This window comes from Rhineura floridana, chromosome 13 (genome assembly GCF_030035675.1).
Source record: "Rhineura floridana isolate rRhiFlo1 chromosome 13, rRhiFlo1.hap2, whole genome shotgun sequence".
NCBI classification, from domain to species: Eukaryota; Metazoa; Chordata; class Lepidosauria; order Squamata; family Rhineuridae; genus Rhineura; species Rhineura floridana.
The window spans coordinates 35,003,253-35,291,610 of NC_084492.1; the positions used below are offsets into that span (position 1 = coordinate 35,003,253).

A 288,358-nucleotide genomic window follows, 5' to 3' on the forward strand; every position below is an offset into this window, starting at 1 on the left:
TTTGGGTTCAGTTTTGCGAAGAAAAGCTACTAACAAATTTAATTAATTAAATTTCTTCAAACACCTGATGAGTCAAAAGATGCTGTTATTGATTACTACTATAAAATATTGGATTAGAGGAATACATGGAGGACAGGTCTGTATTTGGCAAATTAAAATTTGGTGTGTTAAAATGTAGTTTCCAGGCTTAGCTTCACTGTAATTCTGAGTACCATCACCCTGATTGTGAACCTTCCTGAAGCATCATATATTCATTTTTTAATGCATTCTTTGTAACAATGTCATTTCTGTGAAAAGTTTTAGACTGGTTGGTTCAGCCCAAACCCCGCTGGCTGGGTGGAAACGGCTGGTTACTCGATGGTCCAGAGGAAGTTTTACAAGGTCAGAAGAATATGTGCATCATTTGGAATATGTCAGATTGATTACTCTTCTTCAAAAGGTGTTCCCTGTTTGAACTTAGGATGGGGAGTTTGGTCTGAATGTCATCCTTAGGTCCAGTCCAAGTTTGTGGTTTTATATCTGTAAAATGGGATTCTATCTATCTATCTATCTATCTATCTATCTATCTATCTATCTATCTATCTATCTATCTATCTATCTATCTATCTATCTATCTATCTATCTATCTATCTATCTATCTATCTATCTATCTATCTATCTGTCTGTCTATCTATCTATCTGTCTGTCTGTCTGTCTGTCTGTCTGTCTGTCTGTCTGTCTGTCGGTCAGTCGGTCGGTCGGTCGGTCATTTGGTTTATATCCTGCACTTCCTGTAAGCAGGAGCCCAGGGCAGCAAACAAAAGCACTAAAAACAGTTTAAAACATCATGAAAACAGATTCTAGAGAGAGAGAGGTTGCTAAAATGGTCGCACCAATCTGTTTGCTGAGTTACTATACCTATGCCTCTAGCTAAGTCTCTTAAGTATCTCTCTGCATGACTAAAGAGCACAGGTGACTTGGCTGCTACTACCTGGAGATGCTTCCATAAGACAGGCCTTCCCTCTGCCCTGACTGAGCAGTGCGGAGTCATCAGAAGTCTTACATTCTTACATCAGAGTGTAAGAGAACAATAGACCTAGGCCAGCCTCATCTGGAGCTGAGAAGACACAGGGTCAGCGGTGGCTGGTGCTCTTTGGGGATGGTAAGGCACAAGGCATAGATGGAGGCAGAGCCAATGACAGACAAAACCATCCTCCTTCCTGCTGAGTTCCACAAGGGCAACACTGAGACTAAGGAGGAGGAAACGGACAGGTCATGCAACCCCCTGGATTGGTTGTAAATAAGAAGGCAGACAGTTGAGGACTGGCTGAGGGTAGACTGAGGCTGGTGGAGACCTTCCTCTTTCAACAAGCCTTTTAAGTAGTAACCTTATCCCAGTCTGCATCTATGTTGGAATTGTTTTTTTTAAATGTCTGGCCTGCTCTGACTGGTAGCAGCTTTCCAGGGTCTCAGGCAGAGGTCTTTCCCATTACCTTCTCCCTGATCCTTTAAACTGAAGATGTCAGAGATTGAACCTTGGACCTTTTACATGCCAAGCAGTTGCTTTTTTGTATCTGCAAGGGTCCCGGCTCCCCCAGAGAAAGGCAGCATGAGAGAGCTCTATCAGGTCTCTTCTTTAGCATGATTCATAAGAGCTTTGTAGAGATGCCAACTGATCAGGAAGAACTGAGCTGGCCTGCTCTTGTGCCTTTAAGAACATTTTCGTCTGCAGAAATCAGCTCGGAAAACTTTTCATGGTACAGAGAGAAACGTGTTCACCTGCAAATGGCTGAACATCAAGCTGTTGTCAAAAGCACAGGAGCTAGGAGAGTAAGAAAGTTGGCGACCTTGCACTCTTGGGCTAAGACTTTGGGATTCTTTTCAAAGTCTGTTTTAATCCAGATAGTCTAGCAGAGATGAACAGTGTTTAAGCTCAAATGAACAATCCCTGCTAATGAATATGAAAAGCCCCATATGCTGATAGTAAGGGCAGGAAAGCAGGTTGGCTTATAGCTATCCCAGGTGGAGATCTCACTCCTTGTGGGAGGAAGAGGGCAGAAAAGAGAGAAGAGGCAAAAGCTCAGTTAGAAAGACATAGCAGGTCACCACCTGAGGAGCAGGGGTTTGAGTGCGTATAATGGTGTCCTCGTGACATTCCTGTCGCCTTTGAGCTGAGAAGGCAGACCAAAGTAGTGGAGGATCACTGATTGTTTGGCTTGGTCAACCAAACAGACTCAACATGCTAGGCTAGATGGACCTTTGGCCTGATCTAGTGGGACTTTTCTCATACATTTGTCTCTACAGCCGAAGCATGCAGCACCACTGAAGATGGAGATGAGCCTTTGCACTGCCCAACAGGATACGAATGTCACATCATTAACCCTGGCAATGCCGCTGAGGGCATCCCTAACAGGGGTCAGTGTATCAAACTTCGTGGGAACTCTGGTAGGTCTACACCAGGGATGGGAGATCTTTTTTCAGCCCAATGGCCGCATTCTTTGATAAGAAACTTTGCAGGGGCCTCATGCCAGGGGTGAGCAGACCAAGAGACAAAAGCGGGTAGAACAAGAAATGGGACTCTTCCTTTTGTAACGGAGGACACATTCCTGTCACACACGTCAGAAGTTTCTATAGAAAGAGAGGTTGCTAAAATGGTCAGACCAGTCTCTTTGTTCAGTTACTTATGCCTCTAGCTAGATCTCTTAAGTATCTCTTTTCATGAGTAAAGAGTACAGATGTCTTGGTTGCTACTACTTGGAGATTCTTCCCCTCTCCCCTGGTTGAAGGTGATGTCATCCGAACTTACCTTCTTAGATCAGAGTGTAAGAGAACAATAGACGTAGGCCAGTCTCATCTGGAGCTGGGAAGACACAGAGATCTGACTTGCTCTCTGTGCTAAGTCCAGGATCCCCTGGAAACTTAATGGGAGATCACACACATCTCTCCATCCAGGCAAGCGAGAGGCCTTATCACAGTTCAAGGACAGGTTCCCCCAGCCAGGCAATGGCACTTGAGAAGAGGGTGAAGTGGGATGGCCAGAGGAAAGAGGGTGTGGCCACAGGGGACCCAGTCCTAGGGGCCAGATAGAGAGGCCTGGAGGGCCACTTTCAAGCCCCAGGCCTGAAATTCCCCACCTCTGATCCACATACACACATGTGAGCTGGCACTAATGTGGAGCATCTTGACCTATGTCTGAGGCCAAACTACACATTACACTTCATTCATAATTGCATGCATGTGAGTCCATGTCTGTCTGTTCCTAAATAGCAGTCATGGGTAGGTGGGAAGCAGGGAGGCAATGATCTGGGTCAAGACTGCAGCATGGGTGGAGAGAGTTAATCCTTTCTCCCAAGTGGCTGTAGGTGACTGTAGTCCTGAGAGAACCACACACACCCAGCTGCAATTTTCCCTGGGAGGAAAGCTGGTATTGCCCGTCCCCCAGTAAAATAAATAAGTGCTGGGAGGGAGAGCATGGGGAGTTCAGATCAGAACTGGAGAGGGGGATTACCATTTCCCCTTGTTCAATTTTCCCAATGAAATGGGAAAACTACCAGCTAAATCTATCATATTAGCACTTTCCAAAACAACATGAGAACAGTCAATCCTTGGAAATTCGCACTTCTTCGAATTTTGCAATGCAGTTCCCCAACCAAACAATGTTTAGAAAAATGAATATGTTAGGGGAAAGTGTGCATAAAAATAAACATATGAGTGAAAATAACACCAAAAAATGCATTAGATGACAAGAAATTGCTTGCAAAAATGTGAACATTAGTCAAAACTTCTTGCAAAAGTGTGTTTATTAGGAGAAATTTGCACTAAAATGCTAGAGAATTTTCACAAGGCGTTTTTTTAAAAAAAATCACAAATTGCTGCAGAAAGGTGGAGAACTGAATTTAAGATGGGAAAAATGAGAAACTGAGAGAACCAAAATGGACACATCTTACCATCCCTTTCCCCTACCCTATGAATATCTTTTTAATGGTAAAATCAGCTCAGACAGACTGTGAACTATAGCAGAGAAATGGCTGTTTTCTGCTCTATTTACTTTTCACCACAAGAGGATCCTGTTCGAGCTGGGGGGGGGGTTTCACTTGCAAGGGAGGGAAAAGATATGAGAGAATTAAGGAGATCCCATTTCACACACACCCAAAAAATATATGGGTGGAAAAGCAGCGGGGGTGGTGGTTTTGAGGTGGGAAAGTGCCAGAGAGGAAACGATGAAGCAGCCTGTCTCCTTGCAGACTTCCTCTGTTCCACCTCACATTCTGTCAAGGATAAAAACACAGAATTATGGGACCTTGTGGGTCTCAGGGCCATTGCTCAGTGGCAGAGCATCCGCTTTGCATGCAGAAGGCCCCAAGTTCAATCCCCAGCATCTCCAGGTTTAATGACCCCTGTGTGAAAGCTTGAAGAGCTGCTGCCGGTCAGTGCAGACAGTGCTGAGCTACATGGACCAATGGCCTTTCTCGGTATAAGGCAGCTGCCTATGTTCCTCACAGCTTGATATTCAGTTTGGTCACATTCTTAGCTTATTAGGATCCAATGGCAAGCAAGATTATTCACACAAGTAACAATTGCATGACTTTTTCCCCCTAAAGTAAATGGCAGGGAAGGTCCCCAATGCAGACTGAGACTGCAGCACGTGGGAGGAGGCTTTAACTCTTTGCCCCTGCCACCTCCTTGCACAGGTGCCATTTCTCTCTCTTGACATACCAGCCATAAGGAAGGGGCAATCTTGAACAAGCCCATGACAGGGGCAGTTGGGTTAAATCCCCTTCCCCCTCCCAATCCACATCCCCCCTGTTCCCTGCTATTTACTTTTAAAAATCCAATCAGGCAGTTGCTAATTGTGTAATAGTGCCACATGTAGCTTGGCCCATTTTTATTTTTTAAAAAATCTTGTTCTGATATCTTCTGCACTTCTTGCTTCCAGACACTAGGTGTCGCTGTAACTGTACAGCAGAATGTAGAGCAGGGAAAGCCAACACTGCGCCCTTCAGATTTCTTGGACTACAACTTCCATCAGCTCCAGCCAGTATGACCAGCCAGCATGGCCAGCATGACAACATCTGGAGGGCACCACGTTGGCTACCCCTGGCATAGAGCAAACTAGCTAAGCTCCCTTTATCATCTGGAGCTCAGATTTGTCACTGCCTCATGTCTAGAGGTGTGCAACACGATGTTCTCAGCAAAGCAAGGGAAACATCCAAGCAACAGTGTGTGGTCAATGCAAGATTGACATTTAAAAATATGTTTAAGCGTTGGTATCTGGGCTTATTTTTGTGTTTTTTTTCTCCCCAGATGGATGGAATCTGAGACCTAAATATTACAAGGAATATTTTGGTAAGGCTCCAGCAGTGAGATTGGGATCCCCACAAATTCAGCTAAAGTGCATATTGCTGTTCGTTTGAAATCATATATATATATATATTGCTGTTTGGCCCTGAAAAGGGCCCCCAAAGTGAGTTACAATAAAATAATTAATGCATAACAAACACCAATTTAAACAGTTACTCTCACCTCTGAATGTTTGCCATTTAACAACATTCTGTCATATCTTGGGGGCCAAGAACAGAACCAATTTAAACACAGTAAAAAACCAGGAGCAGAATAAAATGTAATGACCACCAACTTGGATTGTTTTAAAATGGGATTAGTTTAATACATGGAGACAGGGCTGGCGCCAAATGGCAGCCAGGTTGGGACCTGGCCAAGGGCCCCTGCGGCCCAGAGGGGCCCCTAAAGGGGACCTCGTTAGGATGGGAGAGTAGCGCTCCCCTTCCACAATCCGCAGCATGGTCCCTGCTGCAGATTGCAGGGAGGAAGTTTCCAGGCCACCCATCCATTCACGCACTGCACCTACCTCTGTCCTGTGTTGTCCAACTGTGCGTGCTATGCGCGCAGGGCTGCTTTCGTAACATTGATTGATTTTAGTGTTTATGTTCTAATCTGCCCATTGTTATTTTACAGGGAGCAGTTCCAATAATGTGGTGGGCTACGTGAAACAACAGCAGAAACGCCTCAGTTAATTCAAGCAAAGCCTCAAGGGGAATTCTCAGGATAAATGGGGCATGACGTGAAAATGCACGACAATGTCTCTACTTCTGTTGCAGCAAACAGGTCTCTCCTGCATCTTTTCCTGCAGTCTAAGTCAGCAGAACCAACATGGTGCCTTCCAGATGTTGCTGGACTCCACCACATTGGCCCCAGCAAGCACGGTCAATGGTCAAGGATGACGGGAGCCGTAATCCAATATCGGGAGGGTACTGCATTGGCTACCCTGTTCTAGATTCTGGGAAATAGATTTGATGGAACAGAATAGCCTTCTCCAACATGGTGCCCTCCAGATGGCATTACACGCCATCAGCTCCAGCCAGCATAGTCAGCAGTCATGGGGGATGGAATCATAATTCGGCAACATGGGCAGGGCATCACATTGACTTTATTCTAGACGACATTCACACCATACATTTGTTTCACTATTATTCCACTTAAAACAATCATGGCATCCTCCAAAGAATCCTGGGATGTGTAGCTTGTGAAGGATGCTGAAAGTTGCTAGGAGATGCCCTGTTCCCCTCACAGAGCTACAATCCCCAGAAGAGGGGATGACTGTTAAACCACACTGGAGCTGTCAGGGCAATAGGAGTCTCCTAACTCTCAGCACCCTTCACAAACTACACTTCCCAGGATACTTTGGGGAAAGCCATGACTGTTGGAAGTGGAATAATAGTGGGATAAATGTATGGTGGGCAGGTGGCCCTGGTTTCCAGCTTTGCTCTGGTTCTTGACTCTCATCTTGGCTTCACTTTAGGTCCACTTGGTTTAAGACAGATACTGTATCCTCTCTGCTGGCTCTAGTTTTCATTTACTGGATACTTTCTGACTAAATGGTTTCTAATCATAACCTTCGAATGTCATACTCACCCTGCTGTACTTCTTTTTAGCTCAAGAAAGAGTAGGTGTAACCAACCTAGAGCCCTCCAGATGTTGCTGGACTCCAACTCACATCAGCCTCAGCCAGCATGGCCAAATGTCAGGGATGATGGTATCTGTGGTCCAAGAACATCCAGAGAGCATCATCCTTGGATTAAACACAGATAGGAAACTGAGTCACGTAGAGACGCTGCATGCACAGAGACACAAGTACTTAACTCCCAGTTAGCCTCTGCTGAGCCGCACCTTCACCTTTCACATGTACTGTAATGCTTAAAGTCATGACTTTGAATGGTGTTCTTGTCCCAATCTAGATGTTTTCTGAGCTTGACCTTTTGCTTTAATTCATATTTCAGTAACAGAGAATTTCTGATAGGCAATGATGTCTTCTCACTTGCACGCAAAAATAAATGCATCTTGCCCACAGGGGGTTGTCCTGTTTATCAGCTGCTGGTGGTGTGTTTCAAATAAAAATAACTATTTAAAACACTTGTTGGACATATTTATTAGGCTTGTTTGTTGATTGTTACCCAAAGGTCTCCAAGCGAAACAACCCCCATTAACAGCCACAGGAAGCTTTGGCAGCGCACTAGTAGCACATGGACCATTCTTGCAAGATGTAATTGAGCCAGTTATTTTTCCCCAGCACCATCTGCTTTGGAGATACAGGTAATATGCACGTTCATTCATTCATTCCATTTATTATTTGATTTATATCCCACCCTTCCTCCCAGCAGGAGCCCAGGGTGGCAAACAAAAGCACTAAAAACACTTTAAAACATCATAAAAGCAGACTTTAAAATACATTAAAACAAAACATTTTTAAGCTTTCAAGACATCTTTCAAAAAGGTTAAAAACATATTGTTTAAAAAAAGAGGAAGGTTTAAAAACATATTAAACAGCAATTCCAACACAGATAAGGTCTGAACTTAAAAGGCTTGTTGAAAGAGGAAGGTCTTCAATAGGCACTGAAAAGATAACAGAGATGGTGCCTGTCTAATATTTAAGGGGAGAGAATTCCACAGGGTAGGTGCCGCCACATTAAAGGTCCATTTCCTGTGTTGTGCAGAACGGATCTCCTGATAAGATGGTATCTGCAGGAGGCCCCCACCTGCAGAGTGCAGTGATCAACTTTTTATATAAGGGATAAGACTGTCTTTCAGATATCCTGTATAGGGCTTTGTACACCAAGGCTAGAATCTTGAATTTGGCCAAGTAGCAAATGGGCAGCCAGTGCAATTCTTTCAGCAGTGGGGTGACATGGAGGCAATACCCTGCCCCAGTGAGCAGTCTCGCTGCCGCATTTTGCACCAGCTGCAGCCTCCGTACCAACCTCAAGGGCAGCCCCACATAGAGCTCATTACAGTAATCCAGCCTGGAGGTTACCAGTGCATGGACAACAGTGGTCAGGCTATCCCGGTCCAGAAATGGCCACAGCTATCTTACCAGCTGAAGCTGGTAAAAGGCACTCCTAGCCACTGAGGTCACCTGGGCCTCTAGTGATAAAAATTGATCCAGGTGGAATCTTGCCTGCAAACCATGTTTTGACCTGGTGAAATGGGCTCCAAAAACAATAAAAAAGAAGGAATTCAAAAGTTGAACTAATGGAGGGTGGGGAATTGGCCTTGGGTGTCATTTGGTTCAGTTTTGGCCCTGACGTAGCAAATGAAAACTTCTCTCTGCCTGAGACTAGGGGTGTAAGAAGGCATCATTTTCCATTCTGCCCTGTCTTCATCTCATGCAGCACTGTTTCCATTTCTCTGCAGTTTGTCTTCTGCCAAAAGCTACATTATTCATCTTGCTGTCTGCTGTGGCAAAAATATATACAGTATAACGTACATTATTCCAGCCCATTCATTTCAATGCAAAGGAAACACAATGCAAATGGGAAAAACCCTAATCAGTTTTGCATCATTTGTGGACTGATAGCAGCAAAAGCAATATACTGATCGTATTCACTGGATTGATTTCCTTCACGGGCATGGGATGAATAAGCGATCATCAGCAATTTACACTCTGGTTCGTGTTTTCATCTGAATTTTCTGGCATTCCTACCTGAGATCATAGAGCAGTTGCGGCTGGTGGCTCCATGCCAGAGAGTGGGATTTGCTCCAGGTTTTAGTCCGAACTTTCAAGGAGCTGTCCAAGGCGATGAAACCTATTGGGTTCAGCACCTTGGACAGCTCCTTGAAAGTTCAGACTAAAACTCAGAGTGGATTCCACTGCCCCACTGACATGGAACCACCAGCCCCCACTGCCATAGAGAGACACTGCCATTCAGAGTAGGCAATACTGGCCTAGATCCTAGATCAGGCTTTGCCAGCCTACTGCTCTCCAGATGTTTTGGACTACAACTCCCATCAGGGTCTTGTATAAGTCAGCTCCTCATGTTCCTAAGCCTGGGGACGGCTCACAGTGACACTAAAAAAAGTGATATAGACAGGAGTTGTTGGGGTGGGGGACTGTAATTCAGTGGCAAAGTACATGGTTGGCATGCATGACGCCTAATCTCAGACATCTCCAGTTAAGGCAGGACAAATCAGCAGCTTTTGGGAAAGGTCTCTGAGCTGAGACCCTGAGAGTCGCTGCCATTCAGAGTCCGTGGTCTGAACTATATAAGGCAGCTTCCTAATACTGGGGGTGCTGCATCTCATGCCTGTTCTGGGTCTACCTGGAGTCACAAAATTACACACATCTCTTTTTTATTCATGTGGAAGGAAGTGGCTTCAGAAATGCACAGGGCTATCACGGTTGGGGGGTCCATGTGTCCTACTTTACAGAGGACAGTCCTCCAGATGAAGGCATCCTCTATTTGAAGGGCAGTTCAGTGCCAGTCCAGTTTAAAGAAAAAGAATCCTATGAAGGGAGTGCAGAGACCATGAAAGTGCCTGTCAACAGCAAACACCTGAACTGCAGCCTGAACAGCCGTACAAGTCTCCTGATCACTATGCACTCCTCTGTGGGGAGAGATATTATATTGATATTATCGTAATCATTTCTAAGTTTGCATCTATACCTGTAAGCTGGCACACACAAATGTCATGCAAATCTGTGCCATCGTTTCTCCTCCTTTCTGGGGATGTGTTTCCTCTTCCTCAGCAATACATAAGTGGACAACCCTTAACCACAGTCGCCATCACTTCCTGTTTGAGAAGAACAATAAACTCCGCAGATTGTTTGCCCAAGGCAGGGCTGTAGCTCAGTGGGTAGAACATCTGCTTTGCATGCAGAAGGTCCCAGGTTCAATCCCTGGCATCTCCAGGTAGGATTGTGAAAGACTCTCTGTGTCTGGAACCCTGGAGAGCTGCGGCCGGTCAGTGTAGGCGATACTGAGCTCTATGGATCAGTGGCCTGAGTCAGTGTAAAGGTGGCTTCCTGCGATTCTCTATGATGCTAAGGAAAGAGAGAAATTTGTGTGAGACTGGATAAATTTTCCCACGGAAACCTTTCAGCAGGATATTTGCGACCCGTTCTGCTGCATGCCAGCTGTGCTGCCTCATCATTCTGTGCAGTGACCTTTCCCCCCTAGATATGCATCTCTTCCAGGCACTGAGGGAAAATGCTTTTTGTCTAAACATGAATGAAGAGGAGGGGCAGTGACCTTTTTGCCACTGCTGAGGTCCGTGCAGCTCAGAAGGTTTGGCGACTTCTTGTGGCACCCTGTGAGAGTTCTTAGCAAGGAATGCACCCTTTAACGGATAAATCCAAGGCATTTGCAATTGACTAAAATGATTATTCTTTATCATTTATTAAACACGTTAGTTGCTTGTTATGCAAAAAGGTCCCCAAGCAACTTGCAAGACATTTAAGAGCATAACCATAATCAACATTACATTACATCAATGAGATGGAAAATATGACCAAAGTTAAGCACGTCTGACTTTTATTAATTCCTATAGGAGAGTAAAATCCCCTTGGTGAATTCTGACTTTTATACTCAGTTTATGTATATGTTTATGTATACGGATATTGTTTACGTATTTTGCTTTGTAAATTAATTTGATATGTTTTTATTGTACCTTGTGTATTCAATTGTAAACCACTTTGAGATCTTTTAGATAGTAAGCGGTCTATAAATGGAAATAATAATAATAATAATAATAATTACAATAACACACACTCACAAATACAGGGAATTCATAAAAAAAATACACCAAGGAACCTCCAATAACAGCAGCAAAAAGCTTCTGCAACGCAATGAATAGCAAGCAACAGCATCGCCGTTCATCAGAAACCTTTTCATGGATATTCTCCCCTGGAAACTTCATTCAGCACCTCAGCTCCTGCTCAGTGTGGGGGGAAGGGCTGTAGATCAGTGGGAGAACATCTGCTTTGCATGCAAAAGGTCCTGGGTTCAGCCACTGGCTGCATCTCCAGGTAGGGCAGGGAGGGACCGCTGTCTGAAAAGCCTACAAAGCCACTGCAACAGTGAACTAGATGGACCCATGGGAATTTCTCAGAACAAAGTAGCTTCTTCTGTTCGCATGTCCTTACGTTCTGCAGGAGGGCCCTTCAGATATTCATGCCACTTGCACACCAAGCAAGCTAACCGGCTATGACTGAGAGAGCCTGTACCTCCCATAAGCCACACAGGAAACTGCCTTATATATACAGTCAGAATATTGGACCTGCAGTTATTGGTTACTCAGTTACTCTGATTGGCAGTGGATCTCCACAGCCTCAGCTGGAGTTTTTTCACCAGACCTATAGGGATGGGCTGAAATTTGATGCAGTTCACATTTAAGGGCAAAGCAACCTAATTTGCACTTTCTGAAACAGCACACAAACCAAAACACAGCCTTTCTTCAAAATCCGCTCTTCTCTGAATTTTGCAAGGCAGTTCTACAGTCATGTATATAAAAATGCACATATTGGTAAAAATAGTACTAAAAATGCATTCGATTGGGGGAAATATAAATATTGGGCAAAAGTATGCTTTGCAATAGTGTGTATAGTAGTCAAAACTGCGTGCACATTTTAGGAGAAATTTGCACCAAAACGCTGATGAATTTTCATGAGGATTTTTCGTTTTTAAAGCAAACTGATGGGAAAATGTCGAGAACTAAAGACTAGAAAGATGAGAAACTGACAGAAACCAAAATGGACAGACTAGAGGTGGAAGAATTTGTCCATTTGGATTTCTCCGCATTAGTTTGTCACCAAAAAAAATCCTCACAAAGATTCATCAGCATTTTAGTGAGCTTTTCTCCTAAAATACAGAATTTTGCCAAATGTTTTCCCTTAATATAATGCACTTTTCTATGCATTACTTTGACAGGTATGTATTCAGGTCCTGAAAACACACATCTCAGGTCCCAAAGGTTCAATTTATAAACACTTTCCCTTAATATATGGATTCCTGTGCACCTTTTTGAGTAAAAAACTGCATCACAAAATTCGGAGAAGGGCAAATGTCGAAGGATAGCTGAATTTCAGGTCACGATATTGTTTCTGGGAAGGTGAGTTATGTAGGATCACATTCAACTGTAAACCAGCTCAGATTTGCCACCCCTGCTGTCCACCTGGTCCTGCTTTAACTGGAGATGCCAGGGGTTGAACCTAAGACTTTCTACATGCAAACCAAGTGCTCCACCCCTGAATTACACCCTTTTCCCTGTTTCAGATCGGTTGCAGCATTCATCAAGGGTGTCCAAAATCCTTCCAAAACAAGCCGACCCTGCAAAGACTGTCCAAGTGGCAGATTTTCCTCTCAGCAGCCTCTTGCGTTGTCAGGAGCTCAGTGGCAGAGCAGCTGCTTTGCGTGCAGAAGGTTCCAGGTTCAGTCGCTGACTTCTCCAGGTCAGGCTGGGAGAGACCCCTTCCTGAAAACCAAGAGATCTGCTGCCAGTCAGTGTAGGTGGACCAATAGTCTTTATGACACCTTCCTAGATTCCCTATATTGTTCTGACCATGGCTTAGTGGTAGAGTACTTGTTCTACATGCCAAAGGTCCCAGATTCAATCCCAGGCATCTCCAGGTAGGGCTAGTAGAGACCCCTGCCTGAAATCCTGGGGAACTGCTGCCAGTCAGTGTCAACAATACTGAGCTAGGTGGATCAATGTCGGCTCGGCGTAAGGCAGCTTCCCTCATTCCTAATGACCATGCAAACATTTTTTAAAAAATAACGGCTAGGTTTTCCTGGACACGGGGTAAGGCCACAGCACCAAACATCTGACCCATCCAGGCATTTCACCTGCTCTGAGTAGGCCTTGCCAGGAATTTAGCCTCTCCCAGCCACCTGCTGCGAGCAGTGGGCGTGGCGTACCTTGCCGGCATCAGGTAACACCCACCGATCAGCTTTCCCTGGCTTCATCCTTGGCTTGCGAGGGAATGCAAGGCTCCGCCAGGAAATAGCAAAGCAAAAGCAGCCTCAGCACCGGCGGCAGCGGAGCCTTTGCTGGCTGTCGTCTTCCTTCTCTGCCATCTGCCACCTGCCCAGGTGAAGATGGGAGCAAAGCATTTCTTCTCCACATTCTTCCGGAAAGGTGCCTTCCCCTTTCCCACAAGCCGGAAATACCAGCCGGTGGGCAGTAGGGAGCCTGAAGAAGAGGTAAAGGGGGTGTTGTTGCATGGGAATGTCAAGGTCTCCTTGGAATGTGTCGCTCTTGAACAGGCCCTGCTAACTAGGGATGGAAAGAGCTCGCCATTTTGGTTCTCTCAGTTCCTCATTTTTGCCGATCTTAACTTCAGTTCTCCACATTTCTGCAGCAATTTATGGATTTTTTTAAAAAGAAAAACTCATTGAAAATTTTCAGCATTTTAGTGTGGATTTCTCCTAATAAGCACATTTTATACATAGGTTTGACTAACGCGCACATTTTTGCAAGCAATTTCTCCTATTGTAATGCATTTTCGTATGTTATTTTCACTAATATATTCACTTTTTATGTACACCTTTTCCTAATATATGCATTTTTGAAAACATTTTTTGGCTGGAAAACTGCATCTCAAACTTTGAATAATGTAAATTGTGAATGAGGGCTGTGCTTTGGTTTTCATATTGTTTGGGGAGATGTGAATTTGATAGACTGGGTTATAAATGTGAAGTGAATCGAAATTCTCCATCCCTGCTGCTAATGCACTTGTGCATGCACGACTCTGGTGGGTCCATCACTCCAGCAGCTGCTGGGCTGCTTCATGTCATCTTCAAATATGATATGGGAAATGAGTGGATGCAGACCAGGGGTGCTGTTATGAGGTAGCCCTTATGAATAGGGTGTTCATGGTAAGCGGTATTCAGAGGGGGTTTCCCATTGCCCCCCTCTGAGGCTAGTCCTCCACAGCTAGCTAGGGCCTGCTCAGCTTGCCACAGCTGCACCAGCCAGCCCCTTCCTTGTCTGCAACTGCCAGCTGGGGGCAACTGGGCTCATTGGGACTATGCAGCTTGCCCACGGCTGCACAGGTGGCAGGGCACGTAACCTCTGAGCCACTCACTGTGGGGGTGATTTAGCTGCCCCTTTACACCCAGGAGACACGAGTGGGGATTGGAACTCACAGACTCTGGACTCCCAGCCAGGCTCTCCTCCCCACTGTGCTATACCAGCAGCATAGAGGCATCTATACATTGTTATTATTTACTTGATTGATATTTAGTCACCCAATACAAAAATCAGCCTCTATGCAGCTTGCAAAGGGGGGACAGCCCAGGGGACCGATGTTTTTTTAAAAAACACACACACATAGGTATCAGTGCACTAACAAAACAACAGTTCCAAGGATCACAACGGCAACAGCAAAACATGAGCAGTATATAGACTACGATCACTTATAAATTCACACCTGCTTATGCACACCTCTAATGCTCCTGAGCACCTTCCAAATATACTTGTGGACAAAGCCGGAGGGATGGCTCTCTCTGCGCTTCTGTCTTTCATCACTTTGTTCTTGCGTTGTTCTTTCTTGCTTTGTTCAAGACCCCAGTAATTCATTTCTTTTTTTAAAAAAAAAAGTGTTTAAGATAGTTAACATTTGCATAGCAAAGTTTGCAAAGGTGTTCAAGGTGCTTCACATACAAGTTGTGATCCGGACAGCAACCCTGTAAGGCAGCCTTCACCAGCCTGGTGCTAGCTTGTGCTGGCTGGGGCTGATGGGAGCTATAGCCCAAAACATCTGGATCGCATCAGGTTGGCAAAGACTGCATTAAGGCCAGTCAGTAATTTTAATCCTCCATTTTGCAAATGGGGAAACTGAGACTGAGAGAGAGGAAGAGGGAGAGAGAGGGAGAGGGAGAGACGCTTGTCTTAAGACCTCTTTGTGAGTTTGTGGCAGAGGCTAGATTCGAACCTGGGACTTTCTGAGTCGCAATTCACTCTCTTAGCCACTATATTGAAACAGCTCTCTGGCTTACATCCTTCCCCTACCAAACACAGATGAGAGGAGAGACACTTGAAAATTCCTCACCTGCTCTCAGTTCTCCAGCAAAGGGTTAATCCCTACCCCACCCCCTTCCCTGTACCCAGCTACAGTCCATTGCATTCCTTTACCCTGCAATAGTCTGTCCTGCATCGGATTGTGCGGGAGGGCGTGTCGGTAACAGTTTATGCTTCTTAAGAATGCTTAATCTCCCAGTGGATCTGATTGTCCTTTTTACAGAACAGCTACAGATCAAATACATTCACTCGCATTTTCCATCCCAATAAGCAATTAAGGGGCGACTGGAAAAGGAGGGTTGCACTGGGATTTTGACCGTCCCTCCTCCAGCTCAGTTATATAAACTCCAGGAACCTGGGAGAAAAAGGGTGCTGAAAGCTGAAGGAATCCATTCTATTTCCTTTTGTATTTACCTCAAAAAGAAAAAGAAATCTCTTTTTCCTCCATTGATTTATTTGGAAAATCTGTATAATATGTGGGGAACCTCGGGTCCGGAGACCAAAATGTGGCCCTCCAGACCTCTCTACCTGGCCCTTGGAACTCTCTCCAAGCCACACTCCTCACCGGCCCTGCCTTGCGCCCCAAGTGTTTTTGCTCGGCTGGAATGAGCCCTTGTACTCTGATCATGCCTCTTGCTTGCCTCGATGGAGGATGGAGAGGGCTATGTGAGTATGTGAAGAAAGCGTCCTGCACAAAGAGAATGTTTATGCCGGTTGCTTTGGCCACTTTTGCCCCTGGCCATGCCCACCATTGGCATGTGACCCTCAGAAGCTTGCCCAGGAGAAAAGTGGCTTGGAAGGGATTACAGATACTAAAACAAAATCTCATAGAATTGTAGCATTGTTTGGTCTTCCTCTTTTCCGACTCCCTTCTGTTTTGCCCAGCATTATTGTCTTTTCTAGTGAATCCTGTCTTCTCATTATGTGTCCAAAGTATAACCTCAGTTTCATCACTTTAGGTTCTAGTGATAGCTCTGGTTTAATTTGTTCTAACACCCAATTATTTGACTTTTTCGCAGTCCATGGTATGAACAAAGCTCTCCTCCAACACCACATTTCAAATGAGTGGATTTTTCCTTGATTTTTCTCTTATCCACTTTTTTCACTGTCCAACTTTCACATCCATACATAGGGATTGGGAATACCATGGTCTGAATGATCCTGACTTTCGTGCTCAATGATACATCTTTGCATTTGAGGACCTTTTCTAGTTCCCTCATAACTATTCTCCCCAGTCCTAGCCTTCTTCTGATTTTTTGGCTATTGTCTCCATTTTGGTTAATGACTGTGCCAAGATATTGATAATCCTTGAGAAGTTCAATGACCTCGTTGTCGACTTTAAAGACGCATAAATCTTCTGTTGTCGTTACTTTAGTCTTCTTGACATTCAACTGTAGTCCTGCTTTTGTGCTTTCCTTTCTAACCCTCATCAGCATTCGTTTCAGATCATTACCAGTTTCTGCTAGTAGTATAGTATCATCTGCATATCTTAAATTATTGATATTTCTCCCTCCAATTCTCACACCTCCTTCATCTTGGTCCAATCCTGCTTTCTGTATGATATGTTCTGCATATAGATTAAACAAGTAGGGTGATAAAATATCACAATCCTTTCCCATGGGGAAGCAATCAGTTTCTCCATGTTCTGTCCTGTAGCCTCTTATCCAGAGTATAGGTTGTGCATCAGACCAGTCAGATGCTGTGATACCCCCATTTCTTTTAATACTTCATACTTCAGGTAATCTTCAGCTAATCAGGCCTCTTTGTCTCTCCCAGCTCCGGACTAGACTAGCTAGCCAGAGTAACTCCTGGGCTATTGTTTTTCCACCAACAATATGTCCCTCAGCCAGGTGGGGGCTGAAAGATCATCACCAGCCAGTTTTTTTCTGTGACAACATGGCCATCTTTTTAGTCATGAAGATAGGATGCTTAACAGGCCTGGCTAGGGCCATTACCTTAACAAAGGGACTGGTTTGACCAGTTCAGTGGTTCCTTCTCCTACAAATCTCAGCCTTACAGCCACAGAATCACAGGCTTGGAGGGAACCAAAGACAGTATCCACACACACCCCAGTCCTATAACAATATACACACATAGACCAGAGAAGCTGCTGACAGCATCTTTCCCCCTTTCCCTGCCAAATAGAATACTTTTTAATAGCTCAGATGGACCAGGGCCATTTAAGAGCCTTAAAGCAGCTATCGCCAAGAAATGCAAACAGAACCACCAACATCATAAAACAGTGCAATAAAACAGGCATGCCTGTAACAGGATAATCATCATTACCTCAGGCATATATGATGATCATACTAACAACATTTTAAGAAGGCATTCCTGACGTCTCCTCCAAGGGTAACAGAGGCAAAATGGGAACAGAAAATAAAGGCTTGCCCTTGCCAAATCAGCCTGTATTTATTAATAACCCTCTCTTTTTAGGGCTCAACTAGATGTGACATTAAATATATCTTTGCATCTAACATGCAGGAGTTCTTTGGATGCAAATTGCATTAGCTGGAGAAGGGCAGAATACCAGTTGCTGGGAATCATACAAGTGGGGAGCTTAGGTCCTGCTTGCGAGCATCCCATAGGCATCTAGCTGACCACTGTGAGAACAGAGTGCTGGACTACATGAGCCGCTGGCCTGATCCATCAGGGCTTTTCTTGTGTTCTTATGCATGTGTCCAAAAGTAATTTCTGCTCAGACAAGGCTGAGTTGACACTGAAGTTTTGGCAAACCATGTATGTACTGAATTCAGGATGCATAACCTCCAAATGAATGGCACACTGGATTTGTTTCCGTGCTTGTAGTACTCAATCTCACAAGGTTACTAGTCCATACTGTCTTCTAAAATTCTGGATGCTTGTAGTATTTCAAATATATGTTTGTGACAGCAAGTGGATATAGCACTTTGTGGCTTCTAAATGCGAAAGGGCCCTTCTCTAGATATTAAGTTGTATCCAATGTTAGCCCTACCCAGAGTAGTTCCTTTTATATTGTTGCACACCACCCCAATCTCCAAGTGGTGAGAGATCTTCAAGGGTCCCTGCACTTGCCTAGGGTTTGGTTTCCTTGGAAAGAAGGTCAGCAGAGACTGTGGTGTCATTGTGAAATATGATTAGTTTATTTACACATATTCCAGCCTGAGCTTAAGGTGGAGGGGTTCAAGGCATCAGCAGTCCAATATCTTGCTTTCCATCTGGCTTACAGGAGGCATCCTAAAGCCATGGCACCGGGAGCAGGCCTCTCTTTGGCCCCAGGAGGGAGCTCTCCTGAAGAGTTTCAATAACAATAGGATCTCCCTAGCCGATTCGCCAGCTAATGGGCACTTGAGAGACCCATTAGCCTGCCTGGCCACTCTATTAGATTAACAAAAGAAACTCATCTGACCAGCTGATCAGATTTCTCAGCTGCAGAGCCCACCACCATGCTCAGGGTTCCAAATAAGAGTCTGGAAGGGGACTCATAGATATAATCTATCTCAACCCCCCAAACCCATAACAATATTAATGGGCTTGCCTAGCTTAGGTCCACTGATTTCAATGGGTCTACTCTGAGTAGAATTTAGTTAGCTATAACCCAATCATCCTATTTCCTTCTTGCATTATAGTTTGGGTAATCTGCCCTTAGAGTTCTGCACAGTCTTTAGTTTCACATAAAATAGAATTTAAGCAAAGGTGCAGATTTTGAAATACCTGATTCTGCTTTACTAGTAAGCTTGTCAGTTCTTGCAATCAAACATTTTGGTATCTGGGTGGTACTCTGAATCAGGAGGTAGAGCCCAGAACAAAAGCTGCCAGTTCACACACACACAGACAAAACCTGAAATGAAAAAGTTTCAAAAGGGAGAAAAGCTTATATTTCCTTTTGATTTTATAGCAACAGTCCCTAAAGCAATCAGTCAATCAATCAATGTCTGGTCAGGCCTGTTTATGGGAAGGGAGAGGAGCTATGCAAAGCACTGCCTCTCCCCCCCCCAAAAAAAAATGAATCAGAGGCTTCCCCTTTGGTTTCCCCATTGGCTCCTGAAAATCCCTTAAGGAATTGCTGAAATGTTTCCAAGTGATGAGGACTAGAGACTTGCTGTCCAAAACAAGCAAATGTAAGTTCTTTGAGATCCTCAGAATCCCGATTCCTGCACACTGCACCCAATCTTTCTGCTTGCATGGCAGGCTCATGACAGGGCTGAATAAACACAGCTGGGCTCCCAGCTTCATTTCCAAACATCACTTGTTTCATAAGCAATACTTTATGCCTGCGGTGCCTGCCAACTTTGCTTGGTTAAACTAATAATTTTATTTCCTCCAGGCACCCCTGTGCTAAATGTCATGGCTTTTCCCCCCTTCCTCTTTTTTTTCTATGTTCAGCTTACATTTCTCACAAAAAGACAAAGACTGGCAAGGGCACCAAGCTCCGGGATTTGAATGCAAACATTCCAGTCTCACCTCCTCTATTTTCTGGTGTTATGTTGTTCTCTTGTTGCACGGCTTGTTCTGCCACCAGTTATACCTAAGCCACTTGTCCTGTAGGACAGTGCCGGCTTGAATCTTAAAACTGCAGTGCAGTAATCCTGTCTCCTTCTCAGAAGACTAATCTGAGGCTCTCCAGGTGCTGCTGGACTATTACAGTTCCCATAATCCCTGACCCCTGGCCATTCAGGTGGGGGCAAATGGGAGTTGGAGTCCAACAACATCTAGAGGACTACAGCTTCCCAACACCTGGATTAGACACTGGGGCCATTCAAAGGAATCGATTGACTGTGGTGGGGACAGGGCAAACAATCAGAGAACTCTGTTCAACACAGAAGGATGAACTTGTGGGACTTGTGGCCACAGCATGTTAAGAACATAAGAACATAAGAAGAGCCTGCTGGATCAGGCCAGCGGCCCATCTAGTCCAGCATCCTGTTCTCACAGTGGCCAACCAGGTGCCTGGGGGAAGCCCGCAAGCAGGACCTGAGTGCAAGAACACTCTCCCCTCCTGAGGCTTCCGGCAACTGGTTTTCAGAAGCATGCTGCCTCTGACTAGGGTGGCAGAGCACAGCCATCACGGCTAGTAGCCATTGATAGCCCTGTTCTCCATGAATTTGTCTAATCTTCTTTTAAAGCCATCCAAGCTGGTGGCCATTACTGCATCTTGTGGGAGCAAATTCCATAGTTTAACTATGCGCTGAGTAAAGAAGTACTTCCTTTTGTCTGTCCTGAATCTTCCAACATTCAGCTTCTTTGAATGTCCACGAGTTCTCGTATTATGAGAGAGGGAGAAGAACTTTTCTCTATCCACTTTCTCAATGCCATGCATAATTTTATACACTTCTATCATGTCTCCTCTGACCCGCCTTTTCTCTAAACTAAAAAGCCCCAAATGCTGCAACCTTTCCTCGTAAGGGAGTCGCTCCATCCCCTTGATCCTTCTGGTTGCCCTCTTCTGAACCTTTTCCAACTCTATAATATCCTTTTTGAGATGAGGCAACCAGAACTGTACACAGTATTCCAAATGCGGCGGCACCATAGATTTATACAATGGCATTATGATATCGGCTGTTTTATTTTCAATACCTTTCCTAATTATTGCTAGCATGGAAGTTGCCTTTTTCACAGCTGCCGCACACTGGGTTGACATTTTCATCGTGCTGTCCACTACAACCCCGAGGTCTCTCTCCTGGTCAGTCACTGCCAGTTCAGACCCCATGAGCGTATATGTGAAATTCAGATTTTTTGCTCCAATATGCATAATTTTACACTTGTTTATATAGAATTGCATTTGCCATTTTTCCGCCCATTCACTCAGTTTGGAGAGATCTTTTTGGAGCTCTTCGCAATCCCTTTTTGTTTTAACAACCCTGAACAATTTAGTGTCGTCAGCAAACTTGGCCAGTTCACTGCTCACTCCTAATTCTAGGTCATTAATGAACAGGTTGAAAAGTACAGGTCCCAATACCGATCCTTGAGGGACTCCACTTTCTACAGCCCTCCATTGGGAGAACTGTCCGTTTATTCCTACTCTCTGCTTTCTGCTTCTCAACCAATTCCTTATCCACAACAGGACCTCTCCTCTTATTCCATGACTGCTAAGCTTCCTCAGAAGTCTTTGGTGAGGTACCTTGTCAAACGCTTTTTGAAAGTCTAAGTACACTATGTCCACTGGATCACCTCTATCTATATGCTTGTTGACACTCTCAAAGAATTCTAATAGTTTACTGAGACAGGACTTTCCCTTGCAGAAGCCATGCTGGCTCTGCTTCAGCAAGGCTTGTTCTTCTATGTGCTTAGTTAATCTAGCTTTAATCATACTTTCTACCAGTTTTCCAGGGACAGAAGTTAAACTAACTGGCCTGTAATTTCCGGGATCCCCTCTGGATCCCTTTTTGAAGATTGGCGTTACATTTGCCACATTCCAGTCCTCAGGCACGGAGGAGGACCTGAGGGACAAGTTACATATTTTAGTTAGCAGATCAGCAATTTCACATCTGAGTTCTTTGAGAACTCTCAGGTGGATGCCAGCCAGGCCCTGTGATTTGTTAGTTTTTATATTGTCCATTAAGCCTAGAACTTCCTCTCTCATTACCACTATTTATCTCAGTTCCTCAGAATCCCTTCCTGCAAACGTTAGTTCAGGTTCAGGGATCTGCCCTATATCTTCCACTGTGAAGACAGATGCAAAGAATTCATTTAGCTTCTCTGCAATCTCCTTATCGTTCTTTAGTACACCTTTGACTCCCTTGTCATCCAAGGGTCCAATCGCCTCCCTAGATGGTCTCCTGCTTTGAATGTATTTATAGAATTTTTTGTTGTTGGTTTTTATGTTCTTAGCAATGTGCTCCTCAAATTCTTTTTTAGCATCCCTTATTGTCTTCTTGTATTTCTTTTGCCAGAGTTTGTGTTCCTTTTTATTTTCTTCATTCGGACAAGACTTCCATTTTCTGAAGGAAGACTTTTTGCCTCTAAGAGCTTCCTTGACTTTGCTCTTTAACCATGCTGGTATCTTCTTGGCCCTGGTGGTACCTTTTCTGATCTGCGGTATGCAGTTGAGCTTCTAATATAGTGTTTTTAAACAACTTCCAAGCATTTTCGAGCGATGTAACCCTCTGGACTTTGTTTTTCAGCTTTCTTTTTACCAATCCCCTCATTTTTGTGAAGTTTCCTCTTTTGAAGTCAAATGTGACCGTGTTGGATTTTCTTGGCAATTGGCCAGTTACATGTGTGTTTAATTTAATAGCACTGTGGTCACTGCTCCCAATTGGTTCAACAACACTTACATCTCGCACCAGGTCCCGGTCCCCACTGAGGATTAAGTCCAGGGTTGCCGTCCCTCTGGTCGGTTCCATGACCAACTGGTCTAGGGAATAGTCATTTAGAATATCTAGAAACTTTGCTTCTTTGTCATGACTGGAACACATGTGGCCAGTCTATGTCTGGGTAGTTGAAGTCACCCATTACTACCACATTTCCTAGTTTGGATGCTTCCTCAATTTCATATCTCATCTCAAGGTCTCCCTGAGCATTTTGATCAGGGGGACGATAGATCGTTTCCAGTATTAAGTCCCTCCTGGGGCATGGTATCACCACCCACAACGATTCTGTGGAGGAGTCCGCCTCTTTGGGGGTTTCGAGCTTGCTGGATTCAATGCCTTCTTTCACGTACAGAGCGACTCCGCCACCAAAACGTCCTGCTCTGTCCTTCCGATATAGTTTATATCCAGGGATAACCGTATCCCACTGGTTTTCTCCATTCCACCAGGTCTCCGTTATGCTCACTATATCAATGCTCTCCTCTAAGACCAAGCACTCCAGTTCTCCCATCTTGGTTCGCAGGCTCCTAGCATTAGCGTACAGGCACTTGTAAGCAGTGTCTCTCTTCAAGTGTCTTTGGCACTTGTGGTTTGGCCTGTGGTAATTTTGCTCTTCTGAATTTATATCCTGTGCCCCTGCTCTCACAATGCCTACTTCTAGGCCTACCCCTTTTAAAATTTCATCATTTCTTTGGTTTTTATCCCAGGGGGGAGGTTTATTCCGAACCAGACTTTCCTCAGCTCCTGTCGGGTTTCCCCCCTCAGTCAGTTTAAAAGCAGCTCTGCTACCTTTTTAATTTTAATGTTATGAGGTCTGTCGATGGTTATTACGCATGCACTAGCTAAGAATGGAACTTTCGTGCTCCAAAGAAGTTTACCAGATGGTTGGAGACAAAATATAGGGGGTGGTTATTTCCACTATGCCCAGCTTAGTAGGATTTATTTATTTATCTATAGCCTGCCTTTCCTCCCAAATGGAGGCCAGGGTGGCAAACTACAGGTGATAAAACACTACAAACACCTCCGAAACTAAACATCTATAAAAGCAGTTCCAGCACATACGCAGACTGGGGTAAGGTCTCTGCTTAAAAATCTTGTTGAAAGAGTAAGGTCTTCAGTAGTAGTCACTACAAAGACAGTAAAGATAGCACCTGTCCGATATTTAAGGGGAGGGAATTCCAAAGGGTCGGTGCCACAATACTAAAGATCGGCTTCCCATGTTGTGCAGAACAGACCTCCTGATGAGATGATATCTGCAGGAGACTCTCAGCTGCAGAGCACAGTGAACAACAGGGTATCTAAAGGGTGTTGCAATCTTTCAGGTATCCTGGTCCCAAGCTGTATGAGTTACCAGGGACATCTGGCTGACGACCATTGTACACAAAGTACTAGTCCAGATTGTCTTTGGTTTGCTAATTCTTTGGCATGCTTTTCAAAGTATAGTAACTTGAGAATGTTGATCACAAAGTTTACTGCAGCATGTATTTAGAATACTGGATTGCCTAGCAAGTCACATTTCCATATTAGTTTGAGATTTTTTAAAAGAGCAAGTCCTCATGAACATTCATCAGCATTTAGTGTTAATGTCTCCTAATATACAAATTTGCCTAATATACACGATTTTGCAAAGCAATTTTGTAAATGTAATTTTCACACACGTATGCATCCTTATGCATACGTTTCCCTAATATATGCATTTTTGTATATATTATTTTGCTGGAGAGCTCCACTGCAAAATTCAGACAAGTACAAATTTCAAAGGATGGCTGTATTTTAGTTTGCTTATTGTTTTGGCAAGCACAAATTAGGTATGTTCACCTTTAAATGTGATGTGAATAAAAATTTTCCTCCATCCCTACTCTAAAGGTGGTATTTGCATTAGAAGGAAATCCTCCATTAGCAATTTTACCCCTGCAACCTATAGCGGCAGAGCCCAGGGCAAGCTTTGCTTCTTGATTCTATCCAAACCTAGAAAATTGGCCCTCAGTTCAATTCACTAATAGGCAAAAAAACCCTGGCAGTTTAAGAATGTACCTATAGCCAACAGATATTTCTATCAAACTTTAAAAAGCAGGGAAATTGATTCTCTGGGGGAAGCCATGACTGTCTACAGTGAAAAAAAAGGTCTGCCATGGATGTGGCTCCTTGATTTGCCAAGCCAAATAGCTGTGAGTCTAGCTTTTAGAACACTGACAGTTGGTTCTTACTGATTATGCCTGACGCTATAATACACTTTAATATTAAATTTCTTAACTTAATTAAAAATCAGGTAGGCATTTTTTAACTTTTAAACTGCAGAAGATGGTCAGAGTATGGGGCAAGGTCAGTAATAGGATTACAGGTACACTGTGAACATGGGTGATTTTTACTTAATTTCAACAAATTATCAGACCAGTGACAGAAAAAAGTCCAACAGGGGTCTGGATTTCCCCCCCTCTTATTTTACACGTTGAACTCTCGATTCTCTCTGAGTGTTTTGTGTATCACCATGAAAACTTAGAGTGTTGTTAAACAAGCATTTCTGAGCTCACGCTATAAGTTTTGTTTTGAAATGAGCTCATGAGAAGCATCAGAATGGCATGGGGAGTATTTTCAATTTAATATTTTGGAATATGAAAAATACATGCTGATTATAGTATACAGCCACTCTCATGGCTGTATAATCAAGTCCTCAGTTTCCCGGGGGGAGGGGTGATGGCGACAGAGCTTATCAGCCACTGTCCCCTCCTTGGCATAGAATTAATGATAAATATTCATCAAAATTGCCCAATAGCCAGCAAACCAGTTTAAGCCAGAAATACTTAATCAAGAGCTTGGAGCAAAGATTTGGCAGAAACTTTCCAGGATTAAAGCTGTTTTCCTCTGTCTCTTTTTTTTCCTGCAAGCAACTCCTGCCCTCCCTGGGGATGTCTTTATTTCCTGTTGATAAGATTATGCTCTGAAATCTCTAAAAAGAAAAAGAACCCATTAAAACGAATCCTAGGGGAAACCAATGAAAAGAGGCAGGTTTTACAATCCTGATCCTGACTTTTTAAATTCTCCTTCTCCAGTTATAAAAGCCGCTGGAATTCTGGAGTAGGAACGTTCTTTGCTGATTTGCTTTAGACCTTTGCTATAAAGAGGTTTTTCCTCTGGGACACAAAGCGGCTGTTCGAAATCATGTTTTATTGCCCCCGTCTTCTTCTTCTTCTTCTTCTTCTTCTTCTTCTTCTTCTTCTTCTTCCAGCTTGGTTTTGAGATCTTTTTCATTTCTTCCATATGAAGCCTTGTTTCTTCTTGAACGTTTGCCTTTATCTCCCAATCCATCTTAACAGTATAGCACAGGGGTGTAACCTTCCAGATGTTGCTGGACTACAACTCCCACCATCCCTCAATATTGGTCACTCTGGCAGAGGCTGATGGGAGTTGCAGTCTAACAAGAGGGACACAGGTTTCCCACCTTTGATGTAACAAGCTCTTTTACTGTGGCTGTAGGCCCACTATTGTGTAAGAGCCCTGGTTTATTTTGCACGCCTCGTATTCTACTTCTCTCTCTTTAATAAGGTTGGAAGAAGTGTCCTGCTGGATCAAACCAAAGATCCATGTGATCCAGCATCCCAGCAGTAGCCAATGTGATGCCCTCCAGAGGTTCTTGGGCTACAACTCCCATCCTCCCCTGACCATTGGCCATGCTGGCTGGGGCTGATGGGAGTTGGAGTCCGACAACATCTGGAAGGCACCACGTTGGCTACCCTTTAGTTTTCTGTTTCCATTGGTGGTCACTTAGCCTAACCTACCTCACAGGGTTGTTGTGATGATAAAATGGGGAGGGAAGAACCATGTACACCGCCTTGAGTTCCTTGGAGGAAAGGCAGGATATAAATGCAGGAAATAAATAAATACATTTTCTGCATCACCCAACAATTTACTTATTTGCATTATACAGCCTGAAGAAGAAACTGAACCAAAGTCAGTGGAACAGGAGAAAGGCGTAATGGCCCTCCCACCCAAAGAGGCTTGCAAATGCCACGCAGATGAGCTGGCAAAAATGCTGCAGGTAAGAAGCACCATCAAAACTATCACGGAGACATTTCAGAAACACTTCAGAAGAAAGCAGTGTGGGTTACAGGCATCTTCTTGTCTCTTGGCATCAATTTCTGAATCAATCTTATATTCATAATAGGGTAAATGCTGCCTCCCTATTGGAAGAACTGTTTATGATATCAGGGAATGTTTGCAAACATGCTTAGCCAGTAGTGTAGTAGCAAATTCAGAAGTGCAGGGTCCCTTCATGATAGTCACAGACACACACCCCTTCCCCCCTTGTTATTGTTGCTTGGTTGGGAATGAGATCCTTGTTAATGCCTTCTCCCACAACAACAGACACCCCTAGGAGCCAATCAGCATGAAAGAGGAAAGTGTTACTGAGAAGAGTCTTCTCAATGGCTGACTCACCTCCTTTCTCTCTGATTGGCTCCAATCAGCAGGAAAGGACAAGAAAGCATGTTAGAAAACTCTTCTCAGTGACTAACATACACCCTTTTCATGCCTATTAGTTTGTAGGATGGTGGAGACATAGGAACCATGCTGGGACCCTGCTCCAAAAAACGTAGGAGATCTAAGACCCCCCTGGACAACTACACCCCTGAACCAAGGAAGAAGATTAGAAAGAGAACATAATATTTTTATGTTCCCATTTTGATTCTTTTCACCCAACCCAGTGGCTCCTGAACATTTTTTCCCATGGACGGCTTGAAAATTTCTGAGGGTCTTTTCTTGACAGACCACTTATTGATTTTTTTTCTTCCTGTTGCAATGCATTGTGCTAGATGCTGTGAATTTTAATTGTATTTGTATCACTTCTTTTATTTCTTATAGATTGTATTTTTATGGCAGTACAGTTTGAAACTGCATAAAGAATTCAAATTGTAATACAATAAAATACAGAAGAAGAAATAAAAATCCAATTAAAAATCAATACATACATTCACTGAGATGGATGTGGCATCTCCCAGCTTCAGCCACAAACCCACAGAGGCGCCGTGGACCACCGGTGGTTTAGGACCGCCGTTTGGGAACCCCTGACCTAATCAGTAGTCATAACATTTTAACTGTGTCCAGGGAAGTGAGAAATTTGCTGTTTGTGTAATGGGTTCTCCCTTCCCCTTTGTCAAATGGGAAAATGAAAGCAGTTTTTTAATTTCCTTATAAAAGTATTTGTATACCGCTATTTTGTTGAAAACATCAAAGCAATCTACAGCACATTAAAAACAACCATCAAATAAAAAGCATTAAGAATACAATAAAAACAAAGATCAGCTGTTGCAAAGAAAGCATTTTCTTAATTGCCTGCATAATCCTGGCAGAACAGAAAGGTTTTCAGCAGGCGCTTGGAAGTTAAAACAGAAGGTGCCTGCTGAATTATCTCCAGCCCCTTCTTGCGGATCTGTAATATTGCAGAAATTAAAAAGCAAAGAAGTGTGATGTTTCACATCTCATCCCACATGCACACGCACACAGAAATCATGCTGGCTCAGAAGCTAGATGGGTTACACGTGACACATTGTCTTGTCAAATTTTGTTTGTTTACTAAAATGTACTTTTCATCCTGCTGTACAATTTGCCAGGATGACTTTATGCCAGGCGTGGGGAGCCTCTGACCGAAGACCGTTGGTCAAATTTCATGCAGGTGGGAAGGAAAGAAGAAATTAGAGAAAGGGAGGGGAGAAATAGAAGGGGGAGAGAGAGAGAGGTAGAAGAGAGAGAGAGAGAAAAGGGGTGGTGAAAAGAGAGAGACAAAAGGGTGGCATGAGAGAGAGAGGGTTACAAGGTCACCTTGGCTCCTCATTATGCAATCCTAACAGATTACTCAAGGGGATTTTAAAAAAGATCCCCTCCATGCAGATTTTAAACAGTATCCTTGTGCCCCCTCAGGTGGATATACAAAAGGGACTTTCTGAAGTGTCAGTGCTGCATCGGAGGATCAAGCACGGCTGGAATGAACTTGTAATAGACAATACCGAGCCAGTATGGAAGAAATATCTAGACCAGGTGAAAATAATTTGGATATTGGTGGGGAAGGGTTTGGTGGATTGTGGGATTTTTTTGGAGGGGTGAGGTAGCTTGCCCCTTCCTCCAGGGTTAGGTTGAGTAATGACATTTGATTTATAACAAACAGGCATATCTAGCCTAGGGGAGTGTGTGTGTGTTTAAAAAACACCCACCAGGAAGTCTTCCCTTTCAGGTCCTCTTCAAATGAATGAGAGGTGATACTCTAACCTTCATGAATGTTTGTTCAACAATTTCTTCAAGTCCTTCCATGATTAAAGTAGCCTGCAGATGGTATTGTTAATGTTGGGAGGAAAGCACCAACATGCGTTACAAGTGACCTGAGCCAATGTGGATAGATAGATAGATAGAAAAGTAATCTGTTCTTCCTTCTGCTGATTCCTCCTCTAAAATGTTTGTTGGTTCTGTAGGCTTTGCTCCTCCCCTTTCTTCCCTTTTCTTCCTGTCTTTGTTGTAACAGGAGCAATCTATGAGTAATTGAGGTTAGCTATACTCCCATGTTCATTGAGCTCCATCCTGAGCCATACTGTGCCCGTACACCGACCAGTGGTTGTCTCTTGCCTCCAGGTTCCACCCCTTAACCACAAGTCAATGTTCCTCTACTTTGAGTGCTTCAAAGATGCTTTGAGGATCGCGGCTTCATGTCAGTGGTGCAGTAGAATCTGCTCCGGTTTTTAGTCCAGGTTTTCAGGGAGCTGTCCAAGGTACTGAAACTCTTTCAAAAATAGGTTCAGCACCTTGGACAGCTCCTTGAAAGTTTGGACTAAACACCGGAGCAGACACTGCCACTGACATGGAGCCACCAGCCACCTCTGTGAGGATGTGTAGAGGTCAGGAAGGGGAAGGAAATAATTTTAAGCCTGACGGCTACATTCCCTTCTGGGCAACCTTGCAAGGGTTGGGTATCAGTGATGGGGGGTGGGCAGAGGCAAAATTGGACAGAGCAATGAATGTAAACGTTTACCTTTGTACAATAGGCTTGTTTCTGCACACCCTTGCACACCCTTCACTATCCTCCATCCAGACAAAGAGACATTAATAGAGCCCACAAGCATGTTGCAACCAGGCGAAAACTCTCAGGGCCTGGGGAGAATTCTGAGGGCCAAATAGAGAGACATGGGGGCCTGATGCTTCCTACTCCTCTAGGGCAAAGCAACAAAGTACCCAGAGATGAAGGGGAGAACCTAGAGCCAGCAGAGGTGGTTAGTTCTGGGCATGATGTGTGTGACAGCTTTTCTCCCACTGTGAACTGCAAAAAATCCCCTGGCACCTTTTTTTTCCCTTTCATCTTAGTTTAAGAACCCATTGATCCTTTTGCTGCTGGCCTCTGCTTTAGTAAGTGTAATAACGAAAGAATACGAAGACGCCGTGAGTATTGCAATGGTACGCAGTTTCTTTTCTTTTGAGTGCTCTATCTTAGAGATGTCAGAACTAGGGACTGTTTTCAATAGTACTGATGAAGGGAGAAGAATATGAAGTGAAGAAATGGATTTTTGGGAGAGGGGAATCGCTCAACACCTGATTTCTTTTTTTATTGATTGATTCAACTTCTTTATAAGATTCTGAAGAAAACATTACAGTCAAACAAAAATCAATCAAAAGAAAACATTGCAGTCAAAAAAGAATCAATCCCCCTCCCACAAGAAATTAGGATTGACATTTAAGCAAGATAACCCAAATAAAATAATGTTGGTTGGTCATCACTCTGACTGGTGCACAACCCACTGGGACAGTCAACACCTGATTTTAAGTGATGGATGGGAACCTTTTTCGGGCAATGGGCTCCTGTGGAAAACTGTTGCGGGCTGCATTCCAGCTGGGTGTGGGGCCATACCCAAAGGTGTGTCAACCCAACCTACACACAATCCCATACCTTTATTTATTTATTATTTAAAATATTTCTATCCCGCCCTTCTGCCCTATAATAGGGCACTACTATTACTAGGTATACTCTGAGAATGACTGGCTACAGCCCACTTTTAATAAATAAATTGCACCTCTCCAGCCAGAAACAGCTATTATAAGCCATGCACAGCAACCATGTTCTCCTCTTCCTGTCTCCCCCACAAACATCCGGTAGCATCTAGATGTGAGTCCCCATCAGCTCTTGTTCAATATTGTTGAGCCTGCTGGATCAGGCCTGTGGCCTATCTAGTCCAGCATCCTGTTTTCAGAGTGGCCAATCAGATGCCTATATAACCTGAAAGCAGGACCTACGCTCAAGAGCACTCTCCCCTCCTGCAGTTTCCAGTCACTGGTATTCAGAAGCATATTGCCTCCGCGTGTGAACGTAGAGCATACGTAGAAGCTTAGTAGCTTCTCGTCCATACATTTCTCAAATCCCCCTTTTAAAACCATCCAAGTTGGTGGATATCACTGCCTCCTCTTGGAGCAAATTCCATAGTTTAACTATGCACTGCATGAAGAAGCACCTTCTTTTGCCTGTCCTGAAACTTCCAACATTCAGCTTCGCTGGAAGCCCCCAAGTTCTAGTGTTACGTGAGAGGGAGGAAAGCATTTCTCTATCCACTTTCTCCATGCCATGCATAATTTTGTACACTTCTGTCATGTCACCTTATTCGCCTTTTCTCTAAACAAGAAAGCCCCAAATGTTGCAGCCTTTCCTCATAGGGGAGTTGATCCAACCCCACTGACTAAGCGGAGCAGGAAGCATGGGGCTCATGCGTTTGACAACAGCCTCCCCATCACTCATCATGTCTAGTTCCAGTGTAAGCCTGAGATAAACATAAACATTCAGTCTCCATTGGCACATGACAATATACCGTGTTCATTTACCTGTCTCCACTGTTGTTGCTGTTTAGGCTGTCATCATCGTGGTGACTGTGGCCTTCATCCAGGTAAGGCCTTTTCCTATAAGCGACACTTGTGGGTGATTTTCCATTCAGGCACAAATGTGCATTGACCAGCGTTGTGCTTCATTCTTCGCAGGAGCACCGCTCTGAAAAATCTCTGGAGGAACTGAACAAGTTAGTCCCCCCAGAGTGTAATTGGTAAGTATCCTATTGTTAAAAGATCCATACATTTTATCTTTGCTGTGCCCAGCAGCTTTCTTCATGCATGTCTGGAGGTGCAAAACTGTGTTTGTGTGTTTCCGGGGGATCCTTACAATCATGAATGCCGCTGGAGCAAGATTCGTAGCCGGATTTACACATACAAAGTAGTCTTATGGTGTTCGGATCATTAGTCTGTAACTGGGGTAGGGAACCTGAGAATCATAGAATAGTAGAGTTGGAAGGGGCCTATAAGGCCATCAAGTCCAACCCCCTGCTCAATGCAGGAATCCAAATCAAAGCATTCCCGATAGATGGCTGTCCAGCTGCCTCTTGAAGGCCTCCAGTGTCAGATCCCACTACCTTTCTAGGTAATTGGTTCCATTGTCGTATGACTCTAACAGTTAGGACGTTTTTCCTGATGTCCAGTCAAAATCTGGCTTCCTGCAACTTGAGCCCATTATTCCGTGTCCTGCACTCTGGGACAATTGAGAAGAGATCCCGGCCCTCCTCTGTGTGACAACCTTTCATGTACTTCTGCCCTCCAGACCTCTAAATCTGGCCCTAAGGACTCTCCTGAGGTCACACCCCTCACTGGTTTGGCTCCACACCCTCCTCAAGTGCATTTGCTGGGCTGGAATGTCCTTGACCTGTGATAATACGTCTTGCAGGGATGCAGAAACCTCAGGCTGTTGAGTAGCAGGAATGTAACCTACTATACGTAAGTAAGAGCCAGCTCCATTATCCCACCCATTTTTGTCTCTGGCCCCATGTGCCCCTGGCATGTGGCCCCCAGATGGCTGCCCATGAGGGAATATGGTCCTCAGCCCAAAAACCCAACAGGAGTTCATTCCTACCCCAGATACCAGAAATCTTTTTTCACTGGAAATGCAAGTGACTGTGTCTTGGGATTTCCGCATTCAAAGCATGTCCTTGCCTACTGAGCTATTGATTGCATTGTGCAAGGGGTGAGATTAGATGGCCTTCAGGGTCCCTTCCAACTCTGTGATTCTCCCCAGTGACATAGGAATCTGCCTTAAACTGACTTCGACCATTTGTTCACTTAGGGAGCAACCCAAACCCAAGATCCACTGAGATGAGTTGAATTTGGAATAGACAGATCTCCAGCTCAGCCGGGGAAGAGGGATTGATTGTTAAACCACCCTGGGAACCGTAGTTCTGTGAGGGGAATAGAGGGACTCCTGACAACTCTCAGCAGCCTTAACAAACTACAGTTCCTAGAATTCTTTGGGAGAAGCCAGGACTGTTTAAAGTGGTATGATACTGCTTTAAATGTATAGCACGGATGTGGCTTAAATGTCGCTGAAGCAGTATCAGATCTCTACTTTCTTATATAGCTGTCCATGCTTGCCCTGCACAGGGTCTGGCCTGAGAGGAGGTCAGGGCTTGCATCATAATAATGCCCTACTGGAGAGGCCATTACCAACAGCCAGAGCTTGGAAACGTTACTTTTTTGATCTACAACTCCCATCAGCCCCAATCAGCATGGCCACTGGATTGGGCTGATGGGAGTTGTAGTTCAAAAAAGTAACGTTTCCAAGCTCTGCCAACAGCCCTCTGGCTCTGCTGCTGTTACTATGTGTTGGCTTGCTGGCCTTCTGGCCCAGAGGAGATGGTCTTGTGAGCAGAACTGAGGAGAAAGAGCAGGCGCTGCGGTTTCCTTGCTCACGATCTCTCTCTACGATATGCAAGCAGTCAGCAAAAATGACAGAGGGGAAGAGACGGCACCAACAGGCCAGGGCTGGTGAAACCCTGTGGCCCTCCAGATGTTGTTGGACTCCAATTCCCACCAGCCGCAGCCAGCATGGGCAATGGTCAGAGGAGATGTGGATTGCAATGCGGAGGTGCTAGTCCTCACCTGACCTTCAGTTGCCTGCATCACTGCTGCATACTGGGGTAGAGAGAGGAGGGGCAGGGGGCAGTGAAGTTGGCATGGGGCAAACGCACCGGCAAAGCCAATCTGGTGCTCCCAGCGGTGTATTTGCACCAGTCTTGCCTCGCTGTTTCCTTGCTCCTCCCCCTTGCTGTCCTGGTAGGCAGCAGCGACACAGATGGCTGGAGGTCAGGTGAGTGCCATCTGCTGCTGGATCAGGCAATGATGGGAGTTGGAGTCCAGCAACATGTGGAACAATGGCGGCTGGCGGCTCCATGTCAGTGGGACAGTGGGATCCACTCTGGGTTTTAGCCTGAACTTTAAAAGTTTGGACTAAAACCCAGAGTGGATTCCACTGCCCCACTAACATAGAGCCAATAGCTGCCACTGATTTGGGAAGGGCCATAGGGGAACCCCACTGGAATTTCTCATTCTCATTCCAACTGAGCCTGCTTACTGTGGATCAACAGACCAGGGCTTAAGACAGCCTTTCCCAACCAGTGTGCCTCCAGACGTTCTTGGACCACAACTCCCGTCAGCCTCAGCCAGCACTGCCAGTGGTCAGGAAGATAGGAGTTGTGGTCCAGCAACATCTGGAGGCACACTGGTGGGAAAGGCTGGCTTAAGAATTACTACATATTTAAAAAATAATACAATCTGCTTGCTCAGGGTAAACCTGTGTCTTTACAGATTATAAATTGTCTTCCATTTGCCTACCGGCCATTTGTACTTTATTTTACTGACTAGAACAATGTGTGTTTAAAGGATCATTGCATGGATCAACGCCTATTTCCTTCTTTGCTAGAAGCACACACACACACACACACACACCCTGCTCGAGCCTAGCCAATGCAAATACCTAGCACCTTTTGTGGTTGTACTTATTACATCCAATTTGGAAGGGTGTCCTATTTGTCTTTCAAGGTCAGCAAACGCTTTGATCGCTTTTTCTTTTCCCCCTTGTTCCTTCCACGTCTCGGCACGCCTTGTAGACAGAAAGGGCAAGTGGTTTGGTACCTTGTTGCACTCCCAAGGCACTGAAAGGTGGTGCGGTAACTTTTTGAGCCTGAGGACCGCATTCTGAGCAGCCTCCCGAGGGCCACATATCAGGGATGGGGAGGGCCAGAGGCAAAAGTGGGCAGAGCAACAAATGTAAATGTTCCCATTGTACTGTAGGCTACCTTCTGCACACACTCACCCTCCCCTCTGCATCCCCCATGTAGGCAAGCAAGAGGCATTCTCAGAATTCAAGGATGCACTGCAACCAAGGCAAAGCACTCCAGGGGGATCCAAGGCAGGGCCGGTGAGGGATGTGGCCTCAGGAGAGTTCCGAGGGCCAGATTGTGAGGACTAGAGGGCAGCATTTGGCCCCCAGATCTGAGGCTGCCCAATCCTGTTTTAACAGGCCCGCCAACAGTCTTTATCTCAGCCTGCATCTGCACTGGAACTATTTTTAAATGTTTTTTTTTATAAGTGGGCTTGTTTTAAAAAGTTTGCATTGCTTTTAAATGTGGGATTGTTCTTAGGCTTTTCTTGTTTTATGGTTGTCATTGTTTTATTTGTTTCCTAACTGTATCTTTTTATTGTTGTAACCTGCCCTGGGACCTTATGGTATTCGGCGGGTAAGAAATCTAAATAAATGAAATTCAACAAGAGCTGGTCAAATTTCCAAGCGGACTGAGATGTGCAGGCAGAACTAGCTCTCCTGCATGCTTCTGGCTTGCAGACACATTGATGGTGGTTGACACTGCCAGCCCAAATGTCAAGTGTTTAAGGATGGAGCCCCACACCCAGAATTTGCTCACTTGTTCCCATACAAAGAGCCTCGCTGAATCAACCCAAAGGTCCATATAATCCAGCATTCACCTAATCCACCTCCTGAGGCAAAGCACTTAATTTGCCTAATGATTGAGCAGGTCCTGAACACATCATGCTTCCAACAATAGATAACTAGATGCCTTCAAGAACCAACAAGGAGGTTTTTAAGGTAATACACACACCCAACTCCTCCCACCGCCCAAGCACGCGAACTGAGGCATAATAATGCCTCTGAACCTGGAACTTCTATGTAGATAATGTAAATATAAATTGATAGATTTATCCTCTGGAATGGCTTGAATTCCCTTTAAAAGCCAACTAAGTCATCATCACATCTTGTGACCATGAGTTGCTTAAGTTAAACCAGAGCTTGGAAAAGTTACTTTTTTGAACTACAACTCCCATCAGCCCAATCCAGTGGCCATGCTGGCTGGGACTGACGGGAGTTGTAGTTTAAAATGTAACTTTTCCAAGCTCTGAGTTAAACTATGGCATTCTCTCCCACAAGGTGTAGTGATAGCCACCCGCCTGGGTGGATTTCAATGAAGTTTAGGCAAATATTAACAAGCAGGGAGTTCCAGGGAATAGATTTCTCGCAAGGGTGGAACAAATATTATACAGCAGGCGTAGAGGAGCTTTGGCTCTCCAAATGTTGCTGAACTGCAATTCCCACCATTCCCAGCCACTGGCTATTCTTCCTAGGGCTGATGGTACTCTAGCAATGTCCGGAGGGCCATAGGTCCCCCACACACCTGTTATGTAGCATTTGTCAAACTGCTAGTTCTGCAGATCAAAGCAATCAAGCAGGTATGTTCTCTTGATCAGAAAGGGCTGTGAATGGAAAAGACAACTGAGATGTTCATGTGCACTACAGTGCATCTTCTCAACAGTCCTCTTCAGCTACTCTGCTTTTCTCATGCAATGCTATTTCTTTGTATTTATCTCTCTGGTGGGGAAAAAACAGTATGAGGGAGGGGAAACTACAACACCTTCTCGCTCGAGAGCTTGTGCCTGGAGATATCGTGTGCCTTTTTATGGGAGACAGAGTGCCTGCAGACATCAGGCTCACAGAGGTAAGGGATGGGTGATTGGATCAGTGCCATACGTGTTCCATACATGGGTGCTTCCATTAGGCATTTTGATACAAAATTCAGTTTGCCGTCTTGTGTTTCTAGTCTTTATGGTTCTGAAGGTTTCATTGAGAACTAGCAACTGGACCCTCTTACAACATACTTATTGTCACACATACCTGCCTATACACTTAAGTCACCTTCTCAGGCCCTTCTCTGGGTAACCTTATCATTGGAGGTGCAGTGGGTGGCAATCAGGGAAAGGGCCTTCTTGGCAGTGGGACCCCAGCTGTGGAATTCTCTCCCGAGAGAGGCTCACCTAGCACCTTCTCTGTGTTAGGCAAAGACCTTTTTTTATGTTCACTATTCCCTTAAGGGTGCTCGTATCTGTATTGATAAAACTCTATGAAAAAATCTGCAATCTTTATATCATCACATTTACACATCACATTTACTGATGTAAATGTGAACATCAGTATAACGCTGCACAGAATAAATTGTTATGCAATGGCATTATTAATTAATTAATTAATTAAGTTAATTAGTTAGCTAGTTAGTTGGTTAGTTAGTTAGTTATTGAATTTATATCCCACCTTTCTTCTAAGGAGCTCAAGGTGGCATACACAATTCTCCCCCTCCCAATGTTATCCTTACAACAAACCTGTGAGGTAGGTTTGGCTGACAGACTGGTGACATCCACAACATACATTTAAAGCACATTTAAAGCACATGGGTTCCTCCAAAGAATCCTAAGGGCTATTGTTTACCCTTCACAGAGCTACAATTCCCAGCACCCTTAACAAACTACAGTTCCCAGGACTCTTTGGGGAAAACTGTGTGTTTTAAATGTACTTTAATTGTATGATGTGGATGCGACCATTGTGACTGGCCCAAGGTCACCCAGTGAGTTTCATGGCTGAGTGGAGATTTGAACCCAGGTCTCCCAGTTCCTAGTCCAAAACTAGGTTGAGATGATACAATGATACTAGATTGAGCATCATTTTTATTATTTTATTTTATTTTATTGCACTTTTAGACCGCCCTATAGCAACAGGCTGTCAGGGCGGTGTACAACAGGATAAAACCACATTTAAAACCAGCGAATGTAGATTGCAACATATAAGTATAAAAACACATTAAAAACAGATTAAGACAAAATTAATAAAAGTTACAATTAATTAACTATATTAAAATTAAAAACTAAGACTAAAATGCCTGGGCAAAGAGGTAGGTCTTTACCTGGCGCCGAAAAGATATCAAAGAAGGTGCGAGGCGTATCTCGTCAGGGAGGGCATTCCATAATTCGGGGCCCACCACCGAGAAGGCCCTAGATCTCGTTATTGCTCTCCGGGCCTCCTTGTGAGTTGGAACCTGGAGAAGGGCCTTCGATGTCGAGCGCAGCGAACGGGTAGGTTCATAGTGAGAGAGGCGTTCCATCAGGTATTGCGGTCCAGTACCGCTAAGGGCTTTATAGGTAAGAACCAACACTTTGAATCTGGCCCGGAAACGTATTGGTAGCCAGTGCAGTTGGGCCAGGACAGGTGTTATATGATCAGATCTTTTAGTTCGAGTGAGAACTGTGGCTGCAGCATTCTGCACCAGCTGAAGTTTCCGAACCGTCTTCAAAGGTAACCCTACGTAGAGTGCATTACAGTAATCCAATCTAGAGGTTACCAGAGCATGGATAACTGAGGCAAGGTTCTCCCTGTCCAGATAGGGTCGTAGTTGGGCTACCAGCCGAAGCTGGTAGAATGCATTCCGTGCCACCGAGGCTACCTGAGCCTCCAGAGACAGGAGCGGATCTAATAAGATCCCCAAACTACGGACCTGCTCCTTTAGGGGGAGTGTAACCCCATCTAGGGTAGGTCGGACATCAACCATCTGGGCAGAGGACCCCCCCACCAACAGCATCTCAGTCTTGTCAGGATTGAGTCTCAGTTTATTAGCTCTCATCCAGACCATTATCGCGACCAGGCAGCGGTTTAGTACATCAACAGCCTCACCTGAAGAAGATGAAAAGGAGAAATAGAGCTGCGTATCATCAGCATATTGCTGAAAACGCACTCCAAAACTCCTGATGACCTCACCCAGCGGCTTCATATAGATATTAAAGAGCATGGGGGACAGAACTGAGCCCTGTGCACCTGCCGTGAAGATCCCAGTCTAAAATCCTGGAGAGCTGATGCCAGTCACAGTAGACAGCACTGAGCTAAACAGACCAATGGTCTGACTCAATATAAATTCCCAGTCTAACACTCAGACCACTATACCAGACTGATGGAATCACATGATTACCTTTTTTGGAGCATTCTATCAATGTGCACACCAAGGGTGGGTGGATATGTGAATTCACCAAAAGCTGTGGCAATCTGGGTGTGCTCCAGGTCCAGAATTATTTTTATAAATTCTCCGAGTTAAACCATAATTAATGAGGAGTGGGGCACAGCACAGAGAACAATTGCAAAACAGGAAAGAGATGAAATGGATGGGAATCCACTCACCCTCACTTTTGTTAGGTTACAGACCTCTTAGTGGATGAGTCTAGTTTCACGGGAGAAGCGGAGCCCTGCAGCAAGAACAACTGCATCTTAGCAGAAGCTGGAGACCTGATGACCCTCACCAATGTTGCATTCATGGGGACCCTCGTGCGATACGGCAAGGGGAAAGTGAGTGGTAAATAACCTCCTTCCATCATCCATAAGTAGTCCATTAGTAAGGGTGTGTGTTTGTTTTTTGTTTTGTTTTTTTAAGCCAGGGTGTGTACTAGCAGCAGCAACTCAAAGTGTGCTCCTGACTCTTTCAGGAGTTTACAGTCAAAATTTGACACTTTTTGAAAAGCATCTGGGACTTTTTACTTTGGAGGAAAAGTGGGTAAGAGCTAACATGACAGAAGTGTGGGAAATTATGCATGATACAGAGAAAGTGCAGGAGTTCTCAAATTGTGGTCCGTGAATCACTGGTGGTCCATGTGCTTCATTCAGGTGGTACACAGATATCTGTATTAAAGAATCATCTGTGCTCTCTTTCCCTTTGTTCAGGGCATTGTCATTGGAACAGGTGAAAACTCACAGTTTGGGGAGGTCTTCAGAATGATGCAAGAGGAAGAGGTGAGAAGGGGTGCAGGGAATGTGGGCAAAGATCTTTGTAGGCTAACATCCATAAGGTCAAACTTTGATTCTATGTCAAAAGGATTTTTATTTCTTCCCTTCCCTCTTACATCAAGACCCCCAAGACTCCGCTGCAGAAAAACATGGATAAATTGGGGAAACAGCTTACTCTAGTTTCTTTTGGCATCATTGGTGAGTTTTGCTAAATGCTTTTTTCTTAACAATCCACAACTTCTTAAAGAACCTGTTCTTGCATGCCAGTGGGGACCATTCTTTTGAGAGAGACCCTCTGTGTGTGTAGCAGGGACAGGGGAGAAATTCAGCTCAGTTTGCATTTAAAGGTGAACTTAATTACTGTGCACTTCCTGAAACACTCTGCAAACCAAAACACACCCATCCCTTCAAAATTTGCAATTCTCCAAATTTTGCAGTACAACTCTCCAGCCAATGTGTACAAAAATGCATTTACTAGGGTACTCCAGGTTTTCAGGAGCTGTCCAAGATGCTTGAGCTCCTTAAACCAAGACAGCTTCTTGAAAGTCTGGACTAAAACCTGGAGTGGATTCCACTGTCCCAATGACACCCCACTGGTATCATCCCCCAGCCCCCCCCTTCCCAGTGTTGCATGTGGAAAATCTGCAAGGACTTCTACTTCCACTCTCTTGGATCTAAGTAGACCCCACCGTGTGGTCAGGGATCCCAGGAGGAGTCTATTTGTGTTCAAGCAAATGTGAGTAGAAGTTCCCTGCAGACCTTCCCCACACAACACAGGACAGATTGGGGACTGGGACAAGGCATGAGACAAATGAGGTCATTGGGGTTGGGGCTAGCGGGTGTGTACCCCTATCCTTAGGTTGTATCCAGTGTTGGTTCTGCTCAGAGTAGATCCACTGAAATTGATGGACCTATGTTCGTTATGGACACAGGATTGTAGCCAATGTTAGTTCTACTCAGAGTAGACTCTTTGGGTTGTGTCCAACTAACATTTACTCAGGGTACCCATAGAAATGAATGGCCATGACTAATTTAGGTCCATTAATTTCAGTGGGTCTACTCTGAGTAAAGATTAGTTGCCTACAACCCAATGGGTTTACTCTGAGGCTACATCCACACCAGACATTTATTCCACTTTAAACAGTCATGGCTTCCCCCAGAGAATCCTGGGAAGTGAAATTTGTGAAGAGTGCTGAGAGTTGCTAGGAGACCATTATTCCCCTCACAGAGCTCCATTTCCCAGAATTCTCTGGGAAGAGGGGCTGACTGTTAAACCACTTTGGCCATTGGAGCTCTGTCAGGGGAATAGGAATCTCCTGATAACACTCAAGTCCCCTCACAAACTACACTTCCCATGATTCTTTGGGGGAAGCCATGCCTGTTTAAAGTGGAATAAATGTCTGGTGGCCTGAGCAGAACTCACATTGGAGACAACCCCGTGCCCGCCCGCTGAGAGCCTGCCTGTTCCCAAATGTATTTGTGATGTAACCACTTTAGCTTCCCCCTCCCCCAGGTTTACTTATGCTGATTGGTTGGCTGCAGGGAAAACACCTCCTTGGCATGTTCACCATTGGAGTCAGGTGAGAACTGGAAATGTATTTTATTTTCATGGAAGGAGAACAAAACAGGAAATACACTGCTCCCAAAACAGTGTGTGTGCATATTTTCTGTCTCTCCGAATATAGATACAGCATGTATGGAGAGCAGGGGTAAGGAATATGGCCCTCCAGGCCTCTCTATCTGGCCCTTGGGCCACACCCCTCACCAGCCCTGATTTGTACCTTCCTTGGGCATTTTTATCTGCTTGGAATGCGTCCTTGAACTCTGATAATGCCTCTTGCCTGTCCGGATGGAGGATAGAAAGGAGTGTGTGTAGGAACTAGTCTATTGTACAAAGGTAAAATGTTCCTTTTTTGCCTCTGGCCCTGCCCACCACTGGCGTGTGGCCCCTGCAAAGTTGCCCCGAACAGCTGAAAAAAGTCCCTTACCTCTGATAGAGACAGACAGACAGGTACACACAGTGGGAGTTTTTTGGTAAAAAGGAGATGCCAGTATTCATATCTTGACAAAAGTGCTGCGGATGCCAGCACAAAATGGCTGCAATGGGAAACCAAAAAAGAGGCGATGCTCCACTGTGCCAGTGAGTACTCACAAAAATATCACTGGATAGTACACACATTACACTTTCTTTTTATTTAATGACTTTTGATTATGTTGTATAATGGACAGCGGCAGCTGGTGGCTCCATGTCAGTGTAGCAGTGGAATCCGCTCTGGGTTTTAGTTCAAACTGTCAAGGAACTGTCCAAGGTGCTTCACTGAAAGGTTGGACTAAAACCCAGAGTGGATTCCACTGCTGCACTGACATGGAGCCACTACCCACCACTAACAATGGGTAAAAATGATAGGCTTTGGAAAGACTTTAGTTTGTAATTAGAGTCCTCTTCTGGTGTCTAAGAGTGCATGTAAGGGATCAAACTGTGTGCCTTTTCTATGTGTATCTTTTTCTAGCCTTGGGCATGTTGAGCAGTTGGAATCCCCCCTCACACACCTTCGATTGGGAACGATGGTTGAATGAAAGTCAAGAGCACAGCATGTTGGGACATTGCAGGGGGTGGTGGTGTCTGGATGTGTGCCCCCTCCCCACACACATCCACCTGTATGTCTGAAGAGGGATCAGGAGATGGTTGTAACCACTTGAAATATATTTCTGTATACTGTTAATTTCAATGAAGTGTACATCCAAAGTGGGGCTGGGAAACCTGTGGCCCTCCAAAGGTTGTTGGACTCCATATCCCATTAGCCCCAGTCAGCATGTCCAATTATCAGGATGGTGGGACCAGTACCTCAGGACGATGGGACTTGTATTATGGCAGCATCTAGACTGCCACTGTTTCCCCAGCCTTGAGTTAAAGAAAGGTTTGCTCTGCGGCTTGAAGGCCTGCTGTTTGAGAAATATTGAGCAATACAAAGGCAAAAATCTCCTCAGGGAAGATGGGTAATCTAAGATCAAGAAGTCCTGTACTTTGTGTTTTTGCTTCCTGCCTGTGTCAGTTTGACCCTGGCTGAAGATGTTGCTTATAGGAATAACAACAAAAAGGCAAACAAACTGAGAGTCCCTTGTTTAATTGCATGGCATACATCACTGCTTAGGAGAAATTGTCATACTTGAATCCAGGAGCTCAATGCCTATATTAGGCGAGTTTCAAAAGCAGTTTGGGCATGTCTTGAGGATGGTGTGAGTGGACAGCATTCCTTCCCCACTTCTGTCCCTGCAAGGAAACGTTGACCTCTCTATACAGATATTAGCCTTGCTGGCCATATCTCCCTATCCATTGAAGAGCTGGCACAACACGTCTTTATAGGTTATATGGTAGGTGGCGCTCTTATCAAATTCCATGTTCCATCTGTTTGCATAATACCTGGAAAAAAGAGTCCATAGCATCAGAGAATTGTACTGTCAGAATCACTGTTGGCAGAAGAGTTGCAGCAGATAAGGCTAGCAACATGTGACAAAGTCTCTACAGACATACGTAGATGACTGAGTATTTAGAAGGGGAAAGACAGATTTCCTGGAAACTGCAAAGAAACAGAGTAGGAAAGTGTCGACGCTGCTGAATGAAAAGTACATCAAAGCTTGAGCCATCTCAGTGAGTCTTTTTCTTTTTTTCCTGCACCGTGCCTTGATCCCCAAATATGTATGGATGTTGCCTTGCTCTGTATTTCTTTGTTCACCAAGATTTGAGCTCTGAGGCACAGAGCAGGGCTTTTACAGTAGTGGCACCCAGGCTATGGAATTCTCTATCAATTCTGTCAGTCTGGCCCTTAAACTTTCTATTTTTCGATGGCAGACAGAAAATATTTTCATGAGAGACAAGGGAAGGGAGACCTCTAGTTTATGAGCCACGTCTCTCTTACTAGACCCCTAAATCTTATCCCTGGTATTTCGGGTGTGTCCCACCCACTTTGGGCTTTGGTTCCACTCGCTGCTGCTACACACCTTTGCCCACTTTCCTGCAAAAGAATGTGAGCTTTTTGTGGGGGAGGGAGGTTCCCCACCCCATGAAAAAGAACTTTTTTCTTCAAGAGTACTTCAGAGTCAACATATAAAGAAATCAGACCAAACAACTAAGCTTAAAGGCCTTCTTGAAAAAATAGATATATTGGCCTTGTAGGTTCCCTTGAGAGGACATTCCACAAAGTTGGTACCACAATGCAAACAGCCCTGCTTCTACGTGTGCGATAGGCATCCACCAAAGTCCATTGAGAAGAGGCATAGGAACACAATGCCTTATAATGAATGAGACAATTGTTGGCGAGTGTGCGTTGTTGCGTGAAACAGCATACATTATGTTGGAGTTAAGTTGAGCAAGAAACTTCTTCAGAACATTAGAGCATGTTAAGAGTCTTTTATTAAGACATTATGGCTTAAGGCTTAAGAGTAAATACATGTAGAGTTTCTTCAGTCATCCCCCCCTCTGGTACATCTCTCTCCAAAGGTAAACACAAAAGACAACCTCTCAGTTCAGAGGCAATATTCAGAAGACCAGCCTCACAGATCAGAGGCATAAATCAGAAGACACAACTTACAGACTCTGTTAGAACTTTCCCAGTCTATCAGATGGTTACCATAGCAACGGCCTTGGCAGTCCGTTCCCAGACTGGGCTAAGACGTAAATCCCCCCTAGTTACAGTTTTGCAGACTTGATGGAAAACTACTAGGCCTCATGCCAACAAGCCCCCCTTTTTCCCATCATGTCTGTCAATTACAAAAAAAATCTCAACAATATATCTCCACAATACATAGTCATACAGTAATACATTTCTACAATACCTCTTGCAATACATTTCAGTACATTGCATCATACATTTTTAGTTCAGTACAGTTCAAAATTACATCTCAGTACAGTTCAAAACTTTATTCACTCAAACTTTGGTTGAACACATGTCAAATAAAGTGTCTCAGGATCCATTTCTACAACTTTATTCATTCCAGGACTTGTTATTAATCCCATGGTAAATCTGTCAGGCGGTTTGCCTAAATTTGCTCTTGTAGAGCATCTTAAAGGAACCAGAGCTTCGGCTCTCTCTGCCCCCCCATTTGTGCTTGTACTTGTGCTTGTGCTTGGCACCGCGTGCCCAGGATCTTCCATTTCCGCAGCTTTTCGTTTCTTTGATCTGCGTTTCCCACAAATGAGCTCATTTAATGCATCTCTGAGAGGAATTTGTGTACCTTCCACTTTAATGTCAAGGTTTGGCTTAAATGTCTGTGCTTGTGTTCGTGTTTGTGTGTCATCTGTTCCTGTAAGAATAACTGTCTGCCTTCGATCCCAAGGCTTTTCTGAGACTTTAATGCTTCTGCTCAGAATTAACGGCTGTGTTTCTGGACACCAAACTCTGAAATATGCATTCTGAAATCCATTTAGCTCAGTGTATTGTTTACCTGACTGGCACGGGCTTTCCAGAGTTCTATACAAGGTTCTCTCCCAGCCTGGCCTATGGATGTCAGGGATTGAACCAGGGCAGATATTCTACCACTGAACTATGGCCCTTCCCCTAAACTGAGCAGGAGCTCAGGTGTTGTCTGAAGTGTCCGGGGGAGAATATCCGTGAAAAGGCAACTCTTAATGCACATCAAGATCAGGGTACTAGAGCAAGTTGATGCGTGCATATACTTCCTTACAGGAGTTAGTGACAAAGGTGGCGTATAACACCAGTGCTAAATGATTCTGTGTGTGCAGCTTAGCAGTGGCGGCTATCCCAGAGGGCCTCCCCATCGTGGTCACGGTGACCTTAGTACTGGGCGTCTTGAGAATGGCCAAGAAACGAGTCATTGTGAAGAAGCTGCCGATTGTAGAAACTCTAGGTAAGAGCTTCACGTCCAAGGAAGCTGGTCATGGGAGTGGGGCCTTCTAAACCTGGACTTGCTAACTTTGGGTCAAACTGATTCCAATGCAATTGTTTAAACTCGCCCATGTAGTATGAGGGAGAGGTTTTTCTCCCTCTCTCATAGAATCAGGGACCATCCAATGAACCGGAATGTTGGAGAATTCAGGATAGGCAAAAAGAAAGGACTTCTTCACACAGTTGGACTATGGAATTTGCTCCCACAAGAGGCAGTGATGGCCATTGGCTTTAAAAGAGGATTAGACAAATTTATGGAGGAGAAGGCTATCATTTGCTACTAACCCTGATGGTTCTTCCTCCACTGTTGGAGACAGTATGCTCCAAATACCAGTGAGTGGGAATCACAAGAGGAGAGAGTGCTGCTTAGTTCAGATCCTGCTTGTGGGCTTCCCATGGGCATCTGGTTGGCCATTGTGAGAACAGGGTGCTGGACTAGATGGGGCTTTGGTCTAATCCAGCCTGGCTCTTCTTATGTTCTTATCAAGTGCATTTGAGTGCTTACCAACACACACACACACACACACTCAATCTCAGTTCTGACAAATCCTTCCCTTTTCTAAGGCTGTTGCAATGTTATCTGTTCTGATAAGACTGGGACCTTGACAGCCAACGAGATGACCGTCACTCAGCTTGTCACCTCAGATGGATTCAAAGCAGAGGTACAGTCAGCGATTTTGTGTTTTGCACAAAGTTTTCATTTGTAATACAAGACAACCCTGAACTTATAAAGCCACTTGACTGCTATCACTCTGATCTCATATTTTTATGAGTTTCTCCATGGTATTAATTAGTAGTAGTATTTAACACAGAGGCAGTAACCCAGAGATGGGCTTTTTCATTGGTGGCAGAAGTGTTGTGGAATGCCCTCCCAACTGAAATATGAAATAACCCATCCTTATTGGCATTCCGCCGGCTCTTGAAGACACACCTGTTTAGGTAAACATTCCCCTGAAATTGAACTTCTTGATCCAACTGTTTTAATTGCTTTTTCAAATTTTTAATTGTTATGCTTTTTAATTGGTTTTATGATGAAGCTGAGGTTATCATACTTTGGAGACATAATGAGAGAAGACATGATTCACTAGAAAAGACAATAATGCTGGGAAAAACAGAAGGGAGTAGAAAAAGAGGAAGGCCAAATAAGAGATGGATTGATTCCATAAAGGAAGCCACAGACCTGAACTTACATGATCTGAACAGGGTGGTTCATGACAGATGCTCTTGGAGGTCGCTGATTCATAGGATCACCATAAGTTGAAATCGACTTGAAGGCACATAACAACAACATTGTATATTTTAAATAGGTTATTAACATTCAGATGGAATTGTTTTATTGTGTTATTTTTATTATGTTTAGGTTTTATATTTGTCTTCCTGCTTGTAAACCGCTTAGAAGACATTTTGGCATATAAACAGTATATAAATAATCTAATTAATAATAATAACAATAATAATTCAATTTATTTGTCACTTGATTCAGAACTTCTCTAGGCAACTTACGTACACGATTAAAAACAAGGATCAAGTTTAATAATAAAACTTACACACACACCAAAAAAGATATAACACAGAAAGAGCAAGTATCATATCCATATTCCCTCAAATGGGAAATATCTTAACCTGGCACCAAAAGGATATTAATGTCAGCACCAGACAGACCTTGCTGGGGACAGCATTCCATAGATGGGGAGGCCACAACCAAAAAATGCCCCCTCCCTTGCTGCCACCCATAAATCATTAACTTTCATATCCATCTGGGCTACAAATTCACTTTGCCCATTCACTGCAAACTAGCAAGATTTCTGCCAGCACTCCTTCATAAGAGATTGGCGTCTCTTAAAAGTTTCCTTGTCTTTGCAATGTAAATAATGTCAGCTTGTGGCTGCACAGTGGGATCTTTTATGGTTGGCTCTTCTGGATTTATCTCCTCCTAGGTGACTGGGGTTGGCTATAATGGAGAAGGAAACGTCTGCCTCTTACCCTCCAGAGAAGTCATCAAAGAATTTTCAAATATCTCTGTGGGAAAATTAGTGGAGGTAAGTTATTGCATGTTGTTATTATTGAAATAATTATTTCAAAGAAGGAGCAGTGTTGATCTGATGCATTAAAATAGTAGACATGGTAAAACCTCTGATGTTGACCTAGAACGGGGGCGGGCCACCTTTTGACTGTTGAGAGCAATAGTCCCTTGGGGGTAATCTGTGAGGAGGAGGTACATGTTAATAGTGGGTGGGGGTCAGTGGATGAAGGCACCCCTTTTCTCTGTCTTTGCTACCTTCTCTCTCTTTCTGCCTCCTTTCAGTCTGTCTGTCTCCCTTTCTGACTCCCCGTCTCTGACACCCTTCTCTCTCACTCTCTCTCTCTCTCTCTCTCTCTCTCTCTCTCTCTGAGATACATCCTCTTTCCCTCCCTCCCTGTTCCTCCCCACCCTCCGCGTGCTGATGGAGGAGGGACAGGTCACTCTTTCCAAAGGTCTAACCTGATCACTTGCAAAAGGCTTTTGAATGAGGCGACACCTGGCCCAAACTGCCACTATGGACCTTGAGCTCATCCTTGCCTTCAAGCAAGCAGTCGCTGGTCTTAACAGACAGCTATTTGTTTATTCCTTTTTCACTTCCCCTGCAAATGACATGAGTAAATGAATCTCTTTCAGGCTGGCTGTGTTGCCAATAATGCAATCATCAGGAAGACGACTGTAATGGGACAGCCAACTGAAGGGGCCTTGATAGCCCTCGCCATGAAGGTAGGACGGTTGTTGCAAGAGCCACACCTGTTAGATTTAGATTTTATTGGCTCTGTTTAATTTCTATAAAAACAAACAAAACAGCTTGCCTTATAAAGATTGCCAAAAATGGGAGTGAATTTAGTGACCAACTGATCTGGTAATTTTATCAGTAGCAGAATTAAACCAGAATTATGGTTATCTGTGTATTTTAAATTAAAGGCATCCAGAGATCAAGCTGACCTGGGGATCTTGGAGGTCCAAAAACTCATTTAGATTTGTCCACAGGTAAACATGCCTAGTGGAGATGATTATTTTTTGGTCCCTTGGACTGTGTCGTATCATAAAAGTGTTTTTTCTTAATCTTCTCTCATAGGTCTTGAATTCGGCAAGTTAATGTTGTTAGGGATGCTGGGTGAAAATTCCTTTGTTAAGCAGCGGAGTGATTAACGATAGCCTGGGACTTCAGCTGAAAGTTCCATCAATGGGTTAGGAGATGGTCTCCCAATTGTGTGCTTTGAAGGAGAGAGATTAGAGCGGGACTGGGGAGCCTCATATTGGGTGGTGGTGGTGGAATGTGGCCCTCTAGGCCTCTCCATCTGACCCTTGGGACTCTGCCCAGGCTGCTACCCCTCCCTTAGCCAGACCTCTCACCAGCCTTGCTCCACACCCTTTTGCCTGCCTGGAATGTGTTATTGAACTGTGATAACCCTCTTGCTTGCCTAAGAGGATAGAGAGATTTGGGGAGGGGGGGATGCATAGAAACCTCCTTACTTTTGCATGACTGGCGTATAGCCTACTGTACAAAGGTAAGAGTTGAATCCGCTCTGCCTACTTTTGCCTCTGGCTCCGGCCACCACTGGCATATAGCACTTCCCTGAAGGTTGTCCCTAAGGGAGTGCAGCCCTTGGGCTGAAAAACATCAACCCCCTGCATTGGGTTGAGAGACTATCGGGTGGCGCCAAAGAAGCGAGCAAGGGGGCAAGGGTCCCCCCCCAAACAAGGAGCTCATCCCCCACCTAGTATGTTTCACCCTCCTAGAAATATATTTTGCCTCTTCTGTGCCCCCCAGATTTTTTTTTCTGGTGCCGTTGCTGGGGAATATTGACACCCAACCCTCCAGCTGATGTGTGTGCATGAAGAAATACCCAGTTTGCGATTGATTGATTGATTGATTGATTGATAGGTTGATTGATTGGTTGGTTGATTGATTGATTGATATCCTGCCCTTCCTCCTAGCAGAAGCCCATTTCGAAGAGACACAAACAAAGGCAGAGAGTTGAGAATTGAATGATGGCTTAAAAGGGAACTTAAGGGAGCAGGGCTTCTCCCCGAGGATCAGTTGTGGCCTAGCACCCTGCTCTCCAACCTGGGTCCCCAGATGTTGTTGGCCTACAACTCTCAGCATTCCCAGTCAGCTTAGCCACTGGTCAAGGTTGATGGGACTTGTGGTCCAATAACATCTGGGAACCAGATTGGTAACATGGACCAGACGGTCCGAACATATAAAACCTATTCTGGCCTGCTTGCATTGACTGCCTGCATGTTTCCGAGCTCAATTCAAGGTGCTGGTTTTGACCTATAAAGCCTTACACGGCTTGGGACCACAATGATGGAACGCCTCTCCCGATATGAACCCACCCGTACACTACGTTCAAGATCAAAAGCCCTCCTCCGGGTGCCTACTCCAAGGGAAGCTGGGAGGGTGGCAACAAGGGAGAGGGCCTTCTCAGTGGTGGCCCCCAAATTATGGAATGATATCTTTGACGAGGTGCGCCTGGCGCCAACACTGTTATCTTTTTGGCGCCAGGTCAAGACTTTCCTCTTCTCCCAGGCATTTTAGCATGTGTTTTAAATTGTTTTTATATTGTTTTAAATTTTTAAATTGTGTTTTAAATTGTTTTTAAAATATGTGTTTTAAATTGTATATTTGTTTTAATGTTTTTGATTGTTGTAAACCGCCCAGAGAGCTTCGGCTATGGGGCGGTATACAAGTGCAATAAATAAATAAATAAACCCAAGGCTGAAGAACCCTGGCCTAGCAGATCTGCTGCCTTACAAGGGCCTGTTGTTTCTCCCATTTCTGCTCTACTTCAGGGATGGGGAACTTGTGGCCTTTCTGCCCGGCCAATAATTGGCAATGATGGAAGTTGTAGTCCAACAATATCTGGAGGGCCGTAGGTTCCCCATTCCGGCCCCAGATAATCTTCAACAGATGCTCATTTTAAAAATGTTCCTTCCATAATGTTTAAACGTGGATCTCAGTGGCTCCAAAACGGTATAACAGACTTAAACCACTTCTAAGTCATTTCCACTGTCAGAGCCTCATATTCCCTTCCTGTGGCCCATGTTACGTGGGGCTGATGGGATTTAGGACATAAGAACATCAGAACAGCCCTGCTGGACAGGCCAGTAGCCAGTGTGGGGCAGTGGTTAGAGTGGTGGACTAGGACCAGGAGACCAGGGTTCAAATCTCCACTCAGCCATGAAGCTCGCTGGGTGACATTAGGCCATTCACAGTCTCTCAGCCTAACCTACCTCACAGGGCTGTTGTGAGGAAAAAATGGAGAGAGAGAACAGTGCACCCCACCTTGAGCTCCTTGGAGGACAGGTGGGATATAAGTGTAAGGATAACTAAATAAATAAATCTAATCCTGGATCCTGTTCTCACAGTGGCCAACCAGATGCCCCAGTGGGAAGCCGCAAGCAGGACCTGGGTGCAACAGCGCTCTCCTCACTTGCAATTCCCAGCAACTGTCATTCAGAGGCATTAATGCCTTTAACAGTGGAGACAGAGCACAGCCATCATGGAGGGCCAAGGGGTCACCATCCCTTTCCTACTCGTTCACTTGTAACAAAGCAAATGTTACAAAGTCACTGTAAGTTTCCTAGGATGCCTCCTTGAAAAGGAAACCAAAGACCTGGTAATGATGTCTTGAGAACTCCTAGCCATGCGGGGAACAGGGAGGGTGCAACTATATTTAAAGATTGCCTGAGTCGCCCTTCAAAAGCACAGGAATGCAGGGACCATCGGGTCAGATCATTGGGTCCATCTAGTTCAGTACTGTCTGCACTGACTGGCAGCAGCTGTGCATGGTTTCAGGCAGGGGGCATTCCCAGCTCTACCTGGAAACACGAGGGATTGAAGCTGGGACCTTCTGCATGCAAAGCAGTTGCTCTGACACTGAGCTGGCTTCCGCCCTCTCCCCAAATGGGGAGATGTTCAACAAGCATTTAATTGTTCAAGTTCAGCATATGAAATCTGTCCGATTTCAAATTAAAAGGTTGCTGTGTTCCTTTAAAGCTCTACCACTCATGTATGTATAGAATTATTATGCGCTAAAATCCTGCCCCTCTCTTTCTTCTTTGCTTTTTAGATGGAACTGAGTGATATAAAAGACATTTACATAAGGAAGAAGGAGATTCCATTTAGCTCAGAGCAGAAATGGATGGCAGTCAAATGCTCTCTGAAAGATCAGGTACATGAATGCAACTTTATTATTGTTATCTATACAACAAACAATGTTAAAAAAAGAATATTCACTGTTGGAATCAATTTTCTGATTAAAGATGCTCATATTACATTTTTATCCTACCCTTCCTCCAAGAAACTCACTCACCCCCACCCTGGGTTTATCCTCACAACACTCTTGTGAGGTAGATTAGAGTAAGGGAAATGAAGTGCCTGTTCCAAGGTTACCTTAAGAGTTTCATGAGTCTAAATGGGAATTCGAACCTGGGCCCATTCCCAGGCAATCAAGATCTACCCTCCTGTAACTTAAGTCCATTTAGATATAGTTCTGCCCTCCGGGCAGTGATGAACAAGTTTTTGCTATATTCTATGCAACAGCTCTTCAAGTATTTGCTTTTAGGAACATAGGAAGCTACCTTATGCTTGTTAGAGTCTCTGTCTCTGTCTCTGTCTGTGTGTGTGTGTGTGTGTGTGTGTGTGTGTGTGTGTGTGTGTGTGTGTGTGTAGTGCAGCGGAGTGCAGAAATAACTGGTCTGTTAAGACTGGTCATTGAAAGAATAAAGAAACAAAGTTTATTACTAAAAAGAAGTAAAGTCAGCCATGCAGCCTGCACTCAGGGGGCCATTACTCACTCACTGAGAACAAAGACAGGACGAGAAGGGAGGAAGGGGAGGAGCAAAGCCTGCAAAAGCAACATATACTTTAGAGGAGGAATCAGCACAGGGAAGAATAGATTGCCTTTATGTCTTTTTTCCCCCACTGCTTCAGGTCACAAGTAACATGAATTGGTGCTTTAATCCCAACAATACTGAGTCAGATCATTGGTCTGTCGAGCTCAATATTGCCGATTTCAGGGTTTCAGAAAGCAGTATCTCCAGCCCCTACCTGGAGATGCTGGGTACTGAAGCTGGGCCCTTCTGCCTGCAAAGGAGATGCTCTACCACTCAGCTATGGCCCTTTCCCAATTGTTCATTTTCTTCTTTCACAGGAGCAGGAAGAAGTCTACTTTATGAAGGGGGCCTTTGAAGAGGTGATGCAGCATTGCACTATGTTTAACAGCGGTGGCATCTCCCTTCCACTGACACCACAACAGAAGGCTGTCTATGTTCAGGAAGAGAAGCACATGGGATCACTCGGCCTACGGGGTCAGTTGATGGCTGCAATTCATTACACCCCTATCCATGTTTGCAGGGCAGGCGCCAGGCATGACCGGTCCCTTGGGCACCAGCCTGCCGCAGGCCCACAGCACTGTACAGCTCAGCACCCCCTCCTGATATAGGCAGTGCAGAGCTTAAATAGGACCTTCTGCCCACTTTCCTCTCACGTCAGTGTGCGCGCTGTGAATGACCGCCTGACATCAACAAAATGGCAGCAGAGGCATCAGCTGCTTAGGGACACCCCCACTGCCATCTTGGGTGATGGCAGGCATGTGCATTAACATGCTAACGCAACAGGTGGGTGGGGCGGGCTGTCTTATTGAAGCCCCCGCTGCCTGCATGGGGTTTGTGTGCATGTGTGCCTGGGAGCTCCTCTCTGCAATCCGCAGCAGAGTCTGGTTGCTTAGTGGGAGTGCCACACTCCCACCCTAAAGAGGGGCCCCTCAGGGGTCCCTCTGGGCTGCAGGGGCCCTGAGCCAGGGCCCAGCCTGGCTGCCCGCTGATGCTGGGCCTGCATGCTCGAGTCCTGTGTGAGTTAACAAATTGGGCAACAGAGCTGCAAACTGCCCAGCTTGTTCCTCTGCATTGCACTCCCTCACCAGACATCTGGATGTTGCAGAACAGAGGAAGCAGCCTAATGCTTGATCCATCTAGCTCAGTATTGCTGACATTGTAGAGCCAAAAAAGCAGAAGACATCTAGATGCACAACCGAGGAGCTTAGTGTGGCATGTCCCATTCCCCCATCCCATAATTCTTGTCTAATACCCCTGATTTATGGGGTGCTTATTGTTTTTGCAAACTGCTTGCTTAGTACTGCAGTCTGAAAAGCTCTGTTTAAGAACAGTGAGCTCAAATTTTCAGGCTGCCTGAAGCTTTTTACTCTGCCTAGGACAGAGACTGAGAAAGAATGTTTAATTAATCAAAACAAGCAAGAGAAAGAAGGCTTTCACACACTGAGGGGGAGGGGAAAGTCCTCCCAGCTGCATTCTCAGCTCTGGCGAGAACAGCTCCAAGTCACTATGAAATAAACGTCAGAAGTATGAGTTCTAAAGACATTAACCCCTGGGAAAGATAAAAATTCCACAGGTATAGATGTGATCTGTGCTCCCTCCCAGAGGGTCTTTTGGGTATAAATAAAGGACCCTTTATCTGGGCAGATAAGCCTCAGCACCAGCCTGCAGGGAAAGAGCTGTGTGGTGTAAATCTAAACAGGGCCATAAGGGATCTGTCCTGCTGTTTGGGGTTTCCGGCAAGGAAAAGGAGAACATAAGATAAGCTCTGTGCTCATCATTAGTTGCTTTAAGCTTCTGCCTGCAAACCAACAGCTTTGGTTCAATAAAGGACTACATTTTCCTTCTTCACAAGTGTGTTTCATGGTCATTCAGATCCCAAACTTGCTTGCCTCAGGGAAGGGGGAAAAAAACTTTGGCAAAACAGACATTGATTAGGAATGGTTCTTTGGGGTTTCGTGCAGGGGATATTCCCAGCTGTATCCGGATATGCCAGGTATTGAACTATTTTGCATGCAAAGCATGGACAGTTCTACTGAACAATAGCCCTTTCCCAGCCTGCTAGACCCCAAACCACTACACTCTCTCCCCCTTCCTTATGCACAGGTGTGGCTTCTGCCCATTCCCAAAATATCTGGGGAACATCCCACTCTTGTCTCGGCTTATAAGAGTGGGAGAAATAGCATCATCTGAACCAAGCACTTGGGGTCCCTGTGCATTTTCATGCTTGGATTCTTTTAGCTCAGGACTAGCCCATAAGATGCCTTCCAGATGTTGTTGGCCCACACCTCGCATCATTTGCAGTCAGAGGCAACATGCTTCTGAATACCAGTTGCTGGAAATCGCAGGAGGGCAGAGTGCTGTTGTGCTCGGGTCCTGCTTGCGGGGTTCCCAGAGGCATCTGGTTGGCCACTATGAGAACAGGATGCTGGTCCAGGTGGACCATTGGCCTGGTCCAGCAGGGTCCTCTTATGTTCTTATCATCCCTGACCATTGGCCGTTCTGGCTGTCTGATGGGAGCTGGAGTCCAACAACATCTGGAGGGCATCATGTTGGCAAACCCTGTACTAAACAATCTAGGAACTGAGTCAGACCATTGGTCGATCTAGTTCAGTATTGCCTACTCTGACTGGCAGCAGCTCTCCAAGGTCTCAGACTGGGAGGGGTCTCTCCCAGTCCTACCTGCAGATGCTGGGGATTGAACCTGCAACCTTCTGCATGCAAAGCAGATGTTCTGCCACTGAGCTACGGCCTTCTCCCTTTCATGAAATAACCTGGTCCGTTGTCACTTTCTCTGCCCTTCTCTTCCCAGTACTTGCCCTGGCTTCTGGTCTAGAGCTTGGCAGACTGACATTTTTAGGTCTCATTGGAATCATTGACCCCCCAAGGCATGGAGTGAAGGAAGCTGTTCAAGTCCTCACCGAGTCGGGTGTTTCCGTGAAAATGATAACCGGAGATGCCTTGGAAACTGCCCTCGCCATTGGTGAGCAAGATAAACCACATTGCCTGCCACCTTGTTACAACATGTGAGACTTTTTAGTTTAGAGAAAAGACATGTGGTGGGGGACCTGCTAGAGGTGCATAAAATTATGCATGAAGAGGAGAAAGTGGATAGTTTTTCTCCCTCTCGCATAACACTAGCACACAAGATGTGGTGATGGCCACCAACATGAATGGCCTCAAAAGAGCATTGGATACATTCATGGAGGATAAGGCTATCTTTCACTACTAGCCACAATGGCTATGTTGTACCTCCGCTGTCAGAGGCCGTATGCTACTGAATACCAGTTGCTGGGAATCACAGGTGGGGAGAGAGTGCAGTTGCAGTCAGGTCCAGTTGTGTAGTGGCAAATTCAGAAGTGTGGGGCCGTTCATGATAGTCAAGCCATGCCACATTTTCCACTTTTGTTCATCTCCCTTGCTCTCCCTGTCATCTCACAAGTCCACACTCCACTACAGCAAGCGTCCCTAGGAGCCAATCAGCATGAAAGGAGATGCTTGTGTTAGCTACTGAGAAGAGTCTTCTCAGTGGCTGACTCACCTCCTTTCACTCTGATTGGCTCCAATCAGCATAAAAGGACAAGGACTCTTCTCAGTGGCTAACATGCTCCCTTTTCATGCTGATTAGGGACCCAGCTGGGACCCTGCTCCCAAAAAAGTAATGGGCCTACAACTCCCCACGACCCCATACAACTACAACCCTGGTCAGGTCCCGCTTGTGGACTTCCCAAAGGCCAGTGTGAGAACAGGATGCTGGACTAGATGGGCCTTTGGCCTGATCTGGCAGGGCACACGTCTTACGTTCTTTTTATGTTGGCACTCAATTTATTGTCTTGCACTGAACATCATGCTGACCCTCTGCTGTTCATTTTCTCCCCCCCCCCCGCTTTCCTTTGAAGGACAGAACATCGGCCTCCGCAATGGGAGAATGAAAGCCATGTCTGGGGAGGAACTGGAGAACATCACCGAGTCGGCGCTATCATCCACCGTCCAAAGTGTAATGGCGCTGTGAAGGGGTTCCAAAACACAAGGGGCGTGTGCTGGTTCTTAAAACGCAAGCCGTCTCACATAGATCTGCTTTTCTCTCTCCTTGTCATCCAGGTTTCCATCTTCTTCCGAACAAGTCCAAAACACAAACTTAAAATCATAAAGGTATCTGCTGACCCCAAACTAGCCTGTCCTAGACCTGATTCCTACACCACCGGGGTCACTACTTTGCTACCAAATAGCCGACTTGCTGTAAATCATACTGCTGTTCAAATCACATTTTCCTTCTGTCGCTCCTCTTTTCCTGCAACTCACTCTGGGAACCATCCTCTGCTAGTCCTTTGCCGTACATAAGGGAATAGGAGAAAGAAGAGCAATTTCAATAGAGAAGAATTCAAGGAGCTATTCCAAGTCAAGGTGTGTCTCCCTTCCAGTGCACAGAGCTACATCTTCAAGCAATAACAGCCTAGAAAAGTCCAGTTTCTTGATCCATTGGCCTAGGCCAGGATTCTCACAATCTAGTGCCAGTCCAAAGGCTTTGGACTCCATCTCTCATCAGCCCTGACCATGAGCCATGTTGGCTGGGGGACATGGGAGATGTAGTCCAGCAACATCTGAAGAACGGAGAGAAGGCTGCCATAGGCAGTGAATCTAGCAAAGGGTTGCTAGTGGAGAATGCACTCAAGGTGTACTGGAACTATTGTGAACTTTTCCTTTTCTTTCACCTTTTCTTTGCTCTTTGCCTCACAAAGAGTAGAAATGAGCCCTGTCTGCCTTTCTGTTTTGATGGCTGCTGCTTCCGTTGGTTGGCATTCACACGTTGGCTAGCAAGCACAGCAGCTTTCCACCTGCTATGATCTTTGACAATTGGGTGATTTGCCACTTCGGTTGGGTGGTGTAATGATCATGGAAGTGGTAATCAGAGGCAGGCATTTCTTCATTTAAGTAAGCCTGTGTAAATGCCCTGATTGGCTGGTCTGGGACTATTACAGGCAACATAAAGATATGTGTGTCCTGATTGGCTAGGTTGGAACTGTTAAAGGCAACATAAAAATGCTTCTTGTTCATATCATTGATTGCTTTTTGAGCCTTCTAATAACGTTTGAATGAAGATGCATCCTTAAAGCTGATTGCATGAGCATAATAATAGCGAATAAGAGCTTCTTTCTTGACCAATCACAACCCCCATTTATCATTTCAGCTGGAATTGTTAATTCTCGCTGCTGTTGAAAGCCCAAATACTGAATGCTGAATATCTCCAAATTGTGTTTATATTTTATATTCCTAAAAATAAGATATCTGTACCAGATCTACTCATTTTTCAGATGCCAAGTTTATGTCTGCAAGAGGACTCTCAGTTGGATGGGTGCTGACGTGTGTATTCATTGGTCACTTCTACAGGCTTTGCAACAGACTGGCGCCATTGTGGGGATGACCGGAGATGGGGTGAATGATGCAGTGGCTCTGAAATCTGCTGATATTGGGGTTGCAATGGGACGGGCAGGCACAGATGTCAGCAAGGAGGCTGCAAACATGATCCTTGTGGATGACGACTTCTCAACTATCATGTAGGTAGCTCTTACGATATACATTGGACATATTCATAAGAACATAATAAGAGCCCTGCTGGATCAGGCCAGTGGCTCATCTAGTCCAGCATCCTGTTCTCACATCAGCCAACCAGGTGCCTATGGGAAGCATGCAAGCACTCTCCCCTCTTGCAGTTCCCAGCATCTGGTATTCAGAAGCGTACTGTCTTCGGCCATGGAGGAAGGACATACCAATGTGGCTAGTAGCCAATGATAGACTTATCCTCTTTCCTGAAGAGATAGCCCATGTGCATTTAGTATAACCCCCTTTTAAACCATCCAAGTTGGTGGCCGTCACTGCCTTCTGTGAGAGCGAATTGCACTATCCCAGCCTAGGTTTGCAGCTCTGATCTTGCTCTTTCTTCTCCATTCATTGCAGCGGAGGAAACAGATTTATTTATTTACTATGCTTACAAGTTGCCTGATAAAATAAATGTGGAGAATTTACCTTGTATGAATAAGAGACTAAAATGTGAACAATAAACATAAGAGACCAGCATAAAAACCCCAAACCAGCACAACAACATATTATATAAAGCACACAACTAAAGTAGCCTCCCTCCTGACACCAGTACTGCTGTAGCTTAGCTGGATCAGGCTGGGGAGAGGAAGGGTGATGGCAAGGTCAGGGCTGTGCAGAGGTACAGATGGGAGCACTGTCCTCGCAGCCCCAACCTTGTCACTGCCCTGTCTTGCCCCAGCTCCATCCAAGCTATGGCAGTGTTGGAAGGGTGGCTTTGGATAACCTTTGGATAACACCAGTGCTATCCCCACACTCACTGCTGCTTTATGTTATTTGGTGAGTTTCTCTCATAAGACCATCAGAAGAGCCTGCTGGATCAGGCCAATGGCCTGTCTAGTCCAGCATCCTGTTCTGGCAGTGGCCAACCAGGTGCCCATGGGAAGCCTCAAGCAGGACATGAGTGCAAAAGCACTCTCCCCTCCTGTGGATTTTAGCAACTGCTATGTCTGAGAAGAGTGTTGTTGTTATTGCTATAGGATTGGGAGGTTGGGATGAATGATGTCTGTGGGACCTCTCCAAGATGGACCTGAAGTACCCAATTTAACATGTCTAAGGACTTGGTCAAAAGGAGATGTGTTGCCATAGGAACAACTGGCTGATGGTTCTCTTCCAAGAAGGGTAGCCCGCCCCCCGCCCCATCATCCTGGGACCAAGAGATAGCCTATGTGCATTTAGTATGATGTGAAGCTGGGAGATGGAAAGACATAGAGAGGCTGAATCGCTTTGGGGCACCTCCCTGGAAGCCTAATGGGAAAGCAAGATCTGTTGGAGCGCAAATGCTGTGAGCCCTTCCATCTTATGCTTCGGTTGTATATATGTGTAAATAAAATCATATATCCTAAAGACACCATAGTTTCCGCTGACCATTCCAAGGAAACTGAAAAATAGATAAGCACTGGAACCACTAGAAGTCACTCACTGCTCAGCGATTGGGGTGCATGCGAACACTGGTGGTAGCAGTGGGATTTGTACCCACACCTCCAAGGAGCAGACATCATCCATCCCAACCCTCAAATCCTATAACAATATGATTGTTGTTGTTATTGTTATTTGCCTTCCACATATCTGTCTTAAGGGAAAGTGCGTAATGCAGCAAATGAACTGGAAAACATTACAAAGTAGACGTCTCAGGCCATTCATCTAGCTGGGAAAAACTGTCAGATCAAAAATGTCTTCAGTTGTTTCCAGGAATTGCAAATGCTGAGCGCCTGTCGTTTCTCACGAGGAATCCTGTTCTGCAGAACAGGGGCCACCACACTGAAAGCCCTGTTCCATGTTACCGTGAAGTAGGAATGGGTGAAAAATTTGATTCTGTTCACAAACAAAGCTGAATCTATCAAATCCACACTTTCTGAAACAATATGAGAATCAAAACGGAGCCATCCTTTGAACTTTGCACTTGTCTGATTTTTGCAGTGCAGCTCCCCAGTCAAACAATGCTTACAAAAATGCACACATTAGGGGAAAGGGTTCATAAAAATGAACATATTAGTGAAAAATATATATGCAAAAATGCATTATATCAGGAAAAACTGCTGGCAAGAATGTGTACATTAGTCAAAACTGAATACAACAACAACAAAATTGTTGTTGATTAACTGAATACAAAAATGTGCTTACTAGAAGTTCACACTAAAATGCTGCAGAGATGTGGACTGAATTTACCATTGGAAAAATGAGAGAATGAGTGAACTTAAATTAACAGATGCTTCCCTCACCACTACGGAGAGACCTTCTGATCTCTTTGAAACCTTTGGAGAAACTCTGCCGCACAGTGACCTATTGGGTATATAAGGGAAAAGGTGGTCTCTCAAGTAACCTGCTCCTGACCTGTATTTATTTGGTATGCAGGAGATTGACAAATGGTGGCCCAGGAAATGACATCATTGTTCCTACTCTGAAATAAGTGGTGTCGCTTTACCACTGCCCACTCTTGCTCCACTACACCACTGGTTATCCTGCACATACAGAGGCACCCAAATCTTGGGTGTCCCATGAATATTTATTTACACACTGTTCCTTCTTTTCCAACAGGAATGCAATCGAGGAGGGGAAAGGGATATTTTACAACATTAAAAATTTTGTTCGGTTTCAGCTCAGCACGTAAGTCATTATTGGCTTAACCCGTAAGAATGAACCAGCCTTGGCGCCGCAGAGTATCCATGAAGATTTAACATTGTCCCTCATTGTGTTCCCGGCAGGAGCATCTCGGCGCTGAGCTTGATTGCTCTGTCGACAGTTTTCAATTTGCCAAATCCCCTCAATGCTATGCAGATCTTATGGATCAATATTATAATGGATGGGCCCCCGGCTCAAAGGTGAGGATACAGGAAGATGGGCAGGGAGAAGATTCACACTTGAATCATTTCCAATTATTTTCTAAAATATTTAGGGGTGTAGTACTATGGTTTTGGGGAGGGCATGTCAAGGGCCATAGCACAGAGCTGATTTACCACTTCAGGTTCACAATTGGCTCTGACATCAAGAGAGGGAGATCCAATGTCAGCGGCTCCCTCTCTGATGGCTCCTTTGACACCCTGGACCAACCAGCTTTGGAGCTGTGATGGTAGGGCCACTACCTCCACTACTACCTCTGATGGCTATGTTCTGCCTCCTCTGTTGGAGGCAGTATGCTTCTGAACACCAGTTGCTGGAAACTGCAGGAGGGGATAATGCTGTGGCCCTCAGATCCTGCATGTGTGCTTCCCATTGGTTGGCCGCTGTGAGAACAGGATGCTGGTCTAGATGGGCCATTGGCCTGATCCAGCAGGCTCTTCTGTTGTTCTTGGGACCAGTCAGCAGTTTGGGTCCAATCAGGGAAAGGATGCTGGAGCTTAGGAAATGTTGTTGCACTTGAGACAAGTCCTGAGGTGGGAACTTTGACTTGATGGATGAGGATTGGTCTTTGGGGATCAGCTGACTGTTCGGGCTGGCAGTAGATGGCCGCAGAATGTGGGGTTTGGAAGGAAAACATTGGTGGTGCTGACCCATACACTGAACACATTAGAATGTGATTTCCTTGTGCATGTCACCCATGCTGGTCTTCATAGCAAAGGCAAATGGCTAATAAATCTGTGCCAATAAAACAATGTGTCTCATGTGCTTTTTTTTTCGGGGACTGGTAAACAGTTTGGGTGTCGAACCGGTGGACAAAGATGCCATCAAGCAACCTCCAAGGAGCATCACAGACATGATTCTCAGCAGGTCCCTGATTCTGAAGATCTTCCTGTCGGCCACCGTTATCATCAGTGGAACCATGTTTGTCTTTTGGAAAGAAGTAAGAAAGAGGACGGGGCACTCCAGAACTATTTTTAACTAGTCCTTGGTGGTGGTGGTGTTGCTCCTTCTGATTGTTCATTGATACCAAAATGTTTTTTCCCAAAGAACTGAATGGGCCACTTTCATGACTTGCCTCTGTGGTTCAAACAAGCCAAGACAGTAACGAGGAAATAGCTGGTTTGCCATGGTGATTAAAGCCCATTGGGACTGGTAGGGTGGAAGGCAGGGAAAACAACAGTAGGTGGAGCCAGAGCCAATGACAGGAAGAGGCGGAGCCAATGGAAGGCGGTGGTGCACCCTGACTGGTTGTAAGAGAAAAGTCAGGCGGGTAGGGGCTGGCTGAAGGCAGGCTAGGGTTGGTGGGGCACTGCACCACTCGCCCTAATAGACCTGCCTACACTGCTGGATTGGTTCAATAGGTTGGTGACTTCTTGTTTAACCTCCAACGCTGGTCACCATCTTGCCTAACTTTTGAACCAGCTATGGGAACATGAGAAGAGCCTGGCTACTGGATCAGACCAAGGACCCGCCTAGTCCAGCATCCTGTTCTCCCAGTGGCCAATCAGACGCCCAGATGGGAAGCCCGTAAGCAGGACCTGAGTACAACAACACTTTCCCCACTTGTGCTCCCAAGCAACTGGCACTGGGAGGCACACTGCCTCCGACAGAGGAGGCATTTATAAAACGTATTTCTAGTAGAAAAGGCTTTCGCCAGACCCCCTACTTTAAAGGGGGATTAGACAAATCCGTGGAGGCTAAGGCTATCCGTGGCTGTTACTTGGGATGGCTACAGTGCGTTCTGTATCAAAGGCAGTATGCCTCCAAATGCCAGTAGCTGAGACTGATAAGTAGGGAGAGCCCAGCTGTATTCAGGTCCTGCTTGCAGGCTTCTGGTATGTATCTAGCTGGTGAGAACCAGCCGTTGGACTAGATGGGCTTTTGGCCTGATCCAAGCAGACAGGCTCTTCTTACGTTCTGTCTCCACTGTTAGGGCCAATATGCTTCTGAATACCAGTTGCTGTTTGTAAGCTGCCCAAGACAGGCATCTGGTTGGCCACTGTGAGATCAGGATGCTGGAAAATATTGTTGTTGTTGTTGTTATATCCCACCTTTCCTTCAAGGAACTCAAGGTAGGGTAAGTGATTCTCTCCCTCTTAATTTAATCTCCACAACAACGCTGTGAGGAAGTTTAGGCTGAGAGGCAGTGATAAGCCCAAGGACATCTGTGAGCTTCATGGCTGAGTGGGATTTGAACCCTGATCTCTCAGGTCCTAGTCCAACACTCTAACCACTGCACCCACTGCTCTAGATAGGCCTTTGGACGGATCCAGCAGGGCTCTTCATATGTTCTTATGTTTATCTCTTTCAATCAATGCCTTATGCCCTTATATGGCAATAGCAATCCCACCACCACCACCAATGAAATGATAATGCTGCAGTGGGTGAAAGTGAGCTTCAGAAAACTCCTCCTTTTTTGCCTCTTTGAATAAGTGTTCCTGTAGCTCATCCATCACCAGGTGGAGATTTAAGCCATGTGCATACCCCTTGGCAGTGCTGAGCTTGAAAACTTTCCTCTAAAGAGAAGAGAGACCAGATTTCAAGGAGATGGTGACTTTACCAACAAAAGGCTCATTGTGAGATGGGACAGGTGACTGCACATTCTCCAAACACTGACTCTCTCCCTCTCTTCCCTCCCTCCCTCTCTGCAAATCAGTTTTCTCACTTATGTTTCCAGATTCCAGAAAGTGGCATAACACCACGGACCACAACGATGACTTTCACTTGCTTTGTGTTCTTTGACCTCTTCAACGCCCTGACCTGTCGCTCCCAGGTGAGAGAGGTGTTGGTCAGGAAGCCTGCAGAGTGTGATGCTGGCAAAGAATAATTTATGCTTCAAATATTAGTAAAGGGTACTCACATTTTATTTTCTGAGAGACAGACAACATCTTTAGTGTGCTCTACTTATCTCAAACTAACAACATAAATTTATGATGGGGGAATCTGATGCCCTCCAGGTGTGGTTGGATTCCAGTTCCCATCAGCCCCAGCTAACATGGTCAATCATCTGAGGTGATGGGAGTTGAGAGTCCAGCAACATCTGCAAGGCCACAGATTCCCCATCCTTGTATCGCAGCATAAGCTTTTGCAGAGTACGGCCACTTCATCTGAAGCAGGAAGTGTCATATTTCATGCAGCTGATGAAGTATATGGATTTATAATTGCAACACATCAAGAGGTTCAGCACTATCGCTTGCCCACTGAAGTGGCATCATGGCTTTTTACCACACCACACTGTGTTAATAGGCTTATCAATGCCAGGATGTCTGTGTTACCAATACGACTTTGTTTCCTGTCAGTAGCCACTGTAAATAATGTCTGTGCTTTTTTGCATTTCTTTTCTGCCTGGCCTCACTGTTTATGCTGCCCCCACCCCCATAACTATATATACGTGCAACTGAAGATAACACTCCATGCATCCAGTGAAGCAGACGGGAATCCACAAACGCTTTTGCCATAATAAATTTGTTAGTCTTGAAGGTGCCACAAGGCTCTCTTGTTGTTGTGCTGCAGGAGACTTAATGTGATTATCCAGCTGGGAATAACTTCATAAACATTCAGCATAAGGTCAAAAGCTAGGAGGGGGTTCCCAAACTGTGGTCCATGGACCAGTGGTCCGTGAGTTTCCTTCAGGTGGTCCACAGAATGTCCATATTCAGTATTCATATATATTTGTAATTCTATTTTTATTGCTTCTTTCAGTTCTTATTCTATGGAATGCAAATTGAAACGTACTAAGATACGACATCAGAAATGAAAGAAGCGATAAGAATAGAATTAACGATCATACAGCGTCTAGCACAGTGCATTACAATTCCTACGACAAACAGGAAAACCATTAAGTGGTCCTCCAAGACCATCAGCAATCTTCAGGTGGTCGGTGGTGGGAAATGTTTGGGAAGCACAGAACTAGATGATATGTGTTAAACGTGTGAATGCATTTAATATGTCTGGAGGGGTTTCCCCTTTAAAAATAACAGATGTAAGGTGATGGGGAGTGGAGGTTGACCCCTTCTCCCGGCACCACAGTCCTGTTGAAAAGTGATCCCCCCCTTCCAGTTGCTATTCCCCCCCCCCTCACAGGCAAGCTGTTATTGGTGTATGTGGCAGAGTTCCTCCCAGACACATACAGCCGTGGGGGGCAGGATTTGTCAGGACTGTAGCACAGTGGAAACAGTTAACTCCTCATTCCATGCTTCCCTCCAACTGTTATTCTTAAAGGTAACATCACGCATGTGAAAAGCAACCACATGATTAACCTATTGTCTGGGACCTGCGCTTTCCTCTCGCTGAAATTCGGTTTGCAAGAAGTATCCTATTGTACCCAGTGTAGAATAGGTTGTGGTGTATCTGCCTGGTGCCCATGACCGTTCTCAAATGCACACACGGGCCCCAAAAGATTGTTGACCCCTCAATATATTTAGCCTGGCAAAGAGAAGATTTTGGGCAGGCGACCAAATGATAGTTGTCCTCAGATATCTGGCTGTCACTAGGGATGAAAGAGGGCATCGATTTCCGCTCTGAGTTATGTTTGTGGCATGCAGTACTGTTTCCGTTCCACTATAGTTTGGCTTCTTGGCAAAATGACGTTAGTCATCTCGCTGCCTGCTGGTACAGAATTTTATGTAATGAACCACATTTCATTTCATTGTAAAGGCCATTTTCAGTGTAAAGGGAACGCTGTGCAAATGAGGTGGAGGATTAACCAATTACCTATCATTTGTGGGCTCAAAACAACAGCAGCAAATGCCGATTATACTCGCTGGGTTGATTTCTATTCTGGACATGTGACGAATAAGCGAATATCAACAATTTCTGCTCCTGTTTCCATCAGAATTCTGTGATAATCCTAGCTGTGTCACATACAAGATGGATTAGATTTGTTTGCTGTGGCTCCAGAGCAGGTGTGGGGAACCTTTGCCCCTACAGATGTTGATGAACTGCAACTCCCATTATTCCTGGCCATTGGCCATGCTTGCTGGGGCTGATGGGAACTGTAGTCCAGCAACATCTGGAGGGCAAAGGTTTCCCCCCCATCTGAGCAACAGCATCCTGATTTGCAGATCCTGCCCTGAGCATTGGGCTGGACTACTTGACCTCCAAGGTCCCTTCAACACTCTGTGACTCTATTATCCTAATTTGCCCAAACATTGCTTTGAAAATGACAGGCTGGCTTCATGTAAGAGAAACATGGAATGTTGGAACACTATCCCCCGGCCTAATTTTTTTTTAATTTGCCCCAGACAAAACTGATATTGGAAATTGGTCTTTTCCGAAACCGCATGTTCCTGTATTCTGTCCTGGGGTCTATTTTGGGCCAGATGGCTGTAATCTACATCCCTCCACTACAGAAGATCTTCCAGACGGAGAATTTAGGAGCACTAGGTAAGTCTGATAGCTGACATTCTGAAAGAGAATTGGATTTCTTTTTTCCATAAAAGATTTGATCACATAGCTCTGTCTCACAATTATTTTAACAGCATTGTTTAGGAGCCTGGGAGGTTGACCCAACAGCAATGCAAGACATGTTACTTGTTAGGGGGCATTTGCAGGAGAGGTTGGGGAGCGTGAATGGAAGCTGTACTTGCAAAAGAACAGTCGGGTGCACACTCTAAGGTAGGGTGTGAAAGCTTTGGCCCTCCAGATGTTGCTGGACTACAACTCCCACCAGCCCTAGCAAGGTTGGTCAATGGCCAGGGATGACAGGAGAGCCAAAGGTTCCCCTGCTTTAAGGCTCCCTGTTGTTCCTTTGCAGCCATGGCTTTACTTGTCCCACACCTGACGCCAACCTGGCTGGGGCTGATTCAGGCACAAGACGGACAGCACCTTGTCTATGCATCTGCAACAGTAACAGTCTCAATATTTCTTTTCTCCCTCCTCCTTTCCCTGGTAGACTTGTTGTTCCTCACTGCCCTGGCGTCTTCTGTTTTCATACTATCGGAACTGATCAAAGTGTGCGAGAAATATTGCTGCGGCCCATCAAAGATGGGCCACAGTGTCCAGCTAGGAGCTGTGTGACGAAGAGAACTTGGCTTCCGCTCCAGGTGGAACGCTGTTTGAATGGAGCGAACTGCGAGAAACTGGAATTCACGTGGAACAGTTGGATCTCCTTTTTGTACTTCTTTGAAAATTTCCAACCAGGTAGATCAGAGCGCTATCGTTGACTGACCAGATCGCTTCCACATCGTCATCCAGTCCATTATAGCTTATCAGAAGGGCTGGGCTGCTCCCAGTTATCTTTCATCTTGCAATAGTGTCTTCTACAGGGCCAGCAAATAGCACAGAAGGACCAAAGCAAAAAATCACTGTGCCAGAGTCATTTGTTTTATTTAAGTTGCAATGACATATTTTGTTAATAAAATGTGCCTCCTAGGGGCTAATATGGTGTAGTCATTGGAAGTTTGGACTAGGCCTGAACCCGGGGGCAGGGCAGAGGAAGAGGTTCAACTTCCCATTCAGCTCACTGGGTGACCTTGGGCCTATCATGTGTCAACATAACCTCCCTCACAGGGTGGTTGTGAGGATAAAATGGTAGGGGGCAGGATAGAAGACCTATATTTGCCATCCTGAGCTCCTTGGAGGAAGTGTGAGAGAAAAGTAAAAGTAATACTATTAGGTATATCTTGTTGAGATGGATATCTTCAATCACATCAGGGTCTTCTCTTACCTCGTTAAGTATGAAGGTTCCATATGAGCATCTTTCACAGAATGAGATTGGATGATACCGGGGGAGATTATGTAGTCCAGGTGGGGGGAACCTTTGGCCCTCCAGATGTGGCTGGACTACAGTTCCCATCATCCCTAGCCATTGGGTGGCTGGGGTTGAAGGGAACTGGTAGTTCGGCCACATCTGGAGGGCCAAAGGTTCCCTATATCTCATGTAGTCCAACCCCTTGCTCAGTGCAGGAATCTTTCAACAACAGCATCCCTGACAGATGGCCATCCCAGCTCTGCTTAAATGCCTCCAGCAAAGGAGAGTCCAACTTCTCCGTAGGCAATCTGTTCCAAACTCAAATAGCTCTTACCATTAGGACATTTCCTGTGCCACATTTCCCTGCAGGGCACCTTACAGGAGGCTGTGTGCCTGTGGTGGGCGGGGCCAGAAGCAAAAGTGGGTGGAGCAACAAATATGACTACATTCCACCTACAGAGAAGTCATCCGTTTCTACACATCCACACCACTCTCTATTCTCCCCCCATCCAGGCAAGCAAGCCAGAAGCATTATTATTGTTCCAGGACACATTCCAGCCAGGAATTCCAGCACTCAAGGAGGGAGTCTAGCAGGGTCACTGAAGTGCTGGGGGGGGGGGTAAGGTTCTGAGGGCCTAATAGAGACCTGGAAGGCCACATGCAAGCTCCCGAGTCTTCATACTCAAAACAGACCAAAACAAATAACCTGAAAAAGAAGTTGCTGGAATCAAGAGTTATAGAAAGGTCCTGGGACATTTTATTTATTGCAGTAAATTTGCTATGTGCAATTTGACATACATTATTATTACAAAACCACCCAAAAGGTGCTCAGAAAGAAAACAGGATGAATTAGCATCATTGACAGAATGCAATTTTTCACACTGGCCTTTGGCCTAGATAAGTTTCTCTCCTCCTAGCACGTAACATCTCCCTCTGCTTGAAGGTGAATCCCAAGTATTGTTGGAGGTAGCATCATTTATGGCAAGTGGGCCTGGTCTATGCAACAAGGGTCTAGGATGCTCTCAAAGTGAATTCGCAGCTGAAGCACTAGACAACAAATGCTGAACAGAGATGGAAAATGCTACCGTTATTCCAATTGGGATGGTTGGACCAGCAGCCAAAGAAACATCTGGGCCTCACCCAAATTTACTCTTCGCTTCCTACTCCTGGTAGAGTCACGTAAGATTATAAAACATCTGCTGTGGCCCAGTTCGTTCATTCATGTTGAACAGAGCTTTGATCCTTCCTCCACCCGACTTCTTTGTCCACAGGGACCAAGGCTTGCTTACACCCACTCTGTCTCAGGAAATGTGTTTCTATGACAGGCCATGGGTTAGACACGCCTGCCTTACGCTGACCCAATATCCACTAGAACCCTGTTCTTCAACCTTGGGTCTCCAGATGTTTTTGGACTCCAACTCCCATCATCCCCAGCCAGCTTAGCCACTGGTCAAGGGATCATGGGAGTTGTGGTCCAACAACCTCCTGACCCCTGGTTTATCTCAGGATCTTAAAGACTGGGAAGGGTTGCAGCTTAATGGTTCAGCAGTGCTTTCCAGGCAAAAGGTCCCTGGCAATCTCTAGGTAGGGTTGGGAAAGGGCTCCTGTCTGATCCTGGTGCACTGCTGCCAGTCAGTGTTGACAGTACTGAGCTGGATGGGACAATGTTTGTACTCTGTATAAGGCAGCTTCCTATGGTCCTATTGGGGGGGGGGGAAGGTTAGGAAATAAACAGTCAGCTATCATAGGTTGGATGCCAGTCAGGGTAGACACTACACAGCTAGGGAAATCATCAATCTACACGGATAAAACTATCAGTTGGGATAGAATTAAACACTTTGGACTGACATGTAGGCTTTCCATTTCAAGCTTTTCATGCTGGCTTGGATGAATGTCCCATAAACACTCTGCGGAAGAATCACTACCAATAGAGTCTAACAACAACAACAAATGACCGTAAGCATGATTTAATTTCCGATTTGCAGTCTGACCCTAAGCATTTTTAGGTAGAATTTCCACTGAATTCAGCAAGACCATCTCCCAAGTAAGCACATAATAAGGTTCCAGCCTTAAACAGGTATATCGCTTTTGCAAGGCAACACTGAAGGAATGTGTTAGCTGAGGAGGAAAAATACTCCCCTGTAAATCTTGCAGATTTATTGCAACAAAGCCAGTGGAACAAAATAACTCCTCCTAAGGTTATAGGCCTTAAACATGACATCATCAAGTGAATAGTCTCTGAAGGCCATATATAATCCAGCTTCTGCAGAAATTATGTTAGTGCAGCTTGATCCAGTGACAGCAGGTGACTCCATGTCAGTGGGGCAGTGGAATCTGCTCTGGATTTTAGCTGAAGCACCTTGGAGAGCTCCTTGAAAGCTCAGACTAAAACCCAAAGTGGATTCCACTGCCCCACTGACATGGAGTCACCAGCTGCCAGTGGCCTTATCGATACGTGAACAAGCCTAAGAACACTTTTGTATTTCCAATGTACTATTTCCCTATCGACTGTTTTTATTTCATTTTTAATCTCTGTCTTCCAGTGATCTGAGAGGCTCTAGTGGCACTTTGTACACTTGCAAACTATTTTTTCATTTGTTTTGTGTCCTTAATTTTCTGCTCAACATTCATCACCTTAGGACTAAAAGAAGTCTAAAAACACTAGTTTAAACATCCAGTCTTGACACGCAACTTTAAAAAAATTAAAAATTGAGAGCATGGTAAGAGTCCTGAGTGGCCATAACGTTTGCAGCTTGCGTTTGTTGCTTCCAGCGACCCCTTATTTTGCTGTGTGTTTCATGTTGCATAGAGGCGCAGATTTGAAAAGTGGATAGTCACCTGAAAATCCAGCTGTGAATTCCATCTCCACCCTATCCGTTTAAGCTTTCTAGCCTGAATCCTGAAGTAGGCCTTAAACTGAGCACATGAGTTTATTTCTTGGCAATACCTAGTAGACAAAACTAGTCTCAGAGCTTCGGACATTGCTAGGCGTGGCTGCAAGTGATGTCTCACTGGGGCCCTGCCTCGCCGGTTCCACCGCTGCATGATTTAGCATTGATCTGTGCAGATCTGATTTGATAACAGCATCTTAGAGATCAGCCCAATCTCAAACTTGTTAAAGGGTCCGATGCACTGATGCCACACACACTGGGAAACTCATAAGGAAGTGTTCTTTCCCTTGCCCCAAAACAACGGTCCATGCCCACACACCCCAACTGAAATCTGACTCTGTTCCCAATCCTACACACGTTTCACACTTACGTCAATGAGATTTAGGACTGTAATCTGAGACAAAACACCATCACATATCAGCATTCCGACCGCTAGCTACTGCATTTTAAAAAATTCAAAATCTGGCTTTCCCAAAGCTAATCCAACAAAACTGTCTTCTGTATGGATGGAAGAGAGTTAGCAAAGACCCGTTTTCTTGAATGGTGAAAACAAGCTGCAATCCATTCAAGAAACTGTTTTCCACCAGAATTCTTGAAAGCTCGCTTGAGCTGCTCAGACAAAAATGAGTGAATAGCGAATACTAAAATGGATAAATTGGGGGAGGGGGGATGGACCTATATTCCTTTATATTCAGCAAAACCCTCAATGATTAAGAACTTAGCGGACTACCTAAATCATGCATTCAGACCACCCACCCAACCCCAACAAGACATCCCGTTCCCCGTAGAATTTGTCTCCCAACCAGACAGCACGCTACACCAGGAAAACACATTACACTTGAATGGTTTGTGTTATCCAGTTTTGGCATGTGGGAAAGAGAGAGCTCAGAGACTGCTCCCCATGCACACAAACAAGCCCTTTCTGCTCAGCATCGGGCAAGAGCTTCCAAGTCTGCTTCTCAGTTGCCATCCCTGTCGTCAGCCGGATCCCGCAGCCCATCACTCTGGCGGCTCTTCCCGACCATCTCAAGCAAAGCCTGGGCCTCGGGGTCTACATCCAGGATGCTCTTCGGCCCTTTCCCCTAAATAAAATAAATTTTAAAAACCAGAAGACAGGTTGGAACACCAAACAAACAAGCAAAAGTCAACAAGGGACAGGACACGGTCAACCCGTAACCGGCGCCCTTTCATTTACTCGTCAAGTCTGTGTTACAAGGAAGTCACTCCGCTTCGCTCTCCACCCGTGTCACTCTGCAAACAGAAGAACAGGTTTTACGGCCCCCACCCACCCTGCTTGGTTGGTCTAGTCAAACAGGTTGGATTGGGTTACGGGGCTGCCTGGAATGACTGGAGAAGCGGGCCGATGTCAGCGCGTAATCTTTGGTCGCTGAGCCCTTCCAAGAATAAACCTTGGGAAACCGCCGGGGGAACGAAGGAAAGAAACAAAAAGACCCCCACCCCCATGGTATTCTTGGAAAGAAACTGTCTAGCTATTCAGTGCCAAGAGAGCCATGTGAAAAGACAATTATATTCTCCTGAACATTTAATGGACAATTAACTTTGTTCCTGCTTTGGATGGGGGGGGATGTTCAGTTTTCAGAGTGATTCTTGCTTCGATTGCCGTTTTGCGACTATTAACATCACTCTGATGCCAATGCTAAATATCTGGTGCTAACGCCAACAGCAGGATTTTCACAGTTTTTTGTTAGCCATTTTGGAAACATGTAATTGGGTGCCACCACAGAAAAGGCCCTGCTCCTGGCAGCCACCCGCCTGTGGTTAAACACCAGGCCTGTGTGTCTTGCAACTCACCAACCCAAAGAAAACTTGACAACCACATACAGCAGCCCACAAGGGCTGCAATAAACTTGTTTCTGTTGCCCGAAAGCACACACAACAAACTACAAGACGGGATTTGTCAAGAACGTGGCAGGTGGCATATGGCTTGGTAGGTCATTAAATTGTGCCGGACTTTTTGAGTCGAGAATACCTCTAACGAATGGTCCCCACCTTGAGCTTTGGGGGCCAGGAGGTTTATAGAGGGAAGTATCCCAATGCAGAAATTCTATTGTATCCAACATAATGTTAAGTAACGTAGTGTTCTCTTAGCACAAGGTTTTATATTTGTGCAGTAGAACTCACCCTTCCCTAAATTTGTTCTGGGATTTCCCCCCCCCCTCAACCTTCCACGGCAGAGGGGAGAGAGGAGAGTTCCACTGCACAAGCAAAAATCCTTGCACTAACAGAACAAATGCACTGGATACTGCGCACTACATGGAGCCCACTGTCTCCCCTTGCCCATCAGCTGTCACAACACTGATCACCTGATAAGTGGCTGAAATGAGGGAGGACGGAGCATCTCACACCTGTCCACTCTGCCCCACCTCTCCAAAAAAGACTAGCACCGATTGTTGGTTGGGTGACACCTATATGGAACAGCAGCACTTTGCCTGTACCATCAGATGCTTTGTAGGAGTCTCCACCCTCCACTGCAACATCTCTTAGCATTTGCAGCAGGGGGAATTTGCAAGCCGAGAACCTTTGAGAGTCACGGATCCCACGCACGGGTTTTGGGCTACTGACTCACTGTCCAGCATGGCGTTTGACCACCTCAAGGTTTGATGAAGTGACAATAACAGCGGTCACTTACGGTGGCACTTTCTGGGGGCTCTCCCACTGCCCACACCTCTATGGCGTCCAACGTGAAGTTCTCCTGGGCCGACAGCTGAGGGCTGTTGTATGTGGTGCACCTGGGCTTGGCTTTGCTGTGGCCCTTCCCGTAGTTACTGTCTACCCACAGCCCGAAATATTCATGTTGTCCGCCCATGCCCTTGGAAGAAAAAATAACAAGAACAGAAAGTTTCAAGAAACAGACAGCAGCATGCACAGCTTGGTCATCAACCCATGTCAGTGTTGGAAGACCACGTTATGACACCCCACCCAAGACGCAAGAATGCCGCCTCTACAGCCAAATCAACCTGACAAGCCTCGCTGGATCAGACCAAAGATCCATGTAGTTCCCGCATCTTGCTTCTCACAGCAGCCAATCAGATGCCTCAGAGAATCCCACAAGACAGGCAGGAAACCAACAGCCCCTTCATACTACTGGTCCCCCACAACTGCCTCTGAATGTGGAGGTCCTGGATAGCCATCATGACTAGTTGCCTCTCTTTGTGGGCCTCCCTTCCTCCATGAGCTTATCTAATCCCTTCCCAAACTATCTAAGCTAATGGCCCATCAAAGTGCTGGGCTTGACCAATACAGCTCTTTATAGCTCAGAACCCCAGTATCTTCTGGAACACCTTTCCCGATATGAACCTACCCAGATCCTTAAGTCTTCTTCTGAGGCCCTTCTCCAGGTCCCCCCTCTGAGGGAGGCTCGGAGGGTGGTGACAAGGGAGAGGGCCTTCTCAGTTGTGGCTCCCCATCTGTGGAACGCGCTCCCCAGTGAGGTCCGCTTGGCGCCTTCACTGACATATTTTTGGCACCAGGTAAAGTGTTACCTTTTCCCCCCAGGCGTTTGATAGACTAAGATGATGTTGTTCGTATTATTGTGCTGCCAAAGCTTTCTGTGGCTGTATGGGGGTGGTGGTGGTTTTATTATTTTTGTTTTACTGTACGATATATTTATTTTGGTTTTTAATAATGCTGTAAGTTGCTTGGAAACCTCCAGATAGCAAGCCACTAATAAATAAATAAATAAACTTTAGTTGCCCTTCGTAGGCCTCTCTTTCTCTATGAGTTTATATAACCCCCTTTCAAAACTACCTAAGCCACCACCACACCTTATATCGGCAAAACCCACCCATGAATCATGCTTTGCGTGAAGTACATTTGCTTCAGTGTTGGAAGAGCCAGAAAGCCAACCGGTGACACCGGCCGGCAACTACTTTGTACTTACAAGCCCATTCGGCATCGTGTGCTGCCCGTGATTCAAGTACATGTAGTGGTCATTGTAGCCAGTGTGGGTGAACACCGCCAGCGAGGGAGAAACAGAAAACAGAAAGCATCCGTTGTCGCCTGTAAACGACAGTGGAATGAAGGATCATGGACCAACGGAGAGGGAAATAGCAGAGAGCAATCTAGGAACACAGAACATGCCTTTCACTGAAACATGTAGTGTTTTAACATGTGCTTTAAAGACAAGAAGAACATAGGAAGAACATAGGGCACGGGAAGCTTCCTTACACCAAGTCAAACGATAGTTGCTTCTAGCTCAGGATGGACAGCGGCTCTGTCTACACTGTCTCTCTACACTGATGGACAGCGGCTCTCCAGGGTTAGATATGAAGAGCCTGGTGCATCGGCCAATGGCCTACCTAGTCCAGCATTCTGTTCTCCCAATGGCCAGACAGATGCCTACAGGAAGCCTCAAAACAGGATATGAGCACAACAGCACTCTCCCCACTTGCGGTTGCTCACAAAGGACATTCAGAAGCTCACTGACACCAGTAGTGGAAGGAGAGCCTAGCTATTGTGGCTAGTAGTCTTATGCTCCGCACATTTGCTTAATCCTCTTTTAAAGCCACCCAGGTTTCAGATAGGATCTGTCCCAGCCGTATGTGGAGACATCAGTGGCTGAATCTGGGGCTTTCTGCATGCAAAGCAGATGCTCTGCCACTGAGCTACGGCCCTTCTCCCGAAGGACACTCTCGCTCTTTCTCCTCGGTATTTTTATCTGGCCTAAAATACTATGCTCCTTAAAGAGGCTTAGAATCTCAGCAGAACAAAAAGAAACAGCAAGATCGCCATCTGGTGGGGAAAACAGTTTCAGTCATTTTGACAGCATTCACATTTCAAACAATCCAGTCTGCAATTCTATGCTCGTTTGCTTCGGTCTACGGCTCACTGAATTCAAAAGGGACTTAAACTGGGAGAGCCTCCTAGTGAAATGGAAATGGACTGCCTTCAAGTTGATCCCGACTTATGGCAACCCTACAAATAGGGTTTTCACGGTAAGCGGTATTCAGAGGGGGTTTACCATTGCCTCCCTCTGAGGCTGAGAGGCAGTGACTGGCCCAAGGTCACCCAGTGAGCTTCACGGCTGTGCGGGGATTCGAACCCTGGTCTCCCAGGTCGTAGTCCAGCACCTTAGGGCTGCATATGTATACCAGGACTGCACAACAATGAGAAGACTCCTGAAGAATGAGGTGTTGGGTGCAACATTCAGCTTCCCAAGAAGTTCATGAGACATGAGAGCCAAGCTTCTAGCCCTCATGAACATAAATAAATAAATAAATAAATTTTATTTGTTAGTCTTGAAAGTGTGTAGATCAGGGGTGGAGAGCTTCAGGGGTGGAGACAAAATAGCTCTCTCTATTTGGCGCTTAGGACTCTCCAAGCTACAACTCTCACCGGCCCTGCTTCATACCTCAAGTGTTTTTGCCTAGCTGAAATGTGTCCTTGAACTCTGATTACGCCTCTCACTTGCATGCATGGAGGATAGTGTGTAGGAACTAGCCTACTGTACAAAGGGGAAATTTACCCGCCCACTTTTGCCACTAGAATTTGGCCCCCAAAAGGTTGCTCGGGAGGGAATGTGACCTTTGGGCTGAATAAGACTGCACACCCCTAGTGTAGGTAAAGCCAGCTAAAATCTCAGAAGACAGAGAGGTATCAGAATGAGATTTCTGGCTGTCAGGAGCCGTACAGTAGGACCCCGCTTTACAGCGCTTCATTTTACAGCGTTCCACTAATACAGCGGTTGTCAATTGCAGAAAGGCCCTGCTCCTACAGTGCTTGTTCCACTTTTACAGCGGTTTTTGCTCATTGCGCACCACTTTTGCGTCATTTTTGCGCGGTACGCACCATTATCTTCAATGCATTCCACTTTACAGCAGTTTTCGCTTTACAGCGGGGGTCCGGAACGTAACCCACTGTATGAGTGGGGCCCTACTGTACAGAGAAAAATGAGAATAGATGATGCCTAATTGCCCAGATTGCCTAATTTATACAAATTGCAGAATCCTGCTTTTCTTTACACAGAATTTGGGTTGTTTGGGTACAGAACGTTGTTTGAACAGGAAGAGCACCCTGGACCATCGCACCTGCCGAGTGACACTGTTGGGATCTTGTGAAAAACGACTTGCATGGCCTAACTGCAGGCTAAGAGAGGTCAAGCTATACAGGGATGCTTACCTTGAAACTGTGGCTTAACTGCCCAGGAACATGAAGAAAAGCCACCAAAGACATAGCCGTCGGCATCCTTCAGAACCAGAACGCAGGGCCCCTTGTTGACAATGTGCCCGCACAGCTGCGTAAAGCTCTCGCCGTGGACCCGGGAGGCAAAGATCAGCCTCCACTTGTGCTGCAGCTCGGAAGGCAGGTGGGAGTTGATATACGTGACAGACGGGATGTCGAGGAAGCTGACAAAGCGGCTGCCTTTGACGCCTTGGCATTCCGGGAGCAAGCGGAGGGCATCTTGGTCTTGGTCCGGCAGAGAGTGCAGGACAAGCAGTCCTTGCTGGACAATCACGGTGAGGAAGGCGGAGACCTGTGGGACCCGGAAGACCCAATCCTCAATGCTGCTTTCATCGCAGACGGCGTCCAGTGCCTGATCTCTCTCACGTCTCTTCCCATCTGAAGCAGAAAACAACTCTTACAGGTAAGGGGCATCATGGAAACATCCACTCTGCTCCAGGGGAGTCACTGCAAGCCTTGGCTGCAGGATTCAAGGGCTTTCAAGGGGATTTCAACACAATGACAAAGGAAAAGAGGTCTCTTAAGGGGCTACACTGTATTCCAGGGGTTGGGAATCTCAGGCTCAGGGCCAAATGCGGCCTCCAAGCCTCTCTACCTGACTTGTGGGACTCTCCCCAGGGCATGCCTGCTCTTCCCAGACCTTGACCCTCTCCAGCCCACCTTTGCACTCTTCTTGAGTGTTTCTGCCTGGCTGGCATATGTCCTTGAACTCTGATCGTGCCTCTTGCCTGTCTGGACAGAGGGGGCTATGCAAAAGGGTGCAAAAACTAGCCTACTGTGCAAAAGTAATATTTGCATTTGTTGCTCCACTTATACCTCTGGCCCCGCCCACCACAGACACGTGGCCCCCCCGAAGGTTGCCCAGAAGCTAATGCGGCCCTCAGGCTGAAAAAGGTTCGCCACCTCAGTTGTATTTTTTTAGCACCAAGTCAATATGCATTTATTTGCCCAAGCTTTTTAAACTTTACTGTATAGTCTTAGCTGCTTGATCTGTTTTTGGTTGATTATTTCTCAGATTTTGGTACATTGTTCTGACTTCTTTAAATAGTTTGTTTTAATCTTGCATCAATATTTGATTTTTTTTTTAATATACGCCACGCCAGAATCCATGTTTTGGATGAAGGCAAATTTTAGAACGTTTTACGAATAAATAGATAAATGATCAACTCTGTCGTTATACTGGGGAAATGGGGGGGGGAGGTTGCTAAAAATACATGATTTTTCTGATGCTTTCATTTTACTCTTCTCGAGTTTCCCGTGCTCCTTTCTTAGCAGTTTGGCAGGGCCCACGGCTAAACCAAAGCGAGCAAGGATTCTCTACAACTCACCAGCCGATTTCAGTTCGGATATCAGCTGAGACGCCAAAGCTTTTATTCCGGCGGTCGAATTCTGCATATTCTTCAAGTTCCAGCCCTTCAGCTTCTTCCTGTAGCTCAGAACGTGAACCGCGGAGCCCACAAGGTCCTCTGCAAACTTCAAGAGGGTAATTGTTTTCCCTACGTGGGGTGTTTAAATGCCAGATGTAGAAAAAAAGAAACGGACCTCCTAACAAGGGTAGAAAGTAGCACTTCGAAAAGGACCCCAACAGGGACTGGTATGAGACAAATAGATGTAACTTCCATGCCTAGCATTGGGGAAGGGCTGTAGCTCAGTGGCAGAGCACCTGCCTTGCATGCAGAAGGTCCCAGGTTCAATCCCCAGCATCTCCAGGTAGGGCTGGGAGAGACTCCTGCCTGAAACCCTGGAGAGCCGCTGCCGGTCAGTGTAGACAGTACTGAGGTAGACGGACCAACAGACCAATGAGCCAGATGACTTAAGAACATAAGAAGACCCTGCTGGAGCAGGCCAGTGGCCCATCGAGGCCAGCATCATGTTCTCACAGTGGCCAACCAGATGCCTGTGGAAAGCCCACTAGGAGGACTTAAGCAGAAGAGCACTCTCCCCTCCGGTGGTTTCCAGAAACTGGTATTTGGAAGCATACCGCCTCCAACCGTGGAGGCAGAACATAGCCATCATGGCTAGCAGCCACTGACAGCCTCAATATCCATGATATGAGGCAGCCTCCTAGGTCCCAATCCTTCGTTCCAAATTGTTTTTGACATTAAGGGGCTAAAACTGGGAGCCTACAAGATTTGGATGCTGCTGCTGCTGCACTACGTGATGAGCTGCCCAGGCTATGGGTCTGACACATTCCTTGGGCGGTGAGGTGTTCCTAGGCTCCAGAGCGACTCTGCTCGCCTCATCCAGGCTAGCCACTGGCTCCCCCTGACCTGGAAAAATTAAGAAGAAGGGGTGGCTAACCAGTAGCCCACTAGATGTTGCTGGACCACAACACCCGTCCTTCTTGACCACTGATTGGCTGGGGGAAACATCTGGAGGGCCACAGGTTGCCCATCCCTGCTATCAAGGTTTTGCCGTGGATGGGGAACCTGATGCACTCCGGATGCTGTTGAACTCCAACTCCCAACGCCCCCAACCAGCATGGCCGGTGAATCTCAAGGATGATGGGAGCTGGAGGCCAACAACCTCTGGAGGGTCACAGGTTTCCCACCCCTGTACCAACTCCTGGCTCAAAACCTGGGGCTTCTAGCTATTGATTCCTGACTCTGTGGCTGCCCATAACCCAGTGTTGCCACAGCAGCTTGAACCAGCATGCCTCCTCTCCCTTGCACCCCACAACCAACAGAAGACCACACATTTAAAGCGGTATTAATCCACTTTCACAGGCATGTCTTCCCCCAAAGAATCCTGGGTTTCCTATCAAGAGGGGTAGATGGTTAAACTACTCTGGGAATTGTAGTTCGGTCAGGGGGAGTCTCCTAACACCTCTCAGCACCCCTTTACAAACGATAGTTCCCAGGATTCTTTGGGGGAAGCCATGACTATGAAAGGAGTATAAAAATGGAAATGGACTGCCTTCAAGTCGATCCTGACTTATGGCGACCCTATGAATAGGGATTTCATGGTAAGCGGCATTCAGAGGGAGTATAGCAGTGCTTTAAATGCATAGTGGCATTTAATAGCCGTGGTAAGTGTAGTAACTCCAAGAACAGTCCAGGATTCCTAAAGCTTTTTCGCCATCCGTTGCCTCAGCCCAGTCTCTGCTCCAATTCCTTTTCTGCTCTCTAACACACAAATGGAATGTGGTTTTGTTCTGTTTTACTTACCTCAAGGATTTGACTTCCCTTCACGGTCCCCTCCCTGCTCGAGATCATTTTCATGACAATGCCCCTTTTTTCCTCGGCGTTGCCTTTGAAGAGCGCCGACATAAAAACAACAAACTGCTCCTTGACCACCTGGCCGTTGGACCCAGGAGATTTCTCGGTCGGCTGGATGCTTTTCATCCCATTGTACAGCCTGACGACCATCGACTCTGGCAAGGCTTCCTTGACGTAGGCCTAGCAAAGGAATGGAATGCAACAGGGAAGTTCAGCCATCCCGAACAAGCAGTCTCCAAAGAGAGAGGCAGCCGCCCTGCACCAAAGGGGCAGCATTCTGACACCAAAGGGGCAGCATCCTGACACCAAAGGGGCAGCATCCTGACACCAAAGGGGCACCGGCCCTTCCCCAGATCCCTAGGTTGCATGCGGCTCCATATGCGTTATACATTTAACACAGTACTATGCCACTTTAAACAGTTATGGCTTCTCCAAACGAATCTTGAGAAGCATAATTTGTGAAGGTTGCTGAGAGTTGTTAGGAGACCCCCTCACAGAGCTACAGTTCCCAGAGTGGGTTGACAAACAATCCCTCTGCTGACAGTCAAGTGTACACAGGTGGACCAGCCGCTAGACTCAATAAACACCAGCTCCGTGTGATCATGCTATCGATTTTAGACAGCCAGTGTGGTGTAGTGGTTAAGGTGCTGGACTACAACCTGGGAGACCAGGGTTCAAATCCCCACACAGCCATGAAGCTCACTGGGTGACCTTGGGCCAGTCACTGCCTCTCAGCCTCAGAGGAAGGCAATGGTAAACCCCCTCTGAATGCCTCTTACCATGAAAAACCTATTCACAGGGTCGCCATAAGCTGGGATCGACTCGAAGGCAGTCCATTTACATTTCGTACTACTAATATAGCGCTTTGCATGAAGGACTGAAAGAAAGAGCCTTTCTAGGGACAAACTATTAGTCTCTGAACATGCTATGTTACCATTAGGCATTACAAATGTGTAAGTTTCCAAGTTAAAGAGACACGTGATAACTAGGACCTCCTGCCAGACCTGGTTTCAAATCCCTGCTCAGCCATGAAGCTCACTGGGTGACCTTGGGCCAGTCACTGCCTCTCAGCCTCAGTGGGAGGCAATGGCAAACCCCCTTTGAATACCGCTTACCACAAAAACCCTCTTCATAGGGTCGCCATAAGTCAGAAGCGACTTGAAGGCAGGCCATTTCCATTTTCAGCTCAGCAGAATTCCGCATGCAGAAGATCTTAGGCTCAAGGTCCATTTCAAGCGGCGGCCTGGGCAGCAAGGCTGGGAAGACCCCGAGAACTGCTGCACAGACCAGGGGTGAGGAAACTCAGGCCCAGGGGCCAAATACAACCTTCCCCACCTCTCTGTCTGCCCTTGGGACTCTCTTAGGCCACGTCCTCTCACTGGTCCTGCTCTGCGCCCTCCTTGACTGTTTCTGCCTGGCCGAAACATGTCCTTGAGCTCCAGTCATGCCTCTCGCTTCCCCGGACGGAGAATGCTGCATGTAGAAACTAACCTACTGTATGAAGGTAAGATTGACATTCATTTCTCCGTCTGCTTTTGCCTCTGACCTCGGCCACCACTGACATGTGGCCCCCAGAAGGCTCCCCAAAAGGGAATGTGGCCCTCGGCCTGAAAAAGTTTGCCCACCCCGGCACAGTTGATACTGGAACAGTAGGACAAAGAGTCTGATCTGGGACAAAGCAACTCCTCTGCTTCTTCCTCAGGCAACATCGACGGTCAATGTATCATTTAATTATTAAGGGTTGCTTGCAGCCAAGTCCTACCCAGAACAGACCCACTGAAATCAACGAACCTAAGTCAGCCATGTCTACTAATTTCAATATGTTTACTTTGACTATGACTAGCACTGGGCACCACCTTAAGCAGCTCTCCACCAGGAGCCCAGGGCAGCGAACAAAAAAACAATACCATTTAAATTTAAAACAAAAACAAAACCCTGCAGACACGCTGGTTTAACATTCCTCCCTTCTCCATGGGAAGCTCTGGGATTTGTAGCTCTGTTTAGCAAAGGAAGTTTTTTTCCCCAGGATTCAGGGGAGAAGCTGCGGCAGTTCAACTTGCAGAAAGCCAGAAGGGTACAGCTACATTAATCTCCCTCTCCTCCACTCCAACTCCACCGCCTTCCTGGGTTTTTTTAAAAAAAATAAAGTAAACAATATGATGTCACTTGTGCAACACAGTGTCAGGTTGAGACGTCTTGGGCGTCCCGGCTCACTATCTGAAGACCAAGGGGTGGGGAACCTGCGGACTGCAACTGATGTCTTCTCCAACTATTTGTCATGCTGGCTGGGGCTGACAGGTGTTGGAGTCCCACAATGTCTGGAGGGCCCACAGGTTCCCTGCCTCTGCATTATGTAATGGGCCAGAGCATCACCACTCTATAGTGGCTAAGAGACTGAGCTCAGTGAAAGCGTAGCCTGGGGAGGGGAAGAATCAAATCTTGCCTCTGCTGTGAACTCATGATTATTACCATTATGATTACCATTATTATTTATTAAATTTATATCCCTCCCTTTCTCCCAGAAGGAGCCCAGGGTGGCAAACAAAAACACTAAAAACATCTTAAAAACAGACTTCTAAAATATATTAAAACAAAACATCTTTTAAGAAAAGGTTTTAAAACATCTTAAAAAGCAATTCCAACACAGACTGGGATATGGTATCTACTTAAAAGGCTTGTTGAAAGAGGAAGGTCTTCAGCAGGTGCCAAAAAGATAACAGAGATGGTACCTATCTAATATTTAAGGGGAGGGAATTCCAAAGGGTAGGTGCCACAACACTAAAAGTCCAGTGCCTATGTTGTGTGGAACGGACCTCCTGATAAGACAATATCTGCAGGAGGCCCTCACCTGCAGAGAGCAGTGATCGACTGGGTATATAAGGGGGAAGATGATCCTTCAGGTATCCTGGTCCCAAGCTGCATAGGGCTTTGTACACCAAATCAGAACCTTGACCTTGAGCAATCCTTTTAAGCCTCAACTTCTCATCTGCAATATTGGGATGATAACACCAACCTATCTTACAGGGCTGTTGTGAAGTTTCAACAGCAAGATTGCATCTTCAAAGTGCTTTGAACACACACAAAATTCAACTGACAGGTTAAATATTACGACTGTCATCAAGGTTGTTTCCCTTACCTTCAGCGCTGCCAGAGTCACCCCTGTCTTGAACGCTTTCCCCACCTTTCCTCCGACGATCTCTCCCGCCCCGGATAAGGCAACGAAGACGCCATTGATGTCAGCTTGTTCGTCGGGAAGAAACCTCGAGAGATGCTTCTGGTAGCCGCTGCTGCTTTCCACGTTGCCCATCTTTTCCAGAAGATGGTGGGATTCTATGGGGAAGATGAAAGGAAAAAAGAAAGAGGCCAGCATGAAAAGGGCAGCAGGCTCAGAAGGTACCAGTCCCAAGCAGCGTTGAGGGAATAGCTGGATGGTCAAGTGGCAGAGAGAGAAGCAGATCGTTCAGAGTCAGATTCAGAAAGGCAGGGATTCAGCTGGTCCTGGCCTCCCCTACACTCACCCTCAATCAATGCGAGCATCACTAGAGGCAGATTAAAATGGAAACACTAATAGGGTTAAATGATTGATTTCGTGCATCCAGAATAATGCCCAGCCAGAATCTATTCTATTCTACCCCCCATGGCGCAGAGTGGTAAGCGGCGGTAACGCAGCTGAAGCTCTGCTCACGGCCAGAGGTCAATTCCAACGGAAGGAGGAAGTCGAATCTCCGGTAAAAGGGGGTGAGGTCCACTCAGCCTTCCATCCATCCGTGGTCGGTAAAATGAGTACCCGGCATATGCTCAGGGGTAAAGAAAGACCGGGGAAGGAACTGGCAATTCCACCCCATATATACGGTCTGCCTAGTAAACATCGCAAGACGTCACCCTAAGAGTCAGAAATGACTCGCACAACAAGTGCGGGGACACCTTTACCTTTAGAATGTATTAGAAAAGGTCAAACGATCCTACAGCTCAGGGAAGTGTGAGGGTTGAAGGAGCCAGCAATCCCGACCTGTTTTGTGGTCTGCAAGTAACTCTGCCTACAGGACATGGCCAGTAGTGTGGGTGGGAGGAACAATTATCCTCCAGGAGATAATAGGACGAGCGCAGACCCACCCTACACAATACATAAAAGTAACATGAACAGTCCTCCCAGTAAGAAAAAGCAGCTGCAGGGGGCTGCCAGTTTGTGTACGCTTAGCCTGGACAGGGTGAGAAGAGGCTGCTTAATCTGGGGGTTGCCAGCACAGTGCCCACAGGCACCACTGTGCCCACCAGTGCTTCCTGTGGCTTCCTCAAAAGGTCACAGTAAAGATCCCCTCAAAACCCCGCAATGCACAAGAGACTGTTTGCTTTTCCTGCATGGTTCTTGCTTGCTGGCTCAACCTTTCCTACATTAAACATGCCCATATTTCATTGGAGGCCAGGACTGGACACTCACTCTCCCATCCGTTCTGAACAGAGGAGAGGTGCAAAAAGTTTCTCTCTGTGATGTAGGTCTTTTTTCCCCATTGATGAGAGTGGCTGATGGGGGGGGCTTGCCCACACCATTTTGTGGTTCTGTATCTTTTCCTGCCCTTTCAGATGCGGCACCTTTTTCGTGTTATGCCACACCCCCATTGCAGACATGTGACTGGCACCCACTCGTACCCAAACTGTTCCAAGGTTGCCGACCCCTGGCTTAACCCTCTCTTTTCCTTCCAAAGGTGCAGGGAGGAACATTACAAGGGTCACACATCTTTTCTCTAATAGAGAGAAAAGCAACTGGGGAAAAAATTTGGAGAACTGAAATGGCAGAAAGGGAAAAGATGTAAGCATCTCCTCACCACCACCACTGGCCTATTCTGCTCCCAATGACAACCTCCAAGGTTGATTTTTTGGCAACAGGGGCGTGAGGACCATCAGAAGATGACATAAAGGAAATGCTAACCTGACCAAAGAATCCGCTCGCTTTCCAAAATGCCCCCAAGAGGAACATTAAAAGGCCTGAAACCACAAAGACTCCAGGGTGCCAAATACTGGTTTGCAATCCAATACCACAAGAATCCACTCCAAAGCATATCTAGGAATTTCACAGGCGTGAAAATATACCGATATTGTATAAAGTGCTCCTTCAAAAGGGATGCAAAACAAGGAGCTGTACGTTGCAAAGATGTCTAGAAAGAAGGGACTCCTTGTGACCATTTCAGCAGCATCATTTTTGGTACACCTAAAGCCGGGGTGGAAGACCTCAGACCCTTCAAGCTTCTCCAGCTGGCTCTCAATACTCTCCCCAGCCACACCTCTCAGAAGCTCCGCTTCACACCCTCCTCAAGTGCCTTTGCCTGGCTGGAATGTGTCCTTCCACTCTGATAATGCCTCTTGCTTCCCTCGATGGAAGATTTAGAGGCATTTGTGTAGAAACGATCCTACGGCACAAAAGTAAAATTTACATTCATTGCTTTGCCCATTTTTTCCTCTGGTCCTGCCCACCAGCTGCATGTGGCCCTCAGAAGATTGCCCAGAAGGGAATGTGGCCCTGTGGCTGAAAAAAAAACCCCACCCCTGATCTAGAAAGCATTTTTCACTTAATGGCAAAGAAGACTTTATCCTTGTAGGATTTCATCCATATTGTAATGGAACACAGTATCTGTCCATTCTGTCATAGTTCTTTTTGCGTTGCTTGAATACAAATATATTTCCACATCTCAGTGACTTCTTGCATACTTTCTTTGGTGGACTTTTGCAGTGTCAAAGACAGGTCTCTCCATCACCTTCCTTCCCTTTTACAATCTAATATTCAGCTCACACAGACATTTGAGTCACTGCAGTGAAAGTGACACAGAGGGTTGCCAATCTGCTTGTGCATTTAACAGCAGCCCACCATGACGAAATCTAGCAGGTAAAATATAAGGACATAAGAAGAGCCTGCTGGATCAGGCCAGTGGCCCATCTAGTCCAGCATCCTGTTCTCACAGTGGCCAACCAGATGCCTCTGGCATGCTCACAAGCAGGACCAAAGCACAACAGCACTCTCCCCTCCTGCCATTTCCAGCAACTGGCATTCAGAAGCATTTTGCTTCCAGCCATGAAGGCAGAGCAGAGCCATCGTAGCCAGCAGCCACTGATGACCTTTCCATGAATTTGTCTAATCCAGTTTTAAAGCCATCCAACCTAGTGGCCATCACTGCCTCTTGTAGGAGTTCATTCCATGCATGAAGAAGCACCTTCTTTTGCCTGTCCTGAATCTTCCAACATTCAGCTTCATTGAATGTCCACGAGTTCTAGCGTTACGAGGGAGAAAAACAGTTCTCTACCCGCTTTCTCCATTCTGTGCATAATTTTATACGCTTCTGTCATGGCACCTCTAGCATGACTTTCCTCTTTACTAAACAGCTCCAAATGCTGCAACCATTCCTCATAAGGGAGTCATTCCACCCTCTTGATCGTTTTCGTTGCTCTTTTCTGAACCTTTTCCAGCTCTACAATATTCTTTTGGAGGTCAGGCAGCCAGAACTGTACATAATATTTCAAGTGTCGTCGCACGACAGATGTATAAACTTTCCTTGGCATGAAGACAATGAAAAGATTCAGCTATTTGATTTTTGAACACCCTACACTCGATAAGCAAAGCCGCTGGTTTCTGCCGCAACCGATTTAAAAGCCATTTACTGTGTTGACAAAGGGACTATATGCATGCCAGCTTTCTAAATCGGCCTTTTGAAAGTGTGTTTCCACTTGCATAAGGAAATGCAAGCCTCCACAACGCAGACTCTGCAAAGCGCTATTCCTTTCTTTTTTGCTTTGAGTAGGCCCATTGGGAAATCCTGAAAGAACTATTCCCAGCAGCATCAAACGCATACACTCCCACTCTCTCAAGATCAGGAGCATAAACGAAAGCGTTTTTAAACCAAGTATGCAATATGAGTGCTTTTCACTGCACAAGCTCCAGCGGTGGAAAAAAACAAATTGACGATCAAAGCCCAGCAAGTATAAATGATTCACAAAGCGCAGCAGCCTAAAACCTGTCAGAGAAAAGAACACACACACAAGCACACGTCAGGAACCGCAAAAATACATTTGGTCATTGCACTAGATGAGCGTGTATTTTTGTCATGTTTAGAGTAATCAAGCCGGCACTCTGACTGCCATTCAGATCAGGTCAAGGAGACAGAGAAGGGTTATCTCCTTCAAACAGGGTTGTACCAGTCCAACCCAGAGTAGATCCACTGAAATTAATGGACCTAAGTGAGTCATGTTAGTTAATTTCAACAGGTCTACTCTGAGTAGGACTTAGTAGGGATGGGGGAGGGGAAGAGCGACTGTATATCCACGTCCCATTTCAACCAAATTCTCTAGGCAGTTCACAGAGGTTATAAATTTATTTATTTATTACAGCTATATCCCACCTTTCCTCCAAGGAGCTCAAGGTGGTGCATATGGTTCTCCCTCTCCATTTAATCCCCACAACAACCCTGTAAGATAGGTTAGGCTGAGAGCTGTGACTGGCCCAAGGTCACCCAGCAAACTTCATGGGGGAGTGGGGATTTGAACCTTGGTCTCCCAGGTCCTAGTCCAGACCATTACACCACGCTGGCTCTCCAATTTACAACGGGGGAGAGTGGGGTACTTTTGGCCCTCCATGTATTGGTGGACTACAACTCCCATCAGCCCCAGCAAGCACGCCCAATGGCCAAGGATGGTGGGAGTTGTAGTGCTGCAACACCTGGAAGGCCAAAAGTTCCCCACACCTAGTTTACAATAAAAAAAGCCCAAAAAGCATCACAAAGCCCAGCAACAACCAACTAGAATCAGGCTAAAACTCAGCAGATAAAACCATCCAGGAGATGACTTTTTATTGTCATTTCACTCCTGCTTCTCCCAGGGGCATGCTGGGAGTTCAGCGAAAACTACTTTTGAGCCTTGATTTGCCCACCACATGCAGACATTTAGCAGGTGAAATGTTGTTTCCTCATTTACTCTCTATGCCAGAAAATAGGAACATAGGAAGCTGACTTCTACTGAGTCAGACCATTGTGGTCCATCTAGCTCAGTATTGTCTACACTGACTGCCAGTGGCTTTCCAGGGTCAGATATGGTTCCTTCCTGGCCCTATTTAGAGATGCCAAGGATTGAACCTGGTACCTTCTGCATGCAAAGCAAATGATCTTCCACTGAGCTATGGCCATCCCCCCTTTTGTGTGGGTGTGGAGGAATGTGATGTTCCTATATTAATGTATATATGGTAAGTGTTGTTGTTTTAGAAGATACATGGTAAGTGGAGTGAAAGAGGGGGAGTGAATGGGCAGTAGAATGCGAGATGATTGGCTGAGTGTTTAAAATGGCTGAATGTATAAAAGGAAGAGTGAGAGTGGAATGGGGGGGGAGAAGAGAAAGTGTGGATTGCTTGGTGGGGTTTAGAGAGTTGTTTACCAGGAGGGAGGTGGAGTTCGGATTAGTATTGAGTAAAACCATATGCTTATGTGCCTTAAGAAGAAATCTTGTTAATCTTGTTAGCTTTGTTATCTGTAATAAATACTTAATTTGGTTTACCAAAGGCCTGATCCTTGACTGGGGTTTCACAGACCAGAAGGGAGGGTAAGGTAATGACCAAGGCTGAAGGGGAACTGTAACAAATGGTGGCAGCGGTGAAGAGAATAACAATACCAGTATTCAGAGTCTCTGGGAATACTAGTATTGGGACGTTACTGGTGGTTGCCTAGCAGGGGGATCTGTTGAGATCTGTGCTAGAGCGGATAGGTAAACCATAAGAGAGTGCGGTCCGGACTGGTGGAGTCCCTGGTGGTGCCTAGAGACAGGCAGTAACCACGCGCAGGTAGGAACCTGACAGGGAGAGCCAGGGAAGGACACATCACAAGGAACTTCACCACTTAACTTTCTGGCTGGTCTGTGCAGATGTTAATAGTGCAGGAGCCCTACCTGAGAGAGAGAGAGACAGAGAGACAGAGAGAGAGAGAGAGAGAGAGAGCAACCCTTAAGCAACTGCACTGATTCAAGCAGTCCTCCATTCCCTCATTGCTGCCAAAAGGAGGAATTCAAGGTTGCTGCAGTCCAGAAGTTACTTCAATATATTTGAGCTGCACAGAAAACAGGTGCTAGTGACAGATCCTGTAGTGTGGACTTACAAACCATCATGGGAATCCTGAGATCAATAAATGAGTAGGACAGAGCCAAATGGTAGAGGAGTGACATGCAAGAAGGGTTGCCAGACTGGGCTGCTCCTGTGCCTTGAATTGCAGCCTCGTGTGTAGAAATCAGCAGGTACAGCATCCCACAAGGTGAAAATAAAGATGTTCATGTAACAGCAGCACAGCTACAGGGACTCATCGAAAAATTGGCAACCTCACATAAAAAGATGAGTTGAAGAAAAATCAGAAATAGATAAAACTACCAAAAAAAAGCAATGACTTAAAAGTCTCTCATCTCAGCCTGACTTACCTTAGAGAGTTCTTGTAAGGATAAAATGGGTGGGGGTAAGAACCAAATACACCACTTTAAGCTCTTTAGAGGAAGGGGCTGGGATTTATTTTTGTTAATGACATCAATATCAGCTCTATCTTTTCTTACCTCTTATTTCTAGGGTGGTGGTGTAAATATAGAATAGTAGGAAGATTTCGATTCAGATCCCCATTCCACCAGCAAAGCTTTCTTCAGTGATCTTTGACGGTAGGTGAGTGACCCCTACCTCACAATGTCAATGTGTGGATAAAAATGGAGAGGACAAGAGCAAACTGTGCAGGCTTCCCTGAGCTCCTTTTAATAAATAAAATAATTAAATCAGGAGGTAGCAAGATCTAAATGCAAGAAATAAAACGGGTTTTGCCACTGGCCTCATAAACGGACTGTTACAGCAACCGTTAGGTGTTGCAATTTGTGGTTAACCTTGAGCACCATTTGGAAGAAAGGTGGGATACAACTCAAGATGCATCATGCACATTCAAAGTACTTATATGAATTAATAATTAAAATTACTGAGTTATTTTTGAATTAAAATTAATAAAGCATTAATAATTAAAGTTAGTAATACTAAAATAAACGTGCCTCCTGTCTAGTCTGTGCTTATATGTCTGTATATGTATAGTGTATGCAATATATATCTACATAAACAAATATATAGTTATGAAAACATATTGTGTGAGTGTGTATTAATATAACACACCATAATATAATATATTAGGTATATATATATGTGTGTGTTTTTATATATATATGTATATAATCAGAGCTTGGAAAAGTTACTTTTTTTGAACTACAACTCCCATCAGCCCAATCCAGTGGCCATGCTGGGTGGGGCTGATGGGAGTTGTAATTTAAAAATAGTAACTTTTCCAAGCTCTATAGAATACACTTACAATCACAGGGTCAGCTAGTTAATATCAATGACGCCTTCATTGATGAAACACGCGCCAAGCCCCTCATTAATATTCATAACGCCACGTCCCTTCGTTAATATTCATGAGAGCCACGCCCCCTTCGTGAATACCCCGAGTTCGGCTCCTCTTCACTTGGCAGCGACGGTTCTTCAGGCTCGGAAGCTCACCCGAGGGCCGATTTTCCTCACCGCAGCCTCATCATTCCCGCGGCAGCGCCAGCGCCACCGCCACTCTCGGCCTCCGAGCGGCCAACTCCTGAAGTACCACCCAGCTGGCCGTTTGACCGACAGACTGCTTAGCCAATAGGGAACGCCCGCTCTTGTGCAGGGGCGGGTCCTGGGGGACCGCGTCATCGGCCTGTCAGTTTTCTGTAGTCAAATCGGCCGGGCTGAAATGGGCATAGAAAAAGGAAGAGTGACTGAAACCTCTCCGTGAGCGTGATTCTCTATGGGCTTCCCACTCAAGACGTCGAAATCTCTATGGCGAACAATCCCTTTACATAGCACTGGGATTTAGAACGGACATAGCGAGACACTAGACAGGAAGTGACTATAAAATCTGAAAGGATGGATGACGCTCTACTTTTTAACTTTCTCTATGATGGGCTGAAGGCTAGAATGCTCCTGCAGGAGCGTCCTCCTCCTACGTGGCCCGCCCCCTTTTGTCGCCGTAGCCAATGGGAACGCTCATAGAGAAGGTGGGGGAGGACAAGCTTGAAAGGCGAGCTCTGGGCCACAAGTTCCATTCCCGGGTGCTCTCGAACAATCAGAGCTTAGCAAATAACTAGGAGTTGCGGGGTGGAGGATCCAGATGGCTGAGCAAGCGTTTTTAAGTTGTGTTTCAGAATATTTTTAACTGTGCCGTACAAAGTGTTTGATTGTAATTGGATTTTGGAAAGTTTTAAATTGTTTTTAGCATGTTCGTCTTTTTCTTGTTAAATTGTTATGCTTATGTTTGCTGCCCTGTGCTCGTTGGGGAAGAAGGGACTGGGATATAAATTCAATATATAAACAAATAAAACAGCCTGTTGGATGCGGCTGTTGTTGCATCTGAGGAGAAGCCCAGTCATGCCTGAGTAGTTAAAGTGGTGCCTTCCAGCATGCCTGTGCTGGCTAGGGCTGATGGGAGTTGTTGTCCAAACCATCTAAAAGACACCAGATGGATGAAGACTAATTTAAAGGTTTGAAACAGCACTTTAGATTGAGGCTGGCCATGAATCGGGAGCCTACAGGGTGCTTCAGAATTGCCTGGCTCCCATTAACAGCCTACCCGGAGCATTCTGCACCAGGTGCAGTTTCCAAACAGTCTTCAAGTGCAGTCCCGCATAGAGTGCATTACTGTACAATGATCCAATCTCGAAGATCCTACCGGGGCTTAGATGTGTGTAAATCTCCTTGTGCAATGTGATCTAATGTCCAGAAGGTGGCGGTAGGATTTGAATTACCATTAATGCACAACTCCATTGAGGAATTAGGACTCTTTCAATAAATTGCCCACTGATCCTTAGATATTTCGTGTTTTTGTTTTTTAATGAAAGCTAGGAATCTACAGAAGCCAAATTCTGTAGCCAGTACAACAATCTGTGTTTTATTTTTCTGCATTCCTGCAAAATCATGGTATTGAAACTTAAATGACATTGGCCATGCTTTCCTATCCTCTTACAGAAAAGAAGCCAAATATGTGAGGGTGGGAGAGAGAAGGAGGGAGAAATTGACTGGTGTTCAAACCATCCATGTCTGCTTGAACACAAGCCAAAATTTATCTCGCACTTTCTTTCCTCTATCTCGCCTGATGTAGAACCTGAAGAACTCAAAAGCTTGCATGGGGCATATTATCTTGTGACATTTTGGTTGGCCTAATCAAGTTATTGCCTTAATATGGATTGTTGCAATATTTCTTCCGGGTCAAGATTTTCTTTTAGTAAAGCTTCCGACAAATAGCAGATACACACGATAAATAAAGGAACACTATGCAAGTCATGATCCTCCCCAATTGCTCAAGAAGAAGTCGCAAAATTAAGGATGCCGTCTGAACAAACCATCCAATGAAGCTGAAAGTTAGAAGATTCGGGAGGGATCAGAGGAAGTGCTTCTTTACACAGTGCTCAGTTAACCTATGGGATTTGATCCTATAAGAGGTAATGATGATCACCACCTTGCATGTCTTTAAAAGAGGATAGGACAATAGCTATCCATGGCTACTATGGTCATGCTCAACTGTCAGGCTATGTCTTTGAATACCAGTTTCTGGGCATTGCAGGTGGAGAGTGGGCTGTTGCACTCGGGTTCTGCTTGCAGGCTTCTCATTGGCATTTGGTTGGCCACTTTGAGACGTTGAACAGAGTGCTGGATTGGTATTCAGAGGCATCCTGCCTGTGACACTGGAGGGATTATATAGCTATTGTGGCAAATAGCCTTATCCTCTATGACTTTGCCAAAATGTAAATGTACTGCCTTCAAGTCGATTCTGACCTATGGCGACCCTACGAATAGGGTTTTCATGAGGCTGAGAGGCAGTGGCTGGCCCAAGGTCACCCAGCGAGCTTCATGGCTGTGTGGGGATTCGAACCCTGGTCTCCCAGGTCGTAGTCCAACACCTTAACCACTACACCACACTGACTTTGCCTACTCCTCTTTTAAAGCCAGCCAAGTTGGTGGCCATCACTACACCTTGTGGGAGTGAATTACGCAGTTTAACTGCATGCTGCTGGGTGGAGTATTTTCTTTTGGAAAGTATGCCTCAATGCAAGTTGCCAGGGATCACAAGTGAGGAAAGTGCTGTTGCACCGAGTTTCTGCTTGTGCACTGTCTTATGGGGAGCCTGCAATCGTGTGCACATTAACCTGAGAGTAAAAGTAAGCCCCATTGAACTCCATAGGCTTACTTCTAAAGAAACATGTTAATGGTTGCATTGCACAGCTCATATAATCAGCAAAGGTGCCCTGAATCGGGTCACGCCCCTTGTACAAACACTCTGATGGGAACGGAGCCGTTGCACTTTTGTATTTGACTATATTGGGCAATCCTGAATGCATCTGACCTTTGGTATATTTTTACCATAAAAGGCAGGCCTCATCCCAACCTCCTCCAGCTGGTCTGGCTTGCTTCACTCAGTCATATCCTGTGGTTTTCCGTTTTGCTTGGTGATGACCTGCTTTGCCTTTTTTGCTGATGGGTTACCTGATGTGCTTTAATCTCTTGCAAAAAAACACAAATGGCCATATATGGCGAGAGAGAAAGGGGGGGGGGAGAATAAAGAAACTCCATATGCATCAGAAGTGTGTCTTTTGAGGGTTATTCACAGAGGACGCTCTCCTTGTCTTGGTTTTGCAAGAAGTTTTTGGACCCTGCTACTGATTAGCACCGAAGTAGAAAGTAATTTTTGCCTCACTGTTCCCTGGGCGGCAGGAGAGGCGGTTGCCTGAGTCATCGGAGGCATTGCTATATAAGTGATAAATGCCACTGCACTTTGGTTATGCACCACCTTGCACAAATTTATCTGCAGAATAGGATTTTTTGTGCTTATGGCTGGGGCTTGGACTAGGGCTGCATACACACCACACATTTAAAGTACATCCCCCTCCCCCCAAGAATCCTGGGAACTGTATTTTATCCCTCACGGAGCTACAATTCCCAGCACTTTTAACGAACTACAGTTCTCAGGATTCCTTGGGGGAAGTCATGTGCTTTAAATGTAGCCACAATGTTAAGAAAACACAGGAAGCTGCTTTCTACAACGTCAGAGCATCGGGTCATCTAGCTTTGTATTGTCTGCATCAGGGGTGGGGAAACCACAGGCCAAATGCGGCCCTCCAGGCCTCCCCTTCTGGCCCTCAGGACTCTTCCCCAGGCTACACTCCTCACCCACCTTGCACCATGCCCTCTTCAAGTGCTTTGGACTGCATGCAATGCGTCCTTGAACTGCAGGCATGCCTCTTTCATGCCTGGGTAGAGGCACGTGTGAAGAAGCCTCTGCAATGTGGACTACTGTACAGTGGTAAGAGTCACACGTGCTACTCTGCCCACTTCTTGCCTCTGGCCCTGCCCACCATGGGATGCAGCCCCTGGAAGGTTACCCACGGGATTGTGGCCTTTGGGCTGAAAAGGTTCCCCACCCTTGGTCTGCCCTGACTGGGAGCAACTCTCTACGGTTTCAGGTGGGGAGTCTTTCCCTACCTGGAGATGCCAAGGAATGAACCCAGTACATTTTGCATGCAAAAACACTACTATCACTATCATTATCATAACATAGCTTTTCACATATTTGTCTCAAGGCAATGTATAAAATGCAGTAAAAACAGCTTAAAAAAGTTACAAACACATAAAATAACAGCGGATACATTTAAAAACAATACCAAGTAGACACTCATGGCAGAGACCTATTCATTCTGCTGAGAAGTGGAAATGGACTACCTTCAAGTCAATTCCAACTTATGGCAGCTTGGAATAACAATTGGCTTCAGTTGTTTCCAGAAAGCGCAGATAGTGGGCGCCTGTCTTCTCTCCACAGGAATGCTGCTCCACCAGATGGGGGCAGCCACACAAAGCCCTGAAACAATTTACTGTGTTCTGTCACTGAGCTACAGGCACATGGGACTTACTCACTCTTCCTCATCCCGCTTTAATTCTGCAATGTTGTGATTTATTTATTACATTTATATCCCACTTTTCTTTTTCAGTCAAAACCCCCAAAGAGTGAAATGTACTTTCTATTTATTTTATTACACTGTTGTCCTTCCTCTCCTCCAAGGAGCCGAGAGTGGCAACTGTGGTTCTCATGTTCTTTTTTTTAAATTTTCACAACGTCCTGTGAGGTAGGTATTGCAGAGAGAGAGAGAGAGAGAGAGAGAGAGAGAGAGGCTAGCCCAAGACCACCCAGTTAACTTCATGACTGAGTGGAGAATTGAATCTGGGTCTTCTTGTGCCTTATCTGATACAATGGAAATGGACTGCCTTCAAGTTGATCCTGACTTATGGTGACCCTATGAATAAGGTTTTCATGGTAAGCGGTATTCAGAGGGGGGTTACCATTCCCTCCCTCTGAGGCTAGTCCTCCCCAGCTGGCTAGGGCCTGCTCAGCTTGCCACAGCTGCACAAGCCAGCCCCCTCCTTGTCTGCAACTGCCAGCTGGGGGCAACTGGGCTCCTTGGGATTATTCAGGTGCCCACGGCTGCACCCATGGCAGGGCACGTCACCCCTGAGCCATTCCCTGTGGGGTGATCTTCAGCTGGCCCTTGACACCCAGGAGACATGAGTGGGGATTTGAACTCACAGACGCTGGACTCCCAACCAGGCTCTCCTCCCCACTGTGGTATACCAGCTGTATATCTGATACAATATTATGCTCTAAATGCAAGTAGCTCAAAAGAGGGCAGTGAAAGGGTTTATAGTCTCTAACTCAATGCATTCTGCCCACTTTTGCCTATGGCAACACCCACTACTCGCAATCAGCCCTCATCAGGTTATCCGCAATGGAATGTTGTCCTCAGGCTGAGAAAGCTTCTGCGCCTGAAACCAAAGGCATCCTGGACAAAGGGTGAGGGGCTCAAAGGAAAATAAATTGAGACAGTTTCACAGACCAGCAAGGAGGACTGCCTGAGCCTCCTCATCAAGTACTCTCAGTAGCAAACCCAGGTTTACTGTTGCATAATGTAATGCAATGGCCCTTTATTTGCAGAACAAGTGGAGGAGGATTTCACAGTTGAGGCTTGCCCCCAAACGAGTGCTGCAACAGTAATAACACCATCGCGCCATAACGCGTCTCATAGCAGCAACTAAATTGCCTATTATAAGTAAGTGATTTACAGCCAACCACAATGCTATCAAATCAATAGCAGATGGGGGGGGGAATGAACCCAGCCAGCTACTTTAAATAACTAGGTGTGGGGAAGGAGGTCGCTCCATCTTCTGGCATGACTCCAACATGATGGTTTTGATGCATCAGCAGCTGAAGCAGCAGCAAGCCCTTGCATGGTAAATGAAGTGACCACACTGCAGTTTCATTATGACTGCTTGTGCAGAGAGAGCGCAGAGAAGATTTGATCTTAGTAAGCTCACCCTGCAATGTTCTCTGCAATGAAATGTGGAGAAAAGCAGCGCCAATCTTATGCCCCGGTGGGGCTGCACTGCAAACTCTAGTGCTCTGCTTACAAGCCATGCCTGTGCTGTGCCGAAAGCCGTCCTCCAATTTCATACGAGTCTTTCCCCCCCCATAAAAGAGGGTCCCATTTTTCTGTCTTGGCACACTGCCAGACTGTTACTATTCGTGGGATTCAAAGACATACCAGCACATTCAAGTTTCCCAATTAAAACTGATTTGGTGCTCTTGTGCAACTTCCTCTGCAAATTGGACTTTTTGCAATAAGGAAAAGGACAGGCAAATGCAGTGGACAAGGTGGGATACCGACTTTTTGACGCAGCGACATCTAACCTCCCCACAAATTAATCAGAATGAATCCTCGTTAAATAGCCAACGTTGTCTCATCGCCCTGCAAACAAAATTGGGATGAATGCAACCTCATTCTCGGGGTTCTTGAGGATTTCTTTAGAATGCTTTTAGAGTTTCGATAGGTGCAGGGTGCGGCGTTTACCTTGTTGTTGCGAGGCGGCCAAGGGTGGTGCATGCATTTTTCTTCCCAGTAAACATTTCTACAGCATGCTGTAACCTCCCCAGCTGCCCGCGCTTCCAGATCTGGAAAAACAAAACAAGGGGAGGAGTTACCTCATCATGACTTCCCCCAAGCTTTGATGGAAGCGTGAGCATCGAGGAAGGCTGCAAAGCATGGTAAGCGCAACACAAACAGGAACACATGGAGACTGGTTTCCTCTCATTTCCCATCCTGTAAGACTGGGATGAAATTACATGCATGTGGAGAACAAGAAGATGGAGGCATGTAGGACTCAGAGAAATGTGGCAATCAGATTTTCTCATGGCCTAATAATATTATTAAAAAAGCATCGCTCTCCCAATCAAAGCAACAATCTTGCTCTATTTCTCAATAAAGGGGTTGTTTCAGAGTTTTGTGGCAGATGGAAACTCCCTCTTTTGAGTGTTGCTAAACCTTAGTCAACCAATTTGCGTTCAGATGAAGCTTCCTTCCAGCTAAACTCATGATTTATTTACAATATTTCTCTTTCTCTCCATCCCTCCCCTCTCTCTTTTAATTTCCCATTTTAGCCAGGCTGCTCTCTCTTGTTCCTGCTTCATTAGTCATAATGTGCAGGATGGCCTTCAAGTTCCAGCTGCAAGACTGTGGCTTGCCTTTAACGGTCTGCCACTGTCATTTGAGCAATTGGAGGACAGCCCAGGGACATCAGAAGATGCTTTATCCTGAGTAGGACCATTGGTCCATATAGCTCGTGGAGGCTGGTCCATTAGGGCAAAGGGGGCACTGCACAGTCTTCCCTCAGCTGGTCCCCACCTGCCTGCCTTCTTACTTACAACCGGTCCAGAGGTGGCCCTTCCTCCTCCTCAGGCTTCCTCTTCCTCCACAGTCTCAGTGTCGCCCTTGTAGAACTCAGCAGGGAGGAGATGGGGTCAAAGCAAGAATTAGATGCCTGTGCCTCTCATTGGCTCCGCCTCTGCCTACTACGGGTCTTCCTGCCTTTCGCCCTACCAGTCCCAACGGGCACCATCCACTACTCACATAGCTCAGGGTTGTGTACACTGACTGGCATTGTTTTGAACAAGAGTCCCCCAGGATTTGAACCTGGGTCCCACAAGGTGTAATGATGGTTACCGCCTTAGGCAGCTTTAGGGGGTGATTAGACAAATTCATGAAGGCTCTTGATGGCTGCTGGCCACAATGTTTAGGTTCTGCCTCCACTGTCAGAGGCAGCGTGTCTTTGAGTGCCCGTTGCTCCAAATCACAGGGCGGTAAATTGCTGTTGCACTCAGGTGCGGCTCACAGGCTTCCAGTTGGGGCATCCGACTGGCCACTGTGAGAACAGAGTGCTGGACTAGATGCCCCCCCCTTCAGCCTGATCCAGTGTCAGAGCTCTTCTTACCCTCTTAGCATCTCTTGCTGATGGGGAAATAAATCCCACAAGTCAGGATGCTGCTGTCTTGGAAAGGAAGCCTTGTGGGGCTCTAGCAGAATGTTATTTTTTTCCCCTTTGCTGTCCTCAGAACCAAGATAGAAACCTCATCCTCAAAATACGGCAGGGTATGCAAAAAGTTAGTAGGGGAAATGGCATCCCCAGGCACAAGGCAGCCCACCCATCAGCTCATAATTTATTTTGTTTTTATTTTCATATGTTTACACCCTGCCTTTCTTTCATCAAGGAACCCAAGACGGCATACACCTGGTGATCTCCCATCCAGGCACTGCCCAGACCCAGACCTGCTCAGCTTCAACAAGGTGGTGGCCTCATGCGCCTTCTGACCATGCCGTGACATAATAATGTCATGTGATTCAAGGACGGGGAACAGCAGACCCACCAGGTTGGGAGGCACTCCCATCAGCCCCAGGCAGCATGGCCAGTGATCAGGGGCAGGGATGGGGATGAAATTTGATCCAGTTCACATCTGAAGGTGAACTTGTTTCCAAAAACAATATGCAAACCAAAATATAGCCATCATTGAAATTTCCCCCTTCTATGAGTTTTGCAGTGCAGTTCTCCAGCAAAGTAATGTGTACAAAATAGATACACTAGTGCAAAGTAGGCATAACAATGTGTGTGTGTGTGTGTTACCATCATACAAAAATACATTGTATTAGTGAAAATTCTTTTGCAAAAAATGTGCATATGAGGCAAACTTACATACAACAATGTGTGGTTGAGGAGAAATTCTCAATTAAACGCTGGTGACTTTTCATGAGGGCTTTTTTTTAAAGTTTGCAAACGCAGAGAGCAGAAAAATGGGAAACCAAGAGAAACCGAAATTGACAAGTGTGTCCCTCCCTAGTCAGGGATGGTGGAAGCTGTAGTACAGCAACATCTGGAGGGTCACAGATCTGACATCTCCCAAAGAATTCTGGGAACTGTAGTTTGCTAAGGGTGCTCAAAGTTGTAGCTCTGTGAGGGGTAAATGACAATTCCCAGGATTCCTGGGGGGAGCCATGTGTGTTAAATGTGCTTTAAATGTACAGTCCGGATCCGTATGAGGCAGGTTCCTAGGTTCTGCCCACCCCTGATTTAGGGCACAACATCAAAAGTGGCTCCGTTTGTTTGTAATTGACAAATGGTGTGAGCAAATGCCAGACGATTGCCTGTCAACCCAAGAGGGAAAACACAGCCATTGTGGCTAATTAATTTTCTCTCAGCTTTGATCGAGTTTTGACGGAGCCAAGAGGGCAGAGTCCCACGAGATCTCCAGACTTTGGTTTTAGTCTGTCATGTTGCTCATTTGGAAGCAGACAGAGTCATTTTCAACCCTAGGGTGAAAAAACAGACAATGTGAGAGAGCGCTGGCGATGGATCATTTCCCCTAGGCTTTTTCCAACAGGGGGCAGGGGGTGGGTGGGAGGAATTCAGCATTAAATTGTTTTACTTGGAGCCCCCTCACACTGAAAAAGATGGAGGCTCGACATTTTACGATGATGGAGGAGAGGCAGCATCTCGTGGTAAACGTGCAACCAAATCTGTCAAGAGTTCGTGGATCCCCAGAAATGTTAAATGCCAGGGCACAGAGGAAATGAAAAATGCATTAGATTTATTTCTCAGCAGCTTCAAAGCATCACAGAGCGAGATTGTCATGCCGCAGTGGTACCGCCCACTTTCCGGATGAGATGGAAGGCAAATTGGCAAGTGTGCTTTCCACTCTGTGCTGCCGATGGACAATATACCTGGAGACTTCCTAAACTTGCCAAATGTGGGAAATGAATCTTGTAGTCCAAGCCCAACTTGCGGAGAAGACCAAACCAGGTCTCTTAGTCTTGAAATCAATTTGCTGCCAATCAAGGATGGGGGAGAAATTTGATTCAGGTCTCATTTAAAGGTGCACTTTCCTAATTTGCGCTTTCTGAAACAACGTGTGAGCCAAAACCCGACCATCCCTCAAAGTTCAAATTCTCTGGATTTTGTACAGCAATTCTCCAGCCAAGTAACGTGTACAAAAACGCAGCTATTGGCGTAAAGTGGGCATGTATGAAAATAACGTACATTATATTAGGGAAAAGTGCTTTGCAACAGTGTGCGCATCAGGAGAAATTGCACTAACATTTTCATAAGGACTTTTTTCACGCACACACAAAAGAATCACAAGCAGATGTGAAAATGTGGAGAACTGAATCTAAGATTGGAAAAAGGAGAAACGGAGAAAAACCAGAACTGGCATCCCAACCCTTTCCTCCTGCTAATGGGGGGGAGCATAGTTAGGGGGTAACCCAGGGAGGCTGAACATCTTTCCACTGGGCCCCTTTTCCACCCACACCATTTTAAAAGGTTTTTTTAAAAAAGTTCTTGACTTAGCTTATGGGCCAGTGAGAATCCAGTCACTCTTCGTCTTAATGAATGGAGGGCCCAATCCACATACAGCATACTTGGCCCAGGAAGTCCTACCCCCTGCATAGCTCAGAGGAAGCCCTGACCATGGGAACCAGAGTTTTGTTTCTTTCCCTCCAAATGTTGGCCTAAATTGGCATAGGCATTAGCAGGTGCAAGTTTTATGCAAATTTGCAGCATGGCTCTCTATGTCTTGTAAATTCCTAGAAACCAGTCCATTTCATCAGATGATCCCAAATTCTAGGGTGATGAGAGAGGGATAAAACCAGGGGTGTAGTCATCCAGGGTCTCCGAGGATCTTAGACCCTTTACTTTTTTGGCAGCAGGATCCCAGGAGGGTCCCTATGATTCCAGCATCCTATGAGCCAATCAGCAGGAAAGAGGAGTCTGTTGGCCACTTCCCCCTTTCATCCTGATTGGTTTCTAGGGATGTCTGTCGCGGGAGAAGTCATTAATAAGGATCTCATTCTCAACCCAGCCGCAAAAAAAAAAAAAAAAAGGATGGGAAGGGGCATGGCTATCATGAAGGAACGCTGAACTTCTGAATTTGCCACTACACTACAGGAGAAAGCAATCAGCCACAAGGCCGCTCACCCGCTCACCCTCTGTGCTACCAGGCTCCTTCCTGTCTCACTTCCATGGTCAGCCACCTCCCACGCCGCACTCTTGGCTGGCTGGTTCCTTGCCTGCTGTCTTCGCACACCACTCTCTCCGTTGCTTCCCTCTCCTGCTCTGCCTTGACTTTCACAAAATGCACAGAAAAAGTCACAATGCAAAATTGCACAGGAAAACGGACAACACTGTGGCATGCAGCTGTTGAAATATCTTTACTGTTTATTGACTTATATGTGGGTAACACTTCTCATATTTTCACTGGCTGCTGAAATGTGAATATTATGAATGTCTGAGGAAGCATTGAAACAGTTTAACAATCCGGAATGACTGTCATCTTCACATTATTGTGTCATTTTCCATTGCCTGTCATCATTGTATATTTTTTCATGTTATTATATTCACTGTGGAAACATTTTGCATTGTTATATATTGTTGTTTCAGGTCCCATGTTCTGGGCCTCTCAGTATAATTATCCATTCTGTTATTAACAGTCATTGTGCTTGCCTTTATTATTTTGCTAGTTTTCATTTCAGTTGCATGCCACAGTGTTGTCCATTTTCCTTTGCCATTTTGGGCAGTGGCTTTTTCTGTGCGTTTTGTGGTTGCACTAGGAACCTTCTCTTTTTGGTTGGCAGTACTGCCATGACTTTCAACCACCAGGAGTTGTGGCTTTTCCTCGGTCTCCTATGTTAGCTTCCAGTGGCTAGTACGGTGTCTGAGAATCTTTCTGTTCCTTTCACACTCACAGCAGCAGTCCATCAGCCCGGGAGGAACAGGGCCTCAGCCAAACCACAAAAGCATTTCCTAGGATGTCGGGGAAGGGTGACCTCTTTGCAAGCTGCACCTCTTCATTTTTGCTGAGTTGACAGAGATGGACAAAAATACTCCACCCGCACCGCCGGTTCCTCTGTAGCTGGAAGGGTGATGCTACAGGAAACACTGATAGATTGATTCAGCATTTCTACAGGCCTCGCCCTGAGAGGTCATGTTTCTGATATCTCCAGCCCAGCAGCCTTGGCTAGTGCAGATCAGGATACTTCTGTTGAATGTTATGGGGCAAACACAGTTGGCACACAGTTTCCAGATGGTGAATGGGTGTGAGGGAAGAATGAAGCCACCCCCTTCCTTCAGCTTGCTGGTTCTCCCCTGCAAATCACTCCAGCCTCCATCTTAGCAACCCCTCCAAGAATATATCAGTTTAAAAGCACAGCACTTATTTCCAACGTTTCTTATCCACATAAGAAGAATCTGCTGGATCAGGCCAGTGGCCCATCTAGTCCAGCATCCTGTTCTTACAGTGGCCAACCAGATGCCTTTGGGAAGCCCACAGGCAGGACCTGTGCGCAACAGCACTCCCCATTTATGATTCCCAGCAACTGGTATTCAGAGGCATTCTGCATTTTGCCAGCAGTGAAGACAAGAGCATTAGTTCATCAGGACTTTAGCCATTCCACATGATTGCATTTAAGGGTTGGTGGCTAGGAACCGGGAACTTTTTGGCAATGGGATGTTCCAGTGATACTATGGGTGAATCCAGGACAAATTTGGACTTTTCTGAGCAAGATCAACTTCATCCATGGCCCCATCCTTGAAAGCATTGCCACAGCAGACATCACCACTAGTACCACCACCTGACTTGGCTCCATCTTCAAGTCCATATCTGGGTAGAATCATAGAACAGTAGAGTTGGAAAGGGTCTATAAGGCAATCAAGGCCAACCCCCTGCTCAATCCAGGAATCCAACTTAAAGCATACCTGACAGGGGAATATCCAGCTGCCTCTTGAAGGTCTCCAGTGTTGGAGAGCCCATCACATCCCTAGACTATTGGTTCCACTGTCGTACTGCTCTAACAGTTCAGAATTTTTTTCTGACACTCAGCCAAAATCTGGTTTCCTGTCACTTGAGCCCATTATCCTGCGTCCTGCACTCTGGGATGATCCTGGCCCTCCTCTGAGTTGGGTAAGTCTCCACCCCTCCAAAGGCCAACCTCCTAATAAAAGATTTTTGGCCAACATGCATAAATATGTCTCTCACATGAGGTAACGTTGGATTGCCATGACAACTGTTGTCAAGGCGTCTTATAAGAAATTGGGTGGGTGGGGAGCAGAACTGTAAATATTTCTGAGTTCAGCCAAAACAGTTCCAATGTTCTAGAATTATATAGAACGTTCTGGATCTCGGCCACACAGTGCAAGGGGTGCCATTCTGGATCATTCAAATAAATGACAGTGGCATCGTTGTTGACAGAATGTGTGTGTGGGGGAGAGAGAGAAACACCTAGAGATGGTCCAGGCGAATAGGCACATGCTAGAGGAGGTGCCAGGGCATTCTGGGGGGCAGGGAAGAGAAAACCTCAGGGTAGGATCACAGATTACTACTACTACTACTACTACTACTACTACTACTACTACTACTACTTCTTCTTCTTCTTCTTCTATCCCACCCTACCTCCCCAAGGCAGCCCAAGGCAGCATAAAATTGATCAAGCACTAAAATAATCATAAAAAACCCCTTTAAAAACATCGAAAAATGTATTTTGAAAAAAAGTGTTAACATCTTAAAAAGCAATTCCAATACAGATGCAGACTGGGATAAGATATCTTAAAAGGCTTGTTGAAAGAGGAAGGCCTTCAGTAGGCACCGAAAAGATAACAGAGTTGGCGCCTGTCTAATATTTAAGGGGAAGGAATTCCAAAGTGCAGGTGCCACAGCACTAAAGGTCCGCTTCCTCTATTGTGCGGAACAGACCTCCTGATGAGGTTGTATCTGTGGGAGGCCCTCACCTGCAGAATGCAGGGATCTACTGGGTATATAAGGGGTAAGATGAATTTTCAGGTATCCTGCTCCCAAGTGGCATAGGGCTTTGTACACCAACATCAGAACCGTGAACTTGGCCCAGAAGCTAAGTGCAATTATTTGAGCAGCAGAGTAACGTGTTGGCGATATTCTGCCCCAGGCAGCAATCAAGCAGTCAAGTTTTGCACCAGCTGCAACTTCCAGACCAGCCTCAAGAGCAGCCCCACATAGAGCACATTACAGTAATCCAGCCTGGAGGTTACCAATACATAGATGACAGTGGGCAGGCTATCCCAGTCTAGAAATGGTCCTGACTTACTTTGGATCCCTGGGATAGCAGGATAAGTGAAGCAGGTAACAATGAGGGCAGTTCTAGAGGAGGAAGTGCAACCTCCTCCATCCCCAATGCCCAGTATAGGAGAGAGGCAGGTAATTAAACTTTTGCTTCACTCAGCAATACAACTTGTTCCTGAAGCCAGAGTAAGGACAGACAACTCTTATCCATTACATTTTCTCTCAGGCCACTTCCGGATGACCTGCTCATTCAGCATTCGTCCTGATTGGTTTCCACAAAGTTTTGGGGGAGGTTAGATATGTTGGCCGTTTATTGAGCACTAATTTGGATTTGTTTGCAAGGATATTACACAACACTGCATCAAGCCATCACAATTTCCCAGTGCATTTCCCCCATCGCCTTCCTTATTGCAAAAAGTTGTGCAAGAACTGCAGGTCCATTTTAATTGCACCACTGGAATTTGCCAGTATATAATCAAATCCCACCTGAAAATAGTGACAGCCTGAAAGTACCCTCAGTTTCTCATTTTTCCAGTTTGCCACACGTCCGGCTTACAATATATATCCTCAGGGAAATTCAGTAGCGTTTCAGTGAACATTTCTCTACAATGCACAGTTTTGCAAGCAATTTTCCTTAACGTATTTTTGTACGTCATCTTCACTGTTAAATGAACTTATATGCACACTTTGTCCTGATATACGCATTTTTCACATACATATTTTTGATCAGAGAATTGCATCGCAGAATTTGGAGAAGTATGAATTGTCAAAGGATAGCTGCATGTTCATGTATTGCTTCAGGAAGTGAAAATTAACTAGGCCCATATTAAAATGGGAAGCAAACTGAAACTCTCCTCCATCAGAGGAAGCATAATAAACTCATCTACTCAATTGCTCGTGAAGACTACTGAGAGATTTAAGGTAAGCATTGCCAAAACACAGCTGCTCCATAAAACCAAAGATCCTTTCAAGAGGTCAGATCCCCTGTAGGGTAATTGTTGGCACCAATAATTGTCACCAATAGCAGCCTCAGGAAGGGGAGGCTTTTCTTTAGGTTTGTGTCCCCTCCCCTTCTCTCTCTCTCTCTCTCTCTCTCTCTCTCACACACACACACACACACACACACACACAGATGTTTGGCTTTCAAAAGCTTTGCAAGAGTTCAGCTTCAGGTCAGGACGTATGGTCACATCCACACACCATATATTTAAAGCACTCTTATACCACTTTAACAGTAATGGCTTCCCCCAAAGAATCATGGGAACTGTTGTTTATTAAGAGTAGTGGGACCGTAGCTCTGCAAGGGGTCTCCTAACAACTCTCAGCACCCTTAACAAATTACAGTTCCCATGATTCTTTTGGAGAAGGCATGACTGTGAAAGTGGTAAAAGACTGCCATTCTAGGCTTCTCCTGGGACGATGGGCTGGATATAAATCTAATAAATAAAATAAGACTGTTTTAAATGTATGGTGTGGATAAGACCTAAGAAAAGACACTCTGGTTAGCTGTCATTTGGGTTTCTTTTTTCAGACTATCTGATACATCTTATTCACCAGTGGAAGTTAACCTACGTCACTTCCAGATGGCCTGTTTATTGACAGTTCATCCTAATCTTCATGCACAAGGTTTGCAGGAAAGTAATATGACACGCTCTGCCTACTGAGCATTCATTCTGATTTGTTTGTGGGAAAACTTTACGAGAACGCGTCAGTGAGTTGCTATCCCACACTTTCCAGCACATCTTCTCACACTTTCTTTACTGCATAAAGTCAGTGTTTTGTTTTTGTTTTAAGCAGATTTGTTGTGTTAGAGTGCTAAATCTACTTTAACTGCATGACCTGAATTTGCTGGTATGCCATTGAATCCCACCTGCAAAATACTGTTAGCTTGGAAGCAGCCCTTATGTTTTAATCGCTTAAAGTACCAAAACAACACGGCCTTGTCACACCGTGATGATTACAACATTCCCCAGGAGATGATGCAACATTTCACAATATATATTTCAGCATCTGCTTTATGCCATTGACTTCATGCTTAAAAGACTCAAACTCTGCAGCAAAGTGTATCCCTATAACCCAAAGAATGGCGATGAGCTTTACTTAACCACTTGCAGATTCCAGATTCTGGGGTGTGATCTGGCTAAAGCTGAACAACTCTCAGCAAAGTTGCCCACTGAATTCGCAGAGTGGCCCAAGAATAGCATCCAATGAAAACAGCTGGTAGAATTTAGGTCAGTTGAATGTAATTACCCAAGTTGGAGCGTGGCCAAGATACCTGAGATGCTTCTTTCAAGTAAATTGCTGTGGGATTCACAGGAGGAGGAGGAGAACTCTGCCCAGAGAGAGATATTTAACAGTCCTTAGGAGGCTTTAAATCCCTAAAGTAGCTTGCTGAATTGTGGTTCCTGGCTACGGAAAATCTCTCGCTTGATTAAATTCAAGCTGATGACAACCACTACTGAGAAGAAAAGCCCTAAACTGAACTGCCATGTTATTTATGGAGACTGCCCAGTGGAGGGATCTTCAGAAGAACATCACCAATGATGTTGTGCAATTGCCTTCTACACAACAGTATCCAAAACACAAAAGCATAGATTAAAGAAAACACAAATGTACAAAACGGTACAATCCAAAGAGGAGATATTTTACTTTTTCCCTTGTTGTCTGCTGTTAAGGCAACCTTTAAAAAAAATCCAATAAAAAGAAAAGCACTTTTTTTGAAAAAAGAGGGAGAACACACACATATATAGCACAGAGCCAAGCAACTTTGTTAAGGCAAGTTATATTTTTTGTTGTTCCTTTAAAAGCTGTAATACAGATTATGTTTCCCCACAACTATTACTCAACATTGTCTCTGCTAGTTATTTCAACTCACATTTGATTTTTTCTGGTTTCAGCTCTAGCCTTGGGGAACAAAATGCCGCACTTAAAACAAAAACAAAAACCAATCCATCCAACTGACTGACAACACAAGCCTGTATTTGTTTACCCAGAAGTAAATCCAACTGTATGCAGTGGGGCTTCCTAGTAAGTGTGCATAAGATTGCCCCCTACAGCTGCAATCCTATACACATTAGTCCCATTGAATTTAGAAGTTACTTTTGAGTAAGCATGTTTAGGTTTGTGCTGAAAGTTGCGATCCTTTGCACACTTCCTCAGGAGCAAGACCTTACTGAACTCAGTAGAACATGTTCAATATAGATCATTTAAGATTGCAAACCTATTGTCCTTTACTTGGAAGTAAAAGTGCAATCACATAGATGGAAGTTAAGTCCCACTGTTTTCACTCAGGCTGTCTTCTTGGTAAGTATGCTCAGGATGACAGCCAATGTCCACTTTCCTAGGAGTAAGCCACATTGAACTCATTGGGACATACTTCTGAGTAGACACCTATAGGCTTGTATTGCAAATCCCATGGAACACAACGAGGTTTACTTCCGAGTAAGCGTGCATACGATCTGACTGCACCTAATTAACCCTGCACGCACCACTCCTGAGGACACTTCTGTCCAAGAGTTGGAGGTCGAGGGCAAATTCACTAAAAATGCATCCTTCATCTCTGTGCTGCAGTTGCAGCCTTCCCAGCGCAACAGCAGATCTGCCAAAGGCAAGAGCAGAACTCCAGCAGGACACATCACCATGCCCTGCAGTCAAGAAAAGTCTTCCGAGTCAACATGCTATGGAGACAAGTACCCATGTAACATTTGTTAAATGAGAAAGATAAGCAATAATAATAACAAAAATATATAAAAAATGTAAAAAGGAGAGAACATATACGAAGAAGATGTTTCACCAGACGGAATGAAAGCTCAAGGTCCACTTGGGGAGGCAGGAATGGACTCTGAATGTGCACAAAACAAAGCAGGTTGGTCCTCTCTTCCCCCCCGCTCATCTCCAAGTGTTGATTTTGATGATACATTGTGCTTTTTCTCCCTCCCTCTCCTTCATGATCCAGGGAGGGGGCTGCGAGAGGCACAGTGCATTCCCCCACCCCTGGTTACTCTGCCTGAGCGTCGTAATTGGCACCTCCTGCTTTTTTCAGCTCGCCTTTGATGTAACCCTCATCCAGCTCCTTGTGGTCACTGATCACAAACTCTTTGGCAAAATTCTGCAAGAGACAAAGGAATCAAAGCGTGAGGCTTAGCAAGAGAGGCGGCATCCGGATTCCAGCAATAAGAATCATTTGTGAATGAGATGAGACAACTGTAAGGGTCTCCCCACCTCTAGCCTTAGCACAGGGCAACAGTTCAGTGGGAGAACATCTGCTTTGCATGCAGAAGGTCCCAGATTCAATCTCCGGCATCTCCAGGTAGGGCTGGGAGAGACCCCTGCTTGAAACCCTGGAGAGCCACTGCCAGTCAGTGTAGACAATACTGAGCTAGATGGACTAAATGGGTCTGACTTGGTATACGGCAGCCTTCCATGTCCCTAAGGTGTTGCTGGACTACAACTCTCATATTGGGGGTGTTCTCAATAGCGGCACAATTGGGGAATGCCCTCCCCAGACATATCTGGCTGGAGCCAAACCTGTTGGGTTTCTGACATCAGTTAAAAAATGTATGAGATGTATTCAGCTAAGTCTTACTCAGAATGAATGAATGAAATGAATGAACCTAAGTTAGGCAGCATTCAGACGTGGGGTTTATTGCGTCATTTTTCTTGTTTGTCATGCTAGCGCTTCTGTCCCGATTTCTAATGTTCACACTGGAGTACTTGTGTTATGGGACAGTGTTTTTCCCTCGCATCAACATGCCTCCATCTCCCGCTAAATTCCATTCACATCAGTGGGCATGTGGTGTGGCACAACAACTGCACATATCATCGCACATGTCACACCCTCCACTCTTTATGTGCATGCATGCTTTTGTATTCCCCCCCCCCAAAAAAAGAAATCATTACGTGAGCAGCGGTGGCATGATCCCAAGAAAACTGCAGGGAACATAAAATGTCAAACTCCCGCGATTTTCTCTGAAAACTGTAGCTCTGTGAGGGGAATAGGAGTCTCCTAACCACTCTCACTACCCCTAACAAACTATGGCTCCCAGGATTCTTTGGGGGAAGCCATGAGTGTTTAAAGTGATACGATAAGGATTTAAATGTGTGGTGTGAATATGGCCGTAGTCATGCCCCTGGATTTGGGTCTACTCCGAGTAGGACTAGAACTGCATCCACCCTGTAACAAAATGCAATGCGAACACTGTCTCACTGAAGTGGGGGAGACTGCAGTCAGGATGTGTGCCTGCTTGGCAGTAGTGTAGTGGCAAATTCAGAAGTGCCGGGTCCCTTCCTGAAAGTCACAGCCACGTCCCCCCCTTTTTGCTGCTGGGTTGACAATGAGATCCTTGTTAATGCCTTCTCCCACAACAACAGATGCCCCGAGGAGCCGGTACGCATGAAAGAGGAGAGTATTAGCTAATGAGAAAGTCTTCTTAGTAGCTGACTCACCTCCTTTCACTCTGATTGGCTACAAACAGCAGGAAAGGACAAGGAAGCAAGTTAGAAGACTCTTCTCAGTGGCTAACACACTCCCTTTTCACGCTGATTGGCTTGTAGGATGCTGGAGACATAGGGGCCCTGCTGAGAACCCAAAAATGTAAGGGGTCTAAGACCTCTTGAGACCCCAAACTACACCCCTGCTGCTTGATCAGCTGTCTAAGTGCCAATTGTTGATGGACAACTTCAACGCTCTGGTGCTCTCTTCTGATAGTTATTTATCTTTAAATTGTACATGGACCTCCAATCCTTTAAATACTGGACTGTCCTGTGACCACCGTCAAAGCAGAGGGCTGTTTTCTGTGACCACCACAGTCCCCCTTTTCGACTATTTTTATGTGGCACCATTTTATCTTCTTCTTCACGGTGTGATTCTAGCCAATCAGGGACCACATAATGAACAAGATGTTGGAAATTATGAAAAGAGAAGAAGTAGTTAGAAAAGGCTCTCCCACCCCATAGGTGACCACAGATAAGATCTTGGGATACATCCCATCACTTCTTTTACTTTTCAACCTCTGACTTGACGCTAGCGCTCAAGAGTCACCCAATCTTAGGTGAAATGGATTGGCAGGAGATTTGGGACATACAAAAGGAAAGCCTTATTTACACAATCGACTTGCAGAATTTGCTGCCACATTTTAACGGCGATGGCCCCTAGCTTAGATGGCTTCAAAAGGGGGTCAGGCACATTCATAGAGAAGGACTGGTCTATCAGTGCCTATTCACCACAATGAGTTGATGAAACCTCCAGATCCAGAGGCAGTGTTCCTTAAAATATCAGGTGCAGACAAGCAACAGGGGAGGCCTTTAGCCTTCGAGCCCTGCTTGTGGGCTTCCCAGAGACTTCTGGTTGGCCAGTGTGGGATGCAGGATGCTGGATGTGTTAGACATTTGACTGGATCCAGCAGAGCTCTCTTCTTGTGTTCCCTGGAGCATCAGGAATGATGATGGTCTTGGGAAGGGTATAGGTTGGTGGGCATGCCAGTTTCCCTTGACCACAGGCAGGCATCACTCACTCCTTCTTAGAAAGTCCTTCCTTTCTGTTTCACGCACGGACAAGTTTCTAGCTCCTCCACATTTTGAAGACAAGAGCCTCTCCAGCTTGCTTCTCTGCCCTCCCATCCTGACCTCGGTTGTGCCCTGGGAATGAATTGCTGCCTTTGTGTTTGTTCCAGAGCATATGGGTACCACAAACAAGCACGGCCATTTATTTTGGGTCAGTAGGCCAGGACGCGGCAACAACCTGAATTGCTTCACACGAAAACAACAACAAGAGCTGGCAAAGTTTGTGCAATGCAGTGGAGAAACCCACAGCAAACGTTGCCTCTGAAGGTCTCACTTGATTGGTACAATGAATCAGAACTGTTGACAGGCACTAAGATATTCCTGAATTTGGAGGTCTGTTCAGAGGACTGTTAGTAACACCCATGCACAAATGCAAATTCTGATATAGAAAGTGGACGGTTTCATGTAGGCAAGCACAGCCTCACTCGGACTTTGCTTGCTTTTTGCATTTCAGCAGAACAACAGCGATACAAAACAGCTTTGGATCATGGGTGGCATCGATGTACACATAGCTTTGGCACATCCTCATTTGGGAACCTCAGGCCCAGGGGCTGAATGTGGCTCTCCAGACCTCTCTAATCTGGCCCTTGGAGTCACACGCCTCACCAGTCCTGCTCTGTGTCCTTCTCAAGTGTCTTTGCCTGGCTAGACTATGTCCTTGAACTGTGCTAATGCCTCTCGCTTGCCTGGATGAAGGATGGGGAGATCTGTGTAGAAAACTCTGACTTTTGCACGGCTGCAATATCGCCTCTGGCCCTATCAACCACCGGCATGTGCCTCCAGGAATGTTGCCTACAATGGAAGGTGACCTTGAGATCTGTCCAGCTCCCACTGAAGCCATAGGAAGCTGCCTTATACTGAGTCAGACCATTGATCCATCTAGTTCAGTACTGTCACCACTGACTGGCAGCAGGACTCCAGGGTTTTAGCCAGGAAGTCTCTCCCCCTGTTGTCTGAAGAGGCTGGGGATTGAACCTTGGACCTTCTGCATGCAAAGCAGATGCTCTTCCCACTGAGCCATGGCCCTTCGCCTAGCATGTTTAGCCCTCTTGGCTGTCAACAGCTAATAGCTGGGTTTTGCTGTTTTGAGTTCAGTCTTGTTGCTTATTTATTGTAACAGTTGATTTTATTTTATTATTAATTTTTTTTAAGTCTCTGCTATACCTTTGTTTGCTGTTTCAGAGGCTTTGGCTAGAAGGTGGCCTAATCCTGCCCCCCCCAATAAATAAATAATGTCAGATTGCCTTGTGGTTATTAGCAATGACAGCTGATTGTGTGGGTGGATAAACTCCCACCAGGAACTGATTAGGCACACACCGCTGTTTTCCTGTTTGTGCTCAGTGCTAAACAGGAGGTTGTTCCGCTATCTAGTTAACTATTAAAAGCTGCTGGCTTGTTAATTTGTTGGGACTGAAAGCCCAGCCCTTGAAGCCCATTGTCCGCACACAGATAATCTGGGGCGTTTCAGATTTTCCAGTATCGAAGGGCCATGACTCAGTGGTAAAGAAAGACGGAAGCCATAGTTCCCTTGCAAGTTTCCCAGAGGCATCTGACTAGACACCAGATTAGAATGGACCTTTGGTGTGAAGCAGGGGTTGCCAACCTAGTGCCCCCCTCCAGATGTTATGTGCTACAACTTCCATCGTCCCTGACCATTGACCATGCTGGCTAGGGTTGATGGAAGTTGCAGGACTGGGAGAGGCTCCTGTCCAAGATCCTGGAGAGCTGTGACCAATCAGTGTGGACAATACGGAGCAAGATGGACCAATGGTCTTACTCGGTATAAGGCACTTTCCTGTGTTTGTATGGCAGCACAAGCTTGGCCGAATGAAGAAGCTGCTTTGAACTGTGTGACATTCACTGGTCTACTCAGTAACAATGGAAATATATATTAAAAAGGTGGAATCGTGTGCAGTCGTATTGCTATAACTTTAAGGAAACCCATATTTCAAAAACTGATTTTATAAAAACTGCATCCTGCCTTTCCAGAAAATACATCCAATAATAATGATGAGATAAAATACAATAAAACATAGACTGTGTTCACTTGTAACACCAAGCCACAGTTTAGCATGCAGTAGCCCATGTAGTATCCTCCAGATGTTATTGACAACAACTCCCATCATCCCTGACTGAGGCTGGTGGGAGTCATAGTCCACAACATCTGGAAGCCACCACATTGGCTACCCATGGGTTAGCACTGTGAGGATGTGCTGCATTGGGCCTGCACCTCTGCTGCTGTGGTCATGAGAAGGAAACAGAAAGCTTTCAGTCCTGTATAACAGCAGCTAATCATGATATACAAACCTGGACACAGGGATAAGTCTTAAATATGGTTAGTTCAGACCAGCCAGCTTCAGTCTGTGAAGATAGCTTGTTTTCACTAACCATAGTTAAGATTAACCACAGTTTAGGGACAGGTCATAACGTGAAACTGTGGTTAATCTAAAACAGAAGTAAAAGCTTCTGATCTCCTCCTCGGTGCCCTGCTAGAGAAAAGGAGGAGAAGGGAAGGGAGTGTGCAAGCCTATGGTTTGGCATTATGTGCATACCATGCCACCGTAAGAAGACAGAGAAGCACTAGACAAAGTCACATTTTGGAGACTAAAGAAGAACACCAAGAAGATGTAAGAATCAACATTGCCAAAGGCAAGGTGTCCCGGGATGCGGGGAGAGATGTAGCCTCCTCAATGTGACCATCAAGCCATATGCATGGAGAGGGCAGAAGCAGCAATGGATACACTTTACAGGGCCTGGAGGCTCAGGGGGCCCATTACTATGAGCGGTGGGAGAGGCTAACTTGTAGATCATGCATGATTATGTTTATGCAAACATATCCGGCTGTTAAAGATATGGGAGCAGGGGTAACAACAACAATACTTGCCTGAACTACTTCTTTAACCAAAGTCTTGTCGGTCCCTGTTTTGGCTCTCTGCAGGCCACTGACACTCTCACCAATCCACGTGATCAGGGCAAACTTGACCCGCTTGCTCATGGCATCTCCGGTGGTGAATCGGACAAAGCCAAACAACCGAATGTCATCTTGACGGGAACAAGAAAATGAGAAAAAGGTTACAAAGCTGGTGGAGTAAAATTTAGGCAGGCTTCCCAACCAATGCCCCGTCCCCTGACAGCCCTAGATCACTCCAGGCAGGCCCAACCCGACCTGGGACAATCTGGGGCTGTTTCAACCTGACTCCGCCCAAGTCTGGATCCCACCCAATTGTCTCAATTTGGTATGGGCTTCAAGTGAATCTGGTGCACAACCCTGTCAGAAAGCCACTCAGGGCCGGTCCTTCCACTAGGCAAACTGAACAACTCCCCCAGGCAGAAGGTACAGGGGAGGGGAGGCAGTCCTGGGCCTGCTGTTTGTCCCTGCTGGTCAGCCACCCAGCAAGTCTTTCCATCTCTTGCCATGCTCTATGAAGGTCTTGGGTGGGAGTCCTTCCCGCAAGGTGAGGCATTATGGGTGGGGTGGCATGAAAAAGTCAGCCGCAGCGAAAGTTGCAGCAGCTACTGCTGCATAAAATTAGGGGTGGGGAATTTGAAAACACTGTCACTTTAAACTTTCTCCCCTATCCCCCCCCTTATGTGGCTGAAGCAGTGGCAAAAAAAACCCCAAAGAAAATAAGCCGGAGAGGGAGGCAGTGTCACCACCACAGGAGTGACAGAGGCCAGGAGTGGGGGAAGAAAGAGATGGAGAGCAATGGAGGTGGCAGTGACACAGTCTCTTGTGCCGGTCCTGAACCCAGTGCCTTTCTGTGCCTTAGCTTTGTCCTGTGGAGGGGGAGTAACTGAGCGCTAATATGCAAAGGGAGAAAAAGGTGAGGTTGGGAGCGAAGAGGCCAGCTCTGCTTCTTCTGCCTTACTAGAATATTCTGGAAATGTGTCTTTTCAGTACAACACACCAGCCTACCGCTTCTGAACCTGGAGGACGCACAGAGCTGCCGTGCCTCGTCGCCCTTGATTGCCTTCTCCTCCATGAATTTCTCTAATCCCCTTCTAAAGCCGTGACTCAGCAGCTTTCCAGGGTCTCAGGCAAGTCTCTTCCCCGTTATCAGTTCCCTGATCCTTTTAAAGGGAAGTGCGGGACTTTCTTCATGCAGAGCAGATGCTCTGTCATTTACCTAGGCTCCTTCCCCCACAATGACCGGTCGCAGCATTCGCTTTCGTGGACTAGAGCCCCCACCATCAGAGGCACAAACTGGAGCGCTCTTGCATGTTTCCACGACCTTTCGGGTCCTTTTTTGCAATTTCCCTCTCCCACCCCCACCTATGCTATTGTGCATGGCACTTCACAAACCACAAGGGGACAGGCCTCTGCCCCAAGGGGCTTACAATCTATTAATCACCACCAGGGAGAAAACAGAGAACGGGAAATGCAGGCAGGGGCAAGTGGAGGAAGACTACACATACTTAGGTTTAGGGAATGTCAAACCCAAGGGCCAAATGCAGCCCTCCAGGCTTCTCTGTCTGGCCCTTGAAACTCCCCCAGGCCATGCCTCTCCTTAGGTCACACCCCTTCACCAGGACACACCCCAGCCCAGCCCTGCTCCATGCCCTCCTTGAGTGCTTCTGTGCGGCTGGAGTGCAGCTTCAAACTGTGATAATGCCTCATGCTTGCTTGGGTGGAGAGAGGTGTGTGTGTGTGTGCAGAAACTGCTGACTTCTAAGTAGCGTAATCTACTTTATGAACATTCACATCCATTGCTCTAGCTGCCCTTGCCTCTGGCCGTGCCTGCTTTGCCTCTGGCCACACCCACTTTTCCTCTGGCCACACCCACCAGTAGCACGCAGCACACAGAAGGCTGCCCACAAGGGGATGTGGTTCTTGGTCTAAAAAGGGTTCCCCACCTCTGGTTCACACATATCTAAATTTTGCAATGCAGTTCTCCAACAAAACAATGTTTACAAAAGTGTATATATTAGGGGAAAGTGTGCATAAAAATGAATAGGTGAAAATAACATACAAAAATGCATTCTGTCAGGAGAAATTGCTTGCAAAAATGTGTAATTAAGCAAAACTGCCTCCAAATATGTGTTTGTTAGGAGAAATTTGCACAAAAATGCTGGAGAATTTTCACAAATTGCTGCAGAAATGTGAAGAACTGAATTAACGACTGGAAAAATGAGAAACTGAGAGAACCGAAATTGACAGATTTCTCTATCCCTTATTCAGAGGGAATTTTAAAAAGAATATTAAGGCTACAATCCTGTACACACACTTAACTAAGTGTGTGTACAGGATTGTAGCCTTAATATTCTTTTTAGATATGTGTGAACTTTGAAGGATGGCTGTGTTTTGGTTCTCGTATTGTTTCAGAAAGTGCAGATTTGATATGCAACTGAATCAAATTTCTCACCCGTCTCTATTCTTGCTTCTTAATGGAACTTTTCCACACACACACACACACACACTCCCCATCAGCCCTTGCAGTATTTTAATTCAGTCATCCAAAGTTGGCTGGCATTTCTGCAAGGCTTGCAAGAAAGTGTTTGTGTAAGAAAGCAACTTCCCTTCAAGAGACGAAATGCTGCTGTCGTTATGCAAAAAAAGAAAAGGAAAGCCACTTTCTTTGCCAGGTGCCCAAAAATATATTGCTGAGGTTCAAAAGAAAAATGACAAAGCAATCCGTCTCTCCCCTGGCAATCTCGCTAGGCAAGGCAAGAGGAAAACGGTGGCGAGAAGATAAGTGGGGAAAATAAGAAAAGGGGTGGCAGAAAGAGAGAGAGGGTGGAAGAAATGCGAGAGAAAAGGGATGGCATAAAACGAGAGAAAGAAAAGGGGTGGCCCCCCACCCACCGCTGGCTTTGGCTCCACCCACCGCTGGCTTTGGCTCCACCCACTGCTGGCTTTGGCTCCACCCACCACTGGCTTTGGCTCCACCCACCGCTGGCTTTGGCTCCACCCACCACAAGCATGAGATCCCTGATTGAGTACCTCCAAAGGAATGCTGGCCTCAACGGATAAAAGGTTGCCTTCACAGCAGCCCTGTCCTGGAATACATCCAATCAATTTAGATAATCAGTGATAGGTTGCTCCCAATATCCAGCACCACCAAAGGCTCTTTTGCTATTCATGAGTAGATCAAGAGACTGACTGTGCAATCTGTCTTTACTCAGAATGCAAGTCCCACTGTGTCCAAAGGAGCTTGCATACTCCCTAGCTGATGTCCTGAAGATTGCAACCTAGTACAGATGCCTTCCAAGTGACATCTAAACAGACTTTTGTTTTCTAGCTCCACGGGTGTTGTTTTGTATATAAGGAATTAGTCACACAACCCACACCTGAAAGACACACAACTTAATCATCTCTTCCAAAGACCATTGCTCACTTATCAGCAGCCCACCTGTCTCACCTGTCACATTAGTGCGTCATCCTGGGTGATGGAAGGTTTGGCACTGACATGGAAGGTAGGTGGGGCAGGTGGGCCGATCTAAGCCCCGTGCCGCTTGTATGGGGAGGCAGTGTTGGGGTGAACAGCACTACAGATCCAGGCAGGCTGGTGCCCAAAGTTTCAGTCAAGCCTGGCGCCAGCCCTGGGTAAAAAGTAGGCCTCTAGCAGTGCAATGTTATGCTTGTTTACTTTAAGGTAAGTTCCACTATGTTAAAGGGGGTTACTCCCAAGTCAGAGTGCAGAGGATTGCAAGCTAGGTGATTCGCAGCAGGTAAGGCAAGCATTTCTGACTCCTTGATGATTAACAAAAGCAGCAACTAAAGGCTTACAAACTAAGCTGTTGAAACAAAGAAAGTGTGGAAGAAAACCAGAAGTGGGTTTTTTATGCGAAAGGACTGACCTGGTACTTGCAAAATATTCAGAGGCATCCTGTGCCTTAATTCTAAATGTATTGTGTGTCCCCCCCCCCACCTCCCGCCAACATCACCACAAGACTCTATGGTTGGTGGACCTCAGGGGTCCTAGTAAAAATGCAAAGTAGATCCCCCAAACTGGAGTTGTTTGCCTACCAAGTACTTCACACTCACAGTTGATTCATGTCTGTCACCTTCCACACACTCGGAAAACTCTTGTGACCACCCTGTAGGCAACTGAAACCTACTATTAACATACTGAAACAACTGTCAAGGGCTCCTGCAACTATCTTCCACATGTGTTGTTACGTAGCAATATCCAGGCAAAGAAAAATCAATGCCATTAGTACTAATAAAAACCCAGTTCCCATGGTCTCAGCTACAGTTTGATCTGTAGACTTTAGCAGACGATTGTGCTTATCTGAATGCTGCAAAGTGCCACCTCCTGATTTCTGCAGATCAAGCTGATATTAAAAGCACAGGACAGGCTGGTATTTGGGGGAGTTAATTAGAAAAAGGTTACTAGTTTTGTCTTTTATCCTGAAAACCTCAAAGTAGCATTACTGCCACCAAGGTGCGTGGTGCTCTACAAAACATGAGAGGAATGTTCTCTGCCCTAATCAGTTTACAATATAATACAGAGAAGACAATGGGATAAGGAGAGGGGAAAAGACTCAGGCGTAAACAGGTCAAGATCTTGCAATTTCAGAAGAGGATCGCCTCCATATTTCATCACCATGTGAAACTCACTATGTGGTGAGATGGGACAGATCCTTTTCTGTATTGGCATCACACCTGTGGAAAAGGCTCTCCTCACTTTTTTTTTATTGTTGTATTTATATCCCACCATACATGATTCTCCTCCCTCATTGTCCCATTATAATGTTGTAATCTGCCCTGGGACCTGATGGTGAGGGGCAAGTAACAAATCTTATCAATAAATAGTTTGAATAAATTATGTGTGCCTGTTCTTATTATGTTTGTGTGCGTTACTGGAAACAACAACCAGTCCAAGGAAAGGATTTGCAAGAAGAGAGATTTTTGCTTTTTACTCAGAAGCAAAACCCAATTCCAGATGGCCACTGAGGAAGTGGAGGAACGAATGAAAAGACATCTGCCTGACAGCCTAGGAGGTGCATTTTGCAAAGGCAAAGAGAAAGGGAGGGGGTGGAAGTGGGCAATCATTTGCAGGCAGGCAGGAACATCCTGTCAATGAGAAACTCAGCCACAATCATTACCATAAGGAAGGCTCATCTAGTTTCTTCTCTTTCTTCTCTTTTCTTTTCTTATAGGCTTACCCTTTAAAGTAAACATTAAAAGAGAAAGGCTGGCAGTCGCAGCAGAAGCTGGGGGAAGATTAGAAGCCCAAAGGGAAACCATTAACCCTTACATGCTCTTCCTGCCAAGTGCCAAAGTCTGCTTCAGACTGTAGGAGAGGGAAGCCAGACAATGGGAAGGATTCAACATCAAGCCACAGGGCCTCTGCAGCCAAAGATCTGACCCAGTCATTTCAGATTGATCCGTTCTCCTGGCCTTCCAGAGCCAGGGACAGGGGCATAGGTAGGACTTCAAAGACTTGAGGGCACAGGTCCACAACACAAATTTGCAAATAATTTCCACATGCTAATATGGATGATATTTAGGTTCACTTTCAGAGGTAAACAAAGTTTAAAAGGGGGGGTGAGTGGGAAGGGGAAAGCGATCTGGGGCCTCATGGTCCATCCCCTAACAATGCCCCTGGTCAGAGTCCTCTGCTAGCTGAGTCTCTTCCAGACTATCTGCTTATTGAGCATTCATCTAGATTCATCTTTGTTGGCACAACGTTTGCGGAGAAGTTATACAATGTCACATCAGACAGCTGATGCCACACTTTTCCATGCATTTTTCCACCGCTTTCCTTACCACAAAAAGTCTATTTAAAAAAATAAAATCAGGTTTGTAGTGCCAGAGCATCAAATACACCTTAATTTGCACTACGTGAATTTGCAAATATATATTTAAATCCTACTCACAAAATAGCAACCGTCTAGAAGCATCTTCCTGCAAGACTCTTTTGCTAATCTCTAGGCAAGGCCGGCGCCAAGCATGCCAGGGCCCTTGGGCACTAGCCTGCCACGGGGCCCGGCACCCATCCTCATGCCCCACCTACCTTTCCCTTGAAGTGAAAGTTGGCTGTGCTGCGGGCACATGCTTGCCATCAACCAAGATGGCGGCAGGGGCATCAGCCCCTTAGGGAAGCCTAGGCCACCATCTTGGTTGATGGCAGGCACTCGTCTGCAGCACAGCTAGGGAAAGGTAGGTCGGGCATGCAGACGGGCATCATGGGCCTGCACAGTAGTAGGGGGGGGCTGGGAACTCCCTCTCTGTGATCTGCAGCAGGGTCAGGAGCCAATGCTGCTGTGGATCGCAGAAGGGAGCGCTACCCACCCTAAAGAGGGGCCCTTCAGGGGACCTCAGCCAGGGCCTGACCAGGCCACCCTCTGGCACCGGCCCTGTCTCTAGGGCTGTCAACAGACAAAATAAATCTTTGTTGATTGATCATACACTTTCGTTGATTATTATAGGACTGTAGGAAGCTGCCTTATACCAAGCCAGACCACTGGTCCAGCTAGCTCAGTACTGGCTGCACTGAGTGCTCCCCAGGGTTTCTGGGGCAGGTTTTCTCCCATCCCTACCCAGAGAAGCCAGGGACAACCAGGGACTTTTCTGCATGCAAAGCCAATGCTCTACTGCTGTGCTCCAGCCCTTTCCAACATGCTGTCTGGACAAACTTACCCAGATGCAAATCCCACTGGTTTCAATGGGGCATGTACCCAAAGCAAGCTTTAGTACCACAGCCTGCTCAGAAGCAACCCCTGCCATGTCTTGGAGAGGTAGCAGAGCAAGCAGTGGGAGACTGGAAGCTCTGATGTCAGGGGGCAATGGGACCTGTCCAAGGTGCTTTGGACTAAAACCTGGGAAGAATTCACTGCCCCACTGACACTGGAGCCACCAGCCTCCACTGGGAGCAGGGTAATAATGATCCTTTTTCGTTGCCACACAAGCTCTCCCAGAAGGCAAAGCAAGGGTCAGGGATGGCGCCAACAGAGGGATACTCTGGACCCCTATGCCTCCAACCAACTCCTTCACCTTGTCCTGCTGCCCAAGTTGTGGGGCGGGGGCAAAATGGGAAGGGAAATGACAGTTGCCAATGAAGAAGGGGGAGGGGGAAGAGGCTGACAGCACATGGCCGCGCTGGGCTCCTCCTGGGAGGAGGGCGGGATATACATCAAATAATACATAAATAAATATGTCTACTCAGAGGTAAGCCCTGCAGAGTTCAATGGGTTGTCCCAGTCTAAGTGAGCTGAACTTAGTTCACACTGATGTCAAGATAAGCACACAACTGAAGAACATAAGGACCCTTCTGGATCAGGCTAATGGCCCATCAAGTTCAGCATCCTGTTCTCACAGTGCCCAGTGAGATGCCTATGGGAAGCCCGCAAACAGGATCTCAGTGCAACAGCACCGCCGCTACTCAGGATCCCCAGCAACTGGTGTTTAGAGGCGTACTGGCTCTGACATTGGAGACAGATCATGACCAGCAGCCATGGATAGCCTTATCCTCCATGAATTTGTCTAATAGCCTTTTAAAGCCATCCAAGATGGTGGCTATCTCCACATCCTGGGGGAGCAAATGCCATAATTTAACTATGCACTCTAGTGTAGCCCTGAATCTTAATTCATCCTCATTGCAGGGCCCTGGTCTGTAGTTTTAAGTTAGTCACGACTTAATTTAAGTCCCATTGATTTCAGTGGACACTAAGTTCAGCAAACAGTCTGGATCCAGCCCAATGGGGATTACTTCCAGGAGGTGAGTATAGAGTTGCACTGAGAGAGAGAGAGAGAGAGAGAGAGAGAGAGAGAGATGGTGGGATAGCTATTTCTTTAATTGTTTGGAATTTTTTTATTATTTGAATTTCCTTTAAACAATTGAAACACGCAGCCAGGCTAATCTCCCATTCAAACAGATATACAGATATTTTTATATTTCTATCTATCTGCTATACGGCAGGGAGAGCTAAAAATATGTCTTAGAAGAACACCGAGTCATTGACCTGAAGATGTCAAGCAATTGCTAATTGCTAACCCCTGCCCTTTATTCTTTAAAAATATGCCTTATAAAATCAGATATTTTCCCATTTAGTGACCTCATTTCTAATCTCAATGGTAAGTACATTAAAAGGTTATTTTTACAAAAAAATGATGATGGAAAGGCACAGAGGGTTATCATAGATACTTCTGACATGGAATGCACTCTTCCCAAGTTTCGAAGTGGATTGATGGCTCAAGGATAACATATTATTAATGTCACCTCTGGAGGGATGCCACCTCTCACAGGCTAAGGGGAACAGGCTCAAAGGCCTTGAATTAAATCCTTAGGCTGCAATCCAATACACACCTACCCGGGAGCGAGTCCCACTGAACCCAATGGAACTGAGTAGACATGTATTGAATTGCAGCCTTAGTTAAGGTGCAAGGAACCCACAGAGAGTCATCTGGGCTTTCCAGGAGAAGGCTGTTGGCCTTGACACAGGATGGGGTTGATTGCATGTCAGCTTCAAACACATTCTCACCATTTCCTTTATGCTTTTAGACCATTGGCAATGCTAGCTGAGGCTGATGGGAGTTGTGGTCCAACAACATCTGGAGGCACACCGCTTGGGAAAGGCTGGTTAAGGTGTTGGACTACAACCTGGGAGATCAGGGTTCGAATCCCCACATAGCCATGAAGCTCACTGGGTGACCTTGGGCCAGTCACTGCCTCTCAGCCTCATGAAAACCCTATTCATAGGGTCGCCATAAGTCGGAATTGACTTGAAGGCAGTACATACATTACTTCATCTGAATCCTTGCAAAACTCTGCCAGGCCCCTTGCAGAATAGCTGGACTAGATGGGCCACTGGCCTGATCCAGCAGGGATGTTCTTATGTTCTTACTCTTAGATGGAAACGGCCCAGAGCACGTGTTGAACAAACAACTCCTTGCCTGCTGTCTGTCTTTGTTCACATAAATTGAACATGGTTGCAGTAGCCACTGATGCCCCACTGGAAGGGATCAACACCTCAACTCTGTCAAAGGTTATTGTCTGGGGGTGGGGAAACCAAACTGCACTCTAGAACAGACAGATGCACATGAAGTCACTCCTCAAAAGATTCCTACAAAGTCATTTGTCAATGTGTCTGCCTCTGACAAAGCCTCGCACATCTTTCCTGATTTCCTGCTGAGCCCTTCTGCTTCTGCTTTGTTATTCTAAATCTAAAGGCAAGCAGGGCCCTCACTCCCCCCCCCCCCGCAAAACTGACTGCCTCCCATATGGAAAATCAGAGCCAAACAGAACACAGGGCTCTGCACATCAACAGAGGAAGTTAATAAGGAAATCATCCGGTGGCCTAGCAACTCTGAGGTTGAGAAATTGGGGGCAAGATGTGGGCATGTTTGTTCCACTGTGAACGCAGACCCCCTTTTCCCAGCAATTGGAAGTTCTGTGTGGGCTTTGGAAACGAGAGAGCTCTGGGGCGTGACTGTCTATTTTGTAATAATGAGTTGTAGCCAAGTTGTAGCAACAAGGGAGAGGGCCTTCTCAGTGGTGGCCCCCAAATTATGGCATGATCTCTCTGGCGAGGTGCGCCTGGCGCCAACACTGTTATCTTTTCAGTGCCAGGTCAAGACTTTCCTCTTCTTCCCAGGGATTTTAGCATGTGTTTTAAATTGTTTTTATATTGTTTTAAATTTTAAAATTGTTTTTAAAATATGTGTTTTAAATTGTATATTGGTTTTAATGTTTTTGATTGCTGTAAACTGCCCAGAGATGGGCTATGGAGCGGTATACAAGTGCAATAAATAAATAAATAATAAGTTCTTCTCCAAGTAGACCCATTGAAACAAATGGACCTAAGCTTGCTTCTCTGATGACCTGTTTACTATACATCTCGATTTGTTTGCAGGGAGGTTAGTCGACACCAGCTAGTTACTGAGCATTCATTCTGATTTGTTTGCAGGAAGGTTAGATGGTGGTGTGTCGAGAAAATGTTATCCCACACTTTCCAGGGCATTTTCTTCACTGTTCCCTTATCGCACAAAAACCACTCTTTTGGGTTAATGGGTTTGTTGCACATGGCATCCCAGTGAGCTCAAACTGTGCAAGCTAATTTGCTGGTATGTGATTGAATCCCACCCAATAATAGCCACAGTCTGGAAGCGCCCTATGTTAGTCATGTCCATGAATTTCAGTGGGTCTGCTCTGAGTATGGGTAGTGCTTGATACAACCCCATCTACTTAAAAAAAAACCCATGCTAATTGTGCAGGTATTAGGAGGCTGCAGAAGCAAGCACACAGATAGGCCATGCTGGTCCTAGATGACATCACTTCAGTTCCCCACCCTGCATACCCAAATCAGGGTTTTATCCCAGCCAAATCAAAGCGACTGTGATTCAGCAATCTGTGTGTGTGTGTGTGTGTGTGTGTGTGTGTGTGTGTGTGTGTGTGTGTGCACGCTCATCCACATACACACGTGTGCACACATGCATAAGATTCAAATAAAAAGCCTGGCTTCTCTTTGCAGATTGATGCGACTGATACAAAATCCCTGTTCTGGTGTCCATTTCTGGCTTAAATCAGTGGTGCCTCAACTTTTTCCCCCGTGGACCACTTGAAAATTGCTGAGGGTCTTAGCAGACTGTTTAATGACTCTTCTGCCTTTTGAGCAATTGCAGCGCACTGTACGAGATGCTCTATGATGTTTAATTGTATTTTTGTTGCTTCTTTTATTTCTTAGACACAGTATTTTATTGCATTTCATAGAATTCAAATAGTAGTACAATAAAATATAAGAAGTATGAGAAGCAACTGAAATGCAATGAAAAATCAATGTGACTAGTTAATGAGATGGATGTGCTCTCTCCCGTGTTCAACCACCAATCCAAAGGCATGCCATGGACCACCTGGATAAAGATAGTGGACCATAGGTGGTCCATGGAGCACAGGTTGGGAACCTGTGGCTTAAATGAACACTGGGAAGGGGGCAAGAGAGATTGGGCACAAGCATTCTAGCTCCATCCCCACTGACCTCAACAAGTTGGGGGGCGACTGTGTGCAGTGGAGAAGCCTCCTGTATGCGAGTCTCCCTGCACATTTTCGAGCCCTGATTTTCTAAAATGTGTGGGGAGCCTCCACAAGTATGGGATGTTCCCTGTTTCAGATATTTTCCCTCCAACTTGTGGAGAAGGACTGGAAAGGCAACCAGGGAGGAGAGCTAGCATGCTTATCTCTGCTGTCTCTCCCCATCCATCCCCATACCCCACACATTAATTTAAGCCATAAATGAACCCATGAAAAGAGCTTAAGAAAAGGAATCCCCTGAACTGTCAGTGATGTGCCTTCCCCCCCCCCAAAAAAAGCAAAATGTTGTTATTCTTCCCATTTTATAGACTGGGAAACTGAAGCTAAAGCCAGTTCCTGATGTAACGTGGTTTGGCATCTAGCCAATATTGCAGGAGGGAGGAACCTCAGAGCTGGGGGGCTCAGTCGCCACAGACTACACCTCTCACTGGTCCTGCTTCAGGCCCAAATTGTTTTGGCATAGCTGGCATGTGCCCTTGAACTTTGAGAATGCCTCTTGGCTGCCTGCATAGAGGACGTGGAGGGGTGTGCCGAGTGTGTGTAGAAACCAGCCTGCTGCACAACAGTAAAACTAACTGACCTGCTCACTTTTGTCTCTGGCCCTGCCCACTACTGGCATGTGGCCCTCAGAAGGTTGGCCAGAAGGCAGGGCCGGTGCCAGTGGGTGGCCAGGTTGGGCCCTGGCCAAGGGCGCCTGCAGCCCAGAGGGGCCCCTGAAGAGCACCTCCTTAGGGAGATGGTTGGTGGTACTCCCATTCCATGATCTGTAGCAGAGTCGGAGAGGGAGCTCCCAGGTACCCCCCCTAAAAAGACAGCATGAGCTTTGACAAGCTTGCATGGACTCCCCAAAAAACACAGCATGGGCTTTGATAAGATTGCAAGTACGCCCCACCTACCTCTCCCATCAGTTTAAATGCTGTGCATGCATGCTTGCCATCACCCAACATGGCAGCGGGGGCTCCTCGAAGGAGCTGACATCCCTGCCGCCATCTTGGGTTGATGGCAGGCATGAGTGCTATGAGTGCACATCATTCACAAAAGGTAGGTGGCACACGCAGGTGGGCTTATTAGCCCTGTGCCACCTATATAGGAAGGAGCTGGACTACAGCACTATGGGCCCAGGGCAGGCTGGTGCCCAAGGGCCCAATCATGCCTGGCACCGGCCCTGCCCGAAGGTACTGCAGCTCTTAGGATGAAAAAGGTTCTCTACTCCTGTGGTGGTGTATTCTAAGTGTTAGATGCCTGTCAGTTTCACAAGCAGGTCTCCCAAGAGGGCATAGGAGTGAAATTGACATGATCCATTCATATCTTCTGAATCTACATCCAGGTTTTTAATAAGTTTTTCAGTAAAAAGCAACTTGTCTGAGTCACTTGCCTGAGATCTTGTAGGTCCAATATTCCAGACACCTATAAACAGTATCTGAAGGATCACCTTTTCCTCTAGGCATCTAGAGGTGAGGCTACTGGACAGCAGGGACAGGGCCTTTTCCTTGGTGGTGACCTGGTTGCGCAATAACTGCCCCAGAAATATTCATTTAGCACTGACCCGTCTAAGTTTTATATGCCAACTCAACGTTTCTTGAGAATTTGATGATTGTGTTACTGTTCCCCTTACTGCCACCTTGTTGCTGCTGCCATCTTTTACTTAATTGTGTAGTTGGCTAGATCTTAGGATTGTTGTTTTTTAAAAAGGTTTTAAAAACTTTAAAAACTATTGCAACCCCATACATGTTTACTCAAAAGTGAATTCCATTGTGCCTAATGTTACTTCCTAGCATTGCAGCAATATGCTGGTTTTACAATATTCCTTGAAGGCATGGTAACGGGAAACTGATGTGTAAATGTATGAAATACATACATTTTTAAAAATTAAAAAAGAAACAGATGTATAATACTTTATTTTCAGACTTTTTTGTTGCCCCAGAATGCCACGCACACACCAAATGCACACAGAGAGCTCCACGCATGCACAGATGGAGAACACATGTATGCCTGGACTTCTGTGTCCCTTTCAATGGAGGGAACAATTTCAAAAGCACACAAAGGATATAAGCATGTACATACAACCTCCAAAAGCAAAAAAACAACAACCCCTCCAGCCTCTTGTAACTAAGGACCTCAGCTAATTTCCTCCTCCCTCCCAAACTATTTTCCTTTTGTGTCATGTCTTTTCAGATTGTAAGCCTGAAGGCAGGGGCGCTCTCTTTTTTAATTATTATTTGTAAACCACTCTGGGAGTCTTACTCCCCCCCGAGATCAGCATTTTTAAAAAAAAAAAAAAACCTTAAATAAATATATTGAATGAATGAAATGAAAGTTGGGCTGCAGACACACTAGCTACTTCAAACACAGCCAGACCATTGTTCTCTGGCTTTGGTTTAAAATGTGTTTGCACATGCTGGACACATCTGCTTTCTCTTCTGGGGATCTCAGACCTTTTAGGACTGCCCACAGCAAAGTGTTGGGCCAATCACTGTCTCTGCCCAAGCTACAGCAAAAAGTTTTCATTGTACACACCACAAATTGGCAACGAGTTTATAGAATCATAGAACAGTAGTCGGAAGGGGCCTGTAAGGCCATTGAATCCAACCTCCCCACTCAATGCAGGAATTTAAGTTAAAGCATACCTGACAGATGGCTGTCCAGCTGGTCTACCAAAGAGTTTTGATTTCCGGGTGAAGCTGATTTTATGAAGAAATGCACTGAGTAAGAGGGCAGAGTTTTACTAGTGTTGTGTGTCTCCAACTTCAGAAAACAGAGCTGAAGACACTGAAACCAGCACAATCACAAGTGCATTTCTACCATTGGATTCTACATGCTTATCTTTCCCCTGTCATCCACAAGAGACTGCTGGTTTCGGATGAAAGTTGTTGTCATTCATTTGAAATTGTGCCTCTGCGTGTGTGTGTGCTTTTTTAAAACCAAAATAAAACTCCATTTCCTTTAAAGCGTGCTCGTATTATCTTTAAGATGTTTTCCCCTACAAAAAGATAACCTTTATGTAAAGACCATACATCTTTTACTTTTTAGCAATGAAAAAGAGAGTCTTTCCTGAAAGAAAGAAGAAATTGTTCTTTGAGGGGGAAGGAATCCCCTCCCCATCGTAAGCGCAAGGATGAGACAAAAGATGGATTAGCTAAATGAGATCATTCCACCGGGTAGCTTAGACATCCAGGGTGAGATCATGTAAAAAAGCCAGACATTCAACTATCACCAAGGACGAGACATTGGGGGAATGTAAAATCTATTTGCAAGCAAGGCTGACCTCTCCTTCAGCCTTTTTGATTCCTGCCCCAGTGTCAGTGATGTCATCTTCAGACAAAAGTAAATCTGCCCCTTACCTGTGCATTGTCTGATAAACTCCTCATAATCGACTCCGTGGTGTCCTGGGACAATGGTGGATCCTTCATACTTAAACGTCACCCTTTGAGAAGCAGGAAGAAACGAAAGGGCACATCATAAAATATGGGTGGGAGGTCTTTTCATGTTGGGTTGTCTCCAATGTTCCTTCTACTTAGAGGAGACTGACTGAAAGATCCATTCATCCCAGTGGGTCTACTCTGAGGAGGACTCAGTTGGGTACAACTAAGTCATCCTCAGAGTAGACCCAATGAAATGAATGAACCTAAGTTAACCATGTCTATTAACTTCAGTGGGTCTACTACGAGGAGGCCTAGCACTGAATACCACCCACTGGGTAGTATTCAACTAAGGCTACAAGCCAATACTTGTCTACTCAAAAGTAAACTCCATTGGGTTCAATATGACTTACTCCCAGGTAAGTGTGTACAGGATTGCACCCTGAGACTTCCTCAAGAGTAGACCCACTGAAATCAGTGAACCAAAATCAGCCATGCCCATTAACCTCAACGGGTCTACTCTGCATAGGGCTAGTGTTGAATACCACCTTTTGACTTTATTCCATGAAAACACACACACACGAGATTGCCAACTTCCAGTCTTTCCCTTCAGACTACAAACGGCCTAATGACTACCGCGAGGACATTAATCATAATAATGGGATGCTTTCCTCCTCGTAATTACAGCCACCGGTCAGGGATATGAGCACATGCGCCAGGACCGAAACCCGCGACCGTCTGCTGCAGGTCGAACGCCGCATCTTACCAGTTCACGTCCGTGGCGTCGTCTCTCACAAGATTGTACGCCTCTCTGCACGCCTCTTTGTCGATTTTCGTTGCCATTTCTTTCGAGGGGGATTTCTTTTTGAGGACCTCTCTCTCTCCGGATTCCAGGGATGATGGCCAAAAAGAAACGGGAGGGGGGGATCCAGATGAATAATGAAAATGGATATATATACGTATATCAAATGGGGGGGGGACAGCCCAGCAGACTCCTAACCGGTTTAGATTTCAGATTCTTGCAAAAGAATCCGAGGATCCACGGGTCTGAACAGCTCTGAACTGCTCCCAGGAGCCGTTGGCTAGTAAAGATCCAGTAGAAAGAGAGGAGAAAAGGGGGGTCTGGCGATGATGTATGCAGCCGGCTGCTGTTCCTGCTGCGCTCGGTCAAGCAGCTCTCGCTGAAAACGATCGCTCAGAGCAGATCCTGTTTTTAACCCCTTCACTGCACGCCTGGGAAGGAAGGGAGAGAGAGAGAGAGAGAATGGGGGGGGCGGCGGTCAAAGAGGCTCAGCCTCCTTCTGGCGCAACTCGATTGGTCCCTTTGTCACGCGGAGGCGTGGGTGGCCTTTCTCCCCAACCCACCCCTCCCGTTCATATACTAAACACCCCTCTCTTCTGAAACCGAGTGGTCCTTCCTCACCGCCCACTCCCCGGACTCTTGTGTCTTTTTCTGTTCTGCAAAGCATTGCTAGGATAGCTGTGCGGTGATGCAATAGTTTTGTGTCTGTGCGTGTTGCAGAAGACGTAGGAAGTCTTTGCAACCGATATCTACCGATGTGGCCTTTGTCTCTTAAGCAGCCCCGAGGATTCTTAGCTGTCCTTTGGATATGGCGCAGAGGTTACTATGGCAACTAACCAATCACCGGCTGGAGGACAAAGTGAGACGCGAGTTGGGGGAGGGGAGAGAGAGAGGATCTGTGCTCTAGCGCAAGCCCTGTTAACACAAACCGAAAAAAGAGGGGAACGGGGGGGAGGGGTCCCTTGACTGTATGGAAGCTTTTTGGGCTCAATCCTAAAACGCATTTTCTGTTATTCGATTGATTGATTGATTGATATCCCGCCCTTCCTCCCAGCAGGAGGCCAGGGCGGCAAACAAAAGCACGAAAAACACTTTAAAACATCATAAAAACAGACTTTAAAATACATTAAAGCAAAAATCTTTATTTATTTACTCATATTTATTTATTTTCCGTTATGGAGCGAAGGCTAGACCAGTTTTCTACACTCCCCTCCCCACTCCCTGAATACAGGGAGGCAAGGTGTAAGATAGATAAAAAAGTAAGGAAAAAAGTAAGATGAAATGTATTTTCAGAGCCAACAAAATGCTATAACTCCCTGGCAGGGGTGTAGTCATCCAGGGACTTGGGGAGGGGCTTAGACCCCTTACTTTTCTGGGAGCAGGTTCCCTATGTCTCCAACATGCTACGAGACAATCAACATGAAAGAGCAATGTGTTAACCACTGAGAAGAGTCTTCTAACATGCTTCCTTGCCCTTTCCTGCTGATTGGAGCCAATCAAAATGAAAGGAGGTGAGTCAGCCACTGAGAAGACTCTTCTCAGCAGCTAACACTCTTCCCTTTTGTGCTTATTGGCTCGTAGGCATATATGTGTCGTTGTGGGAGAAAGAATTAACAAGGATCTAATTCTCAACCCAACAGGAAAAAAAAGAAGAGCATGGCTGTGACTAACATGAAGGGACCCTGCACTTCCGAATTTGCCACTACAGTGTAGCTTTCTGGACTTGTAAGAGGTGATGTGCAAAAACTGCCTCTGAATGAAGGAGCATTTATTATCACCATGGAACATGTTGGCATCTGCAAGACTAAATCTAGTTAAATCACAAAGATAGGTGGGACTATCCCTGTACATGGAAGTTTCATTCTGATCATGGCTATAATTTAATTAATTATTTAATGGGTTTCTAGCCTGTCTTTAAGGATATATACCTTCCCGAGGCAGGTTACAAGAAATCAATAAAGTACACCATTAACATTTCATGATTTAAAATCTGGCACTGATTACAGCTTCTGAACAATCTTCAAGGGCAGCCCCACATAGAATGCATTGCAACAGTCCCGTCTGGAAGTTACCAAAGCATGGATTGCTGCGGCCAAGCTATCCCTATCCCTATCCAGAAAGGGCTATAGCTGGCCAGCCAGCTATGGCTGGAATTAGGCACAAGATGTGCATTCACAACCAGCACTGAGTCCAGAATGAACTGACAAGTCCTAGTACTCAGAGGTATACTGCCTCTGAACATGGCAGTTCTATGCCTAACTATCATGGTTGATAAGAACATAAGGAGAACCCTGCTGGACATCACATCAAAGGGCCATCTAGTCCAGCATCCCATTTCCCACAGCAGCCAATAAGATGCCTCACCAGAAGCCAACAAGGAGGACACCAAGGTGATAATCTTCTCTCACTGGCCCCCAGAGACTGGTATTCCAAAGCATCCCCGGCTCTGAACATGGACCTTTGCACAACAAGGCAGTGGCAGCTGGTGGCGCCATGTCAGTGGGACAATGGAATCTGCTCCAGGTTTCAGTCTGAACGTTCAAGGAGTTTTTCACCTTGGACAGCTCCTTGAACGTTCAGAGTAAAACCCGGAGCGGATTCCACTGCACCGCTGACATGGAGCCATTAGCCGCCACTGCAACAAGGCTTAACAATGTTTGGAATACTGACAGAAAAGAACAAAAGGCTGAAAGTACTATAAATTGTTTATTATTTGGGGGGCGAGATACACAGGCCAATAAACAGTGCTCTTTATCAGGGGTAGGATTTTTATAGTATTCTTCTCACGCGGTGGCTAGAGAAGTTATGTGCAGCAGGTCTTTGTTCTAGGAAGGCCTTCCCAGTCTTATATGTACCCATACGTAGGCCCCACTGCGATCAACAGGGCTTATTCACAGATAAATGTGCATAGGACTGCAGCCTGGATCTGGGAAAAGGAAAGCTCCATTGTCGCATAGAGACTATCCGTTGCGCAAAGGGAGAATGTGCCCATAATTCGTCTTTTCATGCTGCACATCAGTTTTGGACGACATTGATCTGGCTGAACACTTGTGGCATTCCCTGTGGAAAATCAATGGACAAAACTTCCAACCAATGCTCTTTTCAAAAGAACCGTATTGTGGTGTGTAATATTCCCAGCATCTTTGGATTAGTTCTGTTCTGCTAGAGCTAGTAAACCTTGCTCAATTTTACTCTCCTGTCTTATTATAACAATCGATTTAGAACAGCCTTTCCCAACCAGTGTGCCTCCAGATGTTGTTAGACCACAACTCCCATCAGCCTCAGCCAGCATTGCCAATGCTGCTGTTGGCCTTGCTTTTATTCTGCTCACACAGAAACAATATTTGTTGCCTCACTGGTGTGACCCTGGAGAGACCTGGGCTCAAATGCTTGCTCAGCCATGATGCTCAGTGGGTAGCTATAGGCCAGTCGCCAGGTCCAGTCCATGACCTTTGCTGCCTGAGACAAAGGACAAGATACTGCCCCCCCCTCCAGCCTGCAAATCCAAGTTGATTTGCCAGGGCACTTGAACCTTACTTCAATACTGGTGATGGGGTGGCATCCTCTAGTGCACCTGAATAGAGTTTAGAGGGTTCTACCCGCTTAGAAGGTGATGGCAGGCTTTATGGCTCTGATCAGAGCGGCAGGCTCTAGAGGAATGGCCAGAAGTAGGGTTGCCACTGTTGTCTCACAGTATCTGCCACCTGAGGCAATACTTCCTAATGGTAGGGCTAGTCCTCCTTCTGCCTAATAGCAGGGTTAAACTCTGCCATTCACTTTCTCTCTCAGCTAGTGATGGATTGATCTGTCAATTTTAGTGATCTCAGTTTCTCATTTTTATCTCACTTCTATTAAATCTCTTTTTGCCATTTTGCCTAATATACACATTTTGCAAAGCAATTTCCCCTTATAATGCATTTTGGTAAGTTATTTTCATGAATATATGCATTTTTATGCACACGTTACCCTGCATTTTTCTACACATTGCTTGGGTGGAGAACTGCACTGTGAAATTTGGAGAAGTGCAGATTTGAAAGGATGTGTACGTTTCAGTGGCCATACTGTTTTGGAAAGTGCAAATTTGGTATGTTTACCTTTAAATGCAAACTGAATCGAATTTCTCTCCCATTCCTGTTCTCAGCCTAACCCACCTCACAGGGTTGTTGTGTGGATAAAAGCAGGGGTAAACCTACTTCCAAGTATGTCTTCCTGAGCTCACTGGAAGCAGTGTGCGATACTTTTGTGAGGGAGCAACCAAGCAATATAGCCATCAATAAATAAATGTTAATTAGAACCAGCACCGCTATCTCAGTTTCTGTGCTTGGGACAGCGCTTGTTCCATTGCAGCAGCTGCCATGTTCACTGCAGTGCTCCCAAATATTGTTTTGATGTGACTGGAGACAGCCAATGTACACTCCCATGCCACTTGTTTAGAAGACAACGTATATGTGAATTGCCCTGAGCATGGATTGTGGGATCTACTTTGTTATTGCTGGGTCTACCAGAATCCAGTGCAAAATAGTGACTCAGGTAGGTGGAAATAAGCTAAGAATTAAGGGTATTTCCAAATACGTGCTCAGCCCAGGACTTTGTAGTCAGCATCAGAACCAAGATTATAAGTGCTCTCACACAGAAACCTACTCCTGGTTCCCCCCCCCAAGCATTATTTTTCCAGGAACCCTATTTCCTGCTTGTGGACTTCCCAATATAGGCATCTGGTTGGTCTCTGTGAGAACAGGATGTTGGACTAGATGGGCCTTTGGCCTCATTCAGCAGGGCTCTTGTGTTTTTAAAGGGGAGAGCTTTTTTGCTGTTGCTATCGTAGACAACAGGGAGTCAGTTGATTCCTATCTACGTTTCTGCCCAGTCTTGATTTACAGTGCAATTCACTTGCAATGCTTTCCTTCCAGACCGCTGGTGATCTTCCTTTTATCCATCTAGCTGTGTCCATGCACCAATGTTGTTCCCAGCACTTATACAAGGATGAGGAATCTCTGGCCTGCCAGATGTTATTGGAGAATAACTCCAATCATCTCTAACTCTTGGCCATGTTGGCTGGGGCTGGGAGTCCAACAACATCTGGAGGGTCACAGGTTCCCCAGCCCTTCCTTATACCTTCACCCACACTGGCTCCACCTCTTGCTTTGGATGGCCTGAGCCTGGAAAACCTACCTAGGAAGGTGACAGGCTCAGTAGTCCATCTGGCTCAGTACTGACTACACTGACTGGCAGCAATTCCCCAGAGTTTCAGACAGGGAGTCCCTCCCATCCTTACCTGGAGGCCTTCTGCATGCAAGGCAGATGCTCTACCACACAGCTATGGTGTCTGCACGCATCTCTCTGTGTGCTCATGTGTGGGCATGTCAACATTACCTTTGCCTGAGTTGTACCTTGAATTGTGACCACTCTTGCTCTTAAGTTATTACTTGAATCAGATACTTGTCTTTTAATTCTCCAGTTCTGTTTCAGATGCTGCTGTCTCCCCCTGCTGGTGTAGAATGCTTCTGGTCTGGGTGATTCCATGGCAGTACAAAGAGCAGGAGAGAAGCTAGGGGTGCACAATCCCAGGCACCCAGTAACCCCTGGTGCCTAACAAATTAGCATGGCTGGCTCCCAGATTTTAGTAGAGATCAGAAAAAAGACCTTCCCTCATATCTGACCGCTAAAAATGATTGCTGTCTTGTAGTTTTACAGAATTTTTTGTATCCCTGGGTTGGAAGAACTTTGAGACTGATGGGCATATAAGCCTCAGAAGAGGACAGGGAATAAATAAATGCCCGCAAATACCCCCTTTTTAGGGAAGGTGATCGAGAGGGTTGTGGCACAGCAACTGCAAGTACTCTTGGATGAAACAGATTATCTTGACCTGTTCCAGTCTGGGTTCAGGCCTGGTTATGGGACTGAATCAGCCTTGGTTGCCCTGATGGATGACCTTTATTGAGAAAAGAACAGGGGGAGTGCAACCCTGTTATTCTTACTTGATCTCTCAGTGACTTTTAATAACATTGACCATGGTATCCTTCTGCGTCAATTTAGTAAGATTGGTATCTGAAGCACTGTTTTATAGTGGTTCTAATCCTATTTCCAGGGACATTTTCAGATAATAGCATTGGGCGATTGTCTTTTGGGGTGCCTGGCAGTTGTCCCCGATGCTGTTTAGCTTCTATATGAAACCTTGGGAGTGGTGATCAGGAGATTTAGGGTGAGGTGTCAACAGTACGCTGATGATACCAAGCTCTTTTTCTCTGAATCAGGAGAGGACATGCAAGCCCTGGATTGGTGCATGGACTCGGTGGTGGGCTGGATGAGGGTGTGATGTCCTTATATGTTAAAAACTGTAAATATGGTAAGTGTGGGTTTATGTAGGGATATATGGTAAGTGAATTGAGTAAGAGGGGGGAGGACATGGGCTCGAATGCTGGAGAATGTTGGGTGACTATTGGCTGAGAGCTTGAATGGCTGAAGGTATAAATGAGAGGATGACAGTTGAGTCAGGGAGGTTGTTGCGGGGAGTTGAGAGGAGAGTGATTGGAAAGGAGTTGAAGTGGAAGGCAGTTGGGATTGAGTGGACAGAGTTCTGAGGGAGGTTTGGATTCTATTAGACTGATATTTGGACAAAATATATATAACTGGAAACATAAGAGTGACACTATATGAAACCATAAGCTTGTTAAACATTCCTAAAGTGATCTTGTTATTTCCTAGTGTTATCAAATACAGTAAATACTTTTTTTGGTTTACCAAAAGCCTGATCCTTGGCTGGGGATATACAGACCAGAAGGGAGGGCAGGGTAATTACCAAGGCTGAAGGGAAACTGTATCTAATGGTGGCAGCAAAGGAAGAAATTGTAACATCGTCAAGTATCCAGAGCAACCCAGGATTGTATGCTTTATAGACAAAGATACAGGGGGGTTGTGGACAGCAAGGGCACCCAGACACAAAGTAACAAGCCATAGGGAGATGAAGTCTCTAGCAGTATTGTTTACAGGGAGTGGCTGGTGGTGCTGCCTAGCAGTGGGATCTTGAGAGATCTGTGCTAGAGCGGAGTGAGAAAAAATAAAAATGACGATCCTGACTGGTGGTGTCCCGAGGTGGTGCCTAGTGAAAGGCGGTAGCCACAAGCAGGTGGGAACCTGACAGGTGGAGCCAAAGGTGGGAACGTCACAGAGGGCCAATAAACAAAGTCTGAATCCTAGTAAGATGGAGGCACTGTGGGTTGGTGGTTCCCAAGCTTGGATAATTGGTCAGTTGCCTACTTTGGATGGGGTTGTACTCCCTCTGAAACAGCAGGTTCATAGTCTGGGGGTGCTCCTGGATCCATCTTTGTCGCTAGAGGCCCAGGTGACTTCAGTGGCTAGGAGTACCTTTTACCAGCTTCAGCTGGTAAGACAGCTGTGGCCATTTCTGGACCGGGATAGCCTAACTAGTGTTATCCATGCACTGGTAACCTCCAGGCTGGATTACTGTAATTCACTTTATGTGGGGCTGCCCTTGCAGTTAGTCTGGTAGCTGCAGCTGGTGCAAAATGCGGGGCATAACTGCTCACTGGGGGGGGGGTTATCACCAATATGTCATTCTGCTGCTGAAAGAATTGCACTGGCTGCTTATTGCTACTGGGCTAAGTTCAAGGTTCTGGTTTTGGGAACCTTGTGACCAGGATACCTGAAAGATTGTCTTACCCCTTACATACCCTCATGCACTCTGCAGGTGAGGGCTTCCTGTAGATACCATCAGAGCTTGGAAAAGTTACTTTTTTGAACTACAACTCCCATCAGCCCAATCCAGTGGCCTGCTGGCTGGGGCTGATGGGAGTTGTAGTTCAAAAAAGTAACTTTTCCAAGCTCTGGATACTATCTTATCAGGAGGTCTGTTCCACACAACATAGGAAGTGGACCTTTGTGTAGTGGCACCGATCCTTTGGAATTCCCTCCCCTTAAATATTAGACAGGTGCCATCTCTGTTATCTTTTTGACACCTACTGCAAACCTTCCTTTTTCAACAAGCCTTTTAAGTAGAGATCTTATCCCAGTCTGCATCTTGGAATTGCTTTTTAAGATATTAACACTTTTTTTAAAAAAAAATATGTTTTTAAAGATGTTTTAACATGTTTTTAAAGATGTTTTGTTTTAATCCATTTTAAAGTCTGTTTTTATGTTTAAAGTGTTTTTAGTGTTTTTGTTTGCTGCCCTAGGCTCCTATTGGGAGGAAGGGCAGCATATACATAAATACATACATACATACATAAAGTGTCCCTCCTCTCTTGGAGTCTCACGAAACCTCTGCTCTGCTATCTGCTTTGAAAGGTTGCAAAGCTGTTATTTATTTTGAATGCAGTTCTAGAATCCTGATTAATGTGCCTGTGAGCAAGTGCAGAAACCTTTCCCAGCCTTTGGGAGCAAAGATTCTTTCTTTCTTTCTGTCTGTCTGTCTAATAAAAAAGCCCAAGGGCACTTCCAGACTGTTATTATTTTCTTGTAGGATTCAATCACATACTGGCAAATTCAGGCTGCATAATTAAAGAGAGCTTTGGCTGTGGGGCGGTATACAAATGTAACAAAATAAATAAATAAAGTCAATATGGAAGTCTTGCACAACAAACCCATTTTCCCCAAAGACTGGATTTTTTGCAGTAAGTAAAGTAATGGGGAAATGCACTGGAAAGCTTGAGATCACAATTGCTTGATGCAAGACCTTCTGACATTCCTGCAAACAAATCAGGATAAATGCTCAACAAACAGGTTGTTTGGAAGTGACTCAAGCTCTTTTTAAGCTGGGTAGATTAAACACAGGAAGCAACATAGGCTGATAGAATTCAGGATTGTCTGCAACAGCCTTCCTGAGCCTGCTATACTCCAGTTGTTTGGACTACAGGGGCTTCACATGGCAGTTTATTATGGCTTCAGTGCTGTTTACACATTCAAGTTTTTGACAGCATTCACATGATGTCATCATCATCAAAATTGCAGTTCGTATCTCCCTACCTTCCATCTAATCCAAATATACCATCCCCCTATTTACTCAGAAGTGTTTTTTAAAAAATAGTTTTTATTCATTGTTCAATATGCAATATAATACAAATAATAAAATACAACACAAAACATAATAAATGTGAAGGGTGAAGGTTGTGACAAATCTTGGTTTGCGATCCATCAGATAGGATGGTAAATAAATGCACAGTGGCTGCATACATACCATACCTTTAAAACACATGGTTCCCCTGGCCCCCCAAATGCTGGGAACTAAAGTTCACCCCTCACAGAACTACAATTCCCAGCACTGCAACAAACTACAGTTCCCAGGGTTCTCTGGGGGAAGTTGTGTGCTTTAAATGTATGCTGTGTATGCAGCTGTAGAGTTACTCAAAATTGTTTTTCTTTGTTTTTCTTTGCGGGCTTCAGACACTTGTCTGATTCCATGAACCAATTCTTTTTGTCATTGTATCCACAAATAATGTCGCTGATGGAGGCTGGGCACTTTCTTTCCCCCCTTACTTTATTACTTTACTTTTTTAAACTTTCTTCATTCCACAAGGGGTAGGGCTGTTGCTCAGTGGAACGGCATTTGCCTTGCATGCAGAAGGACACAGGTTCTACCCTGGGCCCTAGCAACTCCATGTAGGGCTGAGAGAGACTCCTGCCTGGAATCCTGGAGAGCTGCTGGCAGTCAATGTAGACATTACTGAGCTAGATGGACCAACAGTATAAGGCAGATTCCTATGGTCCTACTGGTGTATTTAATAAAGCTACACTACACTGTGGCAAATGTGCCATGGGCGTGGCTTCTAGCAGTGTTCAGTTTCTGGATAAGCTCCTCCAGCAAAGCTGCTGGCCACACTTTCTGGTACTAACATTCATAGTCCTTAATGTTAAAACCGTTGCAGTCCTTAAGCACTAGACGGAGGCTCTTTTACACAAACTATTCTCTAGTAGCCTGGAGACATCTTTATCATTAGAGGCCTAAGTGATATCAGTGGCTAGTAGAGCCTTTTACCAGCATCATCTGGTACACCAGCTACGGCCATATTTGGATTGGGATAACTTGGCCAGTGTGGTGTAGTGGTTAAGGTGTTGGACTATGACCTGGGAGACCAGGGTTTGAATAACCACATAGCCATGAAGCTCACTGGGTGACCTTGGGCTAGTCACTGCCTCTCAGCCTCATGAAAACCCTATTCATAGGGTCGCCATAAGTCGGAATCAGCTTGAAGGCAGTACATTTACATTTTTTAGTCCATGCACTGATAACCTCAAGGCTGTATTACTGCACTGCGCTCGATGTGGGGCTGCCCTTGGGCTTGGTGTGGAAGCTCCCGCTGGTGCAGAATGCAATGCTGATGGGGGCAGATGGCCAACAGCATATGACACCCCTGCTAGAACATTTGCACTGGCTGCCCATATGCTACCAGGCCAGGTTCAGGGCTCTTGTGCTGATCTACAAAACCTTGAACAACTTGAGTCCAGGATACCTTAAGGACCACCTGAGCCCTTATATCCCAGCCCAGTCACTGAGATCATCTGGAGAAGTGCTGTTAGCTATAGAGGTCCAAGGGCAGCATCCTTGCTTTTGACTTTCAGGCATCTCTTGAAGATGTTTTTGCACCGACAGGACCATACAGCCGTTTAAAACATCTCTTGAGTATCCAATCATGTCCCCCCCTTTTTTTAGGCATAACAAATCAGCCAAAACAGTGGGGTGCAAAAGCAGGACATTAAAAATATCTTGACTGCATATTGAGAATCGGCAAAAGGATATCGAAAAATACAAAGAGAAGCCAGTCATTTTAAGGATTGCTTTGCATTGCTGTCAACTTGGCTGTACGCTGTCCTGATGTGTGCAGGAGTGCGCTATATAAATATGTCTAGAACAAATCAATAAGCTAACGAATAAGAAAGTGGGTTGCCACCTCTTTAGGAAGCGGATCTTTATATCCCGGCCCCCAGACAAACTTAGCAATGTGGGAAAAGACGAAATAACTGTGTTCGGTGACGAAATTCACTTCCTTAAAAGCCTTAAGCCAAAACCCATTGACAGCAGGAGTCGGACCTGTTCCTTTCAGCGGGGCTTGCCTCCCTGTAGGAAACGCTGCCCTTGGCCTGCTCGTTCTCGCCTGCAAACAGCAACCAGGCTGCCTCGGTACCTTCTAGGGTTGCCGGGTTCAGGGCCTGAGACAGATCCTGTATCTTTAGAAGAAGAGAAAGTCAGCCAAGTGCAGGTGTAGGGTCCCTCCCAGTCCAAGGAGAGAGGCGCCTTCCTCCTCCTGCAGCCTGAGCGGAATGTCAAGGCCAGGAGGAGGCCTGACTCCCCCTCTTGCAGCAACTGCCGCTGCTCCAAGACTGGCTTGCACTCGTCCGCGTCGAGGTGTGAGAGACGAGAGATCGGTTTTCTTCTTTTCTAGGAGCACCTGGCTCCAGTTGTCATTGGGTAAGTTGTGGTGCTAGGGAGATCTAGAGTAGGGAGGAACTGAAGCTGTTTTTTGGGTAAGTGGTGTGTGCAAAGCTTGGAAAAGTTACTTTTTTGAACTACAACTCCCATCAGCCCCAGCCAGTATGGCCACTGGATTGGGATGATGAGAGTTGTAGTTCAAAAAAGTAACTTTCCCAAGCTCTGTTGTTTGTGTGGTGTGTGAGTACGTGTGAAGGAGGATGGAGGAAATGTTGCCGTCTAATGTAAGGAAGAGTAAAGAGGGTCGTGCGGAAGAGGGACTCGAGAAGGGAGTGCAGGGAGGAACTCAGGCTAATAAGAAGAAATTGGGGTCTGCTGGTGGTGGGGGTGGTGTTGCTGACTTTACTCAGGGAAGGAAGGAGTCGGGGCATTTTGTCGTGATTAAATCAGTTGCGCAAGATATAAAAGTAGGAGATGTGAATCCGGTAAAGTTGGCAGAGTGGTTAAAGAAAGCTGTTGGGGGATATACTCCAGGCGCCACGCATGCAAGGAGGTGATTTATTAGTGGAATGTAAGAGCAAGGAACAGTCTGATAAAGTGTTAAATCTCAGGACTTCAGGGAAACAAAGTATCTTGTCACCTGCCTCGTTTTCTGGCTGAGATGAGGGAAGTTGAAGTAGGAGTTCCCCTGGATGTGCCTGAAGCTGATATTAAGAGGATTTTAGTGGGAGCTAGAGTTACTCCAGTTATTTATTATTTATTATTTATTTATTTATTTTCATTTCTAAACCGCCCATAGCTAATAGCTCTCTGGACGGTGTACATTAAGAGGTTAATGTTTAAACGCGATGGTGAGAGTAGACCAAGAGGTCTTCCGTGTCTTTAAAAGTTGTGGAGAGGGAAGGGAGAATTCCACCTTGCGGTTTTTCCCATTACAGTGTTGCAAGAATACCTGCATTTGGCTGACTTTCTCTTCTCCCAAAGATACAGCATCAGTCTCAGGCCCTGAACCTAGCAACACTACAGTGGATGTTCCTTTAGCAGATTCCTCTGATACGTTAAGCGTTGTTAATGTCTATAATCCTTGTCTTCATATTAATGTGGAAGGATTGTTGAGTGTCTTGGAGGGGGGGAAAGAACCGTGTATTTTTTGTGGTGACTTTAATAGTCATAATTCTCTTTGGGGCAGTAGTAATATTGATAGTAATGGGAAACATTTGGAGGAGTTTTGTGATGATATTGATTTGGTTGTTTTAAATAATGGAACTCCTACTCATTTTGATTCGGATACTGGACATCTGTCTTGTTTGGATTTAGGAATTGTTTCTATTGCTGTTCTTTGCAGATGGGAGGTTTTTCAGGAAATTACTCTGGGGAGTGATCACTTTCCTGTGAAAATTATCTATAAAGGGAAGGTATTGATGGTACAAACTTGATCCCCTCGTGGAATTTTAAAAAGGCAGATTGGATGTTATTTCAGCGCAAGTGTCTGGACTTTCTTGATTCCTTAGTTGGAGTGGATGAGGTTGGAGTGTTTCATACTAATTTTATGAATGGCTTATTGGATGCTGCTTCTCAGGCTATCCCAAAGTGTAGACCACCACAAAGACTTCATCCTGTAGTGCCCTGGTGGACTGAGGATTGCAGTAGAACGATTCGTGCTTGTAATGCTGCTTTTCTGAAAGTTAGGTGTTCTTTCTCTGAGGAAAACTGAATGGAATATAAAGGTTGTAAAGCCTTGGTTAAAAGGACACTTAAAAGTGCAAAGAGAGGTAGTTGGCGACATTTTTGTAGTAATCTTACAATGGATAAGCCGGTATCTTTGGTATATCGCCAGCAAAGGGCAATGAGTGGTATTTGTGGCCCAAGGAAAAGTATTCCTGCTCTGGTCACTGGCTCAGGAGTTTGTACTACTGATGCTGAGAACGCTAACATTTTGTCAGAGGCATTTCAAAAGGTTTGTAGTATCAATAACTGGTCAGAGGCTTTCAAACTTCAACAGGTTTTCTTCAATTTAATATGGATATTTTAAATGATTGGTCACCATATGACGATGATGCTTTGAATATAGATTTTTCTCTTTGGGAATTGGAAACTGCAGTGAATAGAAGAAAGGATACTTCTCCTGGGGAAGACAATATAGGATATGAAATGTTTTGACACTTACCTAGTGCGTGTATGGTAGCACTTCTTACCTTTTATAATCCGGTGTGGAAAACAGGTATGTTACCTGAAGGATGGAAACATGCAATTGTTGTCTCTATTGGTATATCCTTGCCTTTGGTACAGAGAAGCGTAGTGGGATGTGGGTGGGTGTTGTGTGTGGGACGATCCCATTTGGTCAGGGGGTGCATGTTGCCACCTCTCCCTGGACACACTTAGGAGGATTTTTTTTTTGTTTTCCAACTACAGTCCTGGATTTCCGGGCTAGTTTTCTCCCTTTGGATTATTTGGGGAAGGACCACAACTCAGCGGCAGGGCATGTGTTTTGCATGCAGAAGGCCCCAGGTTCAGTTGGGTAGAGCAGGGGTAGACTCCTGGCTTGAACCCTGAGAAAGCTGCTGCCAGTCAGTGTAGACAATACTGAGCTAGATAGACCAAGCAGCTCCTTATACTATTTAAGCATCTGAGTTGCCATGCTTGAATGTCGCTTTCTGCCTCCCAACCTTCACCCTCTCCTTGGCAGCTGGTGTCTCTTAAAAGAGGCATTTTCACTTATTTTGCACACTGAAGAGGATGTATCTTTTAAGATGGCTTTTGCAACCTGCAGTTTTAAAAAGTATATGTTTAAAAAATATCTTCCCTGACCCGTTTCATTGAAGGTATATCCATATTTATTGCAGGCATTTTTTTAAATCTGATCAGCAACCTGGGAGGCCAGAGTTCAAATCCCCACTCAGCCATGAAGCTTGCAGGGTGACCTTGGGCCAGTCACTATCTCTAAGCCTAACCTACCTCACAGGGTTGTTGTCAGGATAAAATTGAGAGGGAGGAGAAATAGGTACACCACCTTGAGCTCCTTAGAGGGAAAGGTAGGATATAAATATAATAAATAAATAAAATAATGGTAAATATTGTCACTTACTTAAGCCCCATTGAACTCAGTGGGACTTGCTCCAGGGTAGGCGTGTATAGTTTCTGCCTGCTTTCAGGCTGGGTCACATCCAGTATTGGAATGTGGCCCCTGACAGCAGTCCACTGGGGTAATGCCACCTGTGGACCCAAAAAGATTCCCCACTCCCAATCTAAGCAACTGACTATAGGAGGTGCCTTGGGTGATATAGGGCTCTTTTTTATTTATGTTTGTTTTCTGCACCCCAAGGATTGTAAGAAGCTACACAATGATGGAGGGAACTAGACAAGCAAGGATTCCTCACCCAGACAAGATATGTGAATCCTCAAAGGTCTGTGACTTTATGCATCTTCATATGTTGGCAGATGGGAACTTAACCCCCTGGGAGTTGTTTGAAGCCCCCCACATAGCTACAGTTCCCAGAGGTCCCTGGGAAGAGGGAATTGTAGCTCTGTGAGGTCTCCAAACAACTGTCAGCACCCTTTACAAACTACAGTTTCCAGGATGCTTTGGGGGAAGCCATGACTGTTTAAAGTAGTATGATACTGCTTGAAATGTGTGGTTCAGATGGGCCTGATGTGGGAGGGTTGCATGTCTCTTGCTTCATACCCTGGAATTAACAGTCATTTTGCATGTGACAGTCAGTGGCTTCCAAACAATAGACGAAAAAATGGCACTCCCCCGTTTTCCACTTATGCTGGTCTTTACAAAGGACTCTTGCCCCGGAAAAATGTTTAAGTATGAGATTGTCCTAAGAAACAGTGCCAGTTGCTTTAGAAGTTTAGATAGATGCTGTTAAAAATTGCTTTAAGTTGGTTCTAAAAGCACATGTGCTCTAAATTAGAAAATGGCTAACCCTAGTTCACTGCGCTGTTGTCTGATGAAGAGACCACTGGCTCTTACAAACTTAGAAAGATGCCCTTGTTGTTGTTGTTATGTGCCTTCAAGTTGATTATGACTTATGGTGACCCTATGGATCAGCGACCTCCAATAGCATCTGTCATGAACCACCCTGTTCAGATCTTGTAAGTTCAGGTCTGTGGCTTCCTTTATGGAATCAATCCATCTCTTCTTTGACCTTCCTCTTTTCCCACTCCCTTCTGTTTTTCCCAGCATTATTGTCTTTTCTAGTGAATCATGCCTTCTCATGATGTGTCCTAAGTATGATAACCTCAGCTTCATCACGTTAGGTTCTAGTGATAGCTCTGGTTTAATTTGTTCTAACACCCAATTATTTGTCTTTTTCACAGTCCATGGTATCTGCAAACCTCTCCTCCAACACCACATTTCAAATGAGTTGATTTTTCTCTTAGCCACTTATTTCACTGTCCAACTTTCACATTCATACATAGAGATTGGGAATACCATGGTCTGAATGATCCTGAGTTTGGTGTTCAGTAATACATCTTTCCATTTGAGGAAGATGCCCTATCCTGAGTCAAACCATGTGTCCATCTAGGACAGTGGTTCCCAAACCTTTCCCCATGGACCACTTTAAAATTGCTGAGGGTCTTGCCAGACCATTTAATGGTTTTTCTGCCTGTCGTAGCAATTGCAATGGTGACGGCAGACTATGGTCACCGAGTAAACTTCATGGCCAAGCGCGGATTTGAACTCTGGTTTCCAAGGTCCCATTCTGGCACTCTAACCTCTACACCAGACTGGTTTGACATCCTTTTGCTTTATTTCAGGTGTACAAATGGGCTGATGACTCCACTCTAGTTCTTCAGAGCTTGAATGAACAGAGGCACCGGGGTCTCTTCTGTGACATTGTTCTGGTTGCGGATGAGCAGAGGATCCCCGCCCATCGGAATATTTTAGCTGTCTGCAGTGATTACTTCAACTCCATGTTCACCATTGGGATGCGGGAAGCCTATCAGAAAGAGGTTGAGATCTTTGGAGCGTCCTACGTTGGCCTCAAAGCCGTAGTGGATTTCCTGTATGGGTGCGAGCTCTCCCTTGATGGTAGTAATGTTGACTACATTTTGAAATGCAGAATATAGTGGGACTATTACTTCCCTCGACCTGGAAACTATAGCTCTGTTTATGCAGCCCAAAACCGCATTTGCCTTTTTTGCTGCAGCATCACACTGCTGGGTCATGGTTTTTGACTCTGCCTCAGAGTTTAGCAACAGTTCATAATCTGCGTAAATGTTTTGAGATCAGAGTTTCAAGGATAGAACCATGGATAAATGCTCATTCTCCATATGCTTGCCCACCTTACAAGACACTAGGTTCAGTAGATCATATAAAATGATGAAATAATCAATTGTGGAGGCTCCTAACCCTGAAAGGAATGTGAATTTGCCATTAATGTCACCTTCTATACTCCCATTTAATATTACTAGGTCCAGTCTGTTAACCATTTGCATTAGACAAAGGCCAGCGTAGTTACAGCCCTTGTCTTTGGACTGTCTAATGGGAACTATATGGGTCTCCTCATGGTTGGGCGGGCATTCATGGAAATGGGAATACAGCAGATCATTCTGACCTATTCTGGCATTTCAATCACCTGCCACTATTACAAAGGATTTTGGGTACAAAGCCGTCAGTTTGGTGATATAATCTTCTAATTTGGACCAGTTTTCCTTAATCTGCTGTTTATATCTCTGCGGGGTCAGGTAAACATTTATTATCAATAGACTGATCGACCCATACTTGATAACCAAGGAGGTTGCAGTGTGGACCAGGGGGGGCTGGTGTGCTAGTAACCACTTGGATGGCAGTGGACACCACAACCCCAAAACCTCCCGTAGGGTGACACCCCCCCCCCAGAGCTGGGAACTGCATCAAGGCAATAAGCAGGAAAGCTATTTAAAACCAAGCCCTCCTTTGCCCATGTTTCTTGAAGCAATATAATATCATGCATGTTTATAAAGTCCAAGAAGGTAGAATTGGTGGCTTTGCATTGCCAGCCTGCGATGTTCCAGGACAGTAATGTCAGATGATTCTTGGGCTGTTGTGATTTTTTTCCACTGGGGATTTTTCTGGATTTTCACACTTTGTGCAGATTGGTCTTTGTTCATAAGATCTTTTCTTTGAGGACACCGCCCACCCATGTTCACTGAGGAAGGGTCCTTCTTTCTCTGTTTCAGATTTTTTATGGGGCACCTCGACAGTTTCAAATTCATCCTCTAGGTGTTCAATTCCTTTCATACCAGAACTCAGCTTGATGACATTTGAATTCATCCAGGGTGCTTGATTTACTACACAACCAGTAGGATTGGTTAACTTTGTCGGTGAACCACGTTCCTTCTCCTCTAAAAATCTCATTTCAAACCAGGTGGTAGGCTTCTTATTCAGAGTATTTATAGTTGGTGTTGTAATGGTTAGGTCATTCCAAATAGGATTATCCTTTGATAGTAGATTGAGTTCGGCAGTAACTTGAAAACTCGGGGCACGTTTCTGTACCTCTTCAGGTCCTGCGGTAGCTTCATCACTCCTTTTTGTGTTTTCAAGCGGTTGCACTGAATCACCATGTACCTTCACTTTGTTTGGGCAGCTTTTTAACCTTAGCGATTGGCTTCCAAATTTGATTTCAAAAGGTCTAATCTCAACATGATTTCCTCTTGGGCCTATGGGGCAGTGCACAAAAGGAGTCAAGTAACATTTTTTCTTCATTAGCAAATTCTTTCTCCTCAAAGAAGGGTTGCTTTGCTGGATGCACCCAAGCATCTCCATGCCCTTCTTGCTCACAGGTGTGCAGGACTACGTTTTTTGTTAAATGATTTTATAAAGTGGACGTACTGTCTGACTGACACAGAGGGACAGTTCCAGCCAAAATACAAGGGCCTCAACACAACAGGAGACAAAAGCTGTCTCCTTGTTTCAGGTACCTGACCCCATTACAGGAATTTACAGATCGACTGGAAATTACAAAATAGCTACTCTAGAATAGTTTCAGCGATGTCTCGTTCAGATTTAGGAGACTTTACCAAGCACAGCTTATCATACGCAGTGTGCCTAACATTTTAAACCCAAGCAACTCGCTCCCACTTCAGATGCCTCACTCTTCTGCTTGAGTTGGTACACAGTGTTGTCCATAATTAAAGGCATACCTCCATCTCATAGCTACATCTGATGAGTTAGATTTGAAGGGCAAGACTTTACTCTATTCCAGTTTTTAAGACCGCCTGCTTCACTCTTGTCTTCCAGCTTCTTCCTTTGTTTTCAAAACAGATGTCCCCAGCCACCTTTTTTGACACATTACAATTTCTTCTAGCAGAATTTGTCCTATAGCGGCATGGTAATCACAAGAACAAGAGAGGTTACATCAGCAGGGTGATTAATAGCAAAACGCCCCATGAGAAAATTTCATCATCAGAAATTCCCCAATCCAAGCAAATTAATTTGTTGTAGCTTTGTTGAAGGGGCCCGAGGGAGCTGCGGGAAGATGGCGCCTGAGCAGGAGTGTTTGGTTGGAGCTCCACATATATCTTTTTACTACGCATCCTGATAAGTGGCTGATTAGAAGAGCACATATGTTTGTGTTTTCCTTCCCCACTTCTTTTAAAGTATAATTTTTAAAAAACTTTTAAAAATTGAACTTTTAATTTTTTGAATTTTTAGTTTTTAATTTTTACGTCAGTTGTTTTAACTCAATTGAGCTCAGCGTGACTTATAGCTGGCATATAGTAGCCGCATATACTCTTACTCACCCGGTGCTCTAGGAATCTCTGCCAGCTCCGCTAGCTAACAAGAGAAAACAAAGAGATCTCTTTCCGAAGTTTATACGAACATAGTGAACTGACCAGAAGCAGAGAAGAGGAACAAGAGATAAGGTGCCCTTGCAGCTGCATCAGAGAGCAGTGAACTGCGTAAATTGGGGCACTTGCATTTACATTACTGAAAACAGTTTGAACAGCTCAAACTTTCACCTTGGGAAGCCAGAGTCGGAATTTACATTAAAAGATATGGTGCTAACCAGAAAAGGCTACAGGACTCAGGGCATTGTTCCCCTCGAAGGGTAAGCCCCTTTAAACAAACTTAAAAAACAGACAAAAATAACTCAGTTTTTTACAAATAGAGAACTGATAAAAGAGCCTGAACATACACCCTTGTATACCCCAAGTTTCATCTTAGAGTGGACTCTAGACTGCAATGGAAACACCCAAGATTACAGTGAAACCCTAACCTGTGCTAACTTAGCAGCTAGCACAACTCATCTATAGGGTTAACTCAGACATTTGCAAAGAACAATCAGTGAAATGACCAATTTAACTAGTTAATGTCTAAGCAACCTGAGGAGCTGGCCATCAACGAGGATAAGACAAATAAAAAAGATTGTTCAACCCAATGCGAGTCACCACAAAGTGTCTGCTTACCAATTGAGGGTTGGATTTATTTACTGATGAAAGAGATTGAACATATAATATCCTTTCTATCTGTAACAGTCTCTTGACAACTCTGGTGGAAACACATAAAAGGATGATGAGTGGAGAGGAAAGCCTGATAACGGACTTGTGCGATATGTGTAATCACAAATCGCAAACAAATAGACAAACAGCGTCGAACAGAAAAGACCTAATATTTTAAAGAAGAGGGTAAATAGCTTTAAAAAGAGCAAAAATAATAAAAATACAAAGCCAATGCATTATAAGAAAATGGACTTGGGAAAACTTTTTAAACTATTAGAGAAAAGCCCCAACCAAAAAACTGAACAAAATATCAGTGAAAGTCCTAAACAGAAAGTTGAGCAAAATACCAGGGAGAAAGTCAAGAGTAAGGAACTTGTGGAATGACAAGTTTCCTTTTGAAACTAATTTTGGCTCCTCCACACAGCACTTGGTATCCCAGGACCAGATGAGGAGGACCGATATACAAGATCCTTGGGAACATATTTTGTTGACCAGAAATCCTCTTCAAAAGCAGATAAAGCCTGGCAAAAATTGGGTTTTAGTGCTGAATCGCCAAAAGTTAGTTTTCAACAACTACCCCAAACCTAATGGGCTATTAATTCAGCATGATCACAAATCCCACCTTCTGGAAATCCTGGAGACAGCTCTCCCGGGACTATTTTCTCTAGTTGATATAGAACATGTGGAGTATTTATTTTACAACTATACTCATTTCCCATTCTTCAGAGGCCCAACCTCTATATCCTCCCAGAATCCTTTGTGACTTTATGACATACTTCTGTTAAAAAAAATCACCTGTTAATTTAGGCACCCTGCACCACACCCAGTCTGTAATAGACATTATCTCTTTTTCACTTGGAACAAGAAATGTATCTTAGAACAAGTGTTTTTCACCTGTCCAACCCCATGATTTAAAAACCAGCTATTCGACTGGTAAATATGAAAAAAGTTGCATGCAATGTTGTTTTATTTTTATTCGGAGCATGTGTACTCCGTAATCTTCAGCCAAAAAGGCTCCCAGAGTAGTTTACATACAATCAATTAAAACAAGACCTTGCCTGTGTTATTCTAAAAAAACACAACACACAAAGGAAAAGGGGCAGGGAGGGGAGAGGAAAACAGCAAACCTGGGCTCTAATTCTTAAATAGTTCTTACATGATTATGTCCATTAATTTCAATGGGTCTACTCTGAGTAAAACAAACACTTAGGTTTTTTGGTGTATGGTTTATATCCAGTGTAGAAGTTGTTAGCCTAATACTGCAAAAACCAAAACCAGAGTAACACAAATAGTAATTTACACACACATTCATCTAGACTGAAGATAAATCCAGAAAAGCAGGGGGAGGCTGGGAATTATGTCTCTTCGCTATTTGCCTCTGATAAATGAGTTTCCCAAGCAGAACAGGTATAGAGCCTAAGATTTTTGTTTGATCGACTCCTCATTTTGGATACATAGGGTGCTGCAGTAGTGAGGAACACTTTCTACCAGCCCCATTTCTTCTGCAGGCTGCACCTTTCTTCACTTCAGATCTTGAAATGCTGATCTGCGCTTTTATAACCTGTTCGCTTGACTACTTAAACATGCTCTCTGTGGGTCTTCTCGTGAAGATTGGGAAGCTTCACCTGGTGGAAAATGCAACCCCACATTTCTTACTAGAGGCAACATGTGAACCCAAGCATCTCATTGTTCACAATATACAGCAAATATTTATTGCATTTATATACTGTCTTTCTGCCAAGACATGCAAGGCAGTTTACAATTTAAAAATACTAAAATGAAATGATACAAAGCTTTTATTCTACCTGACCCTACCCTTCCTGTAAGGAGCTCTGAGTTTATGGCTCTCCTTTCTCCCCCTCATTTATATTGCAACAGCAACCTTGTGAGGTAGGCTGAGAGTGGCTGGCTCAAGATCAGCCAGTGACTTTTACGGCGAAGGGGAATGTGAACCCAAGTCTCCCTTCCCAAACCCACACTGACCATTACACCAGCCTGGCTCAAACAGTCCTGTGGCGTATACAGACTAGAAGTGCAGTTGCCACTGTCAGAATCGGTGGACTAATGGCTGCTTCAGATCAAGTTATTTGAGGGACTGTAATAGATTTCCCCTAATGAAAAGCCATTTGCTCCGAACGCGTTGGGCATTTATAGACGTGGGAGCCACGCATCTCCTGCTGCACCTGTTGGATTTCTGGATTTTGCTTCGGTTGGTTTTTTGGAGGGTATCAATAATATTTGAAGATATAATTGCAAGCAAAACTGCCTTTAAGGGTCAGAAGAGAAAAAAATGAGAAGATGCAGTAAAGCAACAACAAAAACTCTTGTCACGGCTGCTGCCCTCGATTCATTCACATCTTCCAAGCACAGCGCCTGCGCGAACCTGCCAGTTTTTCCTTTGCACCGGCGCACCAAATCGAACGTCCCTAGGCTTCGATTGTGCTGCGCACGCGTAAAACACCCTTCCGACCTATCTGGTACAGAGGGCCTCCGCGCGCTCTCAAGCTCGGCAGCCGAACCACGCAAGCGCAGCATACACCTTGCGTCACGTTCCCCTTCCTCGCTTGCGTTGTGACGCATGCGCAGAATGCCCCCTCCTTTCCCTCGCACTCAGCAGCAAGACTTATCTTGCATCCTATGCTCAACAGCCTGGAAGAGCTGCACACGCGCGCCGTTTCACCAACCTTTCATTTCTCCCCGCCTTGCTTTCCGCCCTTGATTCCATAGCAATATTTTGCCGAAGCACCTACGCATGCGCAGAAAATCTCTCTCTCTCTCTCTCTCTCTCTCTCTTTCTTTCCGTAGCTCCCTCCCACCCTCCTGTCAATCTCGATCACGCACGCGCGAAAGAAACAAGGAACCAGGAGTCCTTTTTCTTCAAGGTGCGCGCGCGCGTGTGCGTGACAGGGTTGCGCGCGCGCGGCGCGACCTGTGACTCCTAGGAGCGTGAGCGTGCCCTTGCGCAAGCGCAGCTGCCCGCCCCGCCTCGCGCTGGCCCGCCCTCCCCCTGTGTGTGGTGTGGGTGCGCGGAGAGAGAAGATGGCGGCGGCGGAGTTCGCCGCGTGAGCCGTTGAGGGAGACCCCGAGCTCGCTGCCTCCTACTCCTCTTCCCCCTCTCCTGAGCGGGGACAGGGGCGCTATGGCAGTCCACAGCGCGCAGGTAAAACCCCTCAGCCGTTCATTATGCCTTTCCCTCAGCGGTGCCTCCCTCCGCTCTGTGTGGCCGGGCCTGGCATGGCCTTCTCCTCACCCCCGGGGCAGGAGCACGCTGCGTGTGGCTGGCTTGGGAAGGGCCGGGCCTACCCGCCCGGTTTCTGCAGCCTCATTGAGTTGCGCGCGTGTGTCATGGCGAGCGGCTGGCCGCGGGGCGCCTCGTCTCTCCGAAGAGGGGCTGGGATTACTGGTGCTGTTGCTGAAGGAGGTGGCGGCGTCGCGCTCGCCTCGGGGAGGAGCGGAGCCAGTCTCGGGGTGCCAGGGTTTACTCGCTAGTAAGGGCTGCTGCTGCCCCATTAGCACACTTTACTTGGAAGAGGAGGGTTGGAAGGGGGGGGCTGGAACGAATCTCCATTGAACTTTATGGGCGAACATGTTTAAAATATACTAGGGAGGGAAGTTTGAAGCACGGTTTAGGCTCAGCCCCCTTGGGGATTTTATATTTTCTCTCCTCCTCCTCCGGTTAAGCATGGGTGGGGATAGGGGTTGCTTTGCTACAGTTGCGTGGCAGCATTTTCCTGAGGAGGTTTACTCGGGAAGCAAAACTCATTGGGTTGTATCCAACTCAGTCAAGGTCAGAGTCGTCACGTGGAAGTTAATGAACCTAAGTTAAGTCACGTCCATTAACTTCAGTGTGTCTCCTTTGAGCAGAACTAGTGTTGGATCCAGCCCTGATTTACTTTAAAACACAATGACAAATAATAAACTACTATTTAATGTGTTCTTAATGGGTTTTACTGTGGTAGGGACTTTCTTTTTTTTAACTCACAGGTTAAAGAGGCTGCATAGGGTGTTGTGCTGCTGCAGCAGCTTTGAAGCCTGAACAGGTTTACTGGGAAGTGAATCTTGCTAACATTCAGTGATGGGGCTTTACTCCCAGGTAAAGAGTGTCCTGGTAGGATTGGGGCAACCTTACAGTGTGATCCTTTGTATTTTTGGGGGGGAGTAAGCCTGGATTCAGTTGTGGGGGCTTAGTTGTAGGTAAACTGCTGTAGGTTTATTCAAGAGTAAGTCTCATTGATTTATTGCAGCTTTTCAACCTGATACCTCCTTCAGGGGTAAGCTTCCCAGCATTCAGTTACAGAGCTTTACTGCAGTTGTTTTTGGCTGCAACTCCCTTCATCCCAGACCATTGGCTTTGCAGGTCGGGGCCATGGGTGTAGTTGTCCAGGGTCTCAGACCCTTTACTTTCTTGGAAGCAGGGTTCCAGCCAGGTTCCTACGTGCTTCCTTGTCCTTTCTTGCTGATTGGAGACAATTGGAGTGAAAGGAGTTGAGTCAGACAATGAGAAGACTCTTCTCAGTAATTAACACACTCCCTGTTCATGCTGACTGGCTGCTAAGGACATCTGTTGTTGTGGGAGAAGATGTGTGGGGAAGGACTGAGGACTGTGAAGGTGATGACACAGAGCAAGCGAGTGAGGGGGTGTGGCTGTGAAGGGTGTGTGGCATGACTATCATGAAGGGACCCTGCACTTCTGAATTTACCACTACACTACTGGTTGGGGCTGATCCTTGAGCAGGTTTAATAAAAGTGAATAATACTATGTTCTTTTATAGGGCTTTGCTCCCAAGTAAGTATGCATAGTGTGGAAGCCTCAGTCTTTATTGGAATGGGTGAAAAGGTCTAATGCATTTTTTAAAAAACATGATTAGTGGATTAACTTGGGAGGGAGGAATTGAAATCTGGCCAGTGACCAGGGTAAAAAAATGTAAAGGGCAGCAAACCCCAGGCAGTAGGTATTGGCTTCTCCAGGGGAGGGGAGAGAGGAGGAAAAAGTGCTAAGGTTTGCATTGTGCAGAGCAAGAACTTTTTAAGATGGGCGGTGTTTAGGGTGACTTGCATCCATTCATTCAGTCTTTCATTCTCATATGTTTACCTAAGAAGTTTTTTCTTTGCTCACAGTTGTAGTTTGCTATACGTTCTTGTCTGTAATAACAGTTAGAGTTAAAAGCATTGGATGGGTACTAATTGTCAGTAGATTTATATTTCTGTTTGTTGCATAGTCAGGATAAGTAAATACATGGGATGTAAAAAGGTAACTGGGAAGATACCCTTTGTTGGAAGTTGCATCTAAAGGTCATGTAGTTGCAGTCTCTCATGCGTTGAGGCATGATTCCACCTTCAGGCCTTTCTAAAAATATTACAAGATTGAAGAATAGTCTGCAATCAGCCTCACTGAAGTAAAATGGAGGATAAGGGCACACCACAATAGAGAAGCCTGAAGGAGAAGGATAGGTTCCTTGGTCTTCCGGTTCTTCTGCTCCCTTCTGTTTTTCCAGAATTTTATTTATTTATTTATTACATTTGTATACTGCCCCATAGCCGAAGCTCTCTGGGCGGTTTACAAGCTCTCTGGGCGGTTTACAAGCTCTCTGGGCGGTTTACAAGCTCTCTGGGCGGTTTACAGTTTTAGCAAGTATAACTTGATTTTTTTAAAGGAAAGAAATAGAAGCATTCAGAACTGAGACTCACAGATATTGTTTACACCAAAATCTGAATCCTCCTATGGAAAGTGCCTGATCATTTGGATCTGGATTGGAAGTCAGCAGCACCTTGATAGCTCACTTGTTACTTTGTGGTTAGGATCTAATTGTTGAATATGGGTTTTAAATAAAAATGTGAATTATATTAGATCAGTGCATTGAGAAATATAGCAAACGACAAGCCAAAAGTGAGTGTGGCCATTTTGAAGTTGTATGTTACTGTCACGTTGCTTGGTTTTGCCCATGCTCTTTGCTCTCACCAAAAACTTGTGAAATAAATTGCTGTTCCCCATTTTACAGATAGGCAACTGAGGTTGAGAATTACTTGGACTATCCTTCCCCAGTCTGCTGTTCTCCAGGTATTTTGGATTTCAGCTCCTATCAAATCCAGCAAGCATGGCTGCGTTGGCTGGGACTGACAGGAGTCAAGTCCAAAACATTTGAAGGGCTCCATGTTGGGGAAGACTGACAGTGTGTTCCTGTCTGACATATGATGACATGGATGTTTAAGACTAATTTTATATCCACTAGATATTACTGTCTTCTCTTAGTATAACCTGTGCAGTTGATCTTATTGACATCCCTAAATATATTTCTGATTTCTGTGCTTGGATATTCTGTTTACAGTTAAGTTTCCTTTTCAGTGGTGTAATTGGGCAAGTAGCAATAGCAGTCAGGTGAGCACAAGTGGAGTCTATTGCCCCTGTGTGCTCTCTCTGGCTAGCCTTTGGGGGGGAGTGGCTTAACTACTGAAATTTAGAAATATTTGGGGGAAGGGTTGTTGCTCAGTGGTAGAGCATCTTTTTTGAATGCAGAAGGTCCAGACATCAATCCCTGGCATACTGAGGGAAGATACTCTGAAACCCTGGAGAGCTGCTGCCAGTCAGTGTTGACAATACTGAACTGGATGGACCAATAGTGTTAGTTGGTATAAAGCAGTCCAAACTGCTGATCCACTATGCTAGGATTTGAGGCTCGGCTGGCAAGTAGCACCCCACAGACAGGCAGAGGCTAGCAGAAGTGCCTGGAACAGGGCCTGATCTGTGTCTTCTTGCTGCACCAGTCTGAGAACTGGTGTAACAAAACAGTCTTTATTACCTACACGACCTCCCTTTCTGCCCTAGGAGGCATGAGCATCAGGGCTGTCGCATGCAGCAGTGGTTACACTGCTCCATTGAGCCCCACTGTTTCTGTCCAGAAATTTGGATTTCATGCTTATACTAAATAAAACCATTGGTCCATGTAGTTCAGTATTGCTTACACTGACAGGGATCACTTTCATACCAACCAAGAGTTGTCAGAAATCAAATCTAGGACCCAACTTCTCTAGCACTGAGCAGTGGAGATGTACACTGGCCATGTCGCATTTAATGATCGTGAGCCACTTGTAGTGTGGTTGTCTCTCTCTACTCTTGACAAGTTTTTTCAAAGGGCTTACACCCACCCCACCCCTTATTCCAGTATTGCTGTAGTTCTGGTTGTGTGTGTCAAGATCACATAGACCCAGCGCAGATGTGAAGTTGCTTAATCTTCTCATTATAGTTAAGAGATCCAGAGCTCCTGCAGGCACGCTGCCCCTCTTGTATATGAATTTGCCCTTTCCTTTAATTTTTGGCACTAACTATGGTTAGTATTATGGCTGCATAATTAGGAGATTGGGCAGCATTATGTCTATACTGGTCCATAGTGGGGAAAAGCTTATAAAGGTGACAGTAAGCATTTTAAGTTACACTGATTTACTTTTTAAAATGTTTATTGTATTGGATTGATGATTGTATTTTAGTATTATTTTGTTATTCATTGTATTTTTATGCTATTTTATGTTCACCGCCCAGAGAGCTATTGCTAGTCGGGCGGTATATAAATTTAATAAATAAATAAATAAATAATAAACCTTTCAAGGAATATAAAGAAAGAATGAGAGAAGCATGCCTTTTATTCTCATTTAAAGCTTACTATAAAAGTTGATGTTTTGAACACCAAAAACACATTGTGAATTTCAATTTGTTAGCATTTTAAATATTTAGATTAAAATGCTGTCCTTGGATTTGAAAGTCAAAAGGTTTCTATTAGGCTTTGAGTCTCCAGTAAAAGGTGTCCTGGTTGAAATAATTATTTACATTATTTTTGTAATAATCAGTTGGATGTATTTAACTCCAGAGATGCCTCATGGCGATTAGAAAGAGCCAAGGTTCACATCACTGATCGACTGTAAAACTCATTAGATAGCCTTGGAGAAGGCAGTCTCAGCCTAAACTGCTTCTCAGGGTTGTTAGGTATTGTTTGTGTTCATGTTTGGTGGTGTTTGTCCTGTGGATTTGTTCCTGGTTATAAGAAGTCATTTAGGAGAAGCCAGTGACATATTTGCATGTGGGTGTAGTGGTGTCCCAACTAACTTATGAACATGCAGCTCTTTGCTGCTTCAGGGAATGAACTGTTAATAATAATCACTTACATTGGTTTTTGAAAGTTCGGGACATTATCTCAACTCAATAAAATGAAGCAGCTTCTAATTAGTGTGCATGGAGATCTGCAACAGTCTGAAGTTTGACATTTCATTGTAAGGACACAATTGGCAGCGATGGCAGTGGTAAAAGTAGGCTGTGGCGTGGTAGCAGACAAGTGGTAAAAGTCTAGGGGCAGGGGTTTTGTGTGCAAAAATAGTGATAAGAATGTTTTAGAATATGGATCCTTAGCTTACATGTAGGATTAGGAAAAAAAACACCTTGATTTTTTGTGTTAGCTGGATATTCCAAGGCAGGATGAGACATTTTCTCTCTTTGTTATAGCTAACACTTCCATATGGCATTTATATAGCAGTGTCCAGAAATCTTCCAAGACATTAACTGGTTGCTTACACGAGCCCTCTAAAGTAGGACAGTATTACTATTCATCCTCATATAGTGAGTGGGGGTAAGGTTGAAGTTGAGAGAGTTTGCCTAAGGCTACCTAGAAAGTTCGGGACAGAAAAGAAATTTGAGTATGTTAGCCACTATGCTATAGACCAGCATTAGCCAGCATGGTCCCTCCTGATGCTGGGCTACAACTTTCATCAGCTCCAGCCAGCATGGCCAAAATGCAGGGATGATGGGAGTTGTAGTCCAACATCTGGTGGGGGCCAAGTTGATTATCCTTGTTATATATAGTCCTTGAATTCTCCACGTAGGGTTCTTGCAGCCATGTTGAAATTACAGAATGACAGGAACAAGGAAAACTGCCTTATACTGGGTTAGACCATTGGTTCATCTAGATCAGTATTGTCTGCACTGACTGGCAGCAGCTCTTCAGGGAACCCTCTCAGCCTTTCCTGAAGATGCTGAGGATTGAACCTAGGACCTTTTGCATGCAAAACAGATGCTCTACTGCTGATCTTCAGCCCTTCCCCAAATAGACAGTTCCTCAGATAGTTGCTGTTGAATTGAGTTCCACCTGTAACCTGTTGGCTTCTCACTTGAAACATCTCTTCAAATACTGTTAGATCATGCACTCTATTTTAACCACATACAGTAGGTGAGATTGCTCCCACTGAAGTAAGTGACAAATGCTCTTTTAATAGCCTGGTCCACAGATGTGGTTAACTTTGATTTGAGTCTTTGGTTTCAATGCAGATTCTTAGGTGTAAAATGACCTGACAGGTTTGTTCACAAACTTACATGTTTAAGTATATGTATACATCTTAGTTTTTCTTGCTTGAATTACTTTGATGTATTTTTTAAACTGTCTTGATTAGTTTATCTGCAGGATTCACTTGTTTATCCTATTACAGCTTCTCTCTGGTCAGAGTTTTTCAGTCCTAAAACTTACTTGTTAGGCAGATATGCCTGAACTTGAAGTCTCTGGTAACTCCTTGTATTCATGTTAAAAGTTCTTGTTCCACCCTGATTATGTTTGTAATTGAACGGTGTAGGAAGGTGTGTTTTTAAAGAGTTACAGTAGTGCAGTTACCTTTAAAAGGAAGCAAAATATTAACACCAGCATTTCTAGGACTAAATGAAAATATTCCAAGCATATAGGAGAATATCTTCTTCTATATGCAGTATTTTTTCCATATTAAGGCTATATGGTATCAGGCTGACATGGAAAAAGTTAGAAACACCACTGGTTTGTTTGGAGTTAAGATCAGCATTTCTGAAAATGGGATGCCTCACCATCTGGATTGTGTAGAAAGCTTGGTGGGGGTGATAGTTCCAGCCACTTAGTGTTTTTGTAACAGCACAAACTGATAGAAAATTACCGGAGAGCAGTGGCTGTCATAAAACTACACAGACATTTATTTCATGTTTCAGTCTGCAAAAGCACAGCGGTTAAACCCTAACATTTGGATTTAGGATGATGTAGGGCAACCTGTGCAGCCGTGGGCAAGCTGCATAGTCCCAAGCAGCCCAGTTGCCCCCCAGCTAGCAGTTGTGGACAACGAATGGGCTGGCTTGTGCAGCTGTGGCAAGCTGAGCAGGCCCTAGCCAGCTGGAGATGACTAGAGGAAGGCAATGGTAAACCTCTGAACACTTCTTACCATGAAAACCCTATGACTACAACCCAAAAAAGGATTCATAGGGTCGCCATAAGTCAGAATTGACTTGAAGGCATATGACAACAAAGGGCAACCTAGCAAATAAGTGAGCAAAAATGAAAATGCAGGATACAAATGTATCAAATAAATGTAATCCTACTGGCTCAAAACATTTTGATAAGTCAAATCAGCAGCCAGCCTTTTTTTATTTTAAAATGAAGTTCCCCAGTTTATGAAAACGTATGTCTGTGCTGTACTTACCTGCAGATGTGACTATTTCAAGCCTTATGTACTCTAAATGTATGTACTTGGAAATAAGTTCCACTGAAACTAGAGGGACGTAACTGTCACACAGGTGTGTTAGGATTGCAGCCAAGGTTGAAAGGCCACACAGCTGGCAAATATACCTTACCACTTTGTAGCCGCTATCTGAAGTTGTGGCCTAACAAAAGCTTTGGCTTTTCCACACTAGTCTTGAGATATTGTACATCAGGTCTTGCTGAAAATGGTGGGGCAACCATTTTTCCTTTGCTTGCTTCTGACAGTAGCTCATGCTTCTATTATGTGGCTCAGTCATGTTTCAATTCATGTAGCCAAGGCTATAGCTTTCATGGACTAAATCACCCTAAATTGAATTACTATTGCAAACTTCATTGGATTGGCTCTATGCTTGCAGCAGAATGAAATAGTAGGCTGGACCTGAGCACTTCAGACTACATGGGGAGGGTGTGGCTTTGGAATGCTCCCCCATGTGCCTCCTGCAGATAGAAAACTAGCACTTTAGGGCGGAAGATTCAAACCAACCTTTGCTTGCTGTGGTGATTTTCTATTTTCTGGAAGTTTATCATTAAGGGAGAATTCAAGAATGTGAATCTGTACCTGCAGTCTGAAATGATGCCCCCTATTCTACCTCCATATTCTGCTGCCTTGACTGTAGCACAGAGTTTAAATATGGCTGCCCCATCTTCATGTAATGTTGAAGGTGGTGTTCTAGTTTGAAATGAAGGCTTGTCATTTAGATTGAGTATAGTGACATAGCCTTCCAAAATCTCATAGATCTTTCTATGGACAATGTAGTTGTCTACTTTATACCAAGGAGTCATCTGCACTGTGGAATCCTATGTTTCATTAGATGCAAAATATATTGGAAATGTTGTACGTTGTTTTTTAAAAACCTGACACCTCCATTTCTTCATTTTAAACTTGCTTTCTACTTGGAATTATGTTTATATGAGTGGTATTATGCAAATAGAGTTAGCCTTGAAAGCTTTTGTTTCAAAGCTGTTTTGAATTCGGTAGCATAACATAGGAGAGGAGAAATAATTTCTACCTGCTTTTGTTTTGTGCAGACCAATTGGGTAGAATACTGTTAGTGCTGTTCAGTATATTTTTTGTTTAGTTTTTTCCAGTTATTTCCCTTGTTTTGAATTCTTCATTTGAATATCTGTATTACTTCTATTTCACAAGTTCCATTTAATGTTTAGCATTTACAGAATGTGCTTTCTTTCTGCAAATCGCCATATTGCAAGAGCTCTTCCACATGAGCCAGATAAGTACATCTAAATTCTATAGGTAACCTACACGGCTCCAGTATACTGTGATATACATTCTACATGCTGTTGTCTGTTTCGTACAGGTCTGTTTGTAGTAGAATCTGCTGGCCTTGAGCCACTGGATTATAGTCATTTGTCAGTTTAATGCTGTTTCAACAAAGTACATATGGAGTTTGAAAGAACATCATTGCTAGAGCTGCAGTTTTTTCTGTTTAGTTGAAATGCTTCATATATAACCATTTAACATACCACTCAGGATTAAAGAACTTTGTATGGATCAGTGGTGCTTCATGGCAGGAAACGTTCTAGCAATTCTGAAAGATGTTTATAATTCAGATCAGAAATTCCTACTTTTCCTGTTCATAAGTCATATTCTTCAAAAGAAGAAGCTAGTGTAAAATGTGTACCATGCAGTGCTAGAGAACTAAAGTGTTCAGTGTCTTGTAGTAAATGTGCACATTGCTGTGCTCTGTGGAAGCTTCCAGGGAAGGTTTCTTTAACAATAGTCCCCCCTCCCTTATTTTTTGGGGGAAAGGTGGGACTAAAGACTAGAAACATGTCATTTTTCTGAAATGACTCTGTCTCATAAAGGTACTGTTTGATTTCTCAGTGCACATATTCAACTGTGGGGTGTTTTTCCCAAGCTGAAGGCTGAAAGGCCCTTGTAAGTGCACATGAGAAACTGTTACTTCACTGGTGAGACTATGAGAAACTTATTAGGTCACTTAGTGTCTGAGTAAGTTGAAAGTAGCCTGTGTTTGATCAAGGTAGAACAAGAGTTAAAAGTTGTGTTGAAAAAGTTAGTGTGGCCACTGGCCAGCAGAATCTTCAGATGCGAAGCCAGCTAGTTTATCGTATAGTATGGTGTGTGTGTGTGTGTGCGCTGTATTTGAAAACAAAGTGTAGGAATGTCATGGATATAACCCACTGGGATTTGTCTTCATACTGTAGCATCTTGTTACATCACACTGCAGTTTTAAATTTGCCAATTTGGCTGGAAGCTTATTTTGGCTAGTAATTATTTGATACAAAGCCTTTATTACTCTCCAGAAACCACTAATCTCTCAACCCTTTCCCCCAGTAATTGTCAAATAGGTAAAAGGTGTTTTTGACTTGTTATTCTGGTAATAGCTACCACAAACCCTCCCCATCAACCTTGACACCTCCCTAGCAGGATTTGCAGGTTTTGGAATGCAATACTACAGATGCTATCAGTGTTCTGAGTGAAGTTTCATTGGATGAATAGTCTCTTCCCACTCCGTGTCTTTGTCCTGCTGCCCTCAAATCTTCCTGATTTGATTGTCATACTGGGAAAATGAGCGGAGCTTTTGAAATGATTGCATTGCATATGTTTTCAGCTTGTGATTGGAACAGCTGCTCAGACACCCTAAATTGGATGGTGATATGGTGGCCTGGGGTAGCAATCTCTCTCTTTTTCTATGCGACTAACTTAAGTGTCAGATCAAACTTTTCATAATAACTTCTAGGCCTGGAAGTGCAAATAGTTTAGAAATGTCTGCAGGTGTTCATACAATCATGGGTTCTCCAGAGTTAGAACAAACTTTAGTATAAGTTCATAGATGCACTGGGAAGTGGAAAGAGCTAGACTGACTACAGCGCAGCTTTTAATGTAGGCCCAGACATTTCAGATACTGTAGTATAGAGCAAGACGTTTGGGCTTCTAGAGAGAAAAAATGGCTGGTTGTACACATGTGCTGGAATGCAGAAGTGGCAAGTTAGACTATAGGTGGATGGTAATACTGCTGAATTTTTCCCATGTAAAAAACAAAACAAAACCTTCTTGCTAAATGGAAAATGGGCATGTCAGGAGAAATGTTCCAGCCCGGTTCTAGCTTTGCTAATTTTGCTGTTGGCAGAAAGTTTTGAATACAAGGGGTCACTAAAAATATGATGCCCACCTGCAGTCTGAAGTGTTGCAGTTGGTTTTCCTACTTCAGTAATCTACTACTTCATTCTGTTGAATGGCCTCATTCAGAATAGACATTATTGGGGGTAGTGGAAATGGGTCATTCCAGTTCATTTTTGCCACATTTGCCATTGCAGCTGGTTTATTGTAGTCAGTAATGTTAATGAAAAAAAGTATATCAGATGCCTGAGGCTTTAATTTTGATAGAAAATGAATTTACTTCTTTGCTGCTCTCCATGTATTTGTTGTAAAGTAGTTAACATCTGTATAACAATGATATTCAGACTACAGTGAATAAACCTAACAGTTTTTGGTGTCTCAATATGGATGTGAATTATATGTATAGGAATTCTTAAAAAATGGTGCAGGAACCACCCCTGGAGAAAGTATCTGGACTAACCCAAATGAGAAGTTAAGAGTAGTCAGTGGCTTTTGGGGCGGGGGGGGTATTGATGGAAGGTTGTGGTGATGCATTAACTTTAGATTGATTGTGGTTGGTTGGTATGCTTGTGTTCCATCATGTTTTCATGGTACTAGTTACCAGTAGAGTTTTGTTCTCTTATGTCTGAATGAGGAGGAAATGGAAATGGACTGCCTTCAAGTCGATTCTGACTTATGGTGACCCTATGAATAGGGTTTTCATGGTAAGTGGTATTCAGAGGGGGTTTACCATTGCCTTCCTCTGAGGCTGAGAGGCAGTGACTAGCCCCAGGCTGTGTGGGGATTCGAACCCTGGTCTCCCAGGTCGCAGTCCAACACCTTAACCACTACACCACACTGGTTCTAGAAGCACTTGACTATTGGGAGGCTCGGAAGAAAAATGAGTTGCTTGAACAGTTGTATTTTGGTTTGTGATGCGGTCACAGTGCTTTGGTCGTTGTTTTAAATGAAAACAACCACCACCAGTACTAATGTATGAACTACCCATATGCTGTTTGCGTAGTAGAAAAAGCTACGTTCTTATTGGGTTGGCATTACATATGTATTGTAAATCTATTTTTGTGAAGTTCATGAATACGGTTGTCACAGACCTTAGCCAATATGGCTAGTTTAACACACTTTTTTGGTGGCTGTAGTATATGAAGCACATAACATATTGAATTAAGCCTCTGAGATTGAAACATGGTGGGAACATGTTTTATTTGTATAACAGCTCTTTAAACTGCATGACTGCACTTCATGCTTTGTATGACTTCATCTAAAATGTCTCTTAAGTTATGATTCAGTAAATGTTTGTACAAGCAGTTGTATGAGAGAGGTTTCCAGCATGCTTCAGTTGTAGGATCCTTTGAGGTGTCTGGCAGCTGCATAGATGGTCCTTAATGGATTAACAAAACTTTAACCAAGTTTCAAAAGCAGTTTTACTTTCGGGCTATATTTGACTAGAGAAAAGTCCATTAATAAGCTCATTTCCTATTTGAATAATAATGTTTGCATAATTGTTGTTAAAATGGTTGTGTTTGATTTTTTTGAGCTTTAAAAGCATAGGACAGTATTCTAGCACAGTAATTTCCTTTTTCAGTTTCTCCCTCTCCTCTCCCTGTTCAGCCCCTGCACTGTCTTCATATGTGCTCTTGAGGGTTGGGGGAACCCCAGAACAGATTTGGAGGTGGCACAGGGAGAGAAGAGGGAGGGGATGTTCTGTTGTGCAGTGAAACTCCTTATGCTAATGAAGTACTTGGTTGGATTCCACCCTGGTAGCTTCCAGTGTGCATTGGCATTTCCAGGACATTCCATGTATGTTCATACACTTAGTGGTATATCTCCATCTATTTGTTAGATGCTCACTTGTAAAATTGCTTCAGAGCAATTCTGGCATTCAGTGTTTTCTTCACTGGTAGAAAAAAGCCAGTGGTCAAGGCTATGTAAGAGTTTCAGTTGGGTTTTGAATTTTTTCAGCTGTTCAAGGAATCTTAATTGAAGTTTGGGTGAGTAGAACACTTGTATTTCTCACCATCATACAGTATCTTCAAATTTAAATTTCTTAATTCTTAATACCATGTTCCTTCCCATAAGGAATGCCTTCTGTCCAAATCCTGAATTCAAATCCTAAATGCTCCCAAGATTTGGGACTTGTATATTCATGCCTTTTGCTTGCAGTGTCTGCAATATGGACTGTAGCTGTGGAATAGTTTTAAGCACATGGTTGCTCGTGCTCCTAAACTTCATGCTGGTGCCAGGATTCTGAAATAGATTTACAGCTATGGTTGTTTGTTTATACAGTAGGGGTGGAAAGATCAGTCAATTTCAGTTCTCTTAGTTGCTAATTTTTCCAATCATAAATTCAGTTCTAATTTCTGCAGCAATTTGCATTTTTTTTTAAAAAAATCCTCATGAAAATTCTCCAGCATTTTAGTGCAAATTTCTACTAATAAACACATTTTTGCAAGCAATTTCTTGTCATATAATGCATTTTATATAATACAGGTTCTTCTACAACTTTTGCTGCTAAATGTGCATTTAACACAGGCACTAAGATGGACAGAACAAAAGAGAAGTAACATTGATAGACTAGGGATAATGTGTTCTCTAACTCAGCAGAAAGCAAAGAAAATAGGAAAGACTTTGCAGAAGAAATTAGCAGTTGAAGAAAATGTGGAAAAGGGAAGAGAGGCAATTTGAATGAGCACAAATACAGTTCATAAATGGACAGCAGTGACCAACTGGGAATGGGTGAAAGATGCTGAATGTATAAGATCTGGTGTGGTGTAAAGAATGAGACTAGAATGAGGTGAACTGCTTGTTATTAGCCACCCATCCACCTAATCACCTGTGGTAACTCAGAATCTCTTCTAGGGAACATCATCAACTTTACAAATGATGGCTTAAATAACTGCAGCAACAATAGTGGGGAAACAATTATTGGAATGGAGGTGTAGCTGTACACCAAGACATGAATGTTTAAACAAAAAACGTATGTGTAATTAATCTAGTCTTTCAAAATCTGAAATGTTGAGGCCTTAAATTAACCAGCCACCTGCAGCTTTAGAAGATGCGGTTGGATAATTGTTTGTCAGTTCCTTGTATACACGAGAGGTCACACAAATTTCCAGTGAAGAGACTCTGCAACATTATTTTTGACAAAGGCCATTGAAATTCCAAGAAAAAAAATACGTTGAACAGCCAGATTGTGTTGTCATGATCGACTTCAGTTAATCTAATTATTTATATGTTTTACGTTTTAGTACATCTTTGGGGAGTTTAGCCTTGAAGAATTTAATGACTTCTTTGTGACTCCTCGTTGCCCTGTTGAGGTAAGAACTATTTTAAATCTTACTGACCTACAAGTGTGAAATGTTGAATTATACTATAATAAAGTGTAGAAGAAAGTTATCTCAGTTCAGTATAGAGCAATGTAGCCTTCCAATTTTGGTTCACTTCAAATTTTGAATGTTTTTATAGTTGTCAATTAAAGAACCATAGTTGAGGGGTATGCCAATCTGAACATCTGTCGTAATCAAGATCACAGGAGGGGAAGGGTGGTTTTGTGTATATGTGTGTTTGTATAATTGTGTGGTTTCAAGTACCTTAAATCACAGTTAAGAGTTTTGGAATGCTTGGACTGTTCCATTCAGTGCAAATCTAAGTTATCTGTGCTGGAGTCATCCCCCCCCCCATCTGAGCATTTGCTTTATTTTCTGTACAGCTGCCACCCTACAATGAAACCATTTCATGTGGCCTTAAGTCCACAGGAGAGCTCCATGATGGTAAGAAGCCATTCCTTCTTCACAACTGTTTCCCCAATCCTTTTGAAGTCCAATGTGTTGCAGGTTCGTTTCTTCTGTTCAGCTTTGGGGGTTTGGGTTAGTTTGCTACTTAAATGTACTAACCCAGTTAAACTTACAATTCATATTTTTCCACTTCTTTAGCTAACAGCATATCCTCACTCCCAACTGATCATTTTTTATATTCTAACAAAAATAATCTAAATTCTTCTTTGAGGCCTTGGGTGAAGGCTGTTTGATTGCTGACTATTTGGAACTTGTAAAATCTAAAACCAAAGCACTTCTCAATGTTGAAATCTGTCTTTTAAGATTTGAAAACAGAGGCTTTTCTCTGAGAAAGAGAATGTCTAATTGAAACTTACACTGAGAGATGAATTTATCATGTCTTTACAGAAAGCTTCATTAGGTGCCAGTTTCTTGCTGAGCACAATTCAGACTTAGTGCTGCTTTTAAGCTTTAGAGGTTAGTCCTGTGTATGTTTAGTTATAATTAAGCCCTGCTGGGTTCATTGGGGCTTAATCCCAAAAAAGTGTACATGGGGAGGGGGGCAGCCTTCAATCCCTAAATGTTCTGCTCCCATATACATTTGATCTGTTGTTAAGATAATAATTAAGAGATGTAAGTGTCTCCACCTGTTAAGGGGGTCTCTTTGGTGGTGGTACTTCTACCTGTTTCCTGAATTTGACATCTTTTAGGGGCCAGGTTAAAATGTTTTTCCCCCTAGATTTTCAGTAGCACTTACATCAGCTTTTAGCACCTTTTAAAGGGGCTATTGCTGTTTTGATTGCTACTTGTTTTTACTGTCTTATGTATATTAGCTGCCTTCAGAATAGTTACCGGAAATATTTTAATACTTGCAGTAAAAAAAGTTCCTATTTCTTGGGTCACTAGCAGATGTTTAAATTGCTTAGGGACTCAGTGCCTTGGAATACCCCAGTCTCAGAAATAGGACTATGATTGTTTTACAGAAGGTTTTTTGTTGGTAGAACTTCCATAATTCATTTAGTGCCAGCAATATGAAATAAAAAGCCTTGAACATACTATCACTGAAAACCTTTTAACATTTTCATCTGTGCTGACACTGTATGCATACCATTTCCAGAGTTAAAATTAAGCTTTTTTCAGTGTGACTAATTTATATTTTATTAGGAATATTTTTAATATTTATACTGTGATGGCTAAAATACAGAATATGATGTGATAACAGGTGCTTGCAAGCCTATCGTGTATCTGCCCTCTCCCCTGAGGGGAAAAAAAATTTAACAGAAGCTTGTTTTTGTCTCCTAGGGGAAGAGTATCAGATAATTGAATTTGGTGTTAATGAAGTTATTGAGGCAGATTCATCTGTGCTGAATAACAGTGACTACAGTATTTCAAGTACTCTGAATCCTCAGGCACCAGAATTCATTCTTGGTTGTGCACCTATCCAGAAGACATCCAGTGATATACTTAATGAAGCCAACTATAACTCCATAGACTGCCAGTTCACTGATCCTGCTCTCACTTTGGACAGTAGTTCTAATGCAGAAAACGATAGTTTACCTGGGAGCCTTGGGCAAAGGGAGCGCAAAAAGAAGAAAAAAAGACCCCCTGGATATTACAGTTACTTGGAAGATGTTAGCGATGGCATTGTTCCTGCTGAAGTTTTGGTAAATGGGCATGCAAATTCATCAGGACTTAATAGCATAAGCACAGAGGATGTAGACCTTTCAGGTGATGTGTCGTCAGTCACTCCAAGGACTTGTAACAGCCCTGAAAATTCTGTGGACTTCACTAGCGAAGCCGTGTCTGATGATTCAGTTTCTAGTGTGCTAGATGCTACCAGGACTGCAGGGCAGCCTGAATTATGCAGTGTTAGTAATTTGGAACAGTCTTGTGTCCCCTCCGAAGCTGGGAGGGACAGCCCATTAAGGACAGCTGTTGTTCAGTCATATGCTGGTACTGATACTACTGAAAACCTTGGCGTTACCAATGGACAAACACTTGAATCCTCTAGTGAGGGCACAGCTGCCAATGGAGTAGACTTGCCTACTGTAGAAAGCACTGACTCAGACCAAACTAAGCCTGAGGATGCTTCGCCTACTACTGAGGCAGCCACCCCTGTTTCAGGATCAGTCTCGGTTAATCAGCCTGCGAAATCGTGGGCAAGTCTCTTTCACAATTCCAAGCCCTCTGTTTCCATGCCTATGGCTTATGTGGAGACTAAGTATACCCCTCCTGCCACATCTCCTGTGGTCCCTGAGAAACAGGTTGAAGTCAAAGAGGGGCCTGTTCCAGTTTCTGAGGATCCTGTAGCCATAAAGATTGCAGGTATCGTTAATGTGTGGCAGGTTTGAGCTGCAAAGAGAGGCAAGGTTAACTTAGGTATGCAGGAGTGAAAAGTTTGCATGAACCAAAACGTCCTAATGCTTTAATAGCAGAATAGTAAGAAAATTATTAGCTTGATGTTAGGCTGACATCTCTTGTTACAGTAATGGTTTCCAGCTTTTTGTTAGTGGTTTATCTGGTTAAGTACACAACTGTGGACTGATGCTTGCTTCCTTTTTAGTGTATAGGCAGAAGTGGCTCTTGCTGTGCCATGCACATATGCATACAGTAGTAAGAGGATAAGGTTGTCCAGGCTGAAGCAACTTTGTTCTCCTTTCTAGAAGCAGCCTTTTGCTGTTGGTTTGAGAGGCTTTGTGTCTCCATTTGGAAAATTTTGCCAGCTCAGCGCTGAGAGTTGCTGTGTCAGGGGGTCTGTGTTATTTTCAATATCTCCTCCCATCCAGGCCTTTGAGAGAGGCTCAGCCTCTCTCCATCGGGAGGGCTGAGTGCAATTTGTTTGTTGTAGGGGAATAATTGAATTTACCATTGTGCTCACCGTTCTTACTCTCATGCATCTACCTGTCTCATCACAAATAAGTGCACACATTTTACTGCTCAGAAGCAGCCACTGAACCAGCAGACAAATACTGGTTTGGAATGTACACACAGTCTAACTGGCCACCAAGCCATAGACTGTGGTCTTTGCTGTGAGCGCCACACTTGGATTGTCTGCAGCCTGCTAAATAGCGCTTTACAGCCTCTGTTACTTAGCCTAAATATGCAAACACATGTAGTTTGGCATTCTGCTCACTGTGCATAATGTGGAGGTGTTCTGTAAAACTAGCACATACCCCAACTCTGTTTTCTGTAATGTGGAAGTAATCTATAAAAATGACACTGGGCAGAGAATGGTGCTGAATTTTCCCGATTCTTCAGACATACAGTAAGTAGGCATACAATAATTCAGAGTCCCATAGGCAACTATATTGCCTGAGGAGTTAACTGTTACAGATGGAACGCTGTTCTGTAATTAACAGATAATTAATATTCTGACTGTAAAAGTGTCAGTCTTCACTGAATTTCATAACTTGTCTATCTCTGTGCCATATAATTGCTTGACACTTGAGTTCATTTTATATTCCTTTATTTCTAAATAGATTTTTTTCTTTGCCAGCAAATCCTTTTCTGCATGTCTAATCCCCCCAAATGGTAGTACTTGGTCACACTTGATTTCAAGTCTGGGGTTATTAATTTCTTTGACCTAAATGTCAATAGAAACATTCAAAAGAGTAAATGCATACAACATTGTCTGATGGTGTGCTTGTAATCATATACCACATACATGTCTGTAATATGTTCATTTTTAAAAACAAAACTCACTAGTGTTTATATGAGATTTGACTTTATTTTCATTAAATAGCAGTAACTTTTCCAGCGCAATTATTCTACCGAAAGCATTTTTGGTGGTGATGGGGGAACAACATCTATGTATGTCAATAAAAGTGTAATGTGTGGAGTTCTTGAAACAGTAAGCTTGTTGGTTTGGCTTCATGCTGTTCAGTCATTGGTATTTGTGTCTGCAAAGGAAAATAACATGTATAGAATAACTCGTTTCTTTAGCAGAGCATTTTATTAGAGCTCCTGTTGGTAGTGTTGATTACATAAACAGAGTTGGTTGCATGTCAATTAGGATCTACTTCTTAGAACTTTATGCTACCATGTAAGCCCAGCCTTTCTTAAGTTGCTAATGCAGATGAAATCTGGCACTTCAGAACAGGCTTAGTGTAATACGGTCTACTACTTCATTTTACATCCTGGTCTCATAACGTCTTTTGTAATGCACTTAATGCTTGGTACTGTAACTGCAAATCAGATGCTTTCACATGTCTCCAATTGTGTATGCGATTAGAATGCAAAGATGAATATTGCTCAGTTACTCAGCATGGTACGTCTTTCAAGCGTTGAGACCTGAGTAACTCCTGAGGAAAAAAGTCAGAGTATTTGTTCAAGTTGTGAATGGACAATTCGTGGTACATGCATGTTCCTCAAGATCAGTTTCAGGTGAAGTTTTATACCTGTACTTTGCCTTGCCTGTAAATCCATAGAAGAATAAATACTGGTAAGTGTGATAAGACATAACCAAATGTCTTGCAGCAACAATGAAAAGTTTGTAAAATTCCTTTCATTGGCCACAAGGGGATGCTAAAATACTCTACTGTTTTTCTTCTCCTGTGCTATATGTGTAATAGACAAGATCTCTGTTCAGTTGAAAATGGATTTGTTGATGTGTTTGAATGTGTTCTTCATTTGACAGAATTACTGGAAAATGTAAAGCTAATTCATAAACCAGTATCCTTGCAACCACGAGGGCTGATCAATAAAGGAAACTGGTGTTACATCAACGCTGTATCCTTATGCTAGAAAAATATGACCTGTTTATATTTCTCATGCTCAAAACACCATAGATCCTATATTGGGCATTTTAAATTTGAAAACTACTGAATTTCAAAATGGGAAGGGGATATATATTATTATGGATATTGGATATTGTTATGGCTGTTGAATGGCTTCCTTCCACCATAGAGAATTTTAAGGGGTGGTGTTTTTTTGGCACACAGACTAGTGTGTGATATGCTTTCTTCATTAACTGATTCCTTAATGCAGTTCTACAGACACTGCAAGCTTTGGTTGCTTGCCCTCCTATGTATCACCTTATGAAGTCCATTCCAATGTATTCAAAAACACAGCGGCCATGTACTTCAACACCAATGATAGACAGTTTGTAAGTAAATTGCAGGACAATCACAACATTTGAAAGAGTTGCAAGTCAGTATACATGCTGGTCATCTTTCTTTTGAAAAAGTATACTAGTTAAAAGATGGAAACATTTAATGATACAGAGAGTTTTGAAACTTTAAGTGCTGTGCTATGATTTCAGTAACCACCCCTTCACAGAGCAATACAGGGATTGTGTTTGGAGTAAAATTAACCACAAGTTGCCATATTAGTTTATCTTCATGTGGTACTGCAACAATTCCAACTCTTCCTGATTCCATAGACCAGATTCTGTCTTACTATTCTAGTTTGTTTAAACCAGACTTCTCTGGTTTGGATATAATGGAGCTCTGGCTTAAATCAAGCCAGGGATGAATGCTGAACCCAGCGATAGAGAGGAGGTGAGGGAGGAACACTTGGCCCCAGTATCCATTCCCAGCTTTATAAATCAAGGGAAAGATAATCTGAACCTGGCCAGTGGGCTGCATGCAGAAACTGTTTGACATAGCCACTGTGAATAGGGTCCCATCTCCTTCAGCTATACTGTGAGTCTCCCTTCCACAACCTGGCACCTTCCAGATGTTTTGGACTAACCGTCATGCTAGCTGGGGTTGAAGGGAGTTATAGTAGAAAATATCTGAAGGGCACCAGGTTGGTGAAGGCTGCCACAAGTAGTATGTGTGTCTAATTCATCTCCTACCTACCTCATGAAGCAAAGTCTTGGAAAGCAAGAAACTGGTTGTTTCCTGTTTCTCACTGGAGATGAAAATATTTAAATGGGGAAGATGACCTTAAAACAAATGTATGTTGACACTCAGATGAGATGGTAATATACTAGAGAGAGGTCAGTTGGCCACTTTTTATCTTGTAGCAAGCAAGTTAGTAACTCTGTGTGAATCTTGTCAGTTTCAGACGTTATGTCTTTGATCAGGTGTTTGTGGTTAGTTGTACCTGGTAACATTTGCTGCCTCTCTAGCTGACATGTATTTCCTTTTGTTCTACTTCAGTGTTCGCCTAATGAATGAGTTTACAAATATGCCAGTCCCTCCTAAAGCAAAACAAGGTGGGTAGAAAATAATCATCTGCTAACTGTCTGGTGACATATTCGTACAGTGGAGGAGTTCAATGCAGACTTTGTATGATACAGCTGAGGTTCTTCTGTTCCTGCAGTACAAATTGGCTTGCACTGAGATGCTTATATTATGTCAAAGATAAAGAACCTTTCTGTTTAAAAGGCTTATGGCATTTTTTGCAGCATATTTTTTTTCTGATCTATTAGGGCATCACCTAAAATATGAACTTGTTTGAGGAGAGTGTTCTAATGGCACTGTTCCTTCTGTACTCTTAAGATTTTTATAGCTGTTTCCAAGGTGGCAAGAAGTCTCTTGCACATTTTGGAGGTGTTGGGGGACCTCCGTTGTTAGGTTTGATGTATCAGCACAATTTAACTTACGTTCTCTCCTCGCTGATCCATTGCCGAAATTTCATTTGGACTTAACCTGCATCACTCACCTGCAGGTTTTCTGTCTAAATTCTATCTAAGTAATTTGATGGTGGAAGTAGAGCCCAAGAGACCTTTATAGTCTCCTTGCGTGCTCGTCTTGCCTGTAGTATGATGGTTCTCACCATGCTGTGGTTGAGCTGCAGACAGTTCCACAGCACAGTGTTTGTTTGTTTGTTTGTTTATTTATTATACTTGTATACCGCCCCATAGCCGAAGCTCTCTGGGCGGTTTACAGTAACTAAAAACATTAAAACAAATACAATTTAAAACAGATCTTATAAAAACAATTTAAAAATTTAAACAGTATAAAACACATGCTAAAATGCTTGGGAGAAGAGGTGTTGGTAAAAACAACAGCAACAAAAAAAAAATCAGGGACAATGATTATTTGTTGGAAATGGGACATTTCATCTGTCCCATTATATGCTTGAAATTCTGGATTTTTATAAATGTTCGGTTGCTCACCTTTAATCACACTACTTTGTCTCTCCCCATTTTTGCTTTGGCAGCTTTAGGTGATAAAATTGCAAGAGACATCAGACCTGGAGCTGCCTTTGAACCCACATACGTTTATCAATTGCTGACAGTTATCAAGTCAAGTCTGTCAGAAAAGGTGAGATTAGATGTTTTGAGATGTTCCTTATCCTCTGTGTTATGTAGCTAGTCCTGTAAAAGTAGAGTTTGCAGTATGATTTTACTCCTGGCACTATTATGTTTGGTTCCATTACTCAGCAGTTAAATTCTTGGTTGTGTCTGGAACAGAGGGTGGTATTCAACTATAGTCCTACTCAAAGAAGACCTATTGAAGTTAGTGGACATGACTAACTTAGGCTCATCAACTTCAGTGTGTCTGCTCTGAGTAGAACGTACTTGGATACAACCCAGAGTGCCAGGCATGCTAAGGGTGCCATTGTTAAATGGATCATAGACTTATTTGTAGTATTCAGAGTTTTTTAAAAAATGAAATCGATGTGTTGGGTGCAGTGTCAAATGTAAGATACTATTTCTTGTGGCAAGAATATTGAAGGCATGGTGCTAGTTTCCTCTTTAAATTTGGGGACCTAAAGGATTAAATCTTCACACATGGGTCTGAGATTTACATGGAAGTCAATATTGATGTCCCCATAACACTGGAATCAAGAGTACAAAGGAGACTCAATAAAACAACACAAAATAAGTTTTTAGTTAGCCTTTTACCCAAAGCTAGGACTATTAAACTCTTCTTTCAGTTTCTAGATATGTTGGAAGAAATCATTCCCTTATCAGTGGTGTTTTTTTAATCAAACTCCACTGCATCAAAAACAATTTTGTCACTTGGAGTGAGAACTGTTAAAAGGAAATTGACTGGACTGATTGAAGACCATATTAGAGTCAGTTTTGTAGGCTCTTTCATCAAATTGTCAAATTTTAAACTTTCCTGATTTCATTTTAAAGAATCAGTTTGGGTGGCCTGCAGGGCATAGTGCTGATTTGGAAACTTAATTTAACTTTAGTATACTATGTAGTGTACATATGCACTTGGATCACTCCCCAGGCCCTGAATAGGAAAGCTTCCATTGATAGAGAATGAGTGCCTATTCTAAAACCCTTAACTGTTTGTTCAGGGCAGACAAGAAGATGCTGAAGAGTATCTGGGATTTATTCTAAATGGCCTACATGAGGAAATGCTGATTCTGAAGAAGTTGCTGTCTCCAAACAGTGAGAGTAAGTTTTTTAAATATATATATATTTATAAATCTACTTGTATATAGACCCTATGCAAGCATAATACTTAATTGTGGTTTGCTTTCTTTAACCATGTCTTGAGTGTGTAAACATGGTTAATGATTTGGCCTTAAACTATTTTGTGCAACAATAGTTTGGGTTTGTAAACCATGGTGTGCATTAACTGTAATTAATCATTGCATCTGCAGTGCAAGCAATAGTTAAGGCAACTTTCGCACTTCTCCAGCAACTATTTCTAAATTTATCAAGTGGTTCTCACTGATGTCTCTCTACTGTGCCTTCCTCATCCCTCCCCAGTCTTTGATAAGCGAAACTAGAGTTTCACTCTGTGTCTGTCTGTATGGTTAAAGAGACAAACCATGGTTTGCACTAAACAACCTTATCTATTATGTCTGCACTAGGCTATTGTCTTACGTTTTGGAAGAATGGAGTAGAATTACTGAAGCAACTGCAGAAAAGTAGAGGAATGATGTTTCCTTTTAATGGCAAAGATTACATACAGCAGTGGTTTTTTTTCTAGACAGAAAGTATCTATTCCCCAGTATCTTTCGTATAGAGAAGATACTTCTTGGAATGAAAAATCCACATTTCCTCCTCTTCCTGTCTCTCGCCCCCCCCCAAGAGCTTACAGTTTCCAATGGCCCAGAGACTCAGCCTGTAAATGAAGAGGACGAGCAGGAGGAGCAAGGCGAAGGAAGTGAGGATGAATGGGAGCAAGTTGGACCACGCAATAAATCATCTGTCACTCGGCAAGCAGATTTTGTCCAGACACCAATTACAGATATATTTGGTGGTCACATAAGGTATAATACATTTTGATCAGTGTTATTTATTTATTTATGTATTTATGTATGTATGTATGTATTTATTTATTTATTTATCTGCTTGATAGAACTTATACAGCAAGTTATTTCTATGAATTTAAAAGCCAGAATAATATCTAGGGCTTAAACTGGTTGATGAATGAAGTTCAGAAATGTGAACTGTCAATCAGAACTGTTCTTAATAGAGGCCTGCTGTTTATGGGTATCCCAACAGTCCTAAGTACATTTCTTGAGTTTGTATATAAATAGAAACATCTATTTGTGTAACTTACAGATTAAATAATAACAAAAGCATCAAGGGCATAGTTCCTCCCTGCATAGGCAGGGATCCCCATCAGAAATAACAGAGCCCTGCTTTCTTTGTCCCATTCCCTATTTGTGGTCGCAAACAGACACTGAATGTGTTATTTGACCAAGCCAAGGAGTTTGGGGGGAGGAATGCATCACGGGACTACGTGAGACATAAATAAGCACCCTTTGCACATGTGCCAGATGATAGAATCTAGGGCTTCATTGTGTTCTTTGGGGACCTCTCCATAGAGGACCTGCACCTGCATTGGAATGATCATGCCCAAAATATTTTCTGGAGGAATTTATCTTCAGCTGTTACTTCTACATGAGAGAATGATCTTCCAGAAATATACTGAAAATACAACACTGCCTGTGCTGGGATGCTCAAGTGCCTTTGGAATTTCTGTGAGCCCCCCACTGTCTTAGTTTATCCTCCCTTTTTAATTTGTTTTAAAAAACCAGTATGATTGCTGCTATTGAAGCAAACATTGCATTATTTATACCTGTTCCCAAACTATAAGGTATGTTGTGCGAGTGGGCAGAATGCTTTGTGGAAATAACTCCTGTGCTCCTTGATCCTTTGATATTGGCTGCCCAAGCTGAATTTGACTTCTAAGTTATAACATGGTGCCATTCCAAGTCTTTAAATTTGTTTTTGAATATGCGAACCATCCTTCAGAGTTGTTTCTAAGGTGGTTAACATAAAACCCAAACAAACAAATACAATAGAGGATAAACGTCAAACAAAAATTGCACAAAACCATAGCTGCTTCCTGTTACACTCTAGTAGTTAAACTGGTGCAACTTTCTTTCTCATCTGGGTTGCACACCAAATGGAAAAAGAATTGGCTTCCATTTTCACAGGAATGAATGCCTGTCTATCTCCAAAAATAAGAGAAGGAAAATATGGTGACTAATACATTATAAATCACATTTGAAAGAGCTTAGTGTTCATAAATATAAATTTTGTTGTGCGAGAAGGAACTTCCAAAAAGCTAATATGACCAGATTCCTGTAAATAAAATCAGCTAGTGCCTACTTGAAGAATGTATTTTCGTTGCCATCCACGGGTGAGAGGGTCTTAAAAGAATCAGTCCTAACTAGTCCTGAGACATCTTCTCTGTATGTTTAATCTGCTAACAATTACTAATGGTGAGCATAGCATCCTCTGACATCCAAAGGAAGCAAGATGAAACTGAGGGATTCCTGTTTTCTTCTTTTTAAAAAGGAATTTCTTGCTGAATGGGAGAACCGCAAAACTCTAATCCCACATGTGTAGTCTGCTTTCTGCCACGCCTGTCCTACTCACTCTACAAAGTAGGTCACCGCAGAAACAGGATCCTACATTAGGGTGTTGGAAAGCTTTCTCTTGTGAGGCCAGCAGTGGAGATAGAAATGGTATAATAGTAGTCTACCAAGCATAAGCTCTAGAAATAGTTGTGTTTCCCCATTTTTCCCCCTGCAAAATGTAGATTAGCACTTCCTTCCCCATAAAGTTTTTGGGTCTTTCCATTTTCTATTAGACAGTCTGTCTTCATTGACAATTGATGAGTAACTTGTTTCTTGCTAAGAAAACAAAAGTGGTTTTATAATCCAAACGTGCACATACCTGGATTTTCCATGCCAAAGCATATTTATATAATTCTCATGCTTAGCCCATGTATGTGCCTTTGTGTAGATTTGGCCCTTGACAGCAGTATCTGAAAAGTGCTCTGATGTGGCTTTTTAGTTTAGGCGAAAAAAAGACTAAAAGTGAGGGTGGGGTATTTTAGAGAGCTGTATACAGTAGGTTTGCTGTAGAGAAAATAAATAGAGGTCCTCACACACACAATAATACTCAGGCTCATCAAATGAAATTCATTAACAGTAGACAAAACCAAGTACTTCACCCAATTTCCAGAATTCTCTGCTATAAAATGTGGTGATAGACACTAGAGGCTTTAAAGAGGGATTAGACATGTTCATGGAGGAGAACAGGTCTATCAGTGACTATAATTACCAGGATGGCTATATAGTACCCCGTGTTCACTGAAGCACTTGTTCCTGATAGGACATGGAACAGAGGCACTCCCAAGTGAACTTAGTGGGCAGGCAGTATCATGCGAGCAGGTGAACCTTCAGATTCCTCAAAAATAAACTGTTTAGGGTTTTAAAGGTAACAACCACCACTTTGAAGTGCGCTTTGAAATAAAGAACTCACCACATAATAGCACTAAAGTAATGTGCTCCAAAGAGCCCCCCCCCCCAAATACTGTGGTAGCAGCTTTCTGCAATAGCTGCAGCTTCTGGAGACTTCAAAATCAACCGTACAAATCCCCATGATTTTTTTTCATGCTCGGAAGCAAGCTCTATTTTTCTGCATGGTAGCAAATTCAGATAGCCATGGTTTATTTCATTTATTTCATTCTCTCATTTGTTTATTGCATTTTGGTTGGTTAGTATGAGTACTTATGTTTTGTTCTTAAAAGGATGGAAAAGAAAAATTTAGAAGTTGTGGGTACTCTAATATAAGTTGACCAGATAAATAATTTGATTAAAGAAATTCCCCATTCTTCTGGTTAGGCTGTCTAAGCAATTTTTGTTGTTTTGGATGTTGGTCAGTCTTGATAATTCCATGATAGAGACGGAAAGATAAGTTATATTGAAGAAAAAGCACTGTAAGGTTGTATGTTGTCCATGATTTTTTTTATTCCAGAAATTAATGAAAAGAGTCCATCTTTCTTTGAATTTAATGGCTATTTCTCATATTGTTTGGCCAGTTACGAGGGATGGGTTCCCCCCCCCCCCAATATTTGAGCTGTGCAGACACTGGCACTGGTCAAAAGAATTGTGACTAGTTATAGGTCAGTATTCCTTGCTTACAATTTAAATTCTCAGGATTTGTAAAAGGAAAACCATAATAGTTCACCATCCAGAGCTGGCATAAGTCTGCAGGATGAATATACCCACACTTAAAAAAAGAAAGAAAAAGCAGTCAGTGATCCACTAGCTGAAGACCAGTGGTGGTTCTACTTTTTACGTAGTTCTGCTTTGTTCGTGGTGTGCAAGGTTTTAAAGAAACAGTGAGTGAGTGCCACCTTTCTAGGGATCTTCCAGCAGCCGTTTTATTGCTGCTTTTGTGTGTGTGGCAAAAATTACCTCTGCAAAATGCTAGTCTGAAATAGTAGCTGGATTAAAGTGCGGTCTCAGTCTGATTTGAATAAGTATCTGAATAAATAGCCTGTCAGTTCTTAGTCAGAAAGGTGTCCCAAACACAGCGCTAATGTAATGGGTGGGCCAAGTTGCCTCTGACAAACATCAAATTTGCCATTATGAGGGCTTCACATCACCCAAGAAAGAGCTTATTCTTTCCTTGAAATAAAGATGCCACTGTATAAAGAGGTGGGTGGGTGTCAGTATTAAAGGGAAGCTGAGAGAGGAGGAGAAAGAAAAGTACTCTGTTTAAGCTAGGAGGATGGTCCATGACTGGCTGAAGTACTACTTTTTCCACCCCATCTCTTGCAGTGGACGCATCATTAAACTATATTTCATTTCTGCATAAAACCTGAAATTTTTCGGTTTCTAGATACTGAATTCCATAAACACTTTAACCATAAAGTCTCAACAGTGTGTCAAAGCCTTATCATAGCTTTAGTACACAAGAGTTTCACTTAAAGCCTACCTATTGAGTTTGGCCGTGATACATTTTTACGTGGGTCTGCGTTACATTTTCAGGAAGATATGAAGGTGTGTGTTGCCACAATCTCACCAGCAGTCTCTCCAGAATTAAATTTTGAACAATTTTTACAAACACAAATTTTAACTTTCTCATTTCTTTAGATCTGTGGTTTACCAACAGAGTTCAAAAGAGTCTGCAACTCTGCAGCCATTTTTCACACTGCAATTGGACATCCAGTCTGATAAGATACGCACGGTTCAAGATGCACTGGAAAGCTTAGTGGCGAGAGAGTCTGTCCAAGGTTATACCACAAAAACCAAGCAGGAGGTATGTTTTTTTAAAAAAAATGCCTGGCTGCAGGTTTGCAATCAAATACTACATTAATCAAAGTTTGGAAGTTTTAATATTGTCTACTCTGACTGGCAGCAGCTCTTCAAGATTTCAGGAATTGTTTCTTAGCCCTGCTACCTGGCATCCTTTAAACAGGTGGTGCTAGGTATGGTCCCTCTGCAGCCGATGTGCATGCTTTACCACTGAGCACATTCATAAAGCAAGTCCAAACTGTGTTATACATCCAAAAAACCTAGCGTCTCACATCCATGACTGATTGGGCATAGTCATGTCAGGGCAACTAATGGGACAGTAGACTGGAGAGGTTTGGGGACCATGCAGCTCCTCCTATTTACTTTGTGCTTCTCCCCTTTTATTTGGCAGCTTTGAGTTAGTTGTCTTTGACTCTAGTCTTTTTTCTGTATATGTAACAGGAAACATTGCTGTGCTGATTCATTCTAAAAGCTGATTCAGTTGACTGCTCTGTGAAATCAAAGCAGTTTTCCTCCAGTCTGAGTCTAATTAGATCCATGCGGAAGATAGTCTTCTAGAAAGACTCAGTGCTTAGCTCACTTATTTAATTAGTTTACATAATTTTTTAGTCATAAGAACCTCAAAGCAATGTATGAAACAGAAATAAATTGTAGTGGATATTCATCAGATATAAGCCTATTAAAATAGCATTACACTGTTACAAAATTGACAGTGACTAGGCCAGGATTATTCTTCTGAGAAGGCCTGTTATAACATAAATTTCTTCAATAGGTGCTGAAATCTCAAATATTGTTGTATTGGAAATAGTTTTTTAAATATTGTTGTAAGGCCAAGCCATGGAATAATTAAAAAGCTCAATGCTTTATGTCTTGACTTTTAAATAGTTAATAGAACGATGTGCCTAGTGGTATTTTTCCACTGCTGTGCGCTGATCATCAGATGATCCTCGGATATAATAGAGATGGGTTTTTTAACCAGTCTTAATGCAGGAAGCACACAAAATCTTGGTAACCAAGAGTGGGTACTCTACGCAATAGACACAGTGTGGGTGCTTAGGCATTCAGGGGAGTGGGCAACAAGTTGGGAAAAAAGGGTGAGAAGAGTCTTGCCCTGCAATTATACGTAGGCAAACTCAGCCCGTCTGTATTTTATGTCTGACATGTTGTGTGGGAGTGGAGGTTGCAGAACATCCCTTTGGTTGTCTGAGAGACCTCCGTGTATGGGAGGAAAACTTGCAGTGCAAACTCCTCTGGGTTTGCCACATGGATTTGGTTTGGCTGGCCACTCACTTTTGGTTTTTGGTACATATATGGTTTTAGTCTTCTCTTTACTTGACAACCCAAATGTTCAATTATGGCTTCTTGAAGAAAATGGGTGTTCACTTGAGGTGCTGGTCTGGTCTATATTTTAGTGTCTAGTCTGGGAAGAGTGCAAACATCTCATATTGCATTTTTAAAAAATAGTTTTTTAAATAACATAATTATGAACAAAATCCTCTATTCTTTTGCACTTTGCATCATTCATTAACACAAACTAACTAAATATGTGATCATTAGCTTGTGTGAATAGTGTCTTTGGTATAGTACAGAACTGGAGTTCAAGAGCTGAACTGAAACCAATTTTGAAACAAAGCTGGTGTCCACTAAGTGCATTCTGCATTGAAAATGTTCATTACTATGAAAGTGGATATATACAGTAGACCCTTGCAATAACGTGGGGGTCAGGAGACAAAGTATGTGCCTGCATTACAGGGCTTCTATAATGTATATATATATTAAACTGATGTCAACAGTGATTTCCATTTCTGGTTTTGAGGAAGTATTTTGAATTGGTGTCTAGTGGAGACCTGAGTTTGACTAAAATTCTGCTTTCTGTTTGCTAGGTGGAGATAAGTCGAAGAGTGACACTTGAAGAACTCCCTCCAGTCCTTGTCCTACACCTCAAACGATTTGTCTATGAGAAAACTGGAGGATGCCAGAAGCTCATTAAAAATATTGAATATCCCGTTGACCTGGAAATAAGTAAAGGTGAACAAAGCATCTGGGATTTTTTTGTTTTTTTAGGGAAAGAAAATATTATGATGTTTCAAGGGGGGGGGAATCTGTTTAAGAGATTTTATGTCAGGATTAGTGTAATATTTGCAAGACTGTTTAAGCAACAGACTCAGCTAGGTTTTACATTAAGTATCAACTCTTTCAGTCTCTCAGTGTATATATACTTCTCTTAAAAGGCTTGTCATACAGTAGTCCTACAGTCTTCATAAATTAACACATGAGGGATTCTTCCTCAGCATCATAACGAAAAACGTGCAACATTTGCTTGAAACCGCTGCCATTTCAACAAGCTTGCTATCATTTTCCCATCCCAAGAATTGGGATACTGTGACTTGCAGTAATAATCACTGGAGTTTCTTTATCTGACATCTTGATTTATAGTCATTTTTTAAAAAATAGGAACTGTCTCATTGTAGCACAACATATTTTAAAACGTATTGCGTGTTATTTACTCTTGTGTGTCATACCCTTCTTGGGTAGGCATCTAGCCCAAATGGAAGCCCTCACATTGGCAAAGATCAATGGGAAGCTTATGTCTCCCCAGGGAAGATGGCCATACATCCTGAGCCATGGCAGTAGAACAGAAGAGCTACTGTTGGCAGACTCAGCTTTCAATAGTTCTTTTGTTCCTTGCAGTGGGTGCACACTCTTTCTCAGGTTCCTTACATATGGAGAAAAGTGAGGCAGAAAGAATCAGATGATACTAAGAGCAGTAATTCACTTGAAATTCTGTTTGTTTTTCAGAACTGCTGTCTCCAGGTGTTAAAAGTAAGATATTTAAAGGCCAAAGAACCTACCGGCTCTTTGCAGGTATGCGCTCATGCATCTCAAAAGTAATTAATTTTTGTCACAAGCGCTCTTGCTGTTCTTAAAATATTGGCATTCCTCTCAAAGCACATGCTACTGATTTTTTTTGTTAAAGTTCCTTATTGTGTAATTATGAATCTGAGAACTTGAGTTCAATAAGGATGATATTCCATTGTCACTCCTTATTATGCAAATCAAGGAAACTGTTCAGTATTGCCCCTAAATTACTCTGAACTGCCAACTGATGGCAGCCTAATGTGCAGTCAACCTTGTGGAATTTAGTACTTGTGTCAGATATTAACTGACTAGGGTTGCAGCTATGAACTGAGAGACAGTGGCTCATGAACTAATGGGATGGGAAGAATCTGAGTTTGGAGAAGGTAAAAAAAAAAAGGTCTGCCCCCCATTTCTGACTTTCTCCCTATCACAGCGCAAATGAGATAATTCCTTGCTTCTCCCTTAAGTCCCTTGCCCATGCCAAAGGCCGTTGGTGTTTGCCCAGCACGGGCTAATAGTCTGGCTAGTAAGCCAAGTAGATATTTGTGGCCCCTGTCCATATTAACATGTTGAGGTTGTTGCATAAATTGACACACCTTTGGATAAAACCACATCCATCAAAACTTGTTAATATAGCTTGCTTCCCTGTTGTCTTATCAGTCATTTGTTTTTGGTCTCGTGACAGTTGTCTACCATCATGGAAACAGTGCAACTGGTGGACATTACACTACAGACGTCTTCCAGATTGGTCTCAATGGCTGGTTGCGCATAGATGACCAGGCCGTCAAAGTGATTAATCAGTACCAGGTGGTGAAGCCGTCTGCTGAGCGCACAGCCTACCTCCTGTACTACCGCCGAGTTGACTTGCTTTGAAACCTCCCGTTTCTCTGCTGTGTTTGCCAGATTACCTGCTTTCTAGAAAGCCATCTCTCTCTAACCTTTATTTCTCTTCCTCCCTTCAATGCTCTTCTGAGTGAATTCTTTCCCCTCTCTCTTCCTCCCCCTTGTAACTATGGAATAGAGTGAAAGGGAAGAATACCTTTTTTGGGGTTTGTGAACAGCCCAGTTAGTGTTGGCTTATTGACTTTACCAAATGAAGTCATTTGGGTTTGAAAGACTCAGTATCACGAATCACATACAAAGGGTGTGTTTTTTTTTGCGCTAATGCTGAATCCTAAGAGATTAAAATGGATTTGCAACCAATTCCCACTTTCTAATTGCATAGTGGAAGCAGCCCTGCACCAGCAACAGAACTTGTAGATTTCTGTGACAATGTTTTATCTTTACTTAAATAAAAAAACTAAAAAAAAATCCTCTCTAATCTTCCCCTGCTAGTTTTTTGATAAATGGTAAAAAAAAAATGAGCCAGTGTCTATCAAGGAAAAAAAAAAAGGTCCTCCTTTAAAAGAAAATACTCTACAAAAATATATATATATAATATACAGAGTTGCTGGTTCCTGATACGGAAAAAAACACATTTTAATAATTGTGCGATGAGAAACTGCTTAAATACACATTGCAGATCAAAATACTTTTGAGTTAAAATGTTAGTCTATATAGATGGGTGATTGTAACTTTATTGCTATTAAGAGATTTCAAAACTGCATTTATGCTTCTGTGTACATGGGATTTTAAAAAAAATGGGCAAAATAATGAAGGTTGATATTTTTTTCAGTCTGCTTTGTTTAATTTTGCTGTTGCTCTCCTATAATGTTGAGTTCCTAAGTGTACACAGTCTAGTGATATCTAGGAGTATAAAGTTGTCGCCCATCAATAAAAAAAGTCATAAAGTTGATTTAAAGGTCTGAGAGTGTTCTTTGACCAAGGGGCTCATATGGAAACGACAGAGGAATTCAGATGAACAGGAAAGGCTGTGGAGGTCTAGTTTGCCAGAGCCCCCCCCCCCCGAGGATCATAGTTCAGTGCTTCCTGACACGCTTCACTTTCATCTCCGATTAGATAGCTTTAAACGGAGGTTAGACAAATCCATTGGGTGTAGGTCTATCAATGGCTGTTAAACCCAATAACTAAATGGATGTTTAAAGGCAGTATGTGTGGGAAACAGCTGGGGGTGAGTTACCTTTTGGACTTCCTTAAAACATCTGGATAGGATGCTAGACAAATGAATACAATAGGTAAACATTTTGTAAGCCAGATAACTTACAAAATTCTGCTTTTTTAAAAGTTTGCATTTTCTCCCTGCACCTAAGTTTCATCAGGAGTTGACAACCTGAATCTACTTTGACTTCAGAGCAAACCAACAACTGCTTTGGGTGTAATGGCACTTAGTTTTTTTTTTTTTTGTGGGGTAGGGAGAGTCATTTGTCCCACAATGCCAGGCTGACATCTCTATTTTATACACATTTTGTCATCAGTCAGGCCCCAATGTTCCTTCCATATGATGCATTGCTCCGCTTGCAGTAAGGATGACTGCTCCATAATAATTAGTAGGCATAGGCACTGTTTTTTGGGAGGGGGAGCAGGGCCCCGTCAAGAGTCTTGCACTCACAAACTGTACTAAGTCATCTTTTCATGGAGTTAATATTTCAGATCCTTTTGCTAGAAGGGGGTTTAGAAATCTGTGGGCTTAAGTAGCTGTTAACTGTGCAAATGCTTCCTTAGAATGTTGATTTTTCCCACCACTAGCTAGAGGAGAGTGTGAACCTGAAAGGCAGGGGAGCAGTGTCTGCTTGAAATTCTTTTGAAAATGTTGCAAAGGCAGAAGTCTCTCCTTGGGTTGCTTCATTGGGCACATTCCTGTGGTCCATTCACCAACTCAGTTCCTTGTGCTTATATGCCCAAATACCTCCCTCTACTCAGTTATTCCTCTCCCCCCCCAAAAAATTACTCATATGAGGTATGTTGTTAATTGCAATTGCAAATTTTAATGTTTATAAAATTAGCTGTGTAAAATGCTTAAAGGCTGTCATTGGTTAAGTGGTATATACTTTTGGGCTGTTCATCTCAGAAACCGTGAAACCATGTAGCAGACTGGCAGCTTGGAGATCTGTTAATTGAAGCAACCTGGCCTCTTTTGCTGCTACTGAGATTGTAGTGTCTCTTAAAAAGGTAGCCCAGCCAGCTTTCTTTTGGAAAGGGCTATAGCTCAGAGGTAGAGCACCTGTCTCGTGTATGGGAGGTTGCTGGGAAAAACTGCTGCCTGAAACACCAAAGAATCTGCTGCCAGTCAGTGTACAGAATGCTGAGCTAGATAGGCCAATGGTCTGACTCTATCAGACAGCTTCCTACATAAACCTCCTTGAACTCCATCCTCCCTAGCATTCTGCTTATTTCATTTCTCTTATTTATACCCAAGTCCTACTCAGAGTAGACCTGTTGAAATTAATGAACTTAAGTTAGTCATGTCCATTAATTTCAATTACTCAGTACTCTGAGTAGGACTAACATGTAATATATGCCCCCCTCTCCACCTTTTTTTTCCTGAGTTGCTCCATTGTGGTCCTTATCCCTGTACTACCCTTTCCTTGAGTTTTACATGTTCCTGGAAACAAAGTCAGCACTTAAAAGTCTCTTGTTTTAATTGTATAGCCTGTGGCTGTATACTATAGCCAGCATGGATTTTTCACATTCCGCCATGTTAAATTGAAAATATCCCCCATGGCACTCTGCTGCTTCCCATAAGCTCATTTCAAAACAAAACCTTACGAAACTTATAGTCCTGAACTCAGAAACCCTTGTTTAACACCCTTCTTAAGTTTTCATGGTGATACACAAAACACTCAGAGAATCTAGAGTTCAAAGTGTAAAACGAGGGGGAAAAATCCAGATCCCTGTTGGACTTTTCTGTCAGTGGTCTCATAATTTGTTGAAAATGCCCCATACCCTGACCTTCATATTCTGCAGTTTAAAAGTTAAAAAAAATGTGACTGATTTTTAATTAATTTAAGAAAATTAACATTGGAGTCTATGATAGCATAGGCATGCTCAGTAAGAACTGTCAGTGTTCTGAAAGGCAGACTTAGCTGTTTGGCATGGCAAATTGGGGCCACATCCATGCCAGACATTTATTCCTCTTTAAACAGTCATGGCTTCCCCCAAAGAATCCTGGGAAGTGTAGTTTGTGAAAGGGTGCTGAGAGTTAGGAGACTTCTATTCCCGACAGCTCCAGTGTGGTTTAACAGTCAGCTCCTCTTATGATGATGGTAGCTCTGTGAGGGGAATAGGGCGTCTCCTAACAACTCTCAGCACCTGTCACAAACCACTTCCAAGGATTCCTTGGGGAAAGCCATGAATGTTTAAAGTGGAATAAATGTCTGGTGTGGATGTGGCCAGGGACTGCTTTGATTTAAATTTGGGTGGGAGACTACATGTGTCTGCTGTAGAATAAAAAGGTGGGGAAAACCCTTAAAAATGTTACTGTCAGCAATGTTTTCCTTTTGGAAAGAAAAGGGCCTTTCCCTCTGCCCAGTGTCCACCCGTCCAATCTCCTCCCTCCCCTCCTGATCTCCCTCCCCTTCCTCCTCCCTCTACCCCCTTCACTGATCCTACCCCAGGTCAGTTTTACCAATCCTAAGCATGATTGCACAGGAGTAAATCCCACTGAACTCAAACATACAAATGATCAAACCTGCTCTCGCCCTCCTATCTGCTTCCATCCCCCTCCTCCACAGAAGAAAATCGCCCTGTGCTTTATAGATTATAGCAAAGCCTTTGATTGTGTAGATCACAAAAAAACTGGAATGCTTTAAAAGAAATGGTGCACAGCATCTGATTGTTCTGATGCTCAACCCTATACTCTGGACAAGAGGCTACTGTAAGGACAGAATATGGAGAAACCAATTTGTTCCCCATCAGAAAGGGGGTGAGATGGGTGTATTTTATCATCCTATTTGTTTAATCTATATGCAGAACATATATGGAAAGTGGGATTGGATCAAGATGAAGGAGGTGTGAACTGGAGGGAGAAATATCAATAATTTAATATTTGCAGACGGCACCATACTACTAGCAGAAACCAGTAATCTGAAATGAATGGTGATGAAAGTTAAGGAGGAAAGCACAAACACAGGACTACAGCTGAACATCAAGAAGACTAAAGTAATGACAACAAGATTTGTGTAACTTTAAAAGTTGACGAGGACATTGAACTTGTCAAGGATTAATACCTTGGCACAGTCATTAACCAAAATGGAGACAATAGTCAAGAAATCAGAAGAAGGCTAGGACTGGGGAGGGCAGCTATGAGAGAACTAAAAAAGGTCCTCAAATGCCAAGATGTATCACTGAACACTAAAGTCAGGATCATTCAGACCATGGTATTCCTGATCTCTATGTATGGATGTGAAAGTTGGACACTGAAAAAAAAGGATAAGAGAAAAATCAACTCATTTGAAGTGTGGTGCTGGAGGAGAGCTTTGCACATACCATGGACCATGGAAAAGACAAAAATTGGGTGTTGGTACAAATTAAATCAGAACTATCACTAGAAGCTAAACTGATGAAACTGAGGTTATCATATGCTGGATAAGTAATATGATTCACTAGAAAAGACAATGCTGGGAAAAACAAGAGTAGTAAAAGAGGAAGACCAAAGAAAGATTGATTGATTCCATAAAGGAAGCCACAGACCTGAACTTACAAGATCTGAACAAGATGGTTCACGAAAGATGCAATTGTAGGTCACTGATTCATAGGATCGCCATAAGTCATAATCAAAGGCACATAACAAATTTGTCAAAATGCAAACACAATTTGGGTTGGTCTTTTACAGTCTAATCTATTTCCTGTGTGCACAGGAAGTGGATAGCCCACAGGCAAGACATGAGGGCAATAGCTATATCCCTGGGAATTTAACTCTGAGATGCACTGTCTCTGATCTTGGTGGTAGCATAAGAGCTGTCATGCGTGATAGCCTTATCTTCCATATATCTTCTAGGTTCTCGGATGAAACTGATTTTCTGGATCCATTTCAATTGAGGTTTAGGCCTGGTTTTGGCACAGAAACTGCCTTGGTTGCCCAGAATGATGACCTGTGTGGGAGAGAGGGAGAGTGTCCTTAGTTCTTCTTCTTCATCATCATCATCATTATACTTGTATACCGCCCTGTAGCTGAAGCTCTCTGGACAGTTTACAACATAAAAATCAATATACAATCACATTTGATACAATTGCTAATAAAAAAGAAAAACAATAATTCACATTTAAAATAAACATAACTGAACAATAAATCTCTAACAATATACATAAAATGAAAACAGAATAAATCAAATACCAAACCAAACAAAAAGAATATAACAATTATAAAATATATCTAAAAATATTCTCTAATTTCCCATTGTGGTCCATGGCTCGGTGGTTTATGATACAGTCAACCATGATACTATTTCCTAGCAGCTGTCCAAGTTGGGGGTGGGTGGCACTGCTTTGCAGTGGTTCCAGTCCTATTTGGTTGGTCATTCTCAAAGGGTGGTGCTTGGGAATGCAGTTTGACCCTGTGGAACCTGCAGGGTCCTGCAGCATTTGATTCTTTCCCCATGCTCTTTAATACCTACATGAAACTGCTGAGTGGGATCACGTCGTCAGCAACATGCTGATGAAACACAGTTCTACTTCTTTTGTATCTGTAGGTGTGGCAGTGGATGTGCTAAATTTGTGTCTTGCCTCCATAATGGACTGGATGATGAGAGCCAATAAACTGACACTTAATCCAGACAAGACAGGCACTGTTAGTTGGTGTTTCTCTAGACCAGATGGATGGGTTATGGCCCACTCTGGATGGGGTTACACTCCCTTTGAAGGAGCAGGTACGTAGCTTAGGGGTATTCCTGGATCCATCACTGTCGCTTGAGGCTCAAGTGGCCTTCCATCAGCTTTAATGGGTGGTCCAGCTGCATCCATATCTGGACAGAGATAGCCTATCTTCTGTTGTCTATGCTGTGGAGGACGTTCTTTGTGTTTCCCCTCCACAGGAGTCTTGAAGGGTGGTGGCAACATGACAATGGGCCTTTTCAGTGGTTCTACCCTCCTCCCTGGCTGTGGAATGCGCTCCCCAGGGAGGCACGCCTGGCGCCTTTATCCATCTTCAGGTGCCAAACAAAGACCTTCCTTTTCACTTTGGTCCTTGATGTGTGCCGCTTTAGAGGTTTTTTTGTTTGGGTTTTAAGTTTTATATTGTATGTTTTTCAATTTGTTTTATATTGCCTATTTTTAAATCTGTTGTAAGTTATGACGATGATGATAATAATTATCAGAATTTATTACCCGCCCTTCACTCAAAGGTCCCAGGGCAGGTTACAACAATTTAAAAACAGTGAAAAACAACATCACTGAAAAAGGGTGGGTCCTAAAAATATCCCACTGGGTGTGATGCGAGTAACAAATGAACTAAATACATAAATGAATAACAATATTCGATTTGCCCAATTGCTTTTTAAAGCCATCTAAGCTAGTGGTTGTCACCATATCTTGTGAATTCTGCAGGTTAACTATATACCATATGAAGAAATCATTTGTCTGTCCTGAATCTCTTCCCAGTTACTGTCATTGGAGAAGGACCATAGCTTAGTGGTAGAGCATCTGCCTTACATGCAGAAGGTCCCCATTCCGGGCATTGGTTTGGGAGAGACTCCTGAACCCCTGGACAGCTGTGGCTACTCAGTGTAATAGACAATGATGAGTTAGATAGGTCAATGGTCTGATTCAGTATCAAGTGCTTCTTGTGTTCCTATTGAATGACCCCAAATTACAATAATACAAAAGAGGGAGAAAAATGTCTCTTTTCTCTCCACACCGTACATAATTTTACAAAATAACCCCAAGGAGCCGCTCTAGCCGCCTGATTGCTCTATTTGACACCTTTCCAGCTTTGCAATACCCATTTTTGAGATGCAGTGACTAGAACCAGACACTGTATTCCAAGTGTGGTGTCACTGCAGCTTTGTGAAAAGACATGACAATATTGGCACTTTTATTTTTGAGCCCTTTTCCTAATCCTAACATGGAATTTGCTTCACTGCTACACACTGGGTTGACGTTTTTATTGTGCTCTTCCCCGCCATCCCTATATCTTTCCTGCCAGCTCAGACCCTACCTAAAGAAACCTTGACTGCTTCTTTGGACTTGTGTTTTATGGCTGTTGTGTTTTTACGGTCATTTCCAAATGAACGATCCTTATGATGTGTTGGCCAACATTTATCTTAAAAGTGTTCTGTTCTTCTTCATGGGAAAGATGTACACCTTTGCTAAGAAATGACTAAGTTTGGCTCTCTTATTCTGCAATATTTGCCTTTCTAATTGCACATATGCTTTTAGTTATCATCTTGAATTTAAATTGCTGTTTGTTTTGACAAGGAATCCCTAGTGCAGACTGTAATGGAGAACTTACTTGAAGAGTGAACTTGTATGATGTGTTAGATTGGAAGGAAATTTTGAAAGAGGAAAGGAGTTACATGTTTACAAATGAAACATCCTGTCTAAAGTGAAGGCTTGACAACATAGCTGTGTGTATTGACTTTTGTTAACTAATTGGTTGGGAGTTCTATCACTTTCCAGTGTGCCACATTAATGAGAACTGTAACAAGATATCATGCTGGCACAAAGCAAAGATAACTAAGCAACTCTTTTTCTTAACAGAATATTGCTGTCATGCAGCTACTCCTGAAAACAAGTGTTGAAATCCTTCTATTGGAACAGAGTGACTTAGTTTTGCTCTCTAATTCAAAAAATTGTTTTCATCAAGGATCATGCAATATGCCCAGCAATTGCCAAGTAGCAACGTTCAAGCACTTACAGGAATTAGCCAGCTCTGTTGAGCAACGCAGAACATTGTTATCACCTAACCACAATTTTTATTTTTGTGTGGAATTTGTGGCACTGCATTCTTTGTTACAGAACAAACTGTGTGTTGTCTTAAAAGAACCTCTCTGAAACTGATAGTCCATGCAACAGTGGGATGGTATTATGCTACAGATATTCTTCAGTTTCAGGAAACCTTCTGGTTGAGGCCAGCTGGGCCTCTGTAGTGCAGGAGACAACCAGGAGGCCTCCTGATGATGATCTCAGTGATCAAATTGAGTACTTAGTCCTGCCTTATCCAGTGTGCTGGCTGGGGCTGATGGGAGTTGTAGTTCAAAAAAGTAACTTTTCCAAGCTCTGCATCATACAGGCTGCCCTTTAACATGCCAATGTTTTACTGTCCCTATTTTCTGTCAGCAAAGTCTGTGCTTTCTTTGGCTTTAAAAAGTGATATTACCCAGTTCTATTGGAGTATATGTGTGTGTGTGTGTGTGACTTTATATGTACATTCTCTCCCAAACCAGAATTTCCCTCTTTGTTCCTAAGCTCTCACATCAAAGCTTGGTGTGGCTTCAGCGCTCTGTCCAAATAGCGGATTTGGGAGCAAAATTTACAGTGTATTAATTATGGTGTCTGCCGGTAACTAATTTGTTTTTCTATCTTAATAAATAAATAAATAAAGAGTTTCAGATGGGCCAACCGTCTTCCGACTCAGCTTCTTTGGTGAAGGAGTCCATTGAATCTTCCTTGAAATCGAGCGAGGTCCTTTGCAGCGGTTCAGTGGTTGCACTCAGGAGGCCCAGCTTTGAGTTCCTGGAGCTTGCTTTAGTTCCATGTTGCTCACTGAGGAACTGCACAAACCGCAGGGAGGGAAGAGGAAAAATGCAAACGCCGGGACCAGGTCTTAATAGTAGTTCTTATAATGAGTAGCTGGCATTGAAGCAGTTCAGGGGGAGGAGGTGCCTTGTGGAGCTGGTCTTCTGGTAAAGCTGATGGGATGAGCCTGCTTATCGTCTCTTCCACTGAGGCAGCCTGTTGGAATGACTGCTGCCAGGATTAGGCCTGCAAACTGGAGATTCCCCTTCCCTGCACTGGAGGATGGGTTTGTCATGGGTATTAAGCTGAGCAGGGAAATTGAGCCTCCAGTGTAAGAGGCAATGCACCACTGAATTCTATTTGCTGGAGAGCAACATTGCCTTCAGTGGCCTTGGAGCATCTGGCTTGCCAATCTTGTGGAAACAGCCTGCTTGACTAGATGTAACTTTGGTCTGATCCAGCAGGGCTACTGTAATGTTCAGATGTTCTCATGCTCTCTTTTGCTGAATCAATGAGAAGTTGTCTTCTCTCAGATGTTCTCATGTTCTCTTTTGCTGGATCAATGAGAAGTTGTCTTCTCTCAGATGTTCTCATGTTCTCTTTTGCTGGATCAATGAGAAGTTGTCTTCTCTCTCTCTCTCTCTCTCTCTGGCCTTCAATCTTCCATCAGTACAACAGGCAAAGTCCTACTCGGAAATTAATGAACCTAAGTTTGTCATGTCCATTAACTTCAGTGGGTCTATTCTGATTAGCACTGAATTTCACCTTTTGTGTGGACAGTCACTGGCAGTGACTCTCCAGGATTTCAGGCGAGGAGTCTCTCAGCATTGCTGGAGATGCCAGGAACTGAATATGGACCCTCTACATGCAAGGCAGATGCTCTGCCCCTGAGCTATGTCCCTTTACCAAAACAGGCTAGGTTCTGCCTCCACTGTTGGAGGCAATACGTTTCTGAGTACGAGTTGCTGGGAAATCCCAGGTGTCCTTAGATCCTGCTTTTGGGCTTCCCATAAACATCTGGTTAATAACTGTGAAAACAGGATATTGGACTAGATAGGTCATTGGCCTGATCCAGTAGACTCTTCTTATGTGCTTATCCTCTTAACTCCCTCTCCATCCACCAGGAGCCAGATTCCTGAAGAAAATGATGTTCCTCTCACTTCAGAGGCTGTTACCCAGTCATATGAGTTTTAGTCAAACATGCATGCATTTACTTATGAGAAAAACAATAGTTCTCAAGCAAGGATGGGGAGCCTGTGTGTGTGCGCACACACACCAGTGGTGTTATTTTTATTATAAAAAGCTATTGTTATTTTTCTTACTTTTATATTATAAAAAACTATTGTTATTTTTATTTAATCAATTTATATACCGCTTAATGCCAAAATAGGCTTCTAAGTGGTTTACAAGTATAAAAGCCCATGATTCAGTCATTAAAATGTAAACATCCATAACTGAAATATGCAGTAAAATAATCCCATTAAAACAACACAGCAATTAAAATGACAACTCTGTCATCCATAACTATTGGCTCTGCTGGCTGGCGCTGATGGGTGTTGGAGTCTAGCAACAGCTGGACGGTCACAGGTTCCCCATTCCTGTTTTAAAGGGGGGAGGCTGCTGGGATGTCTGAATTCTTTTAATAATGGATATGGGTTATCCTGTGAAAAAGTTGCTGAAGTGAGACCTCATGAACAGAGCAAAATGATCACCAAATATATCTGTTTGCAGAGGGGTAGCCAGGTTCTCCTATTGTGGCAAAACTGACAAAGGGCTGTACCCAATGTTAGTTCTACTCAGAGTAGACCCACGGAATGCTGGAGGTGTTGGGCTGCAACTTAGCTTGCAATCATGAAATTTTAAAGGAATTGTTACTGATGTCCACTTTTGTTTAACTCAAGTGGCTTGCACATGGAAGCCTCTCAACCATGTGCAGACCCTGACTTTTGGCTGGAGGCAAAAGTGGTTCAAACTAAAAACAAAAATCAGGGAATGAGTATGACCTTGCAAATGCATTTATGCAAGTTACTAGCCTAGCAGAATTCTTACTAGCCTGTTTAAATGCGTGAATTAAAAAGCAAATTAAAATTAAAAACCACTGCTTATGAACCACACCCTGGTGTAGCAGAATTCTTACCAACCAAAGAATGAAGGTATAGAGAACCAGACATCACAGTGTACAGGGAGAGAGATTTTGTTGACAAGTTTTTTTCAGAAAGACTGGTAGTTTGTCATCACCCTAAGAATTATTGTGTAATGTGCCCCGTATGTCTAACGTTTTTTTAGTTTCACTAAAATGTCATACCTCTAGTCAGGGTTTCATTGGTTTCCAATCTGAATTTGTGTTCTTAGTTCACTGCTTAAATTTTATGCATCCATTTGTGTCCACTGAGTGTCCAAACACTAGAAATGGGTGTTCCTTTGGACACACAACTATTACTTATAATTCCTTGGCTTGCACTGGAGGCTGATGTGTCTGTACGAGGAAAGGCACCTCCATGCTTCTGAGACTGTCTCTTTTCACCTATGCTGATATTCCTTGCAGTGCTAGACTGATACTCTTAGGGGTGCTGACCTTACTTCCCCCCTTCTCTCTTCCATTCCACTCCTTCCTTGGCGAGGAGACTTTTTGGATCTCTTGAGATGCAGGAACAAACATGCCTGGTTGCATCTTCATCTTAGCCAGAACTAGGGAACTTTCCTATCAAATATGTATTTCTGTTAATAAACGCATTCAGCTCCAATGCTAACATTGAAATGAATGGACATGACAAACTTAAGTCAATTAATTTCAGTGAGTCTACTCTGAGAAGAACCTAGTTGGATTCAACCCACAATGTCTCATAGAACTTTAAAGACTAACACATTATTATGGCATAAGCTTGTTGTAGTGGTTAAGGTGTTGGACTATGACCTGAGAGACCAGGGTTTGAATCCCCACACAGCCATGAAGCTCACTGGGAGACCCTGGGCCAGTCACTGCCTCTCAGCCTCAGAGGAAGGCAATGGTAAACCCCCTCTGAATACCACTTACCATGAAAACCCTATTCATAGGGTCACCATAAGTCCAAATCGACTTGAAGGCAGTCCAAGCTTTTGTAGACTCTATTCAACTTAATCAGATGCATAAATTGCTCTCCTGAGTTGCAAGAATATATATGTTGTGGTTGAGGGAGGAATTGCAAACAACAAAATCAGAAGGCTAGGAAATGTGGAAAAGCCCAGACGGTGATAATTACATTAGGAACCATGGTCACTGGGGGAAAAACACATCCTACTGATAACACAGACATCCTGGCATTGGTGAGCCAATTAACACATGCAGTATGATAAAAACCCACAGTCCTAGCTCAATCCACAAGAGATAGATAGAAAGGGCAGATCATGAAGGATTGCTCATTGTTTTTCAAACGTATGGGCCAACTGTGGATTTGAGATTAACAAAGCTGTTTTTCTCTTTATGCACCTCTCGAGGTGTAATCTCAAAATCCTTTTCTTGCCACACAGTCTTTGAACAAGAAGGATGGTGAAACAAATGATCCTCTCCCAAGATCATAATTATAAAGTAATAATACGTATCATTTTTTAAAAGGTGGGACAGCTCTTTCGTGTAGCACCAGAGCTCCCTCTAATGTCCTTGTTACATCAGCTGCCTCTCTTGAAACACACGGCCTTTGAACATGCCAACCCACTGGGCACAGACATTTTCTAATTACTTATTTCATCATGCACTCCTTTCACGGGTGATGACACTCACCCACTTCTGGAAGTTTTGTGACAAGTTGTGCAATTGTTTGCTCTGCTTATGTCGAATGAGTCAATCCACGAGGGGGGGGAAGAATGTGGGCATGAAGCTTTATTTATTTATTTATTCATTCTTTGTTAAACATATTTGTTTTTATCTATATAAGAAAGTCTCAAAGTGACCACAATTATTTCAAAAACGTTAAAAGTCAGGAGCCGAGCTGGTAAAAAACAAAACAAAAAGTGACTCTCCAAGGCAGAACGGCGGGAACTTTTTGTAGCCCAAGGGCCACATTCCCTTCTGGGCAACCTTCTGAGGGCCACACAGCAGTGGTGGGCAGGGCCAGAGGCAAACGTAGGCGGAACAATGAATGTCAACTTTACCTTGTTGGCTAGTTTCTACTCTCTCTCTCTCTCTCTCTCTCTCTCTCTCCTCCATCCAGGCAAGCAAAGGGGATGATCAGAGTTCAAGGGATACCTTTGAGCCAAGCAAAAATGCTGAAGGAGGGTGTGGTGTGCAGCTGGGAAGGGGTGTGGCCTGGAGACACTGAGGGTGTGGCTCGGGAGAGTCCCAAGAACCAGACAGAGAGGCCTGGGGGGCGGCATTTGGCTCTTGAGCCTGAGGTTCCCCATCTAAGGGATCAGCAAAATAAGACTTCGTCTTGGCAAGCCACAAAGCTGTGGGGAAAAGGAAGGCTTCTGCAAGATGGTGGAAGACCATCAGAGAAAGGGAAGGGTGAGCATCCTTGTGCAGTGAGTTCCGCAGCCTGAGTGGTCTCAGAAAAGCCTGATGCTTCATATATGGCGGAGGGGAGGGCATTCCAGAGTGCAGGGTAGAGACAATGGCAGGAAATGCCTGCTTTGGGGTCACCACCACCCTGCAATGTTCTGTGTCGTGCTACAAATAAATTTCCCCCTTATTTAATGGCATGACCTGAATTTCCCAGTAGGTGACCAAGTCCCATCCAGAATTAGTGACAGTCTGGCAGTACCCTCATGCTCTCTAACAACACACTGGGGGTTGATGAGGGGTGGCGAGGTGTTGGAGGACAGAGCTGTGTGTGCCTGCAGCCTGCCCTGTCCCCTTTCAGCCACCCTGTTGCCCTTGGGTTAAGTGGAGGATGCTGCACTATCGCCAGTGGTGAAGGAAGGGGAAAGCATGTAGCTCAGGGGTAGAGCATCTGTCCTGTATGCAGAAGGTCCCGGGTTCAGCTCCCCAGCGTCTGCAGGTAGGGCTGGGGGTGACCCCAGTGTGAACTCGAAAGCTGCTGCCAGTCAGTGTAGATAATACTGAATTATGTGGATCAGGATCAGGCAGCTTTCTATATCAGCCTGGTCAGCTTCTGTACATGAAATTGGTGGGGAAGTGCCAGTTTCTCCTTTGGCTCAGTTAGCAAAATGTCTTGGGCCAGGGCTGATCTCAACTGAGGACCCCCCTCTCTCTCCCTCCCTCCCTCCCTGGAACAGGGTTGTGGCTCAATGGCAGAGCATTTGCCTTGCATGCAGAAGGTCCCAATTTCATCTCCAGGCTGGACTGGGAAAGAACCCTGCCTGAAACTCTGGAGAGCTGCTGGCAGTCAGTGTAAACGATATTGAGCTAAATGGACCAATGGCCTGACTCAGTATATGGCAGTTTCCTATATGCCTTGGGAAAGGCTGTAGTTCAGTGGTAGAGCATCTGCTTTGCATGCAGAAGGTCCCAGGTTCAATCCCTGGCATCTCCAGGAAGGGCTGGGAGAGACCCCCAGGGAGCCTCTGCCAGTCCGTGTGGGCAATACACTAGCTAGAGGGACCACCTGACTAGGTCGAAGGCAGCCTCTGTTCTTTATGGAAACGGGGCTCTTGAGGTGATAATGTGCATTACTGCATTTACCTCACCGTGAGTTAAGAACATCAGAAGAGCCTGCTGGATCTGGCCAGTGGCCCATCTAGTCCAGCAGTGTGTTCTCACAGTAGCCAGCCAGACCCCACGGGAAGCCCGCAAGCAGGACCTGAGCGCAAGAGCACCCTCCCCTCCTGTGGTGTCCAGCAACTGGTATTCGGAAGCATACTGCCTCCGACCATGAATGCAGAGCATAGCCGTCATGGCTAGGAACCCTGGTGCTAGTCATGCTCCACTGACAAAGCAGTTGTGCTGCATTTTGGGGCCTTCTTGCTAATTCCCCAGTGGGGTCCCAAATTTTGCCTCCACATCTTGCTCTGGGGGCGCCATTAGCAAGAGTTGCACTAGGCAGGTATGTTGAGAAGTGCAAGAACTCAGGCATCTGAAGGAGGATGAGGCCTTTGGACAACAGAGGGCAACCTGCAGGGGCCAGGATGCTTTGGGTACAAAATGCACATAGGACCAGGCACTCAACCATGCAAAACATGATGTTTATTTTATTATTTAAAAATTATCCCTCTTTTTACAATCCAGGTCTCAAAGCAGCTTCTAAGAATTTTTAAAATATATATATATAATATGTGGGCCACTTCCAGGCTGTCGCTGTTTCGCAGAGGGATTCAGTTGCATGCTGGCAAATTCAGGTTGTGCAATTAAAATGGATTTGGTGCTCTTGCGCAACAACTCCCCTCCCTCCCTGTTAACTTTTTGCAGTAAGGAAAGTGACAGGAAAATGCACTGGAAAGTGTGGGATACCAATTGCTTGAGTTAAACTATGGAGTTTGCTCCCACAAGAGGCAGTGATGGCCGCCAACTTGGATGGTTTTACAAGAGGATCAGACAAAGTGATGGAGGATCAGACTGTCAATGGCTACTAATTCTGATGACTGTGCTTTACCTCCACAGTCGGAGGCAGTATGCTGGGGCATGCAGGAGGGGAGAGTGCCCTTGCTCTCAGCTGCTGTGTGGAGTTTTCCCACTGGGGCATCTGGCTGGCCACTATGAAAACAGGATGCTGGACTACATGGGCCACTGGCCTGACCCAGCAGGCTCTGCTTATGTTCTTATGAGGTGACATCCCATTTATTCGCTTGTTAAATTTGTATCCTGCCTTTTGATCCAGTGGTGCTCAAGGTAACTAAAGAAAGTATAAAATAAAATGCATCTAAGCCCCTCCCACCCCCACCCACCCCACAGAATGAATGCTGAATTAAACAGTGGCTGTCATCTGAGCTCCCTGAAAATTTTGGGCACTTCCAGACAAATCTGTTTATTGAACGCTAATCCTTATCGCAAAAGGGCTGATCATTTGGGGAAGCAGGTTTCCTGTGCGAGACCTCCCAATCAGCGATAACTGAATCTGAATCAGGCAGGCTGTGATTCAATCCCACCCGACAATAGCCACAACCTGGAAGGATCCTGTGTGAAAGCACATCAGGATGAATGCTCAATAAGCAGGTTGTCTGGAAGCGATAATCGTGGCCTTGGATGCAATTATCTCTGGGCAAAACCCAGACGTTTGGGAAGGGCTTGTAGCTCAGGGGCAGAACATCTGCCTTGCATACACCAGGACCCAGGCTCGATCCCCGACGCCTCCAGATAGGGCTGGGAGAGACTCCCTCTCTGAAACCCTGGACAGCCGCTGCCAGCTCGTGTAGGCAGTATTGAGCTAGATGGACAAGTGGGCCTGACGCAGTATAAGTCAGCTCCCTACGTTCCTGTGTTCTACCCCGTCGATGAAAGGCAAAGGAAGTCTCTTGGTGCCGCCAGCCAGCCGAGAAGATGCCTGCCCGGCCCTGGGGGGAATCACATTTCAGGCCAGAGGCAGCCATAACATCTCAGAGCCGCCTTCCGAAAGGGGACGTGCATAAGCACCCCTCGCGCAGCAAAGCCCAGAGCCTCTCCTCTGCCGGAAAGGCCAGTGCTTTCTCGTCTAGGGTAGGGGTGGGCAGGAGGCAGATCGGGATCTACCGTTAGTTCTACTGTTAGAGTTTGGACTAGGAGCAGGTTTATAAAAAAAATGTTGAAAGAGGGCGAGCGCCATCCAGTTCTGGTGCTTAAAACAAATTCCTGGGCTCGGAATCCTTTTAAGTTCAAGTGCCTGTTCTTTTTCTTCTTCTTTTGCGCCAAGGTCTGGTTGGTGGATCTCGGATTCTAGTTAAAAAGCAACAACCCAAAGTAGATCCCACACAAGCCTCAAGCCTGCCCGCTCCTGGTCTAAGGTCTCATCCTCAAACCCTCACCTCTTATCTCCAGCCGCCCCCCTTTCCCAGCCCGTAGGAGCCTTCGCGTCGATTTCATTATCAATTTCATAGTCAATTTCATTCTTGTCTTCCGCTCGCTTCTACGTGCCGCAGTTTCCAGTGGAACAGTTTCGGGGAGGGAGGGAGGTGGCTTGCGGCGCTGAAAAATCTGACAGCTCTTCACCTACTCCCCCTTTTCGCCCCACATCTTATCGTCTCTTAAGGAAAGGTTCCCCCCCCCATTTTTTTTGGTCAAATTGTTGGACTTCCCGTTCAGTTCCAAGCCTTTTTGTTCTCCTCGCCCGCAGAGGCTCAGAGACGCTACTTAAGGAAACGCATCTTCCAGGGAAACAGAAATAATGAGCCCCTATCTTTTCATAAGGGGTGGGAAGCGGGCTGCGGGGTGGGAAGCGGGAGGAGCAGCGCCAGGGGGGTATAAATGCAAGAGACCAGACACTGTTCTGCAATCGTTGCTCTGAGGTCCTGAAAAAGAAAGCCCTCACCCCCGCCTGCTCTGTATGGTTGAAGTAAGAGACATCCCTCTTCGCCACCCGCAGGTTCCAGAGGAGTTAGTCACGAAGAGTCCTCATTCCTCCTCCATCTTCATAGCTTGCAAAGGTGAGTGCCATATTTCATCCTTCCTTTTTTTTTAAAAAAAATGCATTTTTTTAAGGATGAGGGAGGGGATCCCCCACTCCCTTCAAGATCAGTGCTGTCCCTCTCCCAAGGGAATCTAGAGGGCTTTGCACTTTCCTCTGAAGTGATAATTCAATGCCTGGTCCTCCTCAGAGATCAGTCCCAGAGCCTTTGAGGTTTTGTTTTCTATGAAACATAGAAACACAGGAAGTTGCCTTATACGGAGTCAGACCGGTGCTCCGTCTGGCTCGGTGTTGCCTACAAAGACTGGCAGTGGTTTTCCAAGGTTTCTCTGCCAGCCCTACCTGGAGATGCTGAGGACTGAACCTGAGACCTCCTGCCTGCAAGACAAATGCTCTACAATTGAGCTGCAGCCCTTCCCCAGAATCATTCTCTCCACTCAGATCCTCAGAGCACGTTTGCTGTGCACTTTTCTTTTTATTTGATTTTTAATTGATTTCATTTGCTTGTATTTTATCCTGCTGGTAAGTCACTGTGATCTATCTATCTATCTATCTATCTATCTATCTATCTATCTATCTATCTATCTATCTATCTATCTATCTATCTATCTATCTATCTATCTATCTATCTATCTATCTACATGTGACAATGCAAAATATAATATAAATATATTGCAAATAATTATGACAGAAGAAGCTGCAGTCAAGTTGTAATTCTATGCCTGTGTGATTGTTGTTGGGGTTTTACACACACACACCCTTGCCAACTCTATGCAGATGGAAAGAGTGAGAGACATGCTCATCTTTATTCACTTAGGATTTGAGCCCTGTCCAAAGGCTGGCTCTTGGTATGTCTGCATCAGATGATTTCTCCTCAATATTTCACTTTACATAGCAGAGGATCTGGTGCAATCTTCACCTCACTTCACCTCATCTCATGGACGGATAAGCTTTGATCAGTGCTTTGCCTGACAGCAAGTGCTTCAGTAAAGAGGCATTAACTTCCCCCAAGATGCCCTTTGAAAAAAGGCATTACCTTGTGCTTCATTTGGGACATTGTCTTACTCCCCCTTTATTAGAAGTCAGTCCCCCCACCATTTTTTTAAAAATGCTGACTTGGGTGCCAATAGGCACAAAGTGTTGTAAAGACTCCAGCGCTGAATAATGTTGTTTATTGAGTTATTTATTACATTTATATCCCACCTTTCCTCCAAGGAACTCAAGATGGTATACATGGTTCTCCTCCCTTCTCATTTTATCCTCACAGCAAACCTGTGAGGTAGGTGAGGTGGAAAGTCAGTGACTGGTCCAATCTTCCTGGCTGACTGGGGATTTGAACTCAGGTCTCCCAGGTCCTAGTCTGACACTCTAACCACTACACCACACTGACTGTCAGAAATAATGCTGTAGTTTAGCTGCCTAAATACTGAAGTTTTTAAAAACTACGGATGGGGAACCTGTGGCTGTCCAGATCTTGTTGAACTACAACTCCCTTCATTGATAGGATCACAGATCATAAGTCAGACTGTTGGCTCATCTAGATCAGTAATGTCTGAAGTGATTTGCAGCAGCTGTCCAGAGTTTCAGGCAGAAGTTTCTCCCAGCCCTATCTACAGATGCTGGGAAATTGAACCTGGGACCTTCTGCGTGCAAAACAGATGCTATACCACTGAGCTATGACCTTTCTAGGCCAGGGCTCATGAGAAATAAAGTCCAACAATATCTGGAGTAGGGATGGGAAAGGAATTTGATTCAGTTCACATTTCAAGCTCAATCAATCATATTTGTACTTTCTGAACCATTATGAGAACCAAAATACAGCCATCCTTAGAAAGGCACACTTATTCGAATTTTGCGATACAGTTCGCCAACCAATGTTTAGAAAAATGCATATGTGAGGGGAAAGTATGCATAAAAATGAAATTGGTTGCAAAAATGTGTACATTAATCAAAACTGCATAAAATGTGTTTATTAGGAGAAATTTGCACTAAAATGCTGGAGAATTTTCATGAGGATATTTTTTAAAAAATCCACAAATTGCTGCAGAAATGTGGAGAACTGAATTTAAGATAAGAAAAATGAGAAATTGAGAGGGCCAAACTTGACTCATCTTTCCATCCCGATCTGGATGCCCCAAGTTCTTCACTGCTGATTTAAATGGTAGCTCAGTAGCACTCAGCTGCTGAGTGAAATAATAATAAAAAACGTTAAAGCTACATAAAACACCATTTTTTCCTCTAGACCTCCATCTGACACATCCTAGAAAACTGAGCATTTTAAATATTGCCTAGCCCCTCTGAAACTCATCATTTTTATTGCCTTCTTTCTGTTAGGAAATCATTGGGGATGGCAGTCTTCAGCAAATCTGCCAAACTTAGGCTGCAATCCCCTAAATATTTACCATGAAACTGCATGGGGATTACTTCTGAGCAGACATGCAAAGGGCTGCTCTGTACTTGTTTAGTGCTCTGCATGTTTACACAACCATAAATCCTACTCGGTTTGGTGGGACTTACTCCTGAATCAACATGCACAGGATTGCAGCTTGCATTTCATATGGTTAAAATATCTTTGGCAGGAGCATGGCTGATGCCAGGGAACAACGAGAGAACATATCGTTCAGTATCTTTATGGTGTAATTGCTAAATGCAAAAAGGGGAAATAATACCCTTAAACCAGTCCTTCCATGCGTCACCGTGTGCTGTGAAGAATCATAAGGGTTTTTCTTTTCTTTTCTGGAGGTGAGGGTGGCAGTGAATGGGCTTTTTAAGGCTTTAGTTAAGTGGGCTATACACTTCTCTTTAAAAGGATTATTTGATCCTGCTGGCTGATTTCAGCATGGAACAAATCTCTTGTGTTGAGATTTTCAGTTCAACAGGTGCCACAGCTAGGGGCTGCAGGATTGAGGAATCCCTCCTCTAGGTCGGAAAGTTAACCTGTATGTTTATGGAGCTGCTGTCTGAATACCTCTCAAGTTTTAAAATAGGTCTATAATAGGCAAAGCTGGTATAGCACAGCGGGGAGGAGAGCCTGGCTGGGAGTCCAGAGTCTGTGAGTTCAAATCCCTGCTCGTGTCTCCTGGGTGTCAAGGGCCAGCTAAAGATCACCCCCACAGTGAGTGGCTCAGGGGTGACGTGCCCTGCCACCTGTACAACTGTGGGAAACCTGCATAGTCCCAAGGAGCCCAGTTCCCCCCAGTGGGCAGTTGCAGACAAGGAAGGGGCTGGCTTGTGCAGCTCTGGCAAGCTGAGCAGGCCCTAGCGAGCTGGGGAGGACTAGCCTCAGAGGGAGGCAACAGTAAACCCCCTCTGAATACTGCTTACCATGAAAACCCTACGTTTAGGGACGTCATAAGTCGGGATCGACTTGAAGGCAGTCCATTTCCATAATATACTAGGTCCTCAGTCTTTTTTTGGGTCTGGGGAAATCTGTCATGATTTCACAGAACCCATGTCCCATTTCACATTAGAAAAACTGGCAATGCTCAGAAAACCCTCCTCGGACAACAGGCAAAATATCTACGCATACACCCCCAATTAAAAAGACAAAGAAACCGCAGACACACCTGCCCAGCCAAAGAATCCAAAACCCTGTTTTAAAAATTGGGAGGAACAAGGCGCCTTGGAGAGCTGCACTGATAGTATTAGGAGCATAGGATGGTATTCCACGCTAGTCCTACTCAGGGTAGACCTACTGAAGTGAATAGACATGATTAACTGAGGTTTATTAATTCCAGTGGGTTTACTCTGAGCAGGACTTAGCTGAATACAACCCATAGGAAGCTGCCTTATGCCAGACTATCTAGCCCAATATTATCTACTCTGACTCAGCAGTTCTCCAAGGCCTCAGGCAGAGAGAGAAATTTCCCTTCACCTGGTACCTCATTGTTTTAAGTGGAGAGGTAAAGAACTGAACCCAGGGCTTTCTTCATGCAGATCAACTGCTCTGCCACTGCACTATGGTCCCTTCCATACATACACTTAGCAGGTATAAGCAAGTAGCTATAGCATGCAAAATCTTGAAATACTTCAACACACACACCCCGCAGTTCAGGCTGTGTACACAACATACACTAAAGCATATTTATAGCACATGGCTTCCCTCCGGGAACTATAGTTTGTTAAGAGTGCAAGGAACAGTAGCTTTGTGCGGGATAAACTACAGTTCCCAGGATTCTTTTTTTAGGAGGGGGGGGGAAGCCTCAAATGCCCTTTAAATGTATGGTGTGTATGCAGCCTCAGTCTATCCAAGAGTGAGCCTGTAAACCTTGCAGATCTAGAGCCTCTAATCCTCTAACCTTGAAATCTCTTTCCCAAAAATTGAAGTGGTGTTCTGAGCTTAGCGCCTGGGCCGCACACATCCATGTGGTGGCTGCACCACACTTTCTTTTGTAATAAGCCAGCTTGGTCTTGGGAACTGGTGCTAACATGACTCTGTGCAAGTAGTACTGCAGGCCAGGGGGTGCTTTATTGTGTTGGGATGCCCAACCCTGTCCCAAGGCGGGTGGGGTGATTCAGTGCTTTTCCTTTCCAAATCAAATATCGCTCCAAGCGATCGCAGAAAGGATTTCCCTTTTGTTCCATCCCTCCGAATCATTTTTCCACATGAGGTTTCTTCTGTGCCTGCACCAGGAGGTATTTTTCTGTCGACTCATGGCTTTCTGATCCATCCCAGATGTTGACGCGGCATCTGCAGCCTCAGCCGGATGGATCGAAAAGGAGGTCATTCCACTATGCTTCTTTGTCCTCTCCTCCACCCAACCCCCCTGCTTAAAACAAAAGCAAAGTTTATTCAGCTGCCTAGATGGCAGCAAGTTCCCTTTGAAAGAACTTTAGGCATATACCAAAAATGTCCAACTCAAACACAACTTTGTTTGGCCAGTTTTTCTTTTTTCTTTTTGGACTGCATCTCAAACGCTGTGAGCCTGCGTGAGCCCGAATCTGGGTGTTGTCATCAGCACAGAAAGCCCTAAATGAGTTGGGATGGGGAGAAATTTGTTTCAGTTTGCATATAAAGGTGAACCCACCTAATTCACACTTTCCAAAACAATATGCGAATCAAAACACAGCAGTATTTTCTAAATGGACACTTCTCTGACTTGGCAATACAGTTCTCCAGCCAAGTAGTGTATACAAAAATGCATATATCAAGATAAAGTGTATATAGAAATGCATATATTCGGGAACTTAGCGTACAAAAATATTTATATTAGGAGAAATTTGCATTGAAATGCTGTTGGATTTTTATAAGGGCCTTTTTTTAAAAAAATGCAGACTGATATGGAAATGTAGAGAACTGAACTTAAGATTGGAAAAAGGAGGAACGAAGTGAAACCAAACCATGACAGATTTGCCCATCCCTACTTGGGACCCAGGTACCTTAGAAAGCAACTTCTTAAGATCTGCTGGGGATCCCCCGGCTGGGCATCTCATCTTGTTCCCCACACATTGTCCTCCCTTCAGCCCAAGTTTTAAAAAATGTTCTGTTTACCCAGGTCTTTGTAACCAACCTTCTTTGCTGACTCTACTGCTTCTGCTTTCTTGACTATTGTCATTCCTATTCTGCTTTTGTTTCTGATTAAGGGCACTTCTAGACTGTTGCTGTTTTAGGCAGGGATTCAGTCACATTCAGGGTGCGCCATTCAAGTGCACTGGCCCTGCCTGAAACCCTGGAGAGCTGTTGCCAACCAGTGAAGACACTACTGAGCTAGATGGACCAATGGTGATGCATAAGAACACAAGAAGAGCTCTGCTGGATCCGGCCAATGGCCCAACCAGTCCAGCATCCTGTTCTCACAGCAGTCAATGAAAATGCCTCTTCTGGGAAGCCCACAAGCAGGTCATGAGTGCAACAGTGTTCTCCTCACTTGTGATTCCTGAAGCTGGTATCCAAAGACAGACCGCCTCCAACAGTGGAGGTGGCCATCAAGCCGGCAAGGGTAGTAGTCGCCATGGATAGCTTTTATCTTCCATGAATTGGCCTAACTCCCTTTTAAAGCTATCAGAAATGGTGGCCATCTATGCACTACTCCTATATTCTTCTGGCCACCTGGAAGCACCGCTGGACAGCTGTGTGGGGGGGCAACAAATTCCCTTGGCAACAAATTGCTCCAAGTGAGGAAACAGAGCAGACCTTAGAAGAATGAGGTATCCACGGCATTGGTGCTATAACACTCCCTGATGAGGATGCTGGTTTATCCGGCTAATAACGCCCTCCTCAGACTATAATGCGGGGAATAGGGAGCCTCTTCTCGACCCACTGGGCACCTGACCCAATGCAGCAGTTCAAGGCACGGCTTAGATTCAGCGGGGCGAGCATTTTAGCCACTGTGCTACTTAATCGGCACAGCCAAAGGGAAGGGGGTCCTGCTATGGCCTAATGATCCAGACTTTTTCAAAGCAACTAGTGGATCGTTCCCCTGCTTCTCTGCCCAGGGGCATCTTGGAAATTCTTTTCTGGGATAGAATCCAGTTTTTGCTCCCCCTTATCACAAGACAGAGGAGCAGTGGCCAAGCTCCCAGCCAGAGGCCAATACTAGACAGTGTTGTTAGCTTAAGATGCGTAAAGAGCAGACGGTTCCCTCTTGGCCAGGATGGGATAAGGAGGAGAGAGTAATGAAGGCATTGGTCCGTGCCCACATCTGGATATCAAGGACTCTGCATGACACAGCAGGATTTTTTATGTCAATGTGTTTATGTAGGGTAGCATCGAGTGCTGCCATTCTGCTTGCGCAAAGGAGCTTCCCCCTCCCCCCCTACAGCTCCCCTCTGCACACCCTCGAAATCTTCTCCAGAGGGTAAGGAGAGCCTCCGAAGCAGATTCTGGGATTGCACAGGGAGAGGAGAAGAAGGGTACATCCTGATGGATACAACCCTACAGCTCTATCCTCCTCTTCCCCCAGTTTGGGTGCCATGGTGCCCATCCAGCAGGGATGGGCAGATCAGCCTCAGTCAGTCCCATTTCATATTCGCTGGCAGTAACCAAAACATTGGTCTGTTCCATCCCGTTTTGTACAGATTTCTTTGAAGGAATGGAAGAAAAGGTTGAAACTGTACATGCTATGATATACATTTTCTCCAAGCACGTATTTTTCCTTGCTTTTCAATGCACTTAACCCCATAAAATGCACATTTTAAATGCATTTTTACTGTAGAACATGCATTTTTTGAGCATCAAAACTGAATTGTGACATGTGGAGAAGTGCAAAGTTGTTGTTCCAACCCATAGGTAAGTTTGGGACTATCACACTGGAGTCTGCTGCAAAAAGTAGGCCAAACAAATTCCAAGTACATCCCTGCATCCCACCCCTTTTTATTCCTGCAACAACCCTGTGAGAGGCAGGGACCAGAGTAGGCCACCGAATGAGCTTTAGGAACAGGTCTCCCTGTTCCTAGTGAGGCACTCTGACCACTAAGCCACACTGGCTCTCTAGAGCTGGGGTAGCAAGAGGTCCCAGAATATGGCCTCATTCAGAATGCCAATTTTCCTTTAGCCAGGACATAGTAATGAGCAACAAAATCCCCCCCACACACACACAGACACATACATTGGGATTAGAGAAGGTCCAACACTATCATGCCCAGGTTCCTAAAGCATATCTAGCTGGTCTTGAGTGCTGGACTTGTATTAACATTGGGGTCTGATCCAGTAAGAAATATAAAAAAGTGTCCTGCTGGATCAGACTAAAGCAGGTGTGGGAAAACATTTGCCCTCCAGATGTTGGTGAACTACAACTTCTATCATCCTTGGGCATTGGCCATGCTTGCTGGGGCCAGGGAGCTGTAGTTCAGTAACAGCTGCAGGGCCAAAGTTTTCTCCACCCTTGATCTAAAGACTCATCCAGTCCACAGTCTTGCTTTCCACAGTGGCCAATCAGATGCTATAGCCCTCTCTCCTTTTTCCTCCTTTAGTAACATGCATTCAGAGTCATGTTGCCTCTAAGCAGTAGACATTCCATATAGCAGAGCTGGGGAGCCTGTGGCCTTCCAGATGCTGCTGTACTACAACTCCCATCACCCCTGACCATTGCCCACGCTGGCTGCCTGGTGCTGATGGGAATTGGAGTCTAACAACACCTAGAGGGACACAGGTTTCCCATTCCTGCCCTCATGACTACTAAGGAAGGGTTCTAGAGCAGAAGTCATAAGTTACAGGAAAGTTTGTCTTTTCCTTGAATTTTAGCCATTTTAGTAGTTGGGCATAGGGGAGAATTGACTGTTCTGCCAGTCTCTGAGTTTAGTGCCACGTGAGAGGGTGGAGCTAGAGGTGAATGGTGAGCAGTCCTTCCCAATCTACAACACTGCTCAGGAAAAGCTCTCCGGGATCTCTGCTCTCAAACCAAATTCCATACAGCAACCTTAGCTTGATCCTCTGATCCTTTGGATTCCAGAGCATGCCAAGGAATGTGAGATTGGCCAACGAGTCAGCGCTTGCTTGGCGCACAATCTCATTCTTTCACTTTAAATCATGTTGTGGCTGAAATTTCTGGTTCTGGCCATTGTCAGTGACAGGATCCTGGATGACTGAGAGGGGGAAACTGAGCTCGTGGACATTTTGGCCAGTCCTGGTGGTCACATCTGCTCTTCCACTGATTTTTATCAGCCTTGAAATGGCTCCTTTTTTTAGCGAGGCACTTTCTGCATCTTGTAAATTACTCACACAGGAAACTGCAAGTCACTGAGCACTCCTTTCATAAGCCCCCCTGAGAGCTGGTTTTGACACTTGATGGTTGCTATCTGGAGGCTGCTTTAAATCAGTCCACGTGGTGGTTATCATCATGTGGAGAGATGGTCACTCCAAACAGCTTTCCTAGGTCAGTGAGATACTTCCAGCTCTGCTGAGATTTTTTAACTCAGGGATGGGGAATCTGTAGCCTTCTAGATGTTGTTGGAATCCAACATCATCTGAAGGGCCATAGGTTCTCAGCTCCTGCTTCAACTGGGGACCATAGCTCACTGCTTTGGGGTGAGACCACAACTCAGTGGCAGAGCACTAACATTGGATGCAGAAGGTCTGAGGTTCAATCCCTGCTATGTCCAGTTAGAAGTTAATAAGGGAGATCTCCCTCTGCCTAAGACCCTGGACTGCTGCTGCTAGAGCAGACAATTCTGAACTTGACAGATAGAGAGTCTGGCTAGTATAAGGCAGCTTCCTGTAACCTTGAGCATGCAAGATGTGTGCTGTACCACTGACCATTGACCTCTCTTCCCCAAAATGGATTGCAGTAGGTCCCTAGATTGGCTACTTTGGAGATGGAAGGCAGCGGTTTTGGTGGGTACAAAGGGACATGGGAAGCTGCTTCATACTCAGGCAGGCCGTTAGTCCATCTAGCTCAGGATTGTCTACACTGACAGGCAGCAGCCATACAGGTTTTCAAATGGGGAACATTCCCAGTCCTACATGGAGATGCTAGGGATCGAGCCTGGGACCTTCTGCATGCAAAGCAGTTGCTCTACTCCTGAGCTATGGGCTCACCCTCTACTAGATGGGTGGTTCATCTAACCTGGGAGATGGCTTTCTACGTCTCCTAGATGGGTTTGCACTCTCCTGACAGATGAGCCTCACAATCCGGAGCAAGCTCAAGATTTGAGGATGCACTGGGCAAAGTGCTCTCAGGCAGGCACTCTCCAGCAGACTTGTCTGGTAGCAGCAGGTGCCCTGATGCATGCTGAGCAGCTGGGTCTGCTGCCATTTAATTTCCCCACAAATCCCCTGACTTGGCGTCACTGTCGAGCATTTTGGGAAACCAGAATGGTGCCCCCCACTGGGACAGATCCATTATCCATTCGTTTCCATACAAAGACAAATAATTCCTCTGTGAATTGGGGGGAAAACAGAGAGAAGCAATTGTCGGCTGGTACAATATGCTGCCTGTTGCATGGTAAGGACTAACTGCTGAAAGGTTGTTAAGGAAGGTGGCTAAGTGTGTGTCTATCCTGCAGACTCTGTTTTCGATGTGTTGATTTGCCTGCATAAAGCAACTAGTTTGGTGGCGTGCTCTCTCTGTATGTCTGTGTGCCAACTAACATTACATCAGATTGGCACATTGATCTCTCTGCAACTTTGCTGCTGAGAGTGAGAGAGAGCGAGAGAGCATAGAGACTTGGCCTATTAAAGAGAGTCAAGACTGCTTGTTAGGTCTGACTGGGGATCACATACGTTAACTGTCTGCTTCCGTGCACCATGCCTAAAAAGCAGGGCTACGTTGGGAAATGGCTCAGGCTAAAAGGCCACATTGTGGATGCTGTACAGAAGAGCATCTATTTATAACCCCCTTGGAGAAGCCTCTGAAAGTAGGAATTGTTCCCCTGAAGTGGGTCAGACTGTCTACAAAAGTAACAGCTTGAGGTTAGCCACACCAAGCCTGCCTCTTGCTCAAAGAGGGTCAGTGGAGGTGGTGGTGGTGGGGCAGGGGTGATGAGGAGACCCAAATAACGTTGCAAAGAGAACGAGGTTAAGGCAATATTTGTCCCAAGGAAAGTGAACTCATCGTTCAGGAAGCTGACGGGGCTCATCATTTGGGGAGGGAGGGGGGAGCTGTCTAGGCTTATCATTGGCTGTTGGATGTGGAGAGAATGAACGGCAAAGAAGCTTCTGACACATACAGTGTAGAAATCAGGGGGCCCTCTTTAGGGAGCCTGTTTCAAAGAGATTTCCTCTGCAGAAGAAGAAAATCCCCCAGCCTTTCTTGCTTTCTTTAATGAATCTTTCATCAGCAAGAATTACACAGGAAGAAATATTTCTTGCAAAAGGTTTGTCTTGACTATGGAGAAATGCCAGCCTGGATACTTTAAATTTTTATACTTTAATGGTGATTAATGTGTTTAAGTGGATCGTTTTTAATTTAGGGATTGGGGGATTCATTTTTGTTTGCATTTTCACGAGAAACTATCTCATTTGCACTTCTCAAACCAATATGCAAACTGAAACACACTATACTTCGAAAGTCACACTTCTCCAAATTTTGCATTGCATGCAGAAGGTCCCAAGTTGGACCCAGCATCTCCAGGTAGGACTGAGAGAGAACTCTCTGGAGAACTGCTGCAAGTCAGTTTAAGCAAACCTGAGCTAGATTGACCAATGGACTGACTCGGTATATGTTCCCTATGTCATTGTTAAATAGGTTTATCAGGAGAAACATCTTGATACATCTGATGTAACTTTAGAGGTGGGGTGGAGTAACCTGGAGATGTTATTAGATAGCAACAGATTAAACACACTCATCCAGGGAAATTGGTTCCATGCATTGCCTCATTGTCTTAGCGTAGGGGCAGGGAAGCTTTTAAAAGTCCCCCCCCCGCCTGCCCACAGTCCCTACCAATACCTTCCTGCAGTCATTCTGGAGGGCCTCTATGCTTCTTTGCCCAGCAAACTGGCATACAAAAGACCTTGCAGAGGAAATCCTGACACCTCTTCTGGAAGATGCTTCTCTCCATGCTTCTGGTGACACTTCACATGTACACAGCTGCAGTTACTGGGAACTGGCAGAGGACTCCACTTCTATTTTTCTGCCAGAGAGGAACAGCTCATAGCTCATAGCTTGTGGCTGAACTCTTCAATCTGGCTCTTTGGGAATGTCTGCTGTCCTTCTCCATCAAGATGGGATTCTGCTTCCATGATAATACTTGGCAAGCTCGCTTCCCCTGTCTGGGTCAGCCTGCAAACCAATGGGGTGTTTGGGGTTATTTTAGAGCTTAAGCGGGATATAGATGGGCCTCCTTCCCCTCCCTGCTACAGCTTGAAAAAGACCAGCTTTGATTGACATCCTACTGTACTGCTCAATGGGGCCAGCCCTCCCATTAGGCAAAGAATTGTGGTTTCCTTAGGGGGCAGATGCCGAAGTGGGGGGAGGTGTCAGAAGACGGGGCTATGTGTCCTATGAGGCCTTCTCTGCACTTCGTAAGCTAGCCTGCCACCCTCAGATATGGGAGAGGGTTCTGTCCCATTGCCAGTGTTGAAAGGAAATTCAGTGGGCAGTCCAGTTGGTTTCTGTACATGGACTAGGAGGTAGGCACCATTTGGTTATTTAACAACATAACACAAGAAGAGCACTGAAGCTGGATCAGGCCAATGGGCCCTCAATCCAGTGTTCTGCTATCTCACAGTGGCCAACTAGGTGCCTGTGGGAAGCACACAAGCAGGACTCGAGCACAACAGCACTCTCCCCACTTGTGATTCCCAGCAACTGGCATTCAGAAACATACTGTCTCCAACACTGGAAGTGGTGCATAGTCATTGTGACCACTAGCTTAAGAACATAAGAGCCCTGAAGCTGGATTGGACCAGTGACCCATCTAATCCAGCATCCTGTTCTTACAGTGGCCAGCCAGATGCCTATGGGAAGCTCGTAAACAGGACCTGAATGCAAGAGCACTCTCATCTCCTGTGGTTTCCAGCAACTGGTATTCAGAAGCATACTGCTTTAGACAGTGGAGGCAGAACATAGCCATCATGGCTAGTAGCCATGCTTTCCTTAACCTCCATTCTTTGCCTCAGGCAGCAAAATGCATTGTCCCAGCCCTGCTACTCAAAGATCTTTTCTGACATTTCCTTCCCACAACATTTGAGAGGCATCCATATTCCTTTTAACTTAGACCTTCCCTGACCCCTAAGTTAGGTCCCTGCATCTTTGCTCTTCTGTATTTCAGTAGAGAGGCCAGGTCAAGAGCTTTGGAGGGCCACATTTGGCCCCCAGTGTGTGGTTCCCCATCCTTATTATAGGCCAAAGTCCTTGCTTGGTGTCAATTTGAGAGTAACTATGCTTTCTCCATTTTTCCTCCTAGATCTGCAGTACAGATTGGAAGAGATTCCCTTGACGAGAGTGTCTTCTCTCCTCCTGTTTCCACTGAGCAGAAAATGGCTAGAAGTCCCACTCAACCTTGGACCATCATACCCTTTGGCCTACTCTTCCTAGTCCATGGAGTCCATTGTTTTTTCTTGCCCAATGCTACTCATTTGGAAAACATCCTCAGCAGATACCAGGATGAGCAGCCCCACTCTAGGACAAAGAGAGCCATTTCTCGATCGGACAGAGAAGAGATCCTGATGCTTCACAATAAACTGAGAGGCCAAGTCTACCCTTCAGCATCCAACATGGAATACATGGTGAGTTCAAAATACTAAGTGAAGTTTGGCTCTGCTTCTGAATTGTCCCTCCACTCCTGTTTCCTTGCAGGTCATCTCTGTTTGCTTTCCCAAGTTCTGCACCTGCATTTGTAGGAGACGTGCATCACAAACAGAAGCCTCCTCATATCCCAGTGCTTGTCTGTGCTCAGTTTGCCGGCCCTTTCAGTAGGAACTATGTCTTTCCCATAGTTGCACCTTTGGAGATGCACAGATTTAGCTCCCAACTGTTACACGGTGATGGTGAACAAAGATGTGGAAATACGTGACAGCAGGGCACAGGAAAGTTTCACTATACATTACAAAGGGACACTTGATATAAGTCTTCCAGGCTTGGGGGCAAGCCTGAATCAAGTCGCCCTTTATACTGTGTAGTAAAACCTTCCTGTGCCCTGCCATCATGTTGTTGTGTATTTTTCCCATCTTTGTTCCACATCATTGGTTGGTGCTATTGAGGGTGGATAAGTGCACAATGGTTGCTTCCCACACTTGTGCTCTTTAGCACTGCTAAGGCATTGCTTTTCCACAATTAACTGGAAGTGGAATTAAAATAGAGGCTTCACATATCATTTAATATAGCACTACATTATCAAGCATTGTCCTTTCATATTCTCCTCTACACATAAATTCTGTTTAGCAAAGGCGCTTTCTGATGTTAATTGAAAGCTTTCTGTTTGCAGGTTCAGCCTGTTTTATTGCTTCCTGTTCATTTTGCTATAAAAGAACAAAGAAAGGGGGGGAAAGTAATTTAACTGAGCATGGTACAGAAGCACACTCACGAGGGGCCTTTTATCACTAATCCCCCAGCCACACCCAAGAGAAAGAAATAAACTGGGTGGAATGTGCCAAGAGGAAGGTTTTAATTATATAGATACATTTGTACCCCTTTCTAGTATTCAATATGATATGTCAGGGATTGAACTTCCGACCTTCTGCATGCAAAGCTGATGCTCTGCTACGGAGCTACAGCTGTTCCCCAATTCACAGTCAGCTTATGCACTTCTCCAGATTTTGCAGTGTGGAATCAATGCAAAAAACATGTGCACAAAAAGATTAATAAAATACACAGCATTTTTCAAATGCTGCAGATGAATGCCTTGAAAAACACTGAAAAGTGAGCATTTTATGCAAGAAATGCATACAAAACTTGTACAATTGAAATGGGGACTTCACATGTGTTCCTTAAAAAACGGATGCGGAATAGAGAGGGATGTATGAGTGTGAAGAAGCTAGCCTACAGCACAAAGGTAAAATTTATATTTGCTGCCCTGCCCACCTTTGCCTCTGACTTGGCCCACCAGTGGCAGATGGTCCCTGGAAGGGATGTGGCCCTCAAGCTGAAAAACATTTCCTGACCCAACTTGATAGACGATGGTACCTTGACTTTGGAGGGGATGTAGAATTTGCTGCTCTCCCTCATGCAGCAAAACGTTTTGGGCTGGTTCTGGATGTCAGGATGTCCATTTAAAAAAGAAGGTCGGGTAGGGACATCATGGACCTGCCATTTTGGGCAGCATCACTGCTTTGATCGTAACGGATATATTTCTGTCCTTTGGCACGGCCCTTGAGACTAACCTTATTTTGCTCTCATTGAGGCCACATGCCTGTTAACTAATTCCAGGAACAGGGAGGTTTTTTCCCCCTTCCAGTGGTTTCCTGAAGTAAATGCAGATCAGACTGCAGCTACTTGAGTCATTTCAGTTGGAAAGGAACTGTTAGTAGGTCAGGTCAAACCAGGGCTACCATCTGCATAGTTTAATTATTTGCTCAACGTCTCTTGCTATAAGAAGCTTTTCCCAGGGCTCTCTCGCACCCTTGCATGGCCAAGTTATGAAACTCAGGGTGGGGCTATGCACATGAGGGGGGTGGGATATGCAGATGAGGGGTGGGCAGGGCTATGCTTGGTGCTAAAGGTGAATTGGTGAATGAATAAAGGTTAATGAATTCTAGAGGAGGAGGTAAAGGTAGATGGTCTGTGCACATGGACACTTTGATCACAATCCTCTTCCCAGAGGGTCCCTGAATAATAGTGTGTTGTAGCAGATAGAGTGCTGGACTTCAGACAAGTTCAACTGCCTGCTTGGCCATGACATTCACCTTGGTCCCATCCAAATAGCAACTTCCAAAACAGAGATGGGATATCCAGGAAGCATGGACTGTGTCTTGACAACCAGCTTATTTGAATGTTCACCATTTGAATGTGCCGACACGGAAGACACCGAACACAGAAAGCTGCTTTATACCCTGTTAGACCTTCGGCCCATCTCGCTCAATATTCTGTACACTAACTGGTGGTGGCTTTCCGGGATTTCAGGCCAGAGTCTTTCCCAGACCTGCCTGGAGGTGCCGGGGATTGAACCAGGGACCTTCTGCATGCAGAGCAGATGCTCTGCCACTGAGCCATGACCCTTTGTTGCACATCAAAGGCTATACGCTGCCCCTGAGAAGTGCCCCCCTTTCCTCTCTCTCCCATATAATTGAAGGGGCAAGGCAGGTGATACTGATCACCATTCCTCGCACTTTCCTCATGAGAACCAGGGGTGGGGGGAAAATAGCTGAGTTGTGGACAGTTTCCAACCTAGTAGAGGGGGTAAAGGCAGCACTGTTACTTTTTTCAAAAACAGCTTCTTAAAAATTAGATGCAGCAAAGGGGGGGGGATTTCTTTTTAGCTCAGCAGTGTTCCAAGCCATTTATTATTTGTCATCCAGGTTTTGTCAGTGAGAGATGAATTTATAAATCTTTTTGAAGACGTTTCTGCTTGCTGTACGCACACACACACACACACATTCTGAATGTGAATAGGGTGGTCATATAGAATGTGTCCAATTTCCCAGACAACAGTCCTCTATTTGAAGGTGCCCTCTATTGGCAGGGCTGCCAGAGGACAGTCCTTTATCTGAAAGGCCGGTCTGGTCCAAGCCCGGTTTAAAGATAAAGAACCGTAAGAGGGGAGGGCAGGTGGGTCTTGAAGTTGCCCATCAGTAGTTTGCAGTACCTGGACAGCAGACTGAGCATGTACATGGGTCATTTGGCTGCAGTCTGCCTCTCTATGTTGAGATGTCTTCTTTAGCAGAGCTTGGAAAAAGTTACTTTTTTGAACTACAACTCCCATCAGCCCCAGCCAGCATGGCCACTGGATTGGGCTGATAGGAGTTGTAGTTCAAAAAAGTAACTTTTTCCAAGCTCTGTTCTTTAGGGCAAGGGCTGTAGCTCAGTGGTAGAGCATCTGCTTTGCCTGCAGAAGGTCCCAGGTTCAATCCCCTATCTTGAGATCCAGAGGAACCACTGCCAGTCAGTGTAGACAACAGTGGGTTAGAGGGACCAATTGCCCGACTCCATGTAAGGCAGATTCCTAGGTGCCTATGTCCATTTAAATTATTTATTTATTTTTTATCTAATATTTTATTTAAAAGCATTTATAAATGGTTTAATACTTTGTGAAAAAAATCTCTGAGCCGTCTCAGTATAAAAACAAACCATACCATTCAAACAAAAGGAGAACCTAAAACCAATCAAACAGCAGTATACAAAGCATATAAAAACAAAGCAGGAATCCAGGAGATTATAGGGGGTATAAATCGGCATGTGCAAGTGTTATGCGTCTTCTTTCATCCTTTTTTCAATAATATTTTCCCTCTTCCCCCCCCCCGGTGGTCTATAAGTTGCCACCCTAAATATGAAGCCCAAAGTATGGATTGTATCCAATGCTAGTTTTCTTCAGTGTAGACCCATTGAAATCAATGGACCCAAGTTAGTAATGTCCAATAATTTTAATGGATCTAGCCTGAGTAGAACTAACATTGGCTATATCCCTATGTGGCAATACAACAAAAAAATGTGGGATTGTTCATTGTTTGATGATGGAATGCATGCCCACAGTACCAGGCTCATTCTGAGCATCTCTTCCTCAAGGACTAGAAATGCACTCCAAGGAACCCTGCAGAGCTGCTATGGATGGTACTAGGCTGAACCGACAGACGTTCTCTATTGAGGCAAACCACTGGGTCCATCTTACCCAGTACAGTACTGTAGCTTGATCCAGCTCTCCAGAGTTTCAGGCAGGGATCGTTTGCAGACGAGGACTGTAGCTCAGTGGCAGAACATCCGCTTTGCATGCAGAAGGTCCATTTCAATCCCTGGCATCTCCAGGTAGGGCTGGGAGAGACCTCTGCTGGAATCCTGGAAAGCTACCGCCAGTCAGTATATAGAGTGTACTGAGCTAGATGGACCAGAATGGTCTCATGGAGGGATGGAAAGACCTGTCAGTTTCTCCGTTTCTCATTTTTCCAATCTTAAATTCAGTTCTCCACATTTCTGCAGCAATTTGTGATTTTTTTTTTTAAAAAAATCCTCTTGAAAATTCTCCAGCATTTTAGTGCAAAATTCTCCTAATAAACACATTTATTGGCAGCTTTGACTAATGTACACATTTTTGCAAGCCATTTATTATCATATGGTGGATTTTTGCATGTTACCCATATATTCATTATATGCACACTTTCCCCTAACATATGCATTTTTTGTAAACATTGTTTGGTTGGCGAACTGCATCATAAACATCGAATAAGTGTGAATTTTGAAGAATGGCTTTGTTTAGGCCATATTGTTTCAGAAAATACAAATTTGATAGATTTAAGTTGAAATATGAACTGAATTGAAATTCTCGCCCATCCCTAGTCTGGTGCAGTAAAAGGCAACTTCCTGTGTCTCTATTTTTATGGCATGAAATAGCATCATCAAAGAAGAGAAGATGGTAGTGTAGTGATACCATCACATTGATTATCCAACACACTTCTTTTATTCCAAAAAGGTTTACATCAGAGGTGGGAAACCTGTGAGCTTCCAGATGTTGTTAGACTCCAACTCCCATCATTTCTGTTTATTGACCATGATGATTGGGGCTAATGATGACGTCTGGAGGGTCATAGGTTCCCCATTCCTATTTTAAAGGGGAAAAGGGTTGCTGGGATATTAGCATATCTTCCTGGTGGGGATGGAAGGCTCTGTCAATTTTGGTTTTCTCAGTTTCTAATTTTTTTCCAATCTTAAATTCATTTCTCCACATTTCTGCAGTTTTTTAAAAAAATCATCATGAAGATTTTTCAGTTTTTTAGTGCAAATTTCCATTAATAAACACATTTTTGTAGGCAGTTTTGACTAATATATACATTTTTGCAGGCCATTTCTCCTAATATAACATATTTTTGTATTTCATTTTCACAAACATATTAATGTTTATGCACATTTCCTCCCTAATATGTGCATTTTTGTAACCACTGATTTGTTGGCGAACTACATCGCAAAATTTGGATATGAGTGAATTTTGAAGGATGGCTGTGGTTTGGTTCTATTATTGTTTAGGAAAGTGTGAATTTGATAGATTTGTGAACTGAATCAAAGTTATTCCCCCATTCCTACCTCCCTGGGGTGATGGATATGGACTGGATAGCGCTTGACAAGGTCGATACAGTTTGTACGCTGCTTACCTTCCAGTTTAACCTGTGAAAAAGTTACCAAAGTGAGATGTCGTGTGCAGAGTAAATGACTGCCAAATAATCTGTTTCCAACAAAAATAGCAAAGTGTCTCCTAGAACCTGATGAAAAATGTGGTCCGACAACATCTGGAGGGCCACAGGTTCCCCATCCTTGGGTTACATTTCAAATACTTGGCATAGCCCTACTAGAGCCTTGCCAATCAATTAATCAATCAATCCTGAGAATCTTAGCTTTCATTGCAAATAATTAATTAATTAAAAATATATATCTTAGCAATGAGAGCTAAGCTTTTCAGGATGCTAAACTGAGTGTGATGTTTGCGCTGTTCAGCATTCAGTTGCACAAAAGACACAGCGTCCCCCATTGTGTGCAGTGTCCAGCTGCAAATCTCTATTTAGGATCACAGCTTCTGTTACTATTGGGCAGACAGGCCATTCCAAAACCTTGTGAGGGCAGGAATGGCCCTGCTGTTTTCTTTGAAAGTAAACTCAAAGCTGAGCAAGGATGCAGAGCATATTTTCCTTGGCATTTGGGGTCCTTGCAACACAGCCCAGTACTGCTGCAGCAAGAGATGACTCTTCAGGTCACTGTCTGTTTACTTATACAGCATGGTTACTGCTTTGTGTTTGTCTTTTGCTCAGTGTGCTTGTCTCATGTGTTTCCCGCCCCCCCTCTTCTTTTGAGAGCCATGGGGCATATAAAAGAGCCTCACAGACCTTGCAGAAAGGCCAACACTAAATGACTCTCCTGGGACTGGCTCATAATCCGCCTTTCATCAAGTCATATTTACCTAATAGAACTTGGAAATCATAAGCATACACCTTCAGAATACAAATGGAGCTTTGAAGTCCTTTGTTTTTCAACATGATGTGTGGATTCCACACCCCACCCCCACCCCCACCTCCACCTCCACCTGTGCATCCTTGGTGCTTTTTAAGTCCAGGAGTGATGGGATTAGCAGTAGCAAATTATTTTATTTTCTGCACGCTTGTAGCAAAACGGTTCCAGCTGGAGCTGGTGCTAATTTGAGGTTGCAGAACATGTGTTCTTGGCCCACTCCTCACCATACTTTGGCTAGAAAAAGCTACACGGCCCAAGCATGGATGCACTTAAATGACCCAAACACAGCTCAGAGTTGCCAGGAAACCAGGTACGTCTACCTTGCCTTGGCAAGGGCTTGGTTTGAATTTAAATTTAGCAAACAATGTTGCACAGCTCATTAAGTTATATTTTATATGCATTTGAAATCCCTTTTTTTGTTAAAGAAGAAAACAGTCCCAGTAGGGATGGAACAATCTATCAACTTTGCTTCTCATTATTCCAGTCTGAAATTTCGGTAGCAATTTGCTTTTTTTTAAAAAATTCTCATAAACATTCTTCAGCATTTTAGTGCAAATTTCTCCTAACAAAGACATTTTTGTATGCAGCTTTGACAAATGTACACATTTTTGCAAGCAATTTCCCCTAACATGATGCATTTCTTTGTGTTATTTTCAATAATATATTCAATTTTATGCACACTTTCCCCTAGTATATGCATTTTTGTAAACTTTGGTTGGTTGAAGAAATACATTGCAAAATTTGCCTAAGTTCAAATTTTGAAGGATGTCTGTGTTTCAGAGTTCATATTGTCTCAGAAAGTATGAATTTGATAGATTTGGCTTTAAATGGAGACTGCATTGAATTTATTGATTTATTTATTGCATTTATATCCCACCTTTCCTCCAAGGACCTCAAGGTGGCATCCATGGTTCTCCCCCTCCTCATTTAACCCCCACAAGAACCCTGTGAGGTAGGTTAGCTTGAGAAACAGTGACTGGCCCAAGGTCAAGGTCACCCAGTAAGCTTCATGACTGAGTAGGGATTTGAACCCTGATCTCCTACTCCAACACTCTAAGCACTGCACCACATTGGCTCCCATGGTTTCTTCTCTATTCCTAAATCCCAGGAAAACTTAACTCCATGTCATGCCCTGATTAATGCTGTAGCTCAGGGTTTGTTTGTTTTAGCACAGGGGTGGTGAGTCTGTGACCCTCCAGATGTTGTCAGACTCCAACTCCCATCAGTCCCAGCCAGCATGGCCAATAGTCAGGGATTATGGGAGGTGTTGTCTGACGACATCTGGAGGGGCTGCAGGTTCCCCATCATCCCTGTATTAGCATAAAAGTTGATTCCCCCTAAATTAGGCAGTAACCTTACCAAACCTGTAGTCATTAGGACAAATATCTTACAGTCCCTTGAACTATTATTTATCCACGATCAGATCGTTTTTCCTTGAAAAGAGAAATGAATGGCATGCATTTTTGCAAGCAATTTCCCCTAATATAATGCATTTTTGTATGTTATTTTCATGAATGTATGCATGTTTGGCACACCTGCCTTACTGCATTGTTGTATACATATTTTGGCTGAGGCCCTGATATGCAAAATCCACAGATAGTTGTGTTCAATTCATGCAGCGGAGGCTTGTGGCTCCAATGTCAGTGGGACAGTGAATCCACTCCGGGTTTCAGTCCAAAAGTACCTGGGACAGCTTCTTGAAAGTTTGCACTAAAACTAGGTGTGGATTAACTGCCCCACTGACATCAGACATCGCCACTGAGTTCATGTATTGTTTCAGGGACCACAAATTACATAGGATTCACATTAAAATACACACCTAACCAAATCTTTCTCCATTTCCTATTGCCAATCATGCTGTTGCACATCTCTCATTCATTTCCGTCAGGCTTCCTTGCAGAGGAGAACCTGGTGCTGGCTTAGGCTAGAGGGAGAGTTAATAATAATAATAATAAATTTAATTTCTTAAAGAAAGGCGGGGTATAAATGTAATAAATAAATAAATAAATATTATAAACCTAGAATGAAAAAATAAGCAGAGGAACCAGCAGCTTAGAAGCCAGACTTAGTCCTCAGTAAGGGAAGTTGGGATGACTGAAATGCCTCTGTATGTGGGGACTGATGAAGATGGCATCAAAAGAATTCATGAAGGAGAAGCCTATCAATGTCTACTGGCCATGAAAGCTATGCTCCGCCTCCACTGTTAGAGGCAATATGCCTCCGAATACCGGCCTCTTGCAAGCACAACTGGGATGAGTGTTGTAGCACTCAGGTCCTGCTTTTCGGATTCCCATGAGCATCTTGCTGGCCACTGTGAGGACAGGATGCTGGAATGGATAGGCCTTTGGCCAGCAGGATGCTTCTTATGAGCTTCTGTGCCAAATTTTTATCTGCAAACTTTTTCAGAGTGAAATGCCCACTGGGAAGCAGGAGGTAAATCTAATTTGTGTGCCTGTGTGACTGTTTGCAGACATTCTTTTTGTCTGCTGGCTCTCTGGTCCTCTTTTATTCTCCCTCGCTGCATGGTCCTAGCCAATCAGGAATCCCATAGTGAGTGAGATGTTGTCAAAGTGCTACAAAGCCAGTCAGGTTTGACTCCATGGCATCATTGCTGGAAAGAAATGGAGAAGCATTGCTCTCAATGGTGATGGGAAAGCACACGCCTCCTACCATTGCTGAGTACTGGCTGATGCTCTTCTGCCTGGTAACACTGTATTGCAAGGGTGGCTTTATTGTCTGTCATAGTATATGCGGAAAACGGAGAGCATCCATTGCCCAGTCAACATGAGAATGTGTTCACAGTTTACCTGTGTTGCAAAGTGTGGTTTTAGTGCCCATCGCAGTGCACTGTGATACTGGTGCCACAGCATCTGGGCAACACCATCTCTCATGTCACAAGGGGCATCGTCATCTCTCCACCAGAGAAGGCCGGACAACCATAACAGGGATGAGTTGGGGAGTGACAGTCTCCCCAGTGTTCCAGCTCTTTCTGGCCTCTCTGGTGTTCCAGCTGCTAGTGTTGGTCTTACTGTATGACCTGTTGAAACAGCCGTACTTAATAAACTACATAGGATTTCCAATCTGGAAAAGTATTATAAGCACTTCTTCTTCTTCTCCTCCTCCTCCTCCTCCTCCTCCTCCTCCACTGGAATGCAAGGATGCTCTGGAAGATTCCTTTCTGAGCCACACTGGATGTGCTGCTTCCTTGGGATTAACTCTGAGGCTCGGTTGAAATGATGCCACCATCTGTGATCAGTATGTCCTTTTGCTTACTATTTTTGTTACCAACAAGCCCCTAACCAAATGCCTTTCCCTCTTTCTCTCACTTAGAGATGGGACGATGAGTTGGAGAGATCAGCCGAATCCTGGTCCCATGAGTGCATTTGGGATCACGGGCCTGCCAGCCTCCTTATGTCTATTGGTCAAAATCTGGCGGTTCACTGGGGCAGGTAAGAGTTACATGGCCACCAGCATGTCTCTTAAGGAAACCTGGCTGGGATGGGATGTGTTATTTTGAAAGGGTCACTGCTGACAGAAGATTTGTAGCTTGAAAAGTAAGGTCTACAAAGATCTCAAGAAAAAAACCAAAGGCCAAGCAAGGCTGGCCCATTAGGGCGAGTGGAGCATTGCCCCACCAACCTCAATCTGCCCTCAGCCAGCCCCCACCTGCCTGCCTTCTCCTTACATCCAATCCAGGGGGTTACACTGCCTGTCAACTTCCACCTCCTTAAGTCTCAGGGTTGCCGTTGTAGAGCTCAATAGGGAGGAGGATGGGGGCAAAACTAGAATTAGCTGCCACTGCTCTTATTGGTTCTGGCCTAACCTACTGTTTGGGCTCCCTGCCTTCTGCCCCACCAGTCCCAGTGGGCACTAGGCACTACTGCCAAAGGCCCATCTACTCCAGTACCTTGTTTTTCACAGTGTCATCCAGATGCACCTTGGAAAGTCCAATGGCAAGGCATTTTATTTTTAAAATGTATACCCTGCCTTACTTCCAAAAGGAATCTAAGGCAGCTAACATAACAAGAACAGTGCAGTCCTGTACATGTCTATGCAGATGTAAGTCCCACTGAGTTCAATGGGACATATTCCTAGGTAAGTGGGCATAATAATATTGCAAGCCTTAAAGCCACACCCCTATGGCCAATTTACAAGTGTGTGGGGGGAAATCACGGAAAGGCTTATTTGCTGGCAGCAGGTGGCTCCCTGTCAGTTGAATCCACTCTTGGTTTATTTATTTATTAAATTTATATTAAGAACATAAGAACATAAGAAGACCCTGCTGGATCAGGCCAGTGGGCCATCTAGTCCAGCATCCTGTTCTCACAGTGGCCAACCAGGTGCCTGGGGGAAGCCCACAAGCAGGACCCGAGTGCAAGAACACTCTCCCCTCCTGAGGCTTCCGGCAACTGGTTTTCAGAAGCATGCTGCCTCTGACTAGGGTGGCACAGCACAGCCATCATGGCTAGTAGCCATTGATAGCCCTGTCCTCCATGAATTTGTCTAATCTTCTTTTAAAGCCGTCCAAGCTGGTGGCCATTACTGCATCTTGTGGGAGCAAATTCCATAGTTTAACTATGTGCTGAGTAAAGAAGTACTTCCTTTTGTCTGTCCTGAATCTTCCAACATTCAGCTTCTTTGAATGTCCACGAGTTCTCGTATTATGAGAGAGGGAGAAGAACTTTTCTCTATCCACTTTCTCAATGCCATGCATAATTTGATACACTTCTATCATGTCTCCTCTGACCCGCCTTTTCTCTAAACTAAAAAGCCCCCAATGCTGCAACCTTTCCTCATAAGGGAGTCGCTCCATCCCCTTGATCATTCTGGTTGCCCTCTTCTGAACCTTTTCCAACTCTATAATATCCTTTTTGAGATGAGGTGACCAGAACTGTACACACTATTCCAAATGCGGCCGCACCATAGATTTATACAACGGCATTATGATATCGGCTGTTTTATTTTCAATACCTTTCCTAATTATCCCTAGCATGGAAGTTGCCTTTTTCACAGCTGCCGCACACTGGGTCGACATTTTCATCATGCTGTCCACTACAACCCCAAGTTCTCTCTCCTGGTCGGTCACCACCAGTTCAGACCCCATGAGCGTATATGTGAAATTAAGATTTTTTTGCTCCAATATTCATAATTTTACACTTGTTTATACTGAATTGCATTTGCCATTTTTCCGCCCATTCACTCAGTTTGGAGAGGTCTTTTTGGAGCTCTTCGCAATCCCTTTTTGTTTTAACAACCCTGAACAATTTAGTGTCGTCAGCAAACTTGGCCACTTCACTGCTCACTCCTAATTCTAGGTCATTAATGAACAAGTTGAAAAGTACAGGTCCCAATACCGATCCTTGAGGGACTCCACTTTCTACAGCCCTCCATTGGGAGAACTGTCCGTTTATTCCTACTCTCTGCTTTCTGCTTCTTAACCAATTCCTTATCCACAAGAGGACCTCTCCTCTTATTCCATGACTGCTAAGCTTCCTCAGAAGTCTTTGGTGAGGTACCTTGTCAAACGCTTTTTGAAAGTCTAAGTACACTATGTCCACTGGATCACCTCTATCTATATGCTTGTTGACACTCTCAAAGAATTCTAATAGGTTACTGAGACAGGACTTTCCCTTGCAGAAGCCATGCTGGCTCTGCTTTAGCAAGGCTTGTTCTTCTATGTGCTTAGTTAATCTAGCTTTAATAATACTTTCTTAAGTATTCCACCCTTCCTCCCAATAGGAGCCCAGGGCGGCAAACAAAAACACTAAAAACACTCTAAAACACCATAAAAACAGACTTTAAAATAAATTAAAACAAAACATCTTTAAAAACATTTTTAAAAAGCTTTTAAAAAACCTTAAAAAGCAATTCCAACATAGCCACAGACTGGGATAAAGTCTTTACTTACAAGGCTTGTTAAAGAGGATGGTCTTCAGTAGATGCCGAAAAGATAACAGAGATAGCGCCTATCTAATATTTAAGGGGAGGGAATTTCAAATGGTAGGTGCCACTACACTAAAGGTCCACTTCCTGTGTTGTGTGGAATGGACCTCCTGATAAGATGGTATCGGCACAAGGCCCTCACCTGCACAGCATCGCGATCAACTGGGCATATAAGGGGTTAGATGATCTTTCAGGTATCCTGGTCCCAAGCTGTATAAGGCTTTGTTCACCAAAACCACAACCTTGAACTTAGCCCAGTAACTGTTAGGAAAGTTCAGACTAAAACCTGGAACAGATTGCACTGCCCCACTGACAAGGAGCCACCAGTCACCACTGTTTTTTTTCTAAATGCAGGCCTCCTCTCCACACACCCTCCCTATTAATAGAGCATCTGCATATGTGTTGAGCCTCTCTCACCAAACGGAACATTGTTTAGTTTTCCACTGCCTACGGGCCAGTTTGAGATGGACCTCCCTGTCTGTGGTGGCTGATCCACTCAACAAATGTCTTTAAGTGTCTCTAACATGTTGTCTTGGTCTAAATGCATGGATCGTTCACCCTCTAGCGTTGCAGAGCCTTGAAGGTAGCTATTGATGGCATACACATTTTCCATGTGCTAAGTGTTTTGTTTTGTTTTTGAAATGTTACTCCTCACTGCATGGATTTCCTGCATAAGGAAGACAGTCTTGGTGGTGATGGGGGCAGGGAGATGATCCAAACAGCCTGAAAGATGCAGCTTCTCAGTAGCAAGACAGAAGCCAAGGCAGAGTCTTCTGCAGCCTACAGAAATCCATATTTAGCTACTGAACACAATGTCCAAGCAGCAAAGCTTCTTAATCCTTGCTGTCAACCACTCTAGTGCCTGACTCTTTCCCCCCCACTTTGCTTCATTCCCTGATTACGAGCACAAATGAGGGTTAAGAGGGAATGTACTTTACATAGTCCTGCTTGAAAGTTTCATGCTAACACTGCAGACAGGGTAAGAACTCATGCTTGTTGATCCAGCTGAATGTTTTTGCCAGCTTTTAAGTTGAAGAACTGGCTGCTGTGCTGACTGGAGTTTGGGCTGAACTCCAGTCCCCATTTTCAGTTCAGGGCTTATAGCTTCCACATCACACAGCCTAATGATGAATTTTTTGGGTTTTTTTTTTTAACACCTGCAGGCTGGCAAAAAGGGAGCTTCTTGAGTTTGCGCAGAGTAGGAGTGAAAAGGTCTGTCACTTTCTGTCCCCTCTGAAATTCTCAGTCTGAAATTCGGTCCTCCACATTTTTGCAGCAATGTCTTCCCCACATCTGTCTTAATGCCTAAAATGAGATCATGCCAGGACCCCCACCAATCTGAAACTTATACCCTTTGACCTACATTCTCTTCCCAGAGACCTGGCTATGTGGGGAGAAGATTGCAAGTCCTTAACAGTTATAGTGGCTATATGCTATCTCCAAGATGGGAGGCATCTGGGTCGGCCGCTGTGAGGAACAGATTGCTGAAGCAGATGGCTGATTTAGCATTGTTTGATCATCTTAGAACCTTGCAATTGGACATGTCTCTCATGATATTACTGTGGCAGTATCACTCTTGATTCTACCTGGCTGTTAAAAACTAACCATTGTTCCAGCTCTCCCAACCAGCCCCCCCATACCTTTCTGGAGTCAGTCCAGCGCTCATCTTTCCCTCCCAGAAAAGTGGCATATAAATGACCTTGTGGATAAATTCCTGATTCATCTTCTGCAAGATGGGAAGCAGAATACTAGATTAGATCAGCTTTGGTCTGATAGAGCAGGACTTCGGTTGTGTCTAGTTGGCAGAGCAGTGAAAGGCACTCTGGCTATGTGCACACTACGCATTTAAAGCACATTTGGAGAATCTGGCTTCTCCCAAAGAATCCCGGGAACTGTATTTGACCCCTCACAGAGCTACAATTTGCAGGACCCTTAACAAATGACAGTTCCCAGGATTCCTCATATGCTTTAAATGTATGGTGTGTACACAGCCTCTGCCATAAATAAAGGCCTTCTTTTCACTGTTATCTTTTCTGCCTACATTATTCTCTGTCGAACAGGTCCATGTCTCTCTTTTTCGTAGGTATCGCTCTCCAGCTTTCCACGTCCAGTCTTGGTACGATGAGGTGAAAGATTATACGTATCCTTATCCCCATGAATGTGACCCCTGGTGTCCAGACAGATGCTCAGGAGCGATGTGCACGCACTACACGCAGGTAAGGGAACGGAAAGGAACGTCAAGCACTAGCGTTGGACACTGAAGCATCTTGCACCAAGTCTGCCAGATGGGGGCAGATGGGAAAAGATTAACATGTGTGCATGCGCGCAAGGGAACCAATCCAGCACAGTGAGCACTGACACTCTTATTCCCCTTTCCAGATAGTCTGGGCCACAACAAATAAGGTTGGCTGCGCCGTGAATGTCTGCAAGAGGATGGATGTCTGGGGCCAGATCTGGGAGAATGCCGTCTACCTGGTCTGCAACTACTCTCCCAAGTAAGGATGCAAGACAAAATCTGTGCAGTCTTGTGTGTCTTTGTCGTCTCATTTGGTGTCGACTGGAGCAGGGATTTCCTTCTGTCTTTCTAGGTCGTGATGAGTACTGTGGGTGAAATAGGCCATGGCTCCAGGCAGTGCCATTGCTAGGGACATAGAAGACAGAGAATTCTTACCAAATGTAATGTTATACATGTATGTCTGAACCTCCAATGCATGTTTACCACCAGAGATCTAAATGCACCCCCCCCCAGAGCATAGTGGAACCTTTTAATGAAATTAAAATTGCTCTAATATGATGATCCCACCCATAATAACCCAACAAGACACACGCATATACAACCCCAGGGGTACAGATCCCTGTCGAACATCAGGCTGGGTTGAGGGAATGCTGTCAGTTTTGGACCCCACCAGTGCTTCATAGGAACACAGGCCGCTGCCATAGACCATTGGTCCATCTATTGTCTACAATGACTAGAAGCAGCTCTCTGAGGTTTCAGGCAGGAGTCTCTCCAAGCTCAAACTTGAGATGCCGGGGAATGAACTAGGACCTTTGATATGCAAAGCAGATGCTCTATGGCCTGAGCTACAGCCCTTCCCTCACTTGAACTCCAGATTCCTTAATCTGAACCCTGAACAGGCCTACTGTTGTGGCTTTGTTTGTACCAAGAGGGCAGCATCTGCTCCTTGGGAGTGTTTTGACAAGAAGCAATGTTCCTGACAGGCTTGGGTCAAAACTAGGCCCTTCCTCTCTCTCTTGAAGACAAATTTGGTGCTGAGCGATTTCTGCCCATTAAGGATGATGGGTTCAGCATGTGGAAAGCACTGTGTGAGGCTAATATTCCCAGACATTGGCAAATTGTCTGGCGTACACATCGCAGCTAATTATTTTTGATCTCTTGGAAGACTCTTTGGAAGCTTTCCAAACTGGAAAATGGAACATGTTCCTGAGCGGGAAGGACCTGAACATCCATGCTCAGTTTCTCCAGCCCACCTGAATGGCTTTGTGAGGGAAAAGACAGAGGCAGCCTTGACTAGCAGCTTTGTGGGACAAGCGTGAGGGGGGCAGTGGCAAAAGCCAGTCAGTGACTGGCTGGCTGTGAGGTATATATAAAGGAAGCTTCACTTCTGCATGCTGCCAAGTTATCGCTAGAGTGCTGGGGAACTATACATTGGTGGAAAGAGTCATATTTCCCCATATTTACAGTAATCTGTCAAAGTGTAAGTACAGTAGGGACATTCAGTTTTTTTCACAGCTCTGCAGTGCTTAGAGGCCTCTGGAGGGTACAGATCCAGGCATCAGGCCTAGAACAGTCCAGTGAAGCCTCTGTGTAAGTTATGTGTTGAAGAGAGGATATTTGAGAAGGGAAAATGAGGAACTTTCTGTTTTTGCACGCTTTTCAGAGGCAACTGGATTGGAGAAGCCCCTTATAAAAATGGCAGGCCGTGTTCTGAATGCCCACCTAGCTATGGAGGAGGCTGCCAGAATAATCTCTGTTACAAAGGTAGGCAATCAAGCAGTTTGCAAGCTTTGCCCAGGACTTCTTGTTCCTGACCACGGATGACTTCTATGGTCCAGTGATCGCTGTTTTTCAGGGGCAGTCTTTAGAGGGTGGCCACTTGTGCATCGCCCTCCAAAAAGGGACAAGATGGTAATGAAATTTGCATATCCTGATTTGTACGCATAGATGCAAATGTATAAATAATCACCACAATGTGGATAGATGTACCAATACATCTTCCCCTAGTGGGAAGGCTGTAACCAAGGGACCAGTCTACCTGCTCAGGTTGCTGTCTGGGTGCTCCCCGTTGATGAGTAACTTCAAGGCCCACCTGCTCTCCCTTCGTAGGGTTCCTTGGGTGGGATCTGATGTAGCGCTAACTCCCTTGCTTTGTAGGTGCAAGGATTTCCGCTTCCACAATGCCCTCTAATGCTGTTCTAGGGGTTCCCCAACCGTCTGGAGCAGATTTGGGGAGTTTGTGGGGCACGCATAGGGAGAGAAGAGGAGGGGAAAGTTCCATTACGCAAGCAGTAATCCTTGTACTGATGGAAAGAGGGAGTTAGTGCTACATCGGATTCCACCCAAGGAATCCTTGTGGTGAAGGAATGAGGGATTTGGATACCGTATCTTTATAAACTGGACAGTTGGGCCGTAATAGGACACCTGGCCAATGCATCGCCTCCATGCCCCACCCCACATTACCATACGAGGTCTTGTCGTGCGATCAGCATGGTCAGTTATCATCTGCAGCTCTTATTGAATGTAACAGCTGTTCATGCAGCGCATGGATGAGGGCCCTGTGGCCCTCTAGATGCTGTTGGGCTACATGTTCCATCATCCCTGACCAACCAGCCTTGCTGGCTGAGGTTGACAGGAGCCAGAGTCCAACAACAGCTGTCCTCTTACAGCCCTGCAGATAGAGGACTGCCCTCTGTAAAGTAAGACACATTCAAGATGGTCACCCAAAGTCCCAAGCGAAGCAATCAAGGCTACTGGAGTATTCTACAAGGAAATGGTTAGCTGTGTTCACAGCTAGCATCCGTGATAGCTAAATAAAGCCTCCATGCTCAGAGGCAGTCTACCTTTGAGTACTAGGCACTGTGAAGACAAAGAACCAGGGCCATTGCTGCCCTGCCCTGTTACAGGGCCTCATTCCTTTCTGGGCAAGCTTCTGGGGGCCACATGCCAGTGGTGAGTGGAGTCAGAGGCAAAAGTGGGCACAGAGAGCTTTCCACTCCTCTCCATCTTCCCTCCAGAAAGTTCAAGGGCATAGTCCAGGCAGGCCTAAACATTCATGGAGTGGGCAAAGTCAGGACCGGTAGGGGATGTTCCCTTGGGGAGGGAGTATGACCTGGGGGACATCTCAAGGGCCAGAGAAAGAGGCCAGGAGAGCTGCATTTGGCTCCCAGACCCCAGATCCCATACCCTTGGGCTAGATTAATCCCATCTAGCATAGTAAGTCTTGTATTTGTACAGGTCTTGTTTGTTACTGCAAACTCAATATGAGAACGGCCCACTTTCCAGGCTATTTACTTTGCATTTTAAGCTTTCAATTAGAAGGGAACTTCTGTGCAATGTGGCCAAATCTCCCTAAGTAAATTCAAGGGATGCTCCACGCACTCCATGGCTTGTGCTCTGTGCCACTGACCTTAAACATTAACAAGCTGCTCTTTTTTTGTAACCCGCTGGGGAAAAAAAATAGATTATGGTTATGTCCAAAAGCCCGAGAGAGAGGAGACGAACGAAGTGGAGACGCCCCAGGTGTTGGAGAACAAAGACGTCTGGGTGCCAGAGAAGGTGAAACCACAACCCATGAACCCCGTGATGGAAAAGACGCCCCCCACTGCGACTTATATGAGTAAGAGAGTATCACCATCTCCCTCTCCCCAGTTTCAAGATGCTTTTGATTTAATAAAAAAAAAATCTGCACGGGATTCTTCGACTTCTGTGGCTGTCTGCATATATTATGGCAAATAACAAGGGTATATAGTCAGGCCAGGGATGGGGGAGAAATCTGACTCGGTCTGCATTTCAGGTGAAACCACCTAATTCACACTTTCCAAAACGATACACCAACTGAAACACAGCCACCGTTTGAAATGTGCACTTCTCTGAATTTTGCAGTGCAGTTCTCTAGCCAAGTAATATGTCAAAAATGCACATACTAGGGTAGAGTGTGCATATAAATGCATATATTAGTTAAAATAATATAAAATGCATGATATCGGGAAATTGCTTTGCAAAAATGTGCATATAGGGAGAAATCTGCACTAAAATGTGTCCAAATGCATATACTAGGGTCAAGTGTGCATAAAAAGGCATATATTTGTGAAAATAACAAAAATGCATGACATCAGAAGATTTATGTAACTTTGAACAGGGTGGTTCACGACAGATGCTCTTGGAGGTCACTGATTCATAGGGTCGCCATAAGTTGTAGTCGACTTGGAGGCACATAACAACAACAAAAAATTGACAACGAACACATTGAACTTGTCAAGGATTATCAATACCTTGGCACAGTCATTAACCAAAATGGAGACAATAGTCAAGAAATCAGAAGAAGGCTAGGACTGGGGAGGGCAGCTGTGAGAGAACTAGAAAAGGTCCTCAAATGCCAAGATGTATCACTGAACACTCAAGTCAGGATCATTCAGACCATGGTATTCCCGATCTCTATGTATGGATGTGAAAGTTGGACACTGAAAAAAAAGGATAAGAGAAAAATCAACTCATTTGAAATGTGGTGTTTGAGGAGAGCTGTGCAGGTACCATGGACTGAGAAAAAGACCAATAATTGGGTGTTAGAATGAATTAAACCAGAACTATCTAGAAGCTAAAATGGTGAAACTGAGGTTATCATAGTTTGGAGACATAATGAGAAGACATGATTCACTAGAAAAGGCAATAATGCTGGGAAAAACAGAAGGAAGTAAAAAAAGAGGAAGGCCAAACAAGAGATGGATTGATTCCATAAAGAAAGCCACATACCTGAACTTACAAGGTCTGAACAGGGTAGTTCATGACAGATGCTATTGGAGGTCGCCATAAGTCGTAATTGACTTGAAGGCACATAACAACAACAACAACAACAGATGGGCCAATGTTCTGACTAAGTATAAGGCAGCTTCCTATGTTCCTATGATTTGTGTTTGAAAGTGACAACAAAATGACACACACACACACCAAATTATACATCTGACATTAAGAAAGCTGGGGGGAGAGGTGGTATCTTGAGTAGATTTTTGTGTGGAAGGATTTTGAGCTCAGTTCAGGCTAGGTACTCGAATTACAAATTTCTCAGCTAAGAATTCTTTAATTCTAAGCATATATGCTGTGCAGCTGGATACTAGGCTAATATATAGTCTGATTTTGGTATCAGGCAACTTTTCCATATTTAAATTGCATAAACCTGAACACTGGAGAAAGAATAGCATCAAATAAGCTTCTTCTTCTTTTTAAGTGAGCACCTCAAAGTATCTAGACCTGGGGTGAGTAACCTGTGGCTCTCCAGATGTTGCTGGACTCTCTCCCATCAGCCCCAGAAGCCAGTATGGCCAATAGTCAAGGATGATGGAAACTGTAGTCTAGCATCATCTGGAGGGGTCCAGTTTCCCCAGCCCTCTTTTAGACCTTATGGTTAAGTGTGATCTTATGCATGTGTGTTACAGTACCTTCCCCACTCACGGTTTCATACTTTCTCATATTTTTGTAGCACAAGTGATCAAATGTGACACCAAAATGAGGGATAAATGCAAAGGATCGACATGCAACAGGTACTCTCTCTCTCTCTCTCTCTCTCTCTCTCCTTGCTTGTCTTGTTGGGAAAACAGAGGCCTCAGTCTTGGACAATGGTGAAACGTATTTCCCTAAAGCAAGAGTGTTGTGTTCTCTTCGTTTGTGACCCAAATCCAATGGCTGTGTAGAAGCCCCCTTGTCCATCGCCAAGCCAGCTTTCAGAGCCCGTTTGTGTAAATGGTGCAGCCACGTTTGGCTGAGAGGAAGGGGCTCCAGTTAATTTCATGCTCCAGACGGCCAGCGCCTGCAATATAACTCACAGTCCCCCCCCCCCCTTTTGAAAGCCCAGCAGTGTTCAGCTAATGTTGGCACTGACCTTTCGGCAGCCTAGCTCTGGCAATGTTTACTTAACTCAGCTGGACCATCAATTTCCTCCACCCATCAAGCCTGCGTGTGATAGTTTTAGTTTAAGTACAGTACAGTTTATCGCTTTGGGGTGGAGGCAGGAGGCGGCAGGAGGACGCGAAGCAAGCCAAACCCAAGCCAAACATTGGCCTGGTTCTCTAAGAGAGGGCTGTTGGAAAATGTAGAACGGGGGTGGTGCGGGTTTTTTTTCATCGCTATGTTGCTTTTTTGTTTGTTTCTCATTAAAAATGTGGGTAGTTTAAATGAGGTTAGCAAGTCGACATTCTGTTGAGAAAGCTTGCAAATTCCCTTTGTTTTTATTTTTTGGGCCTGACTTGATGATCTAACTTGGTGGTTTTCCAGTTTTTTTCCTTAACCTTCATAGGCGTTGTCCATGCCAGTCAGTTCTCAATACCGAAAGTTAAAAGGGTTCAAGAGTGGACTCATGATCCAATCTGGGCTATGATCCTCTTGGCTCAGATCAGGGGAGTCCCCTTTGGAATCTGAGCTCTGCCAATTACTCCTTCATCCCTAATCAAGACCCATAAGTCAAGGATGATAATTGGTGCATGTCCAGACCAAATTTGAGTTGCACCTATGCCATTGCCCCATTTTTTGGGGGGGGGTATTTGTTTTGGGTTCAGAGAAGGAGAAAAAAACAAAGAGAGAAAGGATAAGACACAGGAGAAAAAAAGAGAGAGAAAAGTAAGTTAGAATGCATGATAAAAATAAAAGTGGGCTCTGTGCTTCAGGCTGGAGTGAAAGGTAGCTGCAAAAAGCTTGAAGACTACTGCATAACTAACTATACCTCTTTCTTTGACTAGATACCTGTGTCCTGCTGGTTGCTTGAACAATAAGGCTAAAGTGTTTGGAACTTTCAACTATGAGAGTGTAAGTTAAAAAAAAACCTGTTTCAAACAGAGAGACATTTGCAAATCCTAGAAAATGGAGGGTTATGATCTGCCTTAGCAACCTGTGCTGACAGAACCACCAGGCATATTCACCCTGGATGAAATCCAAGCACACAATCACAGCCTTGTGTTCTGTGTTGGCGGCTTTCCATTCAGTTTAATAGGGCTACTCCATCATCGTATAGTTACCACCCAGTATTTAATTCATTCTGACCAGGAAAAACTCTGTTAGGTCTAGTGATCAGTCCTGGGGTATCTGAAGAATTAGGGAGCTCCAGATTCTGCTGAAGCTCCAGATTCTGCTAGATGTCATCCATCACTAGGTAGGTCTTGCCCTGGTTCTGGACATTAGCAGACAGGTTCCATTCTAGCCCCACCCCTGATTTGTCACATTCCTCTTGGCTCCGCCTCTATCTTCAAACCTGCTCATTTATTTAGGAAATGTATGAGCCACAGCCTTCAACATAAACTTCCAGGGCGATGTAAAATTAAATGGAAAACATACAATCAAAAAATCAATTATAAAAACAAAGCACAGAAACAGCAGCATCCATCTAATAAATGAGGCTGAACTATAAAACAGCAAATTAAAATCAAGCTCTCATGCCACCCACTACAGTCCAGGGAACACCTGTATTGGTTCCAGTCCTGTTCCCATCCGTGAGGCTGGTGTGTGTGTGTGTGAGTATTTTGGAAATCAAGGTTGGCAACTCTAGATTACATGTTGTGAATTGCAGGCTACGCATGGCAAATGCCGCTAGATCAGCGGTCAACACCTTTTCTGGGCCACTGGGCATCATTCTCTAGAACTTTGAGACAGTGCTGTGGGTGCCAGTCACAAAATGGCTGCTGTAGGGGCATGGCATAACACAAAATGGCTGCCGCGTCTAAAAGACCAGAAAATGAGACAGGGCCGCAAAACGGCGCAGGAATGCCCCTCCCCATCATAAAAAGGCGCTTTCACCAGTCACCACCATACTTGCTCACAGCAAGAAGCTCTTTCAGCCTCTTCTCTGTTAAGGGAGAGTGGGCGTCCAGTCCTGGTTTCCAATGAAATGTGAGTATGTTTAAGGGGGCATGTTCAATGTAGGAGAGGCCAAGGCAGTGCAAATAAGAACTAAGCAGGAAAAGTGAGCAGTCTCCCATACACTACAGATCTTTGAGGGAATATTTACTGAGACCTTTTGTGGGTGTCATAGGGGGTACTTGCAGGCACATTGGAACCCCTGGGCACAGTACTGATGACCTCTGCACTGGATTAACACACTGCTAACAAAAATAAAGATATTCATTGGCTTGGAACAGTCTTACAAATAACTCTATTAAACTTCCTTTTTTTTTAAATTCCTTGCAGTCATCCAGTATATGTCGGGCTGCCATTCATTCTGGGGTGCTGGATAACAGAGGAGGCCTGGTAGATATCACCAGGAAGGGGAGATCAGACTTCTTCGTGAAGTCTCCAAGAAACGGCATTGAATCGTTAAGGTAATTAACTGGGAAAATAACCTGAGCTGAAATGGTCCTGTTGTTGGGTTTTGTGAGATGAGATTTCAACTTTAGCCTGCTACATCCACCAGTTGGTTTCCACCTTTACAGACTCTGTAATCAAGGGCATAAGAAAGGAAGAAAAGCACTGATGGATCAGACCAAACGCCCATCTAGGCCTGTATCATATTTCCTTTCAATGACCAGCTAGATGCCTCTGGGAAGCCCACATGCAGGGCTTAAAATAAGTATACCTCCCCTTAGTCTATCCCCCATGGATAGGTATTTGGAGGTATGTAGCCTCTGAATGTGGAGGTTCTGTAAAGGTCTCATGGCTAATGGCCATTGATACCCTTATCCTCTATGAATCTGTCTCCCCACCCCTTTAAAGCTATCCAATGTCACATCCGCACTAATGATGGGATTCTTTAGCCCGTGCCACTTCAAAAGCTAATTTGAACTAATAGGCAATATTGATTTGAGTTCATTCTTTGTCTGTTATCCGCTGCTTTTACCTGTTCAATTTTCTTCTATCAGTTCAAAGGAAATATTGATAAAGGAAAGGAACGTGGCTTTGCCACCTCCACCCCGCTGTAACTGGTCAGTTTTCATGCTAGCAAGCAGCGACCATCTGTTTTCCTTTGCAAAGGAAAGGTGGAAAGCAGCTTCCACTGCCCCCCCCATCCTCCTTCTCATTTGATTTTTGAATGCCTATCTTTTATTTTGAAATAGCCAACTGACAATGTTTTGTGTGTGTTTATTTCACAGTAAATTCAAACCTTCCAATTCTTTTGTTGTTTCGAAAGTCGCAGGTAAGTTTTGCAAACATCACTTCTTTTAGGGGAAGGGAGACTCTCATCTCCTCGGCCCTTTCTTTCTTCTGATTGTATCTGGCTCAGTCGTCTGTAAAATGGGATTAAGAGTGACCTGCTTTGCAGAGGGGTTGTAAACATAGGCAACAACTATGTAAGTTAAAATTGTTGTCTGGGTGAAATAATGATAATGCTCACCACTGTACCTCAGACTACAACTTGCCAAGTACCTAGCAAAACTAAATATTCCTAGATATCGGACACCATTTTCAATGGCTAGGTCCAATGCTTTGCCTTTAGCAGTTATGGAAGGATAATTTACCAGGCTACCTTGGCATTTGAGAGTTAAAGTGAAAGTGGTTCAGTTAAAACATGGGCCCATGTTCTTCTATATTGTAATTTTTATAGGGGTATAAGAGCCGGCTTTATCTCCCCAACGCTTTCATTACACCAGGGGAACTCAGATTAATTTTATGTTTTAATTTTAATGGCATTCTCCGACCCTCTAAAATTACAGAAAATATAGCCATGTTCCTTGCTGTAGCCATCAAAAGTGGACACAATTGTTAAAGGGGAGATGTGTTCTGAGTCAAAGTTGTCAGTATTTGTACATTAGTTTTGTTTGTGGATCTCTGAAAGTATGTTTGTTTTCTTTGTCGGCTGGGGTTATCTTAATCCTACACAATATCTGATGTTTACAGTCTGTAGGACAAAATAAACTAAAATGATGATGATGATAATAAAAAACATCCCCAGTTGAATAAAAAAGTCTTTGATAAAAAAGTAAAGAGAGTTGCTTTCTTAAATTTATTAAATTTATATCCCACCCTTCCTCCCAAAGGAGCCCATTTAAAAAATAAAAATAAAATCTCATTTTCAATTAGAACTGAAATGATCTCTTCCTGTTGGATTCTTCTCTCCCCTTCTGTCCCAACCATTACAACGTCTCTTTCATGTGCTTGTAAAAACAATCTTCATAATTGCAACAAGAGTAAAGCATGAAATTTAACACAGCTTTTTTCTTCCGTGTGTACCAGACCTCTGTTTGCCTAAATAAAGGCATTAGAAAGTAAAAACAGGGACTTTTCAAAAGCGATGCCATCAAAAGCCTTTTAAAGTTAGGATGTCTTAAAACTTGCCAGGAACAGCCTGGGGACTGGAAAGGACAGTTACAGAGAAGAATGAGGTCTCTTCAAACAGCCTTGGATCTCCCTTCTCCTTTTAAACAAAGAAATCTTTTTTGCAATTTAGCTGATTTCCAGGATAAAGATTGACAAAATGCATCTTTTGTGCAAAATTGTTTGAAGAGAAGGGACCTTGCTTCTTGGAATAAATGTGCAGGGCTGACATCAGCTGCTCACTGGACCAGAGTCCCCTTGCAGCTCCTGCCGCTCGTACCTTCCCTGGGCAGCCCCTTAATTCACCCTCCAATCTCCAAGGAGCACTAGGTATCTAGATTTAGCCATCCTATATATTTCCCACAATGCTCCTGACCTAGTGTCACTCTGAGGTATCATGGGAAATGTTGTGGCTAGACTCATCTGGTCAGAACACTGCCACAGCAGCCAAGGTAGGCCAGCTGACCGAGGGAGTCCCATCAGAGTACGCTCACTAGTACTCCCTTACAAGGAACCAGTAGGAGGCAATGGGGTGGCAGGGAGTGTTTCAGTTTGCACTGTGCAAACGCCTAGTTCCTGATTGGCTAGCAGCTTCTAATGTGGTGACATCAGAGAACTGAAGAATCCTGTGAACTGTAGTTTATCCCTCACAGAGCAACAGTTCCCAGCATCCTTAACAAACTACAGTTCTCAGGATTCTTTGGAGGAAGCTGTGTACTTTAAGAACATAAGAAGAGTCTGCTAGATCAGGCCAGTGGCTCATCTAGTCAGGAATCCTGTTCTTACAGCGGCCAACCAGATGCCCACTATGGGTAGCCCACAAGCAGGACCTGAGTGCAACAGCACTGTCCCCCTCCTGTGGCTTCCAGTGACTGGTATTCAGAAACATGCTGCCTCCAACTGTGGAGGCACAGCATAGCCATCATGGCTGGTAACTGCTGATAGCCTTATCCTCCATGCCTTGTATGATGTGTATGTTGCCCTTGTTGCCTTCTAACAGTTCCTGGTAAGGAGATATTTTCCACTCACCTCGATCACTCTGTAGCAGCACCAGAAAATACTTTGCCCAGGGACAACTCTGGAACTGGCCCTGTGGGTGTGAAATGCGTGTGTGAATGAGAAGTCTGTTTCAAGTGTTTCCTTACATCCCACAGATCTCAAGGGTCAACTTTATATTTCTTTCCACAGTGCAGACTCTGGATTGTTACACCACGGTAGCAGAGATTTGTCCGTTCAAGAAGCCAGCCACCCATTGCCCAAGGTAAATGCCGGGGTTATATAATGGGCATAAGTTGCACAGGACTTCTCCTGTATGAGCAACGAAAAGGAATTGTGAAAGATCAAAGAATGCTGGACAATCCACAGCAAACAGCAGTGGCTGGTGAGATGGTTCTCTGGTGGGAACAATCAGCTATCCCATCTGTTGGACAACTGAGAGGGGGAAACTGCAGATGCACAGTTCCTGATTGGCTAGCAGCTCCCAATGTGGTGACAGCAGTGGCTGCTAGCCAGTCAGCCACCACAGTGCTTGCAAGGTGCTGACTGAGCCACCCTAGTCCCCTTGTTGCCTCTCACCAGTCACTGGTAAGGGTGCATTTTCCCCTCCCCATGACCACTCTGGAGAAACAGATTCCTGACTGTTATTGATTCCCATCAGCAAATGCCTTCACCAGCTGACACTGACTCTTGGTCTGATCCAGCAAGGCTGTTCAAATACTTATGTGCCAGGCAAAACTTGCAAGATTGGGGCAGGGGGAGACAGAATCCTGCATGCAAAACTCCTTGGTGTAAGACAGGGTAGCAAAGATGATATCCTCCGGATGTTGTTGGACTGCACCTCCCATTGTCTCTGATTATTGGCCATGCTAGCTGGGGCTGATGGGAGCTGGAGTCCAGCAACATCTGGAGGACACCATGTTGGTCCTGCCGTGGTGCAAGGTGCTCATCTCAGTGCATTGCCTTTCAGGTCTTACTGTCCAGCTTACTGCAAAGATGAGCCATCCTACTGGGCGCCAGTGTACGGCACAAATGTCTATGCGGATGTGAGTAATCCTCTTTTCTTCCTGCTTGGCAAAATGGGTTACATGGAAACGATGGAATGGCTGCAGCATTTACCCCCAATTGTTTTATGAATGACAGGAGGATGCATTTTCTGCAGATTGTGCGAAGAGTCTGGCTGCAAGTGACACACATCACATCAGAGGTTTAAGCCAGGCTCTGAGGGCTGGTTCACATGGTGACTTACTGTGAGATTGGTGCTACTTGCATCCCCATTTAATTTGCATGGTTCACATAACGTTGCTGGCAATCAGCAGCTATCACACAGTTTTCCCAATCCAATCAACCCAATCCAATTCTAATGCAAAAAGGAAAGGAAAAACCTTCTCAGCTGTGCTACTCTCCTCCATGTAGGCACTTTGCCTCAATGTTTTTTTTAGCAGGCTCTGTTATGCCTCATTGCCAGCTCCCTCTCTGGCACCTGCAAAAGATGCGGCAGCTGCTGCCTACTTTGCCTTTCACTCACTCCCCCCTTTATTTAGTTTCATACAGTTTATTGTCAATTGCACGCCCACCCTCTCCCAGCTTCAGCTGAGAGGTGTGCAATTGACAAGAAAGAATGAAACTGACAAAAAAACTCCCTTTCTCCATTAGCGATATGATACTCCAGAGGGAGTAAACATGTAAAATTAGGGGCGGGGCCACAAGGAAACAGTGATACTAAACCTTTCCAGAGGAATGCCTACTTGTGTGAAAGGAAAACTGGGGATTTGAAGGTAGGAAGTGTGAACCTTGCAAATCTATCGCGATGGCAAAAGCTACGTCTTTACTGCGAAGTTTAGCTCCCGTGTGAATGAGCCCTGACACTGAGGATTCCAAAGGCTGTCCTGGAGACAGGCAGGGAAAGCTGGAGAGGATGGCTGTTCCCATCCATTGTTAATCTGTGCTTGATCACATTTCTGGGCTCCTTGGGCTCCTTCTGGGAGGAAGGGTGGGATATAAATTTAATAAGTAAATAATAAATAAATTCTCCTTTAGCAGCACATTGTCCCTGCTCCTCCCCATTCCAAGTCCTACGGCAGGAATCGCCAACCTTTTTGGAACAGAGGGCACACTTCAAATTTTGAGAGTGCTGGGGGCACCAGTCCCAAAATGGCTGCCATGGGAGGCATGGCATAGTGGTGAAACTTTTCCCATAACTGTATTTCCATACTAGAAAAGGCTTGACCAGGCATACAACTATTAAAGGCACAAGAACCCTGTTTTTCCTCAATCCTAAACCAAAACCAAAGCTGCCAAACGACTCACTTATCAATCACAGCTCTGACTTCACTCATTGGCTAACAACACTGACAGGCAGAAAAAGCCAGGCTGGCTCATTTCACATACATCACTTTGAAGAGTACATGCACATTTTGCTGAAGGCCTTTATGGGTGCTGTGGTGTCCGCAGGTGATGATTTGGTGACCCTTGCCCTAAGGAAACTTAGCCGCTTAAGAGATTGTGAAGGAGCCTCTGGACACAAGCAGAGAGAGCTGGAGGAGACTGTAGAGTTTCTAGCGGCCTTTCTCCATCCATTATTCATTTGTGCTTAACTTATTTCTTCTGTGGTGCCTAATTGCCCCTGATCCTCCCCCTCCCAGCCTTTTGGGACAACTAGCTACCAAATAGCAGCAGCGAGTGTAGCAGGGTAGAGCTGCGAAACTTACCATCCAACACCAGCATCCATGTAGCTTACTTGGATGGGGCTGGTCTGGGCCAGAGTGTTGGCCAGTGGTGGCTGGTGGCTCCATGTCAGTGGGGCAGTGGAATCCAAAAGTTCAGACTAAACCCCGGAGTGGATTCCACTGCCCCACTGACATGGAGCTACCAGCCGCCACTGGGTAAGTGAATACACAGAGTAGAGCAGCCATGGGGGAACAAGATGGATAACATGTCTGTGTCATTTCACTTACCATAACTGCCCTATGCAGGCCTAGGGGGGTCTGGATTAACACCAATGTGCTTTTCATGTCATAAATGTGACGTGTAGGTAGGCTTGTACCTTTATACTAGGCGATTTTGTAGTTCAGTGTGGTTCACTTCACTTTTGGAAACCAACAGTCTCTAAGATTCTTTGAGTAAGTAGGTAAATGCATGACAAGGCCAATATTGGAAGGGCGGCATCCTCTGTAAGCCAACAGCATTGAGCAGCCTTTGCCAGCCTGGTGCCCTCCACGTATTGTGGACTACAGCTCCCATCGGTCCCAGCCAGTATGGCCATGGGACCTGTAGTCCAAATCATCTGGAGTGCCCCAGGCCGATAAAGGTTGGCAGAGGGACATTACAGATCAGCCTATAATTCCCGAGATTCCTTGAGGAGGCAGAACTGTGATACAGTCAATATCAGAATCCCCACATAGCTATGAAGCTCACTGGGTGACCTTGGGCCAGTCGCTGCCTCTCATCCTCATGAAAACCCCATTCATAGGGTCGCCATAAATCGGAATCGACCTGAAGGCAGTACATTAACATTTTTAATGTCTACAGTATGGAGCCAAATGGATCAGGATTGCTTAGGGCTAAGCAAAAGGAGTAAAAAACATTTATTCCCTGTTGAATTAGGGATGTGTTTCAAGAACAACATCCATCCTGTTTGGAGACCAAATCTTTGCTCTCCAAAATTGTTGGCTGGCAGCAGAGCCTAACAGTGTTTAATCAACATGTGGGTTGGCAGTAAAGTTACTACTGCACTGTTAGAATGGTCCCAATTATTAGATGATTCTCTTCCTACTACAGAGCTTCTTGAATTGTGTAAAAAAGGGGAAAATTGTGCTTGTTTCTCTGAAAAGAATAAAGCTTTAACCTCATACCCGTTAGCTAATTTGTATGATGGGTTTCAGCTCATTTTGGACACTGTGGCCTTAGCACAGATCCATTTCTTCATGTGAGCCAGCTGTGGGATTTCTTTTTCACACCCCTTTAGATCCTAAGTTAGCATATTCTGGCAGACCTTCACCAATGGGTTGAATGAAAGCATGGCTTCTCACCCAAATGTGATTGCTGAACTTTCTCTTGGTGTTGAAGGTTATGAGAGGTGTACTTAACTGGATTCAAAGGAAAAGACAGGGTGGAAGTTGGCCCAGGAAGGTTTGCGCTAAAGAAATTTGTGCTGGCGTGCATATTTATCGCTTGATGACTGCTTCATGAACTGATGATTGCATGTGCAATAGGGCTACAGCCTCATTCTGTTGAATGGCAGGGCCGGCCCCAGGATTTCCATTTCACCCCCCCCTTCACCTCAAATACATAAGGACTGGCATTCAGAGTACTGAATTATTATTAGTATACATATGATATGTAGGTTATCCCAGTGTATACAGTAGGAAACTGGATCCACTCCTCTGAGTCACCCTTTAGTACCTAGTGCAAGCTGAAAATCAAAACTGATCCTGAAATATGCCCATACCTTGTCTGTGTAACTCTACAGAGTGCACGTAAGTGCCATATATATTGATAACATGGTAATAGTTCTTGATAATCAATTAATTAATGAAATTATTTTTATTCTGTCTTTCATTAAAAAGTAATAATACCAAGCATTTTACAACAAATAGATAAGACAATTCAATCGAGAGATACAGACACAGGGACTGTTAAAATGAGTATCAAGGGCCAAGGAATGCCTGGGCAAGTAAACATGTTTTCAATAATGAGCAGAAACTCATCACAACTGAGGCCGGGTGTATCTCGGAGGGGAGACTATTCACATCTCCATGGACAAAACCCTCCTATTATTATTGATGCTACCACTACTATTGACACTACTACATGAGTAGTCAATAATAATAATAATAATAAACTTTAATTTATAAGCCGCCTATCTGGCCGATGGCCACTCTAGGCGGCGAACAATAAAACACGATAAAATACAATAATAAATATAGTCAGTACAGTACAATACAAATACAATGTGGTGCCCTCCAGCTGTTGCTGGACTCCAACTCCCATCATCCCCAGCCAGCATGGCCAGTGGTTAAAGATGATGGGAGTTGTAGTGCAGCAACATCTGGTGGACATTGGCTACCCCTGTCCTACTACTGCTACTACTTCTAACTTCTACAGTGGGCTGTGGGCATGCTAGTCACTTCAAAAGCAGCAATAATGGTTTTTCTGGCTGCCTTCTGAAATGACTCTGCCCTTGGCTGGACACACCTCGCCTCTCCACTGCTGACTTCAGATCTTTCAGGACCGCCCACAGCAAAGTGTTGGGCCAATCGCTGTCTCTGCCCGAGTCTGCAGCAAAGCTTTCCATTGGCCACACCTGAGGAGGCAATGGGTTGATCTGCCAATCGGTTGTGAAATCTGTCTGAAGCTGATTTTTTTTTTATAAAAGCACTCGAGCTGATCTGACCAGGTTTTAGAATAAAAAGGGATGGAGTTTGACTAGCATCATGTGCTCCCCATTTTCAGAAAACAAATGTGGAGATGCCCTGGGACTGGGACAACAGTAAGTGTCTCTCTACCCTAAGAAATATGCAGTGATCAAGTGCAGAGAGCATACCAATATATGCATTCATGAACTGGCCCCTGTTGTTCATATAGCACAGCCTTTCCCAACCAGTGTGCCTCCAGATGTTGTTGGACCACAACTCTCATCAGCCTCAGCTAGCATTGCCAATGGTCAGGAAGATGGGAGTTGTGGTCCAACAACATCTGGAGGCACATTGGTTGGGAAAGGCTGATATAGCAGGTGGAGTTTGCAAGGTTGGGTCCAAGCAAATTCCCATATCTGGAATTCAACTAATTTCCCACCGCCCTACCCCCTAGTCAATTTGACCAAGGGAAATATTGCATTTGCATGTTGTTTGGCTCATTTCCTTGACCACATGTCTACACTGCATTCATGTATGCCTAAAATGAGCTCTGATCACGGCACAGGCCTTTAGGAAGTAAAGACCAAACTTTGCAGGGGAAAATATTCCTGCAGCATCTTTCATCTCTGCAGACCTATAAACAGTGGAGCTCCCCCCCTCTTTTTTTCTGAGCCCAGTTTGGTGTGCTTTCCTCCATGGGGATCAAGAACAGTTAATTCTGGCCTGTGCAACTTATATGAAAAATTATCTTGCTTTTTTCCCATAGAAATCAGCATGCTATTTTAGCTGGCTCAGGGCTGAGGCCTTGGGAAAGGTATGTTTGCAAAGAAAGAGGTCACAGTAGTTTTGGAAATGCTCTTGAGAGCTCAAGGAGCCAAAGCGCTTATGATCAATGGCAAAATAATGAGACCACAAATGTGCCGGAGGTGCACTCCAAGCCTTTAGAAAGTACTGAGTAAACCAAGGAAGCGAACAGTTGAAAGTAGCAAGACCTTATCATCAAAGCCAGATGGCCCATTGTAACTCTAGAGAAAGAAAAAAAAGTCGTTTCCAAAGTCAAAATGTCATTCCGCAAGGCTGCAGGGAGCAAGGCATGGCAGGCAGCTGTTTCCAAAACCGATGAAGGGGGAGGAAAAGAAGCAAAGAAAACCATATTAAAATACCAACTCAGGATGGCCTATCTTCTCCATGGGTGGGCAGAATGCAGCTGAGGATCTGCTGGAGGATCTCTGGGCAGTTTGCAGTAGATCAGCAAGGAGTTTGATTCTTAATTGTTTGACAGTAGCAACAATATAAAGGCTCCCTGCCTCCCTAAAACAAATACACACACAAAATAAGCTGCTGAAACTAAGGAAATTTAAGGGGGAACCAGGAGTAGATTTTATATACTTTTTCTCATAAAGGTTACTGTGAGTTCCAGTAATAATAAAATATAACACCACAAAGAGCACTTAGCCAAAAAAAAAAAAGAGAGATAGAGGAAACACACTGCCAAACACAACGGCAAAAGAGGATGGATATTTGCCTAAGATTTGCATATGAAAATTTATATGTATAGATCAGAGCTTGGAAAAGCTACTTTTTTGAACTACAACTCCCATCAGCCCAATCCAGTGGCCATTCTGGCTGGGGCTGATGGGAGTAGTAGTTTTAAAAAAGTAACTTTTCCAAGCTCTGGTATAGATGCAAACTTAGGCCCTGTCTTGCAACTATCCATTTTGAAGCAGTATCATACCACTTTAAGCTATCATTGTTTTCCCCCAAAGAATCCTGGGAACTGTAATTTGTTAAGGTTGCTTAGAGTTGTTAGGAGACACCTGTTCCCTTGACAGATCTACAATAGCCAGAGTGGTTTAACAATCAACCCCTCTTCCCAGGGAACTCTGGACACTGTGGTATAGCGCAGTTGTTGCCTTCAGTGGGTCTACCCTGAGTAGGCTTAGCACTGAATACCACCCCATGTTAGTTTGGCTTCCAAATGTAAAATCATGGCCAGGCTAACCTGAGGCCATGCCATGGTCTGCTTTTAAAACTCCCAACCCTTGTAGGCCACCTAAGGTACAGATAAGAAGAGCAGTTAAAAGAAATCACAGAGGAGAGAGCAAGGCATGATAAAAAATGGCCATTGGTCAGGCCAAAGGCTTGCTGAAGACAGAACCTCTTCTCTTCTTGGTGGAAGTTGAGAAGGGCCATAGCCTAGTGGTAGAGCATCTGCTCTGCATGCAGAAGGTCCCTGGCTCAATCCTTGCCATCTTCAGGAAGGGCTGGGAATGTGCCAGAAATCCTGGGGAGCCACTGCTAGCCATTGAGCTAGGCCATTGTTCTTCAACCTTGGATCCCCAGTTGTTCTTGGGACACAGCTTAGGCACTGGTCAAGGGACCATGGGAGGTATAGTCCAACACCATCTGGGGACCCAAAGTTGAAGAACACCTAACTGGATGGACTCAGAGGTCTAACTCGATATAAAGCAGCTTCCTATGTTCGTTCCTATGAAGCAAAATTTTATTTATTTATTATTTGATTTATATCCCACCCTTCCTCCCAGTACGAGCCCAGAAATTTCAGAATGGTTGAGTTGTATGATGCCTGCACTCAACCACTGATGCTTGAGTGTGCTGTTTTTCTTTGACAGAATCATGGAATGGAATCATGGAGTTGAAAAGGACCTTGGGAGGTCAGCTAGTCCTTTTACTCAGTGCAAAGATGTACAACGAAGGCTGCAAATACAGCATGCCTGACAGATGGATGTCAGAGCCATGCCATGGCCCTGTAATGTTCTCTGGGGCATCAGAGCATTTTGAGGGGCATCAATAGATTGCAGGGAGTCACCTACTTGCTTTGTAGGTTGGGTGGGCTGTCAGTCGCTCATTCTACAGTTTGGAATGCTAATGAGGTGTTAGGGAGTTTCTCCCCCCACCATCTTTTTCTTTCTCTCCTAGTTTTCACTTGTGAGGTAATTAGCTGAAGCTGAGATTTCCTGCAGACAGAAGCTTTCATAATGAGGCTGATTTTACAGAGTTGCCAGTGGAAACCAGGAGGCCATGCCTCAGGGTGAAATGTTTATATCTGGGAGATTCATGGCAAAAAGATTTGTCAGAGTCCTACATTCCAGTAGGAACCCTTTTGCCAACCAGAACTCAGCGATGCTTCTGCTACTGCTTTCTCCGTAGTCACCTCTTGTTCACCTGGCCTCTCTCTTTGGGAAAAGGTGTGCACTGAGTCACCACTCCTCCGCCAGTGTATCCACTGGGGCTGTACCAAAAATTTTCTCCTCTGTGTTGTTGTTTTTTTTAAAAAAAAACATTCTCCATCAACTAATGGACAAAGACATTGCATTTGAAAATGATGAAAGGGGAGGGACGTTTGTTGGTGAAATTCTCAGCACTTTGCAAGTGCTGGCAGTCTGCAGATTGTCTGTCAGGGCCAATAAAATAAAATAAAATAAAATAAAATAAAATAAAATAAAATAAAAGGTTACCTGATATCATTGTGGAATCAGGTCACAGACAGGTAGATGTCTCTGTCCACCTGTCAGACTTGGCCCATGAGAAGTGGGGAGAGATAAGGATCTGACCCACTGGCCAGATACAGTCTTCACCCACAGGTCATGTGAATTTGTGACCAAGATGAGATTTGAAATAGGAACTTCCTGGTTCACCATACCACTCAAAGGCGGTGCTTATATGGGCTCCAAGATTTGGGCCACATCTGCACCATCTATTTAAAGAACATTTAAAGTGCATGGCTGCCCCCCAAAGAATCCCAGGAGCTGTAGTTTGTTAAGGGCACTGGGAATTGTAGATCTGTGAGGGGGAAAACCACAGTACCCAGGTTTCCCTTGGGAAAGCCATTTGCTTTAAATGTGCTTTGCATGGATGGTGTGGGTGTTCTCCAGGCTTGGCATGGAGAAAGCGAAGTGAGCCTGATTGTGAAGAACATCTGGTGCTTGGCACTCCTTCCGTATAATTGCTGTTTTTTTAATGAGGGGAGGAAATTTCTCCCTGTGCTCTTCCAGGGATTATCCTCTTCAAACAGTTTTGCAAATAGCGGCTGAAGATAAGAGACTTCTGCTGGGAGCAAGCGAGAGGTCAAGAATGCAGCGAGGTGGTGGTGGAAGGGGTGTGTTGGCCACACGAGAGGCAAATTTCAGCAGGCACTGCCGCCCAGAAATTAATGCTTTGGCAAGAGCTATTGAAAAGGAAGGCTTCCTAGTGAACAGCTACAGAACAGCCCGTTTGATTTCCTTGAGGACAGGGTGTTTTAGGTGCCCTGCAACCGTATCCTTGGGCAAATTCAAAGCATATCTGCTTAAGCTGTGGTCCTCCACTCTCCTTGACCATATACAGAGACCCAAAAAATCAAACCATTTCAAATGGTCGATGTTGCCAGCACAGAGCCAGTGATAAATGCAAAAGGGAACCAAAGAGAGTCTGCCTTTTATGGCTTGGAGGGGGGGGGAGAGAGAGAGAACATGCTTTCTTGAGTGTGTGTGTATAATATGTACATATATTATATGCTAGCAGCATACATTCCTTCTGGTACCGGTAATCCGACTGCAGTTGTAGTTCCACAGACTGGGAAAGATAAATGTTGGTGTTCCCACCTGGCCCCACCCTTCCAAGATGCTGCACTGGAGTGAATGTGCATTTTGTTGTTGTTGTTGTTCTTCGTTCATCAGTACCATAAATCCTCTAGAATCCAAAAACTGGTTTTCCCTGCAGCTTTGGGATTCCATGATATTTCTCTGTTTCCCCAAGTAGTTTTCAAGATATAGTCATCGGTCAGTCGTTGTTGCGGTCCTTTAAAGTCAGGCTTGACATTTCAGTAAACTTTTTAATGTGGTTCCGATTAAACTGGGCATAAAGAAATTAGGAGCCTGTATTTTTATTTTCTATTTTAATGATGATGAATTGTTATCCACAATGCTTTTAGAAATGCTGTGGGGCTGACATCACCAAAAGCTGGCTCTCAGTGCTGATGAACACAAAATTAAGGATTAAACATAGGGCTGAGCCTGGTACAGGTTTTGAATGCCAGGCCTCAGCCCTGGGACATGCGGAGCAATATCAGAATGATAACCTGGAACATGTAGTCAAGCTAGCATGAAAAGTGGGTCTAATTAAGGGCTGTGCCTGTGAGCTCTGGGATCCCTTTGTAACCATGATTGTGCTATATGATCTTTCAGAGTTCCAGTATTTGCAAAGCTGCAGTGCATGCAGGAGTCATTGGGGATAATGCAGGGGGCTATGTGGACGTGATGCCTGCGGACAAGAAGAAGTATTACAGTGGCTCTTTGAAGAACGGGATCCGATCTGAAAGGTAAGGCAGCCGCCCCTTTCCTTATAGGGCTGCGGAAAGATTGCTCTTGAGAATTGTTTTTTGTGTTCTGTGGCATAAAGACAAAGGAGGAACCCCCATTGCATCAGACCCAAGGTTCATCTAATCCAGCATTCTGGTTCCCACAGTGGCCAACCAGATGCCTACAGGGTGTTCCCAAGCAGGGCATGAAAGCAATTCTCATTTTCGTTCTCTACAATTACTGCTGCGGTGTAGTGGTTAGTAGGGATGGAAAGATCTGTCAGTTTCAGTTCTCTCAGTTTCTCACTTTTCTAATGGTCAATTCAGTTCTCCACATTTCTGCAGCAATCTGTGGTTTTCTTTTTTAAAAAAATCCTCATGAAAATTCTCCACCATATTAGTGCAAATTTATCCAAATAAACACATTTTTGTAGGTAGTTTTGACAAAGGTACACATTTTTGCAAGCCGTTTCTCATCACATCATGCCTTTTTGCATGTTTTCACTCATATATTCATTTTTATGTACACTTTCCCCTAATATATGCATTTTTGTAAATATTGTTTAGTTGGCGAACTGCATCCCAAATTCTAATCAATGCGAATTTCGAAGGATGGCTGTGTTTCGGTTCTCATGTTGTTTTGGAAAGAGTGAATTTGATAAATTCTGCTTGAAATGCGAATGGGATCGAAATTCTCACCCATCCCTAGTGGTTAGAGTGTTGAACTAGGACCTAGGGGCTGTTCACTGGGTGACCTTGGGCCAGTCACTCAGCCTAAACTACTTTACTGGGTTGTTGTGGGGATTAAATGAGGGGGGAGGGAAACCATGTACACCACCATGAGCTCGTTGGAGAAAAGGTGAGCTATAAATGCAATAAATAAATAAAACAAATAAATACTCTGAGATAACGGCATCTGAACATGGACAGTCCTCATGACCAAGTAGTTATGATGGATTTTTCATCTGTGATTTGCCTATTCCTTAATCTAAATTACTGCCTTCTTGTGACACCAAAATCCATAAATTAATTATTGGCTAGCATGACGAAGTATTCTCCAAGGAATTCATTCACAGTATTGTTCTGGGGACTAATCAAGGGGTACAGAGAGAGGTGTTATTGGGGCATGTTCCATGTGTCTGCTCTGTCTGAGAAGAGAAATAGGCCACATTCACACCATACATTTATTCCACTATTGTTCCACTTTAAGCAGTCATGGCTTCCCCCAAAGAATCCTGGGAAGTGCAGTTTGTGAAGGGTGTCAAGAATTGTTGAAAAATGGAAATGGCCTGCCTTCAAGTCAATCCCGACTTATGGCTACCCTATGAATAGGGATTTCTTGGTAAGCGGTATTCAGAGGGGGTTTTCCATTGCCTCCCTCTGAGGCTAGTCCTCCCCAGCTGGCTAGGGCCTGCTCAGCTTGCCAGAGCTGCACAAGCCAGCCCCCTCCTTGTCTGCAACTGCCAGCTGGGGGGCAACTGGGCTCCTTGGGACTATGCATCTTGCCCATGGCTGCACAGGTGGCAGGGCACGTAACCCCTGAGCCATTCACTGTGGGGGTGAAAATTGGCCCTTGACACCCAGGAGACACGAGCAGAGATTTGAACTCACAGGCTCTGGACTCCCAGCCAGGCTGTCCTCCCCACTGTGCTATACCAGCTGTTCAAGAATTGTTAGGGAACCCCTATTTCCTCCACAGAACTACAATTCCCAGAAGAGGGACTGGCTGTTAAACCATTCTGACAACTGTACATCTCTGAAGGGCATAGGACTCTCCTAACTCCTCTCAGCATCCTTCACTAACTATACTTCCCAGGATTCTTTTGAGGAAACCATGACTGTTTACAGTGGAATAATAGTGGAATAAAGATATGGTGTGAACATGGCCTTAGTAAGTAACTCTTGTTCTGCTATGTCCTTCTACAAGGGAGGGGGTCATCCTAAGGCAGAGGTAGGAAACATAAGCAGCTGCCTCATGCTGAGTTGGACCATTGGTCCATCTAGCTCAGTATTGTCTACACTGACTGACAGCATCTCTCCCACTGACCTACAACCTTACCCTGGTGGCCCTCAGATGTTTGAGGAGGTGTGTCACTCAGTGGCTGAGCTTCTGCTTTGCAAACAGAAGGGCCCCAGTTCAATCCCTGGCATCTCCAGGCAGGGCAGAGAGACACCCCTGTCTGAAATCCTGGAGAGCCGCCGCCGATTGATCTGGACAGTGCTGAGCTCAGTGGGCCAATGGTCAGTGCAAGGCAGCTTCCTGGGTTCTTCAGCTGCTGAGCTCCAACTCCCATCAACGTGGCCAGTGCGGCCAACGGTCGGGGAGGATGGGAGTTGCATTCTATCGATATCTGGAGGCAGTGGCGGTTCCATTGGGACTGGCCGGGCAGAAGGTAGGGAGACCCACAGTTAGGCAGGGCCAATGAGAGGTGCATCCAGCTAACTCTCACTTTGTCCACAACCTCCCTCCTGCTGAGTTCTACAATGGGAACACTGGGATTGAGGAGAAGGAAGCTGGCCAGGAAGTTCATCGTTTGGACTGGTTGTTAAGTAAGATGGCAGGTGGTTGGAGGCCGGCTGAGAGCAGGCTGAGGTTAGTGGGGCAGTGCCTCGGTCACCTTGATGGTCCAGCCTCCACAAGGTCCCCATCCTTGTTTGATGCCCCCCTCCCATTAATAGAATCTCACTCCTGGGAAGCACATAACAAGGTAGCAGCGCATTGACTGGCTCTTCCACTTGGCAGATTTGTTTTGCACTGCCGCTCTAGGATGAGTTAGTCCATGAAGAGGTCCCTGGAACTCAACTGAGGTCAAGCAGCCAGGCGCAATGCCCTCATCATTCCTGTCTTTGGCCCCATGGGAGCGTCTGGGAAAGTACACTTTGGATAACTCCTTCCCTGTTCTTCTCAGTCCTACGTAAGACTTTGCTGTGCTCCCTTGGGGTGGGGGAGGCTTTTGGGAATATCTGAAGATAGCTCACATTCAGTTAAAACTGAAACTCTCAGGATTCTGATTGGTTCCAAGATTGTTCCCCCCCACCCCCCACACACACTTTTCTGGAAATGCCAAAGGGAGAGAGAGCCAGCAAGGCCACTTTTGAAAGCTCTGAGCGGGGGTGGGGTGGGGGGAAGGGAACTGTAGTTCTGTGAAGGGTGTCCTAACAACTCTCAGCACTTTTTTTTAACAAACTACAGCTCCCAGGATTCTTTGGAGGTGGGGGAAAGCCATGACCGTTAAAGTGGTATGAGTGAGCTTTTGATGCATGGTGTGGATGTGACCTCAGTTTGTCACTCAGATTTTTATTGTTTGGATCAAAGGGCCATTACAATATAAATCACAACAATTAGGAAAATGGTTAACAACAAACAAGAAAATCCAAGAGTTAACAGCATGCATATATTTTCAGAGCTGCAAATGATCAAAACTTAATTGTTTTGATCATTTAGATTTTTAAAAAATCCCCTCCACAATTGACATTGTTTTGGGTGAAAAAAAGTAGCCCGTGTATAAAGCAAGTAACCCTATAAGCAAGCTCATCTGCATTGGCCAGCCACCACCGCATTTTGAAATTAGTCATGTGGCTTCAAACGTAGAAGAAAGCTCCCATGACCTTTGAATGAGACTGTCCTGGAAAATGAATAGATCAAAGCAACATTGGCTGCTGTTCTTAATTATTAGTCTACCCAAGAGTCATGCTTTTCTCTCTGGGCCACATTTTCCAAATTGCATCTCCTGAGTCTCTTTGCTGTCTTTTGAATCAAATCAAATCAATTTTTATTATGCGGTCACAGACCCAATATACAATTGATTTAACAGCAGGTAAGAGAATATAAGTTATAAAATAGAGCTTTTGAATCTTATCACCTCTCTTGCAGCAAATGGAAAATCTCCTGGGACGTTTCATCCATGAATTCCCCCTACTATTTTTATGTGTGTGTGTGTGGATTTACAGAGCCATATGCAGAATCAGGGCTGGCTCCAGGCATGCCGGGGCCCCTCCTCTCCCCTTCCGCAGGACAGGAGCTTCCGAGCCTCCCGCCATCCCCCCGCTTCACCTACCTTTCTCTCTGCTGTTTTTTGTGGCTGTGCGCACTGCGCACGCAGGGTTGCCCTCAATCAAGTTGGCGGCCAAGGTTTCCCTAAGGGGCTGAAGCCTATTGCTGCCATCAACCAAGGATTGGCTGTCCACGGTTTCAGGCAGGGTTCTCTCCCAGTTCTATCTGGGGATGATGGGGATTGAACTTGGAACCTTCTGCATGCAAAGCAGATGCTCTGCCACTGAGCTATGGTCCTTCCCCAATGCATTTGCATGGATTTTGCTGATATCCATGCAAAAAGGTTGCATCCAATTGCGTCCCCCCCATAATGGAAGTCTCTTTGGCTTCTCTGAATGGAAAAGGAAGCCAATTTTTGCAGATCTCTCCTTTTGTCCTGCAGCCTACCATGCTGTTCCAGTGGGTCCCCCAATCTTCTGGAACAGATTTTGGGGGGGGAATTCAGGGGGATGTAGACGGAAGGGAAATCAGAAAAATATCTCCTCCCTCCATTTATGGAGGCCTTCGCTGAATGAAACAGCCTCCTGCACACACTTGGATACAACCCATTTGGTTTTTCAGTGAATCTTCCATCATTAACTTTTGCTGCTAATTACATCTGCTTTGTTGGCCAGTTCAGAAATGGTGGCTGGATGGAAAGTAAATGCTTTCCCAAAGATGAAATTTGATATAGCATCATATGCTAACCAGGGGCTGATTGGAGGGTAAGAGTGAGAGGGGGCTTTTTATTTTGTCCAGAAGAGTAGTTTATTTTGCTGCTGCTCATAACCAGTTTTTTTTAAAAAATTGGCTTTATTATTTAATTAACTCACTGAATATATTGCTGTTTACATTTTTCATTTGATATGTTTCTATATGTTACAATTTTATTCGGGGCCCTGTGAAGACTTAGGCCATAAGTATGACAATGGTGATAATTCAGAGAGGAAAAACTGAGTCTGATTAATGGAGAAGATTCTATTTTTTCTGCTTGTATTATTATTGTTATTATTATTATTATTATTTTGTTGATGTGTTTTTGTTGGTTAGAAGCTGCTCTGAATGAGGACCTATCTAGGTGGAAGACACTGGGTGCAATTCAGTGCTAGTCTTTGCTCAGAATAGACCCATTGAAGTTAATGGACATGAGCAATGTAGGTTCATTAAATTCAGTGGGTCCACTCTGAGTAGGACATAGCTGAATGCAAGTAATTTATCCAAATATAATGCTTTTTTCTTTTTTTCCCCACAAATACATTCATTTTTATACACACTTTCCCCCTAACTTACTCATTTTTGTAAATGTTTGGTTGGAGAATTGCATCACAAAATTTGGATGCATGGAGATTTCAAAGGATAACTGTGTTTTGGTTCTCATGTTGTTTCAGAAAGTGCGGATTTGATAGATTTGGCTCTAAATGCAAACCGAATTGAATTTCTGTCCCATACCTACTTCTAAATATTGAAAAACACTCAAAATAAGAGACTGCCTTTTTTTCCTTAGTGGGAAAATTGCCTATGCTTTCCGTTTGACTCATTGTTGATTCTTCGTTTCCAGCTTAAAGACCCAGAGAGAAGGAAAAGCCTTCCGAATCTTTGCTGTGAAGCAATAAATTTCCGAGAAAAGGAGCCCCTTCTGTTGGGAGGAGGACGCAATGCTATTCCTATAAGTGATGGGAAGCTCACTCATGATGGTGGTCAGTCTTGGCATGTAGTACGATGAAGCCCTCTTGGTCGAAACTCTTTCAAGGAAGACAAAGATGGCTACAGGAATTGCATTCTGACTTAACTATCTACATCTCATTGGCGTCAGCTCAGTGTTGTTTTAAATTATTTTTACTTTCAAATGTTTAGAGTCCAATTTGGAGAGAGGAGTGTTCAACACCTTGTTCCCTGGTGCACAGCTTACATTGCTCACGTTAGTGCTTTGCACTTCATGGAATGCATCTACTGTTTCTGAAGGTTGAATGTTGGGTAGAATAACTATGGCGGTCTTATGTGTGCATGCGTGTGCAAGACAGAGAGATAATCAAAGCAGCTCTGCAGATTCTTTGCTTTGCTTGGCTTAATGACAGGTTGTTAGGTCTATCAAATGCAGCGCTGAAGCAATGTGTGGTAGACTGTTCTGTGGATATTGAAAAAGACATACCAAGCTATTGGAAAGGAAGCATCCTTTCAAAAGAGCACCATCTCTGCAAATTGGGGATTTCTCTCAAACAGAAGAGAATCACTGGGTTTGCTGGCCAAACAATTGCAGAAAGTTAGGAAGATGGGGGTGTTAACAAAAAACCAAGGAACAAGGACCCCTGTCCAAGCACATTTCAATTGAGAGTACATTAGACAGCATTTTTTTTATTTACAGTTAAACACAATTTATTTTATTCAGCTGAGCTGGTCATATCCTAATTATGCAGTGATCTCTACAAGCTGATCCTTATTTTGTTAGATACATATTGTTTCCTTTACCTCTTTTTTCTTTTTGTACAGATTGAGGGCTTTATTTTATTATTATTATTATATATATTATGTATGTTGGGGTTAAAAGCAACATATATATTAGAGAACTAAAAGATCTAATTTGTTTTCTTGTATTCAGTATATATTTAGATCACATGCAGATCCCAACTGACTCCATAATGAACAGTTTCCTAACATTCATCCAGTTATAATAATAAATTTAATAATAATAATAAATTTAATTTTTGTGTCGCCTATCTGGCCGAAGCCACTCTAAAGGTTAAATTTTAACTATTCATCATTCATATGATTCCTGTCCCCACCCCCTATTAAAAGCTTTTTAATCTAAAACAATATGTAGCTGGGATCCAAATATCTTGCTTTTTTGTATCTCTGGACATATCAGCCCCTCTGCTAATGTCCAAGCTGTGAGTGTCACTCAGTGCTTGGAAAGCTAATTTTAAAAAAGAATTAGTTCCAGTTCCAGTTTACCACCTTCCAAAAGAGTTCCAGTTCAAATTCACTTACAAAAAGGGATTAGTTCCTGTTCAAGTTTCCCCACACCAAAACGGAACTAATTCAGTTCCAGTTTAATTCACAGTTCAATTCACAATTAATTGATGTGGTCTTTGGCATTTTTTCCCCAGCCTTCAGAATTTTACAGTCTGCTCTGCTAATGTATAAAAAATATTTAAGAAGACAAAGAAATCATCAACACACACACAGTATAAAGTGAACAATTGTTTTATTTATTTTCTTCAACAATTATGATCTTTAAGCTTAAACAGGCTGCTTCACTTTTCAGATAGGTAAAACCAGTAGATGCAATGGCCACAATCAAAGACAAGTGCGATGAAACCTCTCTATATACAAAATATTGGAATTAAAATTAAAATTGAATTAAAAATTATCCAAAGTTCTGCTGTAAAATGAACTTAATTCACATTAAATTCAACTGGAAACTTTAGGAACTATTTTCAGGTGTAATTTAGAGATTTTTGAATTAATTCAGTGAATTAGCTATTCTGAATTAGTTTATTCCAAGAACTGGTGTCACCACTTAGGTAGCAAAAATGGAACTGCCCACGTACAAGAGAGAAGTATCAGATTTTGAGGGAACCCCAAAGTCTGCATAAATTTAAATTATCTTTAACAAAAATTACTCTAAGTTGACTGAACCCCAAAAGACGCAGTGAGAACTGTGCAAGCTCAGTAGTCATGGAATGCTGACTGACTTAAAAGGGGTACGACCGAAATTCAGGGGGAATAGAATGGAGCAGCTGAACTCTTGAGCAACAGTGCTCTACACCGCAACATTTCATTGCAGGCCTGTCTTGTTTTCTTTGAATAATGGACCCTCATCCTATCGCATATCACAAACTTCCAAAGATTATAGTTTGAACACATGCACTTTCTGTTTATTTAGAGTGCATTTTTACAGTAGGCAATAGTTCTTTCTTTTCCTTTTTAAGAGCAGCACCTAGGGTTAAATGGTTGCCTCAGACGGCTTTGGTAGCACTTGAGATCCTGGGGTTAAAGGAATGCTTGCCAGCCATGGTGCTAAAGTGGTGCTAATTAGGGATGGGCAGCCCCCCCCCCTCTCCCCAACCTGCCCCAGGAATTGTCCAGAAGAAATTGATTTAATTTCCCCTCAAGTCTTTTGAAATGTTAAGTCCTGGTGGGAGGCAATGACATCATCACCATGTGTCTGAGCCTCAAAGACTGAGTCCCTGTTGAGGCCTTCATACCTTGGGGCTGGGCTCTCCCTACCACCCATTTCATATTTCTTAAGGTGGGGGATGAAAAGGAGAGTCCAGCTGAGTGGCCACAGCAAGGAACAGTGGCCCTTGGTGATGATGCCATTGCTTGAGATCATTTCAGGCTTGTACCCCAGGCAGTCTACGGGGCAATCCAATTAACTCAGCCTGACTGTGCACCCAAGACTGTCTGGGGCACAAGTGTGAAATGGATCCTTGAGGGCAGACTCCCGAAATCTGTAGTAATTCCAGATTTGGCAGATTTCAGTGGCAACTGCACTTGTATCGGAGTATCTCTCTCCTCGATTTTTCCCCACTGTTTGTGGGAAAGGAACAAAGGAAGGGGGAATATAATTCACGGGCATTGGCATTTCATCAAAAATATGCTAGTGGGTGTATTCAAATAGAGAACGACTAGAACCAAGAAGAGCCTTTCTGCTCCTGGTTTAACACTTATCTATTTTGGAAACATATATTGATCTGCATAGATCTTCTCTGTAGGCACAAGCAGCCTGCAGGTTTTTTGTATATTTGCTTTTTTTCTATGAAAAATGATGTATTTTTTACTATTTCCTCTGTAAAAAAATGTTTACTGTAAATGACTATGTTTTGGCTTTGCATTATCTTTTGATGGGCCAAGTTTCTGGTTTGAAATTCATTCTCCTTTCTCAGCAAAGTATCTATACAGTGAAACAATCCAATTTCTTGCTATTTGGGGGTGTGACGTTTGTGGAAATAAAACCATTGAGAATTAAATCAAACATTCATCATGGAGCTTGTTTATGTTCTTGTCCATCCAACAGGAACCAAAGTTAGCCCAGTAAGACTATATCACATTCGCTCAGCTGGCTGGGCCTGATGGGTGTTTTACTCCTAAACATCTGGAGGGCACCAGGTTGGCAAAGGATGCCCTGGCTTTAATTTCCAAACTCCAGTTTCCTAACATGAAACTCTTTTAAAAACCTTCTAGTTCAATAGATATATTTATCAAACTGCAAGCTTGCCAACATTTTTACATATTATGTGATTTCAATAAATAAATGAAGGATTTTTGTGTGGTCCATTTTCAGAATGTAGCATCCAGTTATGGTAGAATTGCTGGCTGCTCCTCCCCCTTAACTCTGTGATTCAGACTTTAAAACTGGCACCAGCAGAACCTCACTGAGAGTGGGTATGCGTGTTCTAAGGGCTGCAGTGTTTAGCAGTCTGGTTTCCTGCAAAGATCCAGCAGACAAAGTTTAAACAGCAACCAAGGAGGACTGTGCAGCAAAGGTTTCCTTGGTTGCGGCAGAAAAAGAGCTTCCTTTAGGACTCTCAGTGGGGAGGCTGGTCAACGTTTATACAAGGAGCATCCTTAACCAAACATTTGATCCCCAAAGCCAAATATTAGCAATTCATAAATTGGGACTCTAAACATGAGTAATTTTCTCAGAACCAGACATTTTAAAAAGGAACGTGGTAGAGAATGTCAGGAGCCTTTCTGGGTTAGGTTAAAGCCTCAGATAGCTCAGCATCCTCTTCTCACAGTGGCCAACTAGATGCCCTAATGGAAGGGCTGTGAGCAGGACCTGAGCACAACAGCGCCCTCCCCACTTGTGTTTCCCAGCAATTGGTATTCAGAGCCATACTGCCTCCAACAGTGTAGGTAGGTAGGACATCACATAGCCATGGTAGCTTCTAGCCATTGATAGCCTTATCCTCCATGAATTGATACCATGACACTTGAAAGATCATCCTACCCCTTATATACCCAGTCGATGACTGCACTCTGCAGGTGCGGCCTCCTGCAGGTGATACCATCTTATCAGGAGGTCTGTTCTGCACAACACAGGAAGCGGACCTTTAGTGTTGCGGCACCTGCCCTTTGGAATTCCCTCCCCTTAAATATTAGGCAGGTGCCATCTCTGCTATCTTCTTTTCGGCGCCTACTGAAGACCAAGAAGTCTTTTAAGTAGAGATATCCCAGTCTGCGTTTGTGCTGGAATTGCTTTTAAAGATGTTTTTAAAGATGTTCTAGGCGTACCCTCCGTGGCGCAGAGTGGTAAGCAGCAGTAACGCAGCCAAAGCTCTGCTCACGGCCGGAGTTCGATTCCAACGGAAGGAGGAAGTTGAATCTCCGGTAAAAGGGGTCGAGGTCCACTCAGCCTTCCATCCATCCGTGGTCAGTAAAATGAGTACCTGGCATACGCTGGGGGGTAAAGAAAGGCCGGGGAAGGAACTGGCAATCCCACCCCATATATACGGTCTGCCTAGTAAAATGTCACAAGACGTCACCCTAAGAGTCGGAAACGACTCGCACTACAAGTGCGGGGACACCTTTACCTTTAAAGATGTTCTTAGGAGATAGGAGGAACACTCTGAGTGAGCTTGCTAATCAGGCATATTCATGTGGAATAGGTGGTCCTTTAGGGCAAAGGCAGGAAGACCTCAGGCTTGAGAAATCTGCTTTATTTCTTCCTAGAACCCCAAGACTCATCAACCAGAGCCAGGTGCAAAAAGATTATTAAAGGAAAGAAAGAAAAGGAAATATGCAATAAAAAGACCATCTACTCACATTAAGAATACAATAACCATCAGTATATCCATCTTAAGTTAAACGTATAAGTTCATATAAGCCCTCCAGATAGGTATCCGCATACTGATGACTATAAGAGATACATTCAAATGTAGCCAGGGCAGTGAGATCCTCAGACCGTTGCATAACAGATGGTGGGTGTTTATCGTCTAGGCTTGAAGTATAAGTTTCTTAGCGACTGTAAGGGCTCACAAAATCCACTTTTTCCTCGTTCCTCCTTTTGTTAAATTGGCAAATATTTTTTCTTGGTAAAAAACAGAGCCAGGTGCAAAATAGTGGGTCAGGCAAACACTAAGAATTACATATTTCCCTGGTGTGATGCTCTGAGCTGGCCAAATAGCTGCCATTTAAATTTCCCACAATGCCCCTACAGTAGAGGTGTTTCAGAGCATCATGGGTACTTTAAATGGTGGTTAGGTGCCTTTCTGCCACAGCCCCTCCATTGTCCACCAAGGGAGCCCACCAGACGCTCAAATCTAATATAGGAACAGAGATGCCATGGCATCCACATGGAACCAGGACTGTTCAAGCTGTCATCCTTGTTCTTCTTTGGTGATGTACCAGGCAGCAACTCTTGCCAAAATCCTCAGAGGCAAGGGAGTGGGACTGAGCTTGGTGGAAGCAGTGTCCCCTTGTTGGCATGTGATAGGCAGCGGGTCCTCTGAGCCCATAAGCAGGCAGATCCCACTCAGCCCATAACAGAAGCAGGTTCTTCCCCCTGACCCACCCAAGACTGCCAAGCTCCACCCCTGGGCCATATCCAAAGGTCTCCCAGCCCACCCACCCACCAGCTGTTTATTTTTGAAATGACCCTTTGACAAACCTGCCTGCACTCCACACTGGAGTGGGGAATATTTGTGACCCTATTCCCTTTCACAAATGCCTCACTGAACCCTCCAATTGAAAAATGTTATAGCAATGAGTTCTGGTGAGTCTGGATCTAAATTAAACCTGGGAGACACACAAGCGTTTCAGCTCAGAGTGCTTTGGTGTAGCAAGTTCATAAATCTCTGAGAAAATCAGAGAAGCTGAGCAGGTGACAAGCTCTCTCCTTCCAAGATCCAGCCTTTCTCTTAATAGTGTTCTTATTTCGGAAGGTGGATTCTTTCCAGCCTGGAGAGAAAGGACACTCTGTGATTCACAGTCCAGCTGGCCCCAGGATGCTAGTGCAGGCAGTCGGACAGCTGCCAGTTTGTACCTCTTGCAGCCAGCCCGTCCTTAAGAGGGAGAGGTCCTCTTCCTCCTATAGGAATCTGCTTTCTACCAGGCCAGATTGAGGTATTATCCGCGCCACAAATTTAAAGCACATTTAATGCACATTGCTTCTTCCAAAAAATCGTAGGAACTATAGTTTACCCCTCACAGAGCTACAATGACCAGCACTCTTAATAAACCAAGGTTTATCTAACAAGCATCTAGACATATTTTGTGCAGTGTCAAAAAAATATGCAGTGTGAAATAAGTTTTTGTGAAGTTGAGCATATGGGATTTAATATGGAGCTAGGTAGTTTCTAAAAAAAGAAATAGATGAGAAAAGATAAAAAGAAATGGAAATGAAGATAAATACTGGTTCCTTTCAAATCAGTGTTTTTTCGGTAAAAAAAGTGAGGTGCCAGGACTCATTTATTGATAAAAGTACTTTGGGTGCCAGCACAAAATGGTTGGCAAAGGGAGCAAAAGAAGAGGTGGAGGTGCTCCGTACTGGTGACGACTGTCACAAAGAACCCCTCCTAACGGTATAGTAAGGGACACATTACTTGACTAGTTTGTGGGCAGGCACTGTGCTGGCTGTGTGTGCAGTAGGTAAAAAAGCTTAGAATACACCCTGTAACAACCTACACTTTCCAAGATTCTTTGGGGGAAGCCATGAGCTTTAAATGCATGGAGTAGATGAGAACTATGTGCTCTTGCAGATGACCTGTTTATTAAGGATTCATCCTGATTTGTTTGCAGGGAGATACAGGCAACCTTGGATATTTAATTCATTCTGATTTGTTTGAGGGGATGTTAGACGATGTTGCCGCAAAGGAAATGTTATCCCACACTTTCCAGTGCATTTTCCCATCTCTTTCCTTATCATGAAAAAGTCCAATCTTTGGGGGAAGCAGGTTGGTTGTGCAGGACCTCCCAGTCAACTATAATTGCAGGTCCTGAATTTGCTAATATGTGATGCGTATCACATCCACACCATGCATTTAAAGCACTCTTCTACCACTTTAACCATCATGGCCTCCCCAAAAGAATCCTGGGAACTGTGGTTTGTGAAGGGGTCTCCTAACAACTCGCTGCACCCTTAACAAATTACCGTTCCCAGGATTCTTTGGGGGAAGACATGTTCTTTGAATGCGCTTTAAACATATGGTGTAGATATAACCTTTGGCCACTTAACCATTGTCAATAGTTAGGACATGCATTGTCAGAAAAGAGGTTAAAAAAAAAAGATGACTGCCTAGCATATCAAAGAGTGCTGGTCTGAGCCCAACTTCAGAGGATATTTGGGCTCAGCTCATAATAAGCTCCCCACTCCAAAACTGGGAATGTTCAGTTCTAAACCACCCCCAAGTCTGAACTTTGATGCCATCACTAGTTAAGTAATAGCAAGGACAATGTTTACTTTCTTTTTAAAAATCCACAACAGGATTAGTTTAGGGTTGCTTATATAATTGGGAGTTCAGTTGTGGAGGCCAAATGTGAGACGGCAAAGGATGCCAAGGCTAGATTGCTGGCAGGAAGAAACGGTGTCTGCTCTTCATCACTACTTTGAAGTGATGATTCCCCACCCCCACCCCATTCCCTTCTATATTGTTTTTTCCATCCTGGCTGTTGTCCTCCACCTCCCCCCCTCCCGGGTAAGTGGGGATAATTTCTTCCTTTAATAAGAAATCACTAGGAATATTTCCTCACTTTCTTTATCTCCCCCAGATCTTGAGCAAGTATAATCATTTCTCTTCAGAGAGGCTGTGAGTGCAGGAGATGGTTCACTGCATCTTGCATAGCAGTGCCTTTGCATTAATTTTGCAAGTTAAGAGACACCGTTGCTGATGGGTCTTGCACATTCCCGCCACTCACCCAGGATGCACATCACATGGAAAGTTCATCAGTCGTATGTAAATAAATGGGCTCTGTGTTTGAAGGAACCATAGCCATCTGGTCCCAGTTATTATATACGGAATGCCCTGGTACATTCCTGAATAAAGCACTCTCTCTTTTAGTTTTAAAGCTCTTTCAAAGACTTGTATGATTTGTTCAGCTCAGTGGAGGGTTCAGTAGCTGGTGGTCTCTGTGTCCAATCTGGCTCCTTGAAAACTGCCATGTGGTCCCCAAGTTCCCATTGTATAAATCTGTGGCCTGAGTGTGCAATAGCCCCAATGTGAAAGGCTGGAAGCTTAACATTTGGCTGTAGTTTGCCAAATGGTTGTACTTTGGTCAAGAGGAGCACCAGACTTCCACATGCATAACAGAACATTAGAAGAGCCCTGCTGGCTCAGACAAAAGGCCCATCTAGTCTAGCATCGTGTTCTCACAGCAGCCAACCAGATGCTCCTGGAAAGCCCACAAGAGTGCATGTGCACTCTCCCCACCTATGTGCTCTTGTATAACAGGTATTCAGAGGCATGCTGTCTCCCATGCTGCCGACAGTACACAGCCATCATGACTAGTAGCCACTGATAGACTTATCCTCCATGAATTGATCTAACCCTGCTTTAAAGTCATCCAAGTTGGTGGCCGTCACTGGCCAACCAGATGCCCCAATGGAATATCCACAAGGAGAACCTGAGCACAGAACTCCCCCCCACTTGGGATTCCCAGCAACTGGTATTCAGGGCATACTGCCTCCAACAGTGGAGGTAAGACATAGCTTTTGTGGCTAGTAGCTATGGATAGCCTTATCTATTTGTCTAATCCTCTTTTAAAGCCATCCATGTTGGTGGCCATCACTGCCTCTTGTGGGAGTTCATCCCATAGTTTAACTATGCGCTGTGTGAAGGAGGACTTCCTTTTGGCTGACCTGAATCTTCTAACATTCAGTTTCATTAAATTCCCTAAGTTCTAGTATTATAAGAGAGGGAGAAGAATTTTTCTCTGCCTGCTTTCACCACACCGTGCATGCTTTCATATACCTCTATCATGTCCCTTCTTCATCTTTTTTTCTAAACTAGAAAAAGTCCAAAACGCTGTAACCTTTCCTTACAGAAAAAAGCCACATGATCATTTTGGGTTCCCTTTTCTTAACCCTTTCCAGCTCTACAATTTCCTTTTTGAGTTGTAGCGACCAGAACAGTATACAGTATTCCAAGTGCAGTCACACCACAGATTTGCCTACAGTATACCTGTCATTTACCTAACATTGCAGAGCAAAGACCAACAATTTAGTTCTTCATCTGCATCCCATCTAGGCTTTTTTGTTGCTGGATGGCCATTTGAAATGACCCCATCCGCTCTTGTTTGATCAAGGCAGCTTTGACTTTCCAATATATTCCCTGTCTTTTGATGACAACTGAAGCCACATCCAGCATACATACTGTGACACCACTTTAAACAATCATGGCTTCCCCCAAAGAACTGGGAACTGTAGTTTGTTAAGAATGCTGAGAGTTGTTAGGAGACCCTCTATTCCCCTCACCCTTTGCTACCTGAGGCAGAGCAGCAAATGGTGTTGTCCCACAGTTCCCAGAGTGGTTTAACGATCAATCCCTCTTCCCAGGGAACTCTAGGAATTGCAGCTCTGTGAGGGGAATAAGGCTTTCCTAACAACTCTCAGCACTCTTTTTTTTATCATTAATTTTTATTCAAATTTTCAAAGACAAAAAACAAAACAAAACAAAAACAATTAAACAATAAAATAAAATGTCGACTTCCGATTTGTCGCAGATCAGTTATAGGTCTAGAATATATAACAATCCTATCTCTAAAATTATATTATAAAATCACTTTCCTCCAGTAGTTATCTTAATTAATCATCAAATCTCATAAACATTATTTTATTCTTTCCACAAAAAGTCAAAGAAAGGTTTCAATTCCTTGAAAGATATATCTTTCAATTTTTCTCCAAATAAACATATCGCTTAATCCATCTAATTCAAATCTGTTAGGCCCAATAATTTCAATAGCCATTCTTCCATTATCTATATTAACTCCATCTTCCATCTTCAATAATCCTGTTAAGTCCAGTAATTTCAATAGCCATTCTTCTGTTATCAATATCCCATAATAATCTTGTTGTCATAGCCATAGTCCAAGTAAACATATCAATTAATCCATCTCGTCAAATCTGTTAAGTCCAATAATTTCCATTCTTCCATTATCAATATTAATTCCATCTTCCATCTTCAATAGTCCTGTTAAATCCAGTGGTTTCAGTATCCATTCGTCCATTATCAGTATCCCATGATGATCTTGCTGTCGTAGCCATAGTCATATAACAAGAGTCTGATGGGAATTTCCCCCATCACAAATATGTCTTTGCCATCAATTCTGAATATGTTGTTGAAATATTGTTGTAAAGTCACATCTCTGCTCTGGGTGCATCTCTGCTCTGTCACATATTTGTAGTTAATTCCATAAATTTTTTCCATGTCAAGCCCCATCACATCATTCCAGTCAAGAATTCTGAATATGTTACTGAAGTATTGCTGCAAAGTCATATCTCTGTTCTTCTTTTTTACAAAATGCACTGGCTCATCTCTTGAGAGTTTCTCCACTGTCACATATCTGTAGCCAACTCCATAGATTTTTTCTATGTCAAACTCCATCACATCGTTCCAGTCCAGAAAATTATCCAAGACATTGATAACTTTACCACCAAAATCTTCATTAATTTCTTCAGAGACAACGTTGAATTCCAAACAGTCAACTTTATTTCTAACATCCATAAAATCCAAATCTTTTTCAAATTTCACATTTGTTCCAATCTCCAGGTCTTGTAGCTTCCCTATCCCATCAAACTCCTCTCTCACAGAATCCACTATTTCTTTAAGCTCCTGCGTCATTTTGTTAAGTTCAATTTTCATCTCCTGTCTACCCTGTCTCAGGGTTTGTTTCGTTATCTCAATCTCACCCATTATTTTCTGAAACATAATTTCTTCCATGGTCTCATTCACTTTCTTGGTTGTCATTCTTAAAACCACAGAGACAAAAATTATTTCAGCCACAATTGGGTTAATATTTCAGGCTTGCTTGTATCAGTGTAGACAATACAGCCTGCCTTATCTCTATGTGTTCAGGAATACAAAACAAACTTAGTTCCCAACATCAAAACAATTAGTGGCGTCGTGAACTAGCAGATTCGTCAAAATGAAATAGACCAAAAAAAAAAAAATTCCCCCCCCCCTCCTCGAAATAGAAATCCCTCTTCCGTTGATATCTTTAGAATGCACCTCCAGGACAGCTTTTTGCGATAAAAACAAAGATAAGCTTTTTCGATTTCTTTCCTCCTTAATTTCGTTAGTGAAAGAGAATAGCCAAAACTCACCTAGAATTTCTTCACAGCTGATTCATTGACAAATCTCTTTTTTGCTGCACCAATTTAAGCCAAGTGGAAAAACAAGATAGAAAGAAGGATGCTTATCTGCCTGTTAGAGTCCGTTTTTTCTTTAAAGAAAAGATAAACGTGTCGCTGTAATCAGCTAGAGCTTGATGAAAGTCCGTCCGGCATTGCAGTTTGAACTTTCTCTCATAAATAAATGAAATCCAGTCCTCCCCACAAAAACAGGCTTTGGGGTTGATCTCTACGTTTCTCCCTGCCCGGGAGAAAATCTTTATCAGTCAAAAAGAGCGTTCTGACTAATTTTAAAGCTGAAAAAGCTTCTTCTGAGACGAGAGCTCGCTCAGAGGCAGCACAGGCAAAGCAACCCTTCCCGGAAGTCCAACAACTCTCAGCACTCTTAACAAACTACAGTTCCCAGGATTATTTGGGGGGACACCATGTCTGTTCAAGTGGCATCATACTACTTTAAATGTCTGTTGTGGGTGTGGCCTGAGATGCTTTCAGAGGGATATTCCCAGCCTGCGTGACTTTACTTTTGTCTTTTGCTGTTTCTGATCCCAGCGTTGAGGCTATCATTATTGTAAGGACTCATCTGTTCCTCTGCTTCTTTCTGCCAAAGGCACTTCAGAATTGGCAGCCCCTTTGTAAGGACCAGCACACTTGTGTGGTGGACGGACAATCAGAAAAGCCGCTCTTAATTGTACCAAGTTGATTTTGACGTCAGTGTCCATCAGGAAATGGTTTGAAGTGAAGTGAAGACAAGGATTGGCTCAGGTTCTGGCTAAGGCCCTGAGTGTGGCTTTGCTTCAAAATATCTGATCCAGATTTCTAGGACCATAAATGTCAAATCAGGCAAGACAAATGAGTTGACTGTTTATTAAGGATTGCAGGTAGCCAGGAAATTTTTTTTAAAAAAACAGGACAAAGGAGGACACACATCTGCATAAAACTTGCATATGCTAATTTATATGATGTATTTGCAATGGCCTATGGCTACAAGCAATAAATATTTGTTGGACTGTATTGGATTGGAATTTATATGCATAACTGCAAATTATGACATAAGGTAACGAACAGCCCTTAAAATTTCACATGCAAGGATCATAAAATTTAGCAATAGATCGTGAACTCAGTATGCTGAAAATGTATAGAAAATACAAAATGATTTCATCAATGTGCAGAACCAGTTGGGAAATAATAATAACAAAATGACCTGCAGCAAGGTACTCAATTGAGGGATCTAATATTGGATGTTGATGTAAAAACTTACAACATTTACAAAAAATGTCAAGGACGAGCTTTTCAATTAAGCCACATAAGTTAAGCCACTTGCCTGTGGTAAGAAAGCCTTGCACAAACGACAACACTGATGTGTTAGATCACAGGTAGTAGGAGCTTAGCACTGGTTTGCCTCAATATTTTTATTAAGAGTAATTTTGCCTGATACACACATTTATGCAAGCAAACTTCCCTAACATAATACATTTTGATGTTATTTTCACTGTGAAATGATCTTTCACACACACATTCCCCTAATATGTGCATTTCCGTACACATTGTTTGGTTGGAAAATGGCATTACAAAATCCAAGGAAAAACTGTGTTTCAGTCCCCGTATTGTTTCAGGAAAGTGCAGATTAAGTTGATTCCCATTAAAATGTAAATCAAACCAGATTTCTCCTCCATCCCAACTCGGAGGTGCCTCCCCTCTCTTGAGAATGGTTCCTTTCTACCAAAGTGTTAATGCAAAGGTGGGCAACCTCAGGCCCATGAGCTGAATGCAGCCCTACAAGGCCTCTCTGTCTAGCCCTCTGAACTTTCCCCAGGCCACAGCCCTCATTGTCTCTCCTTTGCACCCTCCTTGAGTGTTTTTGCCTGGCTGGAATGTGTCCTTGAGCTCTGATCATGCCTCATGCTTGTCTGGAGGGAGGATGGAGAGGAGTGTGTGAGTGTGGGTAGAAACTAGACTACTCTACAAAGGTAAAATTGACCTCTGTTGTTCTGCCTGCTTTGGCCTCTGGCCCTGCTCGCCACTGGCATGTGGCCCCCAGGAGGTTGCCCGGAATGGAATGTGACCCTCAGGCTAAAATGTTCCCAACAGAAGCTCTGTTGGCTCCTTTTCTTGCTGCAATAGATGCTTGAGAATTGTTGCTCTGAAGAGGTTGCAACTGGGGAGAAGCATTTGCATGTGGGGAGAAGACTGGCAAGATCTGTGGGTTTGGATAGGTGCTGCTTTCCCGTCTACAAACACAGGAAGCTGCCTTATACTGAGTCAGATCATTTGTCCATGTTGCTCAGTCGTGTTTACACTGACTTGCAGTGGCTCTCCAGGATTTCAAGCAGGAGCCTCTCCCAGTCCTACCTGGAGATGCTGCCATTGGGGATTGAACCTGGGCCCTTCTGCGTGCAGAGCAGATGCTCCTCAAGGCACAAAACCAGGACTGTGAGCAGCTTCGGCTGTTTCAGCTGTCTCTTTGATCCTCCTGGAACGCAGACGGAGACAAGTGGCTAAATTTCAGAGAGGCCAAGAAGTGCCTTTTTCGTGCCCCAAAATCGTCATCGTGGTAACAGCAGCAGCAGCAGCGGCAGCAATAACAATACATATATACATAATACAATGAGGCCTAACTATTTTCTCTTTGTTGTTTTGCTTTTATTAACACTTCTGCAAATCCCCGCCCGTGTCTCCTGGGTGTAAAGGGCCAGCTAAAGATCACCCCCACAGTGAGTGGCTCAGGGGTTACATGCCCTGCCACCTGTACAACTGTGGGCAAGCTGCAGAGTCCCAAGGAGCCCAGTTGCCCCCCAGCTGGCAGTTGCAGACAAGGAAGGGGCTGGCTTGTGCAGCTGTGGCAAGCTGAGCAGGCCCTAGCGAGCTGGGGAGGACTAGCCTCAGAGGGAGACAATGGTAAACCCCCTCTGAACACCGCTTACCATGAAGTCCCTATTCATAGGGTCGCCATAAGTCAGGATTGACTGGAAGGCAGTCCATTTCCATTTTGCAAATCATACAAACTCCAGAAATAAGATCTACAAATGCTCTGGACCACTGCAGCTGTTGGACAGATGTTTGCCGGGTTAAACAAACAAACAACCTCCGTTTGTCATGTGGATGGTTGCTTTTGTAAGGAGAGGGTCAGCATGTGGCTCTTCCTTTTCTTTAGTCCAGAGCCTGTTAAAAAATGAAGGACACTGTGCAGTCGACATTGCAACCCCGACTGTCGCTGTGAAATGAGGAGGTTAGCACTCCGTTCAAAAGGGACGATCGTGTGTGATGGCCTCTGCTTCGACCTGTCAGTATCTTGTGGCAGTTGACTCTGGTAAATCACTGCCCCCATTTTTCATCCCTAGTTTTGCCTAGGAAGTATAGGAACATAGGAAGCTGTTTTATACTGAATCAGACTTATTAGGCCATCTAGCTCAGTATTGTCTTCACTGACTGGCAGCAGCTCTCCAGGATTTCAGACAGGATTCTCTCCTAGCCCTACTTGGAGATGCCGGGGATTGAACCTGGGAGCTTCTGCATGCAAGGCAGATGTTCTGCCACTGAACTACGGCCCTTTCTTTTGGAGAAGGGCTGTTGTTAAGTGGCAGAGCACATGCTTTGCGTGCAGAAGCCTCCAGGTTCAGTTGCGAACGTCTGCAGGTAGCGTTGGGAGAGACTCCCTGTCTGAAACCCTGGAGAGCTGCTACCAGTCTGTGTCAAGCAGGGGTGTGGGATCTTTTTCAGAGCACGGATGCCTTTTAAAAGGATCCAGGAACTTCAGTTTGGTGGTGGTGGTGGTGGTGGGGAGGCACCAGGTAGACATATGGCAGGAACCCAGTTCTTTGATCCTATGACACCAGTATTTATGCCAGCTCTGTTGATCCGTCATTAATTTGTGGGCCCTGTTCAAAGGGCTGGTTGTGATGGGAGTATCGGTCTGAGAACAGAATTACCTGCAGATACATTACAAGAACAAGTAGCATTTGTTATCGTTTAGATCTCTTTGATCCAGAATTTGTCAGAGTGAAGGAAGTGAGCGGTGTTTGGAGCTCCTGCCCAAGGAGAGTTCTCTGAAATGCATTGGGCTTAATAAACAGCCTGTTATCAGTAGTGCCACAGTGTGGTGATTCACCTTTTTGTTTCTTTATCTTGGTGTCCCCCCCTTGTTTTGTTCTGCCTGCATATGATTCTGCCACAAACAATTCCTCTGCACCTGTTCTTCATGAACTTTACCTGTCCCCTGTCATATTCTTGGAAAGTTACTGCAAAATGCCTCAGCTGTTGCCAATGGGAAAAAATTCTGTCCCCTTTCTTGATTTTTTCTTTAAATTCCAGGTTTTGCTAATACATAGAGAAATTCTCCTCGTGATTCTTATCTCTTCTAAGTTGCCTATGGGGCAGGAGGCAGAGCTTGGAAAAGTTACTTTTTTGAACTACAACTCCCATCAGCCCAATCCAGTGGCCATGCTGGCTGGGGCTGATGGGAGTTGTAGTTCAAAAAAGTAACTTTTCCAAGCTCTGATTTGTGGCACAGCTTCAGAAGAGGAAAACAAGAATATGGTTTGCATTATTCCTTGTTTATAAAGAGCCTCCTTCCAGTGCTAATTGGCTGCCCTCCCTCAGTGCGTGTTTCCAGTTTTTCTTCTCAAATAAGAATTAGATAACGTTGCCAACACAGGCTCTGTTCTCTCAAAATCCTCTCCTATTCTAGCAGTTTAAAATAGTTTGAAGGGCTGTTTATTAATTTCTGAATTTGTCAGCCGCGATCTCGTAGCAGAAACCTGATCTTCTGGATATGAACGGAGAGAGGAACCTTCAGAAAGGAGGGACGGTGGATCTCCATGACTGTTGTGCGAGTGCCACCATTCAGACATGAATATCCTAGAGGGTTTGCTTGGGCACTGTGGGCTCATGTACTCATGCACAGCATGTGCGGAGCCTCCCCAGTGTGTCAGTGCAGTTCCCCCCCCCTTAAAAATCAGATTAACCAAATGCACCTTACAGGATTTTTCAAATATTTAAGAGCATTAAAATAGTCAAGGTTTGAGCTGAAAGTATTATACTATTTGTGAACAGCAATGCTGCAATGAAAAGCACCCATGTTGGACCATTGTTGGGGAAGTGCTGCAAAAAGCAGTGAAAGTGTTCACCATTCAGAGTGAGGACAATGCTGATCTGGGAAACATCTGGGAAACACTAATCTAACTCCAAACTGGCTTCGATATGACCTCACATAGCCATATCTGTTCGGCTACTTCATGTCATGACTTCACTCCATTGTTGTGATCCCCATATAGGAGATTCCCATTTTAATAAAATAATAATAATAAGATTTTAATAAAATGGCATAGGAGGAGCAGAAGTACTTCAAGAAAACAAAATGAGCAGGGATAGGCATCAGAACTATATTCCGCATGGCCTCACATATGATTATAAGAATTGCCAAAACCAAGTCAGATATTCTGGTCTAGGTCTCACTGAGATATTAAGCCTGTGTTGGGATTGCATTCTAAAGACTCTAGACAGCAGGTCAGGGCTCACATAATAGAATGCCTGTCCATGCATCTTGGACAGCTTCTTGACTAAAACCCGGAGCGGATTACACTGCCCCATTGACATGGAGCCCCCAGCCGCCACTGGCTACGTCACTGAAAATTAGGCCATAGTCTCTGATAGAAGACTAGCTGCCAGGTGTTTAAGGCAAGGTAAGGAAGGTAGCTGGTGGAGGCGGCACCTGTATGGGTAGCCTTTAATGCAGGGAAAGCCTGCCTTGGACCTGAATGTACCACGTCTCAAAGAGATCCCGGTCAGGTTCTGTTCTGCTTCAATTTATTTATTTATTTATTTATTTATTTATTATTTATTGCATTTACATACTGCCCCATAGCCGAAGTTCTCTGGGCAGTTTACAACAGTGTTGGGGGGGGGAGAACACTCTTAGAGGCCAGATTGCAAGCCTCTGTAGGTCTCTTGATCTTTTAATTCCCTTTTGGGGATTGCCATCCTTTTTGGAGTTGTGCAAGTATCAGCCTTCCAGAGTTAGGTCAACTTTAACTTCATTGCATGATCAGTTTCATAATCTCTATAGAGATAATAGTTGGGACAGCACTTTCAGGATAGGCGATGGTTTTACAAGTAGAGAGACTAGAGTTGGAAAGAATCCCTGGGTGAAATTCCTCTTCAAATGAGGGGTTTCCCCCTTGGAAGTGCACTGATATAAACTCCTGGTGCTAAGTGATGTGTTGTGTGTGTTTCTGTCTAACTAAACAAAATGGATCACTGTGGCGTGTCCTGAAATGCCCACAATTAAAACGAGAGAGAGAGAGAGAGAGAGAGAGAGAGAGAACACAAGACATGTTGACCTTGTCAACTACTATAACGTATTTGGCCTTGTAAGCATAGTTTTTCTTGAATGACTGAAATCTCAGGAGAATGTGAAATGCAGGAGCGTGGACTGAGGTGGGCTGACGAACTGCATCAAATGTCACATAAGTAATCAAATAAGCACACCATTCATGCCTGTAGATTAGGATGGGAGATAAATTTGATTCAGTTTGCATTTAAAGCTAAAATTTCACACGTTCAATTTCACACTTTCGGAAACAATGTGAGAACCCAAAGACAGCCGTTCTTTGAAATTCACACTTATCCATATTTTGCAATGCAGTTCTCCAACCAAAGTCTACAAAAATGCATATATTAGGGGGAAATGTGTATTAGTCATGTCCTAAGTTAGTCATGTCCATTAATTTCAATGGGTCTGCTCTAACTTTGTTGGATGTAAACCTGAGTCTGTCATGACTGATCATAAATTATTTTTTTCCTGGTTTTCATAAATTATTTTTCCAACTCTCCAGTTCATAAATGATTCGTTTTTTCATGCTTGTAAGCTTTCAATGTGAATTGGATTAGGTTTATGGAAGTTCTACTTCTTTTTCATAAAAGTAAGCCTGTTTTTAACAATGGAGGGAAAAGGACCACTCCACTTTTCTGTTTACCTTAATTAATAGAAAGGACGGTGGGGTTTTTTTGGTCTATTCTTTAGTGTGTCTTCTAGAAATACATCCGCAAAATAATTTTTGCACACTTGAAAAAGCATGAAATGGCATGCAAGGTTATGTACTGTTTGGCAGTCTTTGACTTGCTTTTTTTTTTTAATGGAGTATCTGTCTCCCAAGTTCACTCCCTTGCCCCTGGTTATTAAACCAGAAGTAATTAAACCTATCCCAAATGAGTCACACCAAGCTTGGTTGGTTATATCTGTCAAAGACATAGGATCTTCCCCTTGGGTTTATTTTTGAGGGGCTGTAAAATAATTTGTGGGATTCTTTTTGGCAGCAAAGCATGTGACAAGGTGATTTCAATCACATTTGCTTTGCAATCCTGAATTATCCAGATGCATTTAGTGTGCAATTTGGTGGAGCAGGGAGTTAAACTCTGATGTAAAAGGTAGGCATTGACATCCTGTCAATTTCTCTCTGTTGACATTTTGGGCAAAGACAGATGCAACATTTTTCAGCAGTGGGGTGTCCCCAATCATGCATTTCTTCTCCAAAGCTGAGGTCTGGGGAAACAACTGCAAAAGCAGACATGCTCCTACAAGATTGAAGCAACTGCAAGGGTTCAATGCTGGTTGGCTGCCACCCCTGCAATGATGTCACAAAGAAACCTCCCCCAATCCTTGAAGCAAGTTTGCACATTTAAAAAAAAAATGTGGCTCCTTGCCAAAAGTGGGGTTTGTAGGCACCACCAATCTGCTGATTGTCAGCACTTTCAAAGCCATGTGTCTTTGCTTGTGCTATGCAGTTAGGCATCTGTAATTCCATTTAAATCTAGTCTGGCATGGGGAGAAATTCAGTTTGTATTTTTGTATCAACCTCTTTAATTTGCATTTCCTGAAACAATACACAAACCAAAGCACAGTTGCTGTATCCTTTAAAACTTGCACTTCTCCGAATTTTATGATGCAGTTCTCCAAGCAAAACGTTGGTACAAAATTTGCATATTAAGGGAAAGTGTGCATTAAAATGCACATAGTGAAATTAACATACAAGCTGCATTATGGTTGTGAAAATTGTTTACAAAAATGTGCATATTAGGAGAAATGCATGCTAAAAAGGTGAAGAATTTTCATAAGGACCTTTTTTTAAAAAAGCTATACAGATGGATGCAGAAATGTGGCAGATTGAATTTAAGACTGGAAAAATGAGAAATGGAGGGATACCAAAACTGACAGATTCACCCCTCCCTACTTTTAGGTCAGCTCTTTACTCTGAGCCTCTCTGTGTGGTGCCCTACCTGGAAGCTGCTCCATCTTCATTATACGAGCTATAAGAGTCCTCTGTTTCTCAGGTTGTTTTGTGGCATTTTGCGTTGGTAACAAAATGGTGAGACTGAGGGATTTGCTTTGCAATCATTCAGAAAACTTGTTCTTCTAAGTGACTTGTAGCACCTGTCAGCTTCTGTTGCATTGCTCATCTGAAACTGGGACCAACTTGCTGCCACCAACACAGCCCAAGGCAGTTAGAGGATGTTGGAATTTCTCTATTGAGAAGCGTAGCAGAATTGCGTAGCACTGCGGAACGGAAAGTATTGAGCGAGCTTTGAGTGTGTGTTTGAATCTTTGCTAAGATTCTACCTTCCCTGCAAATTAGTCAGACAGAGACTTTAAGCTTTAAAATAGGAAACAACTACTTTATTCTGGAAGTACATGCTTAATGGGAAAGAGTTCTATATCTAGCTAACTAGCTATGCTGGAGCAACGAGCACTGGTCCCACTACTTGCCCTCATCCTCGTTGAGAGGAGAGACAAAGAGAAAGATGTCTGGTCCCCTCTCGAGAGAAAGAGAAACACAGAGAGAGGCGGGAAGGAACTGGGATCAAACATCCTGTTGCTTATCAGTCTAGCAGGAAGGGAAGAAACGACAGGATCAAAGGGATAGGTATAGCCTCAACCAGTAAGAGGTCTAGCTCTCTAGCTACCCTTATTAACCCCATGCAGCCTCAACCCATCAAGTTGGAGTTGAACCTCATACATTCCAACAGAGGATGCATATCATCAAACTGGGATTAGATTAAGCGCGACAAACAAGTGTTCTGATATCCAGGGGCTGGAAGCATTTCTTGAAGCTGACATATTTCGGCACATGTGGTAGAACAAAATCCATCCTTTTATTTCTTTTTTCTTTTTTTAAAAAAATGTTACTTGCTCTCCATCCCTGTGAGGGGAGAGAGACTCTGTTTGGCCATCAGGGGATGGCTGTTGCCACCTGCCTTGCCCCCCTTCCAGCCCTAGGAATCTTCATAAAGGAGCTGCTTCCAGAAGACTTCCTTGTCTTTTGGGTTGAGGAAGAAGGTGCAGGGAGATAGGAGAGATTGTTATAGCAGCTTTGGGGGTTGCTTTTGGATATTTTGGCTTGAGCTTCATTGTTGAGCTTTATTCATGTTTACATTTTGATGTATACTATATGATTTTTTTTTAGTGTTGTAGCAATTGTACTTTTTATGATGTGTTATTATGCTACAGTATTTGGGCTGTTTGTTTATGTAAACCGCTTTGAGCACAATTTGTGGAAAATGTGGTATATAAATAAATTGACTATTGACTACTATTGACAATCACCACAGAAAATCCCAGAATGGTGTAAAACATTTAAAATGAAACAATATAATGGAAATGCAGTTAAAAATACCTATCAGCCCATGCTTTGCAGTGCACAAGGGGAACAAGGGCTTGCATCTTCTAATGTAGTCCTTGGTGTGACATCATCCCCACTTAAGGCACAACTGAACTCATGGTTATTTATAATGGTTAAAGTGTTGGACTATGACCTGGGAGACTTGGGTTCAAATCCCCACATAGCCATGAAGCTCACTGGGTGACCTTGGGCCAGTTGCTGCCTCTCAGCCTCATGAAAACCCTATTCATAGGGTCGCCATAAGTCAGAATCGACTTGAAGGCAGTATATTGACATTGAGCATAATTTGTTATTTTAATCAATCGTTCAGCTTCCTGGAGTCCCTCAAGGCAACTTTCATTCAAGTCAAAGCTATGTTGCGTTCAAAGTTGAGTTCACAATGGCTTGGGTTCCTTGGGCTCAATGGCTACTAGCCATGATGGCTATGCTCTGCCTCCATACTCAGAGGCAGTATGCATCCAAATACCAGTTGCTGGAAACCACAGGAGGGGTAAGTGCTCTTTGCATTCAGGTCTTGCTTGCAGGCTTCTACTTGGGGCAACGGGTTGGCCACTATGAGAACAGAATGTTGGACTAGATGGGCCATTGGCCTGGTCCAGCAGCCTCTTCTTATATTCTTATGTTCTTAAGCACATCTAAACATGCATTGGATCTCTCTCTCTGTCTCTCTGTCTCTCTCTCTCTCACCCCTGCCTCTTAATCTGTTTTTCATATCAGTGTTTCATCTGTAAATCCAGGAGTTGGTCCTCCAGATAGTCTTCTTAACACCTTACTACTGTCCCCCACTTGGAGTTCCAATCCATGACTCCTCCTCTCTAGTTCATTATCCTCAAGAATAGCCTGTTTGGGTACCTTGTTGGTTAGCTTTCTTTCTACCACTGCTTTCTTCTCCTTCTGATTTCTCTCCTGTCCATGACAAGACTCATCATTGCTTGCTCTTCTGTCAGACTTTGTTAAGCATAATATTGGAGACAGACGTATTCCAATAATTATCAAATGGGAATCAAAGTTGTGCAAAAATGCCATTATGGAAAAACTTACTAGTTGCATAGGAGTAAGACCGATGTTCCTGGACTCCAACTCCCATCAACCCCAGCCAACATGACCAATGACCAGGAGTGATGGAAATGGTGGTCCGACATCTGGTGCGCCACAGATTCCTCATCCCTGATGTACAGTAGGAATGACAAATCTGTCAATTTTGGTTTCTCTCTGTTTCTAATTCCTCCCTCATCTTTCAGTTCAGTTTGCTACTTTTCTGCATCAGTTTGTGAATTTTCTTTAAAAGCACTCACAAAATTTGTCAGCCTTTTAGTATGCATTTCTTCTAATCTGCACATTTTTCTTTGCAATTTTGCCTAAGAGACACATTTTTTTTGCAAGCAATTCCCCTTAATATAATGTGCCTGGAGGGCTACAGGTTCTCCATCCTTGGAGTAAGAGAAGGTGGACAGAAGAGTAATAGTGTAATAGAGTACTGGGAAACCTTTGTTAATTTTGGGCAAACTAGTGCATGTTCTTCAGAAGACCTAAGATGTTTATTTGGAATGCTCCAGCTTTGAATCATTATTGTGTTTCTTTAACAATGAGGACATTTAAACTGTAGGAATTATTATGGGTACAGTCAAATAATTTTTGTAGTCTCTCATTTTCAGAGTTGTTGGATTTATTATGAAACTTGAAAAATTGCTTAGTAATCTCTTCATTTGTATTTAAATTTTAAGAAGAGATTTCACATGCTATATGCTTTATCTAAATCCCTTTGCTTTGTGGGTGTTTTTTCCTATTAAAAAGAAAGAAAAATCAAATGCCAACCAGAAAGCAAGAGATTTGGGGTTATTAGCCCCAAAGCAACATGCAGCTTTGTATTTTGCGATAAGACATTTTGAAAGAGGAGAGCTTTGGGGAACGGTCGCTGAAAGGGTCCAACCTCAAGCACACATTAAGAACATAAGAACATAAGAAGAGCCTGCTGGATCAGGCCAGTGGCCCATCTAGTCCAGCATTCTGTTCTCACAGTGGCCAACCAGGTGCCTGGCAGAAGCCAATTACACAAATGAGCTGAACTTCTGCTGCTTCGTCTGTTCTTTTTACCTTAATTTTCCACAAATCTCTTACAACCAAGAGCAACCACTCTCCACTCTCCATAAGGACAAAGCAGAAATTACTCTTTTTTGGGAACAAAGGAAAAGCCTAGCTGGATCATCTCCCTTAACCCCAGAATGTCACATCGCCAGCTTTGGAAATAGGGAAGGGCCTTATCTCGGTAGCAGAACACCAATTTGCATGAAGAAAGTCCCAAGTTCAATCCCAAACATCTCCAGGTAGACATTGGTGGCTGGTGCCCACTGGGAGTGGTAGTGCATAAGGCACAGCAGGTCAATGACAGAGCCAACTAATACTAGTCTTGTTCCCATCTTCCTCCCTGCACAAATGAAACACTGAGACTAAGGAGGAGGTTGTAAGTAGGAAGGCAGGCAGGTGGCTTGCTGAGATTGGTGAGATGGTGCCCCCTGTGCCCTAATAGACCAGCCTCTGCCACAGGTAGGGCTGGAAAAGACTCCTGTCTGAAACTGCTGCCCTATAGACAAGACTGAGCAAATGGACCTATGGTCAGTCTCAATATGAGGCAGCTTCTTGTGTTCCTAAATGTAAAAAAGGGGGAGATGAGTAAGTAAGAAGAGGTAAAGGAAAATAAAGAAGAATGGATTCCACAGTTCCAATAAAATAGGGAACAGGGTAGATCCCAAAATATTGAATTGGACTGTAAACCAGTACATTCTGTCCATCTGCTAAAATTAGGAGTCACTCCAGAGGGAACACAGTTGTGTACGAGAATGTGTTCAGCAAGGTCTTTTGCCAAGCCACTGACGCCCAGAGAGAGAGAGATCTGTCATGTAAAAGCAATAGCAAATGACGGATGGTATAAGTATTATTATCTGCTGTACAAGAACTCCTGAAGACCACACTGGCCTCGCTGCCATTCACAGCCTTGCCAGAAGAAGCCACTCCCTGTGCCAAGAGAATTCCTATTCCACTCTCATAATAAATCTAAAGGAGGAGGGCTGGCTTAGCCATGAAGTGGCAAGAAGCCGTTGCTCTGGACAAGCAGATTCCACCTTCAGCCTCTGCATCCTTGGGAGTGGAGATGACGAGGAGGTGGAGAACCTTTTCACCTTTGGCTTCAGATGTGAAAGTTCTCGAGCTGGTTCTGAGAGGAAGTAAACTTACACATACCAGTCAGTTGTATTTATTCTCAGATTTTTTAAAGAATTTGACATTACTTTGGCTAGCACCAGTATAGAGGGCAGGGATGGAGAGAGAAAACCAAATATTCTCAACCAATGAAACCCAATGGAGGCTGGTCCATTAGGGCAAATGGGGCAACTCCCCACCAACCTCCGTCTGCCCTCAGCCAGCCACTGCCATCTGCATGCCTTCTTACTTACAACCAATCCAGAGATGTCAGTGGCTGTCCATTTCCTCCTCCTTAGTCTTAGTGTTGCCCTTGTAGAACTCAGCAGGGAGGATGGAGACAAAACTAGAAAGAATTGGCCTGTCATTGGCTCCAGCTCCATCTACTGTTGTGCTCCCTGCCTTCCGCCCTACCAGTTGCAATGGCCAAATCTGTAGAGAGCCTCTTGAACCTCCTGGATCCCAAGGGTGCTTCAGCACTAGGGAGGGAAGGATCTGTCAGTTTTGCCTCTCTCAGTTTCTCATTTTGCTAATCTTAAATTCAGTTCTCCACATTTCTACAGCCATTTGCCATTTTTTTTAAAAAAAATCCTCATGGATGTTTGTCAGCATTTTAGTGTGAATTTCTCCTAACACACATTTTTGCATGCAGTTTATTTATTTATTTATTATTTGATTTATATCCCGCCCTTCCTCCCAGCAGGAGCCCAGGGCGGCAACAGAAGCGCTAAAACACTTTAAAACATCATAAAAACAGGCCTTAACATACATTAAAACAAAACAACGTTAAAAACATTTTTTAAAAAAGCTTTACAAACATCTTTTAAACGGGTTAAAAACATTACTAAAAAAACGTATTAACAAGCAATTCTAACAAAGACGCAGACTGGGATAGGTCTCAACGTAAAAGGTTTGTTGAAAGAGGGAAGTCTTCAGAAGGTGCTGAAAAGAGCAAAGACGGTGCCTGCCTAATATTTGAGGGGAGGGAATTCCACAGGGTAGGTGCTGCCACACGAAAGGTCCGTTTCCTATATTGTGCAGAACGAACCTCCTGATAAGATGGTATCTGCAGAAGGCCCTCACCTGTAGAGCGCAGTGATCGACTGGTTATATAAGGGGTAAGACGGTCTTTCAGGTATCCTGAAAGTTTTGACTAATATACATATTTCTGCAATCAGTTTCTCCTAATATAATTCATTTTTGTATGATATTTTCACCAATACATTTTTATACATGCTTTCCCCTAATATCTGCCTTTTTTTTGGTAAACGTTCCTTAGCTGGAGAACTGCATCACAAAATTTGGATACATGTAAAATCAAAGGACGGCTGTGTTTCGGTCCTCATATTGTTTTGGAAAGTGCAGATTGGATAGATTTGGCTTTGAGTGCAAACTGAATTGAATTTCTCAGCCATCACTATTCAGCACTTAATTGCTGTGGCTGTTTCTGCAGTTGTCTCCTCAGCCAATGTGGATTCTCTGTTGATGTTTTTGGATTAGATACATTAAGCTAATGTGTAATTACACCAAAGCCTATTGAAACTGGTAGGGGGAAAGCCAAGGAGACCAAAAGGAGATGGAACGAGAGCCAATAAGAGTCAGAGGCAACTCATTCTAGATTTGGCCCCATCGTCCTCTCTACTGAGTTGTATAATGGCAACACTGGAAGTAAGGAGAAGGAATCTGCTGCCCTGTCCTGGACTAAGAAGGCAGGCAGGTAGGGGCTGGGTGAGAGGGCAGACTGAGGTTGGTGCAGCATTGCCCTGCCCCTGCTAGCCCCAATGGACCAGCCTCCGCTGTTGCTGATGCCGAGGATTTTGAATTATTACCTGCCCTTCACACTGAGATTCCAGGGTGGGATTTTAAAATGCGACATTAGAAACAGTTTGAAACTATTTACAATCACAAGAAAAAGGTAGGTCCTAAAAATATACATTCCAAGTGCCAAAGGCCAGGGTAAAGAGGTGTGTCTTCAGCAAGGGAATGTGTCCTGGGGAGTGTTGCAAGGGCCAGGTGGCCTGGAGGGCTACATTTGGCCCCTGGGACTCAGGTTCCTTGATGTAAATTAACACATGCAAATGTTATGCAAATTGGTGTTCTATTTTGGGCTCTTCCCCTCTCCCCAGTAACGCATTTCCTCTTTTTAGGGCGATGCATATGTGGCCACTCTAAATGTAGCCACTCTAAATGTAGCGTGGTTCAATCTCTGAAAAGGCTCCTTTAAATGTATGTGTTTAAAGCTTGGGGTCTCATGCAATCCATGCTTTGAACTCCCAGCTCTGAAAGACAGTTTCTTTAGGTACCTAGGCAGGCTTTGCATGCTGTTTATGTCTAAGTAAACAGAGATGTATTAAGCCAACAGTGCCTGGGTGGCTTTTTAGCATTGGTATTCTCTCTCTCTCTATCTGTGTGTGTATTTGTGCATCAAGAACAGTTACACAACTGTGATGTAATATTACACCACACTGCAGAACAATTTGAAACTGTATTTTGATGCACCACCAAAGCCCGTGGCTGTTTTCCAGAAGTTTTGGCACACTCCTAAACAAGTTCCTCCTCTGCGCTAGACACCTTCTCCACGGATATTTGACGGAAGGAGATGGTTGTATTCAAGGGGGAGATTGCTTAAAGATCCAACGATGAGTCAAAAATGGTGGGCAGGCAGAGAGGTCCCTTCCTGAAGGTCATCTTTATTATTTTTATTTTAAAGAAGGACCTTGTTAGTTGTGTAGATGCCAACATCCTAAGTCCCTAGCTCTCACCTTTAAGCCCCAATTTGCAATATGGGGTCTGCTTTTCATTTTCTACTATTTATTTTGTTTTATTTAAGGCACCTGTATCCTGCCTTTTAAGATAAAACCTCACAAGGGGACTCACAGCCATGAATAAATACTATATACCAAACAATAAAACATTAAAGACAAAGCCAGTCAATTTAACAGTCAAAACAGCGGCAGCTCAAACATGAAGCCAGGTGAAGCCATCAATGAAAAGCTCAGCTGAATTAATACCCATTAATATCCATGAATGAAGGGGCTGCACATGCACCTCTGGAGAAAGGAATTCCCCATGGGTCCACCACTGAAAAGGCCTCATCCTTGGTACCTGCCAATATGATGATACTGGGCAGAACAGAGAACAGGACCTCTGAGGATGATCCAAAGGCCCCGGCAGCTTCCTGTGAGTGCAGGTGGTCCTTCAAGGAACCTGGACCCAAATTGTTCAGGTTTGTGCATGTCTCTCTCCTCTTTCACTCTGTCGCTCTTGCATTTCTTCCCCCACCCTTTCTTTCCTAGCTCAGTAGCAGAATGCCTGCTTTACCTGCAGAAGATCCCAGGTTCAGTCTCTGGTGTGTCTCCATTTAAAAGGACCAGGTAGCAGGTGATGGGGAAGATCTCAGTCAGAGAACTGCTGCCAGTCAGAGTAGACTCTACTAGGCTAGGCAGACAAACAATTTGACCAGGACTAAGGCAGCTTCCTGTGTTCCTTGGGATTCAATGTGATTGGGGTGGGTGGTGGGTGGGAGAGCTGCTGTATTTGTGTATCCCAGTGAATAATCATTTTTTTAAAGTCATGTACACCATCTGAGCACATTAGAGAATGTTGCTTATAATGAGGGATGGGCGAACCTGTCAGTTTTTGGTTTCTCTCCATTTCTATTTTTTTAATAATAAACTCAGTTCTCCACATTAATATTAATTAATTAAAAATAATGAATTAATCAATATTAATTAATGAAGTATTAATTCATTAATCCATATCAATGCATGCCTTTTTTTAAAAAAAAATGTCCTTATGAAAATTCATCAGTGCGAATTTCTCAGAATATACACATTATCACAAAGCAATTTCCCCTAATATAAAGCGTTACTGTGTTATTTTCACTAATATAATGCATTTTATGCACATTTTGCCTTTGTCTGTGCATTTTTTGCACACATTACTTGGCTGGGGAACTGCACTGCAAAAGTTAAGTGCAAATTTCAAAGGATGGCTGTGCTTCCGTTTATGCTTTGTTTCAGAGAGTGCGCGTTAAGTAGGTTCAACTTTCAATGCCTTTTAAATAAATGAAATAAAAAAGGTAAATAATGTGAACTGAATCGAATTTTTCTCCCATCCCTGCTGATAACGTTTTTTATATCGCAGCCGAGCTGTTATGAACTAAGGGCACAATCCAACTAGTATTTGTCCCGGGCTGGTGGAGTTGGATGTGGCAGACAACTGGCTGAGTGGCAGGCTCATGATGCTGCTGGGCTTTGTTGGCAGACGCCCTTCATCCTGACTCAGCTGTGGCTCTGCCTGGACTCTGCTGGCCCAGCTGGGAGTCTACCACAGATGGCCAGCCTGGGAGATGGAGAACCGGTGGAGGCTGGCATTAGCCCCCAAAATGGGGCATTCCAGGGCAGAGCTTGGAAAAGTTACTTTTTTAAACAACAACTCCCATCAGCCCCAGCCAGCATGGCCACTGGACTGGGCTGATGGGAGTTGTAGTTCAAAAATGTAACTTTTCCAAGCTCTGTTCCAGGGGCCCGGTGGGGGAGGAGCCACGGGGGGGGACTTACGCGGTGTTGAAGTCCCCCTTGGAGTGCTCCCACAGGTCCCAATCCACAGGAAAATTCCACTAGCAAAAGGGTTGGTGGAGGAAAATAATTGCAGTGGTTGTGTATGGGAAGTGCCCACTCGCATTCATGGGAGCCGGCTCATCCCTTCCAACTCCCGCACGCAGCTCCTGACAGATCCTGCGTTTGTCTAGCGGCTCCAGAGCAGCAAGTGGATGCCACAGAGCTTTTCGCCAGCTTCCCCTCATTTGGATTGCTCTGCCCAGTGCGTGGTGCCTTCTGCGTTCTTGGTGCCTTCCGCTAGCAGTTTTGAAGAGAGCTGCTTTTACATGCAAACATATTTCAATCTGTGATATATCTGCACAAGTATGTAGTTTACTGTCATAGTCTGCCCAAATCTTCAGCTCAGGCAGCGTTTCATTTAAGATTCTTTTCTTAATGATGCAGAAACAGCCACCCATAAATTCAGGTTGGTTACAGTTTCCCTGGTGTTTTCTTAACGGTATATTTTATGCCTAATTTCTTCCTCGATTTATGGCATTTGCGCAACCAGCTTTGTACAATTGGCTCCAAGTGTTCCTCATCAACATCTGCAAAAAGTTCTCTCTTGGTTGTTCTGAATGATTTTATTGTGTGGAGGGGGGAGAGGGAGATTCCGCACATGTTTTTGCGCACATAAAGTTAAGTGCTGTTTCGTGAACAAAGTTGAGCAATGGTCCCCTCGGGATCTGGTGATATCAAACTGGAAGGGATTTCACAACGCTGTTCATGAAACTGGCTGTTCTGGATGGGGACAAGGATTTGCAAGGAGGCTGATAAGGTTGGAAGGATCAAATAGAACACAACTGAAGGTCAGGATGCTTTGTGGCATAGACATGCACCAAAATACATTTCTCCTTGAAGAACACAGTAGGTCAGGAATGGGTAGAATTGTTAGGTAGCAGTGCGAAGACTTCTAGATCACACTGATTCCAGATGACCAAAGCTCTGGATTGTATTCCATTCTGGAATGGATTCTGGAACAGAGGCCAGAATGGCTTTTGCCATGGCCTGGTGACATCTAGAAGTTGTGCTGGGCCTTACTAAGTTGGGTAGAAAGGTCAGGGCTGGCAGTGTGCATGACTAGGCCCTTGGGCACCAGTCTGCCCCAGGCCTGCAGCACCATGTGGCCGAACATTCCTGCATACCCCTGGTATTTGTGAACCCATCTCAGTTATATACAGTTTGGGTATATTCTGTACCTGAATTTTAATCAGATAGATGACTTTTTTTTATTTTTAGCCAGAGTTGCCTTTATTCCAATGGTTCCAAGGATGTGAGTAGGAATCAGGAGGATAAAGGATCTCTAGGAATGACAGAAGTAAGGAATGGAAGAAAGGAGAAGGCCAACATCTTTAGCACTGCCTCTCTCATAACTCTGGAACTTGTGAACATCAAATGAATGTTGGAAAATTCAGGACAGACAAAAGAAAGTCCTTCCTCACATAGCACTTGGTTAAACCATGGAATTAGTTCCTATAGGAAGGAGTCATGGCCACCAACTTTGATGGCTTTAGAAGAGGATTGGACAAATTCATGAAGGATATGGCTACCAGTGGCTACTAACAGGGCCGGCTCCAGGCATGCAGGGGCCCTTGGGCATCAGCTTGCCCTGGCCCCCCAGTGGGTGGGTGGGTGGGTGTGCGCACACATACGCGCATGCTTGCACCCCCCCACGGCCCCCCTACCTGTCTAGTCTTTACCATTGCCCTTAATGAAGATGGCGGCCATCGTTTCCCTAAGGGGAATAAAGCCTCTGCCGCCATCTTTGTTGATGGCACACGTGCATGCTACGCGCACACATCTCTGCCATCAACTAAGATGATGGCAGTGGCTTCAGTACCTTAGGGAAGCTGCAGCCACCATCTTCATTAAGGGCAATGCTAAAAAGCCAGCTGACAGGTAAGTGGGGTGTGTGGGGGTGTGTGGATCGTGGAAGGGGAGCGGTGGGCCCCTCAGGGGCTCCTGTAGCTCCGGGGCCCTCGGGCCAGTGCCCAACCTGGCCACCCTTTAGAACCAGCCCTGGCTACTAACCCCAATGATGATCTGCTGCTCCCACTGTCAGAAGCAGTATGCCTCCGAATGTCGGTTGCTAGAAGTCCAAGGAAGGAGAGTGTTGTTGCACTCAGGTTCTTTTTGCAGGCTTCCCATTGGGGCATCTGTTGGCCCCTGTGAGAACAGGATGCTGGACTAGATGGACCCTTGGCCTGTTCCAGCAGGACTCTTCTTATGTTAAATCCCTCTGAAGAGCTTAGGACATGGACAGGGAGAGACACATCCTCCCCCTAGCTTTCCTTGCAAAATGCAAAGCTACTCTAAGGGCTGATTCACATTCGTCAGAGTACCTCTGTGAATATCTTATTACTCAGTTGCTTAGAGATGAATGTGTGAATGGACTCCACTGAAAACATGTTTGAGGTGATATGAAAGCTCCCTTTTAGTTGTTTGGTGAGTGATGGCTGCTTTAAACAGGCAGGACCTCAGTTGCCAGTGCAGTTCCCAAGCACTGGCCATACTTGTGTGAACTCAGTTACAGAAGGTTCTTTGTGTTTCTTAGAGCACTTTTTGAACTAACCTCTTCCAGCTGCTAGAACTCAATGCTCTGACATGCAAAAATGTCTACTGTTTGCACCCTGATTAGTACGATGGAGGTTAAAAACACTACATTTCCACCAAGTCCTGGGAATATATGATTTATTCCTACTGACTGGATGCAGGGGACGGGAAGTTGCTTTCCTTCAACAGCACTCCACTCATGGTGGTCTGGCCCAAGCCTAGATGATACTTTTGAAGGCTCAGAAGACAGCATCTTGGAGTCTTCATAATTGCTTCTTAGAAATCAATGTGTGATGCAATTAATTTTCTTTCCTCCAACAATGACAAAAAAACCCATGCACCTGTAATAATGATTGTAGGAAAATTCAGGGACAATAGTTACAGAGAATATATAAAGTGTAGTTGAAAGCAGATCGCAACAGATATCTGCAAGCAAAGCTAAAATGGGAATTTCCCTGCCTCTTCAATCTTCTGAGCCAGTCTTCCACAAAACTCCAACTCCCATCAGCCCTGGTGAGCACAGCCAACGGTCAAGGCTGATGGAAGTTGTAGTCCAGAACATCTGGAAGACACCAGGTTGGGGAAGGCTGGGCTAAATACTGAAGGTGGGTCTTTGTCGTCTGCTGGGCTCACAGAAATTGTGTCTCCTAAAGCAGGAATGGTGAACATTTTTCATCCTTAGGGCCACACTCCCTCATGGACAGCCTTCTGGGTATGCCAGTGGCAAAAATGGACAGAGGAATGGAGAGGACTCTTCGCTTTGCAAAGAGCATCTACACATACCAACTTATACGTACATCTAAGCATACAAGAAGCATGATCCCAGTTCAAGGACACCATCCAGCAAGGCAATAAACATGTAATAAGAGTGTAGAGTAGGGACAGTGGTAGGCAGATAGGGAGGCCTGGAGGGCCACATGTGGCTCCCAGGCCTGTGGTTCCTCAACCCTGTCCTAAAGTGAGGGTAAATTGAGCCTCCATCTCCAGAGTCAGAATGAGCACCAGCTCCTGCATGTGTGGGACAG

At 44.3% G+C, this 288,358-nt stretch overlaps 7 protein-coding genes across 13 annotated transcripts in view; 5 read left to right on the forward strand and 2 right to left on the reverse strand.

Moving 5' to 3' along the window:
• Positions 1 to 7,370, forward strand: part of WFDC1 (WAP four-disulfide core domain 1) — a 14,419-nt gene extending 7,049 nt beyond the window's left edge. The window contains exons 3-6 of the mRNA XM_061594013.1: positions 298 to 381; positions 2,284 to 2,424; positions 5,284 to 5,325; positions 5,953 to 7,370. Of these exons, the coding sequence (XP_061449997.1) occupies positions 298 to 381; positions 2,284 to 2,424; positions 5,284 to 5,325; positions 5,953 to 6,011 (326 nt within the window). The 3' untranslated portion in view covers positions 6,012 to 7,370. The remainder of the gene's footprint in view (positions 1 to 297; positions 382 to 2,283; positions 2,425 to 5,283; positions 5,326 to 5,952) is intronic.
• A 5,994-nt stretch (positions 7,371 to 13,364) lies between these two features.
• ATP2C2 (ATPase secretory pathway Ca2+ transporting 2) lies at positions 13,365 to 67,031 on the forward strand. Its single transcript, XM_061594687.1, has 27 exons — positions 13,365 to 13,469; positions 26,503 to 26,613; positions 28,491 to 28,607; positions 29,919 to 30,008; positions 31,448 to 31,483; positions 31,575 to 31,636; positions 36,313 to 36,421; positions 38,935 to 39,084; positions 39,457 to 39,525; positions 39,642 to 39,717; positions 41,033 to 41,099; positions 45,260 to 45,384; positions 45,987 to 46,084; positions 47,360 to 47,461; positions 48,079 to 48,168; positions 51,525 to 51,626; positions 52,608 to 52,764; positions 55,100 to 55,270; positions 56,187 to 56,284; positions 56,389 to 56,439; positions 57,676 to 57,842; positions 60,421 to 60,489; positions 60,588 to 60,704; positions 61,516 to 61,663; positions 63,401 to 63,496; positions 65,967 to 66,108; positions 66,617 to 67,031. The coding sequence occupies exons 1-27, from the start codon at positions 13,365 to 13,367 to the stop codon at positions 66,739 to 66,741; spliced, it is 2,850 nt and encodes a 949-aa protein (XP_061450671.1). The 3' UTR covers positions 66,742 to 67,031.
• Positions 67,032 to 68,159: 1,128 nt separating this feature from the next.
• MEAK7 (MTOR associated protein, eak-7 homolog) lies at positions 68,160 to 90,395 on the reverse strand. 2 transcript variants are annotated; one of them, XM_061593742.1, is made up of 9 exons: positions 90,205 to 90,395; positions 89,289 to 89,474; positions 82,861 to 83,054; positions 79,674 to 79,904; positions 77,835 to 77,979; positions 76,444 to 76,884; positions 74,207 to 74,325; positions 72,956 to 73,135; positions 68,160 to 71,387 (listed from the first exon to the last, which is right to left on the reverse strand). In XM_061593742.1, the coding sequence occupies exons 3-9, from the start codon at positions 83,029 to 83,031 to the stop codon at positions 71,265 to 71,267; spliced, it is 1,410 nt and encodes a 469-aa protein (XP_061449726.1). In that variant the 5' UTR covers positions 83,032 to 83,054; positions 89,289 to 89,474; positions 90,205 to 90,395; the 3' UTR covers positions 68,160 to 71,264. The 2 variants fall into 2 exon arrangements, with proteins under 2 accessions (XP_061449726.1, XP_061449724.1); XM_061593740.1 differs by lacking the exon at positions 89,289 to 89,474.
• A 16,471-nt stretch (positions 90,396 to 106,866) lies between these two features.
• Positions 106,867 to 129,371, reverse strand: COTL1 (coactosin like F-actin binding protein 1). Its single transcript, XM_061594617.1, has 4 exons — positions 128,905 to 129,371; positions 128,121 to 128,203; positions 113,691 to 113,848; positions 106,867 to 108,353 (listed from the first exon to the last, which is right to left on the reverse strand). Exons 1-4 carry the CDS (start codon positions 128,979 to 128,981, stop codon positions 108,243 to 108,245), a joined length of 429 nt encoding a protein of 142 aa, XP_061450601.1. The 5' UTR covers positions 128,982 to 129,371; the 3' UTR covers positions 106,867 to 108,242.
• Positions 129,372 to 140,183: 10,812 nt separating this feature from the next.
• Positions 140,184 to 145,428, forward strand: KLHL36 (kelch like family member 36). Of its 4 annotated transcripts, none has more exons than XM_061594619.1 (3): positions 140,184 to 140,362; positions 143,646 to 143,727; positions 145,088 to 145,428. In XM_061594619.1, exons 2-3 carry the CDS (start codon positions 143,665 to 143,667, stop codon positions 145,397 to 145,399), a joined length of 375 nt encoding a protein of 124 aa, XP_061450603.1. In that variant the 5' UTR covers positions 140,184 to 140,362; positions 143,646 to 143,664; the 3' UTR covers positions 145,400 to 145,428. The 4 variants fall into 4 exon arrangements, with proteins under 4 accessions (XP_061450603.1, XP_061450605.1, XP_061450602.1 ...); XM_061594621.1 differs by lacking the exon at positions 140,184 to 140,362 and adding an exon at positions 140,375 to 140,418; XM_061594618.1 differs by lacking the exon at positions 140,184 to 140,362 and adding an exon at positions 140,481 to 140,607.
• Positions 145,429 to 151,371: 5,943 nt separating this feature from the next.
• USP10 (ubiquitin specific peptidase 10) lies at positions 151,372 to 184,228 on the forward strand. Of its 3 annotated transcripts, none has more exons than XM_061594613.1 (14): positions 151,372 to 151,913; positions 165,628 to 165,696; positions 166,089 to 166,212; positions 167,455 to 168,477; positions 170,789 to 170,880; positions 171,147 to 171,256; positions 172,257 to 172,312; positions 173,263 to 173,366; positions 174,358 to 174,457; positions 175,101 to 175,281; positions 179,413 to 179,578; positions 181,458 to 181,602; positions 182,374 to 182,439; positions 183,119 to 184,228. In XM_061594613.1, the coding sequence occupies exons 1-14, from the start codon at positions 151,893 to 151,895 to the stop codon at positions 183,304 to 183,306; spliced, it is 2,445 nt and encodes an 814-aa protein (XP_061450597.1). In that variant the 5' UTR covers positions 151,372 to 151,892; the 3' UTR covers positions 183,307 to 184,228. The 3 variants fall into 3 exon arrangements, with proteins under 3 accessions (XP_061450597.1, XP_061450600.1, XP_061450599.1); XM_061594616.1 differs by having other exon boundaries at positions 151,373 to 151,913; positions 166,089 to 166,149; XM_061594615.1 differs by lacking the exon at positions 151,372 to 151,913 and adding an exon at positions 152,814 to 152,846.
• A 16,081-nt stretch (positions 184,229 to 200,309) lies between these two features.
• On the forward strand, positions 200,310 to 259,228 carry CRISPLD2 (cysteine rich secretory protein LCCL domain containing 2). The gene is made up of 15 exons (XM_061594219.1): positions 200,310 to 200,490; positions 213,255 to 213,576; positions 223,262 to 223,380; positions 227,958 to 228,090; positions 228,254 to 228,369; positions 229,774 to 229,874; positions 231,574 to 231,729; positions 233,587 to 233,647; positions 234,839 to 234,905; positions 236,280 to 236,410; positions 237,179 to 237,222; positions 239,529 to 239,601; positions 240,307 to 240,382; positions 249,880 to 250,013; positions 255,584 to 259,228. The coding sequence occupies exons 2-15, from the start codon at positions 213,328 to 213,330 to the stop codon at positions 255,636 to 255,638; spliced, it is 1,515 nt and encodes a 504-aa protein (XP_061450203.1). The 5' UTR covers positions 200,310 to 200,490; positions 213,255 to 213,327; the 3' UTR covers positions 255,639 to 259,228.
• The last annotated feature ends 29,130 nt before the right edge of the window (positions 259,229 to 288,358 follow it).

Bases quoted from the DNA above. Each gene is read 5' to 3' on its own strand.
- ATP2C2 (XM_061594687.1), top strand. From the start codon at position 13,365: ATGGGAGCAAAGCATTTCTTCTCCACATTCTTCCGGAAAGGTGCCTTC. The intron at 31,484-31,574 runs GTAAGGCCTTTT...CATTCTTCGCAG, and splicing joins TGACTGTGGCCTTCATCCAG to GAGCACCGCTCTGAAAAATC. The intron at 56,440-57,675 runs GTATCTGCTGAC...TCACTTCTACAG, and splicing joins ACAAACTTAAAATCATAAAG to GCTTTGCAACAGACTGGCGC.
- MEAK7 (XM_061593740.1), bottom strand. From the start codon at position 83,031: ATGGGCAACGTGGAAAGCAGCAGCGGCTACCAGAAGCATCTCTCGAGG. The intron at 76,885-77,834 runs GTGAGTTGTAGA...TTTCTGCTTCAG, and splicing joins ATCCGAACTGAAATCGGCTG to ATGGGAAGAGACGTGAGAGA. The intron at 73,136-74,206 runs GTAAGTACAAAG...TTTTCTTCCAAG, and splicing joins ACACGATGCCGAATGGGCTT to GGCATGGGCGGACAACATGA.
- COTL1 (XM_061594617.1), bottom strand. From the start codon at position 128,981: ATGGCAACGAAAATCGACAAAGAGGCGTGCAGAGAGGCGTACAATCTT. The intron at 128,204-128,904 runs GTAAGATGCGGC...TGCTTCTCAAAG, and splicing joins GACGCCACGGACGTGAACTG to GGTGACGTTTAAGTATGAAG. The intron at 108,354-113,690 runs GCAAGTATTGTT...TGTCTCTTGCAG, and splicing joins TGGTTAAAGAAGTAGTTCAG to AATTTTGCCAAAGAGTTTGT.
- KLHL36 (XM_061594618.1), top strand. The intron at 143,728-145,087 runs GTCTGTGACTTT...GCTTTATTTCAG, and splicing joins AGATATGTGAATCCTCAAAG to GTGTACAAATGGGCTGATGA.
- USP10 (XM_061594613.1), top strand. From the start codon at position 151,893: ATGGCAGTCCACAGCGCGCAG. The intron at 166,213-167,454 runs GTTCGTTTCTTC...TTTGTCTCCTAG, and splicing joins TGAAGTCCAATGTGTTGCAG to GGGAAGAGTATCAGATAATT. The intron at 174,458-175,100 runs GTAAGTTTTTTA...CCCCCCCCCAAG, and splicing joins GCTGTCTCCAAACAGTGAGA to AGCTTACAGTTTCCAATGGC.
- CRISPLD2 (XM_061594219.1), top strand. From the start codon at position 213,328: ATGGCTAGAAGTCCCACTCAACCTTGGACCATCATACCCTTTGGCCTA. The intron at 228,091-228,253 runs GTAAGGGAACGG...TCCCCTTTCCAG, and splicing joins TGTGCACGCACTACACGCAG to ATAGTCTGGGCCACAACAAA. The intron at 228,370-229,773 runs GTAAGGATGCAA...CACGCTTTTCAG, and splicing joins GTCTGCAACTACTCTCCCAA to AGGCAACTGGATTGGAGAAG.